The sequence below is a fragment of the Thamnophis sirtalis genome, unplaced genomic scaffold (assembly GCF_051295495.1).
Source record: "Thamnophis sirtalis isolate CommonGarterSnake01/CBP01778 unplaced genomic scaffold, rThaSir2_p1.2 scaffold_9, whole genome shotgun sequence".
Classification (NCBI taxonomy): domain Eukaryota; kingdom Metazoa; phylum Chordata; class Lepidosauria; order Squamata; family Natricidae; genus Thamnophis; species Thamnophis sirtalis.
The window spans coordinates 68994898-69283255 of NW_028261389.1; the positions used below are offsets into that span (position 1 = coordinate 68994898).

Genomic DNA, 288358 nt, shown 5'->3' on the forward strand with positions numbered 1-288358 from the left:
TATAAGTCTAACTGCTATTGCTATAAGACACACCTAGCTTTTGGGGAGGAAAACAAGAAAAAAAATTCTACCTCTGCCTCCCAGCAATTTGCCTCCTTGCAGCAAACAGCAAACAGTCTGTTTCAATTTCAGCATAGCCTGATTAGCACAAGCAGCTGATCATGGGGCCTCCCAATGATCAGCTGTTTCAGGCTGCAGGGATTGTCATAGCCTATTACTGCTCACTGACCTGCCTCCGCATCTCGTTTTCAGCTTCTGGGCAGCTGGAATCAAAATGGGCAGAAAATAGGGCATGCAGAGGCCGAAAACAGGGTGCACAGAGGCCAAAAGTGGGACGCGGAGGCCAAAAATGGGGTCCGGGGATGCGGCAATAGGTTATGGCAATCCCTGCAGCCTGAAACAGCTGATCACCAGGAGGTGACAATCAGCTGCTTGTGCTAATCAGGCTGTGCTGAAACTGAAACAGACTGTTCACTGTTTGCTGCAAGAAGGCAAATTGCCGGTAGACAGAGGCCAAAGGGTGGTGGTGGGTGGGGCTACATTCAGTGTATAAGATGCACCCAAATTTTCACCCTCTTTTCGAGGGGGAGTGCATCTTATGCTCTGAAAAATACGGTATTTGGAATGAAGGAACTCACTTTATAATAAAGAGATTATCCAAACACAGTAGGAGAATAAATGCAGAAATCTCAAGCAAGGCATTTTACTTTACTTTAGAGGTCATCTACATTGGCTCAAATGTTCTAAAATTAGTAAAAGCGTAATATTAATTGCTTATTAATGAATATTCTTTGAAAGTAGATATGGTAATGGTTTTTTTCAGATTTCACGAGTGTCCATGCATTATAAATAAACTCAGAATTGCAGTGGCACACACATGCTTTAGTAACATTTGAGTTGAGCTATTAGATGCGTTGCCCGTGTGGATTCAGAGGCCTTCTCCTCTTGTACTGGAGCTCAGCTAGCTGACTACAGCATGTGTGAAGCATTGAAGACTTACCTTCCCCTTTCTTTGGCAGGCAACCTTGGTTTTATGGCTGGGGCTTCAATCTTCCACGAGGCCAAGCGCTCTTAGAGAAATGGAACCTAATTCCAGATGGAATAGACATTCTTATTACACACGGACCACCTCTTGGTAAGAAAACACTGAAACACGCTTATCTGATTCAGTTCAATTTATATGTCTCTGCTGTGTCCTTGGGGACAGATCACAATTTTCAGGCTTTGCTTTTTCCATGCAGCTCTTCAAATGTAAATTGGTGTGTTCCTGGGTGATTTTTTTTTTGTGCTGAAATACAGTAGTCGTCCATGTCTGCTTATTGCCCTAACATTAGTGAAGTCTCTTGAGAGAATTGTCCTTCGTTAATCACTGGGAATAAAATAATTCAAAGTTAAAGCGGAGTTAAATTCGCATTGCAAATTTTTAAAAGGCATCTCACTGCAAGTGAACGCTGTATCTCCCAACTCAAAGTTTCTACAAGTTAATAATCACATTTCTCAAGTGAATAGGGCACCATTAGATACTATCGAGAGCATTCACACAGCCAGGGGTAAAACAAACTCAAAAGGGCAGCCACAATTTGTGTTTTGAAGTTTTGACCTTTTTACGTGCAACATGTGTGGCGCTTTAGATCAGCTACCATCTTGACTTTTTTTACACTTCCCATTACAGGGCGGGGCATAACCTTTTCCTAGGGGGTCACAGCAACACTTGTAATAACAACACAAATAATTCATACACCATTCGAAAGCCCATCAAAAACTGAGTTTATTGACACGATTTAATAGTCAGTATGACCACCATTAGCCCTTCGAACAGCATTCAAACGAGGTGGATAAGAACACAACAAATCTTCAAACAGTTCTGTTCGATTTTCCAGATTTTTCAACACAGTTTCCAAATTCATTCTCAAAGTTTCAACCGAATATCGATTTTGATCTTGCTCCTGAATCATCAGAGCTTCCACTTCATCCTTAATTATGGCCCCAATGTTCTCTGCCGGATTGAGATCTGGCGAATTTCCCGGCCAGACGTCATTGCCCCAAAATTCGACATTGTTTTCCTTTAACAATTGCTGAGTCGCATTTGCATGCATGCAAGGAGCTTTGTCATGAAGAAAGACAGCCTCACCAACCACCAAGACATTGTCTGGATCACTGAGAAATGGAATGACATTCTCCAATAAAATTTTCTCACGGAAATAACTGCCATCCCAGGATTCCCCTTTATCCTCCAAAACCCAATGCAGTTTCTTGGCTGTGAAAATGACGAAAATCCCGATGCAAGTCGGATTGTGAACGATTTGTCGATATCGTTCATGTTTGGCGATGTCGTCGACGTCTTTAGCCCAAATTCGATCGTTCTGGAAATTCGGTTTTCGAATGGCATAAACGAAGAATTCGTCAGATGGCGCCAAATGAAGAAAATCTTCCTCGGTCCATTCAGACAACCAATTGCACAACCAAAGCCGATCTTGAACGTGTGTTTGAGTTTTCAATGGTTTGCAAATGACGTGGAATGGCTTCAAACCTTCTCGTTCTCGATATTGGCCGATTGTCCTTTGATCAACTCGTTTTCCACGAATTTGAAGGATTTCTTGGGCCACTTTTCGGTTTCCTTTTCGTTGTTTGCGACTGCCAGTTGCAATGATGGCTTTGCTTTCTTGGGACAGTTGCAGAGGACGCCCTTCTCCAAATTTTGTGAAACATTCTTGGGCTGTTTTGTTCCAATTATCAGTAACCCAATCCGGATGACGTTTCAATTTGTTTGCAATCCATTTTCGATTGATAAACGTCGCTCCAGCATCGCGAGCCTCTCGAAAGGCAATGCATTTTATTCTGTCAATGATCCTTTGTTCTTCCGAATCGAATTTTCCAGCCATTCTTAAAGCAAATTTAACATTTAATAGCTCATTCAATTCAGTTTTTTATGGGCTTTAAAATGAGGTGTCGCGGAAGTTGTAAACTGCTGTCGATCTTGCTGTGACCCCCTAGGAAAAGGTTATGCCCCGCCCTGTACAGAGGCCCCTAGATCTTTTATCTCATACCAGGGGTGGGTTTCTGCCAGTTCTAACCTCTTCTATAGAAGAGGTTCCACAAATCTACCGTGCCCTTTAGAACCGGTTCCAGCTCCCTCCCTCCCCCCGCCCGTCCGCACATCCTCAAGATGAAGAGCGAGAGGAGGAATTCTGGGAGTTGAAGTCCACAAGTCTTAAAGCTATCAAGTTTGAACTCCCCTGGGGGATTTTTTCTAAAGGGTTAGGGGTACAAGGGTCTTGTAACTTGACAGCTTTAAGACTTGTGTGCTTCAAATGCCAGAGTTTCTGAGCCAACATTTTGGTTGCTAAGCAAGAACGTTGTTAAGTGAGTTTCACCATATTTTACAAGTTGGCCATGCCCACCCAGTCACATGGCCAGCAAGCCACTCCCACAAAGCAGGCCACACCTACAGAAGAGATTCTAAAAATTTTTGAAACCCACCACAGTCTCATACCCAACTCTCATTTCCTGCCTTTCTGTAGTCCTTCTATCTAGGACTTAGCATATAAGCCAGAGGAGGTATGCTGCCGGTTCTGACTGCTTCTGGTAGAAATTTTGAGTAGTTTAGAGAATCGGCAAATGCCACTTCTGGCTGGCCTCGCCCCCATCTATTCACTGCCTCCTGAGTCCCAGCTGATCGGAGTCCCAGCTGATCGTCTGGGTCTTCTTTTGTTGCCCTGCACAGGAGAACAGAGCTGAAAAGCAGGTTAGTAGGGTGGGAATAGGGATTTTGCAGTATCCTTCCCCTGCCATGCCCACCAAGCCACGCCTACATTTCACTCCTGAATTCTCACCACCCAATCCCTTCCCCTCCAATCCAGCCTGCTGTGACTGATCTGGTTGGAACTGTATGAATTGTTCAGTTGAGAGAATGAATTGTCTCCTTCACTCCTCTTTCATTTAAAAAAAATCCTCTACCTTCTTTTCCAAATTACCCTTCTGATTTGCCTTTCTGTTCACATTTCATTCCTCTAGCAACCACCTGGTTGCACCATGTTCCGGTTCTTTCCCTTCTCGTTGGTTTATGTTCTTGCACCACTGTTAACCAGTGAACCTTGGCAATTACATATGGTGCCCTTGCGCAGGATTCTCACGGACGTCGTATTGTACGGCAACTTGCCCACTTCTGCTGTTGCAAAACTTTGCTCAAGCAAAGAGAGGCTTGAAATTCAAGTTGCCGTCACATGGCTGGAAATAATTCATTGTAAATGAGGTGGTGTATAAAAAGGCAAAAAGTATTTCTTTCCACTTCAAAAATTTTGCAAACTAAAATCCATGAAATTAACTTCTTCATTAAATTAAGCGTTATTTATGTTGAACATGTTTTTGTCTGCACGCAATGCCAACCTTCTGAAGCTTTCCCATATGTTTGCAACTTATTGTGTACACCTGACTACACAAAGTAAGAATAATTTATGACACCTAGCGAACACTAAGGCGACTTGCCTTAGATATTCTTCTCTTTCCATTCTTTTAAAATGTGGGTTAAACCGTGGCACGACAAAACCACGGTCCACTAAAGCGCGCCCGATTAAAGCGTGTCGCTGACGTCATCAGCGACGCGACAAAAAACACCGCGGAGAAAAAAGGGCGCTTTAAAAAGCGCTTTTAAAGCAAGCCGATTCACGTAAAGGTAAGGGTTAGGTTTAGGGTTAGGGTTAGGGTTAGGTTAAGGGTTAGGGTTAGGTTTAGGGTTACGTTAAGCGTTAGGGTTAGGTTTAGGGTTAAGTTAAGGGTTAGCGTTAGGTTTAGGGTTAGGTTAAGGGTTAGGTTTAGGGTTAGGTTTAGGGTTAGGTTAAGGGTTAGGTTTAGGGTTAGGTTTGGGGGGGTTAGGTTTAGGTTTACGCGTTAATTTCACCTTTACCTCTCACAGCGTGCTTTTTTCGTCACGCTGTGATGATGTCAGGTACGCGGTTTCGTCGAGTGCGCTTTAGATGACCGCGGTTTTGTGGTGGAATCGGGTTAAACAGTAATAACTGCAACCTCCATAAAAGTATAAATCAATGTTGCCAACAATCAACTTGGCAGTTAGATCCACAGGATTTAAAATTGTGAATTTAGTGGTCCCTGGGGTCCAAAAGGTTGGGGACCCCTGGTTTAAGCAACTGATGGCAAAGTTAGAGTTAGATGCAGGAACAATTTTGCTATCTCTGCTATTTACTAAAGCTGAGTCTGTGGCTTTACCTGGCACATGGTTTCATGAAAGGTCTCGGATGGCCATTCAGGGTAGATTCATTCTGCATGATACCCTAAGACCTCCAACTGTTGCCCTCAATCTCAAATCCTCAATCTCACAGAAACTCAGAGCTGTGCCTCCGTAATGTAGCAGCAAGTTCTTAAAATGAGCAAAATGAAGGTACTTATTAGAGGAATTTATTCGCACTACGGAACAATCTGCTGATTTTCACATAAGGCAAGCGTTCGCTTCTGTTTATCCCGGTTAAATATGTTTAATTACAGTTCCCAATATTCAGCTGAACTTTCCTTAGCTAAGAGAATTCCGTCCTCACTTTAAATTCAGCAATTCTCACCCCAGCAAGCCAGGGGTGGGTTTCAACCGGTTCGCGGCGGTCCCTGCGAACCGGTTGGTCGGCGAACCCGGAAGTAAGTAACTTCCGGGAACGGCGAAGGGCCCACCCGCCCGCCCACGCTCCTTACCTGGTTTTGACGAGTTCTGTGCTTCCACGCATGCGCAGGACGCATACAGCGCCAGCGCAATCCTCCAGGAGCAGCTGGAGCATCGCACAGACGCTAGTACGCATGCGTGCACCGCGCGCGTGCACGAGGATGCCGCCGGCGCCATTCCAACCAAACCGGTTGGAACGGGGCGAGAAACCCACCCCTGCAGCAAGCCTATCATAACTAGGAAGAAATGGAAATGGAAGAAAACACAGTTGCCCTTTTCTGCTTCCAGCTTCTGGAATAGTTCACTTATTTGCCAAGGACTATTTCCAGGACTGTCCTGGGGCGGTGTGTGTGTGTGTGTGTGTGTGTTTGTGTGTGCTACAGCATGTGAAAACATTCCAGTACCACTACATGACTGAAGCCCCACTCCTGTTTTGTACACACAAAAGGGCCAGGCATTGATCGTATTGTTATGGGAGTGGTACAGTGTCTTAGAGGTGAAGCTCTCACCTCACAATCAGGAAGTTGTAAGTTCAATCTTAGGTAGAGGCAGATAGTTCTCTCTCTGGGCACGCTGAGAATATATCTACTGAACAAAACTCTGCACTGGCGACAGGAAGGGCATCTGGCCATTAAACACTCATGGGATGATGGGTCATTAAAAGATGAGGATGAGGATTGATCGCATTGTTATGGATGGCACCTTGATTTTTTGACCCTGCACCCTCCTGCACCCTTCTGTTCATATCCCACCTGGAAGTGTGCTGAAGCTGGATTCTGCCATTCGTGTGAAGCTTCATTAGCTCCTCAGAATGCATCATCTTGGTTTCTTCAGCCATTATCCCCAGTCAGAGCTCTGCATGAAAGAAGCCACTGAGAAGCCACTGAGTTCAACCTATTGCTCTGTGCAGAAATCCACATTCACCCAGCTGAGTTCTTGCAGCCTCTGCTTCAATGTGATTTAATGGTTGGTGTTAGGTAAGCTCCCCGTTGGGAGAGCGAGTGCATTCAGAGAAGCATTGTGAGAGTGTTGTTGGAGAACACACAAACCAGCATACAGAGACACTGCAGTTTAAGTAGGCTTTTACTTTCATGGAAATAGAGGTATCAGTCCATCAAACAATCCAAGTCATACATGGATAAGACAGTCACTCATCAATGTCTTTCAGTTAAGGGATCCAAATAATCCAAATAACATAGTCCATAATCATACAAACAGTCTGGTGCTCAAAGTTTGCTAGCAGTTGCAAAACTTATAATAGCTCACGGCACTTTCTAACAGCCAGCTTCCAAAACACCCAGATCAGATCAGCCCAGTATCTAACAAACAGAGAGCTAACAGTCATTCTGGCTCCCTCTTATGGCCGATTGAGGAAACAGCAACCAATCACATTTTACAGTATGATTAAAAGAAACAGGTATAGCATTGTTACATGATTTATATATTGCCAACCCAACCGTTAGATTATATTCCTAACAGTTGGGAGCTCACCAATTCTCACAACTTTGGTCCACATCTGAAGTCCTACTACTGTGAAGAACCCCAACATTGAACTAGGATCTGCCTTCTTTGGGATGAAGATCACTGATCTGCGTCCATCTTTTTCAGACAACACAGAATTGTAAAAATAATATCATAACAAACATATCATACCTGGCTCAATGGGAATTCTCCTACAAGTTTCAAGATATGCCTTAAGACAGTGATGGCTAATCTTTTTGTTGTTGCGCACCAAAACTGTGCACGCCTGCATCCATAATACAATGCCCGTGTGACCTCCCTGGCGTTCCCCGCCCCCCGTGTCCATGCACTCAACCCCCTTTGCCCATTTTTGGCTTCCAGGTTTGTGCAGGAGGCCTCCCAGGCCCAAAATGGCACATAGGGGGAGGCCTCGCGCAGCCCCCCACACCCCATTTTGGCTTGCAGGTTGGTGCAGGAGGCCTTCCAGGTCCAAAATGGTGCACGGGGAACCGCGCAAGACCCCAAAATACAATGTGAGTGCCCCCATGCATGCACGCACACATCCTCATGCATGCATGCACATGTCCCCCACATGCACCCTTGCTCATATGCGGCAGAGACCTCCAAAATCAGCTGGCCAGCACAAGACATGCGCGGTGGAGCTGGGCTGGGGCGACAGCTGGTGTGCCCGCAGAGAGGGCTCTGTGTGCCACCTGTGGCACACATGTCACAGGTTCACCATCACAGCCTTAAGATAACTCCTCACAGAAAGAGTGGACAGTAGTTTTTATTTGTTTTTAACCCTGTCAAACGAAGTTGTGTATCCATTTAATACAAGGAAACAGCAGGATTGGGAGAAGAACTGAGTTTCCTCTGACATACCATAATCTCAGTCTGAATGGGGCCATAATCACTTGCCCCAAGATGAAGATCTTGAATAGAATTCCCAGGATTTTCCAAATATTGCCACCAAATTATAATTTTTAATAAGCCAGAAAGCAAATATTGAAGCCCTGAGGAATAATTATATTCACTGTTCTTAACTAAAGTCAACTGCTCCCTTCACACCTAGATTCGATCCTTTTCCTACAAATTACTGTCATTGGCTGACAACTCCTTTGTTGAATGCCTAAACTGTTAAGTGAATTCTTTCTCTGCTAAAAATCTGCATTTAAGACATCGCAATTATTTTAGCTCCATTACAAATATCAAAAATGGCATCTGAGCTTCTTTTATATTTTTCACTTGGGTTATACCCAGCGGTGGGTTTCAAAAATTGTTCGAACCTACTCTGTGGGTGTGGCCTCCTTTGTGGGAGTGGCTTGCACCCATGTGATCAGATGGGAGTGGCTTGCCGCCCATGTGACCAGATATGAAGATGCCGACGACACTTGTCAGAACCACCTTAAATTACCTCACACACAGCACTGGCATGCATAAGAATATGATGTAAACTTGTTTTTTAAAAGGCATCTTTGGTTTGCGTTAAAACAACCTCAACACACGCAATGTTCTGATTGCACCACAAACGCAGTAGTCATCCTTACCTTTCACAGAGGCACTGAGTTTTATAAATAGGAGCTTGATAGTGTAGAATAATCATATCCAAGGACCAGTGGTGGGTTTCAAAAAATTTTGGAACCTCTTCTGTAGGTGTGGCCTGCTTTCCAGGTCCACTGTGGAACCTCTTCTAACCAGTTCAGTAGATTTGACGAACCAGTTCTACCGAATAGGTGCGAACTGGTAGGAACCCACCTCTGGTTATACCCCAACAATAAACCACATCCTAATGTACAGATAAAAGAATAATAAAATTATCCGATACATTTTATTGAGACTTTCTTTTGCATTTTTTGACCAAAATTGTATATTTGCATTTATTAGAACCATCTCTATCTTACACACACACACACAGACAGACACAGACACAGACACAGACACACACACACACACACACACACACACACACGGAGCTTTTAGTGGGTAGATTGACTATAACACTAAGGTGACCAGGCATCCTGCTTTTGGCGGGATAGTCACGCTTTTTCACAATTTTTCCCGCGTCCCGGGGGGGGTGGGTGTTAAAAAACTCCCTAAGTGTTGTATTCTATTTTTTTTATGTACACCGAAGACAAATTCCTTGTGTGTCCAATCACACTTGGCTAATAAACTACTCTACTCTACTCTACTCATTTCTATTTCTATTCTAATAAGGAGTTTAGCTTCTCTCTCTTGAAAATGTAAGCTAGCATAATGCAAGCTAGCTTTAGCTTTCAAACAGTTCATTTAGTGACCAAAGTTACAATGGCATTGAAAAAAGTGACTGATGACCATTTTTCACACTTAGCGACCATTTTTCACACTTAGCGACTGTTGAAGCATCCTCATGGTCACGTGATCAAAATTTTGATGTTTGGCAACAGATTCATATTTATGATGCTTTCAGTGTCCTGGGGTCACCAAGGTGGCGCAGTGGTTAAATGCAGCACTGCAGGCTACTGCTAGATCAGCAGGTCAGCGGTTCAAATCTCACCGGCTCAGGGTTGACTCAGCCTTCCATCCTTCCGAGGTGGGTAAAATGAGGACCCAGATTGTTGGGGGCAATATGCTGACTCTCTGTAAACCGCTTAGAGAGGCCTGAAGGCCTATGAAGCGGTATATAAGTCTACTGCTATATTGTCATGTAATCGCCTTGTGTGACCTTTTGACAAAATATAAAAATTTTAATCAAGCCGCCCCCCCGCCCCCGGTCAATGGTGTCCCTCTTTACCAATCTGAAAATCTCGTCACCTTATATAACACCTCGTGCTTGTATACATCATCATTCAATTTTATTCGATTGTATGATTGTTATTCACTTTTATTTCTGTACATGAACAAAAATAAGTTTCCAGCTAGAAGAGCTAGATATAAAATGAAGTAGAGTCTTGAATTTGAGATATAAAGTTTTTCAGCACCTTATGAATTGTGTTTGTTTCTTATTTTGAAGGTTTTCTAGACTGGGTTCCTAAGAAAATGCAACGGGTGGGATGTGTTGAGCTGCTGAATACAATCCAGAGACGAATACAGCCACGACTGCATGTTTTCGGACACATTCATGAAGGTCAGGAATTGTATGCGTGTGTCTTATTTTCATGCATGAAAATTAAAATGAATAACACAAAGTTGTTGAGATATTCACTGGAGTAGGCAAGAGATATGTTGATTGATTGCACTTCAATCCCCTCTGCTTTGGGCTATAAAAAAACTTCTGTCACATTGAATAAGATGTTAAAAATCAGTCTTTGCACAGCGAGGAGCAAGAGTGAGTAATTGTGTCCCTAGAGGAGGACCAAAAAGGCTATAAGGCAACTGTACAATCATGGCCACTATGTTGACTCCCTACCACCACATATAGTCCCCCTATCGTGATCTGACAAAAGGGTGAACGACAAAACCGCGTCGGACTAAACTGCATCGCTGACGTCATCAACGCGGTGACAACAGCCAGTGCGGAGAAAGAAGGGCGCTTTAAATAGCGCGTCAAAAGAAAGCCGATTTAACTTAAGGTAAGGGTTAGCTTTAGGGTTAGGTTAAGGGTTAGGTTTAGGGTTAGGTTAAGGGTTAGGTTTAGGGTTAGGTTAAGGGTTAGGTTGAGGGTTAGGTTAAGGGTTAGGTTTAGGGTTAGATTTAGGATTAGGTTTAGGGTTAGGTTTAGGGTTAGGGGTTAAGTTTAGGTTTAGGGTTTACAGCGTGCTTCTGTCTCCGCGCTGTTGTCGCCCAGTTGATGACATCAGCGACGCGGTTTAGTCGGGCGCGGTTTTGTCGTTCGGCCTTTTGTCGGTGAACCCCTCCTATGGATCCCCTTGAAGGACCTACTTTTTATCAACTAGTAATGCCAACTCTAGCCCAGGGGTGTCAAACCCAAGGGCTGGGGGCCGGATCGAGGTGCTTAGATCTGGCCCAAGGAGGCTGCCCTGGGAACAGCAGAGGACTGGCCCACAGTGTCTCCGCCAGCGAAAACAGAGCTCCTTTTTTGCTGGCAGTGGGTTGCAGGAGGCTGTTGCAGCCGAAAACAGAGCTTGCAAGGATCACGCGCGGCTTTCCCAAGCTCCGTTTTCAGTAGAAGAGGGTTGTAGGAGGCCATTGCAGCTGAAAACGGCACTCGGGAACCTGCTTTCAGTGGCAGAAATATACAGGTAGAGTAGTCCTCAGCTTACAACAGTTTAGTGAGCGTTGAAACTTATAGCAGCCCTGAAAAAAGTGACTTATGCTCGTTTTCCAAGTTATGGCCTTTTCAGCGTCCAACGATCATGTGCTCAAAGTTCATATGTTTGGCAACTGGTTCATATTTAGGGCTGTTGCTGTGTCCCAACTTCATGTACAGTAATCCCCTTTTGCCACCTTCTGACAAACAAAGGCAACGGAGAAGCAGATTCCTTTAACAAACTGGTTTACCAACTCATCAACTGCAGTGATTCACAATTGGGCTCAATTGTGGTCATAAGTTGAGGACTACCTGTTTAGTGTTGGCTCAGACTCTACAATGGAGCTCTTTCCACTAAGTTGGAATGCTTTTTTTCATACCAGCATCTATTAAGCAATAAACACAGTAAAAGGAACAGGAATATATAATAAGAGCCGAGGTGGCGCAGTGGTTAAATGCAGCACTGCAGGCTACTTCAGCTGACTGCACTTCTGCAGTTCGGCTGTTCAAATCTCACCGGCTCAGGGTTGACTCAGCCTTCCATCCTTCCGAGGTGGGTAAAATGAGGACCCGGATTGTTGTTGGGGGCAATATGCTGACTCTGTAAACCGCTTAGAGAGGGCTGAAAGCCCTATGAAGCGGTATATAAGTCTAACTGCTATTGCTATTGCTAATATACACTATATTGCCAAAAGTATTCACTCACCTGCCTTTACTCGCATATGAACTCACTGTAAGCGACCTCCCATTCCTAATCCATAGGGTTCAATATGATGTTGGTCCACCCTTGGCAGCTATAACAGCTTCAACTCTTCTGGGAAGGCTGTCCACAAGGTTCAGGAGTGTGTTTATGGGGATTTTTGACCATTCTTCCAGAAGCGCATTTGTGAGGTCATACACTGATGTTGGATGAGTTTACGTGGCCTACCACTTCGTGGCTGAGTTGCTGTCGTTCCCAAACACTTCCACATTCTTATAATACAGCTGACAGTGGACTGTGGAATATTTAGGAGCGAGGAAATTCCACGACTGGATTTGTTGCACAGGTGGCATCCTATCACAGTTCCACACTGGAATTCACTGAGCTCCTGAGAGAGACCCATCCTTTCACCAATGTTTGTACAGTCTGCATGCCTAGGTACTTGGTTTTATACACCTGTGGCCATGGAAGCGATTGGAACACCTGATTCTGATTATTTGGATGGGTGAGCGAATACTTTTGGCAATATAGTGTATTTCCAGCAGATGATAGTAATTTAAAATAAAACAACAAAGTAGATTTTTACCTTGGATTTCTCAAGTTATTCAAAATGATGGTATAAACAAAAAACCTAAGTACTAGAATGTTCCATTATGACATGGATGCTACTGATAAGTGCTACTAACTAAAGAGACAAAAGCAAGTGTCCATTTACTGAATTTCTGGGAAAGAAATAATTACTGTACCACCAGTCTATTTTCATGAAAACCTTATTGTTTGTAAAAACATCCGGCTTTAAAATTGTTCTTCATGTGACAGAATTCTATTATTTTCAGTAAAAGCTGTTCCTCATTATCTTCTCTGCACCCTGCTTTATTTTTTAACGTACATTTATTACATCTACATTATTATCTCTGTATATCAAGATTTTTCATACAATGCCAAAAAGATACTCTACAACAAATTTTTGCTAGAATTTGACATATTTTTTTCAATGATAATTTGGGAATAATAATTGTCTGAAACTTTGGATCTTCCAGAATCATAATTAACCTCAAATGTCTGCATTTTGCTTCTCTGTAAAATAAATTTCCTTCAGCCTTTACTTTATGATTTGCTCTATGGAAAGGTCTCTATACTTTAGCTGAAGCAGGGGTGGGTTCTGGCTTCTGCTACTGCCGGTTCGCTCAGGGATGCGCTTTAGGAGCACGTGCGCATGCGCAGTAGTAAAAAAAATGCTTCTGTGCATGCGCAGAAGCAAAAAACAAGATGGCGGTGCCTATGGTGCCGCAGATAGAACTGGTTCGGGGGCGTGGGAGGCCGAGTTACTACCTACTCGGCTGAACTGGTAGGAACCACCTCTGAGCTGAATTGCACTCTGTCAAATTCCATAGCATATAGAACCTGCTGCAATTAATAGGTTATTTCGAAACATTCGTATATGAAGGGTAGCAACAAAGCCAATTTATGAAGGGAGACATGGATCATTGTGACATTTAGTTATATAGAAGTAACAGATGTTCAGCCTCTGAATACCCTGTTTCCCTGAAAATAAGACCTCCCCGGATAATAAGCCCAATCGGGCTTTTAAGCGCATGTGCTAAAATAAGTCCTCCCCAAAAATAAGCCCTCCCTGAAAATATTGCAACACAGCAGCAGCCATGAGGTGACTATGCTCACCACCTCCTGTACCTCAAAAATGATAAGATCTCCCTGAAAATAAGGCCAAGTGCTTATTTTGGGATTCAAAAGAAAATAAGACCCTGTCTTATTTTGGGGGAAACACAGTACTATTTAAAAGCTCTTAATGTCAAAAATATCTTTATAGGGGTAAAAGCAAGAAAGAGAGCAAGTAAACCGTAATGCTCTGATGGTACATATGCTTTTTCCTTTTTTCTTCTTAACTCACTCTGGATGTACATTTAATTTAATCATGAATGAGGTCCAGCCCCGCCTAGATTGAGTGTATGAAGTGATCTTTTAATCTGTTTTTTTCTCTCTCTCTATTTTTAATTCTTTATTTTTGGAAATGTATTTCTGTAAGCCGCGGAGTCCTTCGGATTGGGCGGCCTATAAATTTATTAAATACTTAAATACTTAAAATTTGGCTTCAGAATATCTGAAAGGAATCGGAATTCTATGGAGACCTCCAGTTCCAACATGCAAAGACCCTGCCTTGAACGGAGGCTTAATATCCATTCATTTGAATCAGGGGTGAAATGCTACCGGTTTGGGCCGGTTTGTCTGAACTGGTAGTAAACAAATGCTTAACAAAGTAGAAAAAAATTCAACCGATCAGTTGTGCTGTATGATGGTAGGAACTTTTTTTTACTTTTTTTTTAGCATTTGGGGTCCGTTTTTGCTCCCAGGAGGCTTCCCTGAGGCCTGCTAGACCAAAAACGGGGGCGATGGGGTGTGCTGTGAAAGAAAGAAAGAAAGAAAGAAAGAAAGAGAAAGGAAGGAAGGAAGAAAGAAAGAAAGAAAGAAAGAAAGAAAGAAAGAAAGAAAGAAAGAAAGAAAGAAAGAAAGAAATGGGAGAAAGAAATGGGAGAAAAAAGGGAGGGAAGTGAGAAGAAAGAAAGAAAGAAAGAAAGAGGGAGGGAGGGAGAAAGAAAGAAGGAAAGGGAGAAATGGAGGGAAAAAGAAAGAAAGAGAGAGAGAGATGGGAGAAAAAAAGGGAGGGAAGTTAGAAGAAAGAAAGAAAGAAAGAAAGAGAGGGAGAGAAAAAGAAAGAAAGAAAGAAAGAAAGGGAGGGAGGGATGGAGGGAAAAAGAAGAGGGAGGAAGGCCACAAACCTGGCACTAGACGCAGCTTCAGGAGAGACTTTAAAATAGCATAGCAATCCAGAGCTGGAAGGGACCTGGAGGTCATCTAGTCCAACTCCCTGCTCCAGGAGGACATTGTTAAAGTGAGTTTCTGTCTTTTGACCCCCCAGTCACATGACTACATAGCCACGCCCACCCAATCACATGACACACACCCCCCAAGCCATGCCCACAGAACCAGTAGGAAAAAAAAATAGACTTCACCACTGATTTGAATGATGATTTCATAAGAAGAGCCCCATTTTCTTCTCGAAGAACCAAGTAGAATCGTGCATTCAGTTGGAGGGGGCCTAATCTCAATTCAGTTTTAATGTTAACGTTTTAGAGAATGGGAATTCATTGCAGAGGGGCCCTAAATTGTACAGGGAATTATTTAAATTGTAGGGATGGGAAACTATTCTTCACAAAAGAGGAGGGGGGCATCAGAGTGCTGTTTGCTTGGATTCGAGAAGGCATTCACGTTTAGTGCTGTGATTGATTGATGTTCAATGGGATGAATTAGAATTTTTATACGGCCAAACTTTGTGTAATGGGGCGTGGCACAAAAGCAACATAGCCAGAGAACAGGTCTAACTCCCCTTTATTGCTCCAACTTTGCCCCCGAACGTCCCCATGTGCATTACAAGTCCTGGAGCAAAGCTCTCACGTGCACCTCCAGCAGTCCAGTAAGCAAGGTTAGCCAAACAGTAACCAGGGCATGAAGTTCAGTGAAGCAGGCAAACAGTACAAGCACTACAGGACAGAGCACAGTAATCTCCAGGCGTCAGCAAGTTCACACAAGGCTCCACAGATTCAGTACTTGTTACTGACAAATGCCCCTCCCACTGGCACCTCCATACCTCTCAGTCCCCAGGTGTGCCTTGTGAAGGGGGGTGGGACACTCTTCTCCCTAGTAGCCGGCTAAGTCTGAGTTCTCCCCTTCTCTCTTCTCTCCGAGTTCTAGGATCAGGAATGGGTGGTCCTTGCTCTTCAACTGAGCTCTGTCTTTCCTCCTCCTCCCTGTCTGCTAGCCTTTCTGATCCTGAAAAGCCATGACTCTACCCTTTCCCAGTTTTCCCCAAGGCCAACAGAGCTGCCCTCTCAATTTCTGTTGGCTCTGAAGGGGGTGGGTGGGACACTCTCTTCCCTAGTAGCCGGCTCAGTCTGCGTTCTTGCCTTCTCTCTTCTCTCCGAGTTCTAGGATCAGGAATGGGTGGTCCTTGCTCTTCAACTGAGCTCTGTCTTTCCTCCTCCTCCCTGTCTGGTAGCCTTTCTGATCCTGAAAGGCTTGACTCTACCCTTTTCCATTTCCCCCCAAAGCCAACAGAGCTGCCCTCTCAATTTCTGTTGGCTCTAAAGGGGGTAGGTGGGACACTCTCTTCCCTAGTAGCCGGCTCAGTCTGAGTTCTTGCCTTCTCTCTTCTCTCCGAGTTCTAGGATCGGGAGTGGGTGGTCCTTGCTCTTCGTCTGAGCTGTGTCTTTCCTCCTCCTCCCTGTCTCCAAGCCTTTCTGATCCTGAAAAGCCTTGACTCTACCCTTTCCTAATTTCCCGCAAGGCCAACAGAGATGCCCTCTCAATTTCTATCGGCTCTCGTTCCAGCTCATCTTCCCCCACAGATTCAGACTCCGACAGGGACACTTTGATGTATAACAGAAACAGTGTACTGAAGAACAGCTTATTTATAACAATGTTTTTAATTTTTTTAGGTTACGGTGTTATGGCTGACGGAACGACTACCTATGTGAATGCTTCTGTCTGTACCATGAATTACCAACCATTGAATCCACCTATAGTAATTGATTTACCTACTCCAAGAAACACATAATTGTGCCAGAATGGAAATATGTAATTTATGCCACCGTAAAAGAGCCAAGTAACCATGAGATTGTGGCATTATTTTTATTGTTCTTTATAGACAATGTGGAAAGATAGAAATGGACAAGTAACAAAGGCGTTTGGCATCACAATCTTTGGAAAGTGTATTCCTGGGTTTAGCATTTCATTGTTTTAAAAAAAAATTGTTAATATGAAAAAGGAAACAACTTCTGCATTATAGACAATTGGTGCATTTTGTATATTCCATTTGCTGTATTGAATTTATGAAAGGACACGTCTCTTCAGCAACATGATTTGCTATGAATGCTTGCAGTTTTATATGTGTGTTCAGTAACAGCCTTTTCATTTATATCTGTACAGAGGAATAATCACACCGAGAGTCAAAATTTGTGATTGTGTGAAATACACTTTCTTTAAACAGTATCTCCATGTAATCACCAAAAGAATAATAGTCTTATCCTACATTGTTTCGAAGTCTATACCTATTCTTTCTGTTCAGAAAAACAGCAACTCTTGTTTGCAACGGGGAAAGAATGTGGAAAGAAAATTGTTATAATATGAATTACTGAATTTTGTGTTCACAACAGAAACATTTTAAAAATGAAGTGGTTTTAAAATCAGATGAAAACTCAGGAATTAATTTTTCCTCCCGATAAGTAAGATATTCTGCTACTTTTAAATCTTATCTACAAACTTTTAGGTTGTGGCCTCCACTGAATTTTTCTTAAGGACGATAGCAGTGGCCTCCGCTGAATTTTTCTTGAGCAATGATGTGGAAGCATCAGGTAGAAGCCACAGTTACCCAAAGCAAATTAAACAGGTTGTTCAGGTCCTGTTGTTGGTTTTTGCTGTTGTTTTTAAATATAATTTGGTCATAGCAGTGATCCTGGATAAGACCAATCTGTATGATCATTGAGACTGAAAGCCAGTTTGGCCTAGTGGTTAAGGTATCAGGCTAGAAATCAGGAGACAGTGAGCTTTAGTCAGAGCTGGTATTCAGTCGGTTCGGACAGGTTCAGGCAAACCGGTTCGCTCCAACAATCAGCTGGCCCCGCCCACCCACCCCTGCTCTATTCTATCCTTTATTTCCTGCTTTCTAGCTCATCTCAATTGCATGGCACAGCTGATTCCCTCCCCCAGCTGTTCTATTTACCGTTGCTGACTTGGAAGGTAAGCAGCTGAGCTTCTAAATGCTCCATTTTCAGCACTGCGCATGTGCTCACCGGACCAGTTGTTAAACCGGCAGCATCCCACCACTGGTTTTAGTCCCATCTTCGATATGAAAACTGGCTGGATGACTTTGAGCCAATCATTCTCTCTCAGTCCAATAACCAATAACAAGGTTGTTATTGTGGGGAAAATAGGAGTTGAGGAAGGAGTTGAGTTATTTATTAAAAAAAATAATGGCAAGATTTTAAAAAAATCAGCATTGAATAGATAGCACATCATTGATAAATCAGACATAGCAATACTGACGTCAAACACGAAGAATCACTTCAATGTGATCACTAGCATTAGAAGAAATTCAATGCAGTTGCTAGTTCTGTAAAATCAGAGGCACAGAAGTCTCCAGATATGGAAAGCAAACATTTTCACTTTGAAGATTGATTGATTCACAGGCCAAGACCATGAAAAGTGCTAAATGCTATGTACACATCTGTTTCTCACTATGTCACAACTGAACATGAAAGGGGTTATTTTGTTATTGTTGTGCCCAGGAGCTTCCCTGGCCTCATCATTTGCAGCTTCAGCTTAACTGGATCTGTGATATTATTCAGCAACTGACCAACATTTTCAGCCACAGAGAAGATTTCTCACTGTAGGGTTGTGATGGCAAACCTATGGCATGTGTGCCACAAGTGACACACGGAGCCATTTGTTAGTGCGCCCTGGCCAGCTGACTTCGGCCTTCTTTTTCGGCCATTTTTTTGCCTTCCAGAGGCTTCCCTGAAGCCTTCGGAGGGCAAAAAACAACTCAATCCACAAACCAGAAGTTCAGGAACGGAAGTTCGATGAGGACCGTTTTTTGCCCTCCGGAGGCTTCCGGAAGCTGTTTTCACCCTCCCCAAGCTCCGAGAAAGCCTCTGGAGCCTGGGGAGAGCGAAAAGCGGGTCCATCGTGCATCAAAAGCGGGAGGGAGGGTGGGGGTCATGCGCATAGCATTATGGGTGTGGGCCCGCCCGCGCGTAACTCCCCTGCGCTCCCCCCACTTTTGGCACGCGATGGGAAAATGTTAGCCATCGCTGCTGTAGGGTAACCCTCTTTTTTTTAACAATTTGTTTTTGTGGATTAGCTTCCCTCACTCCTAACAGAGGTATGCGGGTATGTGAGATGAGCAAATGACTAAAATGCAAATGAAGGCTTGCATGCCAGCAAGATAGCAACAAAAAATAAAGATTAATTTCTTATAGATTTCCCAAGCTCAGAATGTTTCCACATGTTGCCACCTATTATTATACACAATCAGGTAGTGGAATTTTATACTATGACTCCGTGTGGCTTTTTAAAACATAGATTTTATAGTGAAAAATCATGATTTTACAGTGAAAAATCGTGATTTTGTAGTGAAAATCGTGAGGAAACAAACTGCATTTCTCAAATGAAGGCTTACGTGCACATTGCAAACACCTCAAAATGCAGTGAAGATTTTGAAAAAAAGCAGCTCCCCCTTGTCCCCCTTTCCCCCCCCCTTGTATGTCAATCAGGAGATATTCTCTGAATATTTCCCCATGAGATGATACTTCTTTCAAAATGCTATGTATTTTTATGTGAGAATGTTACAAAAGGAGTTGTAATCTTTAAAAGGAAATAACTGTATTAAGACCCTTTGTTGGTTCCACAGTTTTTAGGATAACGGGATTGTTGTTCAAAAGTTGGGTGATGTTAAAATGGACCAAAAAGTAGCCAAAAGTGCAAACCTTCAAATTCTCTTAAACTCTCTCTCTCTCTCTCTCATCCATGCAGAATACAAAATAATAGAATTGGGAAGGATCTTGGGGGGGTCTTCTAGTCCAACCCCTACTCAAGCAGGAGACCCTGTAGTATTTCCGACAAGTCCAGGCTCTTCTTAAAAACCTCCAGTGATGAAGCACCCACAACTTCTGAAGGCAACTTCTGTTCCACTGGTTAATTGTTCTCACTGTTAAGAAGTTTCTCCTTAATTTCAGGTTGCTTCTCTCCTTGATTAGTTTCCCTCCCTTGTTTCTTGTCCTGCCTTCTGGTGCTTTGGAAAATAGGATGAGTCCCTTTTCTTTGTGGCAGCCTCTCAAATATTAAAATACTGTTATGTCAGCCCTAGTTCTTCTTTTCTTTAAACCAGCCATACCAGAGGTGGGTTCCTACCCATTCGGCCGAGTAGGTAGTAACTCGGCCAGCCACACACCCAAACCGGTTCTATCGGCGGCACCATAGGTGCCACCATCTTGGTTTTTTTGCTTTCGTGCATGCGCAGAAGCATTTTTTACCTACTGCGCATGCACGTAGCATGCATCAAGTGTGCGCACCCAAAGCACGTCCCCGAGCGAACCAGCAGTAGAAGAAGCCAGAAGAAGCCACCCCTGAACCATAATAGCCTTTTTTTTCTTATGCTTTAGTCTCCAGGCCCTTAATCGTGTTAGTTGCTCTTCTCTGCACTCTTTCCAAAGTCTCAACATCTTTTTTTATAATGTGGTGATCAAAACTGGATGCAGTATTCCAGATGTGGTCTTACTAAGTTTTTATATAGCAGTACTAATATTTTGCATGATTTCGACTCTACCCTTCTGTTTATGCAACCAAGGATTGCCTTAGTTTTTGTTTTGATCTTTCTGGCTGCTACCGTACACTGTTGGATCATATCCACTAGGACTCCAAGATCCCTCTCACAGTTACTGCTTTTGAGCCATATTTCACCTAACCTGTACTTGAAAATTTGGTTTTTTCTTGCCCGTGTAAAATCTTACTTTTCTCTACATTAAATTTTATTTTGTTAGATAAGGCCCAGTGTTCAAATCTGTCAATATCCTTTTGGATCCCGAGTTTGTCTTCTGGGGTATTGGCTATTCCTGCCAGTTTAGTGTCATCTGAAAATTTGATGAGTTCCCCTTCGATTCCCTCATCTAAGTCATTCATAAAGATATTGAAGAGTACTGGGCCTAAGACAGAACCTTGGGGTATCCCACTGCTTACTTCTCTCATTGAATGCAGTTTTGCAGCAAGTTTCAAATTCATCTAGTGATGATAGTGTCTATCCCATATTTTTCTAACCTACCAAGAAGTAGGTTGTGGTCTACTTTGTCAAAAGACTTACTGAAATCCAAGCATACTATGTCCACAGCATTTTGCTAATTTAGTCACTTTGTCAAAGAATGAAATAGGTTGGTTCGGCATCATCTCTTTTTGACAAACCCACGTTGGCTTCTGGTTACAAATTTACTTGCTTCTAGGTGTTTGTAGATCGGGGGGGGGGGGGGTTGGTTATCTTTTTGCAGGATCTTCCCAGGTATTGATTTCAGGCTGATTGGTCTATAGTTTCCTGGATCTGGTTTTTTCCCCTTTTTTGAAGATGGGAGCCACATCAGCTCTTTTTCAGTCTTCAGGTAGTTCCCCAGTGCTCCAGGATCTTTAAAAAATATGATTTAATGGTTCCAACATCACATCTGCCAGCTCCTTAAGATCGCTAGGTTGTAATCCATCAGACCCTGGTGAGTTGAACTCATCTAGATCAGAAAGACGTTCTCTTACGATTTTCTTGTTTATTTTAATTTTTATTTCTAGTCTGACTGTTATGGTTGGGTTTTGGTTAGGTTGAGCTTTATATTTTCTTCTTGCGTGAAGACTGATGCAAGGAGTGAGTTAAGCCACTCTGCTTTCTCTCTACTGCCCATTACTTCCTTGCCATCTTCTCCTTTTAGTGGACTGATCGTTTCCTTGACTTCTTTCTTCTTCTTTTTTTTATAAATTAAAGTCCTTAATTTGTCTTAATTATTTTACCTTAATTTAAAGTCCTTAATTTACTGTCCTTGAGTTGGAGGAAAATTGGGTTTATTTTTAATAAGAGCTGCTCCCCAACCTTAATTTTCACTATACTTTAAGAAGTTGGTGTTGGTGCCTTCACAGAAATGCCCTGGTCATTAGCAGTGGGGAGAGAGAGGAGTGGAAACATTTGATGGATGTGGTTATACTTCTAGATTTCCAAGGGGAATGTAAGCCTCATGGAAGTTAAGGAATATAGGGTGGCTGGATGAGGTGCTGTTTGTTCCGACCCAGGCTTCCTTAGAAAGCAAGAAGCAAAGTCTTGGTTCCTGTAAAACCTCTTTTATTCACACGACTGTGAATTCCTTTCATTGAGCCAAGGTGGCGCAGTGGTTAAATGCAGCACTGCAGGCTACTGCTAGATCAGCAGTTCAGCGGTTCAAATCTCACCGGCTCAGGGTTGACTCAGCCTTCCATCCTTCCGAGGTGGGTAAAATGAGGACCCAGATTGTTGGGGGCAATATGCTGACTCTCTGTAAACCGCTTAGAGAGGCCTGAAAGGCCTATGAAGCGGTATATAAGTCTACTGCTATTGCTATTGCTATTGACAGTCAGCAAGGCTTAGCAAACAGTCTTTCAGAGGAATGTTTATCCACATGCACCTTATCTCATTTGGAGTGCTGCCAGATAACTAGTTTCCAAAACCCAGGGCAAAGCAAAACTTGGCACAGAGCCTCTTATAATCACAAACAGAACATTCAGGACCGAATGAACGAATTGTTTCCTGTAAAAGCCCACTCTCCATTCATTCCTCTTTTGTTTCCTACGGGAGGGGCCAATCACCTCCAAGGTGTGGCTTTACTCTTAAGTCAACCCTGCTTCCTTAGTTGTTCTTTTCTTCTGGCAGCTCTGCGCATGCACACACTAGGAACAGGCTCCACCTGTTCCTCTGCCTCGCTGCTGTCTAGCTCCCTCTTTGCCCCTGATGCAGAGCCCTCATCCAAGCCTTCCCCAGACTCCAGGACTGGCTCATGTTCCTTCCTAACCTCCTCACTGTCCAACTCTGCCGACAGATCTGCTGGCTGCTGGTGGGCCACAACCCTGTTCTCCTCAGCTGAACCTTGAATAACCATGGAGAAACAACTGTTGCAAGGTTTTGATCGCTAAAGAGGATTCCTACAATGTTTGTATGGAAGGCCTTCTGCGTCTCTCTGGATAACATGGCTTCCTTGCCTCACCAATTTGGTCTAGCTTTACTCTGCCTCAGTAGGACCTAGCTGCAAGAAAAAGTCCTCCATGAATATGAACTGGGGTGTCTTCCAGCTGAGAAAAGGATGCCATGTGGATGAGCCCTAAGCCCTAAACATACCAGAGACTGAAGAAGAATTTTAGAGAACACATGGAGATGTTTTAGTTTTCGGTAACATATTTCCCAAGTATGGGTTTTGAATTTTATTTTTTTTGCCTCCTCATACACCAGCGGAGTCAGCTTGGTCTTATATATGCTTTGGAACGTTGTTGTAATTTTTCTCTCGAGCATGTTAGAACAATAAACAAATCTTTTAAAGCTAGCAATTATGTGGTGTATACCTGGGGGCATTCAGGACAAATGGGTTAGACTTTATTTGCTATATCATGGCAATGAATCACAGAACAGAACAGTGGGTGCTCCATGGATAATCCATAAGCAGTTGAAGTTATCCATCTTACATAAGAATTATGCCCAGATTCTGCCAAAACCAGCCAGATTGTGCCTACAGACCCACTTTAGAAGCGAGTTGGCATCTATGTGCTCAGGAGAATGGCAGCCTGCATTTGGATATCACTGGAGCTCAGTGGCTAAGAAGACGCTGAGCTTATCAATCAGAAAGGTCGGCAGTTTGGCGGCTCAGATTCCTAGCGCCGCATAATAGAGTGAGCTCCCGTTACTTGTCCCCGCTTCTGCCAACCTAGCAGTTTGAAAGCACGTAAAAATGCAATTAGAAAAATAGGCACCACCTTTGGTGGGAAGGTAACAGCGTTCTGTGTGCCTTCGGTATTTAGTCATGCCAGCCACATGACCATGGAGACGTCTTCGGACAGTGCTGGCTCTTCGGCTTTGAAACAGAGATGAGCACTGGCCCCTAGAGTCGGAAACGACTAGCACATATGTGGGAGGGGAACCTTTATTTTTAGAGTGGTGCCACAAGCTCTCTTGAAGAGACCGGAATCCTCTTCAATATGTGGCCCTACTAATAAAAGAAACACTTTTGCTCAGTTGAAGGTATCCAGATTGTGATTCTATGGGGCAAAAAACAATCACAAATAACCAGCTGGGGACATTGTGTGAACATAACATTTTTAGTGCGGCTGATTGTAATTTGCAAATGTGGACAACAGAGGTTAATTCAGTAAATTAAACTGTGATTAAGTCCATCATTAGGGACACAATGGCTCAGTGGCTAAGACGCTGAGCTTGTCGATCAGAAAGGTCAGCAGTTTGGCGGTTTGAATCCCTAGCACTGTGTAACTGAGTGAGCTCCCGTTACGTGTCCCAGCTTTTCCCAAGTAGAAAAATAGGTACCACCTTTGGTGGGAAGGTAACAGCGTTCCATGCGCCTTCAGTGTTTAGTCATGCCGGGCACATAATCATGGAGAGGTCTTCGGACAGCACTGGCTCTTCGGCTTTGAAATAGAGATGAGCACTGCCCCCTAGAGTCAGGAATGACTAGCACATATGTGCAAAGGGAACTTTACATTTCCATTTACCTTTTAAGACCATCATGTGAACACAACCATAGTATTGCACTGGCAATAAAACTCTGTAGAAGGGGAAGCCGGGCCTTAAAACAGACTAGCTGCAGGTCTGGAGTTTCATCTGTCCCTGTCAGAGGAAGAAGGGCTGAGCACTGGCTGCCTCTGGCTGCCTTGGGACTGTAGAACTGGGAAGGATTCCTTCCTTCCTTCCTTCCTTCCTTCCTTCCTTCCTTCCTTTCCTTTCCTTTCTCCTTCCTTTCTCCTTCCTTCCTTCCTCCTTTCTTTCTTTCTCCTTCCTTCCATCCTTTCTCCTTCCTTTCTCCTTCCTTCCATCCTTTCTCCTTCCTTCCTTCCTTCTGTCCGTCCGTCCATCCTTCCTTTCTTCCTTCCTTCCTTTCTCCTTCCTTTCTCCATCCTTTCTCCTTCCTCCTTTCTTTCTTTCTCCTTCCTTCCATCCTTTCTCCTTCCTTCCTTCCTTTCTTTCTTTCTCCTTCCTTTCTTCCTTCCTTCCATCCTTTCTCCTTCCTTTCTCCATCCTTTCTCCTTCCTCCTTTCTTTCTTTCTCCTTCCTTCCATCCTTTCTCCTTCCTTTCTCCTTCCTTCCATCCTTTCTCCTTCCTTCCTTCCTTCTGTCCGTCCGTCCATCCTTCCTTTCTTCCTTCCTTCCTTTCTCCTTCCTTTCTCCATCCTTTCTCCTTCCTCCTTTCTTTCTTTCTCCTTCCTTCCATCCTTTCTCCTTCCTTCCTTCCTTTCTTTCTTTCTCCTTCCTTTCTTCCTTCCTTCCATCCTTTCTCCTTCCTTTCTCCATCCTTTCTCCTTCCTCCTTTCTTTCTTTCTCCTTCCTTCCATCCTTTCTCCTTCCTTTCTCCTTCCTTCCATCCTTTCTCCTTCCTTCCTTCCTTCTGTCCGTCCGTCCATCCTTCCTTCCGTCCTTTCTTCCTTTCTCCTTCCTTTCTCCATCCTTTCTCCTTCCTCCTTTCTTTCTTTCTCCTTCCTTCCATCCTTTCTCCTTCCTTCCTTCCTTTCTTTCTTTCTCCTTCCTTTCTTCCTTCCTTCCATCCTTTCTCCTTCCTTTCTCCATCCTTTCTCCTTCCTCCTTTCTTTCTTTCTCCTTCCTTCCATCCTTTCTCCTTCCTTTCTCCTTCCTTCCATCCTTTCTCCTTCCTTCCTTCCATCCTTCCTTCCTTCCTTCCTTCCTTCCTTCCTTCCTTCCGTCCTTTCTTCCTTCCTTCCTTTCTCCTTCCTTTCTCCATCCTTTCTCCTTCCTCCTTTCTTTCTTTCCTTCCTTCCATCCTTTCTCCTTCCATCCTTCCTTCCTTCCTTCCTTCCTTCCATCCGTCCTTTCTTCCTTCCTTTCTCCTTCCTTTCTCCATCCTTTCTCCTTCCTCCTTTCTTTCTTTCTACTTCCTTCCATCCTTTCTCCTTCCTTCCTTCCTTCCTTCCATCTGTCCGTCCTTTCTTCCTTCCTTCCTTTCTCCTTCCTTTCTCCATCCTTTCTCCTTCCTCCTTTATTTCTTTCTCCTTCCTTCCATCCTTTCTCCTTCCTTTCTCCTTCCTTCCATCCTTTCTCATTCCTTCCTTCCTTTCTTTCTTTCTCTCTCCTTCCTTTCTTCCTTCCTTCCTTCCTTCCTTCCTCCCTCCCTCCCTCCCTCCCTCCCTTCTTTCTTTTCCCTGACTTTAAAAATGTTCTGAAAGCAGCAGTGGGATTCACTTACCTTTCCTACCATTTCACAAATGTGACCACCTGGGAGTGCTGGCTTCGCTTACATGTGCCACATCTGTGCATGTGCACTGTCTCCTGTGCATGCGCAGTTCTCACACATTACATCGAGGCGGGTGAGCGGAGCCTCCCGCAGCCGCCCGCTACCAGTTTGCCCAAACTGGGGAGAACTGGCTGAATACCACCTCTGCCTGAAAGATAGTCATGGATATGGCAATTTAGCAATCATGTTATATGGTGGAATTAAATTGCATTTAATGAAGTCAAAAGAACTTAGGGCTTTGCTTTTAACTGAGAAGAAGCCATTTTTTATATCAGAGTATCTGGTTTGCTTTTCCTGCAGGATGTTGTACTTTTTATAATGATATACTGAAATATATAATTTATGGACATAATGCAGAGATGTGTTTCAGGAAACAGTAAAATATAAAACCCGCTCCAAGGATTTTAAAGAGTATATAGTGAAAGTGTTAAATTCTGGTATTTCGGCGTCTATGCCAGGGGTGGGTTTCAACCAGTTCGCGGCGGTCCCTGCGAACCGGTTGGTCGGCAAACCCGGAAGTAAGTAACTTCCGGGAACAGCAAAGTGCGCGCCCGCCCGCCCGCGGTCCTTACCCGGTTTTGACGAGTTCTGCGCTTCCACGCATGCGCAGGATGCATACAGCGTCTGCGCGATCCTCCAGGAGCAGCTGGAGCGTCACACAGACGCTAGTACGCATGCGTGCACCGCGCACGTGCACGAGGACGCCGCCGGCCCCGTTCCAACCGAACCGGTTGGAACGGGGCGAGAAACCCACCCCTGGTCTATGCAGATGGACATCTAGAGGTTACCTTCCCTTCAAAAACCTAACTGCACACAACAGTTCTTGTGAATTTAATACAAAGTGTAAAAACTTTAATGCTTGTCTATCTCTAATTTATAGGAAATGATGCTTTATTCAAAATAATGGCCTTTAAAATGGCCATCTATAAATGATTAGGAAATTTAAATGATATTATTTTGGACAAGATTGTTCTCCGAGCAGCACTTGTGTCTAGAAGAAATATTTCCATTTCATTTCAAATATCTAGTTTAGGTCACCATTGCAACTGAATAAAAACAAAGAACAAAAATCAGGCCAATAGTTCATATTTCCAAACAAATGAATTATAACTTCATTTCTTCTCATTAAAGATGCATGGCACATTTTCCTCATGCTCTGGATAAATAATAAATAGACAATTTTAACACTCTTTGTTGCTTTCCCCTCTTGATATATAAAAGTGCTTTTGCATATCACCAGGGTGTATAAAGATATATGGGGCAAAAGCGTTACAATCTTAAACTTACCACATCTGATTTTCAGTAAGACTCTAGTGTTTTCAAGAATGGGCTTTACGTTTTACAAATGCTGTAAATTAAAACTGAGGTGTCATTTGCAGAACTGAAGTCATGAATGCAGATGAAACTAATCACAGGCAATCAGAGGTGGGTTCCTACCAGTTCGCACCTATTCGGTAGAACCGGTTCGTCAAATCTACCGAACCGGTTAGAAGAGGTTCCACCAGTGGACTCGGAAAGCAGGCCACACCTACAGAAGAGGTTCCAAACTTTTTTGAAACCCACCACTGCAGGCAATGGATGTCTGGAAGATCATGAACTCCTGGGTGGGCATGGCGATGGGGAGTGTGGCCTACTCAGCCTCCTGCACCACGGGAACGGTGGGGTGTTTTCATCCTCCCCAGGCTCTGGAGGCTTTCCTTGAGCCTCCAGGAGGGAGAAAACAGCCTCCCACGGGGTCCGGAGGCCCCCCGGAGGCGGAAACAGGCCCATTTCCAGACTTCCGGAACTTCCGGGAGCCCATTTTTTGCCCTTCCGGGAGCCCCATTTTTCGCCCTGCACTTACCTGGCATGATGAACGGGTTATATGGAGACTCCTGGGAGGAGCGGGGTGGGCATGGCTAGTCCTTCCAACTACCGGTTCAGTGAACCAGATGTAAAATTAGCATCCAGTTCGCCCGAACCGGCTGAATCCCACCCCGGCTCCTCAGAACCACTTCTCCCTTCTCCTGCGCAGTCATCTTTTTCCTGAGGTGCAGGAGCTGATTCTTTTCAGAGTGAGAATTGTGGAATAATATAAGCGTTGTATCCTCTTTCTGGATAGTCTGGCTTTCACCATCTGTTAGGACTACAAAAAAGATTTGGGCAAGTGCTCTGGACACCCCTGGCTTTTCATTTAAGTGTCCTCAGCTTTTTTTTTTTCCAGTCTTCTGTGCAGCCATGAAGCTAAGAAGCCATCTCCGTATTATTGAAGATAATGTACCACTTAAAGCTGTGGCATCTTTTTTTCCAGCGCTGGATGGAAGTCCGAGAAAAGAAGGGTTGTTTCAGTGAATAGCGGAGTGTGCTGTGATCACAAAGGGTTTGAAGCATTTGTTCCAGTGGTGGGATTCAGCCAGTCCGCACCTATTCGGGAGAACCGGTTGTTAACTTTCTAAGCAGTTCAGAGAACCGGTTGTTGGAAGAAATTTTTCTTTGTTTTTTCCCACTTTACATGGCTAATCCTGCAAGGAAGGCAGGAAGGAAACATTCTGGTGTTGTTTCTAGCCTAATCTTTATTGTCCTGCTTACAGAAACTGTTTCTCTGGTTAACCTTTATTACATTGTAATAGCTAAGGCGAAGCGCCCATCGACATAAGTGACGATGAATTGGCCACACCCACCCAATCACATGATCATTGAGCCCGCCTACCCAGCTAGTCATTAAGGCAGAGAACCGGTTGTTAAATTATTTGAATCCCACCACTGATTTGTTCCAAACCTGTTTCGAAGTATGTATAGTTCTACCATGTATATTTTTCGAATAAACTTTCAGGTGCAAGTTATGGATCTTAGGCATTCATAAGCTTTGTTTCATGACTTATTTTAACATGTTGATTAGGGGCAGCCCAGCCGTTCACCATCAAAATGCCGCCACTATCAGCTTACTATTCCATTTTCCATAAAGGTTTGAAAGAAAATGTATTTTCATTATATGGCATTGTTTCTAACCTACATAGAAATCATTGCTTTGATTCCCAAAGCATTTCAAACCAGATAAATGCACACTCTCCTTGTTAAAATTTCTGCTTCCCACACTAGTTCAATTACGGTAATATCCACATATCTGACGGTGCTCATTGCAAAGGATTGGATATTGTCAATTTCCCCATTGTACAGATGTCAAAGCCAGGGACTAGGGAAAGAAATGCTTTGGTTTTTCCCAATGGCACATTCTGTTGCCATGGGGACATCCCCACACACAAAATTCATAATCCTCCATCTTCTTTGACTGCTGATTTATCACCACACTTTGTTATGACTACAGAAGACTTGGTCAGGCTAAGGGGGATCAACGCCTGTTGTGGCCCAACAGTGGCCAGCTGAGCTGTTGGTGGAATCTGACAGCGATTAATATTATGGGACTGCGAACTCAACCAAACACAGCCTAGAGAGTAGCCCCTGCATGGCCCCATGGGAGTCTGACAACCAATCAGAATACATTTCTTACACAGGAACAGGAAACAGAGAGGTGGGACTGAACAGGTTATAAAAAGCCTAGCAAGCCCCTTCCTCAGCCTTCTCTTCTTCTCCACCAACATTGAAGCATGTGATCACCTTATTCTGTTCAGGACTCAAGCCATGTGGCCCTGTCCACCATTAAAACCATCTTTCCTAGCAGCCTCCATGTCTCCAGTGTCTTTTTCCCCACTTGGAGCCAAACCCAGAAGGACATTTCTTTCATCAGTACTCTCAGACCAACTGAAAGAAGAAAAGGATAAATTAAAAAAAATGGAAAGAGGGACACATAACTAAAGCAGAATATCAGCAAATAGCAAAGATAAAGTTAGGAAAGCGAAGGCTTTGAATGAAGTAAGACTGGCGACAAATGTCAAAAACAATTTTAAAAGTTTATTTCAACGTATAAAAAGCAAGAAATGAGAGACGGTGGCAAGGAAATAACAGGCAACCGAGAGAAAGCAGAGCTACTTAATTCATACTTTGCATCTGTCTTCACACGAAAAGAAAACAGTACTCAACTTACCAAAACAGAAAGTAAATGACAGGTTAGGGATGCAAATCAAAAAAGCGAAAACAAGGTAAAAGAATATCTATCAGCTCTTAGACAGATTCAAATCTCTGAGTCCTGATGGACTATATCTCAGAGTTCTGAAGGAACTGGCAGGTGTGATTTCAGAACCATTAAAATATATCTTTCAAAATTCTTGGATCACTGGGGAACCAACTGAAGACTGGAAAAGAATTGATGTAGTTCCTATATTGGGGAACCAACTGAGGACTGGAAAAGAATTGATGTAGTTCCTATATTGGGGAACCAACTGAGGACTGGAAAAGAATTGATGTAGCTCCTATATTGGGGAACCAACTGAGGACTGGAAAAGAATTGATGTAGTTCCTATATTAAAAAAAAAAGTTGGGGGGGGACCACGGACAGATCCAGGAAATTACAGACCAATCAGCCTAACATCAATATCTGGGAAGATGTTGGAAAAGATAACTGTACAACAAATTTGCAAATACCTAGAAGCAAACCAAGTTATAACTAGTAGCCAACATGGGTTCGTCAAAAACAGATCATGTCAACCAAATTTTATTTCATTCTTCAACAAAGTGTTAAATTAGTAGAACAATGAAACATTGTGGAGATAGTATACTTAGATTTCAGTAAAGCATTTGATAAAGTAGACCAGGATCTACTTCTTGGCAAACTAGTAAAATGTGAGATAGACAACACCACAACCAGAGAGGTTTGTTACTCGCTTACAAATCATAGAAATAGTCCTGAACAGAACTTCATCTACATTGAGGATAGTAAGCAGTGGGGTACATCAAAGTTCTGTGTTAGGCCCAGTACTCTTCGGTACCTTCATAAATGATCCAGACAAGGGAATGTGGGAAGTTATCACTCAGCCCTCTCCCAGAAAAATGAAATATCCTAAGAAATATTGAAAAGGCAGAATATTTCTCTGGATGTGAAAAGAAAGAAACATGTTTTAAAAGACAGAATAGTTGCCTGTAGCTTCCTGCCCATCCCCACTGTTAATGGGTCATTAAGAAGGCCAAGTTAGTCCACTTTACATAATAAAGACTTCACCAGCAGCTACAGGAAAGCATGATAATATTGGCCCTTTACTCAACTGACCACATGGCATCTGAGAACTCATCCATACCTGGATTCAAAACACAGCCTAGAGAGTAGCCCCTGCATGGCCCCATGGGATTCTGACAACCAATCAGAATATATTTCTTACACAGGAACAGGAAACAGAGAGGTGGGACTGAACAGGTTATAAAAAGCCTAGCAAGCCCTTCCTTCAGCCCTTCTCTTCTTCTCCTGCAACATTGAAGCATGTGATCACCTTTTCTGTTCAGTGCTCAAGCCATGTGGCCCTGTCCAACAATAAACCATCTTTCCAAGCAGCCTCCATGTCTCCAGTGTCTTTTTCCCCACTTGGAGCTGAACCCAGAAGGACATTTCTTTCATCAGGAATAGAAGGGGAATTCATCAAATCTGCAGGTGACCCTAAGCTAGCAGGAATACTCAAGACTCCAGAAGACAAGCTCAAGATCCAAAAAAATCTTGAGAGACCTTAACGCTGGGTCCTATTTAACAAAATGAAATTCAGTGTAGAGCGAAGCAAAGTTTGTCCTTAGGCAAGAAAAACCAACGGTGTAAGTACAGTTTAGGTGAATTTTGGCCAGCAACTGTGAGAAGGATCTTGGAATCATAGGGGACAATCAGTTAAATATGAGTTAACAGCGTGCAGCAGAAAAAGCTAATGCAATCCCAGGCTGCACTAATAGAGGAATAGAATCAAGATAGTGTAACGTTCTAGTATTGCTTTACAAAGCCTTAGCAAGACCACACTTGGAATACTGCATCCGGTTCTGGTCACCACAATATAAAAAAGATGTTGAGACTCTGGAAAGAGTGCAGAGAAGGGCAACAAAAATGATTAGGGGGCTGGAGGCTAAAACACATAAAGAATGTTTACAGCAGGGGTGTCCAAACTTGGGAACTTGTAGACTTGTGGACTTCAACTCCCAGAATTCCCCAGCTGAATTGAAGTCCACACGTCTTAAAGTTCCCAAGTTTGGACACCCCTGGTTTACAGGAATTGGGCATGTTTAATGAAAAGAAGGAATAGGGGAGACATGCTAGCACTGTTCCAATATTTGAGGGGCTCTTACAAAGATGAGGGTGTCAAACTATTTTCCAAGCCCCCAAAGGTAAGATAAAAAAACAATGGATGGAAACTAACCAAGGAGAAAACAGCCTAGACCTAAAGAGAGCATTCCTAACAGTTAAAGCAGCGGTCCTCAACTTTTCTGGCATGGCGGACCAGTGTGCCGGCAGCAACAGAGGTGGGGAAAGGGGAGATGGAGTCACAACTGCGCCCACTGTTTATGCAAATGCAGCTTTCTCACCTGCCACTTGTGCGACCCACTTTCCAGTGAGCCACAGCCCAACTGTGGGTCATGGACCAGGGGTTGGGGAGCCCTGGGTTAGAGCAATCAACCAATGGAATAGCTTGCCTTCAGAAATTGTGGGTGCTCCATCACTGGAGACTTTTACAAAGAGACTGAACAACCATTTGTCTGAAATGGTATAGGGCTGTGATGGCGAACCTATGGCACGCATGCCAGATGTGTCACGCAGAGCCATTTCTGAGGGTACACGAGGCGTTGTTGTCATCACTGGCCAATTGATTTTCGGCCTTGATTTTTGGCCATTTTTCGCCCTCCAGAGGTTTCTCTGAAGCCTCTGGAGGGCAAAATACCGCTCAACATGCAAACCGGAAGTTCAGGAATGGACTTCCAGTTTGTGCGTTGGACTTGTCTAGTGCCTTCCGGAGGCTTCAGGGAAACCTCCTGAGGTCTCTGTGGGGAAAAAATGGCCCAATGGGCAATCCGGAAGGCCGTTCCCAAATTTCCTGTTTTTGTGTTGGGCCATTTTCCGCCCTCTCCAGGCTCCAGGAAAGCTGCGTGTGCATGTGCGGGGTAACGGGTGGTGGTGGTGGTTTCATGCGCGCATGCACAGGAGGCACAGCACGGGGGGGGCATTAAATTATGTGGGTGGGCACCCGAGGCAAAAAAGGTTTGCTATCACTGGTATGGGGTCTCCAGCTTGAGCAGGGGGTTGGACTAGTCACTAGAAGACCTCCACGGTCCCTTCCAACTCTATTATTCTATGTTCTAATTCAAAAAATGCTGTCTCTCATGTGTTTTCTTCCCTGAAAAAGTATCTGTTGAATAAAATGACTATAATTACATGCTTTAAATACTATACAGCTAAAACTGGGTTTAGAAGGTTCATCAGAACAAAGAAAAGTCCTTAAAGTATTGTAACAGGAGGGCTTAGAGGCCTAATCCCCCCTTCCTGCTTGCTTCAGAATAAGACCACCTACTGTTTTGGGAGGGCAGGATCAGAGAAGGTTGTCCTCAACCTACCCTTAGCCCGCTGGAAAGGCAACTTCCTCTCATATTTTCAGCTACTCATCAAAAGAGTGTTTTCCCCGTTTCTCCCAGTGCAAATATAGGCCAACCTACACCGATGCCTCGCTTCATCATGCATATTGCAGACTCTACAAAGACCTGTGTTTCAAGGTGGCTTAAACTACAATTGAACCAGATTGTGGTGAGCCAGATTCTCAGCAAAACTCAACCAATCAACCAATTCAAATCCCAACAGAGGGTATAAATCTCTCTCTCTCTCTCTCTCTCTCTCTCTCTCTCTCTCTCTCTCTCTCTCTCTCTCACTCACTCACTCACTCACTCACTCACTCTCACTCTCACTCTCACTCTCTCTCCCTCCCTCCCTCCCCCTCCCCGTCCCCCTCCCCCTCTCCCTCTCTCCATGAGCCTTTTTGCCCAGGACCTCAAGCCATGTGGTCCTGTCCACCATTAAACCATCTTTCCAATCAGCCACCATGTTCCCAGTGTCTTTTTCCCCACTTGGAACTGAACCCAGAAGGACATTTCTTCCAACATTACCATGTGGCATCTTCATTTCCTTTTTCAGAGTTTATCAAGTTGCCATGACAATAGTTATGTTGAGAAGGATATGATTAACCATCCCTCTTCAGATACAGCCAGATTCTTTTAAGTTTTCAAAAAGGCATCAGGAGACACAAGTCCAGATTTTCCCCTCCCACAGCTGTGTATGCCCTGGCCCTAGGGAGGTTCATGGCTGTAAAACATAAAAAGCAACTGAACGAATGCTTGCAAACAATTAAGTCTAACAAGGGTCTAATTGGGCTGGATGTTAAACTACAGCACTTCCAATTGTTAAGTCAGCTATTTATTTTAAACCCAGTGTCTGTTTGCCAAGATAATCAACAAATACATCTGGATGTTCTAATTCACTCCTGCATTGTTTTTAGGCAGTGATACTTCAAAATCAGTACTAATTAATTTTCTGTGTATGCGATGGCAGCATCACAACCTTGTTGAAGACGCTTAAATACACATCCAAGTTTAGAAGACCATTTTAATCCACGTTGCCATTCATTGATCGCTCACCTACTTCAGCCAGAACAATCCTTCAAATGACATGATGCCTTTGGTTACTTGAAGGCACCATTATTTTATATTGTTTCCAAGACTTCATGCCAAGCTTACTTTTGAAAACATCACGTAAGCATATTTTACTATTAAACATAATACACAATTCTTTTTGGAATCACGATATATACCCACCATGCAATGACAGCTGTTTTTGTGTACAATAATTCATGAATGATGAGAGCGGCACGTGGACTATATTCTATCTTTAGTTATATACTGATATATGATTTAGCAGCGATAGGAGGGATGAAGTGGCTCAGTGGCTAAGACGCTGAGCTTGTCAATCAGAAGGTCGGCAGTTCAGCGGTTCGAATCCCTAGTGCCGTGTAACGGAGTGAGCTCCCGTTACTTGTCCCAGCTTCTCCAACCTAGCAGTTTAAAAGCATGTAAAAATGCAAGTAGAAAAATAGGGAATGCCTTTGGTGGGAAGGTAACAGCATTCAGTGCACCTTTGGCATTTAGTCATGCCGGCCACATGACCATGGAGACGTCTTTGGACAGCGCTGGCTCTTCAGCTTTGAAACCTAGATGAGCACCGCCCCCTAGAGTCAAGAACGACTAGCATGTATGTGCGAGGGGAACCTTTACCTTTGGCAGGGATAGGAAGAAGATGGAAAATGTGGGTTCGTTTCAGGCTCTTAAAATCTTTTTACAGTCTGAAAATTCTTGCAAACCATATCAGATTGGTTACAGTTCTGGGAAGCAGAGCTCAAATCAGTTTGAGTGTCCAGGTTGTGCCAAAAGAAGACTATGGGGCCCAAGAACAACCTATAAAAAACTGCCAGAATTTTGATGGCACTATTGTCACTACCATCTTTTAATTAGAGGGTGGAAACAGGGTCACAGTTGAACCATAAATCACATGCGGCAAAGTTGACTTCACTCGGGTATATGTTGACATGTCGCTTCCTAATAAATAACTGGATTTCTTTTGAAATTTGATTCAACGCTCATGAGTTAATTAGGGCATCCATCGGAATCCTGATACTTGGACTATCCCCTTCTAAACTGTTATGTAAAGAAGAGGTTGGCAACCTACAGGTCACATGCCAGATTTGCCCAGCCACCTGAAACCATCCAGTTTGCACTCCCAAAAGAAAATATCATACCCACCCTGCCTGCAGTGATTAAAAAATATATATTCAGATTTGTGATTCTATCTCAGCCCTGATGTAGAATCAATTGTAATGAATTGTAATGATTTGAATGGTACTAATGAATCGTGGTGATTTGGATGGTACTACAAGCCTATAAATAAATATACATTTGTGTTTATAGAATAGCCCCATGTCTTTGTGGGGCCACACCCTCTTTCTTTCCCTTATGAAAGGTGTCTCTATTGTGTCCTGCCAGTGGCCACCAGAGCTGCTGGCAGACTCAGACAATGAGGAAGTTGGGAAGGAACATGAGCCAGTCCTGGAGTCTGGGGAAGGCTCTGATGAGGGCTCTGTGTCGGAGGCAGAGAGGGGGCCAGGGCCATCCGACAGTTATCAGCTGCCTTTGGAGTTGGATATCAGTGGGGTAGAACAACATCTGGAGCCTGTTCTTGATGTGCGCATGCACAGAGCTGCCAGGAGAAGGGAACACCTAAGGAACAAGGGCCGACTCAAGAATAAAGGCACAAATCCACGGTGAATGGTCCCTCCCATAGGAAATAAAAGAGGAGTGAAAGGGGAGTGGAGTTTTCAGGAAACAATTAGTTTCCTTAATTGGATTGTGACTCTCAAAGACCCCTTGCCAAGTACAGCATTGCATTTTGACGATATCGGCCTGGCAGCTCTCCAAGCCAGATAAGGTCTGTGACTGTAAATTCACCTTTGAAAAACTTTGCTGGATGTGAATGAGAGAAATTCACAGTAACTTAATAAAACGTGTCAGACAAGGAGTCTGCTTCATGATTTGGGGAAGCCTAGAGGTTGATCTAACGCCAGTGGATTTGGCTAAGAGAGAGGGCCATGTCTCCAGAGAAGGCCTACAAAGAAGAAGAAGGCGGACCCCAGCTTAAATACAAGAAATTCAAGAAAGAATCTCAGCAGGAGTTTCTGTCTGGTGGGACGAGAATTGGAAAGGATGGGGGGAAAGGGGCCAACAAGGCTAAGATGGCTCCTGCTGCTATGAAGTTGCAGCTCCGTCCCTTCTTGACATGTGCCATGACTGCTGTTCACAGCATATCTGGGTGTATTTTAGATGCACTATTACTTATGCAAAAGTGCCTGTTGTCACTCCTGTTAATAACCAGGATGAAAAGCCGACTTGGCTGGGAAGTTGAAGAAACATCTTGCAAGAAGACAATAGCGGAGGGTCTTTCTCCTGCTGCCAAGAAAACAACATTGACCTCTCCCTCCACACCCTCCAGCCATCTGGGAAATACCAGACAGCCACACGGAAATACCAACAACAACAAAACTCAATCAGGGTGTCCACACCGATCACCAGGTTGACTTGACGGTTGTGTCTTCTGCATGGTCCGGAGTACATCTTCATCTCCCGCTTGCAACTCAGTGAGTACTTTCTATCAATGTCCCTGCAGTCTGAATTATCGATTCATTTATTTTATTAGTTTGTCAAACAGGTACAACATAGCAAGCATAAGATGAACGTGGACATGAATAAAGGAAATGAATACAAATAAACGGGGACAGTAGGACAGGAACGGTAAGCACGCCGGTGCACCTATGCACGCCCCCTTTACGGACCTCTTAGGACTGGGGCGAGGTTCACAGTAGACAATTTACGGTTGAAGCTGTGGGGGGTTTGAGGATGTAACAAGGAGTCAGGTAGAGCATTCCAGGTGTTGACCACTCTGTTGCTGAAGTCGTATTTTCTGTAATCGAGTTTGCAGCAATTTACCTTGAGTTTGTATCGATTTTTTGCCTGTGTATTATTGTGGTTGAAGCTGAAGAAGTCGTTGACAGGTACGACATTGTAGCAGACAATTTTGTGTACTATGCTTAGGTCCGACTGCAAGAGGCATAATTCCAAATTGTCCAAGCCCAAAATTTCAAACCTGGTGGCATAAAGGATTCTATTGTGAGCAGAGGAGTGGAGGACTCTTCTCCTGAAATACCTCTGGACCTGCTCAATCGTGCTAATGTCCGATATATAGTGTAGTCTGCTTCCAGGCAGACGAGCCGTATTCGAGAATTAATTGCTTTCCCCCATTTTTACAGCAGATCTTTTCCAGAAGCAGTAAGTTTTGTTTTTATATAAGGGGGGGAGGGGGGAGGAACTTGCTTCTTTTATTCATCGAAAGTGGTTGAGTCAAATCCTCCTGCCAGAAGCACTAATGAAAAACATGCTTGCATGGTGTGTCAAGAATTTTGAGACAAGAATCCGAGATGCTTTTTTTCCCCCCCACCGCCTTGTTTCGTCTTACAGCAGTTCAAGTTCTGAAGACAATTGGCAGAAAGGAGGCAGCTTCGGGGATCTTGACAATTGGGGATAAATTAAAGTAGCTGCAAGACATGCCATATGCAGAGCAGAGACCGGGGAAGTATGTGACATGTGTTTTCTGTCTTCCAGCTGTTCTAATTATTGCATTTCTGGCAGAGGAAGGGGAAAAAAATCTTTTTTTAAAAAAAAATAATTCTCATTATTAGAACTGTAAAAGAAGGGCTTAATTTTCTTCTCCACAATAGCTCTAAATATGGGAGAAAAGGGGTGGCCAAACATAGATGTGCTCTTAATTGCAAAAAAAAAGTTAAAAAAAAAAAGAATAATAATAATACAGCACCAACTTCGGAATGCTTATTACTTTATTGGTATTATTTAATCTCAGAACCTGGAACAAGAATCCTGTACTTAAAAGTGCAGCATTTTCAGAGACCAAAGAATATTAGAAATTCTAGGAGCAGAAATGACTTGAGAGCCGTTTTCAAGTGGGGATTAAATATAAAAGGTTACAAGGATTCTAAAAGCTTTTTATTAATGTTCAGAATTCTAATTACTTACACAAGGCTACATGCAGTGATCTGCTACGCCTAGCATTTCATTGTCCTATTTCTGCAGAGGATGATACAATTTTCCAAGATAAGAGTCCTGCTGGAAAACTTCTTGGCTTGTATAACCCAAAGGTGCTTTTTCAAGAGGCAAATGGACTTTCTTGTTTTTCTTTAGAGGCCTTTTGCTTCTCATCCAAGAAGCTTCTTCAGCTCTGAGAGCTGAAAGAAAGTAAAGGGAAAAAAACCCCAGAAAGTTCAAAAAATGAAGAGATCCCTACAGATGAAAATGTGATTAAAAAACTATTAGAACGGGCAGAAATGAAGAGATTAACACTTGCAATTAAGGAAAAGCAACACACTGAGCACTTCTTGATACGGGATTTATTTTATCAATAGTTAGCTAAAAATAAACAGAAGTTAGAAATATGGAAATATAAGAAAAGGATCAATGAAACAAGGCAGGTTTGTGAAGATAGAAAAGAGAATATTATGATTATTATTTTTATCATTATAGAATGACTATCAATGTAATAAAGATTGTTGTAAATACTATGATTACTCTTTTTCAAAATTTGTACCAGAGAACACACTGTTCAATTGTAAATGGAAATTTTATGTTATAAAATAAAAAACTTTATGCAAAAAAAGAAAAAAAAAACAGAAAGTTTAGTTGCCTCTTGAAAAAGCACTTTGGGACAACCATGACTTGGATAACCGAGAATCTCCATAGAGGTAACTCCATTTTTTGGGTTATAATTGCTATTCTAGCCAACCCTTCAAATGCTCTTTTCTCTCCAGCAGTGGCTGCTGTGCAGTGGGGAAATTCAAAAAAATTTACTACCGATTATGTGGGTGTGGCTTGGTGGACGTGGCAGGGGAAGGATACTGCAAAATCTCCATTCCCTCCCCACTCCAGGGAAAGGATACGGCAAAATCTCCATTCCCACCCCTTTCCAGGGGAAAGGATACTGCAAAATCTCCATTCCCAACCCACTCCAGGGGAAGGATATTGCAAAATCTCCATTCCCTCCCCACTCCAGGGGAAGGATACTGTAAAATCCCCATTCCCACCCCACTCCAGGGGAAGGATACTGCAAAATCTCCATTCCCTCCCGACTCCAGGGGAAGGATACTGCAAAATCTCCATTCCCACCCCACCCCAGGGGAAGGATACTTCAAAATCTCCATTCACACTCAATCTCCAGAGGAAGGATACTGTAAAATCTCCATTCCCTCCCCACTCTGGGGCCAGCCAGAGGTGGCCTTTGCCGGTTCTCTGAACTACTCAAAATTTCCGCTACCGGTTCTCCAGAACCTGTCAGAACGTGCTGGATTTCACCCCTACTGCTGTGTTAACAATTTAAAATCACTGCACAGGTGAAAAACATGTTCCTGACAAATCTGATGAGTTTTCACAAACCACAAAAAGAAATTAATACTGTGTTAGATGCAGTCACACTTTTGAAATAAAAGCCTGCCCACCTGCTGCAGCAACAGAAGTGGAATCATGGAGAAACGTAACAGTATCTGAATATTTTGTTATGTCCACTGACGTTAAATGCCTATGTTGGAGGCCCAGAAGCAACTCTGACGGCTGCAATTATAGGAAAACAGAACTTTTGGATGCTCTGATTGTCTCAAATAGATATTTCTAAAAAGTAAAACAATGATTTCAGAACTTGTAAACCTACATCCACACAAATTTAGCAAATAATATTGGCACAGTCATCAAGTTCTAGGCTGCATAAACAGATTGGTTGTCAGACTCCCAAGGGGCCATGCAGGGGCAACTCTGTAGGCTGTCCTGAGTCCCAAGCTTGGTTGACTCTTGCTGAGTGATGATGTAATGAAAGGGCTTTGGGATTCCTATTACAGCTCTGCCCAAAGGAGGTAGATCTGTGTTATGTTAAGGAATAGCCAACACTCCAGAAGATAGGTTTAAAATACAGAAGGATCTTGACAAACTTGAACATTGGGCACTATCTAATAAAATGAAATTCAATGGTGAAAAGAGTAAGGTTCTACATTTAGGCAAGAAAAACGAAATGCACAGGTACAGTATAGGTGGTACCTTGCTCAACAGTAGTAACTGTGAGAGGGGTCCTAGTGGACAACCATTTAAATAGGAGCCAGCCGGGTGCAGCAGCTGCCAAAAAAGCCAACACAGTTCTAGGCTGCATAAACAGAGGGATAGAATCAAGATCACGTGAAGTGTTAATACCACTTTGTAATGCCTTGGTAAGGCCACACTTGGAATACTGCATCCAGTTTTTGTCGCCACGATGTAAAAAAGATGTGGAGACTCTAGAAAGAGTGCAGAGAAGAGCAGCAAGCCAAGAAGATTCCCTCGGCATCTCCGGTTGAAGCTTAGAACAGGTATAAACATTTGAAAGGATTGCAGCATCCAGCATGAATAATAACTTTTTTGACGATTTGATGTCCCCGTGGACATCTCTGGTGGAGAAAGATGAGGGATTATGCGAAAAAAAGCAGAGGGTGGAGGAAAAGTTTCAATTGGCCACCAACTTCTTACAAATTATTTCAGGCTAATGGGAGGAAGAGACACTGACAGGCATCCCCCCGAGTGAATGCGTTATTTCAGCTCTGGAAATGTTATTTGGATACAGGAGGACGTTTTAATTATGCCGGGGCCCATTTTTAACAAACTTGATACATCAAAACTGGGATCAAAATGTATGCATAAACAATTTCTATAGGCTTACTCATAGCTACCACTTCTGCCAGTGGTGGGATGCTGGAGGAATCCTCATGGACGTGTGCAGCGCGCGCATGCATTCAAGCGCCTCCGTGACGCTCTGCAACTCTCCAGCTGCTCCGCAGAGCGTCGCACAAGTGCTGCATGCACCATGCACCTGCACGGAAGCACAGAAGCCTTTAAACACCGGTAAGGAGCTTGGGCGGGCGGGTGGGCCCTCCGGAGCACCGTACCGGAACGGTATCCGGTGTTCCGGGCTGGTTCCGGTATGCCCGTACCGGGGCGTACCGCCTGCAACCCACCACTGACTTCTGCTGGATTCTGGGGTATCCAATTTCTGAATAATGGAGTATAACGTATTAAAGATAATCCATTTAGAAAACTGAAGCAGATAAAATTGAGTATGTTGCCTTTTAAAATCTAAATTAAGCATTCCTGTTCTTAATAATCCTTTAATTGTGTGTGTGTGGGGGGGTTGTCTTGGAACTGTCACTGTAATTGTTTTCTATTTTCACAGCTAAGTGGATTTTGAGAAAATTAATAGTCCCAACCTAGTGAAGACTGGCTTCACCAGGCACTACGAGTTTTCATACTATCAGCTTTAGAAGATTGCTGATGAAGTGTTACCCAAAAGGCTGAATGTATTCGGTTTTATTAACTTCAAAATTAATACATTTTGCTAATGGTTCTTCAAGTTGAAGGGTGATTTCCCTTCAACCCCCCCCTTTTTTTTTCTCATTGCAGGAACGCTCTGAGGAATTCATTGTAGGAGATTTTGGAAGTTAGGTTTTTGTCATAATATTCCAAGATGTGGAAAAATTCCTCTTCAGAGAGATTGATTCCATATTTTCGCAGCACCTGCAGAAGAGATAGAAACAGGATGTAGATCTAATCTTTAATTATTGACCATCAAGAAAATCTTGTAGCGGAGAATCAAAGTGGAACACTATTTGTTTAAGCACAACCAATTCAGAATATTTGACATACCGTCTTTTTCGGAGTATAAGACGCACCCTTTTCCCTCAAAAAAAGAGGCTGAAAATCTGGGTGCATCTTATGCACCAAATACAGCATTTTTTTGCCTACTGAAACCCCACCCCCTTCAACAAAAATGCTGTGCAGAGCCTGTAGACGGCTTTCAGAGAGCTCCTAGGGGTTGGGGAGGGCAGAAATGAGTGAAAAACAGGCCGGTTTTTGCTCAATTTTGGCCCACCAGCCCCCAGGAGCTCTCTATAAGCCTCCTAAAGGCTATGCATGCAATTTTCTTTTGACAAAAAAGGGCCCGTTTTCGTGAAAAATTGGTGATTTTTTTCTCATTTTGGTGGACCCCCACCCCCCAGGAGCACTCTATAAGCCTCCTAAAGGCTATTCATGTCTCTTTTTTTGTGAAAAACAGGCCGTTTTTTGGAAGTCTGCAGAGTGCAAAACCTTTTTTTTTCAATTACCACCCTGGGGGGACAACTTGGCTTTATGGTTGCTGTTCTGATCTGAGATCATGAAGAAAACTATTAACTTGAGAATTAGGCCAACATGGGGTGTCACAATTCAATCAACTGTGACAACCATGTCCTAATGACAGATTAAAACAGGCTTTCCTTGGAAATGATAGATTTCTGAAACAAAAACACGACTAAGACAGCAATGGTCAAACACATCTCAGGCAGGTACCCAAAAACTGCAAGCCATCACTTCCATTTTTCAATCCCAAATCCACGTCTATTAACCCAAGGAGGAATCTATACTGCTATATTGAGAGAGGCAATTTTTGTTGTTGTTTAAAATAAAGACAGTTCTCGACGTATGACTGTCATTGAGCCTGCTAGTACGGTCCTAAGTGTTCTGACCGAGGCTTCCTAAGAGCATGAAGAAACTCCTTGTCCCGACAAAAACCCCTTTTATTAATTTATTAATTAATTTAATGTGGATTCTGCTCATTCACATTCAGCAAAGTCTTTCAAGGGAGGATTTACAGTCACAGACCTTATCTGGTGTAGAGAGCTGCCAGGCCGATATCTGCAAAACTTGGCAAGGACTCTCGGAGAGTCACAAACCAATTAAGCGAACTAATTGTCTCCTGCAAACTCCACTCCCCTTTCGCTCCTCTTTTATTTCCTCTGGGAGGACTATTCCAGTGGTGGGTTCCTACTGGTTTGGACCAGTTCAGCCGAACTGGTAGTGGTTTGGTATCCTGGGTCATTGGAACTGGTAGCGACCCAGGCCTGCCATGCCCCCAAACTGGTTCTCCAGGAAGAGGTGCCATCTTGTTTTTTTGCTTCTGCACATGCGCAGAACAATTTTTATTATACTGTACATGCGAGCACAGCGTGCATCAAATGCACAAGAGAGAGAGCAAACCAGCATTAATGACTGCCGGAACCCACCTCTGAGTCATTCATCATCCATCTGTGGCCTTACTCCGAGGTCGACCTCGGTTCTTTAGCTGTTCCCTTAGTCTGGCAACTCTACACACTGGGAACAGGATCCAGTTGTTCATCTGCTCCACTGATGTCTGCCTCTGAAGGCAGCTGATAACTAGCATATGGCTCTGGCCCCCTGTCTGCCTCCGACACGGAGCCCTCATAGAAGCCTTCTTCAGACTCCAGGACTGGCCCATGTTCCTCCCCAACCTCCTCACTGTCTGAATCTGCTGCCAGCTCTGCTGGCTGCTGGCAGGCCACAACAATGTTATTAAGTGAACACAGAACACAGTTGTTAAGCCAATTCATTGTTCACTAGGAGGCTTTTTTTTTGCTGGAAACTGGAAGTAAATACTTGTTTCTGGCAAAAATGTTGCAAATCACAAACCATGGGAGACTCCTAACAGTAGCTGGTTGGTGAACACCTAAAATGCTCTCATGGGGGTGGATGGGGAGGACATCAAAACTTCAAATGCAGGTAGGTGATAAGTAGCTTTTTCAGGGACCATCATAATTTCAAACAGTCGCTAAGTGAGCAGTCAGAAGTTGAGGACTACCTGTAGTATTTAAATACAGGTAATCCTCAACTTACAACAATTCATTTAGTCTCCATTCAAAGTTACAACGCCACTGAAAAAGTTGGTTTATGACCGTGTTTTTATAGTTACAACCTTTGTCGCATCCCCATGATCTTGTGATCAAAATTCAGATGCTTGGCAGCTGGTTCATACTTATGACGGCTGTTGCTGTGTCCCGGGGCCATGTGATCACCTTTTGCAGCCTTATGACAATATCAATGGGCAAGCCAGATTCACGTAGAAAGCAAGTTACTAACTTATCAACTGCAGTGATTCACTTAACAACTGTGGCAAGAAATGTCATAAAAAGAGGCAAAACTCACTTCCTAAATTCTCACTTGACAACAGAAATTTTGGATTCAATTGTCGTCATAAGTCGAGGACTCTCTGTAATATGGTCTAGTTTAATGCTGGACTATTTTTTTTTAAAAAAAAATTGTGCTGGGAAATATTTATTAGGATGACTGAAACTGCTAGAGAGGCAGAGAGGAACTGAGATGGTTTCTATGCCAGCCTGCTCCCAGTTCCAATTGCTCTGAGAAAAACAACCTTCCCAATGATTAAAGATACAAACATGAGGCGGTTGAAATTAAGTGGTAGCTTCTCTCTATTTTCCTCGAATCCCACAAAGGTAAAACTGCAATAATTGTTTAGTAACAAATAGAAATGTTGGCATTATTAACGCGCCCATCTGCCCTTAGCAGAAGATACAAATCAAGTCAAAAACAAAGAAAATAAGAGCCATAAAGGACAGGGATGGTGAACCTTTTTGCACTGAATCCCCAAAAAAGTGCATGCGTGCTCATCGGGGACACAACCAGGAAGAGGAGCTGCGCAGAGGGCATGTGTATGCCAGGAAATGAACTTCCGGTTTCCAGTGCATGCACTTCCGGTTTCTGGGACGCGTGCCAGCTAACGGGTCTTCTGGTTTCTGGTGTGCATCCGTGCACGATGATCAGCTAGCCGATGCGCATGTGCATGCCAGAAAATGGAAGACCAGCTCTTCGGTTTCCGGCACTGTCGCATAGGTGAAGGCCACCTGATCGTCGTGTGCGCATGCATGCCAGAAAGTAGCAGTAGAAACCCGAAAGAGGAACAGGCAATGCCACATGTGACAGGCAACATGACTCTACGTGCCACTTCGGGCACATGTGCCATAGGTTCTCCATCACAGGTATAGGATGACCAACAGTTATTGAATGAAGGCAGTTTTTTTAAAAAAAAAGAATAGAATCTGGGTGAACTACTTCCAGCTGTGAAAATTACAGGAAATGGTTCTTATACTTTTATTTTGTTCATCTCAATCTTTTCATGTCAGCAAAGACAATGGAAAACTATTTTGTGATCAAGAAAATGTACGAGGACAGGGCTTGGGAGCGGAACGTGACTTGAGGGAGCCTTTGTCTTTGTATATTTACACCATAAATTGGTCCCAACATCCCTCCTGTGGTTGGTGTAGCAAAGCTATAACCAAGTAAATAGTAGTTTTTAAACATCTAATTAAAGCCACCAATTAAAACAAGAAACCAATCAGAGGAAGCACTTAAATATCACGCCTTCATTACTGCCTTCATACAAGCTCACATAAGCTCACATAAAATATAACTTCAAATGCCACCCCCAAAAAAAACCCATGACCCCTTTCTCCTTGGCAGGAAAAGCTTTCCATGGATAAGTGTCGTTACAACCCACTGCTCAAATCTTGCAACTTAAGGTATGCAGGGAGTTTCCTATTGTAAATGGCAATTTCCTTCAACTTGGTAGCTAGAACATAAACACGAGTGAAGGTGTTAAAATTGGCATTTAGTCTCAGCAGGCGATGCCACCTGGCTCACCTTATCTGTGCTTGGAAATGAAGCAGGTCTGGACTTGATATGGGAGACACCAGTGAATTGACAGAGCAGTAGACTCGTCTGGGCGAAACAGCCGCAGAAGAAAAGGAGCAGCGTTCCGTATGATTCCCAGGGTTAACTTCATGGCTGTGCCTATGAAGTCATCAGCTCTGCACAGAGGAAGCTTTAGCAATAAGCACACTACCTGTCGGAAATCTTGGATGCTGAGAAGGCCCGTCCCGCTTTCATCATAGAACTTAAATGTCCGCCTCATTGGCCGCCAGCAGTGCAGGATCTGGGGTTGAATCCTCATCATTGCATTGAGAAAGGTAGGGGACTGTGGTCCAGAGATGCTCTGGCAGAGATGTGGAAGATTTAGTGTTTAGCATTTATTAGTTTGTCAAACATGTGCAAGATAGCAGGTATAAAGATAAACATGGTTATGAAACGAAAGAAATGAATACAAATAGATGGGAAACAGTAGCGCAGGGACGTTAGGCACAGTGGTGCGCTTATGCGCACACCCTTTATGGACCTCTTAGGAATGGGGTGAGGTCCATTGTAGACAATTTAAGGCTGAAGCTGTGGGGGTTTGAGGATGTAACAGCGGAGTCAGGTAGAGCCTTCCAGGCATTGACCACTCTGTTGCTGAAGTCATATTTTCTGCAATCAAGTTTGGAGCGGTTTACCTTGAGTTTGTATTGATTTGTTTGCCCGTGTATTATTGAGGTTGAAGCTGAAGAAGTCATTGACAGGTAAGCAGTGGTGGGTTTCAAAAAAATTTGGAACCTACTCTGTGGGTGTGGCCTCTTTTGTGGGAGTGGCTTGCCGGCCATGTGACCTGGTAGGAGTGGCTTGCTGGCCATGTGTTTTCTCTCTCTCTCTCTCTCTCCTCTCTCTCTCTTTCCTTCCATTTATTTATTTATTTATTTATTTATTTATTTATTTATTTATTTATTTATTTATTTATTTATTTATTAGACTTATAGACCGCTTCATAGGGCTTTCAGCCCTCTCTAAGTGGTTTACACTTTTTTTTTTTAGCAAATTGAGTCAGCAACTTGCCCCCACAGTCCGGGTCCTCATTTCACCCACCTCGGAAGGATGGAAGGCTGAGTCGACCTTGAGCTGGTGAGATTTGAACCACTGAAATGCAAATCACAGTCAGCTAAAGTGGCCTGTAGTACTGCACCCTAACCACTGCGCCACCTCGTCTCTCGTCTGTCTGTCCCTTTTTCCTTTTTTTCTTTCATCTCTCTCTCACTTTTTCTTTCTTTTTTATTTATTTCTTCCTTTCTTTCTCTTTCTCTCTCTGTGTGAGTCTGTGTGTGTGTGTGTGTGTGTGTGTGTGTGTGTGTCTGCCTGCCTGTCTGTCTGTCTGTCTGTCTGTCAGTGGTGGGTTTCAAAAAAATTTGGAACTTCTTCTGTAGGTGTGGTCTCCTTTCCAGGTCCACTGGTGGAACCTCTTCTAACCGGTTCAGTAGATTTGACGAACCGGTTCTACCGAACTGGTGCGAACTGGTAGGAACCCACCTCTGCAGGTAAGATATTGTAGCAGACAATTTTGTGTACTATGCTTAGCGCAGTTCCAGATTGTCCAAGCCCAAAATTTCAAGCATGGTGGCATAGGGAATTCTATAGTGAGTAGAGGAGTGGAGGACTCTTCTCGTGAAATACCTCTGGACCTGCTCAATCGTATTAATGTCCGATATACAGTGTGGATTCCAGGAAGATGAGCTGTATTTGAGAATTGGTCTGGCAAAGGTTTTGTATGCCCTAGTTTTGTGTGAAACTTTGTCTAGTTTCTGGCAAAGATTTTTGTGTGCCCTAGGAAAAGTCAGTGACCAATCCCCTTTCATTGGGTAGGTCATCATTCTTCAAACATAGCAATTTGAAGTTAGGTGGTGGACTTCGGCTTCCAGAATACCCCCAGTCAGCATGCCCAATCCCACTCCTCCCATCTTCAAGTTGCTGAGGTTAAAAAAAATCCACTGAGATATATACAAAGATGTACTTCAGATATATTAAACCAAGGTTCTTGTAGGAGGAGAGCCAGAGTGGTCAATGGTGACAAAAGGTCAGAAGGTGTCTGGTGACATCTCTTCCAACCGACACCTTGTATTGAATGGCAGGTGGTTTTGTAAGCTGCAGGTCATTGCACATGACATTTGTGCGCATATATGGGTCATGTGCCCACACTGATTCATTTCAGTTCTGCAGTTATAATTCTCCTTCTGTGGATGTATTTCCTACATTGCAATCAGGACTGGGTCTGGGTTGATGTGAACAGCTGTCCTACTTGGGGGAGATGAAAGATGTGTATAACTAGGGAAAACAAGCATCCCACTCAAGCATCCCTCTCTTAGCACAGAAGTTCCCCCTTTCACCACGGAGTGCTTACCTGGACCCGTGAGGTTTGGATCAGAAGTCTCTGCAGAGGAGGCACTTCTTGATGTTTAAACAGCAGCACACAGCTTTGAAGGAAGTCACAATAAGCAAACTTGCCTACACTCTTCAAATCATATTTTGTTATCAGCTGCTGGATTTCTTCATTGGTTAAATTCAAATGGAATTTCTCTATTATACCTGTAGGAACCAAGGTCGCAAGATAAAACCAACTGAACTGATTCAAACCTGCATCTGGGTATGACAGATTTGGGTCTCTTCTGTTGAAATCATAGGAATGATACCCTCAGCTGCATTGGACAAACTTCTTGAGCAGTGTCTGTCCACCTTAGCAACTTTAAGGTCTGTGGGATTCAGCTCCCAGGATTCCTATGAGTTGAGGTCCATACATCTTAAAGTTGCCAATGTTGAGAAGCACTGGTCTTGAGTAGAGTATTAATCAAGCATATCACCCAAATACATCCATAATTTGGATTATCTGCATTAGATAATTGGCAGGTGACTTCCTGAACTGATTATGTCTGTAGGATGTAAACTAAAAAGCCAAGGTGTTAGCTATAAATTTTGCAGTCAAAGCCCCTCTGTGTGTGTGTCTCTGTCTCTCTCTGTGTCTCTTTCTCTTTTGGTCTCTCTGCCTCTCTGCCTCTCTGTATCTGTCTCTCTGTCTCTGTCTCTGTCTCTGTCTCTGTCTCTGTCTCTGTCTCTGTCTCTGTCTGTCTGTCTGTCTGTCTGTCTGTCTCTCTCTCTCTCTCTCTCTCTCACACACACACACACACAAACACACACATACAGTGGAGTATTGATCTCAATATCACAGTTGCCATCCCGACTTTTTTTGTCCACATCTTGCAAACATTCATGGAAATATATCAGGAATTACGAAGGGATACCTAAGTACAGATCGGTGCACTAAAGCTTATTTGTATGTGTGAATTGTGTTATTTGCAGGCGAAAAAGAACATGGAAGCCACCTTGAAAAAAATTTATCACCAATCATTTTTGTTTGATATGGTCAAGAGGAGCTGGTTTGGTGTTCACATCTTGAACATACTTTCCAGAGACCGACCAACAGAGGTCAATCTGGATCTGATGCTGGTAGCCATGTGTCTTTCTTATCCCTGGAGATGATATTGGTCTGATTTCACATGAAGACAACCACATGGAGAAACTAAACTAGGCTAAAAAGAATCAGGATCATCAATCACAGGGAAATTGGAGATAGGTTTAAAAATTAGACCACACCCGATGCACTCAAAATGATAGTAATTTTTTTAAAAAATCTTTTTTTCTTTTGCTTCTCTGGGTAGGATTCCGTGAGCAGCATGATAGGAAGATTGACAGTAGCAAAAAGAGTGATATATCTCTATTAAAATTCCAAGCCTGCTCCTAAGTGGAATAATTGCTCAATCAAAGAACTCAGGAGGCTACAGAATTATGAGAAGAAGAACCAACACACCACTCCTTTGGTGCCCATTAATCTCCATGCCACATCTGATTTTAATTAAAGCACTTTTAATTAAAAGAGAATTAAAGAACTTTGCTGCTGATGGTCCCACACGGACGCGTGCATTTTCGGAAGGTAACAGTGGGGTATGGCTGCCTAGGTAAAGGGAAATAGATGGGGGTAAACCCTGGGGTGAGTGGAAAGAAACCTACCATATAGAGCAGCCTGGGCTGTCTACCTAAAGTGGTCAAAAAAGTCAAGATTCAGCCAAGGCAGTGGGACTGAAGCTTCATCTGTTTGTTTGCTTTTTTTAATGTGCAAGGCACCATCACGGCTGCCATCTTGATTTACTTTCACCACAATGTGTGGATGGCCCCGATAGCAGCCTTTTGGTGAGAATGTCTGAGACCATCACTATAAAGCTTTAGGAAGACCATACTTGGAATACTGCATCCAGTCTTGGTCACCACACTATAAAAAAAGATGTCGAGACCAGAGGTGGATTCCTACTGGTTCAGACTGGTTCGGCCGCGTAGGTAGTAACTCAGCCTGCCACGCCCCCGAACCGGTTCTATCAGCGGCACCATAGGTGGTGCCATCTTGTTTTTTGCTACTGCACATGCAGATGAGCCGAGGTGGCGCAGTGGTTAAATGCAGCACTGCAGGCTACTTCAGCTGACTGCAGTTCTGCAGTTCGGCTGTTCAGATCTCACTGGCTCAGGGTTGACTCAGCCTTCCATCCTTCCGAGGTGGGTAAAATGAGGACCCGGATTGTTGTTGGAGGCAATATGCTGACTCTGTAAACCGCTTAGAGATGGCTGAAAGCCCTATGAAGCGGTATATAAGTCTAACTGCTATTGCTATTGCTAAGCCCGAAGCGTGTTCCTGAGTAAACCGGCGGTAGCAGAGGCTGGAACCCACCCCTGGTCGAGACTCTAGAAAGAGCAACAAAGATGATGAGGGGGTTGCAAGAACTGACATGGGCTAATCTAGTGAAGGGAAGGGTCAGGGGAGACATGATAGCAGTGTTCCAATATTTGAAGGGCTGCCACAGAGAGGAAGGTGGTCAAGCCATTTTCCAAAGCACCTGAAGACCAGACAAGGAATAATTATATGGAAACTGACAAGGGGAGTTTCAACCTGGAAATAAGGAGGAACTTTCTGACCGTGAGAACAATCAACCCATGGGACAGAAGTTTCCTTCGGAGGTTGTGGGAGCTTCATCACTGGAAGCTTTCAGGGAGAGACTGGACTGCCATCTGTCAGAAATGGTGTAAGAAACAAGGAACAAGAAACAGCAAGAAGCTGAGTTCAATGTAGAGATATTTTAGACTGTGATTGTCAAAAAGTTATACCATGTATGGGCTCTGGGAAGTCGGGGGGAGGGAAGGGAGGCAGGGATCTAGGGGGATGGGGGGAGGGGGGAAATATAATATGTGTTAAATTTTAAAGCATGATTGCACTTGTATACTGTGGCTTTTTAATGTTAGTGTCAAAACAGAACAAACTGAATATATCGGAAAGTAATAGAAGTATACCGAAGGGAGGAGCTGAATGAAAGAAGAAGGAGAGTAGAGAGGGTGAGAGAGAGGAGGAGGAGAAGGAAGGGAGGGAATGGATTAAGAGAGGGAGTGATAGGGTTAGGGTTAGATAGAGGGGGAGGGGAAGTAGGCGTAGAGGGGTATGAGAGAAGGAAGAATGAAAGTTGGAGGGGGATGAAAGAGGGTGTATGGTGGGCTAAGGCGGTATATTGGGTTTGTATTGTAGGGGGCATTTTCTATAAAAGTGAGGGCTGTGTTTATTACCCAATGTTATATGCCTCGGTTGCACAGTAAACATGTGATTGTATAGAATGAAATGGAAATAAAAAAGATTTGTACTAAAAAAAGAAATGGTGTAGGGCCTCCCGGGCCGTGAGGTTGGACTAGATGACCTATAAGGTCCCTTCCAACTCTGTTATTCTGTTATCTGCTTACAAGCTCAGCAGCCACATTCGGCTTCCCCTTTCAAATTCTAAATGCTGAACGAGATTTTAGGAAAAGACACAAACCAACCTAAAATATCTTCCACTGAGATTTCCCCTGAGCGCTCCACATCCTTCTCTCTGCACTCTTTCAGGATTTCTTTCCAACAGTGCTGAACATTTTTGCGGATTTTACTTTCAATTGGCTGGCAATTCAGGATAGGTGGAGTGGGAACCGGTGCTGTATTAGGTCTGCTCGCACCTGGCACCTAAAAGAGAGGACAAAGTTCTCAGCTTGCCATTCAGGCTTCAAGGGAATGAAATGCAATTGCTTTCGGAACCTGCGGCAGAATAAAATTGAGGAGAGCGGTTAGAAATTTTCTTTTCATTTGAGAATCACAATGATTACAGATAGACCTCACTTAACCACCATAGTTGGCACTGGTGCTCCAATGCTAGGCAACACGCTTGTTACATGAATCCTCGCATGAATTGTGGCAGTCATTAAGTGAGGCATCACGTAACCACGTCTTGGAATTTTACTGCCAGCTTCTCCGTGAACTCTGCTTCTCAGATGTGGTTGTGAACCATGCAAATGGCAATCATGTGACTGTGGGAACAACGGAACAGTCATAATGTGAGGACCAGTTAATAACCAGTTAAGTTATTTTTTCGGCACTAAGCAAGATTGGAGTTGGCAAATATTTGGATGGGAGATGACCCAGACAAGGACTTGGACTGCTGGGTAAACTGGATCGTAAAAAAGGTAAAGAAAACATCAGAATAAAACTGGACTCATGTGGTTACTAAGAAAATTAGATTGCTGTGTCCAAGAAATCACTAGGAATCAAACCAGGGGTGGGTTCCTGCCAGTTGTAACCTCTTCTATAGAAGAGGTTCCACAAATCTACAGTGCCGTTTACAACCGGTTCCAGCTCCCTCCCCCCGCCTGTCCAGACATCATCAAGATGAAGAGTGAGAGGAGGAATTCTGGGAGTTGAAGTCCACAAGTCTTAAAGCTGTCAAGTTTGAACACCCTTGGGTTTTTTTTCTAAAGGGTTAGGGGTGCAAGGGTCTTGTAACTTGACAGCTTTAAGACTTGCGTGCTTCAAATGCCAGAGTTTCTGAGCCAACATTTTGGTTGCTAAGCAAGAGCGTTGTTAAGTGAGTTTCACCACATTTTACAAGTTGGCCACGCCCACCCAGTCACATGGCTGGCAAGCCATTCCCACCTGGCCACATGACCAGCAAGCCACTCCCACCTGGTCACATGGCCAGCAAGCCACTCCCACCTGGTCACATGGCCAGCAAGCCACTCCCACCCGGTCACATGGCCGGCATGCCACTCCCACAGAGCAGGCCACACCTACAGAAGAAGTTCTAAAAAAATTTGAAACCCACCACTGACTAAAACTCTATTCAAACGAGATGTGACTTCACTATTTCTGAAGTTCTGACATAAAATCTTTCAAGCCTTTGCTGGCTGCCTTCTCAGTTGTGAGAAGAATATGGAATTACACATTAAAACCTCAAGAAAGGAAGATAGCAATAGCAATAGGGCTCAGACTTATATACTGCTTCACAATGCTTTTACAGCCCTCTCTAAGCAGTTTACAGAGTCAGCCTATTGCCCCCAACAATCTGGGTCCTCATTTTAGTGACCTCGGAAAGATGGAAGGCTGAGTCAACCTTGAGCCAATGAGATTTGAACAGCCGAACTGCAGAACTGAAGTCAGCTGAAGTAGCCTGCAGTGCTGCATTTAACCACTGCGCCACCTCGGCTCATCTGCATGTGCAGTAGCAAAAAACAAGATGGCACCACCTATGGTGCCGCTGATAGAACCGGTTCGGGGGCGTGGCAGGCTGAGTTACTAGATTTGAACTGCCGAACTGCAGATAGCAGTCAGCTGAAGTGGCCTGCAGTACTGCACCCTAACCACTGCGCCACCTTGGCTCTGTTGGGCCATACTTGCTGAGGGCAATATAATGACTCTGTAAATCACTTAATCACCGCACTATGAAGCAGTACTAAGTGCAATTGCTATTGCTCTGGATGTGGACAGCCTCTGCTGAGCAGTTGGTGGTAGCCTGGGATTGATGTGAGTCCATTATGACAAGACCTCGGGTGGGGGTGGGGTGCAGGTGTAGTCAACATAGTCTGATCTTATGATTTATACATTAATTCAAGGACTGCTGCTGGCCAGCAGAATTAGCCGGCAATACTGCATTCTAACCACTGCACCACCATGGCTCTGTGATGGCATCCAAATGGCCAAAGAAGAAAGCAAATGTTTGTGTCTCATTTCTAGATCAGAAGAAGGACATGATCTACTCACCTTCTTTGGAGATTGGGTTGCTGTTTTGGGTCGTAAAGGAATCCGTGATTCAGGTTCACCACCCAAGGGTGGTTTGCTGGGATCCACGTTGGTCATATCAGACATTCCTCCTCCTTCAGAGCTGAAGTTCCTCAAAAATCCAGAATATTTCAATTTCCCACTCAGATCGAGAGGTACTGTGTTCCAGAGATTTTCAAACTAAGCACACAGAAACAGATCTATTACAATATATAAAGTCAGGCATTTGGCACGATAGATGAGACAAGCAAAGGTTAATTTTCTCAAGCAGGTAACACAGACCAAGAAAACAAGGTTCCCTCGACCATCTGAGGTGGTAGAAATCTTCTCTATGATAAAGGAAATTCATCGGTGGCCATAGAGTGTCAGCCTCTGCTTTGCTGCTTGCTTTCGGCTGCCATTGAAACTGGGAGGGGGGCAGAGGTGGGTTTCTACCAGTTTGCACCTATTCGGGAGAACCAGTTCGTCAAATGTACCAAACCAGTTAGAAGAGGTTCCACCAGTGGACCCGGAAAGCAGGCCACACCTACAGAAGAGGTTCCAAAATTTTGAGAAACCCATCATTGGTCCTTGGATTATTCTATACTATCATGCTCATATTTATAAAACTCAGTGCCTCTGTGAAAGGTAAGGATGACTACTGCGTTTGTGATGCAATCAGAACATTGCGTGTGTTGAAGTTGTTTTAACGCAAACCAAAGATGCCTTTTAAAAAACAAGTTTACATCATATTCTTATGCAGGCCAGTGCTGTGTGTGAGGTAATTTAAGGTGGTTCTGACAAGTGTCGTTGGCATCTTCATATCCGATCACATGGGTGGCAAGCCACTCCCATCTGGTCACATGGGTGGCAAGCCACTCCCACAAAGGAAGCCACACCCACAGAGTAGGTTCGAACAATTTTTGAAACCCACCACTGGAGTGGGGGCATTGTTTGTGGGTGGGGAAGTGTCAGCACTGGAGAGACTGATACCAGCCTGATGATGTTTTTTGAAGATGTCTCCCACATGACACCTGTGGGATGTACTGATTGGACTATGGACTAAGGTTACCAGGGGGAGGGGGTTGGGTCACATATTGATATCTATGATTATGCGCGCTTTTGCCTCAGACCTCGCTTTGTTTAGCTACTATCAACTCATGACTAGTAAAAGTACTCTTAATTCTGAAAAATGGAGTTGAGTGGTTTCTTTCTTGGTTACTGAGTGAAGCAGCCTTGATATAGAGTATGGTAAAAGATGGCAAGATAATATATGTGAATCCTGAGTAATAAAATCAGCTTACCAGTTGAAACCACTTCCACCATTCTTAGGGGCAACCTGCAGTTTCGGTTAGCTTACAGCTAATCCAGAAGGAGCTGGCAAAAGGGGTTAAATTCCAAGCCCCCAGAGACTTGCGAACGTCTCTGAGGTCACTGGATCTCCCCTAACCTTTCACTATCTCTCCGGGACAGCTAGGATCGGAAACGACCCGTCCAATTTCCTTCGGAATAGGGGAATTTCAGGAATAGCCTGAAACTCCGTCTTCTCACTGCTAAGCCCCGCCTTCTTCCAATATATGTGAATCCTATCCCCTTTCTATTTGCATCAGTTATGTAGTTGCAGTTGCCATCTTGACGTTTGGAGAGGATGCTCCTATAGGAGGCACAGCCTAAAAAATGGGATGGAGTAAAAAGAAGAGCCCTATGGTCAGAAGGGACAGGGAATGGTCCCACAGTGGGCCAGTGGGAGCTCTACCCATTCTTGACCTCATTTAGGGTAAATCAGAATTTTCACTCAGGAGGTTGCATTATATTTTCCCATACAAAGCCCTGTTTTCCCACTTGAATCCAGCTTCAACCTGTCTCAGCAGGAAGTTGGCAGCAAGATGGAGGTTCTGTTGCAAGGATATGTCTTTAACAAAGAAAACGCAAGATGGTCTACAGATGAGACCTAAAACACTGAGGAAGTGTGAATATCTAATGGAAATAGGACAGATGGGCGGGGGAAGCACATCGTATCTTTGTTGATCCTTGGGTTTGTTTTTTTATACCCAAGAACAAGGAAGGATCTATAAATAAAGAGCCTATAAAAGAAGCCGAGAACTTGCCTGGGGACTCAGTTGGTGAATTGGCTCAGTGGTTGAAACCTCCAAGATCCCAACCTTGTAGGCTTTAAGAGACAGGACATACAGTTGCAAACTAAACTTCATCTCGGAGTTAGGCTTTGTTCGTAAGCAATCTTCCTGGCCAAGAAACCTGAATATCTGCAGCCAAGAAATTAAAAGACGCTTGCTCCCAGGGAGAAAAGCTATGGCAAATCCAGACAGCATACTAAAAAGCAGAGATATCACTCTGCCAAGAAAGGTGCGTATAGTCAAGGCTATGGTTTCCCCAATTGCAATGTATGGCTGTGAAAATTGGACCAACTATGGTGCTGGAGAAGACTCCTGCGAGTCCCTTGGACTGCAAAATGATCAAACCAGTCAGTCCTAGAGGAGATCAACTCTGACTCTTCTGTAGAAGGCCAGATCCTGAAGATGAAACTCAAATACTTTAGCCACCTAATGAGAAGGAAGGACTCACTGCAGAAGAGCCTAATGCTGGGAAAGACTGAGGGCAAAAGAAGAATGGGACAACCGAGAATGAGGTGGCTGGATGGAGTCATTGAAGCAGTAGGTGTGAGTTTAAATGGACTCCAGAGGATGGTAGAGGACAGGAATGTTGTCCATGGGGTCGTGATGGGTCGGACACGACTTCACAACTAACAACAACCTGAATATCTACAATGAATATAAGACTGCTGGAAGAATGAGTTCAGCCTGGCCATACCGCCATTTCCTGTTTTCCCAGCTCCTAATGTGTTCAGCTTCTGGACGGCATCTTCCTGCTACCCCAATATTTGTCCTAGGATTGCCTTGCTGCTTTTGAAACTTGATCTTGTTTGTGATCTCAGACAAAAAAAAACACCTGAGCAACACTGTAAGACTGAAGGCCAGTTTTGTTCTTGCGGCTTAATTTTACATTCTGGAAGTGTGACAGTATTTATCTGCAGAAAACCCTTTCCTCTTTTACTGGTCTACCCTGATCTGATTCTTCTTTAAGTCCCTTTGGGAAAGAGAAAGAGAAGGAGAAAACGGTGCTTGGGTTGGATCCAGGAATGGAATAAAAAAAGTTGGGTTGTTCCTTTGTTTTGGTTCTTGGGCTGACTGTCTGAACAAGTGAAATGGGATCAGTGCAGGAAAGCCTAGGATGAAGGTATTAAGTCATCACTGTGGATATGCACACATGGAAATTCAGTGCCAACTTCAATGGCTTGTATTTCTAATGCGGTATATACTCTACGAAGGGTTAATGATTTGTTCTGAGGTTTGAAGAGGCAAGTTAATTTTTTGTTTTTCTTTAAAGTACATGCACTCTCTCATATACACACATACACACACTTCGCTCAACTTCCTGACATGCCACAGATTAGACCTTAGAGAAAACCTCATCACCTCTAAGGCTTTGATTTGCATGTGGCAAGTTACAGGAAAACATCAAAGACCACAAGTACATTTTGAATTTCCTTTTAACTTTCCCCCATCGGACACATGTCTACCATATTATAAATTATACAAAGCAAAGCACACTGTGCTACTTAGAGGACGTCAAAATGTGTTTTTTTTTTCCCCAAGCATCAACTGAATATTATCATTACTTTGAGTTCCAGGTTAACTATCAGTTGAAGGTTGCCAGCCTGGGAAATCTATCAACTGTGTAACAGACAAGATGAAATGGAAAACTTCACACATATCCAGCAGAAGGTAGTTCCAAAGAAGCTTCAACAAAAGTAGAGGAACTGGGGACTTGGCCTCAATCGGTTTCAGACTCTTTTGAGTTCTTGGTATATTTAAGACTAGTTGACCCCTGTTTAAATGGGTTCCGGTTATAATTTTCGTACAGGGTGCCAGGATTCATTAACATGAAGCAAAAAAAGAGCTGCTTTCGGAACAGAGATCTTGGATCTATTAACAAAGAAGGCTTCCTGAAGAACTTCTATCCATTGTCTGTCCTCACCTCCTTCCTGTCAGCCTCCATTGGACTTAAAGCAGATTACATTTCTTAGTACCAGTTGTGATTCTCTCATTGGTTCATTCCTGGGCCAGAGATGCTGCAAAGGTAATAGCATCTCAACCTCCTTGGAATCAGGGGACCAAAAGTTCAGAACAGTGACTGATAACAGATCCACAAGAGTGAGACCCATCTTCTCTGGGTCAAGTTCTCCTTTACATCAAAAAGCTCAAGAATCAAGAATCAGGTTTGTTCATGAAAGTGCATTTGTTGCAGCAGATTGAGGTTTGCAATCTACTTACGAAAGACCAGGACTCGAAACCACGAAGGTGCGAGAGAAACAGGTTTATTTGATGCATCAAGTTCAGCGTGTTCACACACCAAAATCTGAACTGCCTAGGCTCTGCCCAGGATGCTACTTTTATGCCGTGCCCCACACTGTGCATTCTCAAGGCGTTTCCATACACGAGACAAGCATGACATTTGGAAAGGAGAAGTTCATTTTGGAATGTTACAGAGAGGTACATAGGAAAAATACAAAAAGAGAAGTTCTTAAGCTATCAGCTGTTTCACCTCTGTTCTATCTCTCGACCACGCCTGGCTTTCTGTGCCCCTCCTTTACAGCCTCTTGCCACACTGTTCCAGCACTATTTTTAATACTTATGAGGAAGTCAGACGTCAAAGTTGGAAGCTAAAAGTCAAAGTTGGAACTCCAGTACACCAGAGTGAAATGTCAGCTAATATAAATTTATAATATTCAGCATATTAGGATTTATAGTGTTCAGCATATTAGGATCTCCTAACCTGGCCAGCCACTGGTGGGTTTACCTGTGCACCCCCTCCTGCATCACATTTATGATGTGATTTCAATGATTATTTTAAAAAATCTGGATAATAGAAAAAAGTGCCCCTTTGGTGTAACCATAGAGTAAGACAATTGTAACTGTGCTTGCATATGCCTCAAAGGAAATTGGAAGCTTCTTCCTATTCATTTTTTTTCCTTTAAGTACATTTGTCTTTTTAAAATTATTATTATTTATTAGATTGTGTTGGTTTTTAGGTTCTTTGTAAAACTTTTAATAAAAATGTATATAAGAATCAAGTAGTTTTGCACACAAGGGGTTAAACCAGCTATCACTTTTAAGGAGGAGAACATTTTTTTTAACGTGAAAGAATATACACCTATGTTGTAACATTTCCACTCATCACTTCTGTATTGAGTTGCATAAAAGCGATTCTCCTAGGCACTGAAAGAAGGGAAGATGCATTATTTATACAGGTAAAACAAAGTATTACCTTGGCATGGCCATATCAATATTTCCTAGCTGAGTATTTTTCTGTCCGGGAGAGAGCGGAATGAATCCTAAGGAAATAAATTCCCACTTTGCTCACCTGTTCATCAGTTAGAAGCAAGAACCGTCGGTTACAGATATCTCTGAAGACCTCTTTAGGCACGAGATTTGTTTTTGTGCTATCCGCGTTTTTAAACTCCTGTTCAATGGCTTGGAAGCGGGCGCTCACTACCTCCTGTATGCGGGCCAAAACCTCTTGATTGGATAGATCCCGGCAAGCAAATCGAGTCTGCTCTCTTTCTGCCTGGTTAGAATGTATAAGAGAAAGTAATTTCAAAGGGATCCAATGCCTCTTAAAGATCATGCAGGAATCCTGCCCCCAGTAGTGTCACCAAGGCCAACTTGGACTCTATGTACCATATGATTTTATTGACGGTATATCAGGAAATGCCAGGGGAAAGGACAAGAGGTCAAGAATAAGGGGGGGGCACACCTGTATTTAAACTATGAAGCAAGGTTACTATTTGCCTTAAAACACACCCAACTTTTGAGCATAAGGAAAATTCTGGGAAATTGAATTCTTCAAAGGTAATTTCACTCAGCCTTTCTCCAAGCTGGGTCAGGAAAAAAAAAAGGGAAATAGTCATGATTTATCCTGGTCTAAGACCATAATAAACTTAGTTACTTACTTAGATCCATGGTAATGCCCATCCACGCAGTAGATTTAAAGGAGGGAATAATACAAAGGAAGGAATTTGACCAAGTGTTTAGAAAATTCCCAGATAAAGTCAGTCAAAACAATAAAACAAGCTTACTGCGCAGTTCTCGCCCACTTACATAATAATCATACATGCAGGAAGACCTGCCGAATTTGGAAATAGAAAAAAGAAGGCTTGGTAGGAACACAACTGTTGTGGCCCATTTCAAGCACTGAATAAAATCTTCATACACATATATAGTATATGAACTCCAATGACTCGACATCCTATACGGGACCAAATGTTTAGTCTTCGGAGCTGTTGGACTCCGTTGGAGCCCATCCTCTGGTAACTTCTCTCTAGCAGTGTGTGTGCTTTCGGCTACTCTGTGTGTGGTATTTATGTGGTGCCTGTTGTGTGTAGCTTTTTAGAGACCTGTAATATAAACCTGTACTTGGTTTTATTTGTACTAAATCCTGGGAAAGAGAAAGTCTTTACCCTGATGAAACTTGGATACTTTCAATGTATAGATCTGGGTACAAAATGTTCAGAAACCACATGTATACCATGTCACTCATGGGATGGAAACAATAAGAGCCAAGGTGGCACAGTGGTTAGAGTGCAGTATTGCAGGCCACTTCAGCTGACTGCTCGTTGCAGTTCGGCGGTTCAAATCTCACCGGCTCAAAGTTGACTCAGCCTTCCATCCTTCCGAGGTGGGTAAAATGAGGACCCAGACTGTGGGGGCGATATGCTGACCCTGTAAACTGCTTAGAGAGGGCTGAAAGCCCTATGAAGCTGTATATAATAACTGCTATTGCTAACAATGTTGTCGTATTATTATAACATACCTTTACTGACCATGCTGAAGTTGAGCAACACTGCTTTAAGGAGTCCTTAGACATGGAGGAGGAGGATTTTTGTTATGATACAAAACTCTTGGGAATACCTTTTCCTCCCAGAAATCAACTGTGCCACAATTTAGGCACTTATTAAAAAGGTTTTTATTTGCCTCAGCATTTGAGGGATGAATTGAGTTCCTTGACTGCACCCTCTATGCATCTTCTGGTTCGTCAGGTATGTGTTTTAAAGCTTTATATTTTATTGGGATTTTAATTCAATATACTGCCCAAAGCTATATTGGTATATAAGGTAGTATACAACTTCTGTTCTATGACGTGCATATAAAACCAATTCTGTGGCTCAGTGGACTCATCTCAAGATGGCTGACCTCACAGGTATGCAGTATACATTTTGGGTCTAGATCAGTGTTTCTCAACCTTGGCAACCTTAAGTCCTGTGGACTTCCAACTCCCAGAACCCCCCAGCCAGCATAGCTGGCTGGGGAATTCTGGGAGTTGAAGTCCATAGGACTTAAGGTCGCCCAGGTTGAGAAACACTGGTCTAGATAAACCAAGGAGCAAAGCTTAGCCTTGGGCCTGTGTATGTGTACACACCAGGAGTATTACAATCATCTTTCAAATTACATCCGTGTTCATGGTAAGGATACCTCTCCGAAAGTCTGTTTTTTTTCCCAGTTATTGGCGTTTATCCGGTTTCCTGAGATCTTTAATTTCAAATAAGTCTTACCTTTTGACTACCAGATCTGATTTATCCCCACACCATTCCCTCTTTCAACTGCTCTGGAATTCTGGAAAGTGAATATTCTGTCAACTGGTTTAAAAGAGTTGGCTGGTAGACATCAGTTTAGGCTCCATGAAGCCATGATATGTGACTAAAATGGGGAAGGGAGTATTTTGGGGGTGGAGGGGGGGAAGGGCGGGGAGAACCATCCAACCAATAAATCACTGCTTTTCATCTCTTCCTTTCGATCGTGTTTGGTTCTCGGAGACTGACTGTAGTTTTCTTGGCAAGGTTTTTTGGGAATAGCTTGCTACGGCCCCCTTCCTAGGGGGCCGAGAGAAAGTCACTGGCTCAAGATTACCCAGGTGGCTTGATGCCTAAGGCAGGACTAGAACTCAGGGTCTCCCAGTTTCTAGTCTGATGCCTTCACTATTACACTGTACCTGCTGTCTAAATCATAACTACGATCCAACAATTAGCAGAGTCTTTTGGGAAATGACAGACTCTTCTTCATGGGGACATGTTTAGCTGGATCCTGGATGGCCATAGAGAGGGGAGGTGGAAATGGTGAGCTTCTGCACTGGATTAGAGCAGTGTTTCTTAAAGAGTTGCCTAGGACACAGTTCCCCAACCTTCCTGGCTTTGCAGACCAATGGAGGGCAGCGGGGGGGAGGGAGGATCGTTTGGCACAAGTGACTGGTAAGCACACACACACACACAGCTCCGTTTGTGCAAGTGGCATCACACGTGCCCGCTGTTCACACGCATGGAGCGTGCATGCACATGCTTGCCCACTGTTCGTGCATGTGGGAACGTGTGCACATGGGCTCTCCTGCTGTTTCTGGGAGTCCTCTAAGACCCTCTCAGGAGTCTGCAACGAAATTATTTGCCAGCCTAAAAAAATAATACATTATTAAAACCCTATCAAATAATGATGAGATGCAGAACCAGCAGCAAATACATCAGTTTTAATTTTTAATACTTTAAATACTGGTAGTCCTTGACTTACAAGAATTGAGCCCAGAATTGATGGGGCTGAGAAATTTGTTAAGTGAGTTTTGCTCCATTTTATGACTCTTCTTGCCATGGTTGTTAAGTGACTCACTGCAGTTGTTAAATTAGTAGCACGGCTGTTAAGTGAATCTGGGTTCCCCATTGACTGATCGGAAGGTTGCAAAAGATGATCACATGACCCTGGGACACTGCAACCGTCTTAAATATGAACCAGTTGTCAAGCTGGTAAATCACATGACCCTGGGGATACCACATAAGTCATAAGTGTGAAAAAATGGTCATAAGTCATTTATTCCGTTGTAACTTCGAATGGTCACTAAATGAACTGAGCCCTAGTGTTATTTCCAATTTTGGGGCAAAATCCCAGTTGCAAGAGGACAAGTCCCTGGAGACAAGGAATGTGTCCATCTCTTTCAAGCAAGCCCAGCAAAGCACCTGATTTGGTATTGCAAAAATAAAATATGATGGATTAATTTGCAGATGATACTAAGCAGGCAGGAATAGCTAACACCCTAGAAGATAGGCTCAAGATCCATCTGGATCTTGACCAGAGGTGGGTTCCTACCAGTTCGCATCTATTCGGTAGAACCGGTTTGTCAAATCTACCGAACCGGTTAGAAGAGGTTCCACCAGTGGACCCGGAAAGCAGGCCACACCTACAGAAGAGGCTCCAAATTTTTTTGAAACCCACCACTGGTCCTTGGATATGATTATTCTACACTATCATGCTCATATTTATAAAACTCAGTGCCTCTGTGAAAGGTAAGGATGACTCCTGCGTTTGTGGTGCAATCAGAACATTGCGTGTGTTGAAGTTGTTTTAACGCAAACCAAAGATGCCTTTTAAAAAACAAGTTTACATCATATTCTTATGCATGCCAGTGCTGTGTGTGAGGTAATTTAAGGTGGTTCTGACAGGTGCCGTCGGCATCTTCATATCTGGTCACATGGGCAACAAGCCACTCCCATCAGGTCACATGGGTGGCAAGCCACTCCCACAAAGGAGGCCACACCCACAGAGTAGGTTCAAACAATTTTTGAAACCCACCACTGATCTTGACAGACTTGAACACTGGGCCCTATCTAACAAAATGAAATTCAATGTAGAGAAAAGTAAAGTCCTATACTTAGGTAAGAAAAACCAAAAGGACACATACAAATGGGTGAGACCAGGCTTAATAGCAGTGACTGTGAGAAGGATCTTGGAGTTTTAGTGGACAACCAGCTAAATATAAGCTAATAGTGTGCAGCGGCAGCCAAAAAAGCCAATGCAATCCTAAATTGCATTAACAGACAGATACAATCAAGACCAAGTGAGGTACTAATACCACGCTATAAAGCCTTAGTAAGAGCACACCTAGAGTACTGCATTCAGTTTTGGTCACCACACTATAAAAAAGATGTTGACACTTTGCAGGAACTGGACATGTCTAGTCTAGTGAAGAGAAGGACCAGGGGAGACATGATAGCAATATTCCAATATTTGAGGAGCCGACACACAGAGGAAGGGGTCAAGCTATTTTCCAAAGCACCTGAAGGCCAGAAAAGGAATAAGGGATGGAAACTGACCAAGGAGAGATTCAACCTAGAAATAAGGAGGAACTTTCTGACACTGAGAACAATCAACCCATGGAACAGAAGTTGCCTTCAGAAGTTGTGGGAGCTTCATCACTGGAGGTTTTGAAGAAGAGATTGGACTGCCATTTGTCAGAAATGGTGTAGGGTCTCCTGCTTGAGCGGGGTGGGAGGGTTGGACTAGATGACCTATAAGGTCCCTTCCAACTCTGTTAATCTGTAAGAGGTTTCTGCCTGGATCCAGCAGGGTCACTCTCATGTTCTTAGACAGTCACCCAGGTTATTGAGTTAAATATATTTCTTGAAGTATTGTATTTTCTCTGTATTTATTTAAAAGGAAGTTTTGGTTTTCCCCTTTAAATGGGACTGCATCAAAAATATACCCCCCAAAAGTCAGACTAGATTCTACCTAATCTTTTTTCAGATGATGTTACTTTTCAGTTCAAGGTCGTATTCTTCTGAAGTGAATACAGTATTTGCAAAATCAGTCCCTATGCATAAATGGATTTCCCCCATGGATTATTCTTTTAAATTTAGAAATGTATGCTTCAAAATGCTAAAAAGAATTGATAGCAGCATCACCATTCTTATCCTCTTCCAGTGTCTGCCCCACTGCTGAGGAAGGAAGTTTTGGCTGGTTCTGCCTTCTTGAAGGGCACAACCAATTCTTTGCAAGTTATTATCTTGTGTGGAAAGGTTCAAATTCAGTGGGGGGGGGGGAACTTTTAGGAATTAGGAGAATTGAATGAAGAATCAGAATTTGCTTACCATTGAAGCTTAGAGATACTGCAGCAAAGTTCCCCGGCATTTTAGGGAACTCCACAATGTCAGTTCTGTGGTAGCAGAAAATAAAAAGTCCCTTTTTGTTGTTTGTTGGGTTACAATACCCATAATTCCAAGCCAGTGGGATCAATGCCTGAGGTTTGCTAGGCATGACTTATAAAACATCAAATTGAAGAAGAATGCGTTAGGAATTATGAAAAATGTACAGGTTAACTTTATATCAGAGGTGGGTTCCTGCCAGTTCGCATCAGTTCGGTAGAACCGATTCATCAAATCTACCGAACCGGTTAGAAGAGGTTCCACCAGTGGACCCGGAAAGCAGGCCACACCTACAGAAGAGGTTCCAAAATTTTTGAAACCCACCACTGACATACACAGACAGACAGACAGATAGACAGAGAGACAGACAGACTCACACAAAGAGAGAAAGAGAAAGAAAGGAAGAAAGAAAAAAAGAAAAAAAGAAAAAGTGAGAGATTAAAAAAAAAGGAAAAAGGGACAGAGAGACAAAAGGAAGGAGAGAGAGAGAGAGAGAGAGAGAGAGAGAGAAAGAAAGAAAGAAAGAAAGAAAGAAAGAAAGAAAGAAAGAAAGAAAAAAAGAAAGAAAACACATGGCCAGCAAGCCACTCCCACCAGGTCACATGGCCAGCAAGCCACTCCCACAAAGGAGGCCACACCCACAGAGTAGGTTCGAAAAATTTTTGAAACCCACCACTGCTTTATATCCCATTTTTCTCAAGACAAGAGTATATTTCATTTCATCTTTACAGGAACCAAATGGGCCAAAATGGCCATAGCAATCCAACAGCTGATGGTGGACTTGCACTGCCTTTTCCTGGCTAGAAATCCAAGATCTCCCAACCAGTGGTGGGAGTCAGCCAGTTCGCACCACTTCGGGAGAACCGGTTGTTAACTTTCCGAGCAAGTTTGGTGAACTGGTTGTTGGAAGAAATCATTAAGGCAGAGAACCGGTTGTTAAATTATTTGAATCCCACCACTGCTCCCAACCAATTATTTAATTAATTCAAGCTAGATTGAACCCTCATTTTATAGTTCTCTTATTTCCAAGAGATTTTTGAGCCTTGGCCACGCTAATATCCAATCATTATATGGTTCCCTGTCGTGTTAAAAAGACGCCTGTGTCTAGCTTCCTTTGGTAACTTCACACCTTGCTTGAAAAGTAAATACATGTAAAAAGTGCAAATATACTAGAAACACTTTGGAAGTAATTAAAACCAAAATGAATTCAAAAGCACCATGACATTAAAACTCTAATTAATACGCAATCTAATTTGACCACTTTGCACAGATATTATAGGTAGACAGAAAATACTCTGTGCTTTTGCAAGTCATCCTCCGATTGAGCCTCATACAAAATGGAAGCTAATGGAAAATAATGCTGAGCATTTAAAAAGAAAATAAAAGGCATGAGGGTGATGGGGATGGCAACTGGTTCATACATATGACCGTTGCTGTGTCCCAAGGTAGTCCTTGACTTATGACCACAACTGAGCCCCAAATTTATATTGCTAAGTGAGAAAGTTGTTAAGTGAGTTTTGCCGCATTTTACAAACTTTCTTGCCACAACTGTTAAGTGAATTACTGCACTTATTAAATTAAGTTGCTAAGTGAATCTGGCTTTCCCCTTAACTTTGCTTGTCAGAAGGTTGCAAAAAGGGAATCCTGTGACCCCCCCAGGACACGTCATAAATGTGACTCAGTTGCCAAGCATTGAAATGTTGATCACATGATCATGGCGATGCGGCAATGGTCATAAAGTGTGAAAAATGGTCAGACGTCACTTTTTTCAGTGCTGTTCTAAGGTTGAACGTCACTAAATGAACTGTTGCAAGTCGAGGACTGCCTGTATTTTCATGGTGGGAACAGAGGGTAAGAAAATTGTCCTCAACCAGGACTGTGACAAGAGCAGGACATCAAGCAGATTCATTCCAATGAGGCAGCAAGGTAGATAGCAGGATATTTTCCACGTGGAATTGCGCCACTAAATTTTTAGATGTTGTTTTTAAAATGTGTTGCTCTGTAGGTAGGAAGTGAACGTGCCAGAAAGGCATTTTAGCATAGCTCTGTCCTTAGTATGCTTCCCCCCACCCTAAAAGGAGATGTTTTCTGCTGACAAGATAGCACTCTCTCCTATTCAATAAGAGCTTTTGTTATTTATGCTAATTCCTGTTAATGGCTATGGAACCAGAATATTTATTTCATCCTCCCCATAACTCAATTCTACCAAGTTCTCCCAAATCAGATCAACAGCAAAAATGTCTGAATAATCATATTAAAAGCCGAAAAGGGCTATTCTTTCCCTCTTCTGTTAGGCAACAGACTTTTCATTAAAATATTATTTAAGAATCACCCTGGAGATGATGAACTTCCTTTTATTGCACTGAATGTAATTCCCTGTTTCATATGTGTCACTGCGATGTATGTTTTATTTTTTTAAAAAAAATTGATTATATACTTCTTTGTTTTTAGTCCCAAATTATGTATTTGGGAAATTCTTTGCTGCTCAAAATCAGTAGACTGAAGCAGCCAATAAGCCTTGTTAATAAATAAATAAAAATTCAAATAAGTACATTCTGTTTGGATTTGGCTGAATTCTGGATCATTAAGCTGAAAAAAAGTCATATACAGTATACTAGGATAGTGGTGGGATTCAAAAAAGTTTTACTACCGTTTCTGTGGGCATGGCATGGCTTGGTGGGTGTGGCATGGCTTGGTGGGCGTGGCAGGGGAAGCATACTGTAAAATCTCCATTCCCACCCCACTCCAGGAGAAGGATACTGCAAAATCCCCATTTCCTCCCAATCAGCTGGGACTCAGGAGGCAGAGAATAGATGGGGGCGGGGCCAGTCAGAGGTGGTATTTACCAGTTCTCCGAACTACTCAAAATTTCCGCTACCAGTTCTCCAGAAGTGGTCAGAACCTGCTAAATACCACCTCTGATATACCCCAGGAAGACTGCTTTATGCCTTCCTGAACAGAATCCTTTCCAGATCTTATGGCTTTCAGCAATATCAGCTTCGGGCAAAATGGTTGGTATTAGAAGGAAGTAGAATCTCTAGTCTGGATGAAATCTACTTGATCTAGTCAGTTTTGTTCTGACATGTGAACCTTGGCCATAAAGCTTAATCATTATAACCTTTGTCATGAATTACTTGAAATTACTTTATCATGTTCCAAATGTTTAGGGAGCTTTATTAAAAATTCACTCAAGGACAATACACTGTTCACCAACTACCTATGGACGTTAAAGAAAAAAGTATAAATAACTTTTTTTTTAAAATCACTCAAGGAGAGTTGGGCTCCTTGTAACCAACTGGATATCCCCATGTAGCAATACTATGTTTCCCCCAAAATAAGACAGGGTCTTATTTTCTTTCTACCCCCTACTCCCCCCGAAATAAGTGCTCGGCCTTATTTTCAGGGAAGTCTTATTATTTTTGAGGTGCAAGAAGCAGCGAGTGTGGTCATCTCATGGCTGCTGCAGTGTTGCAATATTTTGGGGGAGGGCTTATCTTAGCGCATACGCTCAAAAGCTTGAAGTCAGCATTCGGCCATATTTTCGGGGAGGTCTTATTATTTTTGAGGTGCAGGGGGTGGTGAGCGTGGTCACCTCAATATTGCAATATTCTCGGGGACGGCTTATTTGGGGGGGAAGAGATTATTTTAGCGCATGCGCTCAAAAGCCCGAAATAAGCGTTCAGCCTTATTTTTGGGGAAGTCTTATTATTTTTGAGGTGCAAGAGGCAGCGAGCGTGGTCACCTCAGGGTTGCTGCTGTGTTGCAATATTTTCAGGGAGGGCTTATTTTAGCGCATGCGCTCAAAAGCCTGATTGAGCTTATTATGCAGGGAGGTCTTATTTTTGGGAAAACAGGGTAATAAAGAAGTTGCCCTTGTGTTATTCTGGGATGTTTCCTTGACTTCCCCCTCCAGTCCTTGATAGTTTTTTAGGATCAGCCAAAATAAGCTATACTGTAGTAGCCTCAGGTAGCATATTTGTCAGATGAAAGAACAGCTGATTTCTACAAGTATAGGAAGCAAAGAGTTTTTATTCGTTTATTGGTTTTGCTTTAATGTACAGAACATTTCTTGAGGTTCGTGGTGTAATTCAGAAGTGGTGGGAAAGTTACTCTTCCCTTAGATGAAGAATTCTGAAAGGATGTCTGAGTGCTAGCCTGTGTAGGGTTAATTTCTCATGTAATTAGGAAAGAAATAGAGCTAAAACTTATAATTTTTTTTAAAAAAACCACTCCATTAATGGAAACTTGACAACTGTTGGGTTGTTGTTTCAAAGATATTTGCCTACCTAATTAGTGAAATAGAATGACCATAAGGTAAAGGTAAAGGTTCCCCTTGCACATTTGTGCTAGTCGTTCCCGACTCTAGGGGGCGGTGCTCATCTCCGTTTCAAAGCCCAAGAGCCAGCGTTGTCCAAAGACCTCTCCGTGGTCATGTGGCCGGCATGACTAAACGCTGAAGGCGCACGGAACACTGTTACTTTCCCACCAAAGGTGGTTCCTATTTGTCTATTTACATTTTTGCATGCTTTCGAACTGCTAGATTGGCAGAAGAAGCTGGGACAAGTAATGGGAGCTCACTCCGTTATGCGGCGCTAGGGATTTGAACTGTCGACCTTTCTGATCGACAAGCTCAGCATTTTAGCCACTGAGCCACCATGTCCCTCAGAATGACCATAGGTGGGCAAAAATCAGTGGGAGCAACATCCTGCTGGCTTTTCTTGGGAGAGAATGTTGGAAATGTCAATCACATGAGCATGGCTGACTGTGGCAGCGCAGAGGCATAACATCACTGATCAAATAACATTGCCAAATTTCCATCCCACAGGAGTCAAGGGTCCCTGATTTGAGATGTAAGTTAGCCCATCTGACGTACGTTGATTCAAACATGGTTTCCCTCTCTGATACAATTTCGCTCAATTGAAGGTTACAAATGATCAAACAATTGCAAGAGTTTTAGTAGTATATGCTACTACTAAATATACTAAACACTACTACATATAGTAAGTATGTTCAGGTTTTCTAGGCTTAGAAGTAGAATGGCCTTTGGTGGGGGTGAGAAGTTGTATAGTCTTTCAGTATGCAGGAAATCACTCAAGTGAATGAAATAAGTAACAATTATCCCTGTTTTAAAGAGATTGGAATGGGGAAGAAGTCCAGAGACCGGTTTCCCTTTGATGGGAATAAATTTCTACTTGTCCTCCAAATAGTCCAGGGGAAGAATAGGTCTCCACATGCATTAATAGGAAGATTTCTCCTGAACATACTCAAACATACAGATAATGTAACCTGGATCAGTCCCCTCCCATCCAGACAAATTGCATCCCATTTATTTAAACCCGGGAATGCGTGATAACATTTAAGGACACCCCCCTTGTGCTTTGGATTGGAAAGGCTGAACAGAGGAGATTCAATAGGGAATAAATGGGGAATAATGCTTTTGCAAGGATCAGTTTTGCTTCTTGATCTGGCCTTGTGAGTTCAAGCCGTTTGGAAACAGTCCAACATTGTTCATTTCTCAAATGAACAATGCATCCCTATTGCAAAATAAAGCTGTTTCCTCCCCAGTTGCTTCCAACTGCTCTTCCCTCCCACGTACAGTAGAAGTGACTGACATTCTTACCTCCGAGAGGAAGTTGAATTTTTGCAGAAAATGTTTCCAGTCAATGGCGTGTTCGCCACGAAGTCGCTGCAGTTTCAGAAGATGGCTAAACTGCTTCTCTGAAAGTGTGAAGCAGAAATGGTGCAGCACCTGCCGAAACTCAAGGGTTGAAACTGTCCCAGTATGGTCCTTATCAAAAGCAGAGAAGGCCTGTGGGGAAGAAACAAGCGAAGTAGCTAAAAATAAGCTGGTTTGGGACAATCTTATTCCTCTAGCAGAAAAGCTCATGCAGAATGTTACGAATAAGAGGGAGCACGCAACCTGTTCTTTCCTTCAACAAATATGCAACACCTCAAATCGTGCAAAGAACCCTGTGAATTCTCATCCCAGCACTTTATGAGCTGACTTAACAGCCTCTTCTCCCTGCAGGATTATTTCGCCTGGTGGGAGGGGGCGGTGGCTGTTTACAACAGTTGCCTATAGCAACCCACTCAGCCGGAGAGCACTGGGCATTGAAAGATGGAGAGAGCTTCAAACAGCAGAACAGCTGGGGAACTTTCCTGCACACATTTCTATCCATTCAATTTGGACATCACATTGATTTAGATTAACATTAACTACCTGTCAATGACTACTTCAGCTTCAACCACAATAACACACAGGCAAACAACAGATAAAAAAAACAAGGTAAACCGCTCCAAACTCGATTGCAGAAAATACAACTTCAGCAACAGAGTGGTCAGTGCCTGGAATGCTCTACCCGACTCTGTTGTTACATCCTCAAACCCCCATAATGTTAACCCTAAACTGTCTAGTGTAGACCTCACCCCTTTTCTAAGAGGTCTGTAAGGGGGCGTGCATAAGCGGACCAGCGTGCCTACCGTCCCTGTCCTACTGTCCCCATTTATTTGTACTCATTTCCTGTGTTCATGGCCATGTTTACTTATATCTGCTATCTCTTACATTTTTTACTAACTAACTAACTAACTAACTAACTAAATAACTAAATAAAATAACTAAATAAAATAACTAAATAAAATAACTAAATAAAATAACTAAATAAAATAACTAAATAAAATAACTAAATAAAATAACTAAATAAAATAACTAAATAAAATAACTAAATAAAATAACTAAATAAAATAACTAAATAACTAAATAACTAAATAACTAAATAACTAAATAACTAAATAACTAACTAAATAACTAAATAACTAAATAACTAAATAACTAAATAACTAAATAACTAAATAACTAAATAACTAAATAACTAAATAACTAAATAACTAAATAACTAAACAAACAAACAAACAGTCTGTGAGCACTAGCCTCCAAGCAGGTGTATAGGCCTGTACAATGAAACTTGTGTCCATGGATAAAGGCAAGTATATGAGTCCCACACTAAGGTAGCAGGATCTAATCTGAGTTGGTCACCAGGACCAGAGGTTTAGTCTTCCGAGCTTTCGGATTGTCTTGGAGCCCATCCTCAGAGAGCTTCTCTCTCACCAGAAAGGGTGGCTTGGACCCACTCTAACATGCAGCCCTGTGGGTGCCAATGGAATAGCAAGATGATTTGCTCGATGGCGTGTGGCACATCAAAGCTACAGGAGCTTCCCTCAGCCTTCTCTCCCAACAATGGCTGAAGTGCTTTCAGGCCAGAGGTGTCATTCAGCAGGTTCTGACTAGTCCTGGAGAATAGTAGCAGAAATTGTGAGTAGTTCAGAGAACCGGTAAATACCACCTCTGGCTGGCCCTGCCCCCATCTATTCTCTGACTCCCGAGTCCCAGCTGACCCGGAAGAAATGGGGATTTTGCAGTAACCTTCCCCTGAAGTGGGGAGAGAATGGAGATTTTATATATCCTTCCCCTGCCACACCCACTAAGCTATACCCACCAAGCCATGCTATGCCCACCAAGCCATGCCATGCCCACCAAGCCATGCCATGCCCACCAAGCCACACCCACAGAACTGGTAGCAAATTTTTTTTGAATCCCACCACTGTTTCAGGCCATGCAGAACTGGCACAATGCTGCAGGATTCCTATGTGCTGAAGTGCTCAAGTCTGGAAGGCCTTTGGCATGAGACAGCCGCATTGTTGAAACTGCCTGGTTTGCCTGGCACCACTTCAGCTTCCACTTTTCAACCTCCTTGCGAGGAACTTATTGAAGAAGACCTTTGCCTGGAGGAGAATGCCACACAACCCCATACCCTATTTGAGGGCCTCTAAATGAATCTTGGTTGAAGCAAGTCCCCTTTGAAAACCTGCACGGCCCTAATAGCCATATACATACAACATATACACCGTGGGGACCAGGGGTGGGTTTCAACTGGTCCGCGGCGGTCTGCACGAACCAGTTGGTCGGTGAACCCAGAAGTAAGTAACTTCCGGGAACGGCGAAGGGCCCACTCACCCGCCTGTGCTCCTTACCAGTCTTTGAAGGCTTCTGCTCTTCCACGCAGGCGCATGGCACATACAGCGCCTGCGCGATTCTCCGCAAGCAGCTGGAGCATCGGGCAGGCACTAAGACGCATGTGTGAACTGCGCATGTGCACAAGGACGCCGCCAGCCCTGTTCCAACCATACCGGTTGGAACGGGACGAGCAACCCACCACTGGTGGGGACTTAGACAAATATTACAGTGTTAAACCAATTACTGAATTGTTCTGTTGCTTAAAAATAAACAATCCTGCATGACAATAAACAAGAACAAAAGGGATATCGCTGTGGGATTTTATTGCAGACCATCCAGGCAGACAAGGCCTTCCTATGCCAGTGACTTAAGTAGAGGATGGGGGGAAACTGTAAAAACTGCTGGGGGCAATATGCTGACTTTGTAAACCGCTTAGAGAGGGCAGTAAAGCACTGTGAAGCAATATATAAGTCTAAGTGCTATTGCCAATGTTAATAAAGTAGCTGATATACTATGTTTGATATACCCTATTTTTTGAAGTATAAGACGCACCTTTTTCCCTCAAAAAAGAGGCTGAAAATCTGGGTGCGTCTTATACACTGAATACAGCATTTTTGGCCCCCTGAAACCCCGTCCCCTTCACCAAATGGCCATGCAAAGCCTATAGGAGGCTTCCAGAGAGCTCCTGGGGGCTGGGGAGGGCAGAAATGAGTGAAAAACGGGCCAATTTCTGCTCAATTTTGCCCCCCCCCAGCCCCGAGGAGTACTCTATAAGCCTCCTAAAGGCTATGCATGCATTTTTTTGTCAAAAAATGGGCCTGTTTTTGCAAAAAATGGGCCTGTTTTTGCAAAAAATGGGCCTGTTTTTGCTCATTTTGGGGGGGCTCACACACACCCCCCCAGGAGCACTCTGCAAGCCCCCTAAACACTATTCATGCCTTTTGGGGGAGGAAATGGGCCCATTTTCATAAAAAACAGGCTGTTTTGGGGAGGTTTGCAGTGCAAAAACTTTTTTTAATTTCAAAAGCCTCTTCAAAACCTTGGTGTCTTATACTCGGGTGTGTCTTATACTCTGAAAAATACAGTACTATGCTTCTGCCTTCTAATGGGGCATCAATGCATTCTTTGTCTTATGGTTTTCAGATTCTATGACATCTTGTAACAAAAGGAAAGAAAATATTCCAGATTCTTCCAGACAGGTTCTATCCATTTCTTGACTAATGACCAAGTGCAAAACACACAGCATCCCTTCACCGAACTAAGAGAAATGGCTCTGCGTCACCACGTTTTAATTTTGGGTTCAACATGATAACAATCTGAATTAGAAACTAGTTCTCTTCCCCACCCCCAATCGATTTTCATAAACTGGGAAGCTTGGCAGTGAAATGGCTCAACAGGATCAGAACATCAGAAGCACCACAAATTTAGGCCTTGAGCTCAAGTTATTACTCTAACAACTGTTTAGAAGTAATGTGAGTTTTCATAGTATGGTCTTGTCTCCCTGGGTGGTCTTCTCCAAGGAAAGCAGATATGAATATCCCTTTTGTTCAGGATTAAGTGGGGAGTTTCATGTCTGAGAAGGTACATGTTCCGACCTAGGCTTCGTGATACAGTAAAAAGCACACGCTTAGTCCTCAAAACCCTCTTTTTATGTCAAAGGCTGTGGATTATCTTCACAGCCCCATAATGAGTCCCAAATAATTGTAAAAGAGTCCTACAGTAGGCTGCCAAAATCTTTTGGGATAAGGCTGATAAGCACCCACCTTTATCTTCCTTGAAACACTGCCAAAGACTTAACTGGCAACTAGTTTGGCAAGGCCACACGGAGCAAAGAGTCAAAAAGGAGCTTCAGAATTTAAACCAAACAGAACGAACTAAGTTGCTTCCTGCAAAGGCTCACGTGCCTTTGCTCCTCCTTTATGTCCTATGGGAGGGGCCACACCTCCAAGCCTTACTCCTGAGTTGTCCCTTCTGTTCTTGCCTCCTGGCAGCTCTGAGCATACACCCACTGGGAACAGGGGGGAGCCTGTTTCTTTGCCTCGCTCCAGAGCTTCTGGAGGCTCCGGAGGCAGCACATAACTCCCAGATGGCCCTGGCCCCCTCTCTGCCTCCGACGCAGAGCCCTGGTCCCGAGCCTTCCCCAGACTCCAGGACTGGCCCATGTTCCTCCCCAACCTCCTCACTATCCAACTTTCCTGCCAGCTTCACTGGCCACCAACGGACCACAACAGTACCATCCTGCGATAGGGTGAGAAATAAGTTTAAATTTAAGTTTAAGTTTATTTATAGGCCGCCCAATCCCGGAGGACTCCAGGCGGCTTACAAAAGGGGAAAGAAAGGAAATAAAATAAAATAAAAATAAAATAAGACAAGTTAAAAACAACACAAATACATTCATTTCAGTCGGGGCTGGACCTCAACAATGAGGTCAACAGCCCCAGGCCTGCCGGAAAAGCCAGGTCTTGACAGCTTTTCTGAAGGCCATGAGAGTGGATGAGGTCCAGATTTCTGGCGGTAGTTCGTTCCAAAGGGTCGGGGCAGCCACAGAGAAGGCTCTCCTCCGGGGAGCTGCCAGCCGACATTGTCTGGCTGATGGCATCTGAAGGAGGCCAACTCTGTGGGATGTTACCGGCCGTTGGGAGGAATGTGGCAGTAGGCGGTCTCGCAGGTATGCTGGTCCTAAGCCATGTAGGGCTTTAAAGGTAATAACCAACCAAATAGACATACTTCCTTAGATACAACAGAAACCAGAAACGTGGCACACTTTCTTGGCACCATTTCTGGAATCTTTTTATGCATTGCCCTGGCCCAATTTTCTATGTCCCTGGAGTCTCCTGGAAACACAAGTTGGGTCACCAAATTTTCTCTTTCTCCACGTGGCCATGGATGGGGAGCATTGAAGCAATTGCACAATACTCACCTTGTACAGCAAATCAGAAGAATCCGTAACCATCTGTTTTATTTTAGCCATAGCTTCATCTATGCTGAGTTGCACGAAGCTGATGGGCGGTATGGGGGGCACCGTGTGTTTTTTCTTGTATCTGAATGCTGCGCGGTCATCAATAAGTCTTAGGAAATCAAAATATGAGAGCTTGTTCTCGTGTATATTAATTCCTAAACTGAAGAGGGAAAAATAAGACTGAAGATTTGTTTCCTAAGTATTATTTCTAAACGAATCGTTAATAATGCAGTATCAGTTTTGATACAGTTTGAGGGCTGCAACATGGCTAGCTAGCGCTGGCAGTCATGTTTATCTCTTGCCTGCCAGCTGAAGGCTGCGCTTTTGTTTTTGTTTTTCTTAGCGCTCAGCTACAATACTAGGAAATAAGCAATTATCTATTTGCATACATTTAATCTGATTGTTTAGCTTTTGAATTTCTGTCTTGCATATCTCCTGGAACTGGATGCTGGATAAAAATCACCACTTACTCTGGTGCAAGCTGACACTGCGTTAACTCCTCTCTCTAAGCTCTCTAGTCACTCTGAACCTCTCTTTGGACTGGAACCATAACCTGTCAAGAGTTTTAGTAGTGTGACTATTATTATAAACCCAGGAGCAATACAGAGCACATAGCACACAGAGCTTCTCTACAATTAATAGTGGTTTATATATTCAGACATCCACATGGAGATAAATTCCTTACCACTCAGCTCCGACTCAAGGAGAGAAAATGAGATACGTGACAAGAGAGAGGGACGCCACCTATATATATAGACACCTGATTTAATCATCTTACAGTCATTGTTACAGCTTACAACCTTTCATCAGCTGGCAGCTATTAAATCCTAATTACCTGACAAAATCCTAGGGACAACGAAAAGAACTGAATCTAAACTTAAGTACCTATAGTATCTCAGTGACTAATGGCTGGATCCAAAGATACACTCATTAAACTGAGAGCCAGTATGGTGTAGGGCAATGTTTCTTAACTTCAGCCACTTTAAGATGTGCTGTTTTCAATTCCTAGAATTCCCCATGCTGGCTGAGGAATTCTGGGAGTTGAGGTCTGCATATCTTTGTGGCTGAGGTTGAGAAAAACTGGTCTAGGGGCTAAGATGCTGGGTTAGAAACCAAGAAGCTATGAGTTTTAGTGTCCCCCCCCCCCCGGTTTTGGCATGAATGCTAACTGGGAGACACTCAACCAGTTGGGCAAGGCGCACCATTCTTGAACTGCGAAATCCAAGAAGTGCAAGCCACCATAATAGATAGGAAATCCATCTAAGATACATGATCCTGAAACAGGCTTTCTGTGAATTGGTGGCAACAGGAAGATTGGACTTAGTTAATACACAGATGGGACACCATCTGTGGGGAATCCCAGAACTTTAGGCTAGAGGTGAAAAAATAACTTCCAAGTGATGCCCCTACTTTTGTGGGATTATCATGTACTCTCCTGGAAGCAGACTTGATTTAAGGGCATCATCACTCAAGATTGATGTCACTTCTTCCTTTAGGCTATATTGATTGCACCCAGAGGTGGGCTGCTGGGGGTTCGCAGAAACCCTCAAATCCCACTCCTGGCTGGCCATGCCCACCCCTCCCCTCCCAGGAGTCCCCATGCAGCCCGTTTTGGATGCAGGAAAGTGCAGAGTGTGAGTGGAGGCTCAGGGAGGGCAAAAAATGGGCCTACCAGAAGTTTTGGAAGGCCAGAAACAGGCCTGTTTTCAGCCTTCAGAGGGCCTCTGGAGCCATTTTCGCCTTACTAGAGGCTCAAGGAAAGCCTCTGGAGCCTGGGGAGGGCAAAAATCCCCCCCCCCCATGATGCATGAGGCTGACTAGGCCACGCCCACCATGGCCACGCCCGCCCAGCAACTGAGCAGAGAACCCTTTGCTAAATTTTTTGAAGCCCATCCCTGACTGCACCGATAAGCAATCCAACAGCATGTTTTTGTTTGTTTGGTTTTCACTGAAGGATAGTTGCAGAGCATTCTTTCAACAACAACAAAAAATGATCATTGCCAGAATGGCATATTAGATGGGTGGGAAAACTATTGCCAGAAATGCCCCCCCCCAAAAAAAAGATAAAAGCAGCAGAATGCAAAGCCCCAATATTAGCAGTTCTGTGCCCCATAGCCCTTTAGAGAGCATTGTGTTTGCCTCTTGCAGCTGCAATGCTTACCATAGGCCCGTGTCAAATACTAGAGAAACAGTGGGAAAGGAAATAATCAACACACTTCAGTGGGAGGAATAAATTGCCAAGTCGGTATTAACATTTGAGTAATAAAACCAAAATGCATATGCTAATCTGCTCTATTATTTAAGGCAGGGTAGTGGAGTGAAAAGGCTCTTTTCGGTCTAGAAAGGACTAGTTTACACAAAAAAAATTACAATGAATGGAAGTATTTATCATCAAAAAGTCTTTGAGGAATAAGAGCAGGCAGCAAAAATTCTTATTACAAGCTTAATTCAAAGGAGCATAATCACTCGATTTAAGGTAAAGTGAAAAGATTTTGTTGTAGGCTTGGCTTCTCTTTCCAGTCATCTTTCTAAAAGCAGAATAAAAGATACTTCTTTGGAATTTCACTCCTTTGGGAGTGAAATTTGCCTGAATCTCATATTCTTGAATAATTTATGCCATTTTAAGCCTACTTTAGCATAGAAAGGTAAGTATATTTTACTTTTAACAGCTCCTTTGTGCCGTTTGCCTCAATTAGCTATCGCAGTTCTTGGGCTCGCACAAAAAGCTTCATGTTCTTTTGCTATACAAAATGCATGTATTTCCACAATAGTTTAAGAATTATTATTACTGTGTGGTCTCAGGAAACGAGAAATAAAAAGAGTATTTCTTATCAGACCAACCAGAGTAGGCAAAAGCACTCTCTGGAACTTTTGCAAATACTTGGACTGTTTCTTGGAACAGTTTTTGTGCAATATGTGTGAAATCGATCCCAAAATTAAATTAAAAGGTAATTTCTATATATTTCCTAGATATTTAATTTGTGGCAGGGCGTTACACTTGAGCACCATAAAAGTGAGATTTGCTGAAATTGTGCAGATACTATGTCTGTAGGACAAAGGTTATAAATAGTATGTACAGTTGCAAAACATTTGTGGCATGTGGTAATCTATTAGTGAAATAATATATTCCAGTTGTTCTTATGAAATATCAATAAACTGGTAGATTAATAATTGAGTTCCAGGGCAAACAAACAGATGACTGATGGTCTAATTCTCTAAGCCAGGATTTCTCAACCCCGGCAATTTGAAGATGTGTGGATTTTAACTCCCGGAAAAGAGAATTCCGGGAGTTGAAGTTCATACATCTTCAAGTTAGCAAGGTAAAGAAACAATACTCTATGCAGTGAAACATAGATATCCCGAGTGTAGCCTGGACCAAGTTCTTAAGTCTGCTGCTTGTATAGACATTCTGTTGTTTTCTAAATAAGTCTAATTCCATTAAAGCTGTGTCAAATATAACAACCTGTACAGGAGTTCACTGTACTGTTCATAGCCAAGGCTACATTGAAAGTCTTCCAGTATCTTACGTAGGCTATCCACCGAAATGCAGCCTTCTTTGTGTTTATCCTGTTGCAAGAAGGCCTTGTGGAAGTCTTGGGAGAACTCATGATACTTCTCTCTGAAAGCAAGCCAAGTTTCAGTTACTACTTTCTCATTAAAAACAATCTCTATTTCCTCAGCTATAAAGTTTAGATGCAATACAGCCAGGGCATTCCTTGTGAATTGGGAAGCCTGGTTGAGCTTGTGTGAATGGGACATGGTCAGCCATCAGCAGTGGTGGGTTCCGGATCCCGTTGCAACCGGTATGCTGCAACTGGACTGGGTGTCCACCACGTACAGGCGCGCATGTGTACCCACCACCCACAACGCTCCAGCTGCTCGGCGGAGCATCGCACAGGCGCCATACGCTCTGTGTGCATGTGCAAATGGCCCGGTTGGGTCAAATACAGGTAAGGAGAGCGGGCAGGGGGGTGGGCCCTCCGGAGCACCCGGTACCTGATGCTCCCAGCAGCACCGGTATGCCCATACCAGGGTGTACTGGTCATAAACCACCACTGGCCATCAGGAAACTAAGCTTGCTTCTGGTGGTGGTTCCCCAAATGCTTATCAAAACATTACCCATTTGGGGTTTTGTGTCAGTCTGCAAGCCTTTTTTAGAATCTTCCAGAGCTGAAGGAGATTTTTGGCAGAAAGCATACTCTACCAGCATATCTACTACAGAGTTTGTCTCCTGATCTTCCCCTCAATTTCCCAGAACCTCATGGGGGGGAAAACAAACCGTATGGGCACAAACGGGAAGGAGGAAGCTGGGTAGGTTTGTTATGTGAATGCAGAGAAGACTTATTCAAAGCGGCAGAGTTCAGAGAACCTCCAAATCCCACCCCTGGCTAGCCGCTCCCATCCTGCCCCACCCATCCCAGGATTCTCCACGTGGTCTGTTTTGGATGCGAGCTAAGTGCAGGGCCTGCATGGAAGCTCAGGGAGTGGGGAAATGGGTCTCCCAGAAGTTCCAGAATGCCGGAAATATGCCCGTGATAAATACATAAATAGATTACTGTATTTTTCAGAGTATAAGATACACCGGAGTATAAGACGCACCAAGGTTTTGAAGAGGCAAATTTAAAAAAAAAGTTTTTGCACTCTGCAAACCTCCTAAAAATGGCATGTTTTTTGCAAAAATGGGCTCATTTCCCCCCCCCCAAAAAGGCATGAATAGCCTTTAGGGAGCTTGCAGAGTGCTCCTGGGGGTTGCCCCCTCAAAAAATGAGCAAACAAATTACCCTTTTTCATGAAAATGGGCCTGTTTTTGTCAAAACAACTGCATGCATAGCCTTTAGGAGGCTTATAGAGTACTCCTGGGGGCTGGGGGGGGGGCAAAATTGAGCAAAAAACAGCCCATTTTTCACTGATTTCTGCCTTCCCCAGCCCCCTGGAGGTCTCTGAAAGCCTCCTACAGGCTCTGCATGGCCGTTTTTGCAAAAGGGGCGAGGTTTCAAGAGGCAAAAAATGCTGTATTCAGTGTATAAGACACACCCAAATTTTCAGTCCCTTTTTTGAGGGAAAAAGGTGTGTCTTATACTCTGTAAAAGACGGTATATATAATTTTATAAATTATAAAATACCATATAAATCTGCAATATGACATCAGCAGTAAAACTCCTGTATCCTTCTGAATGCCTGAGACGTGCCTAAGCAGTTAAAATGCTGGCTTCATTGCCTGAAAACTAGCTTCTAGTACATGCTAACAATGAAAAAAAGGTAATCACAATCTACTTTCTCTCTTTATTTTTAGAAAATCAAGAGTTAGCCATTTCTTGGACTGAGTAAATGGTTGCCAAGCAGTAATTATTCCAATCATGGCAAAAAATTAAAATCCCAAGTATCAAGTATATGTTGAAAACTATGGATTTAGCAAAGTTGCCAAAACAAAACATTTTTAAAAAAATATCACTTCACTTGCCAATGTTTTGGATTTCTCTTGAAATTCAGGACAATCCCTTTTTAAACATTTCTAATTTGGGATATTTGTTCCTTTTAAGCTAAAACAAAAGAAAAATATATACATCCAGATTGCCTCTTCCTTGAATTCAAAGTTTCTCAGAAGCCTTTGTCAACTGAATTCTGGGCAAACTATAAGCTAAGAAACATATTTTATAAAACATTTGGGCAGAATGGAAAGAACAACAATTTACAGGTTTCTCTGTATTATAGAGGCTGAAGGAAGGAAGATCCATTGTACTGCAGAACATCAAAGACTATTAAAATGGTTTAAGGAGTCTCCTCTTTGTTTTTTATATCTTTAAGAATAGGGTAGCCAAATTTTGGTTTTGTAGTTATATGTGAAACAGAAGACACAATGATATAATATAATAATAGAATAGAACAGAACAGAATAGAATTCTTTATTGGTCAAGTGTGTGATTGGACTCACAAGGAATTTGTCTTTGGTGCATATGCTTTCAGTGTATATAAAGAAGAAACAATGATAAAATAGAATAGAATAGAATAGAATAGAATAGAATAGAATAGAATAGAATAGAATTCTATATTGGCCAAGTGTGATTGGACACATAAGGAATTTGTCTGGTGCATATGCTCTCAGTGTATATAAAGAAAAATAAAATAAAATACATTCATCAAGAATCATAAGATACAACATTTAGTGATAGTCAAGTTACTAATAAGCAATCAAATTATATTAGGAAACAAATAAAACAATTGGAAAGAGATAGGTACTAGGAAGGAAGAGAAGAATAATAGTAATACAGAATAGAAGAATAATAGTAATACAGTCTTAATAGATAATTTGACAGTGTTGTGGGGATTAGTTGTTTAGCAGAGTGATGGCATTCAGAGAAAAACTGTCCTTGTGTCTAGTTGTTCTGGTGTGCAGTGCCCTAAAGCGTCGTTTTGAGGGTAGAAGTTTAAACAATTTATGTCCAGGATGTGAGGGGTCAGTAGGTATTTTCACGAGCATTAAAAGGTAGCCACCAATCATACCAATTGCTTTGGATTGTTTTAGCGCCAAACTCATTGTGAGGGTGGAGAAAAATTCACCCCAATAGAAAAAAAATAACAACTTTGCCCAAGTTGGTGTCATTTTTCCCCAAGTTGGTGCCAGCCATGTTTCCAGAAAATTTTTAGAGAAACAAATGAAAGCTCTTGGGTCAGAGAAGGATTGTGGAGAATGGAGAAGTCCCATTAATTCTGAAGAAATCTCTATCTTTTGCCTTCTTTTAGTCCAGTGTTTCTCAACCTCAACAATTTTAAGAGGTATATGGACTCAGCTGGCATGCCGACTGGGGTATTCGGGGAGTTGAAGTGCATCCACATTGTTGCTGACGTTGAAAAATACATCTTTAGATTGACAGAAACAAGCATACTTGCAATAATGTTTCTAGGAATGGGGAAATCTAAAACCTTTCCTTCTATGAGAATGGCCACCAGACAGGGATGAAATTCAGCAGGTTCTGAAAGGTTCTGGAGAACCGGTAGTGGAAATTTTGAGTAGTTTGGAGAACTGACAAATACTACCTCTGGCTGGCCCCAGAGTGGGATGGGAATGGGGATTTTGCTGTATCCTTCCCCCAGGGATTGGGAAGGGAATGAGGATTTTACAGTATCCTTCCCCTGGAGTGAGATGCGAATGGATATTTTGCAATATCCTTCTCCCAGGGATTGGGAAGGGAATGGGGATTTTACAGTATCCTTCCCCTGGAGTGGGGTGTGAATGGATATTTTGCAATATCCTTCCCCTGGAGTGGGGAGGGAATGGAGATTTTGAAGGCATTATGTAAGTTATCTCATTTGAGGTAGTTTGGTTCAAAACGTTTTGCTATATGATACTTGGTTTCTCCCAGCTGAAGGTTATGGAAATCAGAACTTTAATAGTATATACATAGGCAGACTTTAATCTCTTTTCAAGCAAAACAAGGCTTATACCCAAGGAAATGTGTTTGCATCGGGGATACAGAAACAAACCTATTTTTTATTATATGTAGAGGTGGTATTCAGCCAGTTCTGACAGGTTCTGAAGACCCGGCAGAAATTTTGAGTAGTTTGGAGAACCAGCAAATACCACCTCTGGCTGGCCTCACCCCTATCTATTGGCTGCCTCCCGAGTCCCAGCTGATTGGCTGGGTCTTCATTTGTTGCCTTGCACAGGAGAACAGAACTGGAAAACATGTTAGTGGGGTGGGGAGGGAATGGAGATTTTACAGTATCCTTCCCCCAGGAGTGGGGGAGGGATGGGGATTTTTCAGTATCCTTCCCCTGTCATGCCCGCCAAGCCATGCCCATCAAGTCATGCCCACAGAACCGGTAGTGACAATTTTTGAATTCCACCACTGATTATATGTATGATATATTGATTTCTGTCAACTGAAAATACAAACCTGTAGTACATAGTACAAAACATCTGGACTGGCAAACTGGGCTTTATTTTTTATTCTAATGTAACATGTGAAATGAGAGTCAGTTTAGTATAGTAGTTAAAGCACAAATCCAGTTGGATCATCTTGGGCCAGTCACTCTTTCTCAGTCCTGGGAACTAGGCAATGGCAAAGCACTTCTGGAAAACTTGTCAAGAAAACTGCAGGGACTAATCCAAGCAGTCACCAGGAGTGGAAAATTGACTTGAAGGCACCCAAAAAATATGAAATACTATCATGACGCTGACTGCAGTAACAACAAAATATTAATTACTCGATTCACCATTAAAGTAACATTCAAGGCTATCTAAAGGGGATTCCAGAAAAATTAATAAAATGACCTAATTGTTCCATTGGTGGTGACACATTATTCCTCTTCAACTCAAATATATAAGGATGGTGATCAAGAAAAGTTACCTGATTGTTATTTATGAAAAGTTACCTGATCTTATTTATGATTTCATTGATGTCAATGTGTTTCTTTTCATCTCTTTTGTAATGATCCAAAAAGTGTCGGTAGTCATCAGCTGAAAACTGCTTATTGAGACCACTGTCAGAAGGTACATTCTCCACACCCATTTTTTGCAGGAAATCTTGATGAGTAAGGTAGCCTTTTGCATTCAGATCATACCTTTTAAAAGTTCAGAGAAGACAAAGTAGTTTTGCTTATTCATTGCTTTATGGGCCCTGCATATGACAGAATCTTGAATTGTCTATGCTCAGTTTAGGAGCAAGTGTTACACAGCTATATGAAAAATGTGGAAGATGTATCAGAAAAAGAAATAAGTGTTTCACTAAGGTACTATGCTGTATCTAATAGCCATAGGAACAATTTCTAGGAAAGATAGTCTAGTTTGATTTTCTTCTTATGAATACTTACTGCAAGTACTTATGAATACTTATTTGCCATAAGAAATGGATCATGGTCCATTTGTTAAGTGCGCGCTTTGCATAATGGCTATTTATCTCTGGAATATGACAAAGCATGGAGATGATATCCATGGGGGACAGTTTTGTCTTGCTGTTCACTGTTCAACTAATGACCACACTGATCTGCATTCTAGTCATATCTAGATACCTTTTATATTTTATTTTTCCTTGTTTCTTTCCTTGTTCTATTATTTTACTCTTACTTTGCTTAAATTTCCTTTTTGTTTCTTAATTTTTTATTGTTCTGACCTACCTAGAGTAGCCCCATGGTGAGACAGGCAGCAAATACCAATGCCTACAACGTCCTCAACTTTGTCCCTATTTTTAGAGTTTTATACGTCAGCTATGAAAAGCCAACCCTACTTTTTTAGGGGGGTTGAAACATGCTCTTTCTAATGAGAATGATTTAACAGAGTTTCCAAAAGGTCTTTTTTTGTAAAAGTGGGCTTAAAATACCCTATTTTTGGCAGTTTTTAAAAAAACCCATCAACTTTACACTCAATTTGGGAACTATTGGAAAGCAGGAGAATGAAATTTGTAAATCAAAACCTTGTGTTGCTAAGTTATTATGCACAAAGTTTCACATATCTTCCCTTCCAGAGATATAAAAAGCTGAATTTTAACCTTTTTTGTGAGCTGCAATATTTTCACACAAAATGTTATTGAAATCCATGGTGGTCGAGCAGGGATCCCCCCAGACCAGTGGTGGGTTACCGCCAGTACACCCCGGTAACAGGCATACCGGTGACTGCTGGGAGCACCAAGTACCGTTCCGGTACAGTGCTTCAGAGGGTCTACCCACCCGCCCAATCTCCTTACCTGTATTTGACCCAACCGGGCCATTTGTGCATGCGCACGCAGTGTACAGAGCCTGTGCGATGCCCGGCCCCGTCACAGCGTACCAGTTGCAACAGGATCCGAAACCCACCACTACCCCAGACCACATGACATGGACAGACACAATAGCTATAACTTTTGCCTTGTAAACAGAAGGTTCCCAAGTCAAACCCTGGTAAAAATGGGCCTTTTACAAAAATTTCCATTGTTCTTTCCCTAAGTGCCCTATTGTTGTTTGCACTTTTTAAAAAAGAAGTCCAGTGTTGCATTTTGAAATGGTGCATCTAAAAACAAAACAATAAAAGGAAAAAAAAGTAGGATCATCAGGGAAAGTGCAATAGCATTAAAAAAAAAATCAATTTTTGCTGGGTTTTGAATCCAGAAAGCTATGAAAGGTATTGTAGCAAATAATGACTCAATGGAAGGGACATTGTTGCTGTGTGATGCAGGCAGTGGTGGGCTGCTGGGGGTTCACAGGGGTTCAGGAGAACCTAAGATTCTGTGCAGTTCAGAGAACCCCCAAATCCCACTCTTGGCTGGCCCCACCCATCCAGCCTCTCCCAGAGTCCCCATGTGGCCCGTTTTGGATGCAGGTAAGTGCAGGGCGGGCGTGGAGGCTTGTGGAGGGCAAAAAATGGGCCTATCAGAAGTTCAGTAAGGCCAGAAACAGGCCCGTTTCCAGCCTCCACAGGGCCTCCGGGACCTTGGGAGGTTGTTTTCGCCCTCCCGGAGACTCAAGGAAGGCCTCTGGAGCCCAGAGAGGGCAAAAATGCACACCCACCCACTGTGGTGCAGGACGCCAACTAGACCAGACCCACCATGGCCACGCCCACCCAGCAACTGGGCAGAGAACCCCTTGCTAACATTTTTGAAGCCCACCCCTGGATGCAGGCAGTGAGATTCTGGGGTTGGCATACCAGAAACTGGAGACAACTATCCCAAATGGGCAAATGCATCGTAACAAAGAAAAGTGTTCTTCAAAATCAGAGCAGAAAAACATAAACTGGAGTCACATTGATGGAGAATGGGGGATTGACACAGACGATAACATCAATTGTTTCTAACTTTCAAAAATAATGCCATGGGCAAATCAATCAGACAAGTACAGAAAAAACCATAGACAACACAGAGAGTGGTATACCGTATTTTTCGGCCTATAAGACGCACTTCCCACCCCACAAAAAAGAGGGTGAAAATCTGGGTGCATCTTATACACTGAATACAGCGTTTTTGGCCTTCCGAAACTGGAGAGGGCAAAATTGAATGAAAAATGGACCTTTTTTTGCTCGTTTTTGCCCCCAGGAGTACACTGGAAGCCTCCTAAAGGCTATGCATGCCCTTTTTTTGACAAAAAACGGCCCTGTTTGTACGAAAAAATGGGCTGTTTTTGGGAGGCGTGCAGAGTGCAAAAACTTTTTTTTTAATTTGCCTCTTCAAAATCTTGGTGCATCTTATACTCCGAGAAATACAGTAATTTTTTTTAAAAAGTAGAAATTTATTTATCCTGATGTATATTAAAATCTACAAGTAATGAGGGAAGGATATTATTAATAACGCCTTACCTTGCCCAAAGTTTTTCAAATTCTTTGGGGTTTACTGGGATACCACATCTAAAGAGAACGTCCTTCAAATCTTTTTTGGTAACTATGGCATTTCCATCGGCATCATATTCATGGAAGTGCTAAAACATGAAATATATTTAATAACAGAGACAAATGTTTGAAAGCATAAAAAGGCAGCTTTTATCTTCTATTCATAAACAATCATAAAAAAGAAAAGTCCTGTACGATCTCAAGGAATTAAAGGGGCCCAGAATCAGAAGTGGAGGATACAATATAGCAATAGCAATAGCAGTTAGACTTATATACCGCTTCATAGGGCTTTCAGCCCTCTCTAAGCGGTTTACAGAGTCAGCATATCGCCCCCACAGTCTGGGTCCTCATTTCACCCACCTCGGAAGGATGGAAGACTGAGTCAACCTTGAGCCGGTGAGATTAGAACCGCTGAACAGCAGATAACAGTCAGCTGAAGTGGCCTGCAGTATTGCACCCTAACCACTGCGCCACCTCGGTATAATTGAGGAAGAGAAGCAGGGGTGGGTTCTGGCCGCCATTACTACTGGTTCGGTAGTAAAAATGCTTTGCTTTCTCTGCTTTTCAGTCCTGCTGCTATTGTTACTTACCTTGGGCCTATCACGGTATAACTTAAAGCCTACAAATTCTCTGCAAGATCCAATATGGATAATTCTTACTTAATAGAATGTTTGCAGTGGAAGGGATTAATGGAATACACACTCTGGGCCGGAATGGGACAACTCGCCACAGCCAACTTGCCCCCGTCAACTTGCCAGGGCCTATTTGCCACAGCCAACTCGCCGCGGGACAACTCACCGTGGTCAAGTCATTGCAATTGTTGAACTCAATTCAACAATTCAATTTAATTACTTAGAATAATTCAAAATTATATTTTAATTTTTGTCATTAACATATCCTTTGGTCCTTCCTTTAGCATCCTTTTCTTAACGATTCTTTCTCGCCATTTCCTCGATATTAGTGTAACTCTTGTCCCACGACGAGTCGTGTTGTGGTGAGTTGGCCATGGTGAGTTGGTTGTGGCAGGGGCTTATTTCAACTATCAAGTTTGAAACTCCTATGCATTTTAGTCCCATTACCACCAACCATGGACTTGCATAAATATAATAGATATACCCATATTTTTGGAGTATAAGATGCACCAAGGTTTTGAACAGGCAAATTAAAAAAAGAAAAGTTTTTGCACTCTGCAAACCTCCCAAAAAGTGCCTGTTTTTTGCAAAAAGGACATGCATAGCCTTTAGGAGGCCTACAGAGTGCTCCTGGGGGTGGGGAACCAAAAATGAGCAAAAAAACCAGCCCGTTTTTCGTCAAAAAAGGGGCATGGATAGCCTTTAGGAGGCTTATAGAGTGCTCCTGGGGGATGTGGGGGCAAAATTGAGCAAAAACTGGCCCGTTTTTTGCTCATTTCTGCTCTCCCCAGGCCCCAGGAACTCTCTGAAAGCCTCCTACAGCTCTGCACGGCCATTTTTGTAAAAGGGGCGGGATTTCACAAAAAATACGGTATATATAATTTTATAAATTATAAAATACCATATAAATCTGCAATCTGACAACATCAGCAAAGCTATTCATGGCCATTTTTGGTGAAGGGGGTTTCAGGAGGCAAAAAATGCTGTATTCCGTGTATAAGATGCACCCAGATTTTCAGCCTTTTTTTTTTTTAGGTAAAAAGGTGCGTCTTATACTCCGAAAAATACGGTATATTTTGCTGCATTCTCTCTTTTAAAGAATCTGAAATGCTCAGCAGCTTAAACTCAGATTGTGAAATACATTATTTTCAAGCCTACTACTCATTTTGATCGCTAATGAGCTATTTGTTTATGTTTGTTAAGGGTTTGCTTTTAGAAGGTTGTTTGGGAACAATAAAAAAAAATCCCACATCCCATCAAAAGCTAAGCATTGTCTGAAGCTCTAAAAGCATTTTAGGCACATGTATGTTTCAAAGCTACTCAGGTCTTACCATAGCCAAGTCACCCCATCTGTTCTGTGCTTTGATACTAAGATAGTTGTGAGCTTGTTCGCAAGCAAGATTTGCATCTGCTACAATCCGCCTAGGTCTTAGAAAACAAAAATTATCATAGTTATTTTTTTTTCTAAAAGGGTTCATTAACATCTTACAAGTTTTGTTTGTTTGTTTTCTTATGTCTCGTACAGAGAGTTTTTAAGACTTACCTCAGAGATCTGCATACAAATGAGTTCCTTACAATTACTCCCCACCCCCCTTCCAGCTGCAAATTAAAAATCTCTTTAAAACTTCCCTTCATTCTTGTCAACATATGCAAATACGGATTGGTCAAATGTCTGAACTGCAGCTGAGATTTAAAGGGAAAATATATAGCAATATAAAATATATGTAAATCAAAGCAAGCTCTATAAATGTCTAAAGCAGTGTTTCTCAACCTTAGCGACTTTAAGTCCTATGGACTTCAACTCCCAGAATTCCCCAGCCAGCTGTGCTGGCTGGGGGATTCTGGGAGTTGAAGTCCACAGGACTTAAAGTCGCCAAGGTTGAGAAACACTGGTCTAAAGGATCCAGTGCAACTTCAGCATACAGCGGTCTGAAGATCACTAGAAAATTGTTGTGCCCGTTTTACTATATAATTCAGCTAAAGCCACTGATAAGCGGGCAACATCTCTTTTATTTCTGCTGTGCAGGTTGTATGCCTTCCTCTTTCAGAAGTTATGCTGAACCCATATCAGAAGAGCAGCCAGTTCTGACCTAGGCTTCCTCAGCAGCACGAAGCCGAGTCCTCGTCACGATAAACCGCTTTTATTTAATTTACAGTGAATTCCACTCCAACAAAGTCTTTCCTCTCCCACAGTCTTTCAATATAGTTCATAATTACTGATCTTTATCAGGCTTGGAGAGTGGCCAGGCCGATATCTTTCAGACGCCGCAATAGAATGAACTAATTGTCTCCTGCAAACTCCACTCCCCTTTCGCTCCTCTTTTATTCTCTATTGGGGGGGGGGGCATTCACCATTCACCTGTGGCCTTACTCCCAAGTCGATCCTTGTTTATTAATTGTTCCCTTCGTCTGGCAACTCTGTGCATGCACACACTGAGAACAGGCTCCAGCTGTTCGTCTGCCTCACTCATGTCTGACTCTGAAGGCAGCTGATAACTGTCAGATGGTCTTGGCCCCATCTCTGCATCCCATGTAGAGCATTGGTCAGAGCCTTCCCCAGACTCCAGGACTGGCCCATGTTCCTCCCCAACCTCCTCACTGTCCGAATCTGCTGCCAGCTCTGCTGGTGGGCCACAAAACAAGCCCCTCATCTAAACCAGGGCTCCCCAGCCTATAGGCCGCAGCCCACTACCAGGTCATGGCCTAATCGCCACCGGGACGTGTGAATGGCCAGCCAATGCACATGCATGCACATTCAACTCTACTTGCACAAGCCTCGTTGTGGGCACTTGCAGCCCCACTTGCATGAACACTGCTGCAAAGGTTGTGGGTTCTGGTGCATACACATGCGCACATGCACATGCCCCTCCCACAAAATCATCTTCTTCCCCTCAGGCAGACATGAAATCCTCTTATTTTCACTACCAGTTCGGTAGCCGGAGCACGCATGCATGCACGGAAGATCACTGATGATGTATCGGTGGGTGAACAGAGCTGGGTGCTCCGTCGCCACTAACAGTTCGCCCGGTGCAAACTGGCAGAACACAACCTCTGCTCCCCAGGCCAGGCTGCCAACCCAGAAAGGTTGGGGAACTCTGGTCTAAACCAATAAGCAGGCATTTGTCTACCCATATGGCCCGCATAGGATGGAGCAGCCAAACCTTCTCAAGGCTTTATTAACTTATATGCAGATTCCTGGCTTCTTGTTCCCTTAGGAAACCTGGAAAAAAATTACTGACTGATCATTCTAGCTTGCCAGGTTCTTTCTTGGCACATATTATTAAATAGCCAGTGATGAAGCTCCCCTCCTGAGTTTTTGTTCTGGCTTTCTTTCAACCATGCAACATCATCCTTTCTGGCTGTGGATACATTTTTAAAAAATAAAGAATTGCACTTAATATTGACTTGGGTGAGTTCAAGCTATGTGTGAAGTGAGGGAGGCTAATTGGAAGGATTATACCTGGAAGTTTGATGGGATGAATGTGAAACTAGAGAGAAGAAAAAGAACAGAATTCAAGATTGGATTTTTGAGTAGAGACACAAAGTAGGAAGCATTAAGCCATTCCTATCAGAGGTGGGTTCCTACCAGTTTGGACCAGTTTGGCCAAACCGGTAGTGGTTTGGCGGCCTCGGTCGCTGGAACCAGCAGCGACCCAGGCCTGCCACGCCCCTGAACCGGTTCTCATACGGCAGCGGCATCTTGATTTTTGGTTCTGCACATGCACAGAACAATTTTCACTGCACAAATTTATGTATTTTTCTTTTTTAACTTTTTGCGCATGCACAGATCTATTTTTGTGCAAATGCGCACAAAATGCAACTGGTGCATGTGTGAGTGAAGCGAGCGTGCACACACAAAATTTTTTGCACCAGTAATGCCGGCAGCAACCCTCCCCCTTCAATTCCTGGATATCTGCGGGACCGCCTCCTGCCACATACCTCCCAACGACCCATAAGATCTCACAGGCTGGGCCTCCTCCGGATACCGTCGACGGGGCAATGCCGGTTGGCAACTACTCAGGGGAGGTCTTTCTCTGTAGCTGCCCCGGCCCTGTGGAATGATCTACCCGCAGAGATCCGGACCCTTCCCACTCTCTTGGCCTTCCGCAAAGCCACTAAAACCTGGCGGTTCCGGCAGGACTGGGGCGGTTGACTCCAAAATACGGTCCAGCTCCATTCTGAATGGAGTGCATGATGTGTTGTATTTTAAATCTATCTTTCTTCCCTGTATCTTACTTTTTTATTATTATTATTTCTGTACTGTAAGCTGCCCGGAGTCCTACGGGATTGGGCGGCATATAAATGTTATTAAACTTACAAACTTACTTGGTATTTGGTATACTTTGGTATACTTTATTTGTATGCCGCCCTTTTCCCTGAGGGGACTCAGGGCGGCTCACAGTTCAGGGGGAGGGGGAGACAAACAAGTTACAAACATGAAGACAGACATTATTAAAAAAGCACAACAGTCATACCATTCGGGTGGGGTTAAAGTCATTAGCCCCAGGCCTGCTGGGACAGCCAGATTTTGAGGGCAGCGCGGAAGGCCTGGAGGGTGGTGAGGGTCCGGATCTCCACGGGGAGTTCGTTCCAGAGGGTTGGAGCAGCCACCGAGAAGGCTCTCCTCCGGGTAGTTGCCAGTCGACATTGGCTGGCTGATGGAATTCGGAGGAGGCCTAATCTATGGGATCTTATTGGTCTAGTGGAGGTAATTGGCAGTAGGCGGTCTCTCAAGTACCCAGATCCAATACCATGAAGGGCTTTGTAGGTGACAACCAGCACCTTGAAGCGCACCTGGAGATCAACAGGCAGCCTATTCCTATTCATCCCCATTCCACAAAGAAAATGCCTACAGTTATGTCTCACACTTAATATAATAGAAGACTACACTGAAACCAAACAAAGATCTCATAAAGTTGGCTAGAAGACTCCCACTGATTCCAATTAGGCCAACAGCCAAATACGCTGTACATATTTTGCAGAATGAAATAGAACCTGATGACAGAAAACTGTCTCTCCAGGCAATGTCTCTATGTTTGGAGATGTGCATCTTCTTACAGCAATCTAAAACATCAAGGAAAATTCTGCTCTTCATGTTTTGGACCACTCAACTGGTTTTTATGGACACTTACTTTTAAATCTTACGGTTGAGATTGTAGCATCAATTTATTTTATATATTTCCCGGGTTTCTATGCTGGTCTACGGGGATTCTGAGCAGTTTACGGTTCTTTCATTAAGTAACAAGATGAAAATGGTTCTGTTCTTTTGTGACATTGTTTTACTCTCAACGAAAAAGAAAATTACAAAGAACATGATTGCCACTGAAGACCAATCAAGCTGCAAACACAACCTAGTGGGAGCTTCGTTCCTTGTGGTAGAGGAATAAAAGGAAAGTTCTTCCCACTTGCAGCTCTATCAAATTTGGATTTTATTCGTTTCTTTAATTTTCGCTATATTGCGCAGCACTGTTTATTCCTGGTTTACATCCTATTCCCCCCCCCATGTCTTACAGAATTTTAAAATAAATTACTTAGTAAACCAGCATCTCTCTCCGCAGCTCTGGCAGACTAAATTTAATGTGAAATTTAATAATGGAGAAAACCTAGGAGAGAAAAAAGCCAAAGGAACAAATACAGATTAGGCGAAAGCTGGCTCAAAAACAGTAACTGTGAGAGGGACCTTGGAGTCCTAGCAGACAATCACTCAAACATGAACCAGTAGTGTGTGGCAGCAGTAAAAAAAAAAAAGCAAATACAATCCTTGGTTGTATAAAAAGAAGCATAGAGTCAAAATAATGTGAAATATTAGTATCGCTTTATAAATCCTTAGTAAGGCCACACCTGGAATGCTGCATCCAGTTTTGGTCACCGCGTTACTAAAAAGACGTTGAGACTTTGGGAAAAGTGCAAAGATGAACCACTAAGACTCTGGAGCCAAAAACACAAGAAAAACAGTTGCAGGATTTGGATTCGGTTAGTCTAGACCAGTGGTAGTCAACCTGGTCCCTACCGCCCACTAGTGGGCATTCCAACTTTCATGGTGGGCGGTAGGAGCTTTGTCCGATACTGAAGCACTTTCCTTTTTTTTAAATTTAATTGCCTTTTTTAAAAAAAATTCATAGCATTATTTAAAAATATTTTCATTAGGTTTTCATAAAATCACCATTACTGTGGAACCGGTGGGCGGTTAGAAAATTTTACTACTAACAGAGCAGAGGTGGGTTCCTACCAGTTCGCACCTATTCGGTAGAACCGGTTTGTCAAATCTACCGAACCGGTTAGAAGAGGTTCCACCAGTGGACCCGGAAAGCAGGCCACACCTACAGAAGAGGTTCCCAAAAACTTCTTTGAAACCCACCACTGGTCCTTGGATATGATTATTCTACACTATCATGCTCATATTTATAAAACTCAGTGCCTCTGTGAAAGGTAAGGATGACTACTGCGTTTGTGGTGCAATCAGAAGATTGCATGTGTTGAAGTTGTTTTAACGCAAACCAAAGATGCCTTTTAAAAAAGCAAGTTTACATCTTATTCTTATGCATGCCGGTGCTGTGTGTGAGGTAATTTAAGGTGGTTCTGACAAGTGTCGTCGGCATCTTCATATCCGGTCACGTGGGCAGCAAGCCACTCCCATCCGGTCACATGGGCAGCAAGCCACTCCCACAAAGGAGGCCACACCCACAGAGTAGGTTTGAACAATTTTTGAAACCCACCACTGTAACAGAGATACAAAAGCAGGTGGTAGGTATAAAAAGGTTGACTACCCCTGGTCTAGACTCTAGAGAAAAGGAAGATCAGGTGTAACATCCTAGCAATATTCCAGTGTCTGTGGGACTTCCACAAAGAGGGGGGGGACAAATTATTTTTCAAAGCACCAGAAGGCAAGTCAAGAAACAAGGGAGGGAAACTAATCAAAGAGAGAAGCAACTTGGAATTAAGGGGAAACTTCCTAAAAGTGAGGACAATTAACCAGTGGAACAGAAGTTGCCTTCAGCAGTTGTTGGTGCTTCATCAGTGGAGGTTTTTAAGAAGAGACTGGACAGCCACCTGTCTGAAATGGTATAGGGCAGGCGTCCTCAAACGTTTTAAACAGGGGGCCAATTCACGGTCCCTCAGATTGTTGGGGGGGGTGGACTGGGAGGGTGGGCGTAGCTACATGGTCATGTGACTGGGTGGGCTGTGGATGTGGATGCAGGGCATAACAAGTTCTCCATGTAGATTTTAGCCCTTCAATTCCTAGAGGTGGTAAAGTTGAAGGGATGCAACAGAAGAAGCATGGCCAACAGGCACTTTTATGCTCCCCTTCCATGAAACTGGAAAGCAATGAATTTTTTTTTTAAAAAAAACCCTGCTGTGGTTTTCCAGATTTCTCATCAATTTTCCAATACTGTGGATCTGTGATGAGGACGTTTTTAAAAGCTTCTTAAATGGTTGCCTAGGTTACCTTACAGCTGAGTTACAGGATGTTGAAAATCAAGTGCTTATACTTCACTTTGCATACAGAATGTATAATAGAATATTTATTTATATCTCACTTCCCTGAAAAACAAAGTTGCTTTCAGAAATAACAGTGCAATTGAAAGCAATATAATTAAATTCCAATAGGAACCTTAAACACTAATTTAAAAAAAAACACCAGCCAAAGATCTTACAAGCTGCAGATTGTAGAACATAAAGTAGGAATTTTGGGTGAAAATTACAGTAGACTCCTAAAAGCAAAAAGATGTATCCAAGCTTTCTTACTGTTTTTCTGTGGATTGTTCCACTCAAATGTGGGCTGCCAATCACATTTCAGTTCATTTTGGTACAATGGAACCGAATCTTCTGAATAAACAAACTTGATTTACTGAGTTATAGTAGAAAGAGAGATGATCTTGACAGATCGATCAGATCCGTTATTACAAGGAGAAAGTGTTTCTTAAATCCCAAACAAATATGCATATATTCAGGCAGAGGACTCCCTAATTCTTTTGGGCCTAAGAAGGGGAAGACCCAGCACAGAGTTGCAAGATTTTGTTGTTATATAGCTACTCAATAAAAGTAGCCCTAACCTTCCTGTTGAATTTATTCCTAGTCTACTTGGTAGAGCTGACAATTACTTTTAAAAATTCTGTATGTAAGATTTGAAAAAGATAATTATGAAAATGCTTGATTTTTTAAAAACATTAATAAGTATTTAAAAAGCAAAAATACATCCACTCATTTGTCATTATTCATAATTCATATATTCATTAATACGCTGTCTAATTTGCTTAAATTCCTACCAAAAAAGAACAAAATGATCTTCTGATGCTTTCTTGAAATATTTTGCATCCTAACTTACTTTACACCATAGAATCCCACATAACATTTCTGGCATCCAATATTAATTTGCTTCAGATTAATATAATGAATTGAACTGAACTGAATTGCATTGAATACTTTATTTGCCCAAATGTGGTTAGACGCACAAGAAATTTGTCTGTGGTACAGAAGCACGCGGCGCAGAGGTGGGTTCCTACCAGTTCGCACCTATTCGGTAGAACCGGTTCGTCAAATCTACCGAACCGGTTAGAAGAGGTTCCATCAGTGGACCCGGAAAGCAGGCCACACCTACAGAAGAGGTTCCAACATTTTTTGAAACCACCACTGGTCCTTGGATATGATTATTCTACACTATCCTGCTCATATTTATAAAACTCAGTGCCTCTGTGAAAGGTAAGGATGACTACTGCGTTTGTGGTGCAATCAGAACATTGCGTGCGTTGAAATTGTTTCAACGCAAACCAAAGATGCCTTTTAAAAAACAAGTTTACATCATATTCTTATGCATGCTAGTGCTGTGTGTGAGGTAATTTAAGGTGGTTCTGACAAGTGTCGTCGGCATCTTCATATCCGGTCACATGGGCGGCAAGCCACTCCCATCCGGTCACATGGGTGGCAAGCCACTCCCACAAAGGAGGCCACACCCACAGAGTAGGTTCGAACAATTTTTGAAACCCACCACTGACGCGGTGTATATGCAAAGCAACATCACCACCACCACTATCATCATCATCATCATCATATCTGCCTATATGCTCAGATGTTACCTTAACAGCTCTTAAACCCTTGGTTAGGACTTGAACTGTTACGTTTTTACCAGTCCCGGACTGTGAATCCAATTAAAGATCAATCATAATAATAATAGCAATAAAAGGGGAGAAAAGAAGATAATAAGATAATAATACTATAGCCACACTATATGGGTTAGTAGACATAAGGCAACACTGAGAGAATTAGATGTTCAGCAGAGTGATGGCAGGAGGGAAAAATCTGTCCCTGTGTCTAATTATTTTGGCATGCAATGCCCTATGGCGCCATCTTGAGGGAAGGAGTTGAAATAACTTGTGTCCAGGATGTGAGGGTCTTCAGATATTTTCTTACGCTCCTTCTGACCCTAGGTATTTTATGGAAGGCAAGTAGGTTGCAGTCTTAATTATCCGTTGAACCCTGCAGCTATTTGTTTGGTTGCTCTACCAAACCAGACAGTTCTAGAAGTACACAATAACACTCTCAATAATTCCTCTGTAAAACTATATTAACAGCTCCTGGGGCAATCTGAACTTCCTGAATTCACACAGGAATAATATTCTTCGTTGTGCATTTTTAATTATGGTTTTAATGTTGAATGTCCATCTCAAGTTCTGGTATGTTATAGAACCCCAAAACTTGAAAGACTCTACTGCTAATACCGTGCTGTCAAATAAGTAAGAGGTTGTAAAATAGAAAGGCTCCTTCTAAAATTCACTTTCATCTTTACAGTTTTAAGCATGTTCAGCTTCCGGTTGTTACGACTGCACCAGGGAGCCAGTTATACAATAATAATACAATAGCAGAGTTGGAAGGGACCTTGGGGGTCTTCTAGTCCAACCCCCTGCCTAGGCAGGAAACCCTATACCATTTCGGACAGATGGCTATCCAACATCCAAGTTCCAAGTTGAATAAAATTTGTATGCCACCCACTCCCATTGTGACTCTGGGCGGCTCATCTTAAAGACTTCCAGTGTTGGGGCATTCACAACTTCTGGAGGCAAGCTGTTCCACTGATTAATTGTTCTAACTGTCAGGAAATTTCTCCTCAGTTCTAAGTTGCTTCTCTCCTTGATTAGTTTCCACCCATTGCTTCTTGTTCTACCCTCAGGTGCCATGGAGAATAGTTTGACTCCCTCTTCTTTGTGGCAGCCCCTGAGATATTGGAACACTGCTATCAAGTCTCCCCTAGTCCTTCTTTCTCTTAAACTAGGTTTTGTTCAACCTTCCATCCATATGCAGACCAGACGTGGTATTTAGCAGGTTCTAACCAGTTCTAGAGAACCAGTAGAAGAAATTTTGAGTAGTTTGGAGAACTGGTAAATACCACATCTGACTGGCCCCGGTCTGATCTATTCTCTGCCTCCCGAGTCCCAGCTGATTGGGAGGAAATGGGGATTTTGCAGTAATCTTTCCCTGGAGTGGGGAGGGAATGGGAGATTTTACAGTATCCTTTCCCTGCCACACCCACCAAGCCACGCCCACCAAGCCACATCACGCCCACCAAACCACACCCACAGAACTAGTAGTAAAAAAATTTGAATCCCACCACTGATGCAGACTCATCACCAACTCAAATGAAGCCAGTAACCATTGTATTGCCTGCAAGCGTCAGAACAAATTAAATGATAATGTAAGTCGAAATAAACCAAATTTCTATTCTTCTTACTTGTAAGACGTGGTCAACCAAGGACGCATCTCTTTAGTTGTGTGAGTTTGGAACAACTGAAGGAATTCTGGATAATTCAGGGTGGAGGTTTCATTCATTCCCAACATACCAAGAAGACGCACGAATTCCTCATCTGTCATGCTGATCATTAAATTGTCCAGGAGGCGTCGGAAGTCAAGCATTGTGACCACACCATCACTGTTTTTATCTATTTTACGGAAGGCAATATATGCATCCTAGTAGGGAATATCCAAATGAGAATCAAAATTTGATCAACTTACCTTTTCCACTCAAAGAAACTATATTATACCATATACTGTACCATATACTATATTATACTATAACATTAACTCTTCAGCTAAAAGTATTTTTTTAAATAATCATTTTGCTGGATTATTGATATAAATTCTAAATTTAAAACTATTTAGGAAACAAGTCACATGGGAAATCTGAATGTTCTCTTTTAAAGCCAGTTTGGACAACCATATAGAAGTTTTTAATAGTATATCCTGTTCTGATTTTTATTTTGTTTTATTTATTCTGATATAGGGATGCGGTGGCGCGGTGGCTCAGAGGCTAAGATGCTGAGCTTTTCGATCAAAAAGGTCGGCAGTTCGGCGGTTCGAATCCCTAGCGCCGCATAACGGAATACTCACTTATTCATTTATTTCATTAATTTTGTTATGGCCACTCACTTTAGTAGACTCTGGGGGGCTTATAGGAAAGTGGATTGTATATACCATTCTGATAAAGGTCCAGAGTCATTGCTGATATGGGTGGCTATATACATGTAGGAAATGATTAGGCTGAACCTGAGGGAGGAGTCAAATGTATCATCTGTCTCAAGTACCTTCATGCCCACAAGAAATCTAAATCCAGCCCACCCTGAATTCCACCGACTCTGATCTACTGCCAATTTGCTTTGACTATTAGTAGTTCAGATTCTTGTAGAGAACATGAGCTTACAATAAACCTGTATATTCATTATAAACAGTCTGAACTTCCTGATTTTCCTGTCTTTGAAAATAATCAACCAATCCAAATAATGATAATGATAATGATAAGAAGAAGAAGAAGAAGAAGAAGAAGAAGAAGAAGAAGAAGAAGAAGAAGAAGAAGAAGAAGAAGAAGAAGAAGAAGAAGAAGAAGAAGAAGAAATCTGAATGTAATTACCCCATATTCGTCTGCAAGCTTGTCACTATACTGGCTGAGACATTCTTCAGCAGACATGAAATGACTTTTGCTAGCATTGTCTTGGCGATTTGAACAGGCTCCACACAATCTGGAATCTGAAATAGTTATATCAATAACAATCCATATTATCCTTTTGCATGACATAGATTTGAATATTAATAGCGCTTCTGGTTGTCTCCTGCAAATGGCTCAGAGGTGGGTTCCTACCAGTTCGTACCTATTCGGTAGAACCAGTTCATCAAATCTACCGAACCGGTTAGAAGAGGTTCCACCAGTGGACCCGGAAAGCAGGCCACACCTATAGAAGAGGTTCCAACATTTTTTGAAACCCACCACTGGTCCTTGGATATGATTATTCTACACTATCATGCTCATATTTATAAATCTCAGTGCCTCTGTGAAAGGGAAGGATGACTACTGCGTTTGTGGTGCAATCAGAACATTGCGTCTGTTGAAGTTGTTTTAGCGCAAACCAAAGATGCCTTTTAAAAAACAAGTTTGCATCATATTCTTATGCATGCCAGTGCTGTGTGTGAGGTAATTTAAGGTGGTTCGGACAAGTGTCATCGGCATCTTCATATCTGGTCACATGGGCAGCAAGCCACTCCCACAAAGGAGGCCACACCCACAGAGTAGGTTCGAACAATTTTTGAAATCCACCACTGAAATGGCTTCGTTGCATCATAGGAGGGACAGAGATTTCCAGTTTCATATCACTCACAGGAGTCATTTCCCCCTGCAAGACAATTCCCCTTAAGGTGACACATATAACTGTAAAATCAGAGCTAGGCTTTGATCTCACATTTTCTCAGGCCATTTTGACTTTATCCCTTCCCTACAGACTCTTTTGCCATACATAGTACAGTGGGGGGGGGACCTGAATGGAGAATAATATTTAATATTTGATGATCAACACAACATTGAAGTGGAAGTGTTTGTCCAGTGCAGAAATCTGTGAAATCAAAGCACTTCTGCAAAAGATGCTATGGTTTTTACTGTTTGACAAAAGGTGGCTTTGTTTGAGCTCATGAATGTTGTAAAATGCATCTTTTGACAGTGTTGTGCAGCTGGATTGTTTCCCTCTGTGCAAATGCTTTTTAATTATCATATGTAGAGGTTTTTTTCTGGCTAATTTGTATGGTGTGATATTATTTGTTTTAAAGAAGGATCTTGTTCTAATTGCCATTTCACCTTACAGTCTAATCGGTCATTGCTAACAGGAATTCTGTAAGGCTGAGCACAATTAAGACTGCTAACAATACAACTAGAACAATAAAATAAATATACAAACAATCTCTAATATTCACAGAGAACACGCTTAGAACTGGATGTGTTATGGGAGCAATAAGGCTGCTGATGCTCTGGGGATTATTTTCACAATGGGAAAATGTTTGCATAGGTGTGTGCATATGCACATCTGTATTTGCTTCAAACGTTTTGCTTACTGAGTGTTGGAGAGAAACCCAAATCTCTGGTATTTTAAGTAATCACGATACATAGAACAAAGAATAATAGAGTTTGAAGGGATCTTGGAGGTCTTCTAGCCCAACCCCCTGCTTGAGCAGGAGATCCTATACCATTTCAGACAAATGGCTGTTCAGTCTCTTTTTGAAAGCCTCCAATGATGGAGCACCCATAACTTCTGAATGCAAGCTATTCCATTGGTTGATTGTTCTCACCATTAGGAAATTTTTCCATAGTTCTAGGTTGCTTTTCACCTTGGTTAGGTTCCAAAAATAGTTTCTTGTCTTGCCTTTTGGTGCTTTGGAAAATAGTTTGACACCCCTCATCTTTGTAGGAGCCCCTCAAATATTGGAATAGTGCTATCACCTCAGTGGTGGGTTTCAGGAGGTACGCACCGGTACGCGTGTACCGGTGCCTGCCAGAAGCAGCAAACACTTTGGAGTGCCCTCCCGCCCGCCCTGTTCCTTACCCGTATTTGAAGGAAACGGGACCTCTGCTCACGTGCGTGCAGAGTTCAGCACCTGCGCGACGCTCCACCGAGCAGCTGGAGCATCACAGGCGGTGGGTGTGCATGCGGGCGCAGCGCAGGTGCCCATGGTGCACGCCCGGCTCCCATTGCAGCATACCGGTTGCAACGGGAGCCAAAACCCACTACTGTATTACCTCTAGTCCTTCTTTTCATTAGACTAGACATACCCAATTCCTGTAACCATTCTTTATAAGTTTTAGCCTCCAGCCCACTAGTCATTATTATTTTTATTATTATAAAAAGAGCATTTTTATTGCTCTTTCCTGCACTCTTTCCAGAGTCTCAACATCTTTTTTATATTGTGATGACCAGAACTGGATGCAGTATCCCAAGTGTGGTCTTACTTAGATTTTGTAAAGCAGTATGAGAACTTCATTTGGTCTTGATTCTATCCCTCTGTTAATGCAGCCTAGGATTGCATTGGCTTTTTTTGGCTGCTGCCTCATACTATTAGCTCATCTTTAAGCGTTTGTCCACTAGGACTCAAAGATCCCTCTCACAGTTACTGGCATTAAGCCAGGTTTCATCTAGTCTATACTTATACAATTGGTTCGCCTTGCCTTTGTGTAAAAGCTTATTTTTCTCTACATTAAATTTCATTTTGTTAGACAGGGCCCGGTGTTTAAGTCTTCAATAAATGTTTTTCACACTCCCAGAAAGCTATGGAATTATGTCAATGGAAATCCAGAGGAGTTGTTGCCCAGTTAAGAATAGTAATTGGATCATCTAACCCTAAGCTTGGATTTAGTTTAGTAAATACAGTATATGGCCATTGAAGCTAGTATTTTCAACAAATAACACTGGGAAATATTACATCCTGTCTGATTTATACAAGAGAAGTGGGGGAAAGATTCTATCACCAGTATTTAAAATAACACCGAAGTCTTTCCTTCCTTTCTTCCAAATCATAAAGATCACTCTCCTTCCTTTAAAACTAATTCAGCTTGACTTCAAGTCCTCCCTTCTCCATCATCCAGAAATTTTCAGGTTTTTCTTCTTTTTCAGGCCTGGTGAATAGCTGTTTAATAGTTCAATCATTACAGCTTTGTGCAATTCAAAAGATACCTAAAATAGTATCCTTTCAGTTCTTACTAGCTACTACTCCATAGATATGTCAAAAGCTAATCTGAGACACATTGGCATTCAGTTTAAACACTTCATTGCAAAGCCAAACCCTGATAAACATTTCTATAAATTTCTCTTCTCTCAACATAGGAGGTCTCTCCTGTTTGGACATAACTATAGGAGAAGGAATGGCAGACATTGGGGGCAGAGTTAAAAAAAAGATTAGCCTAGAATCCCTACACAAAGTCCAACCTCCTTTGAATTTTGTTGACCCTTATTTAACCTCAAGCAGGTGTCAACCAGAGGTGGGTTCCTACCAGTTCGCACCTATTCGGTAGAACCGGTTCATCAAATATACCAAACCGCTTAGAAGAGGTTCCACCAGTGGACCCGGAAAGCAGGCCACACCTACAGAAGAGGTTCCAAAAATTTTGAAACCCACCACTGGCGGGTGTGTAATGTCCTGCAGTTATCTACGCATTAATAATGATCTACTAATATTTCCTTATACATTTTAGGGACCTTTCCTTACATAATTGGTATTTTCTTTCATACTTTTGGATTTCTAATTTCTGTTTCCGTTAGTTGGCAATTGCTAAAACCAATCCCACGTGAAAAAGTATTCAAAGCCTTCTTGATTTTAATTGTCAATTTATTTATTCCTGCACATTGTAATATTTATTCATTTACATATCTCTGTTTTTTCACTGTTGTGCAAACACAATTCCAGCAGCTGCTAACATGTGTAAAATTAAATATATATTATACTCCCTTTCAAATAGCCAAAAAAATATTTCTGGTTTTAATTCCATATCTTGCTTTACAATTGCTTCTAACCACTAACTTCTGAATAGCTACTTGGACTGACCTAAGTACTAATTCATAATTTCATATCTGGTCACATGGGCGGCAAGCCACTCCCATCCGGTCACATGGACAGCAAGCCACTCCCATCCAGTCACATGGGTGGCAAGCCACTCCCACAAAGGAGGCCACACCCACAGAGTAGGTTCAAACAATTTTTGAAACCCACTACTGGTGTCAACCATCAGTTGAGAAGATTCTTGGGAATAGGCATGATTAGCAATACATTGGTTTAATTGTACCTTTATGTGTAGACCTGATCTTTCATGCCTGACAATACCAGGGAATTGCCAGCACCCTTTCTTTTGAATTTCACAGAATCTGTCTTTATAAACAGAATTGCAAGTCTGAGGAATGCCCTTATTCATCCATTCCATTTTTTTGATTAAACTATCCCAAGGATTAAAATATCCCAAGTAGTTTTTAGCACCTCAGGTCCAGATTTAGTCAATCTGTCCATCCAGATTCATCTGGCAACAACCTTAAAATAAAAAGGATAACAATATGACCAATTTCACTGGGCTCTACCTGACAAAATGAAATTCAACATAGTTAAAAGTAAGGTTTTACACTTAGGGAAAAGATGACATTTCCTTCAAGCTGAGCTCAAATCCTGAGAACTATATGTACAAACCTGTAAAAAAATTTTTTGCCACACCACTAATGTGGTGGTTGTTCTTTATTCCATTATGGTTTTTTTCCTATCCAATGTAGCCTACAACCATGGATTTTCCCATCCAAATACTAACCAGATATGGCTTCAATGGCTCTATGGCTTTTCACTCTCTACAAGCATTAGCATTAGAGAATTGAGCAAGATACAGCATGTCTGTCTTCAATCCTGCTCCAAAGCTATTTGTGGAATTTGGAAACCACAGGTTTTTTCACGATACCTTTCCCACTCATTAAGATTATCATGACAGACCCATCTTTAGATGCCATCAGCTTCTAAAGGGTGGACTAGGTAGGAGTGACATGATAGCAGTGTTCCAATGTCTCAGGGGTTGCCACAAAGAAGAGGGAGTCAAGCTATTCTCCAAAGCACCTGAGGGCAGGACAAGAAGCAACGGGTGGAAACTAATCAAGGAGAGAAGCAACCTAGAACTAAGGAGAAATTTCCTGACAGAACAATTAATCAGTCAAACAATTTCCCTCCAGAAGTTGTGAATGCACCAACATTGGACGTTTTTAAGAAGATGTTGGATAACAATTTGTCTGAAGTGGTGTGGGTTTCCTGCCTAGGCAGAGGGTTGAACTAGAAGATCTCCAAGGTCCCTTCCAACTCTGTTATTCTATTCTATTCTATTCTATTCTATTCTATGATTCTGGTTTGGAACCAGCCATCCATAGCTGTCATTGTAGAAAGTGCTTCAAGGAGATACCAGATATATAGCAGCTACTGTATTTTTTGGAGTATAAGACTCACCTTTTTCCCTCAAAAAAGAGGGTGAAAATCTGGGTGCATCTTATACACTGAATACAGCATTTTTGGCATCCCAAAACCCTGCCCCATTCACCAAAATGACCATGCATCGCCTTTAGGAGGCTTCCAGAGTGCTGGACCATTTGTTGCTCAATTTTGCTCCCCCCACCCCCAGCCGCACTCTATTAGCCTCCTAAAGCCTACGCATGCTCCCCCCCCCTTTTTTTTTTACAAAAACCGGGCCCATTTTCGCAAAACGTGGCATTTTTGGGAGGTCTGCAGAGTGCAAAATCTTTTTTAAAAAATCTTGGTGCGTCTTATACTCTGAAAAATACAGTATATACTCCTTTCTACTCCTACTCCTTTCTAATATGTCAGAAAGCAATTAACTCCTTGAAGTGGCTCCAGTTGTGTTGTACAATAAAGCTGATTCCTTCCTAGTCATGTCCAGGTTCTGAGAAGCTTCAGCCAAGTTCCTGTCATCCTGATGCCTTTGAATAAAATGTGTGTTAGTTTGAAAAGATGTCACCAGGCCCTCTCTTATTTATATATTTTTTTGCATAATACAAGAATTGAAAGGGATTAGTAAGGGGTTGTGGGTTTTTTGGCTTCTTGAATAGAGGAGAAAGTTTATTAGTTGCTGACAGAAGAGAATGTAACGCAAGCAGGACCACTGCCACTTTCTCTTCTTTTCAGTTCAGAAGATAAGACCAACACTAGTAGTGGTTGTTCTTCTCAACTTGTCTAAACTACAGGCTTCCCACACCACACAGCTGGCTGATCCCAGCTAACAATCAGAATGCTTCCTTGTTCATTCATTTCTCTGGAATTTGACAAGTGCATTACATATTTGGTAAAGATTTTATCACAAAATAGTTAATTTCCACCTGAATTTGAAAAAGCCAGGAAGTAGATGCAACATCCGTATCTCAGCATCAATATATTACTTAGCAATGTATTTTGCTCACCTTCAAACATTGCTACAAAATCAAGATAACTCAAGCCTCCAACAGGGAATCCTATTTTTTCAATTAATAGATTAAAATGATCATCACTCATTGGCATCTGAATATCCTCCAACAACTGTTAGAGAGAGAGAAAAGATGACTAGATTATATAACACTGTGCAGGATACAATCCCTTGGAATGTCACTGGTAGCAACATAGCAATAGCAGTTAGACTTATATACCGCTTCATAGGGCTTTCAGCCCTCTCTAAGCGGTTTACAGAGTCAGCATATCGCCCCCACAGTCTGGGTCCCCATTTCACCCACCTTGGAAGGATGGAAGGCTGAGTCAACCTTGAGCCGGTGAGATTAGAACCGCTGAACTGCAGATAACAGTCAGCTGAAGTGGCCTGCAGTACTGCACCCTAACCACTGCGCCACCTCGGCTCTTATCAACCAACATCAACCAATATACACAATATCTACTCTCTTGAATTGAATTCAAAATAGACAAATACCCATCATGCTAAACCAACAAAACTTTGTTTCAAGAAAGAGCCATTGATGCTTGAAAATGCACAAAATCCCCATCATTTAGTAAATTTGCAGCAACGTAGTTTGGTGTGGTTTTGAACATATAAAATTTGTAGAAACTGCTAGATAAAAATGCAGTAGCAGAACTGAATTCAGTTTGCCATTCTCTCCACTTAATAATTCCAACTCTCCCCACCTTTTCTAATTTGAGCGTGTTCTTTTGTGTTTGTACAGTATTTTTTTTTAGTCCTTTTGTAATGGCTTCAGTGGTAATTGTTCTTGCAATTCTATTTCATTTTACTGATGTACCATTGGGGAAAAAAAGAAACATTGAATGGCTGACTGGCTTAAAAACGTGGAAAAAAAGTGAGAATGTGCTAATTAACAAATTATCACTCTTCGGGAGATTTTGAAAGCCTTTAAAAAGAGATTAGCAGCTTTGTATTTTAGTATAGCTTTTTGCTATCAGATCGAATGTTTAATTTTAGAGCTACAAGAGCGGAGAAATGAGAAAGAAACAATTCATTTCCTTGCGGTGTATTGTTGAGTTAATCCAAAAGAAACAGTTGTGCTGGGATGGCATGATGGAATTCCCAAACATAACCCCATTTCATGGGCATTGTTGCAACTGCAAGAACAAGACCCTTTCTGAAATCCAGAGAGAAGATGCCCATATACCGTATTTCATTCAAGTATCTTCACTTAAAGAGTACCAGCATACAAAAATATAACAATAGCAATAGCATTGAGATTTATATGCCACTTTACAGTGCTTTACAGCCCTCTCTAAGCCATTTACAGAGTCAGCCTATTGCCCCCAACAATCTGGGTCCTCATTTTACCCACCTCGGAAGGATGGAAGGCTGAGTCAACTTTGAACTAGTCAGAATCAAATTGCTGAATTGCTAGTAGCCAGCAGTCAGCAGAAGTTGCCTGCAGTATTGCATTCTAACCACTGTACCACCACGGCTCATGATAGATAGATAGCAATAGCAATAGTAATAGCACTTAGACTTATATACCACTTCACAGTGCTTTTACAGCCCTCTCTAAGTGGTTTACAGTCAGCTTATTGCCGCCTCAATAATCTGGGTCCTCATTTTACCCACCTTGAAAGGATGGAAGGCTGAGTCAACCTTGAACCTGGTGAGATTCGAACTGCCAAATTGTAGACAACCGGCAGTCAGCAGAAGTAGCCTGCAGTACTGCATTCTGACCACTGCACCACCACAACTCTTAAAAATATCCAGTTATATCAGTGGTGTGTTATTTACATCCAGGTTGTAAAGAAAGGGCTTGTGGCTTTGATTCTGCTGCTTTGAGGCTGAATTCTTGTCCACCCTCAATGTCCCTAAACTGGGATTTAAATTGTGTTTTTAGGCAAAGGGCCCACTAAATGCCCTTCAAATATGTCTCTTTTCCCCTCAGTGCAAAATTATCTTGCGTGGGACTGAGTTTCATGGCGTCTTTTGATGAGTTAAACATGACGAAGTCCAAGGTACAAAATGAAGATGGTAACAGAAAATGTAAGCAATGCTATGTGGAAATGATATGAGTGGGAGCAGAGGTGGTATTCAACAAGTTCTGACCAGTTCTGGAGAACCGGTAATGGAAATTTTGAGTAGTTTGGAGAACCGGTAAATACCATCTCTGACTGGCCCTGCCCCCATCTATTCTCTGCCTCCCGAGTCCCAGCTGATCAGGAGGGAATGGGGATTTTGCAATATCCTTCCCCTGGAGTGGGGAGGAAATGGGGATTTTGCAATATCCTTCCCCTGGAGTGGGGAGGGAATGGAAATTTTGCAGTATCCTTCCCCCAGGAGTGGGGAGAGAATGGGGATTTTGCAATATCCTTCCCCTGGAGTGAGGAGGCAATGGGGATTTTGCAATATCCTTCCCCCAGGAGTGGGGAGGAAATGGAGATTTTGCAATATCCTTCCCCTGGAGTGGGGAGGAAATGGGGATTTTGCAGTATCCTTCCCCTGGAGTGGGAAGGAAATGGGGATTTTGCAATATCCTTCCCCTGGAGTGGGGAGGAAATGGGGATTTTGCAATATCCTTCCCCTGGAGTCAGGAGGGAATAGAGATTTTGCAATATCCTTCCCCTGGAGTGGGGAGGGAATGAGTGTTTACAGTATCCTTCCCCTGGCACACCCACCAAGCCACACCCACCAAGCTATGCCCACAGAACTGGTAATAAAATATTTTGAATCCCACCCCCCTAAACTATTTACAGACTTTTCGTAAGACCAAGATATAAGCAGTGCCCTAAGCGGAGAAGCCATCAAGAAAAAAGACAACACAGAAACATCAGTTGGAATGACCCAGAGTAAATTAAAGTGAAATTAAGAAGCTATCTAGAGAAAAGACAAAAGACTAAGTTGGTTTGAATGAGCAAGAGTAAATTAAAATGAAATAAGGTTCTATTTACCTTGCGGAAATCAGTTTTAGTCAACTTCCCGCTAGCTTGCTTGTTATAAGCAAGGAAGGCATCCCTCATGCACATTTCCTGATGCAGGATCCCATCCCTCAGCCTTTCAAGGACTTCATCAACAGTTCTATTCCTGGGTTGTTTGTAGATGTGGTCTTCAATTTGCTTCATTCTAAAACTGGAAGAATGATTAACAGGGGCATCTGCATGGTAAGGCCCAAAGAGTCAGGATGATGGCTGTGATGGTGTGAGTGAAACTCCATCCTTTAAGCGCATTGGAGTAAGAAGACACAACTCTTCCCACAGCTAGATAAGCTTATGGCAATGCTGGGTTTCAGATCCCGGTGTAACCAGTATGGTGCAACGGGGCCCAGAGTGCCCCACATGCACGCGTGGAGCACACGGGCACACACAGGCAGCGCGCACATGCGTCCTTACCTCCACGACGCCTCCGCAATGCTTTAGCTGCTCAGCAGAGCGTCGCACAGGCGCCGTATGCTCCGTGCGCGGAATACAGGTAAGGAGCTCAGGCAGGTGGGTGGGCCCTCCAGAGCACCGTATCAGAATGGTACCCGGTGCTCCTGGCAGGCACTGGTACGCCCGTACTGGGGCGTACCACAACCCACCACTGGCTTACGGGGTGATGTTGGGCTAGTTGTGCTCTCAGTCTCTCTCACAAGGCAGTTTGTGATTAAAATTAGGGAGGGAATTAAGGGAACCCCTAAAGGAAAAGTAATATATGAGTGAACACATCCACTAGGAGCCATGATAGATGAAGACATCACATATAGTACTTACCTGTATTTATAGTTAGTTATCAGGCATTCAGAGATATGCCTTTTCTAAATCTCCTTTCAAAAATATCTAAGCCACCAGTCTTAATTTTATCCAGAGTCAATGAATATCCTAAACCAATAAGTGCAAAAGTGATTGTGTTGGGTCAAGCATTATACAATATTAATCTAATATTGAGATACTTCTAAGATCTCATAATAATATCTTTTTTCCTTCTGAGTCTGCAGCTGGTTACTTTCTCTGGGCAATGCCTGGAGTTCTGCTATGAAACTGAGAATCCTACTCGTCCACCGCCAGAACTACATTAGGCTTAAAGTCTCCACTGGGTAGAACAGGAGTGTCAAAGTCACATCATGGTGGCGTCACGTAAAGTATCAGGACTACCCCGCCCCCTTTGCTAAACCGGGCGTGGCCGCGACCAGCGTGTGATGCACCCGGCGTCTTAAAGTTGCCAAGGTTGGGAAATGCTCAGTTAGAAGAATCTGTGGAAGGCAATGTAGATAAATGGTTCATTCATACCTTTAATGCACTGATGGGCATTATGGAGGACAAGGCCACTGCTAGCTACAAAAGCTCTAGGTTTTCACTTAAAATAAAGCTTTTCTTTATTAATGCTTCTCTCAGAAGACAACAAAAGAGCAATCAATCTGAACTGCAGCTCCAAGCTAGAAGAGGGGGGGGTATTAAATATGCAAATTAAACAATGACAAAGAGACATTTGAGTCAAGCAAGACCGCTAGGGGATCTGCGTGGTTTTCTTAAGCAACAATATTATTGTATTGTGTAGTATTATTGCTTAAGAAATAACTTCTCAACTTCCCAGTCTAGCTTTCTGTGTGGTCTCCCTTCCAACCACTAACCAGATGTGACTCTTGCTTACTTTTCTGAGATCATTTTAGGCCCCTGAGATGCTTTGATTTGCTTAGAGCAGATGAAGGCCATAATTATGACGCGTCTACTTTAGCAGTCCCAGATGGGCTACCTTTCTGATGGGCTACCTTTCTGGAAGATCCATTGGCTTCTTCTCCTCTGCCTGCTGAGTCTCTCGTGGTGAAGAGGTCCTGGTGGTGTCAGCTGTTAATTCTTTTGGCAAGTCGGACACTCCTAAACTGTGCAAGAGCATCTTGTAGAGAACTCCTTCTGTAGTATCATCCTGGTATTTCTGGTACAGCCTGTACATCACCAATTCAAAACAATTATGATCAATGTTTGATAAATAATTGTAACCCTCTCTGTCCCTTTATATCAGTGGTGGGTTTCGAAATTTTTCAGAACCTCTTCTGTAGGTGTGGCCTGCTTTGTGGGAGTGGCTTGCCGGCCATGTGACTGGGTGGGAGTGGCCAACTTGTAAAATGTGGTGAAACTCACTTAACAATGCTCTTGCTTAGCAACCAAAATGTTGGCTCAGAAACTCTGGCATTTGAAGCACGAAAGTCTTAAAGCTGTCAAGTTACAAGACCCTTGCGCCCCTAATCCTTTAGGGGAAAAAAACCTGTGGTGGTCAAACTTGACAGCTTTAGGACTTGTGGACTTCAACTCCCAGAATTCCTCCTCCAGTCATGTTGGCTCAGGAACTCTGGCATTGAAACATGCAAGTCTTAAAGCTGTCAAGTTATAAGACCCTTGCACCCCTAACCCTTTAGAAAAAAACCCCCCAGGGGTATTCAAACTTGACAGCTTTAGACTTGTGCACTTCAACTACCAGAATTCCTCCTCTCCCTCTTCATCTTGATGATGTGCAGATGGGCGGGGTGAGGGAGCTGGAACCAGTTCTAAACGGCACTGTAGATTTGTGGAACCTCTTCTATAGAAGAGGTTAGAACTGGCAGGAACCCACCCCTGCTTTATATTCATGTACCAAAGTCTGATATTTCTTTGTGCCAAAAGAATTCTTGTATGGTTGTGCTGCTAATCAACTAAAACTTCACTGGTGATAAAGAACAAAGAGATATGATTCACATGGTAAAACACCTTCAAGGATTTCCTTTGCTCTTTCGAGAACTAGCTTTCTGATTTCTGCTCTTACATGGTTTCCTTGGGTTGCATTTTTTAATAGTCCAGTGAATATGTTAAGTGCTTCATAAGTTGAATAAATATTTTTTTTTAAAAAATCAAAAACAGATTTAGAAAAAACCCTCCAAGAACAGTTGCTGAATATTCTTTTCACAGCAAATCGGATATCTTTTAAGTTGGCTCAAATGTAAGGATAAGCAATAAATAACCTCTACTGCACCAGAAAATAACATTTCATTAAAGGAGGGGGGGAAATTGCCACATTTAAAATATATGAAAGGGAGAATGGGACAGACAGAACTTCTACTAACCGGACTGCCCATTTAGATTTCAGTTGATGTGAACATACAGGACCTCAGCATTACAGGAAAATAGATACAAAGATGAATACAATCTGCAGAATTGCATGTAATGAAACATCTTTAATCTCATTACTGCTTTTCATTCTGAATATCACCTGCCAAATAACCATCTGCAACACATATGCCAGACACCCAGTCTCAGCAGCAAAAAAATTGCCATATGCCCCAAAGAGGTGCAGCAGGACCTAATTAAGGCCAAAAATGTTATCTGCTGTAAATCACAAAAGCAGAAGCCTTAACTGTTTGACCTACATCTTCTGGTTATAAAACCTGCAAGAGTCTTCTTGCCATCTATTCTCAGAATGCTTAGAAGTCATGTCAACTTGACTTCTGTAACAATGAATGCTGAATTTCTCAGCAGCTCTGTGTTTGTGAAGGAACAGTGCCATCCACTGTTCCTTGGCATAATCAGGTGAATTTGGACAAGGGCTTTTCACCACTGCTGAATGGGGCTCTCCCTATTCCTTTGCCTTGACTTCCATCTCTGGCCTCGGTTTCTAGTCATGGTTTCCAAGGGAAGAGAGAATAGAATAGAATAGAATGGAATGGAATGGAATGGAATGGGGAGCGGAGCGAAGCAGAGCAGAGCAGAGCAGAACAGAACAGAACAGAACAGAACAGAACAGAATAGAATGGATCTTGGAGATCTTCTAGTCCTGCTTAGGCAGGAAACCCTAAACCATTTCAGACAAATGGTTGTATAATCTTTTCTTTAAAACTTCCAGTGTTGCAACATCCACAATTTCTGGAGGCAAGATTAATTGTTCTAACTGTCAGGAAATTTCTCCTTATTTCTAAGTTGCTTCCCTCCTTAATTGGTTTCCATCCACTGCCTCTTGTCCTGCCTTCTAGTCCTTTGGAGAATAGCTTGACTCCCTCTTCTTTGTGGCAGCCCCTGAGATATTGGAAGACTGCTCTCACGAGACAAAGCCCAGTAGATTTTATGTTTCTACAGCACATTCCTTGAGATTGCTATGGATGGTCAGAATAAGAGCTGTTGTAACCTTAGTCACTAGATGAAAGGCTAAGTCACTAAATTGAGGACTACCTGTATAACCCAGGATTACACTGCACACAACTGTCTAATGGATCTCTCAGAATCTGGGGAAGAGTGTGGGAATTTACAAAACAATACACAACCAGCGTGACCCAACAAAAGCGCGAACGTCATAAGCGCGCCGACAAAACCGCGGCGCTAAAACCGCGATGTCAAAAGCGCGTCGACAACAGCGCGCCGACAACAGTGTGCCGACAGAAGCGCGATTTAAGTTAAGGTAAGGTTTAGGGTTAGGTTTAGGTTTAGGGTTAGGGTTAGGGTTAGGTTTAGGGTTAGGGTTAGGGTTAGGGTTAGGTTTAGGGTTAGGTTGAGGGTTAGGTTTAGGGTTAGGTTTAGGGTTAGGGTTAGGTTACAGCGCGCTTCTGTCGGCGCGCTGTTGTCGGCGCGCTTCAGGGCTCATTCGTTGCTCCTTTGTCGCGCAGTTTTGTCGGCGCGGTTTTGTCACCGCGGTTTAGTCAGGCGCGCTTTTGTTGTTCACGCATTTGTGGTGGAACCCACAACCAGAACCTTTGCACATTCTCCCATTTCAGAAAAGTGAGCGGCAACTTCCCCATAACTCCAAGAGGCAGTCAGCAAGAAGATTCTCACTGTAACACACTATTGACTGATGGAGCATTAAAATGCATAAATCCAGTTTCCAAGACTCTGTAATCTAATCCCTTCTTCTCTAATAAAGCTGTTAATAAAACTGTATGAATCTTGTCATCATCCTTATGGTAAAGGTAAAGGCTTCCCTCACACATAGGTGTTAGTCATTCCCAACTTTAGGGAGCGGTGCTCATCTTTGTTTCAAAGCTGAAGAGCCAGCGCTATACAAAGACGTCTCTGTGGTCATGTGGCCGGCATGACTCAATGCCGAAGGCACACGGAATGCTGTGACCTTCCCACCAAAGGTTGTCCCTATTTTTCTACTTACAATTTTATGTGCTTTCTAACTGCTAGGTTGGCAGAAGCTGGGACAATTAACAGGAGCTCACTCCATTACGCAGCACTAAGGATTCGAACTGCCGACCTTTCTGATCGACAAGCTCAAGTACTGAGCCACTGCCTACCATTACCATCCTAATGGTAAGTGGCTGCAAAAGGGTCTGAAATTATTATCTGTCTTAGAAGGTAGATATTTGCACAACTCCCAATTGTCAAAATTGCTGAAAATAATTTTACTTATTTACTTATTAGACTTTTAGTCTGCTACCACCTTAAACCCAGGCAGTTTGCAGAAACAAAAAAATATATCTGACTTTCTGCTGTTTTAAAGTACTGGATTTGTGGGAAATTTAGTGACTTAACCTTCAGGGCACTGGCTATCAGGACATTTTACAGAAGGCATAGTAAATGGAAAGTGGAAGGTGTAAATATGCTAGGTTTCTTTGTACTTATACTGTAAATTCATATTGTTGAAAGTTGCCAAACTGGCAAGATTTATTTATTTCATCAATCCATTTGTGCCTGCTGCAATCCAAAGGAGTTTCAATATTCACAACAACAGACAATAATGCAATAAAACATCCATGGTGTAAACATAAAATCAATCCTTAAAAATACACAAATCAAATATAGAACCATCTGCCATATGCCTTGTCTTATTTACTAGACTAGAGAGGCTCTCTGGAGCAATTCAGTCTTGAACAGTTACCAGAAGGTCTGTGACATCCTGGTCATTGTCACGTTCAGTCAGAAAAGCTACTCCATTATATGGATGAAGACACACACCCAAAAAACAGGTCCCCTTAGTTCTGTGCTTTTAGCATATTAGCATTTTAGCACGTTGACTTTGGCTTCAGATTTTGAGATCCTCAGTTTTATCTGAGCTATACAAATGACTTCCCATCTAGTCCCTCAATGCGACAGAGGTTTCTGAGCCCTTTGAGGTGGGCCAGGTCAGAAAAATATTCTGCAAAAGTTTGATGGGAAGTCTCCTTTATTGAAATTGGCTCAAATAATCAGCTCTTGCAGGACTGCCTGTGTCTTCCCTTTCCTCCCTCTTTTAACCAGGGAGTTAACAGATTTAACAGATTAACAGAGTTGGAAGGGACCCTATAGGTCATCTAGTCCAACACACACCCCCAGCTCACACAGGAGGCCCTACACCATTTCTGACAAATGGCAGTCTAATCTCTTCTTGAAAGTCTCAAGTGATGAAGCCCTCACAACTTCCGAAGGCAACTTCTGTTCCATTGGTTGATTGTTCTCACTCTCAGAAAATTCCTCCTTATTTCTAGGTTGAATCTCTCCTTGGTCATTCCATCCATTATTCTTTGTCTGGCCTTCAGGTGCTTTGGAAAATAGCTTGACCCCCTCCTCTCTATGGCAGCCTCTCAAATATTGGAATCATGTCTCCCCTGGTTCTTCTCTTCACTAGACTAGCCATGCCCAGTTCCTGTAACCTTTCTTCATAAGTTTTAGTCTCCAGTCCCCTAATCATCCTGGTTGCTCTTCTCTGCACTTTTTCCAGGGTCTCAACATTAACCAACACTTATTCTGAATTTCTGCCATTTTCTTTGTTTCCTGGCTTAAAGCATATTCATACAGGTGTTGCTGAAAAAATCTCTGCATAGTTTTTGCAAAGTCATCTCTGTTACTCTGTACAACCAACTTCCCTCTAGATGTTCCACTTGCTCCCAAGTGCATGGAAGTAGTAGTAGTTTTTCCCCCCAACTGAAATGGATATGATTAGCCTAAAGAAGAGAGGCTAATGGCAAACAATCTCCCAGTCCTTAATGCGGTGTTTCAGGGAAGAGGGTGTAAACTTATATTCCATACTACCTCCATAGTAGAACAAGTCTCAATGGGTGGAAGCTTTATAGAGGGATATGGAAACTCAAAATAAAGAATTTCCTCATCATGAGAGCTATGAAGCAACAGAACAGCTTCCCTCCTGGAATTGTGGGAGTTCCATCACAAGAAAGATTGAACAACTATTGATCTGAAATGGTCTGACTATTTCTGTTCTGGGCAGGAGATTGGACTAGATGACCTTTAAAGTCCCAAAAACAATTTTGTTCCTAATTAGCAATAGCACTTAGACTTATATATCACTGTATGGTGCTTTACAGAGCCAGCATCTTGCCCCCAACAATCTGGGTCCTCATTTTACCGAACTAGGAAGGATGGAAGTCTGAGTCAATCTTGAGACTATCAGAATCGAACTCCTGGCAATAAGCAGAAACAATATGTAATACCGCATTTTAACCACTGTGCCATCAGAGGTGGTATTCAGCAGGTTCTGACTGTTCGAGCCAACCGGTAGCAGAAATTTTGAGTAGTTCGCAGAACCAGCAAATACCACCTCTGGTTGGGCCCGCAATCCCACCCTCTTTGTCCTATATTCCCTTGTTTTTTACCTCATCTGATTCGTGTGGCAGAGCAGATTACCACGCCTCAGATGAGCTAAAAAAGCAGCTCAGCTCACCAGCGCTGACACCGAGGGCGGTCTTTGAGTGATGCGCGAAGCGCTCTCTCATAGAACTGGCAGAAAAAGATTTGGAATCCCACCACTATGCACCACCATGGCTAAATAATTCCAAGTGTGGAAGAGCTGGCTTAATTTGAAACAGGCTGTTTGAATCACTTCATGGGTATTCTGGCCTTAAACAGTTCTACTCAAGCATGATGCAATTACAAAGGTCCAATGTATTTGGTTTTACACTCATAATCATCACTGTATGCTTGAAAGAGGGTATGACCAGTGGTGGGTTCCAGATCCCATCAAAACCTGTATGCTGGGACGGGGACGGGCATCCACCACGTGCATGCGCATGTGGCACCCCTGCCCTGCGAAGCTCCAGCTGCTCAGTGGAGTGTCACTCATGTGCCGTACGCTGCGTGTGGAAATGGCCCGGTTCAGTCAAATACAGGTAAGGGGGGCAGGTGGGCGGGTGGACCCTCCAAAGCACTATACCGGAATGGTACCAGGTGCTCCTAGCAGGCACCGGTGCACCTGTACAGGGGCGCATTGGCCATAACCCATCACTGGGTACTACTATTAATTCGAAGTTGTTCAGAACTGAAATATTTTGCAGCCATCCATGATCATTAGCCATATCATTTTTCACCTTGTTGGGCTTATCTTCCATCCAGCTGGAAATGCAGGTTTGTATCTGACACTGGAGGGCAAGGGTTTGCACCAGAGGTGGGTTCCTACCAGTCCGCACCTATTCGGTAGAACCGGTTCGTCAAATCTACCGAACCGGTTAGAAGAAGTTCCACCAGTGGACCCGGAAAGCAGGCCACACCTACAGAAGAGGTTCCAAATTTTTTTAAACCCCACCACTGGTCCTTGGATATGATTATTCTACACTATCATGCTCATATTTATAAAACTCAGTGCCTCTGTGAAAGGTAAGGATGACTACTGCGTTTGTGGTGCAATCAGAACATTGCGTGTGTTGAAGTTGTTTTAACGCAAACCAAAGATGCCTTTTAAAAACCAAGTTTCCATCATATTCTTATGCATGCCAGTGCTGTGTGTGAGGTAATTTAAGTTGGTTCTGACAAGTGTCGTCGGCATCTTCATATCCGGTTACATGGGTGGCAAGCCACTCCCATCTGGTCACATGGGCGGCAAGCCACTCCCACAAAGGAGGCCACACCCACAGAGTAGGTTCAAACAATTTTTGAAACCCACCACTGGTTTGCGCAGCACAGTATTTAGGGTAAAAATAAAGGAGATCTTTGCCCTCAGAAGAATCCTCCAATCATCCATCAGAACAAGCATGGTTTAATAGTGGAGGGTACAGTGCATGACTCAGTTCAGAATTCTTGCACCAAACATGATTTTGTGTGAGGTGACTTCGATGCTTTCTTCTTTCCTCTTTCTACAGTGCCGTTTAGAACTGGTTCCAGCTCCCTCACCCCGCCCGTCCGCACATCATCAAGATGAAGAGGGAGAGGAGAAATTCTGGGAGTTGAAGTCCACAAGTCTTAAAGCTGTCATGTTTGAACACCCCTGGGTTTTTTTTCTAAAGAGTTAGGGGTGCAAGGGTCCTGTAACTTGACAGCTTTAAGATTTGCACACTTCAGTGCCAGAGTTCCTGAGCCAACATGACTGGAGGAGGAATTCTGGGAGTTTGAGTTCACAAGTCTTAAAACTGTCAAGTTTGAACACCCCTGGGTTTTTTTTCTAAAGGGTTAGGGGTGCAAGGGTCTTGTAACTTGACAGCTTTAAGGGTGCTTCAAATGCCAGAATTTCTGAGCCAACATTTTGGTTGCTAAGCAAGAGCATTGTTAAGTGACTTTCACCACATTTTACAAGTTGGCCACACCCACCCAGTCACATGGCTGGCAAGTCACTCCCACAAAGCAGGCCACACCTTCAGAAGAGGTGCTAAAAAAATTTGAAACCCACCACTGCTTATACCTGTTATCTTGCACATTCTTGACAAACTAAATAAATAAATAAAATAAATTTCGAGCCAGCTTTTCCTCTGTATACCACCAGGGTGTGCAAAACTAACCCCCAATTTTGGATTTTCTGTCTTTGACCTCAACAGAAATGTTCTGGCAATTGGTTCTCAACTTCCTAGAATGGGCTGAATAATGGCATCATATTTTGTACAATTCCACAACAAGGTTTGTCATGTTGTAACTTGGTGGGAAGAGTAAGATGGGGAAACAGAAATTAATTAGGTAAATTAGGCAATTTCTCATGTGGATTTGACTTCAGACATCTGAAGCAATCAGCAGATTTGGTGCTTTATTAATTTACTCTCAACATTTAGAACGTTGGAAATTTTCCTCCCCTAGAGATAAACAAAAGCAAAGAGGACTTTCCCAAAGAATTATTGCTGTATATAAATAGCTGTGGAATAAAGAGGATTTGCGGAATCTGTCTTGAGCAATTGGATATATCAGATGCAACTGGATTTTCTGGTTTTCTTTGAAGACGTTTCACTTCTCATCCAAGAAGTTTCTCCAGCTTCTTCAGAGCTGAAGAAGCTTCATGGATGAGAAGTGAAATATCTTCAAAGACAACCAGAAAGTCCAGTTGCCTCTTGAAAAAGCACCTTTGGGACAACCATGACCTGGATGACTGAGAAACACTATAGGTAAAGGGACCCCTTGCACATATGTGCTAGTCATTCCTGATTCTAGGGGACGGTGCTCATCTCTGTTTCAAAGCTGAAGAGCCAGCGTTGTCCGAAGACGTCTCGTTGGTCATGTGGCCGGCATGACTAAATGCCAAAGGCACACGGAATGGTGTTACCTTCCCACCAAAAGTGGTTCCTCTTCTTTTACTTGCATTTTTTATGTGCTTTCAAAGTTCAAAGTTGGCAGAAGCTGGGACAAGTAACGGGAGCTCACTCCGTTATGCGGCACTAGGGATTTGAACCGCTGAACTGCCGACCTTTCTGATCAACAAGCTCAACCTCTTAGCCACTGAGCCACCATGATTTACGGAAATTAATTAGAAAGCTGTAATTTATTGAGACACCGTTTTCTAGGAACTGATGTTCATCTTGGACTTTAAAAAAAGGCCCACAATGATAAATATGGATGACAATAAATACCCAAATAATGATGACGTCCAAAGGGAGATGAGAATAAAAAGCAGGGGGGGGGGGAAACACACATTTAAAACGAAAATTTGTTAAAGTATTTACTTACGCAATAAAATGGTCATCTGTTAATGTGGGGCAATAGAGCTGAAGGATCTTTCGGAAGTTATTTCTGCTAATAATACCTTCATTTCGAGAATCACACGCTTGCAAAGCTTTGTTAAATTCATTCCAGTACCCTTTCACTTGCTCCGTTAGAACATCTTCTGCCTAGAATAAAATCATTTAAGCAAGGAAGTTCAAATTACAGAGAGTTGTAATATTGTGGAAATTATAAAACGCCAATAAATCAAAATTCTCGAGTGACTTTTTAAAAGAAAGCATTTTGTTACTTACAATATTCCATGCTTCGAGGACAGAAGTTGGCTTTTTAGCCTTCTTTGAACTAGTAGCCCATTTTGAATCTGTCTAATTGGATTTAAAAAAAAGTTAAATTAGAATTCTCTCATATTGTTTCCAAAGATCAAGCTCAGAAAGAAGATAAAGGTTTTTAAAATCTGCACTACACCACTATGTGGGAAAATCTGTGGTCAATATCAGAGGTGGGTCGCACCAGTTCTGACGAAACTGTCACTAATCAAAGGACTAAGTCATTAAGTCGAGGACTACCTGTATGGCATACCTTTCATGTGTCTATTGGGTAAAGCAAAAGGTTGATGCATTCAGTAGTAAACTGTTCTGACCCCCCTTCTCCGTCCAGGAACGAAAGCCAAAATCAAACGTAAATAAGAATACTTTTACTCAGTCCAGACTCTCGCTGGCTGCAAGCCCAAAATAAACAAAGAGATAAGCACTCTGGCAGCAAGTCCTACAAACCTAGGCAGCAAATGCAAAACAAACTCTGGCAGCAATCCAACTTGCCAAGTTGATTTCTCCATGACCCATCAAAACCGTGGTCCACAAAAGCGCGTTCGACGAAAGCGCATACGTGACGTCATCACAGCGCGACGAAAAAAAATTAAAATTGAAATAAAAATAAAATTAAAGCAAGCCGATTCACATAAAGGTAAGGGTTAGGTTTAGGGTTAGGGTTAGGTTAAGGGTTAGGGTTAGGTTTAGAGCGTTAGGGTTACGTTTAGCGTTAGGTTAAGGGTTAGTGTTAGGTTTAGCGTTAGGTTAACGGTTAGGTTTAGGGTTAGGTTAAGGGTTAGGTTTAGGTTTAGGGTTAGGGTTAGGTTTGGGGGGGTTAGGGTAAGGTTTTCGCTTTAATTTTACATTTATTGATCACAGCACGATGTTTTTGTCGCGCTGTGATGACGTCACGTCCGCGCTTTCGTCGACCGCGCTTTTGTCTACCGCGGTTTTGTGGTGGAACCGATTTCTCTAAATCATGAACGTTGACTTCTGCAAAAAGGCGTGGCACAAACAGTCTCTTTTATAATCAGGAGAGGATCTCAATGAGCATCAGATCAGCGTAATCATCTCCGGTGATTACGCAGTTATTCCTGACGCCGAGTAGCCCTTCGATGGCGTGCATCCTGGAACAACTCACAGGTATTGTCTGGATCACTCCCTCTGATCCAAGGCTCCACTGCCACCTGGTGGCCAACCAGTCTCTCCTTGCCCTGCTTGGAGTCGGTACCCTGTCCAGAGTCCTCCACCTCCTCCAGGGCCTACTCATAAGACCCCTCGCTGTCGGAGTCTGGCGGCAGCTCCAACGGCTTCTGCCGGGCCACACCAGTAAACCATAAGTAAATCAAAACTATCATAAGAAATATAGCTTTTTACTTACTATACAATCATAACTGAGCCTAGAATTATGGTCATAAATTATGCCAGTTGTTAAGTGGGTCATTACATGACTGTGTCCTATTTTTATGACTTTTTTGGTGGCAGTCATTAAGCAAATGTAGCAGTCATTAACTGAATAACATGGTTGTTAAGCAAATCCATTGTCTGCAATGGGTGTTTTTTCTAGATACTGGAAGTAAACGCCGATCTCCAGCAAAAAAACGTTGTAAATTGCAATGTGAATGTGGAACCCTGCAAACAGTCATAAGTACAGGATGGGTGCAAGTGCCCAAATAGCAATACCAATAGCAATAGCAGTAGACTTATATACCGCTTCATAGGCCTTTCAGGCCTCTCTAAGCGGTTTACAGAGAGTCAGCATATTGCCCCCAACAATCTGGGTCCTCATTTTACCCACCTCGGAAGGATGGAAGGCTGAGTCAACCCTGAGCCGGTGGGATTTGAACCGCTGAACTGCTGATCTAGCAGTAGCTTGCAGTGCTGCATTTAACCACTGCGCCACCTTGGCTCACAAAATGAGGTCACATGACCACAGGAGGGGTACAGCTATTGGAACTCTGAATCTGGGTCATAATACATTGTTGGGGTCTATCATAATATTGAACAGCCTCTTAAGTGACCAGTTGTAAGTCAAAGACTATTAGTAAAGCCTCCTCCAAGTTAGATTGGATTCCTGGAGACTTCACAAATTTGTCCATGTGGTTCTTCTGAGCAGTAGGACAGAAATTGTTTACTATCAACGTAAGGGTGTCCACAGGATAAGAATATAGTTAATACAATCAAGATGGCAGCCATGACTATGTGATCAAAACTCCACCTGTTTCTTACACAGAGTTTACCACACTCAGTGCAGACATTCCTGCACTGCTGTTTTTCAGCAAGCTTAACCCCAACCCTACTTAACTTTTTCAAGATTGATAGCTGTCAGCAGACTGACTCTCACAAGTTCAGCTCTTCTGCAACTTCATAGCTCTAAGTTCTCCCCCAGCCACAGCATGACTCAGCTTTCAAGAGGAGCCCAAGGAATGGGAGGTGCATGAAGTGTGTATATATATATACACGAAATGCACAGGTACAGTATAGGTGATACCTTGCTAAATAGTAGTAACTGTGAGAGGGATCTTGGAGTCCTAATGGGCAACCATTTAAATATGAGCCAACCACAGCTGCCAAAAAAGCCAACACAGTTCTAGGCTGCATCAACAGAGGGATAGAATCAAGATCACGTGAAATGTTAATGCCACTTTATAAGGCCTTGGGAAGGCCACACTTGGAAACTGCATTCAGTTTTGGTTGCCATGATGTAAAAAAGATTTTGAGGCTCTAGAAAGAGTGCGGAAAAGAGCAAGAAAGAGGATTAGGGGACTGGAGGCTAAAACATATGAAGAACGGTTGCAGGAACTGGGTATGTCTAGTTTAATGAAAAGAAGGACTAGGGGAGACATAATAGCAGTGTTCCAATATCTCAGGGGTTGCCACAAAGAAACTGTCAAACTATTTTCCAAGGCACCTGAGGGCAGAACAAGAAGCAATGGGTGGAAACTAATCAAGGAGAGAAGTAACTTAGAACTGAGGAGAAATTGCCTGACAGTTAGAACAATTAACAGAACAGCTTGCCTCCAGAAGTTGTGAACGCCCCAACACTGGAAGTATTTAAGAAGATGCTGGATAGCCATTTGTCTGAAATGCTAGGGTTTCCTGCCTAGGCAGGGGGTTGGACTAGAAGACCTCCAAGGTCCCTTCCAACTCTGCTATTGTATTATTGTATACAGTGGTATCTGTTGGCAATATATCCCCCGCCCCCAAAGCTTAGAAATAGCTGTTTCTAAATGGTTGCTTCATGCTTTAACCATTTATTCCAGAAAGAAATGTAGATAAGTGATTGGTGATGAAACTTACTACAAAATCTTTTTCAAAGAGGTTTAAAAATTCATTGTAGCTTAGATGTCCAGTATGATCTGGATCAATTATCTTGATTAGTTCTTGGAAATCATCATCACTTATTCGAAACATGATGCAATCTAAAATACGTCGAAGTTCATTTCTTGTAATTTTCCCATCTTGATTCTAAAAACATAAGCAGAGCATTCAACAGTATTAAAAGACAGCATAAAGCCCATAACTTACTTTTCATTTCACAAGTCTACAAGATATTCAATCTGCTTTACTCTACTAATTAAGTTATTTATTTATTTATATTATTATTTAATTTTTCAGATCTAGTGTTTATGTAAAGACATTGGCCAAAACTTACAATTTTTGATTTATTTTAAAATCCAGAATGTAAGATGCCTTTGGAAGGAATGCCCATTGTTCACTATCTTGATGCCACTCAGACTGAGAAAGCTTTAATTCTCATGTAGCCTTCCCACTCCCAGTATACCTGTTGCTTTAGATATGGTGATTACCACAAGTTTATAGAAAATCAAAATAAGAAATCAAAATCAGAGTAAGAAAACACTTTATCTGTCTTCCATAGGAAGAAAAATAGCATTTTTCTGTTACAGTTTATCTCTAATTAACGTTGTCAAGAATCATATGAATTTTCTTACGTTGGTTTAGCATATGGAACAGTGAGAAACTTACTCCCAAAGGGAAATAGCTCAAAATGGATATACATGGGACAGCAAAAGATTGCTTTTCCTTTATTTTAAGTAGCTGCTATCAGACAATATGTAACTGATTTCATCCATATTGGGAGTCATTGGCATATGTTACCAGATCTTTGAGATCTGTTTTTCAACCTCAGCACCCTTAAGATCTGTGGCTTCAACCCATCAGCATGCTAATTGGGGAATTCTGGAACAACTTCCAGAATTCCACACATCTTCAAACTGACGTTGAGGAACACTGCTTTAGATTACTATATTCAATGGTGGTGAAGATTCTGGTGTTCAGTGATCTGGCGGCAAAGGATGTACTATAGAGTCTAGTCTATGTGGTTGGCATCTTCCCTGAAGCTTTCAGGTTAGAGAGATATGGAGTTCAATTCTCAGTAAAATGTTTGAACCCCACAGAAAAGATCCAGTTATCAGTCAACTCCCAATACAGATCAAATCTTTCACATCTTGTAGTCGGTATAACTAAAAACACCGTACGTTGTGTTAACAGGATAAAACTAGAGAAATCTCCACCCTACCCCAAAATGAGGCTGGAGTTCATATACTACAACCTCATAAGCCTCGGTGGCACAGTGGTTAGAGTGCACTACTGCAGGCTACTTCTGCTGACTGCCGGCTGCCTGCAAATTAGGCAGTTCAAATCTCACCAGGCTCAAGGTTGACTCAACCTTCCATCCTTCCGAGGTGAGTAAAATGAGGACCCAAGTTGTTGGGGGCAATAGGCTGACTCTGTAACCGCTTAGAGAGAGCAGCAAAGCACTGTAAAGTGGTATATAAGTCTAAGTGCTATTGCTATAAAAGTGGCATAAGATGTAATGTGACACCTGTATCTTTCTACTCTGAGAGATTAAGCAAAATGGTTTACATATACCATTCTAATGGATCCTAAACAGTTAAGCATTGGTTTTCTCAACAGATTGCTCTTTTTGTTTATTGTTTATTTATTTAATTTATAGCTTGCCTATTATTACTGCAAATAACTCAAGGCAGGGAACATATTCAACACATCGTCCTCCTCCTATTTTCTCCATAACAATAACCCTGTGAAGTGGATTGGGTTGAAAACTGAGTTGAAAGCCAACTGAGTTACTTTGGCCCAGTCATCTCCCCTGCCCTGTCTTTTACATGAGAATCAGCACCACTAGGTACTGTAGACCAAGGAAATCAACTCCATTGGAAGGTCAAAATTAATTTAATTGAAATTAGTTATAATAACAGAACCTTCCAAGTCTGATTATACCGTATCTCTTTTTCTTTTTATAGTGTAGTGGATTAGGAAGCCTCTGCTTGAGCTGCTTTTAAGTATTATCATGTCAACAGTTCCTACATATCTCTATCAAGATCATCTTTCTTACTCTTTATATTGATAGCTCTTCCAATATTTGATGACAGTTTCCAGTCTCCCCAGAACCATCTGTTTTCCAAGCCACCCAATGCCTTCAACTAATATATTTTTCCCCTCATGTCCCTTATTATCTTGGTTGCTCTCCTCTACTTTGTCAATGTCCTGCTTAAAATGGAGTTCATTGAACTAATCGCCATAATCTAGGTATGGATCTAAGCAATGGAAATTAAGTTATATTTGACTAAATGTATTTAATATAATCAGACAACTTTAATTGTACTAGATAGCCCTTGTGACTAGGTAGGACAGATGTGGAGGAAGCTAACCAACAGACTGAAAGAACACAAGTGAGCAGTCAGATAAGGCGACCTGAACTCAGTGATAACATCACATTGCAATGAACAACATACGTTCAATTTCGCAGCTACTAAGATTGTTAGCTGAGCAGGTACAAAAATAGCCAAGGAAATGATTGAAGCCTGGGAAACAGGCCCCTTGTCAGTCAACGGGCATGCTGATATATCTCCAGCTTATCAGGTATTTGGAGCTGAGGATTTGGCAGCACAAGGAACGAACAGACAACACCCCAATTAACAACTAAAAAGCTACACACAATCAGACACCACATAAATACTACACACAGAATAGCCCAAAGTGCATATTCTGTGAGAGAGAAGTTCCTTGAGGATGGGCTCCAGCATGAGTCTAAAAGCTTGGAAGACTAAAGCTCTAGTCCTGGTGACTGACCCAGGTTGGATATTGCAACTAGAAGTGGTATTCTGCCAGTTCGGACCAGTTCGCCCAAACCGGTAATGGAAATTGTGGCTGGCCCCGCCCACCTGCCCCAGGCTCTATGGCATCCCATTTAGGCATATATTTTTAAGCCAAAGCGCATGCACATAAGGCTAAGCGTATGCATGGATGTGGCACATGCGCTCACATTTGCGAACCAATAGGGAAGGTAAGTGAATACCACCCCTGATTGCAACATTATTCTGAAATGTATATTTGCCTTTATTTACAAGGAAAGTTTATTATTTTTTGCTAATGAACTCCTGCTTTTTGAGTTCACAAGAATAATTTAAGATCAATTCAATGCAAAAGTAAAAATGTCTGAAAGATCCCGAACAGAATAACTGTGCAGGAAAGGGGAGAGAGGAGAGGCATCTTATCAATACTCATACTCTGTCAAGCATCAAAAAAGCCTTCTTCAGAGAAGAATAAGCGTCTTGGATATGTCCATGCAGCTTTAAGAGAATTCGATCACCTGACAAGGCTTCATCCAATTTTCTGATTCTGTAAGGAAAATATGAATTGAGTTCTGTTGCGTTTATGTGGCGGCACATTTCAAGATGGAGAAAACTTTAAACCTGAGTTAATACCACTAGGAATGAACTCATGTGTCAGGCTTCAAAAATTAAGAAACACTCATTGAGACTCTTCTAATCGGGTTTCTTTATTGTTCCTCAAATATAGATAGAATTCTTGCCAATTTAAAGCAGGGTAGATGCACCATGAAACATGTACTCTGGGAACTATTAGCGAAGAGTCACCATCTTCATCTTCTTCCTCTCACACAAACTATCAAAACTGTGTTCTCTCTTGCTCCTCTGGGATGTATTCCCTCCCTCCTGGGAATCTGGATAACAGTTCATCATGAATGCTGTGCATTTTCCTGTTTTAGGAAATAAACCAGTGAACCTCCACTCTGAGCCCAAAAGAAATGAAAAGCTGCAGTCCTAAGGAGAAGCCCACAGGTCTACTGTAGCTGCCCAAAAGGTCAGAAAAATCTTAGGCTGGGTCAAGAGCGGTATAACCAATGGTGGGATTTAAATAATTTAACAACCGGTTCTCTGCCCTAATGACCAACTGGGTAGGTGGGGCTCGGTGGTCATGTGACTGGGTGGGCATAGCGAACTCAACATCACTCAAGTCAATGGGCGCTTTGTCTTAGCTGTTACAATGTAATAAGGGTTAACAGGAGAAGCAGTTTCTTAAGCAGGGCAATAAAGATTAGGCTAGAAACAACACCAGGATGTTTTCTTCCTGCCTTCCTTACAGGATTAGCCCTGTAAAGTGGGGAAAAAATCAAAAGGAGAATTTGAAACCCACCGCTGTTCTGCTCCATTAAACCATCCTTCCAAGCAGTCTCCCTGTTTTCTTTCTCCCCACTTGGAACTGAACTAAGATGGACATTTCTCCCAACAGTCTTGTGGGGTCTAAATCTTATAAAAAGGAACTTAGTATGTTTAACTTAAAGAAGAGAAGGCTGAGGGGAGACATGTTAGCCATCTTTCAATTTTTGAAGGGTTCTTATAGAGAAGTAGTAACTTGTTTTCTTCAGCGCTCAAAAGCTAGGGCCCAAGACCCAATTAATGTAAACTCTATAGAATGAAATCCAACAGGGTGGGTGGGTGGGTGGGTGGGTGGGAGGGAAGGAAGGAAGGAAGGAAGGAAGGAAGGAAGGAAGGAAGGAAGGAAGGAAGGAAGGAAGGAAGGAAGGAAGGAAGGAAGGAAGAGATTGGGAGGAGAAAAAGGACTGCTCTTTCAGGTCAACCCCAACCCTGCAATGATATCTTGTATATTAAATCTATAATCCGTGCAAAGCCTTGGTGCAAAACATTTGCACACAAAGAAGGATCAACAGATGGAGATTGCATAAGGACTTCTTAAATGTCTCATTCTCTCCCTCCCCCATCTACCATACAATATGCTACAATTTAGAATATCTGTCAAACTCTTATGAGACTTAATGAAAGACAAAAGCAAATCTCCATATTCCAATCTCTTTTAGTAAATCCAGGTTTTCTAAGCCATGTGAAATTTATTAGAGATTTTTCAAGAATATGAGTGATGATACAGATCTTTTCTTCCAGGGTAACTCAGTTAGTCCCCAACTTACTTCTTCCTTTGCAATAAGCAGTTCAGGGTTAGGTTCTAGCTGGCATTACTGCCAGTTCACTCGTGGGTGCACTGCATACGAGCTGTGCGCGCATGCACAGTTCAATAAAAAATTGTTCTGCATATGCGAAGGACTCAAAAACAAGATTGTAGGGGTGGCTGCGGCAACCAGGGAACCGGTTCAGAGGCATGACCAGTCTGGGTCGCTGCCGGTTCTGCAACCCAGGCCAGCATACCACTACTGGTTTGGCCGAACCAGGCCGAACTAGTAGGAACCCGCCTTTGAAGTAGTTGCAGTTTAGGATATAATTCACATGGGGAGGCAAAGTCATCTTCATCCCAGCTAATGTTCTTTTTTAAAAACACTTAAACACATCAACAAAAACATACATATGCCGTATTTTTCAGAGTATAAGATGCACCAGAGTATAAGACACACCAAGGTTTTGAAGAGGCAAATAAAAGTTTTTGCACCCTGCAAACCTCCCCAAAATGGCCCATTTTTCACTAAAACGGACCCATTTTTTTTTTCCAAAAAAAGGGCATGAATAGCCTTTAGGAGGCTTATAGAGTGTTCCTCGATGGGGGGGGCAAAATGAGCAAAAAACAGCCTGCTTTTCATGAAAACGTGCCTTTTTTTGACAAAAAAGGGCATTAGGAAGCCTATAAAGTACTCCTGGTGCTGGGGGGAACAATTGAGCAAAAACAGGCCGTTTTTTGCTCATTTCTATCCTCCCAGGTACCAGGAGCTCTCTGAATGCCTCCTACAAGCTATGCAAGGCCATTTTGGTGAAAGGGGGCGGGGTTCCAGGAGGCAGAAACTGCTGTATTCAGTGTATAAGACGCACCCAGATTTTCATCCTCTTTTTTGAGGGAAAAAGGTACATCTTATACTCTGAAAAATATGGTAACTTACAAACAACACCGGAACTGAGTGTTCCTTCTCACAATAGACATCTCTCAGTGCATCTTTACAGTTATTGTTTCCCCTTCTATACATTATAATTTTACATTTGTGGTCACCTTGTCTTTTACTCCTTTGATTAGTTGTTTGTGTTTAGTCATTTGTATCAGGCTATCATATCCTCTTTGTTATAATGTATATCTTTTTCTTACATTTATATATCCTAGATTATTCTTTCTACCCTCTAAGTGCTGTATCCTAATTCTTCTACTATACATTTTATATTTCCCGGTTTCTTATTTCTATCATCTAACTATTTGTACCATTTTCCCCAAACTACATAGTATTCTGATTCCTCCTTTCCATTGTGGGAAGTTATCATCCAGCCCTCTTCCAGAAAAATGAAATATCCTAGGAAATATTGAAAAGGCAGAATATTTCTCTGGATATGAAAAGAAAGAAACATGTTTTAAAAGACAGAATAGCTGCCTGTAGCTTCCTGCCCATCCCCACTGTTAATGGGCCATTAAGGCCAAACTAGTCTACTTTTACATAATAAAGACTTCTCCCCTGCAGCTGCAGGGGGAAGGGATTAAGGAACTTTACTCAACTGACCACATGGCATCTGAGAACTCATCCATACCTGGATTCAAAACACAGCCTAGAGAGTAGCCCCTGCATGGCCCCATGGGAGTTTGACAACCAATCAGAATACATTTCTTACACAGGAACAGGAAACAGAGAGGTGGGACTGAACAGGTTATAAAAAGCCTAGCAAGCCCCTCCCTCAGCCCTTCTCTTCTTCTCCACCAACATTGAAGCATGTGATCACCTTTTCTGTTCAGGGCTCAAGCCACGTGGCCCTGTCCACCAATAAATCATCTTTCCAAGCAGCCTCCATGTCTCCAGTGTCTTTTTCCCCACTTGGAGCTGAACCCAGAAGGACATTTCTTTCATCACCTTCAACTTCCTTAGTCAATTTGTCCATCTCCACGCATTCGAAGATCTTCCTTCCTTCCAGTTAATATTCTATACTGTGTGAGTATATGTTCTCCTAATACTGTATATACCAAATAACACTTTGCAATATGCAAGTATTCTACAATAAAATATGTAGTGTGGGAAGACGATGAGGGTTTTTTTCCCCTTTTAATCTGCAAGTTTATAATAGTGAACCTTCAAAGCTCACTGCAGCAAAGGAGTCCAAGAGCAAAATAAAGAAAAAAATTATTCCACGTCAATGCTTGGATTGTTTTGGAGATCACATTTTAGATTTATTGTCCAAGAAGATTGAAGAATGTTTCTCTCTATATATAGAATGAGAGCATTCTGCGATCTGTAACACCCACGTACATGATTCATAAAGCTGGAATTGCTGTTATGTTTTTTTGTTTTATTTATTATATTTGTTTGCCATCCCTCTCGTTTCAAAGAGACTCTGGGCGGCTTACAGCATTAAAAGAATTGAAATCATAAAAGTTAAATATTTCTAAAACAATAAAAATGGACACTGCCACCAAAAATTGAATTATAGTTAATAATGGGGAGGGAGGGCATAGAATGAGAATTACCTCTCAATCCAGAGGTCTTCAAACTTGGCAACTTTAAGACTTGTGGACTTCAACTTCAAGCTAGCTGGAGAATTCTGGGAGTTGAAGTCCACAAGTCTTAAAGTTGCCCGCCCACCCACTCGCCCGGGGTCTAGGCACACTTCCTCCTCTGCCAGCACAGGTAGGGTGGACCAGTCCCAGTGGAATAAGATGGTTCCTCATGTAACCTGGATCCATGCTATGAAGGGCTTTAAAGGTAATGTCCCAGAAGTGGTATTCAGCTGGTTCGGACCGGTCCACCAGTAGCGGAAATCGCAGGTGGGCCCATCCACCCACCCACCCTGGGTCTATGATGTCCTATTTAGACACATTTTTGAGCCGCAAACCCCCAGCCAACCCAAAAGGATACTATGGTCAATGGTATCAAAGGCTACTGAGAGATCAAGGATAGTTGAACTACAACCATCCCACTCTCACAAGAGATCATCGACAAGTGCAACCAATGCTGTTTCTACCCCATAACAGGGCCTGAATCATGACTGGAAGGGATCCAGGTAATCTGTTTCAGCCAGGGACCTCTGAAGCTACCACGCAACCACCTTTTCTACCACCTTCCCTAAGAAGGGAAGGTGGGAAACTGGATGAAAGTTGTTCAGGTAAGTAGGATCAAGTGACTTTTGTTTTGAAGGAGAGGCAGAGGTGGGTTCCTACCAGTTCGCACCTATTCGGTAGAACCGGTTCGTCAAATCTACCGAACCGGTTAGAAGAGGTTCCACCAGTGGACCCGGAAAGCAGGCCACACCTACAGAAGAGGTTCCAAATTTTTTTGAAACCCACCATTGGTCCTTGGATATGATTATTCTACACTATCATGCTCATATTTATAAAACTCAGTGTCTCCGTGAAAGGTAGGGATGACTACTGCATTTGTGGTGCAATCAGAACACTGCGTGTGTTGAAGTTGTTTTAACGCAAACCAAGGATGCCTTTTAAAAAACAAGTTCACATCATATTCTTATGCATGCCAGTGCTGCGTGTGAGGTAATTTAAGGTGGTTCTGACAAGTGTCGTCGGCATCTTCATATCCGGTCACATGGGCGGCAAGCCACTCCCACAAAGGAGGCCGCACCCACAGAGTAGGTTCGAACAATTTTTGAAACCCACCACTGAGGAGGGGACAATCCACGGCCCCAGAACCTCTTTTCTCACAATGAGAAATTTATCGCTGAATCCACCAGACCAGCTACTCACCATCCTGGAGTCCTTCACCAACCAGGTGGGATAAGGAACTAATTGAATTGAATTCTGGCAGTTGGTGCACACATCATAAAGTCACCAAGATTGAGAAACATTAGGCGAAATATTTTCTAGTTTTTTTTAAGCTGCTTTTCATAGGATTTAAACCCACCATCTTCAGTGTTCCTCTCTGTACATGTAAGGGTGAAAACTGGTACAGAGGATCATTGCAGGAATCATAGAAATAAATGGAATCTATAAGCAGAACTTCTCTCCTACCTGTGATGTTTCCTTTTAGAAGACGCTTGGCCGCTATCAAACACCAAAGGATCTTGGAATTTACTTAGAAACTTCTCCCAAGCCATATTTTTGGATAATCTTATTCCAAATCTGAACAACAAAACAGTATATTTATATTTTTAATACTATGGCTTTCTTATACATCTGGGGTATTCAACAGTATTACTGAGACCATTTCTCTGAGCGCAGGAAAACTTGGAGCAATTGGTCTGGTCCACCCCAAAAAAATCATACAGTATTTTTCTTCTGTACATATCTCCCATCAAATACAAAATAATATAAATTATAAACTTTTAGTTTCTGGTGAAGAGGACAAATCTCCAAATATACACTATTTAATGGATTTAATCTTACAGTTCAACAGTTTCCAGCAATGGAATTAGAACAACGATAACTGATACTTTACACAATAATCAATGTTATCCTTAGGAATATACAGATAATTTCAAGCAATTTTACAATGGAATATATGCTGAATGCATTGTGAACAATACAAGATTTTACAATATCAAACATCTAGCAGAAGCAGCTATAAAATGTTGACACATAAATATTTTAATAACTCAATAAAATTACAAATAGTTTCTTACCATCTCATACAAAAGGGAAAATATGTCTGTGTGTGTGTGTGTGTGTGTGTGTGTGTGTGTGTGTGTGTATGTATGTATGTATGTATGTATGTATATGTGTGTGTGTATATACGTACGTACGTACATACATACATACATACATACATACATACATACATACATACATACATACATACATACATATATATATATATATATATATATATATATATATATATATATATATATTATTTATCAGCACAAATACAACAAATGTAACAAAGGCAACAGTAAAAATATTGGGTTTCTGTCGTGATGGACTCTTGTGACGAGCCGATTGACAGATGATGGAAGCAATTAGCTTCCTCCCATAATTGGGGCATACCAGGGGTTGTGACACTATATATGGTGCTAGGGATTTGAACCGCCGAACTGTCTAAGAATCACTGCATACATAAACGCCTAGGAGAAAAGTTCCTTCTGGAAAGCTATAAGCAATGATTATCCCAGTTATGTGCTTACATCTAACTTTAAAAAAAATGGTAGAACTTGGTTAAATTAATTTCCTAGATCAGGAAAAAGACAATATCTATATTTATGATTGATTGGAAATTCTTTGTAGGAAGTTAGCACCCACCCCTCTCCTAGAAAAATGAAATATTTTAGGAAATATTAAAAGGGGAGAATATTTCTCCTGAAAGGGAGGCAGAAACTCACCCCCCCCCCACCTTTGTCAATGGGCCATTAAGGCCTGAGCTGGTCTATTCTACATAACAAAGATCCACCTCCTTCAGACAGAGCCATAATAGGAATCCCAAAGCCCTTTCATTACATTATCACCCAGCAAAGGCTCAACCAAGCCTGGGACTTAGGACAGCCTACAGAGCTGCCTCTGGGAGCCTGACAACCAATCAGAATACAAGCTCAAATTCAAAAGCCCAGAGAGGGCATAAAACCAGGGCACTCTCAGCATTTCTTCCCTTTTTCCCCAGGACCTCAAACCACGTGGTCCTGCCCATCATCAATAAATCTTCTCTCCAAGCAACTTCCATGAATCCAGTGTCTTTTTCCCCACTTGGAACTGAACCCAGAAGGACATTTCTTCCAACCCCCTTATAGACATTTTGCGTGAAACTGAAAAAAATGCACTTAAGACGTTGTTTCAATGATCGGGGGGGAAATGAATCATAGAAAAAAGTAACTTTTTTTCTAATCATACACTAAGAGATAATTTTGTAATCATCCTTGTATTTGCTGGCAAGGAAATCTGAAGCTTCTATTTCCTTTTATCCCTTCTCACTCGACTTGTCATTTTTTTTCTTGTCTCTTTCTGTCTTTGTTTTCTCCATTTTGTATTACGTTTTTTATGTTCCCTTTAAAGCTTTTAATAAAGTTTATTAAATAAAGACGTTTCAAAGCATTGTTTTGGGGGGGTGGAAATAAGAGTGGGGCATGCTTTAAAAATGGCTTAAAGAAATTCTCCCTGCTATTGATTAAGTTGTATGGGGGATTTTTTCCCCCCCAGGATTCTGAAAAACTTGTGGCTATTTTAAACAGCACTGCCCCCTTACAGCAACGGTATCTTTTTTTCAGGTCCACACAAAAGCTTGAAAGCTTTTGCTTCGTAATAGAAAGCTTCAAAGCACCTCTTTCAAATCTTTTCCAAAGAGTGCACTGTCCTATTTTCTATGTGTCTCCTTAGAAGCAAAACTCTACTGATTTGCTTCAGATAATAAACACAGCAATCATTTCCCATTAGATGACTTTCCATTTTCTTCAACAAACATCTACCCGTTCCATGCAGAGTGGTTTATCAAAATCATATGGAGCTTCTTGCAGGAAAAAAACCACCTCCAAATATGATTCTGGCTTGGAGTGAGATGATGAATGTTTATATATTATAAATTATCGTGCTACTAGGCATACCCAAATATCACAATAGTACCATAAATTGGTCAAACAGAGCAAAACATATGACTACGCCTCTAAGCTGAATATGCTATATTATGAATACAACTTTCAGGAGGGTAATAAATTCACACAGGGTTGAGTTGGTTTGAAAGCAAAATAGCAGTTGACTTACCTATTCATTAATTCTTGGAAGACATCTTGCTGTATTGGAAATATAAATGTGCTAAGAACTGATTTTAAATATTCCAAAGAAACAAATCCACTTCGACCGACATCATATGCTCTGAAGGCCTTTACAACATCCTCATAGACTGAACGCAACTGTAAAGAATAGATTTACAGTTCATAGTTTTACTCATAAAATATTGAGCTGAAGATATATTGCTGCTATTATAACAATTCCTTCCAAACAGGAGTGGGTTCCTACCGGCTGCACAACTGGTTTGCTTTCTGCGCATGCACACGGGCTTGTCTGAGCCACACTCTGGAAAAGCCAAACTTCCGGGTTCTCGTGTGCATGCGTGCCCGACGATCAGCTGGCCAGCACGCATGCGCAGTGTGACCCGTCAAAACCATGCTCGACTAAACCGCGCCCGACTAAACCACGTCGTTGTCGTCATCAACAGGGCAACAACAGCCAGCGCGGAGAAAGAAAGGCTCTTTAAATAGTGCTTTGAAAGCAAGCTGATTCAACTTAAGGTAAGGGTTAGGTTTAGGGTTAGCTTTAGGGTTAGCTTTAGGGTTAGGTTAAGGGTTAGGGTTAGGGTTAGGTTTAGGGTTAGGTTAAGGGTTAGGGTGAGGGTGAGGGTGAGGGTGAGGGTTAGGGTTAGGGTTAGGTTTAGGGTTAGGGTTAGGTTAAGGGTTAGGATTAGGTTTAGGGTTAGGTTAAGGGTTAGGTTTAGGGTTAGGTTTAGGGTTAGGTTAAGGGTTAGGGTTAGGTTTAGGATTAGGTTTAGGGGGGTTAGGTTTAGGTTTAGGGGTTAATTTTAGGTTTAGGGTTTACAGCGTGCTTCTGTCTCCGCGCTGTTGTCGCCCTGTTGATGACGTCAGCGACGCGGTTTAGTCGGGCGCGGTTTAGTCGAGCGCGGTTTTGTCGGTGAACCCATACGCAGGCCAGTTTTCGTCATTGCCACCTGCACAGAGGGGTCGTGCTCAGGAAAAGCCAAACTTTGGGTTCTGGCATGCATGTGCGAGTCAACAATCACCTGGCTGGCACCCATGCGCACACCATTCGACACTGCTGTGCACACGAAGGGCAGCTGATTGTCACACGTGCGTGCAAGCCAGAAACCTAGAAGACAAACAGGCAAGGCTGTGCGTGCCGGGTGACATGGCTTCCTGTGCCGCTTTAGGCACGCATGCCACAAGTTCTCCATCACAGCCTTATATTATTCCAGTCAAATAGGAGTCCAGTGCTTTCTTGAAAACCTCCAGTGATGGAGCACCCACAACTCCCGGAGGCAAGATAGATCATTGATTAACCGTTCACAGTAGGGCTCCTATTTTGAGCAAGGATTGGACTAGAAGATCTCTGAGGTCCCTTCCAGCCAGGGGTGGGTTCCTGCCAGTTCTAACCTCTTCTATAGAAGAGGTTCCACAAATCTACAGTGCCATTTAGAACTGGTTCCAGCTCCCTCCTCCTGCCCATCCACACATCATCAAGATGAAGAGCGAGAGGAGGAATTCCAGGAGTTGAAGTCCACAAGTCTTAAAGCTGTCAAGTTTGAACACCCCTGGAGTTCTTTTCTAAAGGGTTAGGGGTGCAAGGGTCTTGTAACTTGACAGCTTTAAGACTTGCATGCTTCAAATGCCAGAGTTTCTCAGCCAACATTTTGGCAAGCCACTCCCACCCAGTCACAAGCCACTCCCACAAAGCAGGCCACACCTACAGAAGAGGTTCTAAAAAAAAATTGAAACCCACCATTGCTTCCAGCCATAAGATTTTATGATGCTATGAGAATATTAAAACCAATGAAGCAATTTTTCAACACTCTGATATGGAGCCGTTAGCCTCTTCCAGGTGATGAAAACCTATTATTCAATATTCCTGTGAAACGTCTTGGCATTGAACTTACTTTTTCTCTAAAATTCTTTGCAGTGTTATCTAGATGGATCTTTGTCAAGTTGTATCCAGTTGTGGCAGGTAAAGACATCTTTGATTCACTAGTCTTGCTTTCTGGGGATTCATTCTGTGCTGTTAAGAAAAGCTATGGTTAAGCAAGATTCCATTAGTTTTCTTTGAACAAGTTAAAATAATATTGCTTGCTGCTTTATATTGCTCCGGAGCAAATAACTTGATGTTCAAATCACTACCTTGTAGCAATATGTTCACTATTGCAAAGTTTTGTAAAACGTCACAGAAACTGGGACAAAATGAACAATATTAAAATAGGTGTGTGTGCTTAATTGAAAAATATTACCAAAATATTGCAAAATTTTATGAAAGGACAAATATCTTGCAAATATTGGTTGTGTACTTTTGATTGATTTAATTTTTAATTTTTCCCAGAGTTTCTGGGCAGCACATACATTTAATTAATAAATAAATTCAATTTAGAAATCATTTAAGAATCAATGCGCACAAATACAGATCGATAACAGGAAGTTTATTATCCCCTTTATTATTCATTCATTCATTCATTCATTTTATGCAAGAACCTTAAGTCTAGTAAACCTAATAAATAGAAATAGAGGAAAGATATGGATTGGGGTGCAGCAACTTTGGAAAGAGGTGCCTATGAATGAATATTCCACCATACAAAATATCATTTCAACATAGGAAGCTGTTGTGGCCCGGCAAGAGCCGTTGGAGCTGCCGCCAGACTCCGACAGCGAGGGGCCTTATGAGTGGGCCCTGGAGGAGGTGGAGGACCCTGGACAGGGTTCCGATTGGGAGCAGGGCGTAGAGAGACTGGTTGGCCACCAGGTGGCACCTGAGCCTTGGATCAGTGGGGAGGAGACAAGAGTGAGTGATCCAGAAACTACCTGTGAGTTGTTCTGGGATGCACGCCGTCGAAGGGCTACTCCGCATCAAGAACAACTATGTAATTACAGGAGGTAATTACGCTCAGCTGATGCTCATTAAGCTCCTCTCCAGATTATAAAAGAGACTGCTTGTGCCACGCCCTTCTTGCAAAAATCAACATTAACGACTAATGAGAAACAAACTTGGCAGGCTAGATTGCTGCCAGAGTTTGTTTGCATTGCTGCCAAGGTTTGTAGGACTTGCTGCCAAAGTGCTTATCTCTTTGTTGATTTGGCTGTCAGCCACTGAGAGTCTGGACTTATTAAAAACATTCTCATTTACATTTGTCTCGGCTTTCGTTCCTGGACGGAGGAGGGGGGTCAGAACAGGAAGCTAAGGAGAAATAGAAACTAAGCCTAGTGTTTAATCCAACATGGTGATTTTCTACATTCAAGATACTTTTATTTTTGGAGAACCCTGTAATAGATCAGGGAGTACATGATTTATTATGGAGTTAGATCTGCTTTTTCTACTTGGCCATCAGGAGTGTGGGCTATTCGTCATTTCCTAAGCACAGAAACCAATGAGATCACCTACTTACTATTTGCAGCCAAAGGCGAATGCACCTCATGCCACAAGAGCTTTGGGTGAGAATGACCATGTCATATTAGAATTCAGTATAATGCGGACATAAGCAATAGAACATAATCAAGCCAGTGTTAAAAGAGCTGATTTCAACAAACTTAGGGAGAGCTTGGAAAGGTTTCCATGGATGAAAATCTTAAAGGGGGGAAACAACTCAAGAAGCTTGGGAAACTCTGAAAAGATATGATTATAAAAGCCCAGTCCAGCATAATAGCACTGAAAAAGAAATATAAGAAATCCAAGGAGAAACCAGAATGGTTGCATAAAGAGCTCGCTAATAAACTGAAAGGCCAAAAGAATAAGTATGAAAAAAAATAGAACGAGAGGCACATAACTAAAGCAGATTCTGCAAAGATGAAGTCAGGAAAGCTAAGGCACAGAATGAAATAAGACTGGCAACAAACGTCAAAAATAATTTTTAAAAAGGTTTCTTTCAACACATAAAAAAATAAAATAAAAGCAGAAGCAGCAATTGGTCCGCTAATGGGAGAAGATAGCATGGAAATTGATGGGCAGCAGGGAAAAAAGCAGAGCTGCTTAATTCTTTCCTTGCCTCTTCACACAAAAAGGAAAAAAAAATAGTCCAACCTGCCAAAAACAGAACCACGAAAGACAAGAGTAGGAATTCAAACTATAAAAAGCAAGAAAATGGTAAGAGAACATGAGCTCAAATCATTTGACCTGATGGATCACAACACAGACTTATGAAAGAACTGGCAGGCGTGATCTTGGAACCATTTGTATCATATCATTCAAAGGTACTGAGCGCTGGGAAACTACTAGAGCAGGGGCCCCCTGTTGTGGCCCAGCAAGAGCCGTTGGAGCTGCCGACAGACTCCGATAGCGAGGGACCCTATGTGTCAGCTCTGGACGATGTGGAGGACCCTGGACAGGATTCAGACTCCGAGCAGGGACCAGAGAGGCTGGTTGGCCACCAGGAGGCGCCTGAGGCATGGAGCAGCGGTGAAAGCCAAAGGGAGTTTGTCCATGACGTCACGCACTGGAGCCGTGGGGAAGAGCAAAGGGAGTTGGTCCCGGGCGCCAGGCAAAGAAGGGCGGATAAGCGCAGGCAGCAATTACGGAGACATAGAAGATAATCGGGCCCAGGTGGTTGTGATTTGGGCTCCTCCGAAGAGAGTATATAAGAAGAGACTTTGGGAGGAGACCTTTTACAGGACACAACCATTATACTAAGCTGGAGAAGCTCTTGTATGTATCTCTTATCTGTGGGAGTTTGCGTTGCTGCCAAAGTCTTGTCTGTGAGTAATTCCTGTGAATAAAGCATGGCTAACAGTAACCTTGTGTCGGCATGACTCACCGTACGGAGGGGGGTCAAAACAGTCCCCAAATTTGGCAACTTTATGACGTGGACTTCAACTCCCAGAATTCTCCAGCCAGGTATATTCTGGGAGTTGAAGTCCACAAGTCTGAAAGTTGCCAAGTTTGAAGACCTTTGTACTAGACGACTGGAAAAGAGCTTCAAAAAAAAAGTGTGGGGGTGGCGGGAGATCCAGGAAACTACAGACCAATCAGCCTGACATCAATACCAGAACTATCCTGAAAAAGCAACAGATCTGTGAACACCTAGAAGCAAGCAAAGTTATAACCAGAAGCCAACACTGATTTGTCATAAGCACATCATGCCAAGCAAATCTTATTTCATTATTTGACAAAGTGACTAAATTAGTGGACCAGTAAAATGCTGTCGACATAGTATACTTGGATTTCAGTAAATAATTTGACAATGTAGTCCACAACCTATTTCTTGTTAAGCTAGGAAAATATGAGACAGACGGCATCACAACTTGTAACTGGCTAACAAACCACATTCAACGTGTAGTCGTTACTGGAACTGTATCTACACGGAGGGAAGTAAGCAGCGAGGTACCCCAAGGTTCTGCCTTAGGTCCAATACTCTTCAATACCTTCATAAACAAATTAGATGAAGGAATAGAAGGGAAACACATCAAATCTGCAGACACCAAGCAGACAGGAATAGCCAACACTCCAGAAGATAGGCTCAACGTCCTGATGGATCTCAACATTGAACACTGGGACCTCTCTAACAAAATGAAATTCGGGGTAGAGAAAAGTAAGATTTTACACTTAGGCAAGAAAAATCAAGTGTACAGATTTGGAGAAACCTGGCTCAATAGCAGTAACTGGGAGAAGGATCCTATTCTGTTGGCGTGCTGTTGTTGGTGCACTTCTGCGCTCATTCGTCGGCATGATTTAGAACTCGCGGTTTTGTCACCACAGTTTCGTCGGGCGCACTTTTGTCAAGCGCGCATATGTCCAGTCTAGTGAAAAGGAGGACTAGCAGGGGAATGATAGTAGTCTTCCATTGTTTGAAGGGCTGCCACAAAGATGAGAGGGAGGGGAGAACCATTTTCCAGAGCATCAGATGGTAATACAAGAAGCAATGGTTGGGAACTAATTAAGGAGAAGAAGCAATCTAGAACTAAGGAGAAATTTCCTGAGAGTGAGAACAAGAAACCAGTGGAAAGGCTTGCCTTTAAAAGTTGTGGGTGTCCTATTGTTGCAGAAAATGACAGGCTTTAGACTTCTCAGGATACAGGAAAAGTTTATTTGGCAGCCAGGTTCAGAAAGTTAGCGAAATAGCTAACATTGCAAATTCTGAACAATTTTCATTATTGAAGCACGCGTCCTTATACATTCTCAAAAGCAGCACAACACAGAAATACTTAACTCATTTCTTATTGGTTATTTTGGGGGGAAAGCCTTATAAGTAGATGAGGGTCTTACTTCTCCTTTTGTTACAGGTATGGACTACGTGTCATTAATAAACTTTATCTGAACCTTGTGGTTTGGACTTTTGACATAGGGACGTTGGCTGGAACATCTTGTGGTTAGAGAATGATGACATTTCCTTTAAGCAAACTTCTAACTGTCCCTTTTATGCCATGTCTTCATTCTTATATTTTAATCCATATTTTAATCTACTTTATTATCACAGGCGGCTTTCAAAAATTAAACTTGGGCAGCCATTCAACTGAAATGGCATTGGGTCTCCTGCTGGAGCAGGGAGTGGCACTAGAAAACCCCCAAAGTCCCTTCCAACTCTTATTCTGTTATTCTGCTGTATTTTTTCACTTGAAATTCAAAACTTGATGTTGGAACTAAATTGTTTTAAGTCCATCAGAACTGGTCATCTCCAATGGTTTGCTTCACTTTACCAAGACCATTTTGCTTGCATACCCATTCGCCCGCAGTACTTGTTCACTGCCTTGGGCAGCCTTTTCATCTTGGGTCATGTTCTATGTGCTCCACTAGTTGGTAGTTGACAATTTTTTGTTAGAGAAAAGTATAAAGAAGAACCTGCTTCCTGTTGCTTTGATTATTGTGGCATCAGAGCAACAACAGTGTCAGGCCTGCAGCCATATTCCTTTTGGAATGCCTGCCACATTTTGTATTGTTCTACTATGCCGTTTCTATTGTGGGAAAATGGGAGGGGGGATGGTACGGAGTTAAATGCAAAGTAGCCAAAACAAAAATCCTTTCTAGAAAACCAAGGTCATCCTTTGTCTCTGCACCTCTGCACCTGACTGGATCGGTGGAAGCTGCCAGCATGACAGTGGAAGATTGGACCATGGGATGGACTTATGGGTATAGCGGCAAGATCTTGAATCTTCAACTGGGTGGGGAAAACCAGGAAGCTTTCAGATTCGGGTTTTCCCAGATGTGCCAATATGGCTCTCTTAATAAATTGGAACTTTGAGCAGTACTTTGCCTTGGACTCTGACTTAATTTTGGATGCGGTAACAAGGGGGGAGAAATGGGTTTGTGTGTCTAAAAAAGGGTTTAAAAAAAGAATATAACTTGGTTTTGTAAAAAGTTTTATTTTTTTCTTTCCATATACATTCAAAAATATACATTCTCATGAGTACTCTTAATATTTATCTGCTCTCTTCCAGCATTTATCACAATCTGTTTAAGCATATAAAAACCATAATCGGGATTGCTTTCTTTCCACCCTGTACATCCATCTTATTTTGCAACATCCCTACTTCTTCTTTCTTCCCAACCTCCCTTCTCTACCTTCTTCTTTCCTCCTCTCCTTCCTCTTTTCTTCTTTCCTCCTCTCCTTCCTCTTTTCTTCTTCCCCTCCCTCTCCCCCACTCCTCCTCTCTTCTTCTCCTTCTTACCCTCTCTCCTACTCTTACTACCCCTTCCTTACTTCCTCTTCTTTACCCTTTCTTCTTTTCCCTCCTCTTTCTCCCTCTTTCCGTTGTTGCCGTTGGCTTATTTTCTTTTCACTCTGATGGATTTTTGGAGCGAAAGAATATAACTTGGAAAGGCATTCATATGTGAAAACATCTGGGAAAGCATAGGGATGAGTGAAGAGTGAACAGGCCCTAGAGAGAAAGGCTAGTCTCAGTAGACAGATGCATCCAGCCAGCCAGCCAATCAGTTTTGCCTTCCTGCGTGAATGGGAAGGGCAAGAAGCAGGGGAACAACCAATCAGGGCTTGCATGCCATCACCCAATCTCACCTGGAATTTCAGAAGTTGCCTTAAGAAACAGCTGGAAGCAGTGCAGAATACAAGTAGCTGCAGCATGAAATTGCCCTTTGGTTAAAAGGATTGTTGTTCATTGATTGAGTAATAATTTCCTTAAGGTTTCTGGATGGTTTATTGTTTCTCTTCCCCCCTACCGCCCCCACCCACCCACCAAGATTTTATAATGAGTGAGTTTGCTTGATGTTCCCATCTTGCAATAATACAGTCCCCTCCCTATATGTTATATATTAATTGGGAAAAACAAACTTTGTAGCAGTGAAATGATGGTTTAATGCTGCTTCCTTCAACCCGCTTAAGATGCCTACCTGAATCTATTCTCTTTTCAGCTCTCTTTTTCTTTTTCTTCTCCAAACTTATGCCAAGATATTGCAAAAATTCTTTATAATTCAGTGTATTTGTTCTTGAAATACAATACCGATTCCATAATCTTAAAAAAAACAAAAAACACACAGGTTCATTAAATTTTGGAGAATAAACCAATGTAATGTTTAACCATATATACAAAATGATGAATATAATAATCAAAATAGGAGCTATGTACGATATTTTCTTTAATTTGTAAATTCTGATCCCGAATGATTTATTATTTATCATTTCCCACTATATTAATTACTTTCTAGGAACCAATTTTTCCCTCTTCCTAATCAGCTTGGGAAGATTCTAAAAGAAAGGGACGTTCACCTTTTTACTTCTTTTTCTGAAACACACCCAGAAAGAAACATTTTGATTGCATTGTCTGTGTCACCCATACAACTTAGGACAACGTTGGCAACTTGAAGACTTTGATTCCCGGAATTCCCCAACTTGCACAGCTGTCATCTTTGCAGGGAGTCTAATTCCATATATCTTCAAGCTGCCAAGACTGACTTAGAAGAAGCCACTGGAAGGCTGTAATTCATGGCAAGTCCCCCCTGCCCTCGTTTTCCCTTTGAAAAAATGTTAAGAGCTTTTTTAGTTTATCATAAATAGTCAATATTCTACTTTGAGCTCAGATGCCTCCTTCAGCCCAACGTCTAAGACTATTCCAACTATTTCCAAATATTACCCTTAGATGTTGAAACATAATATTGTTGTAGGAAAAGACAGGATACACAAGCCAGCTCTTCAGAGAAGGAAAGTTTATTTGCGCAGGTTCAGAATAAATGGCCTGAACATTGAGTGAAATTCAGGAACTTCCTTATATAGTTTATCACTTTCAGCTAAAGCGATCTGTTAGTTTTGGAAACACCCCTCAAGATTTGCCCTTGAGTTACAGAAAATATGTCTACAGGATGTCATAATACATGGGTCAGCTAACGGACATGCATAGCTCGTATTTTGAGGAACTAACAATATGTGTCTACCAAACAGATTAACAGCCAAGCCAGCAGATAGGTTAAAATAGATGTTTTGCTTCAGCATATTTCATGTGCAGACTTCCTTCTAACCCGTGTCTAACCGCACTATGTCCTAAAAGCAAACCTTGCAATTTCTATGTGAACAGTTAAAGCTTAATATCATGAAACCCTAGTTTGGTTCAGGCTTGAGGCCTACTTTGGTTCAGCCTGCCATCTTAAATATCAGCACAGATAAAAGGGGAACAATTAGCAGCTTGTGTAAATAAACCAAAATAAGCCAAAGATCAAAAGCACTACAGTCAAGACCAGATGGGATCACTCTAGCTCTATTTCTGACTATCCCTAGAAGTAAGACAGCTGATACCTCTTCCCTCTTCTAAACCCTTGGACGTGAATCCTTACAAAATGTAAAAAAATAATAATGGGTATAGCTAGAATAGTCATAAGCTGACCTCTGAGTCAGAAGATTAGCAAAGTTTGGCCTGGTCAGTGTTTGGATGGGAACCCTCCAGAGCATCTTATCCTCTGAGGCAATATGCTGAACTGGAACATTATAAAGATATATCCTAGAAGCCAGTGGTGGGATTCAATTTTTTAATATTGGTTCTGGGGGTGTGGCTTTGTGGGTGTGGTATGGCTTGGTGGGCATGGCTTGGTGGGCATGGCAGAGAAAGGATACTGTAAAATCTTCATTCCCACCCTACTCCAGGGAAAGGAAATTGTAAAATCTCCATTCCCTCCTCACTCCAGGGGAAGGATATTGTAAAATCTCCATTCCTTCCCCACTCCAGGGGAAGGATACTGTAAAATCTCCATTCCCATCCCACTCCAGGGGAAGGATACTGTAAAATCTCCATTCCTTCCCCACTCCAGGGGAGAGATATTGTAAAATCTCCATTCCATCCCCACTCCAGGGGAAGGATATTGTAAAATCTCCATTCCATCCCCACTCCAGGGGAAGGAAATTGTAAAATCTCCATTCCCTCCCCACTCCAGCGGAAGGATATTGTAAAATCTCCATTCCTTCCCCACTCCAGGGGAGGGTTACTGCAAAATCCCCATTTCCATCCGATCAACTGAAACTCGAGAGGCAGAGGATAGATGGGGTGGGGCCAGTCAGAGGAGGTATTTACCGGTGGGAATGGTGATTTTATAGTATCCTTCCCCTGGAGTGTGTGGTGGGAATGGGGATTTGACATTATCCTTCCCCTGTCATGCCCACCACGCCAAGCCCACCAAGCCAACTCACGCCCACCAAGCCACGTCCACAGAACCGGTAGTAAAATCCCCATTTCCTCCAGATCAGCTGGACTCGGAAGGCAAAGAATAGATGGGGGGCTAGTCAGAGGAGGTATTTACCGGTTCTCCGAACTACTGAAAATTTCCACTACCGGTTCTCCAGAACTGGTCAGAACCTGCTGGATACCACCTCTACTAGGAGCAGATCTGGACCAAGTTGTGTCCACGAAGTACCAGGGCTTCAGCTTAAAGCAAGGGGATTTTGCATCACCTACTCACTTAGCTGATAGCTGATAGAATTGTATGTTAGACTGGGATGCTAAAAAATTCCCGGAAAACGTATTTCCATATAGCTGCCAACAAAATTATACGGACAGTGCCAGGGGGTCCCCAGGAGTCAAACTTTACCTTACAAAATTAATAAACAAACATGTACCTGTTTAATCAACACTAGACATTATGGAAGAAACTTTGAAAGGCTTTCTTGCAGCTCCCTTAAGAACCATTTTAAATTCAACCAAAGATGAATCCATTTGGCTACACACATTTTACAAATCTCTAGAGAATAAATGTCATCATTTTAAGTCAGGTTTAAATGCACCAGATAAAAATTTGTGATACTTTTTATGAACCCTCCTTTTGTTCTAGTAACATCCATTTAGATTTATCGCATGGAAGAATTGGATGCCAAGTACAAGATTTATTATCAAATAAAACCACATTTTGTTTTTTTTTCATGGCTCTGCTTTAAAAAGCATGGCTTCTGTTCTGTAATTATGTGCACCAAATTATAAGACGGGTTTTTCCTTTGTTTTCATCTAATTTTGGAGAACATGCCAAGTGCCCATAAAAAAGAGGAATATCAAGCAGCAAGCCCAGCTTGTAAATATGGGCTAAAATTTGTTTTGAGGTTGCTGGTAACAAGAGATATAAAATATTTAGAGCAAAGCAAAACAAATAAATAGTCTGTCCTAATTTCTCTCCCCTCTTCAGCTTAATGTTTCTGCTATTGCAGCTCATTACAGCTCTCTAAACTTTCCAAATTAAAGTTTTTCCAGGCTTCAGGAAAGATACAGACTCCTCATATTGAAGGGACCATATTTGCACCACAAAAGCCTGGGGCATTTAACAGCTACCAAGAGATGGCCCAAATTAACCCTTCGATGCCACGTAACAGTTGGTTGCGTTTATACAGCCCAAATCAGGGAGCCAACCCACAACACCGCTACTGATTTTTTTTTAAAAATACAATAGCCCAGCTATCAAAGAAACGCAACTATGCTTTTCATGATGAACTCTAGTAGGGAAGGGTTTTGCCATAGTCTTGTCTAGCCCATAATTGTGGGATTTTCTGATAATCCCCCACTCAATCTAAAGGGCTGTGAGAGGCAAGAGAGCCTCAACCTAGACAGTGGTCATACAAAGAGATATCACAGCTCACAGAAGGAACGGGGAATGTCGTAAAGGGACCCTTCCCTATTTCTCTGGAAAGTAAAGGCACAGGAGGGGGGGGGGAATGCTTTCAACTTGAAAGATCCTGTTATTGCAACCTTGCAATAAATGTAGTGTTGCAGAACTAATGAGACTTCCTACGAACCCAGGCTGCGACTCTCTCTCCTGTCTCCTGGAGTTATTCTTTTAGCCCACTACCAGTACTAATCTTGCTCAACATTTTGAGATCTTTTCAAATTGGCTAGCAGTTGCTATATAGTTTGCATATCCTATATGCCCATGATGGAGAACCTATGGCACACGTGCCAGAGATGGCACACGTGCCAGGGATGGCACACGTGCCAGGGATGGCACACGTGCCAGGGATGGCACACGTGCCAGGGATAGCTTGCAGAGCCCTCTCAGTGGGCATGTGCACCATCGCCAGTTGCTGTTCTGGTTTCTGGTACTGGTTTTCACGGGTGCCGGGGTGCTAGAAAACCGCCTGAAAACAGCCCCCCAAATGTCCAGAAAACAGTCTGTTTTTCGGGCTGTTTTCAGGCTACAAATGGCCCTGAAAATGCCTTGAAAACAACCTGAAAAACAGCCCCCCAAACCCCAGCCTGAAACGCCCCTAAAATGGCCAAAAAAGGCCAAAAAACAGGCATGCGCATGCTGGCTAGCTGATCTTCAGATTTCCGGCACTCTGGTGCATGCACACATTCATGCACATATTCCAGGTTGAGCACTCGGTACCGAAAAGGTTTGCCATCACTGCTATATGCCGCAGTGAGAGAGAACAGGCCTGGAGCTTTTGTGTGAGTCCCTTTCTTGCATTTTTCTCACCGTTTCCTGTGACTAAACATATCCAGCTCCAATAGTAAAACATATACCAGGATCATCCACAGAGAAATAAAAAAAAGTCAAGATAGTGGACACAACCACATGCCTGAACCTCTTTTCTCCTTCTCTATCTGCAAGCCACCATGTGAAAAAAAGGGCAGGGTTTTACTCACGTAACCGTGGTCAGCAACTAAATTTTTTTAAACCCCATTAGTGTGCCCTCTTGTAATCATCATCTGTAAACTTGATCTAATCCCTGAGTCCTACGTAAAATGCAATGTTCAGAAGACACAATACTCAAGACTTGCCCAATGTACAATCCAATGAAGCCATTACTTCAAGACAGTTGGAAATTACTGTATTTTTCGGAGTATAAGACACACCAGAGTACAAGACGCACCAAGGTTTTGAAGAGGCAAAATTTTTAAAAAGGTTTTTGCACTCTCCAAATCTCCCCAAAACGGGCCTGTTTTTTTTTCCAAAAAAGAAGGGCATGAATAGTCTTTAGGAGGCTTGTACAGTGCTGGGGGGGGGGGAGATGAGCATAAAAAGTTTCCGTGAAAAACGGGCCTGTTTTTTGTAAAAAATAAAGGGAATTAGGAAGCTTATAGAGTGCTCCTGGGGGCTGGGGAGGGGCAAAATTGAGCAAACAACAGCCCATTTTTCACTCATTTCTGCCCTCCGCAGCCCCCAGGAGTTCTCTGAAAGCCTCCCATAAGCTATGCACGGCCATTTGGTGAAGGGGCAGGGTTTCAGGAGGCAAAAAAATGCTGTATTCAGTGTATAAGATGCACCCAGATTTTCAGCCCCTTTTTTGAGGGAAAAAGGTGTGTCTTATACTCTGAAAAATACGGTATATTGTACTTCAGCTGATACAGCCTTGCGTTGCATTGTTCTCCATTTGAAACCACATCACCCTACCAGTTCATATTCAGACTCTTACAAACTACTATCCAGGTATTCCAAAAACCAGGTATCCCCTATCTTACATTTGTGCATTTTTAAAAAAATTCCTAAGTGAAGAACTCCATCGTCATATTAAACTCAACTCTTCACTCTAGCTAATCAAGATAATCTGTGGCTTCTCTTAGCAAAGTTATCCATAAGAAAGTCCCTCCCATCCAAAATTTGCAAAAGTGTATTTAACCCTCCCCACACTTTGAATGTAAGCATGAAAAGTATGCAGGCACACTTGATGACACTGTAGAACATTGTGTAATGGGTGACAGTTGATTTTTGAAGACCTCTATAAGATGTAGACTTTCTCTCAGATGATGATGAAGAGGATGGATTCTTACACACTAACACTAGTGTGTTCTTCAGCTATGGCTGATCAAGGAGAGTTATTTCAGCCCAAAACCAGCTGTTCAAGGCTCTCTGAATTCGTGACCCGACAAATGCGCGGACGACAAAAGCGTGCCAACGAAACCACGGCGAGAAAACTGTGACATCATCAATGCGCCCACAACAACGCACCCACAACAGCGCACCAACAGAAGCGCGATTTAAGTTAAGGTAAGGGTTAGGTTCAGGGTTAGGTTCAGGGTTAGGTTCAGGGTTAGGGTTAGGGTTAGGTTCAGGGTTAGGTTCAGGGTTAGGTTCAGGGTTAGGTTTAGGTTTAGGGTTAGGGTTAGGTTCAGGTTTAGGTTCAGAGTTAGGTTCAGGGTTAGGTTCAGGGTTAGGTTTAGGTTTAGGGTTCGGTTTAGGGTTAGGTTCAGGGTTAGGTTCAGGGTTAGGTTTAGGGTTCAGTTTAGGGTTCGGTTTAGGGTTAGGTTTACGGTTAGGTTCAGGATTAGGTTTAGGTTTAGGGTTAGGGTTAGGGTTAGGGTTAGGGTTAGGGTTAGGTTTAGGTTTAGGGTTAGGTTCAGGGTTAGGTTCAGGGTTAGGTTTAGGGTTAGGTTTAGGGTTAGGGTTAGGGTTAGGGTTAGGGTTAGGTTCAGGGTTAGGTTTAGGGTTAGGTTCAGGGTTAGGTTTAGGGTTAGGTTTAGGGTTAGGGTTAGGTTTAGGGTTAGGTTTAGAACTCGCGGTTATTACTTGTTCGTTGAAGGCGCGCTTTTGTCGGTGCCCTGTTGTTGGCGCGCTTCTGCGCTCATTTGTCAGCGCAATTTAGAACTCGCGGTTTTCTTGCCATGGTTTCGTTGGTCGCGCTTTTGTCGAGCGCGCATTTGTCGGTGAACCCTCTGAATTACCCTCCTGGATGTGTTAGCTGGATTTTATGATTCCTTTCTTCCATGAACCAGGAAATCATGGGGTGCAAACAGGACCATTGTGTCCCAAGGTCAGAATAACACCATTAAGTTATGTTAAAGAATAACAACGGATAAACAGGACTGTCATAGCAGCAGACATATTTTAATATCTATTATCTAGGGCTGCCATTGTTAAGGAAACACAACTTACTAAAATAAACCTCCGTCTATTAAAATAAACATAATAGTAATTACTACATGTCAGGTAAGCTTCCGGTAGTGATTCTAAAAGTGCCTTTCGCTTGTGCTTTTACTTACTTGTCATACTCGCAATCTGTCATCTTGAAGCAGTTGATTTCAAGAATCCTTCTAAGTTCATGCCGCTGGATCTGTCCATTTTGATTATAGTCAAAAAGTCTGCAAGTTTTGATGAAGTGCTTGATCTTTTTAGAAATCTGTTAAGAATTTTCAAAAGGGTTGTATTGAAATACCAAAGTGTCCTTACTGCTAGTTCACATTAATATTGAGTTCTGATATCAAATAGTATAACAGTATGAGTTACTATTCCACCAAAGGATTTTAAATTTCTTTTCTAAATATCATGAGGGGCGGGGGGGGAACCCAATGTTGTAGAAGTTGCGCAGTGGAAGGGTTTCTTTCAAACTTACGTTTGCAAAAATTAATTTCCAAAACTGTACTTTAATCCTGAGCTAATTGTAAATACATGCAAGACATTTGTTCAACTATTGAAAGGTGGAGATTGACTGAACATAATATTGAGGAGAGTAACCTATTTAAAAGAAACAGCTGGGTGAATAAGTATTTGCAAAATGCTAGTATTCTGCATAGTAAATTATCCTTCAAAGACAGAAAGAAGATGTGTTAGAATTCCTACAAAATTGTATCAAAATGAGATTGATGACTTTTATAGTCCTCCTTTCTTTTTTCCACCTGTACAAAACTGTATGGTAATATAGCAGAAAGTACATTTTGAAAGCATAAGATACAAATCTACATTTAGTTTTACACACAATTTCCATTTCAATATCTCTCCATTTGCAAGTAAAATCCCTGCTGAAGCACCTGATCCTCCAAGACACTTTTAGAGGGTGAAAGTCGAGGATCTACCTCCCTCTGAAATCACATCCATATTTTTAAAAAGAGGAGCAAGGAATTGTCAGAAGGATGGGTTGCATTTGTTGCAAAGAAAAAATATCCATTTTCATGCAAAATATCCCCAAGAAGGCAGGACAAGCAGTTACTAAGGTTTGCTTTAAATCACGTGGTATCAGCCATCCTATAGATCACTAGATACACACCAGGGGTGGGTTTCAACCGGTTCGTGGCGGTCCCTGCGAACTGGTTGGTCGGCGAACCCGGAAGTAAGTAACTTCCGGGAATGGCAAAGGGCCCACCCGCCCGCCCGTGGTCCTTACCCAGTTTTGACGAGTTCTGCGCTTCCACGCATGCGCAGGACGCATACAGCGCCTGCGCAGTCCTCCAGGAGCAGCTGGAGCATCGCACAGATGCTAGTACGCATGCGTGCACCGCGCACGTGCACGAGGACGCCGCCGACCCCGTTCCAACCGAACCGGTTGGAACGGGGCGAGAAACCCACCCCTGATACACACTCTACATAATAAAACATAATAAAGCACCAAAGGACAAGAAAAGCAACTTAGAACCAAGGAGAAAATTCCTAAGAGCAATCAACTAATCCAAGCTTGCTTCAGAAGAGACTGGACAGCCACTTGTCTGAAATGGTATAGAGTCTCCTGCTTGAGCAGGGCATTGGACCAGAAGACCTCCAAGGTCCCTTCCAACTCTAAATGAATGTTCTATAAACAAATAATTCATTGGAGAGTCAGACAACATATACGTTTTTATACATTGTCTGTTCACAGCAATGTGAAATCACAGCTGTTGGATTTCATACTCATTGAGTTCTTCCCAAGAATCTAGGATGTTGTAATATATTAGCATGGTATATGTGTAGATCTAAGCAATATGGCCTTTTGTAATTAACAAATGGAAATTTTGTCAAGGCACAGATTTTCCAAGTTCTGTCTAAGAGTTTTTGGTATGGCGTCCAATCTGCCAATAACCACTGCGATCACCAAGGCTGGTTTATGCCATAATCTTCTAGCTTCAGTTTTCAGATCTTGTTACTTGGTCATCTTCTTCAATTCTTGGTCTTCTATCCTACTATCTCCTGGTATTTCCACATCAATTATCCACATTTTCTTCTTTTCAACCGTAGTTAAATATGGTGTGTTACGAACCAAGATTTTATCGGTTTATATTCAGAAATCCCACAATCTTTTTTGACCTGCTGATTTTCAACTACTTTTCCAATTCTGTATTCTCATCAATTTTTCATTAGTGGAAATGATACTTTTTATGTATTTATATACATATGTGTAATTTTTATTATTACGGTTCATCGCAGTCAGACTGATCTTCAGAATGTATTTGGTATTTTTTACCCACCTAACAAGTCCCTCCCAAAGACCTGGGATAGGCAGATGTTATTGTTTGATAGTATTCAAGATGTTATTGCAAAATGAAAGCGGTTCCAAGTAATGCTGCCTTTCGCAATTGACTGATGGCGGTTTTGCCAATGCGGATGACGCTCTTCGTGTATTTTGGGGTTGCACCCAAAGTGCCTATCCCTACTGGTACTATCTGCTTTCTTTTGTCATCGTCCGTCTACTTCTATTTGTAGGTCTTTGCATTAATTATTTTCGGCAGTTCCTTCTTTTCTGTTCCGCTGTCTCCAGGTACGGCTACATACACTATCCACACTTCTTTGTCTTTCTAATTACAATGCAATACAATACAATACAATAGCAGAGTTGGAAGGGACCGTGGGAGGTCTTCTAGTCCAACCCCCTGCCTAGGCAGGAAACCCTATACGGTTTCAGACAAATGGCTATCCAACATCTTCTTAAAGACTTCCAGTGTTGGGGCATTCACAACTTCTGGAGCAAGCTGTTCCACTGATTAATTGTTCTAACTGTCAGGAAATTTCTCCTCAGTTCTAAGTTGCTTCTCTCCTTGATTAGTTTCCACCCATTGCTTCTTGTTCTATCCTCGGGTGCCTTGGAGAATAGTTTGACTATTCTATTGACAAATATTAAGTCTGGAGTATTACGTGGCAGGTGTTTGTCTGTTTGAATTCTAGTTCTAGGGTACTTTAGCTTTTTCATTTTCTATTAGGGTTAGAATCTTGTGGTCCTTAAAAAAAAAGCAGGAAGATTCTGGATAGACTTTCAAGATTCTGCTAGGGGACTCTATTATAAAGTAAAATTCATAGAATCTTTATAAGGTCTATTTCAGTGGTGGGATTCAAACATTTGTGTTGCCGGTTCTGTGGACATGGCTTGGTGGGCATGGCAGGGGAAGGATACTGTAATATCTCCATTCCCAGGGAATGGAGGAAGTTACTGCAAAATCCCCATTTCCTCCTGATCAGCTGGGACTCAGGAGACAGAGAATAGATGGGGGCGAGGCCAGCCAGAGGTGGTATTTATCGGTTCTCTGAACTACTCAAAATGTCCGCTACCGGTTCTCCAGAATGGTCAGAACCTGCTGAATACCACCTCTGGTCTATTTCTTGGCTTGACCGACTTTTGGGCTGGCTTCTTTGAACTAAAAAAAGTTCTTGCTGAATACTGAATACTAAATAACAACCATGGTGACTCTCTTTATGATTGTTGTAAAACAGTAGTGAAACTGAGTCTAGTCATGTGGTGACTTGACTTATGGCCGCAATTGCTTACTGCTGAAATTCCAGTCTCAATTGTGGTCATAGGTTGAAGACTGTCTGTGCAGAGTTCGGCAACTAAGGTTCACCTACAATCCTTGAAGGAACAATATGGAATTGGGTTGGTTGGTTGGTTTACTGAAGACCACCACTCAACCTTCTTGGAGGAGCCCCTTTCCATTTCAAGGTTGCTTATTGAGCCTGTCATCTGCACATCTATAACTGTCTGGTTTGGTTCTGCAACCCAACAAGACAGACACAGATTTCAATGGATACCGTATTTTTCAGAGTATAAGATGCACCTTTCCCCCCCCCCCATAAAAGAGAGTGAAAATTTGGGTGCGTCTTATACACCGAATGTAGCCCCACCCACTCAACGGTCCCCCACCCTTTGGCCTTTGCCTCCCAGCAATTTACCTCTTTGCAGCAAACGGGCCCTTGGGGAGGCTTCAATAAGCTACAGCAATCCCTGCAGCCTCTAACAGTGATGTTCTGGAGAAATTGAAAGTGAAACTAGCTGTTTGCTCCACATGGCAAATTGCTGGAGGCATATATTTTTTTCTTGTGCTAATCAGCCTTCCATCCTTCCGAGGTGGGTAAAATGAGGACCCAGATTGTTGGGGGCAATATGCTGACTCTCTGTAAAACCGCTTAGAGAGGCCTGAAAGGCCTATGAAGCGGTATATAAGTCTACTGCTATTGCTATTGCTATTGCTATTTGCTTAAGGTGACCAGACGTCCTACTTTTGGCGGGACAGTCCCGATTTCTAACAATTTGTCCCGCATCCCGCAGCGTTTTTAAAAAGTCCCGATTTTGGGAAAGAATGCACAACGCAGTCCTCTCCCCTGGCACCCCACTGATTAAAGCGCTTTCTTTCGCCCACAGCAGAGCTCGGACGGGCGAAAGGAAGCGCTTTAGTCAGGGGGGTGCATGCCGGGAGGAGAGGAGAGATTCCTCCCAGCACACACCCCACTGATTAAAGCGCTTCCTTTCGCCTGCCCGATCTCTGCTGCGGGTGAAAGAAAGCACTTTAATCAGTGGGGTGCGTGCTGGGAGGAATCTCTCCTCTCCCCCTGGCATGCACCCCACTGATTAAAGCGCTTTCAGTGGGGTGCGTGCCGGGAGGAGAGGAGAGAATCCATATAGACCAAATTTTTAATGAAGAACCACACCCCCACACCCCGTCAATGGCGTCCCACTTTACCAATGTTAAAATCTGGTCACCTTATATTTGTTGCAAGGAGGTAAGTCAACAACTATAAACGTCTATAGAATGTTCAAATTGTTAAGACTTATTTTTTAAAGACCGCATTATTATTGTTCTAGACAACTTAACAAAATGAAGAAGCTTTTAAAAATAAATGCTTGATCTGAAGAGGCCCAGTGCTATTGTTTTAAAAAGTGCTATTTTTTTTTTAAATAGCAGAGAATAACTATACTTCCAGAAAGCACATTTTAACAGCGTCTGTACAAGTATAGTCTGAAATATAACACTATAAACAGTGTATATTGTCTGTACTGTTTGTTGCAAGGAGGCAAATTTCTGGGAGGCAGAGGCAGATATTTTTCCCTTGTTTTCCTCCCCAAAATATAGGTGCGTGTTATACTTCGGAGCATCTTATACTCTGAAAAATACGGTAATTAGAACTGTGGAAAAAACAATTGCTACCAACCTGCCTTCCATTGAGGACCTGTATACTGCACGAGTCAAAAAGAGGGCCGTGAAAATATTTACATCCTGGACATAAACTGTTTCATCTCCTATCCTCAAAACAACACTATAGGGCACTGCACAACAGAACAACTGGACACAAAGACTGTTTTTCCCTGAATGACATCACTCTGCTAAACAAATAATTCCCTTGATACCGTCAAATTATATACTACGTCTGCACTACTATTAATCTTCTCATCGTTCCTATCACCCATTTACTCCCACTTATGACTGTATGACTATAACTTTGTTGCTTGTATCCTTACGATATACTGATTGTTTCCTAATATGATTTGATTGTTTATTTGTACCCTATGACTATCATTAAGTGTTGTACCTTATGATTCTTGACAAATGTATATTTTCTTTATGTACACTGAGACCATATGCTCCAAGACAAATTCCTTGTGTGGCCATTCACACTTGGCCAATAAAGAATTCTATTCTATTCTATTCTATTCTATTCTATTCTTTCCCCCCATTTAGGGTTGGAGAGTCCAGAAAACCTTAGTTGTGCAGATACTGTTGTTGGTTTATAATATTAGTTCTACAAAGTCTTTGTCAGTTTAAAAAATGAACAAACAAACAAGCCCCTTCCAATGCAATTAATTAAATACAAAGAATGAATACAAAGAACAATGCTCATGTGTGATACATCACAAGAGAGATGCTTCTATCTAAAGTAGTTTCACACAAACACAAAGACGTAGGGTCTTAAAAATAATCTAAAAAAGGAAATAACAAATTTCTAAGCAATAAATATGCTTCTGCATCACTTTACAGTTGAACTCTTTCATACAAAATTGCAAATTAAAAAAAAAATTATTTGGAATTGTTCCCTCCCCCATAGCCAGAGTGAAATTGTTTTCAAAAACCTGTGCACACACACACACAAAATCAAAGATATGGAAGGCCACAGCTGTGGAGATATGAAGTGCTATTCTGCACCAAATGAATTGGAACAAAATAAGTACAGCGACTGTTATGCTGTTCATTTTGGCTCCATTCTTTTCAGTAGCACAGTCTAACTTGTCACTTCATATTGATTCCATCTGTTTACACTCTGCAGTGAATTGGCTTCCTATGGCGAATGTTTCCTATTTACCAGCTGGTAAAGATGGGCCAAACCAGATAGGAAAGAATTAGATTATTTTCAAATCCCCATAAACACAAAATGAAAAGAGAAAAAAAAAGAACTTTACTATGGAAAGGGAATGGCAACCTTTTCCTCTCCCTTTTCATTTCTTCTCAGCCTGCTTTGTAGTGTTCTGGCAATTGAAAAAGCCCTTATGTTGGCAGAAAGATGTTTACACCTTAACGTACTGTTGTTTATTGCATATGTGAAATCCCTGTTGATGTGATGCTAATAAGATTCCTGATGCTGGATTTTTTTTTAAAGAATTAAAGGATGTCTGGATTTTAAACCAGGCATGGTCTGTTCTGTAACCCAGAAAGCTGAACAGAGCTCTCTATACCATTGTTCCTCAACCCTGACAACTTGAAGATATGTGGACTTCAACTGCCAGAACTTTCTAACCAGCATGCTTTAAGATATATCGATTTCAACTTCTAGAATTCCCTAGCCAGCATGTTAACTGGGGAATTGTGGGAGTTGAAGTCCACATGTCTTAAGGTTGTCAAGATTGAGAAAGATTGCTCTAGAGACACTGAGGTTTGGTGGCAGCAGTGCCTCAGATAGAAAGTCCATACAGAGAGTGGTAAGGACAACCGAGAAAATTATAGGAAGCTCGCTTCCTTTCATTCAGGATACTACTTATAGGCGCTATGTGCTTAGAGCTCAAAGCCTTGTTAGAGACCCCACACACCCATTCACGATTTGTTTCTGTTGCTCCCCTCTGGAAGGAGGTTTTGAAGTATTTCTAGCAAGACTGCCAGATTCTGTAAAAGCTTTGTTCCCTATGCCAGCCGTCTGCTAAACTCACAAGATCCATTTTTCTCACCATGTACATGTACATTCAAACTAGACTGTGTTGTTTCTCTATGTCATATAATGCATGTAGCTATATGCATAATTTTGTATTTGTTTATTTTATTCATGGTTAGTGAGTGTATAATGGAGGTGGTGACCCTTTGAGAACTGAATGTAACAAAATTTCATTTTAATGTATGCTGATTAGTTTACATTCAAAGTGACAATAAAGTTCTTTTCTTTTCTATTCTATTCTAAAAATTACTCTGTTTCCCCAAAAATAAGACCTCCCCGGATAATAAGCCCGATCGGGCTTTTGAGCACATATTTTCCCCGAAAATATTGCAACATAGCAGCAGCCATGAGGTGACCACGCTCACCGCCTCCTGCACCTCAAAAACAATAAGACCTCCCCAAAAATAAGGCCAAGCGCTTATTTCAGGGATCAAAAGAAAATAAGACCCTCACTTATTTTGGGGGAAACACAGTAAAAAAAATCACTTCATTAATGTGGCAACTCACTGGTGACTCTGCTTCATTCACCTTCACTCGACCAATTAGATCCCACAGATTAGGCCTCCTCCGAGTTCCATCAGCCAGTCAATGTCGACTGGCAACCACGTGGAGGAGAGCCTTCTCTGTGGCAGCTCCGACCCTATGGAACGAACTCCCTGTGGAGATTCGTACCCTCACCACCCTCCAGACTTTCCGCATAGCCCTTAAAACCTGGCTGTCCCGACAGGCCTGGGGCTAAAGACCTTAACCCTGCCCGAATAGTATGAATGTTGTGCTTTTAATGATGTATTGTCTTATATGTAACTTGGTTTGTCCTCCCCTCCCCCTGAACTGTGAGCCACCCTGAGTCCCCCCAGGGAAAAGGGCGGCATACAAATAAAGTATCTTATCTTATCTTATCTTATCTTATCTTATCTTATCTTATCTTATCTTATCTTCATAGCCAAACTGAAGCACAACACAGCCATGGAAACCCTGAGTGATGATGGAGAGGTTTCATTGCTGTGATGAAAACATGTCTTGGCTGCAATTTGCCCTGACAGTTCTTTAATATGCAAATAGCTGACAGTCTTGGGTGCCAGAGACAGATGCCCTTCACCAGAGACCTTGTCTCGCACCTGGTAGAAAGCCACCTGGGCATGCAGGCATACACTGGGTGGTGCCAATGTGCTAAGGCCAGGCTGCAACAACAACTTCAGATTAGACTGTCACTTCAAACAGCTCTGAGAAACCAGCCCTGGTCAAGAGACTTCGACCAACTCGAGGAATTCACCTTGAATTAGGTGCAATTCAGACATTTTTACTATTGGCAATGAATACCCTGTTCCAGGAATCCAGACTTCATTTTCTAAAGCAGTGTTTTCTCAAACATTTCTCAACTTGAATATATGTGGACTTCAACTCCCAGAATTCCCCAGCGAGCCTTGCTGGCTAGGGAATTCTGGGAGTTGAAGTCCACGCCTCTTCAAGTTGCTACGGTTGAGAAACACCACTCTAGAGGATGGTTAATCTTGAAAGGGAGAGAATGCGCAGGCAGAATGAGACTTCTAGCGTAAAGATACTGCAAGGTATGGCCAAAAGAGTCAAAATGGCGGTACAGTTGAAGCTCTGCCGGTTTTTCATGGGCTTATAACTTGGCTTTTTGTTTTGCTCCATCCTGCAGGCTTTTGCACCATTCTCTCCCACAAATGCTGAGAATGTCTACAGCTGATGGAAATTCGCAAGGGACTGGTCTTGCTCTTTTAGCACTTAAGATGCCAAGGATCGTGAAATGCAGGAGAAGAAGGCCTCTGAATCCTTCACTGTCTCCAAAAAATGCATGGGGATTTCCCCTTTGCTGTGTCCTGAGATTGGGAGATCAGTAACAAGAGTGCAGGCCAGTGGTGGGTTGCAGGCAGTATGCCCCAGTACGGGCATACCAGTTCCTGCCCGGAGCACTGAGTACCGTTCCAGTATGATGCTCTAGAGGGCCCTCCCACCCGCCCATCGCCCTTACCTGTATTTGAACGCTTCTGCGCACGTGCATGGCGCATACGGTGCCTGTGTGACACTCCGCTGAGCAGCTGGAGGCTCATGGAGGTGTCTCTGGAGGGCAGGACACATGTGTGCATTCATGTGGTGGACCCCGTGCCCTGTTGCACCATACCGGTTGCACCGGAATCCGGAACCCACCACTAGTACAGGCCCTTGGGTTTGAGGGCAAAACGTTTCGCTAGGGGCCCCTTCCGTGAGGCCCTTCTGAGTTACAACTAGCTCTTGAGTTTTGCAACATTGGGGATCCTGTCTGAGGTGGAAGCCCCTTTGTGGGTTGGTACCTTCTCTCGTAAGAGGCACTCCATCTGGCTTAAGGTCCTGGTTCGGCTTTCTCGGAGATTATTCCACCTGAAAAAACAACCAGAAATTAAGATCGCTCAGTTCTTTTGATCAAGCCTGCCCTCTTACCAATAGTTTTAGCTGGAGATGAAAATAGAACTTCTGGTGGCAGTTCAGTGGCATTCCTTTCTTTTTTTTCGGAAAAGTTTTTTTTCCATCACCACTCTTACATCATTAATCTTACAGTGTGTCATCTGGGCACATTCTTTGTGCCATCATATTTAACAGTTACATCATTTTTAATCTATTTTATCCTGCCTTGACATTTACATTTCAATTACCTTTTAATTTAACGCCTCCCCTATAATTCTATGTTTCCCCCTCCCCAAATTATTCATTTTTTCTGTTTCTTTTTGTCTATATTCATTTTCTATCCAGTGATTAAAAACATTCCCCATATCTTATAATATTCTGATTCTTCCTTCTCTTTAATTGCCTATGTTAATCTGTTCATTTCTGCACAGTCTAATATTTTTCTAATTACCTCTCCTTCTGAGGGAACTTTTTCCATTTCCCAATTTTGTGTAAATACAATTCTAGCTACAGTTATTGCATGAATAATTAAATATACATTTTCTTTACTATATTTCTCTCTTAAAATACCCAACAAAAATAGTTCCAGCTTTAAATCAATATGCTGCTGTATCATCCTTTCCAACCACATGTGAATTTTTGCCCAATATATATATATATATACATATATATATATATATTTGCCTCTGCACATGTCCACCACATATGATAATATGATCCCGGAGTCAGGAGACACTTCAAACACTTGGTTGATTTATCTTTGAACACTTTTGCCAATCTTTCCGTGACATATGCCATCTATAAAACATTTTATACCAATGTTCTTTATATGCTGTTGCCATTGTTAATTTGGCCACAGTTGTTTCTGAGGAGAAATCTAGATCAGGAACCAGGAGTCTTACAGACAATTTTTTTACATCATCCTTTTTTGTTTTAGTTTGAACAGCCAAGAAGAGAGGAATTCTGCCATGAAGTAGAGAATATAAACCTCTGCACCGCATCCTTTCCCCGATTAAATCATTCCTCTCTTTGGCAGCACAGAAGAAAAAAGAACTCAGTTTCAGATGCTGAGTAAAACTAAATATCTCTCCTCACCCCAGCTTCCCCTGTCTGACTAGCAATGGGTTTCCCATCCTTTTATCTACCTCAGCTTTTAATATTGGTTTACAGATGAGCAAAAAACAATGCAAGTATGCCATAATAAGGCAGAGTTTCTCAACCTTGGCAAGTTGAAGATGTGTGGACTTCAACTCTCAGAATTCCCCCAGCCAGGACAAAGTCCGCACAATTCAAGCAGCCACGTTTGAGAAACACTGCGCTAAGGATTTACTTCTACACAGTGTTGTCAGTTATGCAGCATTTATGAGACTGTGCCACATCTGGAAGGTTCTTCAGAGGACATGAGGCACAAAAATTTACACCTCTGTGCCCAGAGGTGGGTTCCTACTAGTTCGCACCTATTTGGTAGAACCGGTTCGTCAAATCTACCGAACCGGTTAGAAGAGGTTCCACCAGTGGACCCGGAAAGCAGGCCACACCTACAGAAGAGGTTCCAAAAAATTTTTGAAACCCACCACTGGTCCTTGGATATGATTATTCTACTCTATGATGCTCATATTTATAAAACTCAGTGCCTCTGTGAAAGGTAAGGATGACTACTGCGTTTGAGGTGCAATCAGAACATTGCGTGTGTTGAAGTTGTTTTAACGCAAACCAAAGATGCCTTTTAAAAAACAAGTTTACATCCTATTCTTATGCATGCCAGTGCTGTGTGTGAGGTAATTTAAGGTGGCTCTGACAAGTGTCGTCGGCATCTTCATATCCGGTCACATGGGCGGCAAGCCACTCCCATCCGGTCACATGGGTGGCAAGCCACTCCCACAAAGGAGGCCACACCCACAGAGTAGGTTCGAACAATTTTTGAAACCCACCATTGTCTGTGCCACAACTCAAAGCCTTTGCACCTTGGGGAAGAAGTGGTCGTTTAAGTGATGCCAACAGATTCTATGTCCTTCAGTCAGTTTGGGGAAACAAAACAACTGAAGCACAAGATTCACAGCACTGAATTTATTTATTTTAGTTTTAGGTCATTGTTCAGGTCAAGAATCCTTCCTTAGCTTATCTCCTCAAACGCCCTGGCATAGGAAAGGGAGAAAGAGCATTTTACTTTCCCAACAGTAACATATGAATGTGGAATTTATTTATTTAGTTTGTCAAACAGGTACAATAACATATATAAGTATAAGTACAATAATATATATAAGTATGAACACAGGAAATGGGTACGAATAAATGGAGACAGTAGGATAGGGATGGTAGGCATCCTGATGTGCTTATGCACCCCTTACAGACCTCTTAGGAATGGGATGAGGTCCACGGTAGACAGTTTAAGGTTAAAGGTATGGAGGTTTGAGGATGTAACAACGGAGTCGGGTAGAGTATTCCAGGCATTGAGCAATCCGCTGCTGAAATCGCATTTTCTGCAATTGAGTTTGGAGCGGTTTACTTTGAGTTTGTATTAATATATTGAGAATATATTACAGAAAGCAAGTGTCTTTGGGGCTCTAATCATATGATCAGAGAGACTATCTTGGTTTTTTTTGACCCTAAATTGAATCTAATCTGACACACACACCCCATTGGAGGTCATGAAGACGAGAAACCAATGTGGTTTTAACACTGTTTTCAAACCCACAGAAAATACGTCTACTGATTGCAGCCAACTAAAACAGCCTAGATCAGGGGTGTCAATCTGAATTTCATTGAGGGCCACATCAGGGTTGTGTTTGACCTGGGGAGGGGGGTTAAGTGGGCATGGCCAGCTCAACGTCAGGGGTGCAGGTGGTGGTCCGAGCCCTCTGCCAGTGAAAACAGGCTCCCAAGCTCTGTTTCCAGTTGCGACAGTTTTCTGCAACCCTCCACCAGCAAAAACAACGCTCGGGAAGACCGCACGTGACCCTCCTGAGCTCCATTTTCACTGGTAGAAGCCCCACGGGCTAGTCTTTTGCTGTTGTCAAGGCGGCCAGATTTAAGCACTCTGCGGGCCAAATCCGGTGCCCGGGTCTTGAGTTTGACACCCCTGGCCTAGCTGCAACTATAATCTGAGAGAGCCAGTGCAGTTAAGAGTTGGACAAGGCCTGGGAGACTCAGGTTCAAATCCATCCTCAGTCATGGAAGGTCATTGGGTGACATTCTGTCATGGAATAAAGTGTGCTAGGTATATTGCATTTGGATGAGTTATAAGTCTACCAAGTAAATATTGATGTGGGATAAAGACCATCCAGTTCTGCTTGGAAACATGAGGAAGTATCTGGCCAGACAAGCTGGCTCTTCAGTTTTGACTAGAAAAGCAGGTCTGTTGTATACATGGAGTTTCTACTGAAAACAGAAGCCCAAGTCAAGTGTTTGCCTTCCATTCTTATTTGCCTAATTTTGCTTATTGCTGCTGTGAGTGAATGCTGTTTACACTGGCAGCCTTATACTTTGCGATTCATACTTTGCTATTTTGATTTCTCTTGTGACTTAAAACAGCAAAAAATAAATTAAATCAACATCCTTACTTTCCGTTGACGCTACTGATGGGCCTCGAAAACATTGACAAAAACTCCAGATACGGAACTGTAACTCTGGTAATTCCTGGAACCTGTTTCGGTTTTTAAAAAAAGCTGATTACTTTGAGATAATGTTTCGACATAGTGGAGAATGATCGTGTCCATCCCTTCTCATTCTTCATCCCAGTAGTACATAATTAAAAGCATAATCACCTTTCTTTGGTAATACATTTCCAAATAAATAAGTTCACCAAACAGTTAATCTCTTGCATCAAAATATTTACAATCTCAAATGTTCTCAATGTTCGCCTATTGTAAGTTATAGCAAACTATTTCAAATCCTATGCAGGTTTCTGGTGGATTTATCTTATTATATAACTTTTCAACATACTGCTTCTATTTAACAGGAGTATTAATTCAGTTGGAATTCTTAAGACAAAAATATCTGAGGTCTCTAATCTCATAATTAAGCCATTCATTCCAAGGAGTTAAGTAGTAAAATGTTCCCAGACTACAATATTTCCTGTGTGATAAAGCATTGTACATTCAGTTTCTCTTCACAACAGCAGTCAAGTTGGCTACCATCTGCTGTGATCACTTTCCAAAGATACGTGTCTCAAAACTATAATTCTGCTGCTATTAACGAGCCTTGGTTAATCTCAAAATGCTAAGCAGGGTGAGATCCAGCTAGTATTTGGAGGGAAAACCACTAGAAAATTCCAGGGCTGTATATTAAATTGAGAAGTCAAAACAAAAAACAATATCCATATAGAGCCAAGGTGGTGAAGTGGTTTAGACTGCAGTACTGCAGGCTACTTCAGCTGACTGCTAGCTGCAGTTTGGCAGTTCAAATCTCACCAGCTCAAGGTTGACTCAGCCTTCCATCCTTCCAAGGTGGGTAAAATGAGGACCCAGGTTGTTGGGGCAATGGGCTGACTTTGTAAACCGGTTAGAGAGGGCTGTAAAGCACTGTGAAGCGGTATATACGTTTAAGTGCTATTACTACTGCTATTGCTATTTATCTATCCATCCATTCATCCATCCATCATCCATCATCCATCCTCTGTCTGTCTGTCTGTCTGTCTGTCTGTCTGTCTGTCTGTCTGTCTGTCTGTCTGTCTAGCCAAGGTGGTACAGTAGTTAGAGTGCAGTTACTGCCAGCTACTTCAGCTGACTGCTAGCTGCAGTTCGGCAGTTCAAATCTCACCGACTCAAGGTTGACTCATCCTTCCATCCTTCCGAGGTGGGTAAAAATGAGGACCCAGATTGTTGGGGGCAATATATGCTGACTCTTTAAACCGCTTAGAGAGGGCTGTAAAGCACTGTGAAGCGGTATATAAATCTAAGTACTATTGCTATATCTTGGAGGAGAGTAATAATGAATTACTTTGACCCTGTGGTCAAGAGGATGACACAGACACGTCCATGAATGGCAGGAAACTGTTCCACAGTGGGAGAGACAGGAGATGGTGGGCTCATTCTGCTCTAAGTGTTTAATTTTGAAAACACAAGCAAGGTCAGAACAGATTGAACAGATATCAGCCTTCCCAGGTAGACCAGACAGAAAACACAATCAGATGAGCTAATTTGACTTTATTGTGAGGCTACATATATATAAGTGATCCCCAACCTTTGCGGCTTGGCCGCCCGATGGGCGAGAGGGGGAGAGGGGAACCAACCTGTGTAAATTGTGCATTAGTGGTGGGTTCCTACCGGTTCGGCCGAACCGGTAGTGGATTGATGGCCTGGGTCACTGGAACCGGCAGCGACCCAGGCCTGCCACGCCCCCGAACTGGCCATCTTGTTTTTTGCTTCTGCACACGTGCAGAACAATTTTTATTGCACATGCGCATGCAGCGTGTATTAAGCGCGGGCACGCAAAGAGCCCACGAGCGAACTGGCAGTAGTGACTGCTGGAACCCACCCCTGTTGTCCATGTGTGCGTTAGCCCACTGCTCATGCAAATCAAGCTGCACACATACGCGCACTGGACCACATCTTATGCAAGTCAAGCGGCACATGCATGTGCACCAGCGAGCCACTCGTGCAGCCCAATTCTGAACAGGCGACAGCCCGGGAGTGGCCTGCGGCCTGGGATTTGGGGACCCCTGTCTTAGCATGTCCAAATCTGCCATTATCTCTTACAGCGTGAGAAGTTAAGGGGTTTCCTTTTGGACTTCCTTTTTGTGCCCATTGTGCAGCTACAGGCTGTGCCATCTCTTATCCAATCATTCCCTAGGCAGCATCTCTCCCCACCTCACCCCCCCGTCTCCCAAGATCATTCCCACATGCCATTTACACTGGGAGATCACCAGAATATCTCAGGCCTCGCACAAGCGTGCTAGTGGTTCCTGACTCTAGGGGGCGGTGCTTATCTCTGTTTCCAAGCCGAAGAGCCAGTGCTGTCCGAAGACGTCTCTGTGGTCATGTAGATGGCATGACTAAATATCGAAGGCACACGGAACGCTGTTAGCTTCCCACCAAAGGTGGTTCCTATTTTTCTACTTGCATTTTTACATGCTTTCGAACTGCTAGGTTGGCAGAAGCTGGGACAAGTAACGGGAGCTTACTCCATTATGCGGCGCTAGGGATTCGACCTGCCGAACTGCTGACCTTTCTGATCGACCTCAACGTCTTAGCCACTGAGCCATCGCGTCCCTTGCATCACCTTATTTATTTTTATTTTATTTTATTCACATATTTTATGTTTTGTCGTGCACTCCCTCCCACGAGTTGTAAGCCGCCCTGAGTCCCCTCAGGGAAAAGGGCGGCCTATAAATGCCAAATAAAACTCTAAAAAAAAAAAAAACTTATGCAGAGCCCCCTAGTTTATTACAATGCAATTTCCTGCAGACTTAATTTATTAATTAAGTCATCCTGAGCAACTACGATTTCTTTAACGGAATACAGTCAACAAATGCATTACTGAATTGAGTTCAATGAATACAAATACATTGATGCGCAGCAGTCATGAGAATACATACTTTTGCCAGCACCACATTAAACTGCTCATCTGTCAGAGGTAAAATGAATGTTTCAATCACTCTTCTAAATTCACCCTTCGTGATCTTCAGTGTCTGATCGATATCAATAATCTGGAATGCTTTTTTGATTTCATCTTCTTTTGCAGTTATTTTCTGAAGCAAAATCTGCTCAATAACATCGGATGACAGCGTGGAATCAGGGACAGAATTGACAGAAACAGCTGCAAAAGACAGTATAAGCTATGAAGCCTTCTTAAAAATAGATACAAATTGAATATAAAGTTTAATGATACAGAATGGAATGCAAACCTTTCCAAAGCAAATCTTTTCTTTACAAGTAGCCCTCAATTTATGGCCACAATGGGAGTTGGACTTTTGGCAGTAAGTTGTTTTGGTCATGACACAATTCAATTTTACATCCATTTTATGATGATTAATGGAATCATATTGTTATGCAAATGGTCATATATTTTTTTTTGCCATTTTCTGCCAGTGACCGTGGAACCCTGCAACCAGTTGTAAATGAAAACTGGTGCCCAAACACTTGAAATGTGATCGTATGACCAGTAGGGGGCAGTGGTAACTTTGGGGACAGCTCCTAAATAGTTTTTTTTAAGTCCATTGTAACTTTGAAGACCAGTAGTAATTCAAAGATTACTTGTTTGCAGGAATATAAAGTAACCTTTTGCAAACAAATGCACAGAGTTTATTTATAAATGAAGAGTTAATCTTCATTTTGAGATGAAGGCAAAGCAAGTGATGCCACTAGTATCTTCCTTCACTCACTACTTTTGGCAATCTTTTGCCTAGGGGGTGAGCTTTTGAAAACCGAAGCTTGTACAATGTTTTGTGCCTGTTGGAAGTTAAAACCCACCCCTCTCCTAGAGAAATGAAATACTTTAGGAAACATTAAAAAGGCAGAATATTTCCCCTAAAACGATGTGGGAAGTTATCATCCAGCCCTCTCCCAGAAAAATGAAATATCCTAAGAAATATTGAAAAGGCAGAATATTTCTCTGGATGTGAAAAGAAAGAAACACGTTTAAAAGACAGAATAGTTGCCTGTAGCTTCCTGCCCATCCCCACTGTTAATGGGCCATTGAGAAGGCCAGGCTAGTCCCTTTTACATAATAAAGACTTCTCCACTGCAGCCCCAGAGGGGATGGGAGTAAAGGCATGATAATATTGGCCCTTTACTCAACTGACCACATGGCATCTGAGAACTCATCCATACCTGGATTCAAAACACAGCCTAGAGAATAGTCCCTGTGTGGCCCTATGGGAGTCTGACAACCAATCAGAATACATTTCTTACATAGGAACAGGAAACAGAAAGTGGGACTGAACAGGTTATAAAAAGCCTAGCAAGCCCCTCCTTCAGCCCTTCTCTTCTTCTCCACCAACATTGAAGCATGTGATCACCTTTTCTGTTCAGGGCTCAAGCCATGTGGCCCTGTCCAACAATAAACCATCTTTCCAAGCAGCCTCCATGTCTCCAGTGTCTTTTTCCCCACTTGGAGCTGAACCCAGAAGGACATTTCTTTCATCAATGAGAAATAGAAACTCAAGACAGGCAAAAACTCCATTTGTGAATGAGCCATTAGGACCTGAGCCAGATCTACTCACTTCAGCTCCAGGGTGATGGGATTAAGGCATGGGCCTCAGAAGATGAGGTTAGCCCAGTGGTGGGTTCCGAATCACAGAATGGTTGGAATGGGCCCAGCATCATCCACATGGACGCGTGCAGTGCACGCATGCTTTGTACCTCCTGCAATGCCTCCTCAAGCCTCCGCGATGCTCCAACTGCTCGGCGGAGCATCGCACAGGTGCTGTACACACCATGCGCGTGTGCGGAAGCGGCAAAGGCTGTAAAGGACAGGAAAGTAACTCGGGTGGGCAGGTGGGCCCTCTGGAGCACCGTACCAGTACTCGGTGCTCCGGGCAGGCTCCAGTACACCCATACCAGGGAGTACCGCCTGGAACCCACCACTGTGTTAGCCCTTTACCCATCTCACCACATGGCACCTGGGAAGATGACATCATCACCCAGCAAGTCAAGCAAGCCTGGGAGACAGCCTATAAAGATGTCCCTGCCCCGCCCCCTGGGAGTCTCACCACCAATCAGAATGCATTTCTTACACAGGAACGGGAAGCTATGGGGTGGGCCTCAGAGAGGGCATAAAACCAGGGCACTCTCAGTATCTCTGCCCTCTTTCTTCTTCACCCAACATCTTGAAGCATGCGATTACCTTTTTCCCAAGGACCTCAAACACAGCCTAGAGAGTAGCCCCTGTGTGGCCCTATGGGAGTCTGACAACCAATCAGAATACATTTCTTACACCGGAACAGGAAACAGAGAAGTGGGACTGAACAGGTTATAAAAAGCCTAGCAAGCCCCTCCTTCGGCCCTTCTCTTCTCCTCCACCAACATTGAAGCATGTGATCACCTTTTCTGTTCAGGACTCAAGCCATGCGGCTCTGTCCACCATTAAAACCATCTTTCCGAGCGGCCTCCATGTTTCCAGTATCTTTTTCCCCCCCACTTGGAATTGAACCCAGGAGGACATTCCTTCCAACATGCCAAAGTGACTAGGCCTCATAAAAGCGTCACTCAACTTCACTATGTCCATGTTAGCCATTTCCCTACAGCAGTGCTCCTCAACCTGTGGTCCTGGAGGGGAGCACGATTCGCCACAGGGACTCCACGAAGCTTTGTGGTTCTGATTGTTATGGAAAAGGTTTATGGAATGTTGTGATTTAAACCGTACATTTTGGGGATCTTTGGCCAGAAAAAGGTATTTAAAGGGGTTTCCATGGGGAAGAAAAGGTTGAGAACCGCTGGCCTAAGGCATGACCATTGCTGGCTGCAAATGCTTCCTCCAACAGGGGAAGTTTGGTCTGAAATCTTTTGCCTGTTTGTGCCTGAAATGTGGAACAGGCCCATCAAGAAGGTCCCTTACTTGACTCAGATTGGGCAGAGCTCTCACTGCTGGTCTTGCTGCTGCTGCTGTTGCTGCTACTCCGTGTGGAAGGTCGCCCTGAGGAGTTGGATTGGGCTCTGGAGTTGAAGACAATCCCATGGGACTGAGGGCATAAAGTCTTGTAATCACATGCATTCACCACTCTGGACATTGTTCCTGCAAGAAACAAGGGAGAACAAAGAAAGAAGTTGAACAAAACAAGCCTCTGCTAATTGCTCAGGAGCGGAGATGGCACAATGCAGGGGTGAAATCCAGCAGGTTCTGACAGGTTCTGGAGAACGGGTAGCGGACATTTTAAGTAGTTCGGAGAACCGGCAAATGCCATCTCTGGCTGGCCCCAGAATGGGGTGGGAATGGAGATTTTGCCTTATCCTTTTCCCTGGAGTGAGAAGGGAATGGGGATTTTACAGTATCATTTCTCTGGAGTGGGGTGGGAATGGAGATTTTACAGTATTCTTCCCCTGGAATGGGTTGGGAATGGGGATTTTACAGTATCCTTTCTCTGGAGTGGGGTGAGAATGGAGATTTTGCAGTATCCTTTCCCTGGAGTGGGGTGGGAATGGAGATTTTACAGTATCCTTTCCCTGGAGTGGGGTGGGAATGGGGATTTTACAGTATTCTTTCCCTGGAGTGGAGTGGGAATGGAGATTTTACAGTATCCTTTCCCTGGAGTGGGATGGGAATGGAGATTTTACAGTATCCTTTCCCTGGAGTGGGGTGGGAATGAGGATTTTACAGTATCCTTCCCCTGGAGTGAGGAGGGAATGGGGATTTTACAGTATTCTTTCCCTGGAGTGGGATGGGAATGGAGATTTTACAGTATCCTTTCCCTGGAGTGGGGTGGGAATGGAGATTTTACAGTATCCTTTCCCTGGAGTGGGGTGGGAATGAGGATTTTACAGTATCCTTCCCCTGGAGTGAGGAGGCAATGGGGATTTTACAGTATTCTTTCCCTGGAGTGGGGTGGGAATGGAGATTTTACAGTATCCTTTCCCTGGAGTGGGGTGGGAATGAGGATTTTACAGTATCCTTCCCCTGGAGTGAGGAGGGAATGGGGATTTTACAGTATTCTTTCCCTGGAGTGGAGTGGGAATGGAGATTTTGCAGTATCCTTTCCCTGGAGTGGGGTGGGAATGGGGATTTTGCAGTATCCTTCCACTGCCACGCCCACCAAACCATGCCCACAGAACCGGTAATAAAAAAAAATTGAATTTCACCATTGGCACTGTTGGAACTTGGAAAAAAACAACTGGAGAAAATTAAGCAAGAACTTTGCAATTGATCATGTCCCATGTTTCAAGATTTGTCACAACAAATAATCACACATACTATCATATGTGGTGGTATGCATTAAAGCAAGAAAATATTGGGAGAAAATACGTAGCTGGCTGGAAAAAATTATTAAACAGAATAGAGATCTGAAACCAGAAATACGTTTCCTGGGGATAATGCTGGAGGGTTATGATAAAGGGACCACATATTTAGTTTTACATATGCTAACAGCAGCAAGGATCATATTTGCAAACCACTGGAAAAATGAGAACACCCCACCAGATGAAGATGTAATTTGAACAATTTTAGAATGTGCTGAAATGGACAGACTAACTTTAAAAATAAAAGATAAGGAAGACACAGAATATTATTTGATTTGGAATAGATTTTATGAGTAGTTAAGAGACAAGTGGTAGAAATTAGAGAAAGAAAGACTATGAATGTTTGTATTAAAAATAGTGATGGTTTATAACTACAATCATTAGAAGCAACCAAAATGTAAATAAGTCAATGTAAAAAGAAACATAGTTAGTTAAAATTACTTGGTTATAGCATTATTACTGTCATTAGTACATGTTATTATATTATTATTACTATTATTAGTTGATGTGTTAATAATCGTGACCCGTCAAAACCGCGGTCCACAAAAGCGCGCTCGACGAAAGCGCGTATGTGACGTCATCACAACGCGACGAAAAAAATTAAAAATTGAAATAAAAATAAAATTAAAGCAAGCCGATTCACATAAAGGTAAGGGGTAGGGTTAGGGTTAGGGTTAGGTTAAGGGTTAGGGTTAGGTTTAGAGCGTTAGGGTTACGTTTAGCGTTAGGTTAAGGTTTAGGTTTAGGGTTAGGGTTAGGGTTAGGTTAAGGGTTAGGGTTAGGGTTAGGGTTAGGGTTAGGTTTGGGGGGGTTAGGGTAAGGTTTTCGCTTTAATTTTACATTTATCGATCACAGCGCGATGTTTTCGTCGCGCTGTGATGACGTCACGTACGCGCTTTCGTCGAGCACGCTTTTGTCTACCGCGGTTTTGTGGTGGAACCTTAATAATTATTAGTATTTTTTTGCTGGTCTTTCTTTTTGTAAATGGTACACCCCGACAATACACTGTATTAAAAATGTTTATGAATAAAACTTTTTAAAAAATCAATAAGCGATTAATCACAAGTGGAGGACTCCTTCAGCGGTAGTAAAAAAAGGAACAAGATGGTTTTAAACCTCCTTTTAGAGACACACAATCTTCCAGGAACAGAAACTTCCAAAGCAGAAAAGTTCTTGTGGTTTGCCTCAAATTCAACTGAAAGAGACCCAGGGTGGATGTAGGGTTGAGGCCAGCGTACCAGTCTGCAATTGTGGATCAGTTCAAGTGGCAACTTTGGTGACCCACATAAAAGTTTTCCCCACACCACAGAAGCCTCTGAGAGAGAGGAAGATAGAGAGGCAAGCACAGGCTGTTCTCTCCTTTCTGTTTTCTTTTTCATGGGAAACCATCCAGGTCGCCTTGCAAGTATCTTAGGGAAAATATACAGAAAAGTGACATAAATTTATTCTTCCAGCTGAAGTAGCAGATGCAGAATGATTTTGAGTGTCTCAAAAGTAGTTAAAACAGTCAGCATGGCTGGCTAGGGAATGTGGGGATTTGAAGTCCACCCATTTTAGTTACTAAAACATGTGGGGGGGTGGACTTCTCATGCGCCCCACTAGCCATGTAAGGCTATGTATACATCCAAGTTTAACATATAATAATAAATAAATATTATTTACTCTATAAATAATATTATTTACTCTATAAATATTATTTATTTTATAAATCAATATTATTTATAAAATAAATATTATTTCATACTTTAATATATTAAACACCTTTTGTTTCAGTCTTACAAATTTAAATCTCTCTCTCTCTCTCTCTCTCACACACACACACACACACACACACACTCATATCTACACAAAGTACAGTATTTAATTTGTAAATTTGTTGATGTATCTGTTTATTTTATTTAATAACCATATTTTAAAGTGACCAGATGTGATTCTTAATTCAAAAACGGGACATATTGTAGAAAGCAATATGAAAGAATAAATACAATATCAAAGTGGAGCAAGGTGAAACAGAAAAGGTTTTATGTATTTAGTTTATTAAACTAAATAGAACTCAATCCATGGATGGATGAGTGGGAGGGTGGGTGAAAGAATGAAAGAGACAGACAGACAGATAGATAGGTAGAAAGAGAGATAGATAAATAGATATAGATAGATAGATGATAGATAGATAGATAGATGATCGATATAGATGATAGATAGATGATAGATAGATAGATAGATAGATAGATAGATAGATAGATAGATAGATGATCGATATAGATGATAGATAGATAGATAGATAGATAGATGATTGATATAGATGAGAGAGAGAGAGAGAGAGAGAGAGAGAGAGAGAGAGAGAGAGAGAGAGAGAGAGAGAGAGAGAGAGAGAGAGAGAGAGAGAGAGATCATTAGTATCTCTTGCTGAGGTCATGATTAAAATTGCAATTGTTGCAATGAGTGGAAATACTGTGGATCTGTGATGATGTAAATGTGCTCACTCAGAATATTTGCACAGGATGCTACAAGTTGGACCTTCTAACCACCCTGTAGTTGGTTGCTTGCTAACTTTGCGTGTTCTCCGTTTGGTTAGTTTTGCCTGGGGCTAGTTTGTGGTTCAGCCCATTTGCTTGTTACTTACCTACTTATTACATTTGACACCTCACTTTTTTTGTTTTCTTAAGCCGATGTAGGCTGCCTAAATTCAGAAAGCAGGATTAACTCTGTTCACAAGGCAACTGCAAACACCGGCCGTGGCAATTGTACCTTGAGACAACCTGATACCCTGCAGAATTAGCGCTGCCTCGGAAAGGTGAGATCGAATCCCAGTACATTGCTGGAGGAGGACCAACCCTAATTTCTCAAGCTAACCTATTTTGCTGGGTTATAGGAAGCCGAGAATGCTGCTCCTGGGCTGCACGGGGTTAATTCTTCCAACAAGCTCCCGCATCTCTTTGCAAGGAGGGGGAAAAAAACCACTCTGTTTTCCCGACGCAGAAGTAAACCAACCGTGTCTCTCTCCTCCTCCGTTCTGCGACGTCATTCTCGGTCGTAAAAGAGGCAGCGGTGCCCGGGCTGGAGCAGGGCAAGGAGGTTCCCACCGCGAGTGTGAGAAAAGATGCTCGGAATGCCCGCGTTCCGCTTGCAAAGTTGCACTTCGCGGCTTCGCTGCCTTAGTGCGGCGTTGCCAAGACGCCGTGGCCACAGCAACGCCAGGCGCGGCTCCCGATTCGCCGAGAAGGCCGCGCAGGAGCTTGGCAACCGTTAACTCGCAAGACAATTGCACGTCGGGAAAGACCTTGGCGCCGGTGCCCGTCGTCCGAAAAGTCACGCGGAAGGATTCCTGGACTCCGAAAGGTCCCCCGCGTGCAAAACCAGGTGAGAGAGAGCAGGAAATGCTGGATGCAACAATCAGGAGGTGCACGTGGGGAAGCGGCTTTCGCGGGAACTCGCGAGTGAGCGCGGCTCGCTCTCTGGGTACAAAAGTAGTAGAGCTCGTTTGGGTTATAAACATTCATTTAGTGACAGGTCAAAGTTTGTGGCCCTGAAAAAAAGTGACTTATGGCCGTTTTTCACACTTACGACCGTTGCAGCTTCCACCTGATCACTGGAACGAAATCCAGATATTTGTCAACCGACTCGTATTTATGACGGTTGCAGTGTCCCGTGGTCTGTGACCTTTTGCGAACTTCTGACAAGCCAAATCAGTGGGGAAACCAGAGTCACTTAACAACCGGGTCACTAATTTAACAATTGCAGCGGTTTGTTTAACAACGGTGGCAAGGATGGGCTGTAACATGGGGCAAGCCCACTTAACAACTGTTAAGTTTTTTTTTTTAACAACATAAATTTTGGATTCAATTTGTTTGTAAGTCAAGGACTATCATTAGAGTACATTTATTTTCACTTTATTTTATATTTTGATAACACACACACACACACACACACACGTATGTGTGTGTGTATCATGGAGGCCACCAAATAAACCCCACATATGTTATGGAGCCTACTAAATAAGCCCACCTTATTTTTTAGTTAGTTGTGGAGAAAACAGGAACAGATAATATTAGGCATGCTGCCTCGAGTCATAAAAAAAATTAAGGTGGGATATAAATTTAAGAAAAAAAACCATGTCAGATCATGGGTTCACCAACAAATGCGCGCACAACAAAAGTGCGCCGACAAAACCGCGGCAAGAAAACCGCGATGTCGAAATCGCGCCCACATAGGCGAGCTGACAAAAGAGCGCTGACAAAAGCATGCCATCAAGAAACAATGCGAAAACAACGTAAGAACCCTAAACCTAACCCTAACCCTTACCTTAACCCTAATCGCGCTTTTGTCGGCGCACCTATGTGGGTGCGCTGTCGACGTCGCGGTTTTATCGCTGCGGTTTTATCGGCGCGCTGTTGTCGGGCGCGCATTTGTCGGGTCACGAGATCAAGAAAGGGATGCTGAAACCATCTCCCCGACGGGCAACTGGAGTGATTTAAACTTGTTTATATTTCAACATCCAAACGCTGAGTTTTCCTGTCGCCAACTTCATAGTCTTCTTTTGATATTTGAAAAACAAAATGCACTGGCACAGTATATGTTTGAAAACCATTCTCCCAAACGTCCTGCGCGTGTTAATACTCCTCGCGCAGCAGCTCAAGGAGGAAGAAGTTTGTTAGGTTTATTTAGTTAGCTTACTTTATTGTCATTGCACCTTGTACAACGAAATTAAATGCCCTCTTCAGTGTAGAATAACAGTTCAGGTTGCAGTTGTTAAGGAATCGTGTGCAGTCATTAAGCACAACATCAGGAGGTGGCTGGTTTCCTCATTGACTTATTGGAAGCTGGCAGTGAAGGTCATAAGTGGGGATGATGTGAGTGCGGGAAGCTGTGACCATTGTAACATATTGCCAAGTGCTCCAATTACGATCCCGTGACTGTAGGGACACTGCGACAGCCACATATTCAAAGTCCGGCCATAAGTCTTCTTGTTGAGCACTGTTGTAACTTTGAATGGTTGCTGAACAAGAAGTCACTAAGTGAGGACTACCTGTACAGTCAAAAGCTCTTCGGCCATAAGTCTCCTTGTTGAACACTGTTGTAACTTTGAATGGTTGCTGAACAAAAAGTCACTAAGTGAGGACTACCTGTATAGTCAAAAGCTCTTCGGCCACAAGTCTCCTTGTTGAGCACTTTTGTAACTTTGAATGGTTGCTGAACAAGAAGTCACTAAGTGAGGACTACCTGTATAGTCAAAAGCTCTTCCCTGTCTTTGATGGTTGACAAAGCATAAGGATACCCATGATAACAACAATCGGACCAACCCCTTGTTGGACTCTGTAGTACCCAGGGGGGGTCTCTGGCCTGCTGGCAAAACCATGTCTTCATGCTTTTTGAAAGAATGTCAGGGAGCGGGGAGCAAACTTATTATTTCTGCAAGGATGATGTCCACATATACCTTCAATTCCTCTCAGCTTAAAAGAAGGCCTCACGACATCCTCTCTTTCTCCTCCTGTCCTCCGTTTTCTCCTCCTTCCTACAGGGATAGTGATCCATGGCTCTCCCAAGAGAGGCCTAGCTGGCCTCCTCCGGTATTTTATGAGAACGTATAAAATTGTCTGTCAGTCTTTTCACATTTCAATCCTTGCCGACTATAGATGCCCCTTGCCCCACAGGTTTCATCCGTGGGCGCAGCCATCTTGAATGGCAGTTGGAACTAACTTCACTTCATCAAGCTCTTCTGGGTGTTCTCCTTCTAGAGATGTTGAAGGATGATGTTGTGGCCAGTTTTTCCAAAGGCTAAATAAAGGCTCGCCGAATATAAATGCCTCTTGCCCCACAGGGTTCAATCAAGCGGGAAATCCAATCCACACTATACACTGAAAAAAGAAGTGCCCAGTTCCAGCATCCATATGCACAACCATCTTGCCTCCAAGGTGTTTGCACTCTGAACCACCATTGCTGAGCCTTCCCTTCCCTTGCTGGATGGGGAAGTCTAGGAGTTGAAGAGCCCCCTTCTTTAACAGTTTTGACTTCAATCAAAATCACTCTCCGTCTGCTATTTTCAACAGAGCAACATATTTAAGACATGTTCCTCCATATTTCCCTAAGATCTATTTCAAATGATCTAAGCCCCAGAGCTCACTGTAACAGCATTGCCAAAAAAGGCATTAAGAGTTGTTAACCTAATTTTGTGAAGCTTCTTCTCCGGCAACAGTGTACTGCTAACTGGGGCATACAAAACCTTTGCCAGACCAATTCTCGAATACAGCTAGTCTGCCTGTAATCCACACTGTATATCGGACATTAATACGATTGAGCAGGTCGAGAGGTATTTCCCGAGAAGAGTACTCCACTCCTCTACTCACAAGAAAATCCCTTATGCCACCAGGCTCGAAATTTTGGGCTTGTTCAATCTGGAACTGTGCCGTATGCGGTGCGACCTAAGTATAGTAAACAAAATGTCTGCTACAATATCCTACCTATAAATGACTACTTCAGCTTCAACCACAATAATACACGGGCAAACAACCGATACAAATTTAAGGTAAACCGTTCCAAACTTCATTGCAGAAAATACGACTTCAGCAACAGAGTGATCAATGCCTGGAATGCTCTACCCGACTCCATTGTTACAGCCTCAAACCTCCATCCCTTTAACCTTAAACTGTCCACCATGGAGCTCACCCCATTCCTAAGAGATCCGTAAAGGGGGCCTGCATAAGCGCATCTGCATGCCTACCATCCAGGGGTGGGTTTCTCGCCCCGTTCCAACCGGTTCGGTTGGAATGGGGCTGGCGGCGTCCTCGTGCACGCGCGCGGTGCACGCATGCGTACTAGCATCTGTGCGATGCTCCAGCTGCTCCTGGAGGATCACGCAGGCGCTGTATGCGTCCTGCGCATGCGTGGAAGCGCAGAACTCGTCAAAACCGGGTAAGGAGCGCGGGTGGGCGGGCGGGCCCTTCGCCGTTCCCGGAAGTTAGTTACTTCTGGGTTCGCCGACCAACCGGTTCGCAGGGACCGCCGCGAACCGGTTGAAACCCACCCCTGACCTCACCCCATTCCTAAGAGGTCCGTAAAGGGGGCGTGCATAAGCGCACCAGCATGCCTACCATCCCTCTCTTACTGTCCCCATTTATCTGTATTTATTTGCTTAGTTCATGTTTATGTTCATACTTAAACTTGTTACCTTGTCCATGTTAGCCAAACAAATAAATAAAAATAAAATATTCCTAGGGTGGCCTCGGTGGTTGTCCATGAAAAATAGGATTAGATAAGGAGGGGAACAACCCCCCTCCCTCTCTCTCCCTCCTCTCTCTCTCTCTCTCTCCCTCCCTCTCTCTCTCTCCCTCCCTCATCAGAAGGGATAGTAAACCCGCAGCTTAATTAGTTAGCATTTTTAGCTTCGTAGACAGATGCTGGCAGGCATGTCGTAGCTGAGCCTCTCCTTCTGTTGGCATATGATGATGACCAGACTGCTGGCAGAGATGCCTCAATAAAGTGATGGTTCGCATGTGCTTCAGTTATCATAACTATCCAGGGGTCCGGCACCGTCTTTTCAAGAGGACCTGACTCAATCCTGGTTTAGTAGACTGCAGGCATATGCTTCTCAACTTGCCCATAAGGTCAGCCTGGCATTTTTGAGGGAGGCAGCTGCAGGGATGCAATCCATCCCCTCGCCAGGAACCTGCTTATGTACTATGCCACAACCATAGTGGGTGGATTTTTCACATCCCATTCAGCCAACTCGGATCATCAGAGAGTGCGAAGAGAACTGTCTGAGGAAGCAGATGGTAAAGTTGGCATTGCCCTCTCTATGGGCGTTCTTGAAACCTTTGAAACTCTTTGTGATTCCTGACTTTGGCAACCTAAGACTTTGTTCTCAGCAAAGGAGGAAAGAGATGGGTCTTGTGCCCAAGAGGCTTTCCAAGAGGCTTTCCAAGAATTAACCTTTAACCTTTTAATTACCCTTTAAAGATGAAACATTCTTGGCTTTTGGGCAGAATATTGGGACAAAGGGGAGTTATCTTGTCCGTTTCAGAAATATCTTATTCCTGGATAGGGCCCAGCAAAGGTTTGTTGTCCTTAAGGAGGTGAAAATCCCATCCAGTTTGGTCATCTGATTCTACCAGATTTCTCTCTTCCAAATGTCAATTTTACTGGATTGTTTCCAGTATTTGGCATGAGAGTTCATTCTCATGTTTTTCCCAAATGTCATCACTCTGCTAAACAAATAATTCCCTCACCACTGTCAAACTATTTAATAAGTCTGCATTACTATAACTATTAATCTTCTCATCGTTCCTATCCCCCATCTCCTCCTACTTATGACTGCAGGACTGTAACTTGTTACTTCTATCCTTAGGATTGATATTGTTTCCTGCTTGCTTATTTGTACCCTTTGACGATCATTAAGTGTTGTACTTCATGATTCATGACAAATGTTTCTTTTCTTTTATGAACACTGAGAGCATCTGCACTAAAGACAAATTCCTTCTGTGTCCAATCACATTTGGCCAATAAAGAATTCTATTCTATTCTATTTCTATTCTTTTCTCCCATTTAGGGTGGGAGAATCCAGAAAGCCTTAGTCGTGCAGATAACTCTTGTGGAAGTGTAATTACACTTCCATAGAAAAACACAATTACTTATTGTTTATATGTACACTGTGAGTTTATGCACCGGAGACTAATTCCTTGTTTGTCCAATCACATTTGGCCAATAAAGAATTCTATTCTATTCCATTCTATTCATATTCCTATTCCTATTCTTCTCTTCTATTTCTATTCTATCCTATTCTATTCCTTTCCTATTCCTTTCCTATTCTATTCTACATACCCCTTTTCTGTTCTGTTCTATTCTATTCTACATACTTCTGTTCTATTCTATTCTACATACTTCTGTTCTGTTCTATTCTATTCTATTCTACATACTTCTGTTCTATTCTATTCTATATACTCCTGTTCTATTCTATTCCTATTCATCTCCTCTCCTCTTCTCTTCTATTTTTATTCCATCCTATTCTTTTCCTTTCCTATTCCTTTCTTTTCCTTTCCTATTCTATTCTATTCTATTCTATTCTATTCTACATACTTCTGTTCTATTCTATTCTACATACTTCTGTTCTATTCTATTCTACATACTTCTGTTCTATTCTATTCTATTCTATATACTCCTGTTCTATTCTATTCCTATTCATCTCCACTCCTCTCCTCTTCTCTTCTATTTTTATTCCATCCTATTCTTTTCCTTTCCTATTCCTTTCTTTTCCTTTCCTATTCTATTCTATATGGTCAAAGGAAAACAACTGCTATCAAATCTGTCCACTTTTTAATGATCGATAGGAATCAAGCCATACCACCCATTGAGAATGAGATGCCAAAAATAAGAACTATGATATCAGAATGAATGCGGGGGGGGGGGGATCATAAAAGGTGGTGCCCACGAGATGTTTACGTTCCACCCTTTTAAATGGCTGTTACATATGGGGGTTTTGATTGTGCGGTCCCAGATGTCGTGATGATCAGTAGCATTGCTCGTATTAGGCAAATCCTAACTGTTCTTTGAGGAGGTAACTCAGCTGCCTGCAGTTCCTGGGGTCTCTGTGTGATTTCAGTACCCACTCCCTTTTCGAATACTGGGGTTCTCTCTTACAATACAGGTAGTCCTCGACTTACAACAGTTAGTGACCGTTCGACGGCACTGAAAAAAGTGACTTGTGGCCTGTTTTTCACACTTATGACCTTAGTAGCATCCCCAGGAAAATGTGATCAAAATTCAGATGCTTGATGGAAAACCACAAAGCTAAACAGAAGGCTGTATAACTTTTGTGTGTTGTTATGTTTGTCCTGTATTTTTTTCTTTTTTTGTTGCGTTTTTTTTTTTCCTGTTTTTAAAGGCAAAAACGTTTAATACAAACTATTTTTTTTAAAAAAAAAATCAGATGCTTGGCAACTGACTCACATTTATGACGATTGCACGTGACCTCCCTTTTGCAACCTTCTGACAACATCAGTGGGGAAACCAGATTCACTTAACAGCTGTGTTACTAACTTAACCACCGCAGGGATTCGCTTAAACAGGTGTGGCAAGAAAAATCGTAAAGTGGGGCAAGAAGTCACTTTACAGATTTCTCACTTAACAACATAAATTCTGGGCTCGACTGTACATTCCATAGCAGAAGTTCCTGATTCTTGCACGTCTTTTTAATTTATTTTAGCCCAACTTTGCTGGGGGGTGGAGGTGTGTGTGTGTGGGGGGGGACTATTGATATTTACACAAATCCCAACACTTAGAGCAGTGTTTCTCAACCTTGGCGACTTTAAGTCCTGTGGACTTCAACTCCCAGAATCCCCCAGCCAGCTGTGCTGGCTGGGGGATTCTGGGAGTTGAAGTCCACAGGACTTAAAGTCGCCGAGGTTGAGAAACACTGACTTAGAGTTGCACTGAAAAAAAGATCGGTCTTGCCTCATTCTCTCTTTCCAGGTCCTGTAACCCCCATTTGCTAGAGGCTTTGACAATGCCAGGAAACAGAGGAAGCGGAAGAGAAAGAAGCCCTTCCAGATTTGAGAGGGGGAGGAAGGTGATGTGAGGATTGAAGGATGATGGTGGGAGAGGCAAAACCAACAAGGCGGAGAAATGGGTTATCATGGGGGCAGCAGAAATAGAAGAAAAAGAAAAAATTGAAAAACCCTGCATTGAAGTAAAGGTTCCCCTTGCACATATGCGCTAGTCGTTCCCGACTCTAGAGGGTGGTGCTCATCTCTTTTTCAAAGCCCAAGAGCAGCATTGTCCGAAGAAATCCCGAGGAAGGCGCATGGAACACTGTTACCTTCCCACCCAAGGGGGTCCCTATTTTTCTACTTGCATTTTTTACGTGCTTTCGAACTGCTAGGGTAGCAGAAGCTGGGGCGAGTAACGGGAGCTCACTCCGTTATGCGGCGCTAGGGATTCAAACCGCCGAACTGCCGACTTTTCTGATCGACAAGCTCAGCGTCTTAGCCACTGAGCCACTCTTCTTGCATTGAAGTACAAATGTACAAATTCCTAGATTCTTCAGAAAGTGATCTCAGAGCATTTTTTTTTCCTCCCCACATTTGCAATAACTGGGTGTCCTTGACTTACGGCCATACTTGAGCCCCTCCTTTATGTTGCTAAGTGAAACATCTGTTAAGTGAGCTCTGGCCCATTTTACGGCTTTTCTTGCCCGCAGTTGTTAAGTGAATCGTTGCCGTTGTTAATTACCCGGTTGTTAAGTGAATGTCAGCACTCCTCCATTGAATAATTAGGAAAGAAAACCACGAGACTCCATTGATAGAAATCAAGTGTACTTTTACTAATTATAAATGATCAGAAGTGTAGCAAAGCGAAGACTGATTATTTAGGCGCAAAAGCAAATGATATATAGAATAACCCAGTGGTCCCCAACCTTTTTATCGCCGCGGACCAGTCAGCCTTTGATAATTTTACCGTGGCCCGCTGAGCGCGCGCAGGGGTGGGGGGGCGTTGTTCGCGACGACAGCTTTGGGCCACACGTGCGTACCTGCGCGGGGCTCTCTTCCCTGGAGCCTTTGCGCACGGCCCAGGAGCTTTTGCGCACGGCCCAGGAGCTTTTGCGCACGGCCCAGGAGCCTTTGCGCTGCAGCGATCATATCCCCCGGCCGCTGCAGCGATCATGTCCCCCGGCCGCTGCAGCGATCATGGCCCCCGGCCGCTGCAGCGATTATGGCCCCCGGTCGCTGCGCGGCCCGGTGCCAGGTACTCCACGGCCCGACATTGGTCCGCGGACCGGGGGTTGGGGATCACTGGAATAACCCATTCCCCACCCCTTGGCATCCCAGTTACAGTCCAATCATAATTCTCCCAAGTGTCAGGTGCAAGATAACTTCGAAAGGCATCACCAAGATGGAATGTCGGTGCCGTTGGCCTTGGCGGGAAACCTCCTCCGCATGCGCAGTAAGACAGGCAGCAGAAACTCCAGAATCTTTCTCCAGCACAATTAGTAATCCCCTCCCAAATACCATGCCCCCCCCTCCCCGTTTCAATGGCAGCCGAAGCAGCAGCAAAGCAGAGGCTGACAGTGAATCTGACTTCCCCAATGACTTGGTTTGTCAGAAGGTCTGAGGACCCTGCGACCGTCGTAGATATGAACCGGTGGCCAAACATCTAAATCTCGGTCCAGGTGACCATGAGGATGCTTCAATGGTCATGTGTGAAAATTGGTTATAAGTAATTTTTTCAGTGATGATGTAACTTCGAGCGGTCTCTAGCCGTAAAAGCAACTAACCTTGTATTTTGCATCTTCTCCTAACTTCACGAGTATTATTATCATGTCCAGAATATAGTTCTGGTAATGGGCTTTTTCTAAGATCTGCCCTTCTCCCCTTTCCTTTCCAGTCTAGTCAAAAAGCCCTGTAAGTTTCAGGGGATTCCTAATCAAATCTAATCAGGTGTGAGCATATTTATCTGTCAGGTTCCTTGGATCAAACTCAGCAGAGGTTCCCAAGCATGGTGGGGGGGACGGGGGGACACAGCAGATGGCCAAAAACGAGTCAAGATGGCAACCACAATGGCAACATACATGGAAAACAGGTGGAGCCCTCAACACAAAGCAACCCTTCTAGCTTGTTTTCATGGAGCCACTTAATTGCCATATGCCCACAAGAACTGGGAACTCTTCCTCTACGGCTAATAGGTTGGATTATTTCTTCGTTTTGCGTAAAAACAGGTACAAAGAAGGAATGGAGTAGTTCTGCTTTCTCCCTGCTGCCTGTCACCTTCTGGCCATCGGCTTCCATGAGTGAACTTATTCTTTCCTCGACTGTCTTCTTTTTCCTTATGTATTGAAAGAAGCTCTCTCTTTTTTGTTGTTGTTGTTTTTGTTTTTTGGCATTAGTTACCAGTCTTAGTTCATTCTGGGCCCTGCTTGGTCTCCCATTCCCTGCTGAGTTTGTTTCCCAGTTTGTGTCAGGGTAATTAAAGTCTTCCATTACAACAGTGGCATGTTTTCTGCACATTTCAGCTAACTAATTTGCAAACAGTTCGTCTAGTTTCTTCTGGTTGTTTGGATGGCCAACCGACCAGAGGAACAAGAATATACACGTACTGTATAGCAAAGTCATTTCTTTTTCCGCTAATATTTTCTCAAATACTTTCAGGAAAGATTTCAGAATAGAGTAGAATAGAACAGAATAGAATAGGAAAGGAAAGGAAAAGAAAGGAAAGGAAAGGAGTGGAGTGAAGTGGAATGGAATGGAATAGAATAGGAAAGGAATGGAATGGAATAGAACAGAACAGAATAGAATAGAGATAGGGATGGGATGAGATGGGATGGGATGGGATGGGATAGGATAGGATAGAATAGAAATAGAATAGAGGAGAGGAATAGGAATAGGAATAGAATAGGAGAATAGAATAGGAAAGAAATAGGAATAGCATAGAATAGCATAGAATAGCATAAAATAGAATAGAATTCTTTATTGGCCAATTGTGATCAGACACACAAGGAATTAGTCTCTGGTGCATAAACTCACAGTGTTCATATAAACAATAAGTAATTGTGTTTTTCTGTGGTAGTGTAGTTATTTCTTAACTATAATGCAACCAGCTTATGTGAAATGTTACAGATAAATGTGTTTTGTCCTTTCTCTGTTTCCTCCCACACTTTAACATGTTTTGTGTAATTTTAAAACACATTCAGAAGGTTTTTTTACTTTCTTTGTACAGCATGGAATAATAAGCAATATTAAAATATATTAAAATATGTTACCGTGTTTCCCTGAAAATAAGACAGGTCTTATTTTTTTTACCCCCGAAATAAGCGCTTGGCCTTATTTTCAGGGAGGTCTTATTATTTTTGAGGTGCAGGAGGTGGCGAGCATGGTCACTTCATGGCTGCTGCTAGGTTGCAATATTTTCAGGGAGGGCTTATTTTGGGGGGGGGGCTTATCTTAGCGCATGTACTCAAAAGCCCGGTTGGGCTTATTATTCAGGGAGATCTTATTTTCAGGGAAACAGGGTACTATATAAATTAGTAAAGATAAAGATACCCTTTGTTTGATTTTGTTATGTGGGGGTATCCAAAGGACATAGTCTATTACTCTGGTTTTACTAATGCTGTTTGAGCCACACGATACCTAAGTAGCACTTTGCTTAGCTTTTTCAGAAGACCGACCAAGGTATAGCCACTTATTGTGCTATATTTCAGTAAACATAAGGTAACGGTAAAGGTTCCCCTCGCACCTATGTGCTAGTCGTTCCCGACTCAAGGGGGCGATGCTCATCTCTGTTTCTAAGCCAAAAGAACTAGCACTGCCCAGCTAGACATCTCTGTGGTCATATGGCCGGAATGACAAAACACCGAAGGTGCACAGAGCGCTGTTACTTCCCGCCGAAGGTGGTTCCTATTTTTCTACTTGCATTTTTACATGCTTTCAAACTTCTAGGTTGGCAGAAGCTGGGACAAGTAACGGGAGCTCCCTCTGTTACGCGGCGCTAGGGATTCAAACTGCCGACCCTTTCTGATTGACAAGCTCAGCGTCTTAGCCACTGAGCCACTGCATCCCATCTTTAGTAAACATAGTTCACTTATTTGAAAATCGATACCAAACCTTCTCCCCACTCCTTCAGCATAACACTTCTGCTTTTCATTCTTAAATATACACACCTTGTGTTTCTCTGTCTAGCAATCTCACTGGAATAGGAATCTGAAGGTTGGTCAAGACGATCCCCAGGTGATTCAGTTCAACTCTTACTTAAAATTCCTGTGGGTTGACAAGCTGAGTTGAAATCCAGAAGCAAAGCCTTATAAGGCCTCCCAAAGAGGCACTTAGTATAACCATAGTTGTGCTTTGATGGCCTTTGCAGGCAATTGAAAGCCTTGAACACACAGAAGATGGTGGTATAGCCCTACTCCTGGTGATGTCACAATCCATCACAGATACAGGCTTGGCTCATGCACTGATGATGTATCTGGGGTTCAGAGGCTGATCTGCAAGCAAAGGGTCACACACTGGAGGGGCAACTTGCCATGGCCAATTCGCTGTGGGACCACTTGCCAGGGGAAAACTCATCGCGGGACAATTTTAACAATTCTACTTAATTATTTAAAATAAAATAAAAAATATTTTAATTTTTACATTCGCATTTTCATTTCCCACTCTCCTTTTGCATCCTTTCCTTAATGACTCTCTTTCACTGTATCTTTAGTGTAACTTTAGTGAGCTGTCCTGTGGCAAGATGGCCGTGGAAAGTTATCTTGCAGCAAGTTGGCCATGGCGAGTTGGCCTTGGTGAGTTAGCCATGGTGTTGGCCTTGGTGAGTTAGCCATGGTGTTGGCCATGGTGAGTTAGCCATGGTGTTGGCCATGGTGAGTTAGCCATGGTGTTGGCCTTGGTGAGTTGGCCATGGTGAGTTAGCCATGGTGTTGGCCATGGTGAGTTAGCCATGGTGTTGGCCATGGTGAGTTAGCCATGGTGTTGGCCATGGTGAGTTAGCCATGGTGTTGGCCATGGTTAGCCATGGTGTTGGCCATGGTGGGTTAACCATGGTGTTGGCCATGGTTAGCCATGGTGTGGGCTATGGTGAGTTAGCCATGGTGTTGGCCATGGTGAGTTGGTTCTAAATCTAAATATATAATGAAAGCACCATCCATCTTCATATTTTTCCTTCTTTGTTTGGGCTTTAGGAGTAAGTGCAGGCACCTCCCCCCCCCCCCCCCAAATCTCTCTGCTCAGTGTAGGCTGCAAGTGCCTGAGTGCATATTGTATCATATTTGGGTCCGAAAAAGGACAGTCACATGATCAGTTGCCATCTTTGCTTTAAAAAAAACAACACCCTGCAATATATATTTCTGAACCCACCTACTGTGGGGTTTGCTGAACATATATCTTACTCTTAATTTGTAATAGCAAACACACTTTTCATGTTCAGAGGCAAGTGATGTATAAGATAGGAGTATAGGAAATTATCTTTTGAGAGTTGTCCAAGAACGTTAACTCTTTGGTCCACGCTGGGGGTGGGGGCGGGAAATGGAGAAATCGTGTTAAAAAAGATAGATTTTTAATAAAAGAATCATTAATAAATATTATGCATTGTTTTCCTCTCCACAGGTAGAGAGACGTGACTACAATTGTGGGTTGAGCTCATGATGCTTTTTTTTTGGTGTCATATCCCCCTCTGCTGGACATTCGTTAATACTTATCTTGACTCTCACCAGATGTTCAAATCGGATTTGGCATTCTTTATCTACCTATCAATTCCTTCCGAAGAACTGGGATAAGCAGATGTTGATATTTGACGGTGTTAAGAGACATCGTCACAGGATGTAAGCTGTTCCAAGTAAAGCTTACTATTATTATGGTCTGTAAAGCCAGGATTTCTAGGTGGAAAATCAATATTGGAGCATAGTACAGTGTTACCGAAAGGGACGCGGTGGCTCAGTAGCTAAGATGTTGAGCTTGTCGATCAGAAAGGTGAGCAGTTCGGTGGTTCGAATCCCTAGCGCCGCGTAATGGAGTGAGCTCCCGTTACTTGTCCCAGCTTCTGCCAACCTAGCAGTTCAAAAGCATGTAAAAATGCAAGTAGGAAAATAGGGACCACCTTTGGTGGGAAGGTAACATTGTTCCGTGCATCTTCTGTGTTGTTTTGCCAGTCACATGACCACAGAGACATCTTCGGACAGCGCTGGCTCTTCGGCTTTGAAACAAGCAATGAAAAAGTGACATGGCCATTTTCAGATTTATGACCTTTGAAGTATCCCCAGGGTCATGGGATTAAAATTCAGGTACTTGGCAACTGGTTCATACTTATGACCATTGTTGCTGTGTCCCGGGGCCATGTGATCCCCTTTTGCAACCTTCTGACAAGCAACGTCAATGGGGAAGCCAGATTCACTTAACAACCAGGTTGTCAACTTATCAACTACAGTAATTCGCTTAACAACTGTGGGCAAGGATGGTTGTAGAATGGGGCAAAACTCACTTAACAAATGTCTTGCTTAACAACAGAAACTTGGGGCTCAATTATGGTCATAAGTCGAGGACTACCTGCACAGTTAAGGCTTTAACTGCTTTTATAGGCAACATTTGGATTTTTTTCCGGCCACTCAGTTGGAGTTGCATCCATAAGACAAGATGGAGGAAATGGGTTGTGATTTGAGGCTCCATAGTGCAACGTCTCAGGTTTTACACACGCACACACACACACACACACAACACCATATACATCATGGATGCCTAATGCAACTTAGGAGGAAAAGAGAAAAGGGGAAAAATCTTTCTGCAGGATAAAATTATAGAATTCTTTATTTATGAATCCACTGTATTTTTCAGCTGCCCTGTAACAGTTGCTTTCTGCGTAGATTATATGGAAAAAGAAAAACATTACAGAGCACACTAGACTCATATACCTTCTGCTTTTAAAACTTTGAAAGCTATCCAGTAGCTTTCAACTGATCAAACTTGCAAAAAAAAAAAATGCTGCTCTAAGTAGGCCTTTGGCCTGACCGAGTTCTCTCTGAGGTTAACATCCCAATGCAGTGTGCCCTTTATTTTATTTTATTTTTAAATATGATACACATAACAAATATGGTACTATGTCCAGCCAGGAATAAATAAATGCAGAAAGCAGTTCTAGCTAGATTCTCTGTATTTTTTTCATGCATTGTCATTTGGCTGCTTTATAAATAGAAATCAAACGTGAGATCACATTTTCCCATCTTCTGCTTGTACACTAAATCGAATTTCTCATTCATCGAGACAGTGAAGATATCTTTCCACAGCCCAATTCGTCCTGGAAGATAGAAAAAAGGAAGGGAACAAGAGGGAGGGGAAAATATGCTGATTATTATAAGATGTAGAAGACCTTTCAGAAGAACAAAAACCTAGCATATATCACCCTGCGAATTGCAGAATCTTTTGGCCACTCTAAATCTGGAAAGTGAAACCCCCAGTACAAGTCCAAAGGAAAGGTTTGTCATCAGGGATATGAGAATTACAGCTTTATCAATCAAAGAGTTGGACTTAAAATTTTGTTCTGACCTAGGCTTCCCAAGAGCATGAAGCAGACTCCTGGTCCCAACAAAACCCGCTTTTATTAATTGATTGTGAGTTCTGCTCATTCACATTCAGCAAAGTCTTTCAAGGGAGGATTTACAGTCACAGACTTTATCTGGCTGGGAGAGCTGACAGGCCGATATCTGCAAAACTTGACAAGGAGTCTCAGAGAGTCACGAACCAATTAAGAGAACTAATTGTCTCCTGCAAACTCCACTCCCCATTCGCTCCTCTTTTATTTCCTCTGGGAGGGGCCATTCATTGTCCACCTGTGGCTTTACTCCCAAGTCGACCCCTGTTCTTTAGCTGTTCCCTTCATCTGGCATCTCTGCACATGCGCACACCGGGAACAGGCTCCAGCTGTTTGTCTGCCTCACTGTTGTCTGACTCTGAAGACAGCTGATAACTGGCATACAGCTCTGGCCCCCTCTCTGCCTCCGACACAGAGCCCTCATCAGAGCCTTCCCCAGACTCTAGGACTGGCCCATGTTCCTCCCCAACCTCCTCACTGTCCGAATCTGCTACTAGCATCACTGGCGGGCCACAATACTCTCCATCAATCATCTCTCAGCATATTCGTCATCTACCGTGCTTCGGATTACATCACCCCTGCTTGATTGACATCTCTGAAAACCACAGAAGAAGAGAGCAAAGACAGGCAAGGTGGTATCCAACCATGGGATTGCCCTGCCCCCTTTTCCCACCACTTTTTTAACCCTCCCCCTCCAGAAACAATACTGCTGGAAGCTGCAAGGCTGCATCTTAAGTCTTCTGTTTAAGATGAATTACTGGATCTGCGTACAGTCAAGACAACAGTTGTTGTTACAGCTGCCAACTCCAGGGACATTTGAAATGCACTGAACCACTTGTAGAACACTATGGAGATGGCCTTGATGGCATTATGTAAACATCAGCTTAGCCGTGGAAGGGAGGAGTGAGTGAGGAAGAAACTAAAGATGCCTTGATTTTCTGGAGTATTGTTCTGACCGAGCCTTCCCCAAAAAGCACGAGGCAGAGTCCTGGTCCCGAGAAAACCCCTTTCATTAAACGAATGTGAATTCCTCTCATTCACATTCAGCCAAGGCCTGGTGAACAGTCTTTCAAAGGAATAGTTATGACTACAGACCTTGTCTATCTTGGAAAGCTGCCATGTAAATATTTTCCAAATGAGGTGCTGTGCAAGGAAAGACTGGGCACAGAGTCTCTGAGATTCACGGACAGATCTTCACACTCCTGAAACTATTCTAACAAACAAACAAATGAATTGTTTCCTGCAAAAACCCACTCCCCTTTCGCTCCTCTTTTATTTCCTATGGGAGGGGCCAATCACCTTCCACCTGTGACTTTATTCCCAAGTCGACCCTGATTTCTGAGTTGTTCTTTTCTTCTGGCAGCTCCGCGCATGCGCATACTACTGGGAACAGGCTCCAGTTGTTCCTCTGCCTCACTGCTGTCTAGCTCCAAAGGCAGCTGAGAACTGCCAGACAGCCTTTGTCCCCTCTCTGCCTCTGACACAGAGTCCTCGCCCGAGCCTTCCCCAGCCTCCAGGACTGGCCCATGGTCCTCCCCAACCTCCTCACTGTCTGACTCTGCTGCCAGCTCTGCTGGTTGCTGGCGGGCCACAACAGGTATATAAGAGAAATAAGGGAGAAACTATCAGGTTTTCAAGATCCAGTTGAATAATATCAAGACCCTCGAAAAATGAAGCAGAATTCCATTGGTTCTTGTCTCCAAAGGGATTTGGAACCTCTTGAGGAAAACAACCAAGAACTGGAAAATCAGCAGGGCCCGGAGGTTAAGTAGCAAGACGCTTGATTCCCTTTTTCCATCTTTGATACTTGCTCTTAAATATAAACCATACTAAACCACATTCAATGTGCAGATATCACAGCGAAGTTGGGATTTGAGCTGTCACTTAAATCCCCAAAACATTAGATCTCATTGCAATAGGTTGCAAATACATCATATGAGTTTCACTTTCCGGTAGCCATTTTGGACAGCTGGTCAAAGAGTCACCCACCTGGGTTCATTCATGTTTTGATTCATGAAACTGGTTTGGGAGGTTGAGTGGGAAGGAAGGTGAGCTAAGCAAGAACCCGTTTTCCCAGCAACTGAGAGTGAGCTTCTGGGCAAAGATCAATAAGCTAAAAGGAAAACAAAATAAAAATGAACAAAAACAAAGCAAAATAAATAGGAAAATGTAGTACATTGTGATAAACCAAATTGAATTAAGCTAAATTAAAAAGTTATAAGCAGTCCACAGTTATATTTAAAGCATGGAAACACATTTCAAGACACAGCAAGAAAAAACAAAAAACACCTTGGTGTTCAGAATGCATTTGGAGAAAAAGGGAAAAATCATTACAAATATGAGAAAGATGGACAAAATTAAATAGGAAGGGAAAGTGTGCAGAAAAAGCAGGCAATGTACAAATGCAATAAATTTGAATACTCGGGCAGGGGGGAATCTTTCTTATATGGCATCTATTTTGGTAAGGGAAAGGTTCCCCTCGCACATATGTTGCTAGTCATTCCCGACTTTAGGGGGCAGTGCTCATCTCTGTTACAAAGCCAAAGAGCCAGCGCTGTCCGAAGACGTCTCCGTGGTCATGTGGCCAGCATGACTAAACGCCAAAGGCGCACGGGAACGCTGTTACCTTCCCACCAAAGTGGTCTCTATTTTTCTACTTGCATTTTTACATGCTTTCAAACTTGGCAGAAGCTGGGGACAAGTAACGGGAGCTCACTCCGTTACATGGCGCTAGGGATTTGAACTGCCGACCTTTCTGATCGACAAGCTCAGTTTCTTAGCCACTCATTCATTTTGAGGTTAGTATAAATGTGCTCAGGACCAAATGAAGGAGAACTAAAACGATTCTGTATTTTGGTTGACTTTGGTTTTGCAGGAAAGAAGCAGAGCTATGGCAGGGGAAGCGTTCAAAAAAGTCAAAGAGAAAGATCATGCGTGTTGGATCGAAGCTCTGCCTCCTTTTATATGTCCATCGCTCCCAGGCAGACACTCCGGGAAACACGATTACTCCTGCTGCACACTATCCTAGGGATTATTTCTGGTTACCTGGTGTTACAGACGTTAGCGGGGAAAACAAACAAACAGTATTACGGATGCACAAACTTCATTTCCTCTGAAAGCAGCTGCTGTTTCACGTTTCACGTCTTTTATGAAAGAGTTCTCACATTCTGGGAAAACAGCTCAGTGCCACTTTAAACAATTCAAGGCTGAAGCACTGCAAATCTGCAACCTTTCATGGAGCACCAATAAATTCAGGGGTGAAATCCTCCCGGTTTGGCCCAGTTCGGCCCGAACTGGTAGGGATGATTGTCCTTGGTTCTGGTAGTAAAAAAAAAAAAAGGCTTCCAAGGATCGCGTGGGCCAGCTGTGAGCTGCGTGATTCTCGGAAGCTTTTCCTCCACTTTTCAAAGCATTTTTTCCCTGCTGGTTCAGACGAATAGGCAGGAAAAAAAAGTTTTTAAAAGCAGCGTGGGGTGGTACAAACGAGAGAGAATGGGGGAGGGAGGGAAAAAGGAGAGGGAGGAAGGACCACAAACCTGGCACTAGACACAGCTTCAGAGGATACCTTGAAAGAGCACAGCAATCCAGGGCTGGAAGGGACCTGGAGGTCATCTAGTCCAACCCCCTGCTCCAGCAGGACATTGTTAAAGTGAGTTTCTGTCATTTGAAACCCCCCTCAGTCACATGACTACATAGCCACGCCCACCCAGTCACAGGACTCCACCACCACCACCAAGCCATGCCCACAGAACCGGTAGATTTCACCACGGAATAAATTGCATTCATCTCAGGAGCATCGAGGCGCTTTACTGGGTTGAAAGGATTAAGCTGGTGACATCAACAATGCCCAACTGGGGACGCCCAGTTGGAGGCTTCTTTTATGTCATCAGCCAGCCAGTGTCGACAGCCAGTGCCTTCTCTGTGGCTGCTCCGACCCTCTGGAACGAACTCCCCGTGGAGATTCGTACCCTCACCACCCTCCAGGCCTTCCGCATAGCCCTTAAATCCTGGCTGTTCCAACAGGCCTGGGGCTAAAGACTCGCTGCCCCACTTCGAATGGTATGATTGTTGTGTTTTTAACCATGTATGACTTTTTATGTTTTTTGTAATTCTGTTTGTTTTTCCCCTCCCTTTGAGTTGTGAGCCGCCCTGAGTCCCTTTAGGGAAAAGGGCGGCATACAAATAAATTAAAACTAAACTAAAACTAAACTAAACTATGTCCCCATCAAGGAGCTGGAGTGAAGGACAGGAGCTCAACCCTGCCCTGAGGCAGGTCTCCAACATGGGCTTGTTAACCTCCAATCCAGCATCCTAGCCATTCGAATGACGGTGCTCCTGAGCACCGATAAATAGGTAACCATGATAATGATAGTTATCATAGTTATGGCAGTGTGGGGAAGAAGATATGCGTCAGTCACTAGGAAATCATAAATTTAGTCCAGAAAAAACAGGAAAGGGTGAGAAAGAAATCAAGATAAACTCACTTTGATATAAGAAGGAAGGAGGAGAATGCTGTCAGACTTTCAAGATTCTGTTACTGCACTCTATATCAATGAAGAAGTGCACAGGCAGTTGTCCACATACAACCACAATTGGGACTGCATTTCTGGTTATAATTCTTCGCTTCGAAAGCCAAGGCACCATTGTGATTGGACCCATTTTACATTTTTTGCAGTGACTGTTAAGCAAATCCACTGTGGTTAAGAACGCCACTGCGCCACCACTGAGACCCATGGTCGCACTGCAGTATTGCAGGCTAATTCTGCCCATTGCCAACAGTTCGATTCCCACCGGCTCAAGGCTGACTCAGCCTTCCATCCTTCTGCGGTTGGTAAAATGAGGATCCAGATTGTTGGGGGCCAATATGCTGACTCTGTAAACTGCTTAGAGAGGGCTGTAAAGCACTGCGAAGCAGTATATAAGTCTACGTACTGTTGCTATTAAGTGAATGCCGGGGTTATTCGTGCAATCCCATTCTTCCAAATGCACATTTGTTTGTTAGGAGCAAATGACATAAAGAAATTGTGGTCACAGGACCACGGGATCTTACAACCAGTCATAAAGGCGAGCTGTTTGCCGAGAGCCTGAAATGCAGTTCATGTAACGGGGATTGGCACATTTTAAAACAGCCATAAAGTGCTTTATGGGTAATAAAGCACCTGTTCAGGACTTATCATAATTTCAAACAGCTGTTAAGCAACTGGTTGTAAGTTGAGACTACCTTTTTCATTATGGCTTCTTTTTTCCTGATCTAGCTACCTGAAACACAGACATAGGAGCAGTTCAGTGAATTTTATACATTCATTTTTGCTTAATTTTGCCCCTCCCCCCAGCCCCCAGGAGCACTCTACAAGCCTCCTAAAGGCTATGCATGCTCTTTTTCTGACAAAAAATGGGCCTGTTTTTGTGAAAAACGGCTCATTTTTGCCTCCCGCCACCCCGGAGCACTCCCACAAGCCTCCTAAAGGCTATTCATGCCCTTTTGGGGGGGGGGAGGGGAGGAGCCTGTTTTCGTGAAAAACATGTCTGCAGAGTGCAAAAAACTTTTTTTTTATTTGCCTCTTCAAAATCTTGCTGCATCTTATCCTCCGAAAAATATGATAATAAGAGAAGAAACAGTTTTAAAGTTTACAAGCAGAAGAGAAGTGCAAATTTGCCAAGCAGCGTCCCGACATCCATGAGCTCGCGACAGCCCTCTAACCAAACCGCAGATAAAACATTCAGCTGGTCATCTCCAGCCAAAGTAATTAAATCATTGCTTCTCAGTCTTGGCAAGTTAAGACTTCAACTCCCAGAATTCCCTAGTTAGTCCACACACCTTAAAAATTGCCAGAGTTGAGAAACCCTGCATTAGATGCTCATTTTCCTCTGTCCCTGTATTTTTAATCTAAGCTAGTGTTTCCCTTTGAACTATGGTTCTGGAGAAGACTCCTGCAAATCCCTTGGGCTGCAAGGCAATCCAACCGGTCAGTCCTAGAGGAGATCAACTCTGACTGCTCTGTAGAAGGCCAGATCCTGAAGATGAAACTCAAATACTTTGGCCACTTAATGAGAAGGAAAGACACATTGGAGAAGAGCCTAATGCTGGGAAAGATTGAGGGCAAAAGAAGAAAGGGATGACAGAGAATGAGGTGGCTGGATGGAGTCACCAAAGCAGTAGGCATGAACTTAAATGGACTCCAGGGATGGTAGAGGACAGGAAGGCCCGGAGGAACGTTTTCCATGGGGTCACAATGGGTCGGACACAACTTCACCAATTTAACAACAGCAACAAGTGTTTCTCAACCGTGGCAGCTTTAAGATTTATTGAATTCTGGGACTTGAAGTCATGAAGTTGCTGAGGCTGGGAAGAAAACGAATCCAAACATTCAGAGCTTTAAATTATAATTCTTCAGGCGATAACGATTGCATGTTTTAGCTCCCTCAAAATTAAACAAAAACAATTCTAAGCCCGCCTCCCGAACGATAGCTTTCCGTGGTCAGGAAATGCACCTTTCCCCCCATCTACCCTCTAATTTTTATTTTTTTAGCTTCAGGCTGATTGACTGAACCATGGTTCAGGTTTATAGCCCGATTCTTTCTCTTCAAAATACTCAACCGATTAGCGTTGGGAAAAGGACAACGGCTACGCATTCCACTCGGGAAATGTCATAGAAGTGGGTTACCATTAAACACATCCCACCTGGGCGAACGTTTGCAAAGGTTCTGACACCTACCCCTGGCCACTGAAAGGGCATCAGCATTGCAGCACTGATCAATGAGCTGGTGGCAATGTTCAACCATCGATTCCAACTGTGCTTTGTCGTAAGAAATGCCCAAGAACCTCGCTAGCTGTTCGACCAGGGTTGCAAGATCCTGTGAAAGAAGAGGATATTGACTTGCGGAGAAGAAATTAGTTGAAAATAAGGCAGTTCCAAAAAATACATTCTGGTTACCAGTTATTATGCCCCCCCCCCCAAAAAAAACAAATATTGATGCAGGCTTAGCAATAGCAGTTTCTTATATATGTTAAATCAGTGGCCCCCAAACTTTACGGCACATGGGACCAATTCCATAGAGAGAGGTTTCTCCGTGAATCGGAGGAACCGTGGTTGGGAATGAGACGGCATGCCCCAGCCAACTTGCTGCGGCCAACTCACCATGCCCAACTCGCTGCAGGACAACTTGCCACAAAGAACTTTCTGTGGGACAATTCACCGCGGGACAGTTAACAATTCTGTTTAATTATTTAAAATAAATAGTTTAATTTTTGCCATTCACATTTCATTCTGTCCCTCCTTTTGCACAACTTCTTTAATGATTCTAGTCCCCGGCTTCTTTGATAGCAGTGTAACTTTGGTCCCACAGTGAGTTGGCTCTACCAAGTTGTCATGGACACCCACCCACCCCGTGGGTTCATGTGCTGCCTGCATCCCGCGGATGGGGGCTTCGCTTGTTTATGTGACCTAGTTTCTCGCATGCCACAGACTGGTGCGGATCCATAGCAATGGTGGGTTGGTGCCAGTCCTGACTGGTACAGCCGTACGGGTAGTGGCCTGGAGCAGCTGAGAGTGTACCAGTACGGTGGCTCATTTGGCCCCGACAAGCAGCTGGGTGTTGCAGAGGCGGTGGATTGCGCATGCGTGCACAGTGCACGTCAGGCGTGAGCACGGATAGACCGCAATCAGCATACCGGTAGCGACAGTAAGAGCAACCCACCACTGGTCCACAAACTGGGTGTTGAGGATCCCTGTGTTAAATCATCCCTTGTTTTAGGTGGATCAATAGGGAAAGATTGAATAGGCCAATAAATCACCCTGAATTCAATTCTCAAAGAGAGAACCCTAACCCACATCTCTGCCTGTTGCCAGGTTTGTGATCTTGCTTCAAAGGAATCAAGTGGGGGGGAACACTTCTTGCTTACAGGTTGGGTGAAAAATCTTTGATATGCTTGGATAATTACCTTGTGCATATCTTCATATTTGAGAAAGAGCACATTGGAATCCATATGATGCTGCCAAAATTCCTGGACATGTTCAAACCATGAACCATAACCTACTATAGAGACAGAAAACATAATAGCTAATACTCAAGATTTTTTTTAAAAAAAATATTGTTTTTGGACAAATTTTCACTGGAATACAAAACTCATTATATTGCATTTATATTTTTTGTTTTGTTCTCAAAATATGACTGGTGTCAAAATCCAACTGAAGAAAATAACTCCAACTGGCCTCATTCCCACAATGACAACATGGTAAACTTATCTTGCATCATTCCTGGATTTCCGAGGAGGGTATGGTGTCACGGGCATCACTGGGGCGAATTGGCAAGGGTATAGCATGGCTTTTCCCCCTTTCTAAAATTGCCCGATGGCAGTGGAAAAAGTAGACTCCTTGAGACACGAAAAGTCTGCTTCCATCAAACCTGACCTGGATTGAAGACCGCATACTGGGGAAGAAGTCTGAATGGCCCACTTTTAGAAGACAAGTGGACCATTCAGATGTTCTTCTCCAGGGTGAGGTCTTCAGTCCAGGTCAAGTTTGGGGGAACCAGACATTTTGTGTCTTAAGGGAATCTACTTTTTTCCTGCCATCGGGTAAACAAGCTGCTAATTTGAAGTTATCTGAAACAGGAGAGGACTTGTGAGAGTCTTTCCTGCTCAGATCTATTGCTTGACCAACAGTGGTTCATATGGAGAGAGATTTTGGTTGCAACATAATGAGGAAATAAACAGTGGTTGTAGTCAAGCATTATGTTCTTGGGGTCATCTGAAGAAGAAATCAAAGTCTGTCACACATGGCCACAGTGCCACAATCAAAGCCTGCCCTTCTGTACATTAGTGCATCATTAAAAAAACGTCAGGGTTTGATAATGATTCCGTGCCTGCCACCTCACAGATTTTGATCTGCTCTGTTAGGAATATAATCTAACGGTTGAGATGGCAATATATAAATCATGTAACAATGCTATACCTGTTTCTTTAAATCATACTGTAAAATGTGATCGGCTGCTGTTTTCTTCAATCGGCCATAAGAGGGAGTCAGAATGACTGTTAGCTCTCTGTTTGTTAGATGCTGGGCTGATCTGATCTGAGTGTTTTGGAAGCTGGCTATTAGAAAGTGCCGTGAGCTATTGTAAGTTTTGCAACTGTTAGCAAACTATGAGTACTGGACTGTTTGTATGATTATGGACTATATTATTTGGATTATCCCTTAACTGAAAGACGTTGATGACTGACTGTCTTATCCGTGTAATACTTGGACTGTTTGATGGACTCTGATACCTCTTTTTCCATGAAAGTAAAAGCCTATTTAAACTGCAGTGTCTCTGTATGCTGGTTTGTGTGTTCTCCAACACAACTCTCACAACGCTTCTCTGAACGCACACGCTCTCCCAACGGGGAGCTTACCTAACATGCTCCAAGACACAGATAATCAAATTATGATCATGTGCTTAACAATCGTTCTAAGTTTAAAGGACTGGTGGTTTATGACCAGTCCTCACCCCTACAATTCTTGCAGTGTCACTTTGGTCATCTGATCACAATCCGGACGCTTGGCTTCAAGCATTTGGAAGCTTAGTTTGCAACTGGAACAGTGGTAGCGTTCTGATTCACAGGATCGCTACTTGCATCCTTTCTACCAAGTTTCTCATGTCAGTCAACGTCAATGGCAGAGTGGAACACAAGTAATGATCATACAATGTTTTGCTAAGCCACCCCAGCAAAAAGGTCATAAAATTGGGTGCAGTCACATGATGCCTCACTTAACTACCTCACAATGACTACCGTTAATTTTCCAGTCCCAATTTTGGTTGCCTGTCAAGAATTCTCCATACAGCTAACCCTCTGAGACTGTGGGACCTAGAGGTGTCCATATCAAACAGCCAACATTCTCTTTAGCTCTAGAAGCTGAAGAAGTCACCGGGCTACTCATGTTCTCAAATCTCAGAGAGCGTCTACGTTCATCTCTTATATCAGCGGCCACAACCTATGGGCTGCTGCCGACTGGTGAGCTGTGAGGGGTTTGCAACTGTACCATAGAAACGGCATCCTGACCCAGTGGATGAGTGTGTGCACGTGTGCTCCATTGGCGTGAGCAGCAGGCACTTGTGCATACTGCTTGCGAAAATGGAGCTGCGTGCACGCTTGTTGGCCGCTTGCACAAACCATCTCATCCTCCACCTCACTGGTCTGCAAAACCGGAAATGTTGGGGGACCCTGCCTTAGATCATGGCTGACTAGGAAATTCTAGGAGTTGAAGTACCCTACACCTATCGGTTGTGGCCCACCAGCGGCCAGCGGAGCTGGCAGCAGAGTCAGACAGTGAGGAGGTTGGGGAGGAACATGGGCCAGTCCTGGAGGCTGGGGATGAGGACTCTACATCCGAGGCAGAGATTGCGCCGAGGCCGTCTGGCAGCAAACAGGCGCCTAAGGAACTAGTGAGGCAGAGGAACAAGTGGAGCCTGTTCCCAGTGTGCACGTGTGCAGAGCTGCCAGAAGAAAATAACAATTCAGAAATCAGGGTAGACTTGGGAGTAAAGTCAGAGGTGGAAGGTGATTGGCCCCTCCCATAGGAAATAAAAGAGGAGCCAATCACCCTCCACCTGTGACTTTACTCCCAAGTCTACCCTGATTTCTGAGTTGTTCTTTTCTTCTGGCAGCTCTGTGCATGCGCACACTGGGAACAGGCTCTAGCTGTTCTGCCTCACTGCTGTTTAGCTCCGTAGGCAACTGATCACTGCCAGATGGCCTCAGCCCCATCTCTGCCTCCGATGCAGAGCCCTCGTCCAAGCCTCCCCCAGCCTCCAGGACTGGCCCATGCTCCTCCCCAACCTCCTCACTGTCCGACTCTGCAGCCAACTTTGCTGGCCGCTGGTGGGGAACAACACTATCTTAAAAGTTGCTGCGGTTGAGAGAGGCTGTCTTAGATGGCAAGTTAATAGCCCAAGCCACCCATCCTATGGTTCTTGCGCAATGCAAAACAGAGTGAAGGAAACTGCTTAACAAAACAGACGGGGAACTCTTACACTTATCGTTCATAAATCTCCGACAGAACTCCTGGAACGTTCCTCTGTAGCTCATGGTTCTCAGGGAGCGATGGAACTGATAATAAGCGACGACCAGATCTTTGGGATTACGAGCCATGTATATGATCTAGGGAGATGAAAAGCAATTCATTGAGCAGAATGCGCCCTCCATCCCACCTCCCTAGCTCAGAAAACCTGCAGAGGGCAGGTAACGTAGGTGACCAGTGAAGGCTACCTTTGATTCGCCGCTATGCAGGTCAGAAGGCAAGAAGCGGTACGGCAGGTGGCTTTTGATCAGGCGAGGAGATGTCAGTTCCTGTAATAGGCAGAGAAGAGCATGAAGGCTCAGGGCTGACATGGGCCAGCATCAGTGGTGGGTTTCAAAAAAATTTCGAACCTACTCTGTGGGTGTGGCTTCCTTTGTGGGAGTGGCTTGCCGGCCATGTGACCTGGTGGGAGTGGCTTGCCAGCCATGTGTTCCCTCTCTCTCTCTCTCTCTCTCTCTCTCTCTCTCTCTCTCTCTCTCTCTCCCCCTTTTTCCTTTTTTTCTTTCATCTCTCTCTCACCTTTCTTTCTTTCTTTCTTTCTTTCTTCCTTTCTTTCGCTTTCTCTTTCTCTGTGTGAGTCTGTATGTGTGTGTGTGTGTGTGTGTCAGTGGTGTGTTTCAAAAATGTTTGGAACCTCTTCTGTAGGTGTGGCCTGCTTTCTGGGTCCACTGGTGGAACCTCTTCTAACCGGTTCAGTAGATTTGACGAACCGGTTCTACCGAACTGGTGAGAACTGGTAGGAACCCACCTCTGGCCAGCATAATAAATATTCAAACAGGTCCCCGCAAAAAAACATAAAACAAGAGGTAAAAAGGAATGAATGAAAAGTCAATAGATTATGCTATTTCTTGGAATTGAACGGTGTAAGCCAGGGGTGTCAAACTCAATGCCTGCAGGCTGGATCCGGCCCAGGGGTGCTTAGATCTGGCCCATGGGGCCACCTTAGAAACAGCAAAGGACCAGCCCACAGTGCAGAGGTGGGTTGCTCCATTTTCCCCTGGATTGGGCGAACCAGTAGTGGTGGCAGAGGGAGGCTCCTCCCACCCACCCAGACACTTCTGCGCAGAAGCGTCGTGCGTGTGCACACGAGCAAATCGGTAGTAAAATAAATTGCAACCCACCACTGCCACAGTGCCTCTGCCAGCGAAAATGGAGCTCGGGAGGACCACACACAGCCTTCCTGAGCTCTTTTCACTGGCAGAGCACTTGGGCCACCACAGGTGCCCCTGAAATAAGTGAAATCAAGCTGGCCACCCCCAAGGTCAAACACAACCCTGACAAGGCCCTCAAGGAAATAGAGTTTGACCCCCCCCCATGGTCTAAGCCAATGTTTCTCAAACTGGGCAGCTTAACAGGTGTGGACTTCAACTCCCAGAATTCCCCACCTAGCAAAGGTTGAAGTCCACAACTCTTAAAATGGTGAAGGATGGAAAACATTGGTCTAAAAGTGTTATGTCTCAGGGCAGCCATGGCATCAGCAGCTTATTGGAATTCCATCTATTGGAAATGGAAGAGCTTGACACAATGGCCAGATATGGGAGATTCCATTCTATACCCTACAATGAGCCTCTCTGCATTTGCAGAGTGGCAGAGGTAGAAGACCTGGCTCACAACCTATTTGATGGTTGCTTGTATAAGGGGGTGAGAGCAGGTACCTTGGTCCATATACCAAATGAATGAGCCATTGGGGTCCCCATATCAAAACAACTTACTTTATGCATGGCCAGAACCTGAAAATTACATTTAACACAGCACAGTACTTAAACAAAATGGTTCGGTTGAGAACTGCATATGTAGGACTGATTGGGGTAGATTGTAAGGGTGATACCGAAATATAATTTTATGTCATTTTATTCTATTTTATATATTTATGTATTAAATTATATTGTATCTTATCCCATTACTATTGTATTTTACCTTACTTTTATTTTAAATTGTATAAGGTTTTATTGGTGAGATGTGTTTGAACCTTGTGTTTTGATATGGCCTATAGGCTAATCAATAAAGTTATTGTTAGGCCTGCAGTCATATTCCTTTTAGGATCTTTGGCCTGCCACACACTATTATTTTACTGTGCTGTTTCATTAGTGGGGTAATTGGGAGGGGGAATAGTAAGGAGTAGAATTGTAGAATGTGTTGTTGTCAAAATAAAACATTCCTTTCTAGAAGCCCAAGGTCATCCTTTGTCTCGACACCTCTGCACCTGACCGGAAGTGAATGGGTGGAAATGCCAGCCTGGCAGAGGAAGATTGGACCATGTGATGGACTTGTGGGTGTGGGGACAAGATCATGAACTTTCAACTGGGTGGGAACCCCGGGAAGCTTTCAGATTCAGGGTTCCACAGATGTACCAACATGTCTCTCTTAATAAATTAGAACTTTGAGGAAAGATCTGCCTTGAAATCTGTGTTGGGAGTATACTCCTAGTGTTGGGTAGGCAATAAATATATATATTAGTATGTATATACATACATACATACATACATACACACATACATACACACACACACACACACATATATACATATACATACATACATACATACACATACATACATACATACATACATACAATAACAAATGGTCATTGTTGCTTTAAATGAGTGGATGTACTTAACAACTGTAATTAACTTTACAATAAGAAGGAGTCAAGAGAACTCACTCTTACTCTGCTTGTCCTATGCTTGAGGACTTGATGACTGGAATGTGAACTGTGACTGTAAGCTATTGTTTGTTCTTTGAATTGTGTTTGGACTAATATCTACTATCCACTATCACTGCTTGTGAAGCAATTGTCAGTAGTAAAGCTACTTGTTTTTACTAGCAGTGTCTGAAACTCTATCCGTGTGTTTCTACTAGCAACATTCTTTCTCTCTAGCTGTACATTCCGCTGCACTACTTTCTGTCTCCTAATGGGGATACCCCTAGCGACACGATTTTATCACCGCTATTTTGACGGGCGCGGTTTTGTCGTGCCACGCTCAATTCTATCTTGGTCAGATCCCATTGGGATTCAAGATTTAAAGTCCAAAAATGTAATTGAGAAATTGGAATTCAAAGAAGGGCTACAAAGATGATGGAAGATCTGGAAATCAATCCTGCTAAGGAATGGTGAAAGGATCTTGGTATACTTTGCTTTCAAAATAAACAATTGAGGAGATATGGACACAGCCTTCAGGTACTTGAAGGGTTTCATACAGAAGAAGATATAGAGGACCAGTACATAATCATTAGGCCCAAGAATCACTTGAAGGAGTGAATTATTGAATTCTATACGTAGTTATGTATCATCTCAAAGCATTAAGACCATAACATTCATAATGATGTACTATTCGAATACATCAAGGAATCAAACAGAGCTTGAAAACAAAATCAGTTGAGCAGCAACATCATCATTCCAAAATTAACACCGATCTGAGGATTCATCTGTACCTTGATAATGTCCAGACCAGGCTGAGGATATTCTAAGACTGGAAGTTGCTCATCTATGTTCATTAACCCAATTTCATCAGGATCTGCTCCTTGGCTCACAAGATATACCACTTCCTGCAATAAACTTGTGCCTGCAAAATATTGAGAAAAATAATGAGACAAAATACAAACTTTCCAAGAGAAGAGAAAGTTTTCTACTATCAGTCGATGATCAACACTTATCTCCAGATCTTGCATCTTACTGCAGTGTTTATTTACCCAACCGAGTCATCTCCAGATGTTATGGACTCTTTTTTTGTAAGCTGCCTAGAGTCACTGACAGTTTATAGATTCTCAAAATGAATAAAACCCATAATTTCATCCCAAGTAGTCTTTGGAATTATATATGGGAAAGTCCAGTAGGTAACAGAATAACAGAGTTGGAAGGGACCTTGGAAGTCTTCTAGTCCAACCCCTTGCTCAAACAGGAAATGTACCATTTCAGACAAGTAACAGATCAAGTAACTAAATCATCAAATCATAGGGTTGGAAGAGAACTCAAGGTCTTCTAGTTCTCCCCCCCTGCTCAAATCTATTTGAGCCCTTTATAATTCTCATAGTTTTGCTTCCTGTATCTCTTCCTTTTTTTACTTCTGAGTCCTTTCTTCACCATTTCTCTTCTTGTTATCCGATTTGTGGTTTAATTCTATTAGTTGGTCACATTACCCTACCAGTTTTAGCTTAAACCCTTTCTGATGAGCAGATATTTGGCAAACATATTCTTGCTGGTCTTCATCCATGGTCTTCATTCATCTCTTGTTGGAAGCTCTTCCAGCAAGTAATGTAATCCATGATGTGGAAAGTCAAAGTTCTCATGACAGCACCATTCTTTGACTTAGCAATTCTAAAATCTTCTTGTTCCCTCATTGGATGTTGACCTACAGTTGAAAGTATAGATGAGATTACCACCTGTGCTCCTAGTGTTTTGATTATCCTGCCTTGTTGCTCATAGTCCATTGGAATTGTTTTCAGGCTCTTAGTTGTATCATTCATCACAGCCCAAAAGAGAAAGAAATAATAATCAGTGGGCTTCATCATTTTGGGGAGCTTCTTTGCACCTGGAAGATAATACCCTTCCATTAAGAATTTGTCTAGTCTACAAATTGTTGACTCTGTTCCTTTAAGTAGTGAATCTCCACTCACCAAGACATGACCTTTTTCTTTGGGGAATTCTAATATACTTTACTTCATATCACTGATAATTTGGCAATGTCTTTTTTTCAGGTAACTCTGTCTGTTTCCTTCCTGAGGGAGGATATAAAATTGAGAACAGGAAGTCCTAGACTTATAACAGTTCACTTAGTGACAGTTCTAAGTTACAACAGCACTGAAAAAAGTGACTTATGACCATTTTATGCTAAAACCACTTAGAAAGGGCTGTAAAGCACTGTGAAGCGGTATGTAAGTCTAAGTGCTATTGCTAAGTGCTATTTTTCATACTTATGACCGTTGTAGCATCGAGTGGTCACGTGAATTACATTCGGATGCTTGCAGAGGTTGTATTCAGCCGGTTCGGACTGGTTCGCCCAAACCGGTAGCTCTGATGATCAGTTGGCCCCGCCCACCTGCTCCTGCCCTATCCTATCCTTTATCTCCTGCTTTCTAGCTCATCTCAATCGTGTGGCACAGCTGATTCCTTCCCCCAGCTGTTTTACTTACAGTTGCTGACTTGGAAGGTAAGCAGCTGAGCTTCTAAATGCTCCATTTTCAGTGCTACGTGCAAGTGCTTTAGGCAAAGTGTGCGCTCATTGAACAGGTTGTTAAACCCACAGAATCCCACCACTCGATGCTTGACAACAGAGTCATGTGATCCCTTTTGCAACCTTCTAACAAGCCAATGGGGAAACCAGATTCACTTGGTTGGTTTATGGTTTATTGGACTTATATGCCACCCTTCTCCCAAAGGACTCAGGGCGGCGTACAACATAAAAACACATAGCAGTTAGACTTATATACCGCTTCATAGGGCTTTCAGCCCTCTCTAAGCGGTTTACAGAGTCAGCATATTGCCCCCAACAATCCGGGTCCTCATTTCACCCACCTCGGAAGGATGGAAGGCTGAGTCAACCTTGAGCCGGTGAGATTTGAACCGCTGAACTGCAGATAACAGTCAGCTGAAGTGGCCTGCAGTACTGCACCCTAACCACTGCGCCACCTCGGCTCTTTTAACAACCTGGTTACTAAATTAACCACTGTAGTGATTCACTTTCCCACTGGGGCATGTAAAAGGAAGCAAGACTCACTTAGAAATTTCTGATTTAGCAAAGTAACTGTTGGACTCAATTATGGTCGTAAGTTGAGGACTACCTGTGCTCCGTTGCAGAGGGGGCAGGAGCTGCCTTCCTGGTTTTTTTAAATTTATTCTGCCCTTGCCATTTTTATTTTCTTGTTTGAATACAGACTTCCAATTCATCTTTCTTGATAGACTCAGTTTGGATAAAGAATTTAATACAAGCTTATCATGTTCATTGTGTTCACCACAGGAATTCGGAGTATCTTGTGTGCGAGTGTCTTGGAGTTTTAGTGGCGTGGCTAACCTCCAACGTCTTCATTTCTTCCTCAAGTAATCCAACCAGAAATCCAACCAAGTGTAATTTGAGTCCTCCTCAGGTAGGAATACAAACATTGCACACATTTTGCGTGTAGCAATAGTGTTTACAAAACCACTCCCTATGGTTTTGTTTTTCCTCATGCAAAGATTCATGTGTCGGGTTTTTTATAACTCCCTAGAGCTAGAAGTCTTTACAAAAGGTAGATAACATATAAAACGACAGAAAAAACATAAAAATACACATAAAAATATAAAACATATGCCTATCTCATGTATGTCTTTCTGTGTTAAAAATATGTTCAAATAAAATAAAATAAAAATAAAGGTAAACACACACAGGCTAGGCCAACACTCCACCCCCTGCCCAACGACCAACAAAAGCCCCGCGGAGCTGTTGATGGGTCGGCGCCTGCGGACCCCCCTGGATAGGCTCCATCCACTCTATTCAGGGGAGCAGCCGTGCAACCTGGGGGTTCCCCCCTCCCGCTCTTTCCAGGTGGGGGACTTGGTTTGGGCCCGCTCTTTCTCTGAGGACGCTAAATGGGTGGCTGCCTCTATTCTGTCCATAACCGGTCCCTGTTCTTATAGGGTCGGACTGGCCGATGGATCCGAGTGGAGGCGCCACGTGGATCAGTTAAGGAGGCGTCTTTCCACTGAGACCAGCGCCACTTCTGATCCAGGGGCCCAGGACACCGCTGCCCTCCAGCCAGTCAACAGGTTCCAGTTTGAGGCCTTTCCCCAGGCAGGCTTCTCCTACTCCGATATTGCAGGACTTCCACCTGCCCGTTTATTTGCTCAACCCAAGTTTGCGGTTCCTGATTTAAACACACGGGCCTTTCCCCAGGCAGGCCCCACCTACCCGGATGCCACCTGCTGGCCAACGTCCCCAGTTCTGCCTCAAGCCGATCCAGCTCCTTTCCCCAGTTACAACAATTGTAGTTCACCGGCCGCTGCCTGCCGGCACCGTGACTCCTCCCCAGACGCCACGCCCCCACAGCCCGGCCTACCAGCTGAGTTGCACCCGCCTTCTCGGCCGTCCCAAGATGGCATCGCTCGGAGCTCCACTCCCTTCGGGGAGGAGCTTCAACGAGCACAACTCACCCCTCCGACGACTCCTGCAGGACTGAGGCATTCTGGGCGGGTCCTGCACTGCCCCGCCTATCTGGCCAACTACGCATGCTCCAACGCCGCTCATGCGCTCTCGCTGGGGGGGAAGGGGTGCTGAGGACTCAGAAAGTTCTCGACTTACGTCCTAGCGGCTAGCAACAAGCCAAGCCGCACCCTGATTGGCTAAGGCGCGGCTTGGCTGAGCGCGGGCCACTAGGGGTGCGCTCATTGGCTTTCCCTGCTTGACAGCTCCATATAAATAGCTGTCAAGCAGGGAAGATGCTGAATCGCCTGTAAATAGTTACCTCGAATAAACCGTTCTCGTTCTGGCAGTTCTGGCTCCTGCCTCGTCCTTCCGCCAATCCACTAAACACACAGAGTCTAAAATAGGAGTGTCAAACTCGATTTCATTGAGGGCCACATCAAGGTTGTGTTTGGAGGACCAGGGTGGGTGTGGCCAGGATGGGCATGGCCAGCTCGCCGGTAGTCATGTCAGGGGTGCCTGTGGTGGCCCGAGTACTCTGCCAGTGAAAATGGATTCCTGAGCTCCATTTCAGCTGCAATGGCCTCCTGCAACCCTCTGCCAGCAAAAACAGAGCTTAGAAGTGCCACCCATGGCCCTCGCAAGTTCCGTTTTCGGCTGTGAGGGCCTCCTGCAGCACATGCAACCCTCCCTAGGTCCGTTTTCGCGGCAGAGACACTGTGGCAGGGGTGGGTTTCAACCGGTTCGCAGCAGTCCCTGCGAACCGGTTGGTCGGCGAACCCGGAAGTAACTAACTTCCGGGAACGGCGAACCCGCGGCCCTTACCCGGTTTTGACGAGTTCTGCGCTTCCATGCATGCGCAGGACGCATACAGCACCTGCGCAATCCTCCAGGAGTAGCTGGAACATCGCGCAGATGCTAGTACGCATGCGTGTACCGCGCGCGTGCACGAGGACGCTGCCAGCCCCGTTCCAACCAAACCAGTTGGAACGGGGCGAGAAACCCACCCCTGCACTGTGGGCTGGCCCTTCACTGTTTCCAGGGTGGCCCCGCAGGCCGGATCCAGCCCCGGGGCCTTGTGTTAAACATCCCTGCTCTAAAATAAGCTATATTATGGTTTGGGTGGTTGGGGTTGAGGATATGAGACTTTTGTATCCTAAGGTTTAACTCAACCAGTTTTAAGTTTCGTAAGCAACCCGAGAACAAAAGAGAATTGCAAAATGAGTCTAAATTTACAGTATCGTCTGCAGTTTATAAAACAATTTTCTCTGAAGCTTGGAGGAAATCAAGTAGAAGCTTTTAGTGCCAGCAGCAGGTCATAAATATTTCAAATGTGCAACTTCAGAAAGCAATAAAGATGCAGCCAGCTGGTCTAATCTGGCTCTTGCATGCTATTGTAGCTTCTCTACCCCATTCGATTAAATCTTTGCCCAGAATCTGGGAAAATCCTTCATAGCAAAAAATGACGGGATGGCAAGAATAAGCAGATGCAAAACAAACATATAAATAGGAAACATCCGGACCTTCAAGCCATCCTTTTTTTCCTGCTGGCCTACATGACAACTTATTTAGTCTCACAATGTACAATTGACTTCTCTTAAGACGGAGCCGGATGGATTTGCACCTAATGCTTAGTCATTAACTGTGATTTATAATTAAGCTGAACGTATCATATTAGGAGTTCATGTGCTCTGAAAAATTAAACTTTCTGATGCTATAACCATTTCAGGGTTTTGTACATACTGAAGGAGCCTTGTGTTTTAAAAATCTAATGGATTTTTAAAATATCAAAATATTTTTTTAAAATATCAATGACACTCTAATATACCATATTTTTCGGAGTATAAGACACACCTTTTTCCCCTCAAAAAAGAGGCTGAAAATCTGGGCGCATCTTATACACTGAATACAGCATTTTTGGCATCCCGAAGCCCCGCCTCCTTCACCAAAATGGCCGTGCATAGCCTTATGGAGGCTTTCAGAGAGCTCCTGGGGGCTGGGAGGGCAGAAATGAGCAAAAAACAGGCCGTTTTTGCTAAATTTGGCCCCTCAGCCCCCAGGAGCTATCTATAAGCCTCCATAAGGCTATCCATGCTCCTTTTTTTGACAAGAAACAGGCCTGTTTTTGCAAAAAATGAGCTGTCTTTTGCTCATTTTTGCCCCCCCCACCCCCGGGAGCACTCTACAAGCCTCCTAAATGCTATCCATGCCCTTTTTTTGGTGGGGGGGAGGTTTAAAGAGTGCAAAAACTGTTCTAGTTTTTTTTTTAATTGGTCTCTTGAAAACCTTGGTGCGTCTTATACTCCGAAAAATACTTGACTACCTTCTCCAACGTGATGGTCTCCTGACAGGATGGACTCCATGCCCCATGACTTTCAGCCATTACATCAGGGCAGTGGTGGGTTCTTACCGGTTCGGCCAAACCGATAGTAACTTGACGGCCTGGGTCGCTGGAACCAGCAGTACCTCAGGCCTGCCACGCCCCTGAACTGGTTCTCCCGGTGACGTGGTAGGCATTGCCATCTTGTTTTTTGCTTCTGTGCATGCGCAGAGCAATTTTAGTTGTAGTGTGCATGCGTGCACTCGCGCGCACACGAGCCACATCCCTGAACGAACCAGCAGTAGCCTCTGCCAGTACCCAGCCCTGCATCAGAGGGCATTATATCCAGTAAGAGACAAGGAACAATGAGAGAGAGTTATGTTGTTCCTCTTAATCACATTGTCTTCTTACCTTGGATTTGGAGATCTAGGAGAGAGTTTAATCTCTTGGGAACAGTGTGTTCTCCTGCTTTACTAAGTAGCTTTTTCAGATAGAATAGAATTACAGAGTTGGAAGGGACCTTGGAGGTCTTCTAGTCCAACCCCCTGCTTAGGCAGGAAAACCTATACCATTTCAGACAAATGGTTATCCAATCTCGTCTTTAAAACCTCCAGTGTTGGAGCATTCACAACTTTTGGAGGCAAGTTGTTCCACTGATTAATTGTTCCATCAGGAAATTTCTCCTTAGTTCTAGGTTGCTTCTTTCCTTGATTAGTTTCCATCCATGGCTTCTTGTCCTGCCCTCAGGTGCTTTCAAGCAGCGGTCCCCAACTGGTGGTCTGTGGGCAACTGGTGGTCCGCGAGAAAATTTTGGTGGCCCACAGAAAAATTATTTGTGTTTTTTATATTGCACTAAATACTATTCATTATTTTTTTAATTCATTTGAGTGGTCCGTGGGATTTAAAATTATGAATTTTGTGGTCCCTGACCCTGAAAGGTTGGTGACTTCTGCTTTGGAGAATAGCTTGACTCCCTCTTCTTTGTGGCAACCCCTGAGATATCGGAAGACTGCTATCATGTCTCCCCTAGTCCTTCTTTTCTTTAAACTAGACATACCCCAGTTCTTGCAACCGTTCTTTATATGTTTTAGCTTCTAGTCCCCTAATCAGCCTTGTTGCTCTTCTCTGCACTCTTTCTAGAGTCTTGAACTACCAAATACTGATCAGTTTTCAGTTAACCATAGTTGCAATTTAATGCAAGCAAATAGAGCAAACTAAAAATATAGAAACGTGAATTTAACTGAGCAATACCTGACCCGCCAGGTGACATCTAATAGCCATCATCTGTAGCCATTATATCAAAGCAATGAGAATGGCAGTCCGACAATTTCCATAATGTCTCCTACTGTCCAGTCCTGCCTTAGGAACCAAGGTACAGAGTACAGACTACAAGAACGTGGCTTTCCAAGGTCAATCAAAATGTGATCCAAGACGCTGGCTTGAATTCATACCATACTTTGCTCCCATCTCAATCTCTTCACTGTTTTTTTCCCCAATCATCTCTGGGACATTGAGGGAAAGGAGCATCGGGCGACTGCGCAGTGGCGGGCAACAACTTGGCTTTTTCTCCTGCCCCCTGAATCATCCTGTTTGTATTTGCATTTGATTTCTAATTTCCAATTGATGCGAGCCAGACAAGGACAGACAAAGGACTGGAAGTGTCCCAAGGCCACACAGAATGCTCAGGTCTGCATGTTGGTCGAACTGCCTGGGCGATTTCTTCTTTCAGACTTGCAAAAACATTTAAAGTGGCCTTACATTAAAGTAACATTCGCACCTCTGATCGTGTTTCCTGTCTGGCCTACCCAGGAAGGTCGCAATTCATCTCTCAATTCTGAAAGTACCCCAGCCGATTGGGCAGAGACCCTTAAGAACATTAAGAAGGGACGCAGTGGCTCAGCGACTAAGACGCTGAGCTTGTCGATCAGGAAAGTTGGCAGTTCAGCGGTTCAAATCCCTCGTGCTGCGTTAACGAAGTGAGCTCCCATTACTTGTCCCAGCTTCTGCCAACCTAGCAGTTCGAAAGCATGTAAAAATGCAAGTAGAAAAAATAGGAACCATCTTTGGTGGTTTGGTAACAGCATTTTGTGCCCCTTCGGCATTTAGTCATGCCGGCCACATGACCACAGAGACGTCTTCGGACAGTGCTGGCTCTTCGGTTTTGAAATGGAGATGAGCACCGCCCTCTAAAGTTGGGAATGACTAACACGTATGTGCAAGGGGAACCTTTAGCTTACATTTATTAAGAACATTAGGCCACAATAATTAACCTAAATGGACTCCTGTGCTCTTTCCTATCATCATTCTGCTTGGAGACAGGATAGGTCAGGCCTCAGCCTGTTCAGAACTGGGTCACAGAAATGGCAGGTGCATGCGTGTGTGCGTCCATGCGCAGGTCCACTTCTGTGAGCAGCAGGCAAGCAGACATGCACGCAGCTCCTGTTGTGTGAGTGGCTAGCGAGGGTGCCTGTTGCTCGCGCAAAGGGAACTAAGTGTGCGCGCTCGCCCACTGCTCGTGCAAAACCATTCCCTTTCTCCCCGCTCCCCCAGCCAGTTTGCAAAGCCAGAAAGGTTGGAGAACACTGGGATGGGCAAACCCATAAATATGGATTGATTCACATGTCCAGTTAGAAGAATTGTTTCCTGTCTGCTTTGGAATAACCTTGTTTTGTGTGTGTGTGTTTAATCTTAGCAGCTTCTGTTGATTCCTTGTAGCCTGAGCATCTGGAACATGTCAGGAGGATGGGAAAGCTGAGAAGATGGGAAGACTGCAACCTTAAGCAGGAAAGAATCAGCTTTCTCCCTCTGCAAAATCCATATGGACCAGTCCATCTTTGCATCACCTGCCTTCTCTCTCTCTCTCGGATATCCTCTAACTCAAGGCTCACTGTTTTCCTTTAAGATGGGCCTTCCCTAGCTAGCCAACCGTACTGGAATTTCCAGCAGTCTCCATTCAAGCAGGAACGGGGCCTGACCTGGTATAGCTTGTGAAGCTGGCTAACTGCTCCAACTGCACTCAGCTGTGTTGATAACCCCGAGAGGGGGAGATAAATCCCTCTGGGATTCACCTCTGTTGATCTGAAAATGAGCCCTTCCTTTATTAAAGAAGGTTATCTCTCAGTACAAGTGCCTCCCTAACAATGCTTTCAATCATGATGATGATGATGATAATCTACACATCAAGAAAGTGCAGCTTCCTGCAATTTTTTGCAGCAGAACTGCAAAATACTGTGCTACTAGGAACATTGTATATTTTAAGAAGATACTTGGTTGATACCTAGGCCGCTGGCAGCAACCCATATCAACCATTAGCACCAGTCATTGGCATTTGTGACACATCTTTAAATGTTCACGACTGAGTTTCATGTTTAATGAATAAAAGAAATAATAATAATCAGTTTTTGTAATATGTTTAAAACCTTTTAAATGTTTAAAATGTTCAGTTGACAGAGTTTCATGTTTAATGAATAAAAGATAATCAGTTTTTTTTTAAAAAGATGGATTAAAATGCACATCTCAGCCTACAACTTTCAGGTACGGTAGGGGGGGAAAAAGTCCTTTGCAATGCTCCTATTTCACCTTGCTTCTTTCAGGCCTTAAAACGGGCATCTTGGCTGGCAAGCCCATCCCTACAATTCCCTAGGCCTCATCCTTGGTCCAACCCAGTTAGAATCTCAGAGGAGGTAAGGCAGACAGCCAGGTAAGGTTAGACATTATCTTAGTAATAATCATAATAATAATCATAATAATAAAAATCTTTGGTGAGATTCACAGCCTTTGGGGCTGGTTGGTAGCTCAACAGCTCGAGTCCTAACCAAGGACCTAGGAACTGTTAAGGTAAGGTCGGAGGATATAAGTTGTTCCAAGTAGGATGGTTTTTTGTAGAATCAGAATGTTCAAGTCTGATAAATTTAGGATTTCCAAATAGGGAGGTAGCACTTTAGGTATTGCTCCAAGGGCTCCAATTACAATCGGGACAACCCACGATTTCTTTTTCATCATCATCATCATCCATCATCATCATCATCATCATCATCATCATCATTGCAGTTATAGAAAAACGAGAACCACAGTAGTAACACATCAACACCCCCTTTAAAGACCACCCAAACCCCACCCACAGGGAACCCCACGGCACCCGCAGGAGGTTTGCGACGCGTCCGTGGGAAGGAGAAGCCAACTCGCCTCGCCTCGCCTCTTCTCCAAGGCCAAGAAGGAGAAACCCAGAAAGTCACGCAACTATGGCTCCTTTCCACTGGCTGCCATTGGCAGCCAGTGGAAAGGAGCCATAGTTGCGTGACTTTCTGGGCTTCTCCTTCTTGGCCTTGGAGAAGAGGCGAGGCGGAGGGAGGAGGAGGGAGGCCAATGGGGGGCTTCGCCCCGGAGTCAGGTGGGCGAAGGAGAAAACGGGGGGAAACCGGGAGAGGCAAACGGGGGGGGGAGCGAAGGGGGGAATGGACGGGCGCCTCCTTTCCCTTCCCCGCCCGCCGCGCAGCCCCGCCTCCTACCTGACTTGGGGTAGGTAACAATCCAGACGTCGCTGTCTCGCACGGGGAAATTGGCGATCTCCTCCATCTTCCCGCGGCAGAAGGGCGGCAGGCGCACCCCGTTGTACTCGAAGTACTTGCTCTCGAACTCCCCGGGAGTGCTGGGGGTCTCACACTCGCTCTCCGCCATCCTCCGCCGCCGAGCCCGACCGGGAGCCGCCGGCTGCTTGCAAGGGCGCAGGGACGCTGCCTTTCCCGGCGCCAAGAAGGAGCCCGCTTTCCCGCTCACTCGTCCGTCGGTCAGCCCGCCAAGCCGGGTTGCTAGGTCCGGTCAGCGGCAAGCTTTGCGCTCCGCGGGCCAAGCAGGAACCGGCCTTCAGCGAATGGGCTCCGGGGGCGATGATGTAATGCGGCGAGGAGGAGGGATGAGGCCGCCGCCGCCGCGGCACAGCGGAGCCGAAGCCCGCCCGGCTTAACCCTCGGCGTGCCTGGCGTCTCTCGCCGCCTTAGCTGCTCCCTTGCCTGGCGCCAGGCTCGCTCGGGGTCCGGAAGCGAAGTGGGCTGGGCGGCCTTCCTTTGGGAGATGCTCAGTGAACAGTAACAGAGTTGGAAGGGACCTTGGAGGTCATCTAGCCCAACCCCCCTGCTCACGAAGGAAACCTATACTAGGGATTCCAACTGCCGACCCTTTGTGATCGACAAGCAGGGCGCCTTAGCCACTGAGATTACTAGCTCAGGAGCAGCCCCGCCGAGAACCCGTGTTGCATGTAAGCCGGGTTCACACGACTCTCATCAGAAGCTTCCATCGGACCGAATCTAAACGCCACTTCCCGCGAACTGGGAAGAGCGTGCTCTTATGAACGCTTCCAGGTGGCAGCAAAATCGGGATCATCTGTCACTGAATCCATCCCCCCTCCCCAGCAAAAAGGCTCTCTGACCAACCTATCTTTGTTTTGCAGTCCATTCTCACAATACTTGTCTAGTCCCGACAGTCGGGTGTGTTGTAAAACAAACCAAATGAGTTGCATTCATGCAATAGAGTAGAGTAGAGTAGAGTAGAATGGAATAGAATAGAATTCTTTATTGGCCAAATGTGAGTGGCCACACAAGGAATTTGTCTTTGGTGCATATGCTCTCAGGGTACATAAAGGATACATTCATCAGGAATCATAAGGTACAACAATTAATATAATCATAGGGTACAAATAAGCAATCGAATCATATTAGGAAACAATAAAAATTGTAAGGATACAAGCAACGAAGTTACAGTCATACAGTTATAAGTGGGAGGAGATGGGTGATAGCAACGATGGGAAGACTAATAGTAATAGTAATGCAGACTCAGTAAATAGTTTGACTGTGTTGAGGGAATCATTTGTTTAGCAGAGTGATGGCATTCAGGGGGAAAAATTGTCCTTGTGTCTAGTTGTTCTGGTGTGCAGTGCTCTATAGTGTCGTTTTGAGGGTAGGAATTGAAACAGTTTATGTCCAGGATGTGAGGGGTCTGTAAATATTTTCACAGCCCTCTTTTTGACTCTTGCAGTATACAGGTCCCCAATGGAAGGCAGGTTGGTAGTAATTGTTTTTTCCCCCCTGCAGTTCTAAAAGCTTTGAAAGCTGAGATAGGAACCATTATCCTACTGATCTGTCATCTGAATATGTTACAGCACCATATCTGACACTGCTTAGCTTCGGGGGAATCAGCTAAATCAAAGCTAACAAAAAAGCTTCCCAGATAGCACAAATCCAACTTCATGTTGGCGCAGTGGTTAGAATGCAATATTGCAGGCTGATTCTGCTGACTGCCAATCCAGCAGTTAGGCAGTTCAATTCTCACCGCTCAAGGTTGACTCAGCCTTCCATCTTTCTGAGGAAGCAGTATATAAGTCTTGTTGCTATTATTTTGACTCTTTAAGTTTTAGGAATACAGAGTTTTTGTGGGAAGAGACCCATTACTGTTTATTTTTTTTAGTTGCTTCTGGAAAAAGCTCACACAGTGTGCTAAGTCACAACCTCTTGGCTGTGGCTCATTAAATAAATCACAGTTGTGATAAATCTAGTACCACACAAAGTTTGATTACAAACCATGGTGGTTGCATTCACCATTATATAGCAAGCAACCCACAAATTAACAATGTTGGTATATCTGATTGTGATGAATGGGATTAATACAAGTGGATTCAATATAATGAATTCAATTCCCATTCCATACCATACCATACCAAACCATACCATACCATATCATATACCCGTGATGGTGAACCTATGGCATGCGTGCCAGAGATGGCACGCAGCACTCTCTCTGTGGGCATGCAAGCCGTCACCCCAGTTCTGTTTCCCACCGGCCAGCTGGACTTCGGGTCTCTGCCGTGCATGCACATGTGCAGGGGCAAGCAGGGCATATGGGGGAGCTGTTTGCACATGTGCAGGGTGATATGCATGCATGTGCAGGGTATGTGCTCATGCACAGGATGTGTGTGCATACACGGGGTGTGTGCATGCATGGTGCAGGGGCATGTGGTATGTGTGTGGTGTGCATGCACGGGGCATGTGGGGGTGGCTGCGCATGCATGGGGTGGGCACATGCATGGGAGTCGTACATGCATTGCATTTTGGGGGTTCAGGTGCACGGGCGCCTTGGGCACTCAGTCTGGAAAAGGTTAGCCCGTGGCACGACATAACCGCGAACGTCAAAAGCGCGCCGACACCACCGCGGCGCTAAAACCGCGATGTCAAAAGCGCGCCCACAAAAGCGCGCCGACAACAGTGCGCCGAGAGAAGCGCGATTTAACTTAAGGTAAGGGTTAGGATTAGGGTTAGGGTTAGGGTTAGGTTTAGTTAGGTTTAGGGTTAGGTTTAGGGTTATTTTTAGGGTTATGTTACAGCGCGCTTCTGTCGCCGCGCTGTTGTCGGCGCGCTGTTGTCGCGCGGTTTAGACGGCGCGGTTTTGTCACCGCGCTTTAGTCACATGCGCTTTAGTCGACCGCGGTTTTGTGGTGGAACCGGTTAGCCATATACAAAACGTACAATGGTAAGTGTCTATTTCAACTACAGGGAGATTATATAACCCAAAAACATGGAGTCTAATGGATAACGTGCTGTTTAATATTGCAAGAGGTGGTAGAATAGGAGGGCTCCTCTGAAAATCCACTGTGTTTACAGTTTTAAGCATGTTCAGCTCTAGATTGTTCTGGCTGCACCACAGAGCCAGTTGTTCAACCTCCCATCTATATGGAGACTCGCAGAGGTGGGTTCCTACCAGTTCGCACCTATTCGGTAGAACCGGTTCATCAAAGCTACTGAACCGGTTAGAAGAGTTTCCACCAGTGGACCCGGAAAGCAGGCCACAGCTACAGAAGAGGTTCCAAAAATTTTTGAAACCCACTACTGGTCCTTGGATATGATTATTCTACACTATCATGCTCATATTTATGAAACTCAGTGCCTCTGTGAAAGGTAAGGATGACTACTGAGTTTGTGGTGCAATCAGAAAGTTGTGTGTGTTGAAGTTGTTTTAATGCAAACCAAAGATGCCTTTTAAAAAACAAGTTTACATCATATTCTTATGCATGCCAGTGCTGTGTGTGAGGTAATTTAAGGTGGTTCTGACAAGTGTCGTCGGCATCTTCATAATATCCGGTCACATGGGCGGGAACCCACTCCCACAAAGGAGGCCACACCCACAGAGTAGGTTCGAACAATTTTTGAAATCCACCACCGGCGATTCATCACCATCTTTGAATGAGACCAATAACTGTTGTATCATTTCCAAACTTCAGAAGTTTAACAGAGCGCTCCTTAGGGATGTAGTCATTTGTATAAAGCGGGGATGTGGAACTGGTAGCACATGGGCTGGATGTGTCATGTGCAGACCACACCCACCCCAGCTCCGCAAAAACATTGTGAAACATCACGTGAAGGCAACATGACGCCATAAGTTTGACACTTGTGGTATATAGAGAGAAGAGTAATGGAGACATCACATAGACTTGATGAGCTCCTATGCTAATTGTTTGGGTTTTCTCTAGCTTCACCTGTTGTTTATAATAGAATAGAATAGAATAGAATTTTATTATTTGTATGCCGCCCTTTTCCGGGAGGACTCAGGGCAGCGAACAATTCAAGGGGGAAAAAGGGGAACATAAAAAACAAAATACAAATAATAAAAGTAAACAACAGTCGCACAACCATACATGTCGAGAGGGGAGGGAACTTATCACCCCCAGGCCTGCCAGCAAAGCCAAATTTTGACGGCTTTTCGGAAGGCCTGGAGAGAGGTGAGGGTCCAAATCCCTGCGGGGAGTTCATTCCAGAGGGCCGGAGCTGCCACAGAGAAGGCCCTCCCCTGGGTAATAGCCAGGTGGCATTGGCTGGTAGATGGCACCCGGAGGAGGCCAACCCTGTGAGATCTAATGGGTCTGTGGGAGGTAATTGGCAGCAGGTGGTCTCTCAAGTACCCAGATCCAATACCATGAAGGGCCTACAAGAATCCACCTACAAGAATGGACAAGGAAAGCTAGCTGAGTCAGGTTAAAGTGAAGGTCATTGAAGGCCAAGCTGAAGTCTGCAAAAAGGATCAGTGCTCAAGTCCCTGGGAATTCAAGATGTTGCAAGGTGTGGCACATATTGACAGCCTTATCTGTTGTGCCATTTGCGCAATAGGCAAACTGAAAGAAGTCTAACAGTGGATCCATGATGAATTCCAGTTGAGTGAGCAGTAATCTTTCCAAGGTCTTCATAACTGCAAATGTCAGAGCAGCCAATCTATAGTCATTCAGTTCCTTGATGAAGGGTTTCTTGGGAACCAGGAGGATGGTAGAACAAGAAGGAACATAACATCTCCAGTGATTTATTAAAGATGCGGGTGAAGATGGAGGCCATTTGGTCACCACAGGCTTCCATGCAAGAAGGAGTTTCTGGACCTGGCGGGTTCTGAGCTAGGCTTCCTGATACATTAAAATGTACACACTTAGTCCCCAAAACCCTCTTTTTATTTCACCGGCTGTGAATTATGTTCATTCACAGCCCTTAATGAGTCACCAATAGTTTGTAAAGAGTCCGACAGAAGTCTGCCAAAGTCTTTCGGGATAAGGCTGATAAGCACCCACCTTTACCTCCCTTGAAACGCTGCCAGACCTATTTGGCAGTTAGCTTGCAAGGCCACACAGAGCAAAGAGTCAAAAAGGAGCTTCAGAATTTAAATCAAACAGAACAAAGTTGCTTCCTGCAAAGGTTCGTGTCCCTTTGCTCCTTCTTTATGTCCTATGGGAGGGGCCAATCATCTCCAAGCTTTATTCCCAAGTCGTCCCTTTTGTCTTAACTGTTCTTGCCTTCTGGCAGCTCTGCACATTCGTGCACTGGGAACAGGCTCTCCCTGTTCCTCTGCCTTGCTGATGTCCAACTCTGGGGGCTCCGGTAGGCAGCACATAACTCCCAGATGACCCTGGCTTCCTCTCTGCCTCTGATGCAGAGCCCTCGTCCGAGCCTTCCCCTGAACTTCTGAATTGGCCCATGTTCCTCCCCAAACTCTTTACTGTCCAACTCTGCTGCCAGCTTCACAAGCCACTGCCAGACCACAACATTACAACCATCCTGAAAAATCATGCTAGGGCTAATTTTCCAGTTGGGTCTTATTTTCAGGAAAACATGGTTGTGTGTGTGTCTGTGTGTGTCTGTGTCTGTGTGTCTGTGCCTGTGCCTGTGCGTGTGTGTGTGTAAAACTTGCCATGAAGTACAGGTAGAACATTTAAAGCTGAATTTTACTAATGTCTTTCGAAAAACCTTGTTTTATAGTTATCTGACTGTTGCCACTGTAATTTTAGAATTTTATCTGTGAATTGACTTGAAACAGAAGAAGTCAGGAGATGCTAACTTTGAGAAGCAAAATCAGACTATTTAATTTTGGTACTTGACCAAATACAGCCCCATGCAAACTTGATCATGTATAAACTACTCTTATAATGTAATCTCATTGTAACATTAAGCAATAATAGTATAATAAGCCAGAAAAAAACTGTGAAAATGATAGGCACTAATGAGTTGCTACATATATAAGATGTCACAGAGATTAAGAAGCTTAAATTAAAAACCAACAAATAAAGCTGTAGACCCTATATGGTTTGCTCCCTCCTTAAAAGTTCAGTAAACACGATAACAATGAAATTATGTACTCTACTTTGCTATCAGTCATCAGAGGACAAAAAGGTTCATTTAGACTTTGTCTCCTGTCAAATTTTATAAACAGTCAAACCTTTGGTCACATTAACCAGGTTCTGACCTGACCAAAGTCTTTAGCATTTCTGCACTGAAACTACAATAAAAAAAAACCCCTAATGTACTTTACAAACCTTAATCCACAAGACAGGTAAGAAATATGATCAGATTGTAAAGAATGCCAATCAAGTTGCCAAGAAAGCAGCTTAAATGTTACTTTATACATGCTGTCCTGTTTCTTGGGAAGGGAAGTGAAAGGTGTTATCTCCAGGTTTCTCTTTAAGAGGAAAAGTCAGTGTTTGTCATACTGTCCCAGCTTGAACATTCAGGAAAGAAAGACCCTCGACTCCAGCTAGTGAAGCCAGATCTGAGGATTTCCCGCAAAACCTCGGTCACTTTCTTTTCTCCCAGGCCCTCCCTGCTTGGTCATCTTGGTGGCGTCCCATAAGGTTCAAATTAGTGTTCTGGTAACAGTTCCACGTTTTGGCATCTCTTTGGATGGGCCTTTCTCATTCTATTCCCAGGCTTGTGACCTTGAGTCTTTCAACCGTTGTCTCTGGATGGCACCTCTGTTTCCTGTCATCTCCTCTCCCTATCTTCCCATTCCCCTTCCCCACATTTTATGGAAGGCTGCCATCACAGCGAAGCAGGGTTGAAGCGGTGACAGATGGCAGATCTGACCAGTCTTGATCTGAATTACAGTGTTTGAAAGCCTATATCTCTCTTCTTAGCCTTTGCCAATCTGCTGGCTTATTCTCATTCCAGCTTGCTGACAATTCAAGGAGAGGAAGAATTCAGAAGTGGGCCATTGGGAAGATTTGTAAATGCCTGAAGATATGATCTTGTTTTTTTGGATCCAGTAAAGATGGCTCAACCCTTCCGACTTGTCTAATTTGTCGAGACAACTCATATCTGTGAAGGGTGTGTCTTCACGAGTGTTTCTCAATCACTATTGAGGTCAGGAAAATAGAATGACTATCCTAAACTGGATTGTTCAGGTAGTACCCTTGGTGTCCTGCTAGTTGGTCTTCATGGGTGGGTTGCTGGTTAACTGGTCAATGGCAAGACTCTTATTGCCCCCATCTCTGTCCTGAGAGAAGGGGCTTGACTATAACTCCACTCCAGAAAGTCACTATGAAGCCCGTGGGTTAGGTTATGGCAGTTTAAGCAAGTTGGAATACACACAGTGTTTCTCATCCTTGGAGACCTTATGATGTGTGGACTTCAACTACCAGAATTCCCCAGCGAGCTACTCTGGTTGGGGAATTCTGGGAATTGAAGTCACCATGTTATAAAGTTGGCAAGGTTGAGAAACATTGGAACAGAGCTTAGATCAAGGATCATAGACCTGGGTTGCAGCATCAAATCTCTACTCTTTTCCTAAGAAATTTAACGAATTTACTAAAACCAGCAGGATACTTAGCTTACCTTAGCACTTCTGAATATTTAAATGGTTTGCCTCAAAAGCTGACGGAGGTTGTCTTGTGAGGTAGGAAATTGCTCCAAAAGATGGAGTAGTGGCATTTTGTCTTTTTAATCCAGAGATAAATTTATACAGTCCAATCCAGATTTCTCTAGTCAGCCTCATGTCCAACATCTTTATTCTGATGTGAATCCCAATTGTAACTGCGTATGTAGCCACATTGATTGTAACGGAATATGCCAGTAAACAGAACTGTTACTAAATAGGTTTTTTTCTGAAACACTTGGTTATATTGCTTAGAAGTTGTGTTTCTCATTGGAGGAGTGATGCTTATTTTTAATTCTGCTTTAATTGCTTTGGTTGTAATATAAATTAGCTGATTGGTTGTTTTGGGAATAAACTGGAATGAACTCTGGGCAAGGGACAAGAGTCTCAACATTAATTGGCAGGAAAATTGCATTACACACTTGGCCAATAAAGAATTCTATTCTATTCTGTTCCATTGTGATTCAATCTTGCAGTGCACTCAGATTATATCTGACCTACATCTTGGAAGCAGCTTTCTCAGAATCATTTCTTCATTTCATCAAAGTTTAGCCCTGCCTTTTTTTTTTTCCCGTGATGTTACTTCACATTCCCAGCCTAGCCTCCAAATGTGGGATTACCTAGTGGTCTCCCCTCCAACTACTAAGCAGCTCTGACCCCAATTAGCTTCTTATCTTAGAAGAAGACTGGGCAGAGAAAGAACATAGATGCCGAATGAAAAAGAGTAAGCCTAGTTACTACTATATGACTTGTTCCCCTTCCTTATTATCAATTTCTAATATTTCCAATAGTGCTTGTTACTATTATGATTCACTGCACTTTATGATAGGAGTGGGGGGCTTTTGAGCCATTCCTGGTGATTGCCTGGGCCAGCCCCTGTAGGAGTTTTTTTTGGCAAGGTTTTTCAGAAATGTTTGCCATTGCCACCTTCCTTAGGCTAAGCGAGAGGGACTGGCCCAAGGTGTCGCAGCTAGCTTCATTATTTATTTGTCTGTCGTCTGTCTGTCTGTCTGTCTGTCTGTCTGTCTGTCTGTCTGTCTATCTATCTATCTATCTATCTATCTATCTATTTATCTATATATCTATCTATTACAGATTAACAGAGTTGGAACGGACCTTGTAGGTCATCTGTCTGTCTGTCTGTCTGTCTGTCTATCTATCTATCTATCTATCTATCTATCTATCTATCTATCTATCTATCTATCTATCTATCACAGATTAACAGAGTTGGAAAGGACCTTGTAGGTCGTCTGTCTGTCTGTCTGTCTGTCTGTCTGTCTGTCTGTCTGTCTATCTATCTATCTATCTATCTATCTATCTATCTATCTATCTATCTATCTATCTATCTATCTATCTATCACAGATTAACAGAGTTGGAAGGGACCTGGAAGGGACCTTGTAGGTCATCTAGTCCAACCCCATGCCCAAGCAGGAGGCCCTACACCATTTCTGACAAATGGCAGTCCAATCTCTTCTTGAAATTTTACAACATCTGAAGGCAACTTCTGTTCCATTGATTTATTGTTTTCAACTGTCAGAAAGTGAAAAAAGGGGAAAAAGTAAGTTAAACTTAGTCAAACTATCTTTAAATAAATAATGTAATAATTTGTATTGACAGGATAAAAGGGAAATTGGATATAAATTGTAAACTGTAAATTTAAATTGTAAATTCAGAAAAGAGGTCTAAAAGTTTGTTATTAAACATAATTAATTTTATTTTGAATGTGTAATAAAGGTATTATGTGGTTGGATGACATTGAAAATAGATAAGGGAATGCCACTATGTGGTTTTGTTTTAAATTTTGGAATGTTTGTTGTAAAGGGACGTTAAAACAACTATAGTCATATGAAGGATGAGGTAGATGATAGCAATATATATAAATATATGTGATGTAAAATATATAACTTGATATGAATCATAGGTGATGACTGTGGAAGGGATGCACAAAAGTTCTTTGTAACCAATTGACACACTTTCTACAATTTGTAATGGAAGATGATTTTGTTTATCTTTATTCAAAATATATATATATATATATATATTAAAAAAAGAAAGTTTCTCATTTCTAGATTGAATCCAGGGGTGAAATCAACTTACATTCACTACCAGTTCGAGTGCGCAATATTGTCCCACACAATATGAATGTGACTTTACTGTAGAACAGTGTTTCTCAACCTTGGCAACTTGAAGATGTCCGGACTTCAACTCCCAGAATTCCCCAGCCAGCGAATACGAATGCTGGCTGGGGAATTCTGGGGGTTGAAGTCCGGGCATCTTCAAGTTGCCAAGCTTGAGAAACACTGCTGTAGAATGAGTGAACTGTAGAAAGTTTTCTCCTTTCTAAAAGGAGAACACACCAAGGGCTTCAAATCCTTTGAATTGTGCGTAGGGCACACTTATTCTTCTGCTGATATTTCACGACCTCATCTTTCTCTGTTCTTGTTTACCGTATTTTCCTTTCTTAAACCTTTCTTTCTCATCTTCCCCACGTGAGAAAAAAAAGTTTGGTAAACAGGAATCAAATCCTTGAGACCAGCCCAAAATAGAAGATTAGTTAAGTCAATGAAGTTCATTTATCAATAGGAAGGCAATGCCGAATGGAGAACTATGAAGGCTAAACATGAATGCCAGTCATCACTTTATATTGTTATGTATGTTTCTTTTTCCTTGTTTGCGTTTTTCTTTCTGTTTTTAAAGGTTAAAATGTTCAATAAAAATTATTTTAAAAAGAAGCTCATTAACCTGGATGTCTTGGAAATCTGTTTGTGGTATCAAAATGTAGTCCTTTTTGTTGGACGGTAAATAAACCACTTGCCTGACATGGCCTGGGCACCATCTGTATAAAATTTCTGTCAGGTTTATTTTGTAGCATTCTCATTTATTCAGTCAGTCAGGTTTATGTAGTGTATTTTGGAGGTGGCCACCCTTTGAGAGCTATAAGCAACGGCATTTAATTTCGATGTTATGCCGATTGGCGTGCATTCCAAGGGACACAATCAAGTTGTTCTAAGCCTTCATGGCCAAAGGCGGGACTCGAACTCGGGGTCTCTCGGGGGCCTTCGCGCTTCCATTGCTCTAGCAGTCTAGGTCAAAAAAAAAAAGAGGGAACTGCGAGGACCACCCGGCACCTTTCCAACACCCCCTCCCACCCCCCGCGTCGTCTGTTTTGCATCGCTCCGCCGATTGGTCGGCGGTCCCGGCGCCACATCCAGGGGCGGGGCGAATCGGAGGCGGGTGTCCGGCTGCTTCATTAGCGGCTTCATTAGCGGCCGGTGTGGCGGCCGTGCCGGGTGCAATTTAGGTTGTCGTCGCCGCCGCTGTCTTTTTTTTCTTTTTGTCAGCCGCGATGGTGGAACTGCTGGAAGGCGCGGACGGCTGGAGCGTGTCGTTCGCGGGCTGCGGCTTCCTGGGCGTCTATCACATCGGTGCGGCTACCTGCCTTCAGGAACGCGCACCTCGCCTCCTGCGCGACGCCCGCTGCATTTACGGCGCCTCGGCGGGGGCGCTTGCCGGGGCAGTCCTCATCGGAGGCGGCTCTCTGGGTGGGTCTGACCTACGCGCCTAGTCGGGGAGAGTCGTGGGAACGCGCCCGACTGGGGGATCCGGGTCGTAAAGGCTCCCGTGGAGGCTGGCGTGCCCTCGCCTTGGGTAAAATTGGTTAATTTGTGTGTATGTGTGTGTGTTGTGGGGGAAAAAACTTTGGCTAAACCAAGTGTCCCCAAACTTGGCAACTTTAAGACTTGAGGACTTCAACTCCCAGAATTCTCCAGCCAGCTGGCTGGAGAATTCTGGGAGTTGAAGTCCCCCAAGTCTTAAAGTTGCCAAGTTTGAAGATCTCTGGGCTAAGTGAACAAAGTCCAGACTTGGGTGGATTCGTGGGAATGGAGAAAAAAATAAAGTGGTTTATTTTTTTTGGGAGGGGGGGAGGGCTGCTGCCTGGTAGTCCTAATTTGTGGTTTGCTGTTTCGTCCTTGCAGAGGGACCGACATTGGGGGGGCTCCCTCTGATGCTGCAGCAACAGCCCCAAGTGGTGGGGTTGACCAGAGATGAAAGCATGATTCGCCCCACTCTTGTAAGAGATGTAATTACAAGACATTCCCTTACCTGGGTGTAGTGAGTTAATTATGTTAGTGGCCTGATCTGATTAATTAAGCCCGACTGCATTTCTCTCACGTGGGTTGCTTTGGGGGAAAGCCCTGTGTGGTGTTGAGGGTCAGAAATAATGCAATATGGAGATGATGAGGTTTATGATATTATTTGTGATGCATTTTTGTATGTCCAGTTGACTTGAGTTTCGTGTTTAATGAATAAATAATAATACCCACTGATATCCATTGTCATCGGGGCACTTGGTACCATGTCTAAGAATTTTACAAAACAAAACAAAACAGGAAATTGAAGCTTCCTGCAATAACACCAGCGGAACTGCAAAAAACTGTGCTACATGGAACATCATATATTTTAAGAAGAGAACTTGGTTGATACCTAAGCTTCCTAGCACCAGTCAATGGTACTTGTGATGCGTTTTTGAATGTTCACTTGACTGAGTTTCATGTTTAATGAATAAAAGAAAGAATAATGATGATGATGATGATGATGCAGTGGGAATACCTTTGCCCCCAGACCCTCTCAACACTTGTTCACACATTGTGGTTAAAACAGCTTTTATCCCAGGGCAGTAACTATATTGAATTCTACGGTATAGTGCAATTTTAATGCAATATCCGGTTCTCAATTTCAATTACCGGGTATATAGCATGTGAAAGGATGTATGTTTGTGTTTTTATTTTTATAGATATAATGTACACTGAAGATGACCTTTAATTTCGTTGCACAACGTGCAATGACAGTAAAGCAAACTAAACTAAAAATGCATGGTAGTGAATCCAGCACCCGATGTCAGAATGCCATGATAATTAGGTAAATCGTGTTTTTATAGGTCACTCAGCCTTTTTGTATTCATTTCTGCACCGTCCCAAAAGAGCTTGGAGGGAATCCAGTCAGGAAAAACTCTTGTTAACTTTTAGAACTTAATTAACCTTGTCAAATTTTCCCCAGTTGAAAATGCAGAGATGGAGACCTATTCGCTAACCCAGAAAGGGTGGCTCATTGAGGGGAAAAAAATCTAAACATTTTTGCTATTTTTACCCTTTCACTTATATTTCCTCCCATTGTATCGAACTACAAAGGACAAACTCCATCGGGAGGAAAGCTGACAGTCTTCAAAATATATTTATGGAGGCATAGGTCATATCTTCATGTATTACAATATTTATTTATACTCATTGTTAAGAAAGTTTCACACGATTTACCCTTGATTTAATAAATTTCAATTTAATGGACTTTGGATTCAGCAGACAATTTTTGGAATCCTGGTTTTGTCAGAATATGGGGTGGTAATACATTATATTTCAAACGTTGCTGTGTTTGATTTCAAATTTGTAGTCCTATTGTAATGTGCAAGATAGGAACGGGACTTTAAAAAGTGGAATTGTTTGAAACATTGGAGCGCATGGAAAGGAGAGAAGGTGCCATAAAAATTAAAAATGAGAAATGCTAGATGGCTTAAATCAGATGTGTAAAGTCTTAACATTATTAGGTTCCTTATATAAATCACGTAGTTATATGTGGTATAACTACAGTGTATATTTATATGTGACCCAAGACAATTCCTCTTCAATCAGTGTAGCCCAGGCAAGCCAGAAGGTTAGACACAGATGTCATAAATCATGTTAAGCTCAGAATGTCCATCTTAAGTTCATAAATGGCTATTTTGAATTTTCTGAAAGGGTCCCACACTTGAAGCAGCCAACATGAAGTTGTCAGCCTTTTTAGTCATGCCCAACCCTCAGCCACTCTATGGATCAGTATTCTCCATGCTCCCCTGTCTCCCACCATCTCCTTCAGATCTGTCGGGCTTGTCCCAGAGTCATCTTTTGGAGTGTCTTGTCAGAAGTTACTTTGTCCGCTGATCACTCCCAGCCTGATTGAATTTTCGAGTGAGTCAGCTGTCATGACATGACCAAAGTGTGACAGTCTCTGTTTGGCGATCTTGGCTTTAGGTGATATTTTTGGTGAGGTTTGGGCTAGGGTTTCTTTGTCATTTTTGCAATGCATGGGATGCATAATAGTGGCCTCCAGCACCATAATTCCAAGACGTCCACCCCTGTCTGCCTTTTTTCAGAATTCTGGTTTCACAGCCATGAGTAGCCATTGGAAAAATGATTACGTTAAATAGTGTGCATTTGGTTGTGTGGTTGAAGTCTTGAATCTTCCCGGTGTTATCCATACCAGACATTACAGGTCTTGCAAGTGCTATACACCTTCAGAACTCAGGGCTGCAGTCCAGTGGTGGGATTCAATTTTTTTACTACAGGTTCTGTGGGCGTGGCTTGGTGGGCGTGGCAGGGGAAGGATACTGCAAAATCTCCATTCCGTCCCCACTCCAAGGGAAGGATACTGTAAAATCTCTGTTCCCTCCTCAGTCCAGGGGAAGGATACTGTAAAATCCCCACTCCAGGGGAAGGATACTGTAAAATCCCCATTCCCACCTCACTCCAGGGGAAAAATACTGTAAAATCCCCATTCCCACCCCACTTCAGGGGAAGGATACTGTAAAATCCCCATTCCCACCCCACTCCAGGGGAACGATACTGTAAAATCTCCATTCCCTCCCCACTCCAGGGGAAGGTTACTGCATAATCCCCATTTCCTCCCAATCAGCTGGGACTTGGGGAGCAGGGCCAGTCAGAGGTGGTATTTACCAGTTTTCCGAACTACTCAAAATTTCTGCTACTGGTTCTCCAGAACTGGTCAGACCCTGCTGAATACCACTTCTGCTGCAGTCACCACTTTTGTTGATTTTTGTGCCCAGTAAGGATGAATTCCTTTACTGTTTCGATGGTTTCATTGTCGATCTGCACTCTGACCTGTGGGGTCTCTGCAGTTGTCATTGATGTTCTCTTTGTTTTCTTGATGTTAAGGTGCAGTCCGGATTTTTCACTTTCATTTTGACTCTCAGGATTAACCACTTCAGATCTTCCTTGGTTTTTGGCGAGTAATGTTGTATCATCTGCCACTTGGAAGTTGTTAATATTCTTACCATTGATTTTAAACCCAACGGTAGTTTCCTCCAAATGTGCATTTCTTGTAAGTATTTCTGTATACATGCTGAACAGGAGAGGTGATAGGATGCAACCTTGTCATGTGCTCCCCCCCCCCCCAATTCTGAACCATTTTGGTCTCCAGATTGCCTGATCAGAATACAATGACCGAATGAGCGGGATGTGGTGTGGTGGTATTTTCCAGTTCTTTCAGCTAGTTCCAGAGTCATTCATGGTCAACCCAATTGAAAGCTGTTGTGTAGTCAATGAAGCCCACGTAGAAGTCTTTGGGGGATTCCTTTACTTTTTCCACCATCCAACATAGATTGGCAATATGATTCCGTGTTCCCCTTCCTTTAGCAATAGCAATAGCAGTTAGACTTACATACCGCTTCATAGGGCTTTCAGCCCTCTCTAAGCGGTTTACAGAGTCAGCATATTGCCCCCAACAACAATCCGGGTCCTCATTTTACCCACCTCGGAAGGATGGAAGGCTGAGTCAACCTTGAGCCGGTGAGATTTGAACTGCTGAACTGCAGATAGCAGTCAGCTAAAGTGGCCTGCAGTACTGCACCCTAACCACTGCGCCACCTCGGCTCTTTTTCCAAAATCCTGCTTGTATATTAGGCTATTCACAGTTGGATTGAAATGTTGCTGGATTATCTTTCAGGGAATTTTATTCACGTGTGGTATCAAGATTGGAACAGTCTTTCATATCACCTTTCTTTCCTTTGGGGATAAGTATTGATTTTTATCATTCTTTTGACCCACTGACCAGTCTTTCATACCCTTTGGCAAAGTGCTGCCAGTGCTTTTGTTGGCAGTGATCTCAGCAACTCTGCAGGAATTTGACCAAGTCCTGTGACTTTGTGGTTAGGCAACTAGTTGAGTGTCTATTCTCCTTCCTCTTCCAGGACGTCTGGTTCCATTTCTGGTAGGCCAGGTTGTCCTTTTATGTCTTGCCTTGTTTTTCATTTGTGTAAAGTTGTTCTTCATATTTGCACCTTTCTGTGATTGCTTGTTGGTGATGCAATTCCTGCCCATCCCATCCTCTGACCGTATAGCCTTTCTTGCCATAAAGAAGTTTCTGGTCTTCTTCACATAAGTGAAACCCTCTCGTGTATGACTTCTCAATGCTGCTTCCTCTAGCTTCTTAAATTGTTTAGCCCAGTATTTTTTTCTTTATCTTTTCTTGCTTCTCTCTGGAACTTTGCATTTAGTATTCCACCAATGGCTTTTGATTTCCTTCTCTCTTCTCCTCTCTTCATTGTAGCTTCCGATATCCATCTGGTCCGATATCCATCTGGTCAATTTCTTTGTCTTCTTGGGCTGGAGTACTGCAATGTGCTCTACATGGGGCTGCCCTTGAAGAGTATTCGGCGACTTCAGCTGGTTCAGAATGCAGCCGCGCGAGCGATCGTGGGTGCACCTCGTTTCACCCACGTAACACCTATCCTCCGCGAGCTGCACTGGCTGCCTGTTGATCTCCGGGTGCGCTTCAAGGTGCTAGTTGTCACCTACAAAGCCCTTCATGGTATTGGATCTGGGTACTTGAGAGACCGCCTACTGCCAATTACCTCCACTAGGCCAATAAGATCCCATAGATTAGGCCTCCTCCGAATTCCATCAGCCGGTCAATGTCGACTGGCAACTACCCGGAGGAGGGCCTTCTCGGTGGCTGCTCCGACCCTATGGAACGAACTCCCCGTGGAGATTCGTACCCTCACCACCCTCCAGACCTTCCGCATAGCCCTTAAAACCTGGCTGTCCCGACAGGCCTGGGGCTAAAGACTTCAACCCCACCCGAATAGTATGACTGTTGCGCTTTTTAACGATGTATTGTCTTCATGTGTGTAACTTGTTTTGTCCTTCCCTCCCCCTGAATTGTGAGCCGCCCTGAGTGCCCTCAGGGAAAAGGGCGGCATACAAATAAAGTATATTCTATTCTATTCTATTTCATTGGCGGTTGTTTTAATTTTCCCCTATAGCTCATTTGGTTGTCTTTCTCTGTGATATTGAGCAGTTCAAATCTGTTCTTAACTTCAACTGCAGGTGCCGGAGGAATCTCCTCGGCTTCACACTTTTGAATCATGGGTGGTTGTTTGACAATGCAACCTTTGAACTTTTCCTTTGGCAGCTAACAGTTCATGGTCTGACCCAGAATCTGCACCAGGGAATGTTTTCATGGCGAGGATGGAATGTTTCCACTTCTTTTGAGCCAATTTGGGTTCCCCATCTGAGGTCCAAGTGTACAGTCACTGCTTGTGTTGTTCAAAGCACATGTTCATTGTGCTTAGCTGAATCAGATGTTCTCCTGCTTCATTTCCTTCACCGAGGCCAAACTTACCTATGATCCTTTTTTCTGCCATTTCTCCCACTTTTGCATTGAAAACTCTAATACTATAGAGAATGTCTCTCTAGTGTTTGTTTCAGTTTCCTGAATTCCAGCGTAGAATTTGTTGATGTTCTCTACCACTGAGTCTGCAGTGGGAGCATGAACTTGTAGAACTGTTGTGTGGGGTTGTTTTCCATTGAATGAATGTTTGAATGTTTATTTCATTTGTATGCTGCCCTTTTCCCCCGAAGGGGGACTCAGGGCGGCTCACAACTCAAACCAGGGAAGAGGGATACAGACAAATTAACGACAACACAAAACAATACATAATTTAAAACACGCAACAATCATACCATTCGAGATAGGGGCAACGGTTCTTTAGCCCCAGGCCTGTCGGAACAGCCAGGTTTTAAGAGCTTTGCGGAAGGCCTGGAGGGTGGTGAGGGTACGAATCTCCACAGGGAGTTCGTTCCAGAGGGTCGGAGCAGCCACAGAGAAGGCTCTCCTCTGGGTAGTCGCCAGTCGACACTGGCTGGCGGATGGAATTCGGAGGAGGCCTAGTCTGTGGGATCTAATCGGTCTGGTGGAGGTAATTGCCAGGATCTTGTCACTGACTGAAAACTTTCTATGTTTTTTCCAACTTTCTTATGCAGTATGAAACCTCTTCTCATGGTTATCATTGCCAGAGTAGTATACGATATGACCATCAGAATTGAGGAAGCCACAGCCAGTCCAATGAACTTGACTGATGTCTGGTATATCAATGTTGAGCCTATTCATTTCCTTCTTAACAATGATCAACTTTCCTAGATGTAAGCCACTTATGTTCCATGTTCCCAGTTTTGAACAGTGAAAAGCTCTTTTTTTCACTAGGAGCTGTGTCAACGGCTGAAGGGCCATTAGGATTTATCCCATCCACATCATGGACGCTCCTGGTGGTATGATAGTCTCTTTCTCCTGCAGCTTTATTGGTACTTTCAGCCAGAGGGACACACACTGCTTGTTACCATAACTCCCACATTTTTGAGTCAATCCCTACTGGAGTAGTTCACCAGGTTTTGCTCAAGGTCAGAACTGTGTTGACCAATATAATAGGCTTATATTATTCACCTCCACCACCATGGTGAGGTATTGTTGGGCTTTGGGGTGTGTGTGTGTGTGTGTGAGCAGGGGCAAAATGAAGTTGTTGTTGTTAGTTGAAAAGTTATTTCCGACCCATTGCGACCCCATGGACAATGTTCCTCCAGGCTTTCCTGTCCTCTACCATCCTCTGGAGTCCATTTAAGCTCACGCCTACTGCTTCGGTGTCAATGACTCCATTGAGCCACCTCATTCTCTCTCGTCCTTTCTTCTTTTGCCTTCAATCTTTTCCAGCATAAGAAAGTCCTTCCTTCTCATTAGGTGGCCAAAGTATTTGAGTTTTCTCTTCACGATCTGGCCTTCTAAAGAGCAGTCAGGGTTGATCTCCTCTAGGACTGACCGGTTTGATCGCCTTGCAGTCCAAGGGACTCGCAGGAGTCCTTCTCCAGCACCAGAGTTCAAAGTCCTCAATTCTTTGACGCTCAGCCTTTCTTATGGTCCAACCTTCACAGCCATACATTGCAACTTGGAAAACCATAGCCTTGACTATACGCACTTTTCTTGGCAGGGTGATGTCTCTGCTTTCTATTATGCTGTCTAGATTTGCCATAGCTTTCCTCCTCAGGAGCAAGCGTCTTTTAATTTAGTACAATACCTTAATATTAAGTACAATATGAATATTACAATATGAAGTGATACATTAATATTATAATATTAAGTACAATATGAAGTACAATACATTATTAGGTTTATATACAGTAGTTGTTGACATAGTTGAAGCAATTGCCTTCTTTCAAGCAGATGACACCGATTTATACAATCCTGTAGATGGCAGCCATTTTGAGAGCTTTTTTTAAAAACTAGATCCTTCCACGTTTTCAACACTGTTTCTTTCTTTGAATTCATTTTTGTAAAAGGAATGTTTCCTTTCTTTTAATTTTAAGGCTGCCTAACCTCAAAGATTGGGCGACTTTCATTAAAAGGAAGGGAAAGATAGATAGAATATAGCTAGCCGGAAAGCTAGAACAACCATCATACTCTGAGAATCCTTATTTATAACCTTGTTGTTGATACGGATCTTATGATGATGCTGAAAGTCCCAAGTTTTCTTTGGATCAACTGCACCGTCTGGGAGCTTCTTCTTACTGTGTATCAGAAGTGGGTTGCTATTGGCTCAGCCCGGATCGACCAAACCGGTAGTAGCAGTGGAGGGAGGCTCCGCCCAGAGGCTTCTGCGCATGTGTGCAGGGGAGTGGTAGTAACAAAATTGGTAACTCACCACTGATTGATATATAGATGCATCAACCGCCACCTGAGTCATTATGTTAGCATGCTAGATATACCAGTTTTTTGACATGCCTGGAGGCTTCTTAATTTCTTTAAGGAAGAGGGAAGTACGGTATGTACAAGTATGGCTCAACTTACAATCATAACTTAATAGCCTATTATGATCATCAGGTCATGATGATTGTAAAGTGGGTCACCCTAATAACCAACCTGATTTTTAGTATCTTTTTTTTGCAACAGTGATTAAGCAAACTAATTTGCTGTGGGCCTGTTTTGCTAAAACCATAGGTAAACGCCAGATTTTCTAAAAACACTGTAAAATGTTGTGTGGCTATAGGACATTGTAAATGGCCATGAATGTGGGCCTGTTTCCAAGTGCCTGAAATGAAATCATGTGACCTTGGAGGGAGGAAGCAGATGACCCGTTGGACTTGGGTCCTAAGTATCTCTTGGAGGGGCCGTAGTAACTTTGAATAGTTGCTAAGGTGAGGACTATCTTGTATGCCTGGCAATTTTGCCTGGGACCACCCTTAAGTTTAGGGGAAAAAATCAAGTTAAATCAAAGTTTTCAATTCTGCATTTTTGTTGAAGAATCAAAATAACTAAGGATTTAGTGAGCACTATCAATTTACAAGAAGAGTAGCGTTCTCCAATAACACCGCTGGGCCTTTATTTTTCACCAACTGCTGAAGGACAAAGTGAGTTTCCCCAGAATGAGGTTTTCTAGTGAGTGTGGATAAAAGTTACCGGTAGTCATTTTCAAGAAGAGATGTTTTAAACTAATCAAGTAGCAGCGGTATGGATGACCAGATCAGATGTTTCCCAGAAGATTCCTGTTTAGCATTGGGATCAGGGGTGTCAAACTCGATCCCATCGCAGCCTGTATCATGATTTTGTTTGCCCTTGGGGGACATGGGGGCCTGCCCTGGTCGTCATGGCCAACTGGGTGGGCATGGCCAGAGAAGCACGGGGTGGCCCCTCGCATCTTTGGGATGGCCCCACAGCAGGGGTGGGATTCAGCTGGTTCGGACTGGTTTGGGAGAACTGGTACCTCCGATGATCAGCTGAGAGCAAACCGGTTCGCTCCGACGATCAGGTGCCCCCCCCCGTGCTGTACTGACCCAATTTCTTTTGTTTGAAGCCCAGCTGATAGGCACGACAGAGTGGATTGCAGTGCCTCACCTGTTTAACTCACTGGGGCTGCAGTAGAAGGTAAGTTTTTGAGCTGCTTTCAAATGCACTGCGCCCGTGGGGCGTGCATGCTTGGCGCATGTGGGAGCATGGCGAGCATGTGCACGCAAAGCAGACACTCAGTAAACTGGTTGTTACACCAGTTGAATCCCACCACTCCCCTACAGGACAACTCTGGGGCAGATCTGGCCCGCAGGCCATGCGTTTGACACCCCTGGGCTAGATCATAGGTGAATTCAGCTCGCACTGTGACTTCATGAAATGTGTGTTGCACTGATTCCAAAATGTTGAGCAGGAAACCCTGGAAAATGCCAGGGTTGCAGGCATGATAAATCCAGGAAGAAGACAGGAATGTCCATTTCTGCATTGCTGCCAAAAAATCAGAATGGATATATTTCCTTACCGATCATTTTGCTTGCTATATTTAGGGAATAAAAAATACAGATCACAATCGAGTCCAACTTTTCTGTTGTTAATGGAAACATTTGTTGAGTTTTGCCCCATTTCATGATTTTTCTTGCTACAGTTGTTAAGTGAATCACTGCAGCCTTCTGAGAAGGAGAGCCTTCTCTGTGGCTGCTCTGACCCTTTGGAACAAACTCCCCATGGAGATTCGAACCCTCACCACCCTCTAGGCCTTCCGCAAAGCCCTTAAAACCTGGCTATTCCGACAGGCCTGAGGCTAAAGAGCTTCTGCCCCCCTTCTCGAATGGTATGATTGTTGTGTGTTTTTAAATTGTGTATTGTTTGTTTGTCTTTTATCCCCTGTTTGTACCTCCTTTCCCTGATTGAGTTGTGAGCCGCCCTGAGTCCCCTTCGGGGAAAAGGGCGGCATATAAATGAAATAAATCCTAATCCTAATCCTGATAAATCAGTAGCACGGTTGTTAAGGGGACCTGGCTTCCCGCTTGACTTTGCTTGTCAGAAGGTCGCAAAAGGGGATCACATGATCCCTGGGACACTGCAACGGTCATAAGTATGTAAATATAAGATGTTTAAACTAATCAAGTAGCCCGTTTTTGGGAGGTCTGCAGAGTGCAAAAACTTTTTTTTTTAATTTGCCTCTTCAAAACCTTGGTGCGTCTTATAGTCCGGTGTGTCTTACACTCGGAAAAATATGGTAGTTCTCAACATTACCTACCCTTGGGAGTTGCATTTCCACAGTAGGGACCGGAAGCTGGAAATGCATAACTTCATGTAGTTATAATGCTTTCATACATGGGTACATATAATTATATGAGTGAAAGTTATTATTTTCTCCCATTCTTTAAGTCTTAGGCTAGTGCTGTGATGGCAAACCGATGGCACGTGTGCCACAGGTGGCAAGCAGAGCCCTCTCTGCGGGCACATGAGCTGTCGCCCCAGCTCGGGTCCACTGCACTTGTGAGCGTGCCTCCTGCTGGACAGCTGATTTTTTGTTCTCTGTCGCACATGCACGGAGGGGGCAGATGCCTCCCCCAAGGCCTGGTTTTGCTCCAAGGAGGCTGCAGTCAGGCCTAGTAGGCCCAAAACTGGGCGTGCAGAGTGCAGCGTGGTTCCTCCGCAGCCTGTTTTTGCTCCCAGGAGGCTACAGGGAAGCCTCTAGGCCCAAAACTGGGTGTGGGGGGATTGCACGCATGCCCCTGGGGCACGCAGGGAGGAGTGTGCGTATGCAAAGGGGGGGAGGGGGCACATGGGGTTGTGCATTATGGGTGCGGGCGCACACATGGCTGTTGTGTGCATGTGCACACGCTTTTGGTACGCAACGACAAAAAGGTTAGCCATCACTGGACTAGTGCAAATTGAGCAGTTGTTCAGAGAAAAATCATCACAAGATAAACGTGAGATTTACACCTGGACATCTGTCTCTCTTTCTGTCTGTCTCTCTGACTCCCTTTCTCTCTCTCTTTCTCTCTCTCCCTCCCTCTCTCTCTTCCCCTCTCCCTCTCTCTCCGACATGTTTAAGGTTATTCCCCCATGATTTAATTATTTTCTTGTTAAGAAATGGTAATGAAATTTGGATGGTCTCTCCTTTAGCCTCTTCCAAGTAGTCGGGGATTTGTGTATTCTGTGAATGTTTGCATTTTAGAATGCTAACTACACGGGAAGAGCTATGCTAGTGGTATTGTGACTCACAAGCCTTGATTTCAACACACTTAGATGGTAGTATCAATACAGTAAACAAAACCCCAAAAAAAAGAAAAAGGGAAAGAAAAACGGATTACTTGAGATTACCGAGAAGGAATGTCACAAGTTAACATAAACTACTTCTGTGAGTAGCTTTTCCTCTTTTGAGTAAGTGTTTGTTTTTCTCATGAAATATTTTTGTTAAGAAGAGTCAGTTAAGTTCATGAGGAATTAATAATACGTAATAAACCCTATCCATACTTTTTGTCAGCTGCTTTATTGATGTTTCTCCTTACCTACACTATCATAAATCTAAGGTAGGAAATAAAAAAGAATTTACACAAGACTGAAGACTAAAAGCTGGAAACATGTTCCAAACATTACATTAAGGTAAAGGTAAATGTGCTATTTACCTTGCACATATGTGCTAGTCATTCCTGACTCTATGGAGCAGTGCTCATCTCCGTTTCAAAGCCGAAGAGCCAACGCTGTCCAAAGATGTCTTCGTGGTCATGTGGCCGGCATGACTAAATGCCGAAGGCGCACGGAACGCTGTTACCTTCCCATCAAAGGTGGTCCCTATTTTTATACTTGCATTTTTACATGCTTTCAAACTACTAGGTTGGCAAAAGCTGGGAGAAGTAACAGGAGCTCACTCTGTTACGCGGTGCTAGGGATTCGAACCGTTGAGCTGCCGACCTTTCTGATTGACAAACTCAGCATTTTAGCCACTGACCCACCGTGTCCCTAACATTACATTACTTGAAGGTTATATCACAAGAAAATACATATAATAGAGAGAGCTTTCCATCTGTTTCCTTGTACTCTTAATAGATTTGTGAGTGTGAAGTATAGAATGCTATTTCACATTTTATAAATGGTCTTTTTAAAATAAAGCATGTTTTTATTATTGCCAATAAACCTAGAGGCTTTGATTTGGTTGATAAATTAACTATAACTTTCATGTAGACATTTTAAGCTTGCATTTGGGTTCATTCAAGTTTCCACTTGGATACATTAGTATTACTCTTTGCAAATGTAAATGTTTAAAAATCCAAGAGGATGCTACAAAAGTACAAAGGAAGTTTTACTCACACCACACACACACACCCTTTGTATCAGTGGTGCAATTCAGCCGGTTCTATCCAGTATGGCGAACCAGTAGTGGTGGCGGTCGGAGGCTCCCCCCACCTGCCCGGATGTCATTATGTCCTGTTTTTGCGCATGTGCGGAAAGTCCTGTGCATGCGCTCACATTTGCACTGGTAGTGAAGATTAGTTGATTTCACTCTTATCCTGTATTCCTCTTAGAGAAAGTCTGATGGGTCTTTCAAATGTACATGAATACAGTATGAGGTTAGTGGGTAATTGGGCCAGAATGTTCCCCACAAAAGTATCTACTCTTAAAACTGTCTGCATTGATCTGTCAATATGCTTTTCTCCTTGGAAACTGCCCAGCTCAACAAGTTTGTGATTCAATAGAATATTTGCCAAGCACAGAAGCTGTTTTTAAGCATTGCAGACATAAAATAAACAAGACTCAGTATGTTAAGAGTTCAGTCATCTTTGACGCTTCAGAATGGCCTACAAAAGCAGTTCCACTGGGCTCCAGTGATAAAGATGCCGGATTCTGGTCACTGGCCCTGCTCGGATTTCTCTGGAGATGAAGCATTCTTTCTGAAAAAGAGCTGTAGACCATGGAATCCATTTGACATTCACATATTTGTGATTGGACTTTTAACAGTTGAGAGAAGACGGAATAACCAAGTACCAATTCTGCCAGAAGTATGGACAATTTCAAGAGAAGATAAGGTGCAAAACAGACACACAGACATAGTCAGGGCAAGGACGAGATGATGGAACTGTTCTGACCGAGGCTTCCTAAGAGCATGAAGCAGACTCCTGGTCCCGACAAAAACTCTTTTTATTAATTAGCTGTGAATTCTGCTCATTCACATCCAGGAAAGTCTTTCAAGCGAAGATTTACAGTCACAGACCTTATCTGGCTTGGAGAGCTGCTAGGTTCTGCAGAACTTGGCAAGAACACTCGGCGAGTCACGAACCAATTAAGCCAACTAATTGTCTCCTGCAAACTCCACTCCCCTTTTGCCCCTCTTTTATTTCCTTTGGGAGGGCCATTCATCGTCCACCTGTGGCCTTACTCCCAAGTCGACCCCTGTTCTTTAGCTGTTCCCTTCATCTGGCAACTCTGTGCATGCGCACACTGGGAACAGGCTCCAGCTGTTCATCTGCCTGACTGATTTCTGACTCTGAAGGCAGCTGATAACTGGCATACGGCTCTGGTCCCCTCTCTGCCTCCGACACAGAGCCCTCATCAGAGCCTTCTCCAGACTCCAGGACTGGCCCATGTTCCTCCCCAACCTCCTCACTGTCCGAATCTGCTGCCAATACAACTGGCAGGCCACAACAGTTGCAATAACCCCATGGTCTGGTGATCAAAAACTAGAGTTGAAGTAGGTTTCCTTTGCTTCAATACTTCACTTTAAAATGAGACCTGAGAATAGTTTGATGAAACAATTAAGACCTCCGGCGTTGGATATGACACCAGCTTGGGGTCTTCTTGGGCCACTCCAGTGACTCCCTCTCAGCCCTGGGAAGAAGGCGGCAGGAGCAAACCATTTCCCAAAAAATTTCCAAGAAACTTTCAGGCTTGTCTAGACAGTTACCAGAGCCAAGTGGATTGAAAGACACGTTAAAAGAGACATAAATAACTAGGATTTAGTTTTGAGTCTGCAAATCACTTGTTAAAATGTCTATGTAAACTTTTCTTTCTGGAAAGCATTTATTTCTCTCCAGGCACAACTACCCTTGTAGGGATATATTAGTAGAATAAAATGGGCATATGTTAATACTGTTAATGGTATGTAGCTAATCAAGATGTGATGGGATTTAATTAACATTAATTGTGGATAACTAATTAAGTAAAACGCTTATTACATAAAAAATTGAATTTGAGGATATATGCTACCCTTAGAAAATAGATGGAAAATGAAATTATAAACTTGGTTAATATTTTGGAGGGGCAAATAATGACATTGTTGATGTGTTAAGAAAAAAAAATAAGATTAAGGTGGAAAATATGGGAAGAAAATAATATGGCTAAAATTGGAAATGGAAATATGATGTAAAATGAATTATGTATATAAGGGAATGTTAAAGGGGAAAACCCGGATGTTTTGTTTACAAAAGAATTTTACCTTTGTAACAAAATAATAAAACTTTGGGGGGGGGAAAGGCACAATTGCAAAGCCTACGGGCTGTGTGTGAGTGTGTGTGTGTGAGTGTGAGTGATTGGCGTCACCAGGGTGGCCGTGACCAGCTCGGTTCCACCACAAATGCGCGAACAACAAAAGCGCGCCTCACTAAACCGCGGTGACAAAACCGCGCCGACAAAACCGCGTGACGAAGGAGCAACGAATGAGCCCTGAAGCACGCCGACAACAGCGCGCCGACAACAGCGCGCCGACAGAAGCGCGCTGTAACCTAACCCTAAACCTAACCCTAAACCTAAACCTAACCCTAAACCTTACCTTAACTTAAATCGCACTTCTGTCGGCGCGCTGTTGTCGGCGCGCTTTTGACATCGCGGTTTTAGCGCCGCGGTTTTGTCGGCACGCTTATGACGTTCACGCTTTTGTCGGGTCACGGACCAGCTCAACATCACTCATCGAGGCTCCGTTTTCAGCTCCAATGGCCTCCTGTAGCCCTCTGACAGCAAAAACGAGCTCCATTTTCACTGGCAGAGGCACTGCAGGTCACTGTTTCCCGGCCAGCCCCGTGGGCCAGATCTAAGCACTCCGCGGGCCGGATCCGCCTTGTGGGCCTTGAGCTTGACACCCCTGATCTACATGACAAATGTATCACAAACAATATAAAGGGGGATGTTTAATCTACTTTATTTGATTATTTGTTTATATGTTTGATTATGCACCCCTTTTCTGGAACATTCAGCAACCATTGCCAGCAGTTTAGACATTAATGGCTGGGTGTTGCATTATTTTGAGGGGACAGCCCAGTTACACTGTTATACAAGCTGAATGCTCACTACTTTACATTGTAGCCAAGTGTCATTTCTTCAGTAGATATACTTAAATATTTACAAAAAGTGAGGGGGTGTACTCACTTCTGTGATAAGTATATATACGTGTGTGTGTGTGAGAGAGAGAGAGAGAGAGAGAGAGAGAGTGTAATAATACTTCATTGGCATGTATCAGTGGTGGGATTCAGCCAGTTCGCACCACTTCGGGAGAACCGGTTGGTAACTTTCTAAGCAGTTTGGTGAACTGGTTGTTGGAAGAAATCATTAGGGCAGAGAACCGGTTGTTAAATTATTTGAATCCCACCACTGGCATGTATGCAGTTGGGGACTACAGCTGGTTTGCAAACTGCTCCCTTTCTTTCTTTCTTTCTTTCTTTCTTTCTTTCTTTCTTTCTTTCTTTCTTTCTTCCTTCGTTTCTTTCTTTCTTTCTTTCTTTCTTTCTTTCTTTCTTTCTTTCTTTCTTTCTTTCTTTCTTTCTTTCTTTCTTTCTTTTTAATGAGCCCTCTCTTTTCAGGTCAAACTCCTTTTGGAAAGTTTGACTTTAACTTGGTCTCCGGAAGTGAAACACAGGGCAAACGTTGTGACTGAGATAGGGCATCCTTAATAAAAATGCAAATGCCTTTTCCTGATTGGGTCAGGGAAATAAGGCCAGTCTCGGCTGATACCTGAGGCAATCCTCTTATCTCCCTCTGCCAAATGGGTTACTGCAGGGCATTCACTTATCAAATTCCTGGACAGATTTTGCAGAGTTAACAGATGCCCCAATGACAACATTTATCTAATCTAGCAAAAAGCTGGGAAGGTCATTGGTTAAGCAAGTCTTTGATAAATTACCAAAGTACATCTTTCATTATGGCTAACTCGGAAGGGGTGCCTCTCTCATCTCTTACAACCAAAGTCTGCTATTATAATTTGATTCAAATTATATTACAGAATCATATTTCTTGGCACAAAAAATCTGTGAATATGAAGGACCTGGATCCATAGCAGACTCCCTCTTATTTTAATATTCCCTCTGATTAATGATTATTCATTGTTTATTAGAGTCCTAAAGGCATATGCAAACAAAATAATACATAATACATCATTCTATGTATCTGCATATCAGAAAAAACAACTGCAATACAATTCTAAATAAGAATAAAGAAGGATACTGCAAAATCCTCATTTCCACCCCACTCCAGAGGAAGAATACTGCAAAATTCCCATTCTCTCCCAACTCCAGGGGAAGGATACTGTAAAATCCCCATTCCCTCCCCACTCCAGGGGAAGAATACTGCAAAATTCCCATTCTCTCCCAACTCCAGGGGAAGGATACTGTAAAATCTACTTTCCCTTCCCACTCCAGGGGAAGGATATTGTAAATATCTGAATACTATGAAATTTGGGATAATTGGTATAAATGGTTGCATAACAGGAATAAAGTTAATTCAGCCAAGAAACAATAGAGAAATATATAGAACTGTAGATGAATGTATATAAATGTAGAAGCGATATAAGATTGATATATATATAGGTATGATGACACAACAATGTTAATGTTATGCTTGTAAGATGTATGTATATAAATATAGAAGCGATATAAGATTGATATATATATATATAGGTATGATGACATAACAATGTTAATGTTATGATTGTAAGATGTTATAGAGGGAAAAACAATAAAAATTTGATCAACAAAGAATAAAGATACTGAAATAAATCCAAATAAATGCTATTATATTCGTAGTCCTTGACTTACAATCATTTGCTTTGTGACCAAAGTAACAATGGAAAAAAGTGACTTGTGATCGTTTTTCACGCGACTGCTGCAACATCCCCTTAGTCACATGATCAAAATTCAGATGCTTGGCAACTGGCATGTACTTATGGCAGTTGCAATGCCCCAGAGTCACATGATCCCCTTTTGCGACCTTCTGACAAGCGTGGTCAATGGGGAAGTCAGATTCACTTAACATTGCTGAGGTTATTAACTTAATAACCTCAGCAATTCACTTGACAACGGTAAAAAGAAAGATTATAAAATGGGGCAAAACTCACTTAACCTTGCTTAGCAGCAGAGGTTTTGGCAGAGGTGAAATCCAGCAGGTTCTGAAGAGTTCTGGAGAAACAGTAGCGGAAGTTTTAAATAGTTCAGAGAACCAGCAAATGCTATTTCTGGCTGGCCCCAGAGTGGGGTGGGAATGGAGATTTTGCAATATCTTTCCCCCAGGAGTGGGGAGGGAATAGGAATTTTGCAATATCCTTCCCCTGGAGTGGGGAGGGAATGTAGAGTTTACAATATCCTTCCCCTGGAGTGGGAAGGGAAAGTAGATTTTACAGTATCCTTCCCCTGGAGTTGGGAGAGAATGGGAATTTTGCAGTATTCTTCCCCTGGAGTGGGGAAGGAATGGGGATTTTACAGTATCCTTTCCCTGGAGTTGGGAGAGAATGGGAATTTTGCAGTAACCTTCCCCTGGAGTGGGGAGGGAATGGAGATTTTACAGTATCGTTCCCCTGGACTGAGGAGGGAACAGAGATTTTACAGTATCCTTCCCCTGGAGTGAGGTGGGAATGGGGATTTTGCAGTATCCTTCCCCTGGAGTGGGGAGGGAATGGGGATTTTACAGTATCCTTCCCCTGGAGTGGGGTGGAAATGGGGATTTTGCAGTATCCTTCCCCTGGAGTGGGGTGGAAATGGGGATTTTGCAGTATCCTTCCCCTGGAGTGAGGTGGGAATGGGGATTTTACAGTATCCTTCCCCTGGAGTGGGGTGGAAATGGGGATTTTGCAGTATCCTTCCCCTGGAGTGGGGAGGGAATGGGGATTTTGCAGTATCCTTCTCCTACCACACCCAGCAAGCCACACCCACAGAACTGGTAGTAAAAAATAATGAATTTTACCACTGGGTTTTGGGCTCATTTTTGGTTATAAGTGGACGACTACCTGTAAGAAGTTCGAAATCTAAATAATGATGTGGCATTTTTCACAAATGGTAGAACAAAACTAGGTAACTAAAATAAGTTATTTTTGAGTCCTTTTCTGAAAAAAAAACCCTTAACTTTATTAGATATTTTGTTTATATCTGCCTTAGGTCTGTATGTTGCCAGACCATATTTTTGGGAGCTGTTGTTGCTTGAAAAATTAACCCCTGTTGCCTTTTCACTATGTTTTTCGTTTTACAAAAAAAACCCTGTTCATAGTACAGTATTTCAGTTTCATTTGAAGTATTATTGGATTGATGTTTCAAACTAAAGAAAGGAAGAATTTGTCAGTAAATTAGTAGTATTAGTAGTATATGCAGATATTTCACCCAATACTGATAAAAATTACAGACATTCATTGTATTTTAAAAAAAACCCGCTGTCGTCATAGAGGGGCTTGCAAATTAACTCTGAATTTCAATTGTGATTGGTGATTCAAGAGTTGGATTCCCTGATTTGAAAGAGGGAATAAAAACAAATATTTTTGATTAGGTATAAAAACCAGCCAATTTTTGTAGCTCCTATGAATAAATTAACCATCCTTATTTTCAGAAGTAGCGTAATTGTCTATCTTATTAATATGAGCAATGCTTGAGTGTTGTTTGGCACAGAAGCCAATTTGCCTATTGTTCAAAAGCAGCAATTATAAAAACCTAGGAAGGAAAGAAACGGCCTTTTCTGCAGTCAATATTCAGAGACGCTCTTGATAAACGGGGGGAAAAACCCACTTCTGTAACGAGGCAGATGAACAATCAGCAAATTTCCTGCTCCCTGGCATCCATCATATTGTCTAACCTTGTGACAAATTATGTCCAGAAAGCAATCAAGGTCAATCAACATTAGAAAGTTAACGGGTTTGATCATAACTTACAAAGAGGATATTATTATTATTATTATTTCTTCTTCTTCTTCTTCTTCTTCTTCTTCTTCTTCTTCTTCTTCTTCTTCTTCTTCTTCTTCTTCTTCCTCTTCCTCTTCCTCTTCCTCTTCTTCCTCTTCCTCTTCTTCCTCTTCTTCTTCTTCCTCCTCCTCCTCCTCCTCATCATCATCATCTTCTATCTTCTATCTTCTAACTACTACTTCTATAAATATAAAAATGGCTGTATGTATATGTTCCAGTATAACTCTGGAACGCCTCAAGCAATTTCAACCAAATTTGGTACACAGATGACTTACTCTCTGGAAACAAATACTGGGGTAGTGGGGAGGGTAAGACATCCCTAAAACTCCTCGGGGTGTGTGTTCTGTTAAGATGCAGCCTGTTGTGCCTTAAAATGGCTTCTACTGTGCAGTGCAGTGGAGTTGCCATGGTAACGGCTTCACAGTACTCCACAAGGGGGCTCCCTCTGGTAAGGGAGGAAAATCCAACATTAGAAATTACGTTTAGTCCGGACATTTTCACCTTATAAATAAATACCCGAGCAACGTCTGGTTATTGGCTAGTTTCTTTTAAAAATTAAAATCAATCAGGCCTAGGAGATTATCCGTTGATGCCAACCTAACAATCTCCCTCATGAGATTGTTTTTCTTTAGTTTAATAGAAACTCTGTCTTGCCCCACTTTGGGGCCATCCATTAGCTGAGGCAGATCTGAAGATGCCAAATTTTCCATGAGGTGCTGAGCTACCCCTAGTAGGTTGTTGTTTCAGAGTAGATGCTACAGATTCCCTCCGAAATTTGGCATGCACAGTGCTGCCATTCAGCTATCTTTGGCCAGTTGGCAAGAGAAATATTTATGTAATAGAATCCTAATTTACCTTGCATCACATGCAAACATCTTAAGTCAGCTGAGTGCCAGATTGGATATTCTGTCGGGAAGAGGGCGTTTTTCTCGAACAACTTAAGCTCTCCACCTCTTTGCTGAGCTCCAAATGGCACTAGGATCCTCGGTAGATTCAGCATGGAACGGCAGAGAGGAGGACAGAGAGAAAAATTACAAAACGGAAATTGCGTAGGGAACCAGAACACAGAAATGAGTTGCAAATATATATATTTGTCTCTAGTTGAAACAAGACCAATTTCCCCTTGCTGGTGTTTCAGTTGGATAGAGAATCTGCAGCTCTCTGAGCAGATGAATTACTTCTGAAATAATTCAGATGAGAGTTTTCTCAACCGAGGTTTTTAAGTAGAATAGAGTAACAGAGTTGGAAGGGACCTTGGAGGTCTTCTAGTCCAACCTCCTGCTTAGGCAGGAAACACTACACCACTTCAGACAAATGTTCTTCTTAAAAGAGTCCAGTGTTGGAGCATTTACAACTTCTGGAGGCACATTTTTCCACTGATTAATTGTTCTAACTGTCAGGAAATTTCTCCTTAGTTCTAAGTTGCTTCTCTCCTTGATTAGTTTCCACCCATTGCTTCTTGTCCTGCCTTCAGGTGCTTTGGAGAATAGCTTGACTCTCTTTTCTTTGCGGCAACCCCTGAGATATTGGAAGACTGTTATCATGTCTCCCCTAATCCTTCTTTTCATTAAACTAGACATACCCAGTTCCTGCAACCCTTCTTCATATGTTTTAGCCTCCAGTCCCCTAATCATCTTTCTTGCTCTTCTCTGCACTCTTTCTAAAGTCTCCACATCTTTTTTTACATCATGACAACAAAAACTGGATGCAGTGATCCAAGTGTTACCTTACCAGGGCCTTATAAAGTGGTATTAACACTTCACGTGATCTTGATTCTATCCCTCTATTTATGCAGCCTAGAACTGTGTTGGCTTTTTTGGCAGCTGCTGCACACGGCTGGCTCATATTTAAATGGTTGTCCACTAGGACTTCCAAGATCCCTCTCCCAGTTACTACTATTGAGCAAGGTACTACAGAAAAGATTCCAGATACCTGTATATGAAAGGATAAACATATTCATCTGGATGGCATTAATAAAATCAGGTGTTGTGGAATGTTAGCTTTGGAATATTTCAAGACATGTTTGGCTTTTTAAAAACATTTTAAAATGAAATAATCAATGGAGGAAGCATGCATTTGTAGGGAATACTTCAATCTGACATCTTGTCTCATGATGCTTATATATCTTTCAGCACAAGCTTGTGCAGATGTTTTCAATCTAGCTAAAGAAGCCAGGAAACGAAATCTTGGTCCTCTTCACCCTTCCTTCAACGTGATGAAAATAATAAGAGACGGCCTCTGCAAAAATCTTCCCGAAAACAGTTACAAATTATTATCAGGGAAAGTTTCAATTTCACTAACAAGAGTGTCTGACGGGGAAAACGTATTAATATCCGATTTTAATTCCAAAGAAGAGGTTGTGCAGGTATGTTCTGTACTGTTACTACTTTTTTTTAACCACATTATTACCACGCTTCCCTGAAAATAAGACTGGGTCTTATATTAATTTTTGCTCCAAAAAAATGCATTAGGGCTCATATTTCGGTTAGATCTTGTTTTCGGGGAAATATGGCACTAAATGTATCCATCTGGTTGACAATTTTAACGGGTTTATTTTGGGACGTAGGGCATATATTACAAGCATCGTGAAAAATCATGCTGGGGGTTATTTTCCAGTTGGGTCTTATTTTGGGGGAAAACACGATATTTACAAACACAGGGGAACTTGTCCCTAGGAGTCACCCATCTGATCGTTTGAAAGGTTTCCCTGAAGGAATTGGATTTGTGACCCGCATTATTATAAGATGTTTTTCCTTTGCAATTAGAAATAATTATAGCTAATCTTTATTTTATTTTTTAAATCTTTCATAGGCCCTGCTTTGTAGCTCATTTGTGCCTATGTATTGTGGCGTCATTCCACCTTCATTTAGAGGGGTGGTAAGTATTGTTTATTGGTTATAAATCTGCATGGGGTTTATTGAGATAAACTGAGCTGAATGTAATTTGATGGGACAGCAGTTTCCCCTTCAGAGTTAAAATGTGGTAGCTTCAAGATTAGCCCACTTCCTTACGTCTAAACATTGGTGAATCAAGTCAGCTTCACCAGCGGGGTGAAGGAAAATCATTTGGTGGAAATAACGGATATTAATTCCAGTTGTGGGAAGAAGTGTGAAAGAAAGCGTACCAATAAGAGAGCTCTGTGAAAATAATTTGACTTTTTAAAAATCTACATATTAAACGCCAGGATCATTTGATTTAAAACTAGGTTTTGTTACGTGATGAGCAGCACAGGTAGCCCTCGACTTACAACGGTTTGTTAGTGACTGTTCAAAGTTACAACGGCACTGAAAAAAGTGACACGTGGCCGTTTTTCACACTTACAACCATTGCAGCATTCCTCCCGATGGACATGGGATTTGCATTCTTGACAACTGGTTCATACGTACGACCGTTGCAGTGTCCCGGAGTCTTGCGACCATCTTTTGTGACCTTCTGAAAAGCAAAGTCAATGGGGAAGCCAGATTCACTTAACAGCCATAGCAAAAAAAGGCATAAAACGGGGCAGAATTCACTTAACAAATGTTTCACTTAGCAACATAAATGTTGGGCTCAATTGTGGTCCCTTTTTTTAAGTCCCTATCTTTTCCTCAGGATTTTTAGAGGGAGTTGGGATGATGCCTGTTCTTTAAAGAACAACAGTGTACCATATTTTTTGGAGAATATGACACACCTTTTTCCCTCAAAAAAGAGGCTGAAAATCTGGGTGTGTCTTATACACTGAATACAGCATTTTTTGTCTCCTGAAACCCCACCCCATCACTAAAATGTCCATGCATAGCCTTTAGGAGGCTTTCAGAGAGATCTTGGGCGCTGGGGAGGGCAGAAATGAGTGAAAAACAGGGAGTTTTTTGCTTAATTTTGCCCCCCCCAGCCCCCAGGAGCTCTCTGAAAGCCCCCTAAAGGCTATGCATGCACTTTTTTTTGACAAAAAACGGGCCCGTTTTATCGAAAAATGGTCCATTTTTTGCTCGTTTTTGGGGGGGGGGCACCCCCCAAAAGCACTCTACAAGCCTGCTAAAAGCTATTCATGCCCTTTAAAAAAAAAGGCCCATTTTCATTAATAATGGGTCATTTTTGGGAGTTCTGCAGAGTGCAAAAACTTTAAAATTTTCCTCTTCGAAATCTTGGTGCGTCTTATACTCCCCAAAATACAGTATTTCAAAATGGGAAACCATACTGCCAAGCTTCATCAGTTATGGTCAGGGTGGGCTAAAATATTTGATTTTGTGGTCCCAAACCCCTCTTACATTCTTCACTCTTCTTCCCCTGTTTCCCTGAAAATAAGGCCTCCCTGGATAATAAGCCCTCCCCCAAAATATTGCAACACAGCAGCATGAATGAGGTGACCACGCTCGCCACCTCCTGCACCTCAAAAATAATAAGACCTCCCTGAAAATAAGGCCAAGCACTTATTTTGATGTCAAAAGAAAATAGGACCCTGTCTTATTTTTGGGGAAATACAGTACTACCTAAGGCTTGTGTCATGTTGCTTCTTGGGTGGAGGAGGTAAGACGATACGCAGGTATAGCACATTGATATGTGAGTCCGTTGTGCTTCCAGTTAGTATGTACCTACTCCAAGATTCTAGAGTTAAGTGCTAGATGTGTGCAGAGATTTTCAGGGCACAAATACACTTGTTGTTCGGAAAAGCGACTGTTGAGAACTGGCCTGTATAACAGTAAAAAAATCCTCTTGAAGATTAATGCTAATGATTAATCCTCTTACCTTAAAGTCCTCCCTTGTGCAATGTATTTCAGGGTCAGGCATGGAAGTTAAATGCATGTTGGTTATAAAGGAACTATGGCAGTATTAATCATTACTTACCTAGTTGTTGTTTTACTAATAAGTAATATTACTGCTTTAGTAATAAGAAGGATTCTTGAGCAGATAATAGCCAGATCAGCGGTCCCCATCCTTTGCGGCTTTGGGGCCCGGCTGGGTGGGGGTAGATGGAAACTGAGCCACGCATGCAGCCCTAGTATGAGTGGCAGGTTGGCGCGCATGCACGCAGATCAACTTGCACAAGTAGAGTGCTGGTGCGCATGTGCACAAGTGCCCGCCGGCCCACCGTTCACACAGGTTGTGTTGTGTGCACATGCACAAATGCTCCTGCCAGCCAATCGCGTGGCCCTATTCCGAATAGGCCATGGTCCAGTAGTGGGTTACAGCCCGGGGGTTGAGGGTCCCTGAGCAAGATCAGTTTGTGTATGCCAGTTTTATTTTCATGTAATTTTTCTTACAAATATCTCAGTGTTATTTTATGATACAAATATATTTCGGGGGGGGGGGGAGTAGGTTGTTTTTTAAGTGTATCCATTTAGATAGATTTTCTTAGTTTACTTGACTGGACCATCATGTGAAAGAGTTTAGCAAAGTGAGAAATATAATACATGCTTCTTGATTTTTCCAAACACACTTTTGTTTCTCTGCTATCATTGAGTAAAACCCCTGTATTGCTTCCAGTTCTAATTCTTATTACAAAAACACCATGATTTGTTTTTAGCTAAATGGGCAGCTGAATAAATAAATAGCTGAATAAATAACTAGCTGAATCAATCAATCAATCAGTCAGTCAGTCAGTCAGTCAGTCAGTCAGCAAGCAAGCAAGCAAGCAAGTAAGTAAGTAAGTAAGTAAGTAAGTAAGTAAGTAAATATAATTAGGAGACCAACATTTTACTGCTATGAAGTGTGGGAGATGAATGCAGTAGGGCAGGGGTGTCAAACTCGCATCATCATGGCGGTGTCATGTGATATATCGCGACTTTTACCGCCTTCACTAAACCAAGCCTGGGCGTGGCCAGCGCATGACGCATCTGGCCTGCAGGCCGCGAGTTTGACAGCCCTGCAGTAGAGGATTGAGGTCTGGCCAGAAATGGCTAAAATTAAATGGTTGAATCATTACAGATTGATCCTGATAAATGGTGAATTAAAATTTGACAATCAAATGGTAGTCTTATTTAAATTCTAAATAGAACAAGGAATTTTTTTAAACTGATAACATATGTAGCAATTCCTGTAAATGGTGATATGTGGTCAGGGCTGGGTTTCAACCGGTTCGCACCGGTCCCTGCGATCCAGTTGGTCGCCGAACCCGGAAGTAAGTAACTTCCGGGAACGGCGAAGCCCCCCCCCCCCCCGCGCCCGCGCGCGCCCGCACACCCGCGCCCGCTCCTTACCCAGTTTTTTTGAATTTCGCGCTTTCCACGCATGCGCAGAACGCCTGCGCGATCCTCCAGGAGCAGCTGGAGCATCGCGCAGATGCTAATACGCATGCGCGCGCTGCGTGCGTGCGCGAGGACGCCGCGTGCGTGCGCGAGGACGCCGCGTGCGTGCGTGAGGATGCCGCCGGCCTCGTTCCAACCGATCCGGTTGGAACGGGGCGAGAAACCCACCCCTGTATGTTGTAGGTTATATCAGAACCAAGTGTTTATCAATTTTGGCAACTTTAAGACATGTGGACTTCAGCTCTCAGAGTTTGTTGCATACATTCAAATCCAGAAGCACACAAAGATAACTGATGCAGCAGGATTCATTAACTTCTTTATATACATAAGAATAGATGAATAAATGTACAATGCCAGCAGGTGGTTCTTCCAAGTAAACACAAGGCAGGAGAGTTACAGGCAAACACAAGCAGTTAGTTTCATTTCAGCAGACAAGCCCAGGCAGTCTGCCAGTTTACTTCTCAGAGCAGCAGCCTGCTTAAGTTTCTGTTTCAATTCTCTGCACAGACTTAGATCTGTTTAAGCTGCCATTGACTGACTTAATTGCTATGCCTATTCATTGGCTGACCTTGTTCCCATGTCTCTCCCAGTCATGAATATTTTAACAAGTTCCCAGAATTCCCCACCCAGCATACTGACTAGTGAATTCTGAAGAGTTGAAATCTGCAACTCTTAAACTTGCCAAGGTTGAAAAAACACTGCCAGTATCTATCCTCCTACCTCATTAAATTTTCTCTTGTTGTTCAGAAAATGGGTTTGGTTTTAAATCCCCCCCCACCCAAAAAAATTCTAGTAGCTTTCCCAATTTTGAGAAATTCTGTCACATTCCTATGAATCCCAATAATTAATTTCAAGCATTTAGTAATTGTTTTGTAACCTTTTAAGCTTACCTTGCATAAATCAAATACAATGAATTTTTGCTTAATTAAGCAAGTACAGTCTTTTATGTTTCCCCTCTTCCTCTCTTCCTTAAAGCGCTACGTGGACGGTGGATTAAGTGACAACTTACCTCGCTATAATTTGAAGAACACCATCACTGTTTCTCCTTTCTCTGGGGAAAGTGACATTTGTCCCAAGGGGAACTCTGCCAACTTCCACGAGATGCGTCTCACCAATACAAGCATTCAGTTTAGCTTAGGGAACATGTATCGTTTAACTCAAGCACTTTTTCCTCCAGAGCCCCAGGTATCGTATGTTCAACATTGCCTATTATGTGATCATTCTTTTCATTGATGCTGATAGTTATTTGTATGACTTTGAGAAAATGATAGACATATTTTCCAAGCAACACAAAAAACAAGACGGTTATGGGACTTTAATTAACGTTCCTGTTCCGACACAGCTCCCCAAACACGACAGTTCCTCTGTAGTTGAAGCAATGATTCCATTATTAGGAGTGCCAGTAGCCCCGGCAAAAAGTTTCTCTCTCAACACAGGCTAACACGTCTGTCCAGCAGGGAGATGAATAGTTGTCTGCCACATATTCATCTCCGCCTCCTGCCGCTTATCCCCAGAGCTAGCACGGGGCCTCGCTAGCAGCGGTGGCTCTTCCTTCCCAAGGACCGGCTTATAGATTTCCTCACTGCTCTCCTCTCCTCTGCCTTCTGCACATTCACACGTAGGCCACAGGACCCAGCTGTTCCTCTTCTTCCTCATCAGCTGCCTCTAGATCTGGGAGCTGTTGACTCTCCATCTGGGGGCTGACGGACAGCTCAGGCTCTGTCTCTGTCTCTCTCTGTATTTGTGTCAGGCCTGCAGCCAATTCCTTTTAGGATTTTTTTTTTTTTCAGAAAGACCAAAAGCAAAAAAAATATATTCAGTTTCCAAATGGTTGTCAGGCCTGCAGCCATATTCTTTGCTGGCTCTTTGGCCTGCCACACACACTCTTATTTTACTATGCTGTTTCATTAGTGGGGAATTGTGAGGGGGAATAGTAAGGCGTAGAATGTGTTGTTTTCAACATAAAAAATTCCTTTCTAGAAATCAGTGTCAGTGGAAATAACAGACAGGCACGGACTTCAACGGATAATTAGAACTGCAGAGAAAACAATGGCTACCAACCTGCCTTCCATTGAGGACCTGTACACTGCAGGAGTTAAAAAAGAGGGCTGTGAAAATATCTACAGACCCCGCACATCCTGGACATAAATTGTTTCAACTCCTACCCTCAGAACGCCACTATAGGGCACTGCACATCAGAACAACTACACACAAGGACAGTTTTTCCCTGAATGCCATCACTCTGCTAAGCAACTAATTCCCACAACGCTGTCCAATTATTGGTTCCACCACAAATGCGCGCACAACAAAAGCGCGCCTGACTAAACCGCGGTGTCTAAAGTGCGGTGAGAAAACCGCGTGATGAATGAGCGACTAATTAGCCCTAAAGCGCGCCGACAAAAGCGCGCCGACAGAAGCGCGCTGTAACGTAACCCTAAACCTAACCCTAAACCTAACCCTAAACCTAACCCTAAACCTAACTGTAAATCTTACCTTAAATTAAATTGCGCTTCTGTCGGCGCGCTGTTGTCGGCGCGCTTTTGACATCGCGGTTTTAGCGCCGCGATGTTGGCGCGCTTATGATGTTCGCGCTTTTGTCGGGTCACGCAATTATTTACTAAGTCTGTATTACTGTTATTCTTCTCAACCTTTCTAGCGCCTATCTCTTCCCATTTATGACTATAACCATGTTGCTTGTGTCTTTACAATTTATATTGTTTTATTTGTTTCCTAGTATGATTTGCTTGCTTATTAGTAACCTATGACTATCACTAAGTGTTGTATCTTATGATTCTTGATGAATGTATTCTTATGTTGTTTTTTTCTTTATGTACACTGAAAGCCTATGCACCACAGACAAATTCCTTGTGTGTCCAATCACACACTTGGCCAATAAAGAATTCTATTCCGTTCTAAATTAGTTCTCCATGTTCTCCATGAATGTAAGTGGCATGAAGTACTGCTATGTAAAATGTTCTTTCCCCAAGTTTTAAAACTTATTTAACTGGTTTTCTGTGGATTTCTTTTTCAGTTGCTAGCTGAACTCTGCGAACAAGGATATTCAGATGCTCTTAGATTTTTGAAAAAAAACGGTAGGTTACTGTTTTCAAATTTATTTACTTCACGTAGCAGAAAGGAGTGTCCAGAATGCTTTATTATGCTCAGATTGATTGTAGGCGGAAAAAAGACGTATTTTTAGTTTTTTATTTGTTTATTTTTAATAAATATATCAAATCAATGTGTGAACATTGTGGCACCTGGATATCATACATTCTAAGACAAATAAAACTAGTAAAGTTAATAATTATTACATTCATTCAACTTATGTATTTCTAATAATACTACACATTTATAATAGGTTGTAATCTATCATTGTTCAATTATTCCATGTTTTCTCTTGTCATTACTTTCATTTTATCATATACAAGTATATGCACTAGTTTTCCCACCTTTTCTTATATCTATCACTTATATTCATGTCACCCTTTATTAAAATACTTTTTCTTTCTATCCTATCTAACTTCTAATCATGTCACTTACCTAAAAAAAAAAATAGAAGAAGAGGGAGAGAGAGAAGGAAAAGCAAACCGGAACAACAAAAAAAGGGAGATCATCCATCCATCCATCGTCTCTTGCCCGCTTCAATACTTTGATTGCAGTGCTTTAAGAAACACATATTTCTGATGTTTTCTTTCTGGAATGGGCAAAAAAACATTTCCCCCCCTTCTGCTAGGGTAGGTCATTGTCTTGTCTCTTGAAATTTGAGTGTTATCTTTGGATTCTTATTTTTCAACAGTCCTGCCCTTCCTGCTGTTGGCTTAGCAGGATGGGGGGTGGGAGTGGTGATATGAGGGAATGCAATTCATGCAGCTTGTGAGATTATTTATTGGAACTTCCAAAGTGTTTGACTATCATAGTAAATGCCAAGAAATACCACAAAATGTCCCTAGGTCAGTCTCTCTCTCACCTCCCACCACAAGAATCTTAAGAGTCAGATGGAACTTTTCTTGGTCTGTCTGTCTTGGGCTCCCCTCTTTCAAGATGTACCATATTTTTCAGAGTATAAGATGCACCGGAGTATAAGACGCACAAAGGTTTTGAAGGGGCAAATTTAAAAAAAAAGTTTTTGCACTCTGCAAACCTCCCAAAAACGGGCCCATTTCCCCCCCCAAAAGGCATAAAGAGGCTTTTGGCCTCTCTGGCGGTATGTCCGCCATTAGAGGCGGAGCGGCCAAAAGCCTCTTTCTTGAAAGCGCTGTCAAGAAAGAGGCTTTTGGCTGCTCCCGGCGGTATATCCGCCCCCCCCCCCCCACAAAAGAATCCCAGACAGACAAACAAGCAGCTTCCCCACCATGGGCTTTGTTCTTAACCGACAGCGGGCAAAGGGAAGAGAGAGAGGCGGCGGCGAGACTGCCTTTTGTGGGGAGAGCAGGAGCTTCACCAACCGCGGAAAGGGGCCCCAGGGCTGGGATCCAAGGTGCGCTTAACTAGGCGAGGAACTTGTGTGGACCCGCCAGGGCGTGGAAACTGAGGAAAAGAATGGAGGGGAGGAGGGTGTGCGGAGAAGAAGAAGCGTGCTGAGCTGTCATCGGGGCTGCTGAACCTTGCGAGGGAGATCTTGAAGTGGAGGATCCCAGGGCTGTGGACGCGGGGCTTTGATATGGCGATTCTGGGATCAGTGGCCCGAGGGATTGGCGAGGATGACCGGCGCTTTTTTCCTCAGCCCCGAACTGGGTTTGATTCCCAGCATGCCTCTTGATCGGCTGAAGACAATGTGCTCCAAAAAGGAAAGGAAAGTGTCTGAATTAGGACAGGCAAAGATGAGAATTCCTGCTTGAGGGAAACCTGGTGGGTTCAAATTGAAGTTCGCCTGTTCTTCGTGGCAGCTGCCCTCAATTAGGGATCCCATCTAATTCAAGAAATCTTAATGTATTAATTGGCCATTTTAATGGCGGACATACCGCTGGAGCAGCCAAAAGCCTCTTTCTTAACAGCGCTTGACAGCGTTATTGGGGCCCAGGGATCAATTATCCCATTGCACACCAGAACAACTAGACACAAGGACAGTTTTTTCCTGAACGTCATCACTCTGCTAAACAAATAATTCCCACAACACTGTCAAACTATCTAGTAATGCTGTATTACTTTATTCTCCTCATCTTTCCTATTACCTATCTCCTTATCTTTTGACTATAATTTTGTTGCTTGTAACTTATGATTTATATTGTTTACTTAATATTGTAGTATAACTTGTGCTGATCGCTTATTTAGTATCCTATGACTATCGCTACGTGTTGTATCTTATAATTTACAATGAATATATTTTTACGATGACTACGATCATGATTTATCACTTGTTGCTTGTATGTACACCAAGAGCTTATGCTCTGGAGGCAAATTCCTTGTGTGTCCAATCACACTTAAGGCAATAAAGAATTCTATCTATCTGATTCTGCTGACTGCCAGCAATTCCATCCTCACAGTCTCAAGTTTGACTCAGCCTTCCATCCTCCCAGTAAAATGAGGACCCAAATTGTTGGGAGTAATAGGCTGACTCTGTAAACCACTTAGAGAAGGGGTGTCAAACTCAATTTCATTGCGGGCCGCATCAGGGTTGTGTTTGACCTTGGGGAACTGGGGTGGGCGTGGCCACGGTGGGCATGGCCAGCTTGACATCACTCGTGTTGGGGGCACCTGTGGTGGCCAAAGCATTCTGCCAGCGAAAATAGGCTTTCAGGGTCCATTTTTGCTGGCAGACATATCACAGGCTGTTCCCTCTATCAGCGTTCCAAGTGTCATGTAGAATTAAATCAGAGACCAAGGCAAAACTATCCTTAAAGTTCCAATTTAATAAAGCAGGCACATCTGTGTTAATCCCAATACTGGAAATGACATAAGAATTCCACCCAGTTAAAAGTTCATGATCTTGTCCCCACACCCATGATCCATCACATGGTCCAATCTTCTTCTTCCACGCTGGCATCCACACCCAGCTGCTTCCGGTCAGGTGTACTGGTGCAGAGACAAAGGATGACCTTGGCTTCTAGTAAAGAATGAAAACAATACATTCCACAGTCTCACTCCTGTCTATTCCCCCCTCCCATCAACTATACTAATGAAACAGTGTATTGAAATAAGAGAAAGTGTGGCAGGCCAAATTTCTAAAAGGAATATAATTGCAGGCTTGACACCTTCGCTGTTCTAGGGCAGCCTGCGGGCCAGATCCGGCCTACGGGCCTTGAGTTTGATATCCCTGACTTAGAACTGTAAAGTATCATAAAGCAGTATATAAGTCTAAGTGCTATTGCTGTTGCTATCTGAAATGCTAAAGGCAGAGGTCAATGGAGGGGAGGTCCCTGGGCTGTTCTCGGCCCTATAGTTTGGCTTTCCTCCTCTCCCTGGCCATCTTGTAGTCAGAGCAAGAAGTAGCCAGTGGTCGCAGCAGTCATCAGGTGGCCCAAGAGGAGCCGTACTCTGGAGACAACAGGGGCTCATTCAAAAAGCACTCTGAGTAGAGGGAATTACCGTATTTTTCAGACCATAAGACGCACCAGAGTATAAGACGCACCAAGATTTTGAAGAGGTGAATTTTTTAAAAAAAGATTTTGCACTCTGCAGGCCTCCCAAACCCTCTGCATGCCTTGTTTTTTTGTGAAAAACAGGGCATGGATATGCTTTGGGAGACTTGTAGAGTGCTCCTGGGGGCTTGGGGGGGGGGGCAGGAACGGGCAAAGAAACAACCCATTTTTCGCTCATTTTTGCACACCCCAGCCCCCAGGAGTACTTTGCAAGCGTTCCAAAGCCTCTGAACGTCCATTTTTGCAAAGGGGGCGGGGTTTTGGGTGGCCAAAAATGCTGTATTCAGTGTATAAGACGCACCCAGATTTTCACCCTCTTTTTTGGGGGGGGGGGAAATCTGGGTGCGTCTTATGCTCTGAAAAATATGGTAATAACACCACGAAAGTAGTCCTTGATTTATCATCATTTGTTTAGCAGCCATTTCCAATTGAACAAAATGACATGACTATTCCTCACATTTACAACTGATGCAGTATTCCCCACTGCTGGGTGATCAAATTTCTGTTGCTTGGCAACTGGCGTGTAATTATGTTGTTTGCATTATGCTGGGATCATTTGCAACCTTCCCAGCTAGCTTCCGTCAAGCAAAGTTGAGGGGGCGGGGGAAAGCTGTTTTCGCTGAGCGACTGCATGATTCACTTAATAACGGCGATTCGCTTAACAGTCATGGCAAAAATGGTTGCAAAATTGTTTACTTAATGGTGGCTTTGCTTAGCAATGCCAGTTGTGCTTCTGACTGCAGTTGTAAGTCGAAGATTACCTGTACAGGTAGTCCTTGACTTACAAAAGTTCATTTAGTGACCGTTCAAAGTTAGAAATGGCACTGAAAAAGTGACTTATGGCCATTTTTCACACTTACAACCATTGCAGCATGGTTGGCAACTGATTCATATTTATGACGATTGCAGCGTCCTGAGGTCATGTGGTCTGCTTTTGCGACCTTCTGACAAGCAAAATCGATGAGGAATCCAGATTCACTTAACAGCCACATTACTCACTTAACAAATGCAATGAATCACTTAACAACTGTGGCAAGAAAAATCGTTAAATGGGACAAACTCACTTCACAAATGTGTCACTTAGCAACATAAATTTTGCACTCCAATGGGTCGTAACTGGAGGGCTACCTGTATTCAGTTTGACAGATTTGCCATTGAACGTACGCTGTTGGAAGTACCGTATTTTTCGGAGTATAAGATGCACCGGAGTATAAGATGCACCAAGATTTTGAAGAGGCAAATTAAAAAAAAAGTTTTTGCACCGCAGATCTCCCAAAAGTGACCCATTTTTCATGAAAAAGGGCCTGTTTTTTGTCAAAAAAAGGGGCAGGCATAGCCTTTGGGAGGCTTATAGAGTACTCCTGGGGGCCTGGGGGTATGCAAAAACGAGCAAAAAACAGCCCATTTTTTTGCTTATTTTTGCCAGCAGCACTCTGGAAGCCACCTAAAGGCTACGCATGGCCATTTTTGCAAATGGGGCAGGGTTTCGGGAGGCAGATTTTCACCCTCTTTTTTGTGGGGAAAAAGGTATGTCTTATACTCCAAAAAATACAGTAGCTTTGCAATTTTCTTCCCGTGATACTTTCATCCAATGAATGTTGGCACCTTAAGCAACTCAAGCCTTACCAAAAAGGTATTGCTATGGAAATGCCATAAACAAATAAATATAAATGTTTGCTAATTCATTGCCATTTACAGGAATGCCAGGAATGTCTCAGTTTTAAAAGTCGGAAGACGCTGGTGGAAGTTACAGCCCAATTGCAAATGGGCATAACATTCTTAGTCCAAGATTTGAAAATTAAGATTAGGAAATCTTTGTGAGTTTTTAAAAAATGCCTACATTTTATCTAGCTTGCTTTGCATACTGTCACTTTTAGCAGAAGCATTTGTTTCTTTAATCTATTTATTAAGGTTTCCTGCAAGAATCAGTGTCTGCGGACTTAGCCTTAACCAAGCAGGAACATCTGGAATATTCTCAAATCTCAGGCTACAGCGATAAAAAAAATACAGAACATAGAGGCAAAAAAGAGATGCAAGACGAAAAATTATTTATTGATCAGCTGAAGGCAACATCTTGGCCATTGGATAGGACTATTTTTGAGATGCTGCCTCCTAGACTACGTAAAGGTAAAATTCTAAATTAATTAATTATTGCAAAAAATCTATGTTTAATTCTTTAGCACCAATACGCAGAGACCAGACAGAATGTGCTGCTTTTTAATTATTATTTTTTTCCCCAATTTGTACTGAAGCATTTTGATTTACTATCTAAACAAGACTGGAGAGATTTGGCAATTAACCTTTAGCTGGCCAAAAGTATAAGAAGGCCATTAAAGGGGCTACTTTGACGGTTTCATGAATTAATTTACTTGAAAAGTTTTGTTACAGAATTTACATTGGTGGATGTCATTCATTTTGCACTGATGAAATTTGCTCGCTGAGTGTTCCAGAAAAGGGGTGCATAATCAAACATATATAAAGAAATAATCAAATAAACTAGATTAACTATCCCCCTTTATACTGTCTGTGATATATTTGTCATCTACCGTGTTTCCCTGAAAATAAGACAGGGTCTTATTTTCTTTTGACACCTGAAATAAGCACTTGGCCTTATTTTTTTGGGGGGGGTCTTGTTATTTTTGGGGTACAGGAGCAGGGGTGGGTTTCAACCTGTTCACGGCGGTCCCCGCGAACCGGTTGGTCGGTGAACCCGGAAGTAAGTAACTTCCGGGAACGGCGAAGGGCCCGCCCGCCCGTGCTCCTTACCAGTCTTTGAAGGCTTCTGCACTTCCACGCAGGCGCATACAGCGCCTGTGCGAGTCTCCGCGAGCAGCTGGAGCATCGCGCAGGCGCTAAGACGCATGCGTGAACTGCGCATGTGCACGAGGATGCTGCCGGCCCCTTCCAACCGAACCGGTTGGAACGGGATTAGCCACTCCTGTGCAGGAGGCAGCGAGCGTGGTTACCTCATGGCTGCTGCTGTGTTGCAATATTTTGGGGGAGGGCTTATTTTAGCGCATGCGTAAGACAAGTTGATTTTAAGTTAATTTTGGGTGGTACTATTAGATGATTTAGCTGTGTAGAGTGTTTGTCAAGCCTCTTGACAGCCCAAATTGGCTTCCTTTTCTAAATTAAAACAGAGTTTTTTTTAGTTTTGTGTGTGTGTGTCAAAGAATGATTTTTCTATGAATCCATTTTAGTTAGAGATTAAACAAGCCAAGCTAATCCAATGTCTTCATAATGCTATAATGATCCAGAGTCTCCTGACTCAGGGAATTTGTGGTTATTGATCCCCAGTAAAAGAGGACTAAAATGAATGAAAAGTTGTATAAAGCAAAATGTAATTTGATGATAACCTGATTATGAGCCACGGTGGCGCAGTGGTTAGAGTGCAGTACTGCAGGCTACTTCTGCTGCCTGCCGGCTGCCTGCAATTTGGCAGTTCAAGTCTCACCACACTCAAGGTTGACTCAGCCATCCATCCTTCCGAGGTGGGTCAAATGAGGACCCAAATTATTGGGGGGAAGGGGGGCAATATGCTGACTCTGTAAACTGCTTAGGGAGGGCTGTGAAGCACTATGAAGTGGTATATAAATCTAAGCGCTATTACTATTAGAATACTAGAAGGCCCTACTCAGTCATTTCTGATGGGAAAAAAATTGATTATGTCCTAGCCATATTTGTTCTTTCTTGATCATCCATGAATGAATTCAGATTCAATTTTACAGCATTACAAGAAGCTTGTAAAGAAAAAAGGGGAGTCTACACTCAACTTTCAAAATGTCTTCCCATGCGACTCATGTCCTACATGATGCTACCATACACTTTGCCGGTTGAGTCTGCCTTCTGTGTGGTTGTAAGGTGAGTGTATCTGATCTAATTTCCAAATGTTCAAAGGTATTGAGGACTTTTTTTTCACAAAGTTTACATCTGGGTTATTCTTCCAAAAACTCTTCCTTATTCCTTCCGAGGCCATTTTTCTTACAGATGCCCAAATACCTTGCAGGCTAAACTTGCATATATTTAGTTATCTATTTGCTAGATTTATATCTCACCTTTATTTTATGCAACTGCAGGCAGTGTATATAATGGTCTGTCTTCCTATTTTTCCCCATTACAACAACCCTGTGGGGTGGAGGAGGCTGATAAACCTGGTTTCTTGCCTAGGTTTGAAGATGAGAACGCATCATCTCCATATTTCCAATCCAGCATCTTACAAACTGGTTCTCTATATGTTGCAAATAAATGGTGTCCTTTAGTCTAGTCCATAGTCAAACTCGTGACGATATGTCGTCACGTGACGTATTGTGAATTTTCCCCCTTCACTAAACCAGGCATGGGCATGGCCAGTGCGTGATGCATCTGGCCTGCGGGCCACGAGTTTGACACCTCTGAGCTAGAGGAAAGTTGCTCAAAGCTGGTATGTAGTGTAAACCTACCATATTTTTCAGAGTATAAGATGCACTGGAGTACAAGATGCACTGGAGTATAAGATGCACTGGAGTATAAGATGCACCAAGGTTTTGAAGAGGCAAATTTAAAACATTTTTTTTGCACTCTGCAAACCTTCCAAAAACGGTGCATTTTTTTGCAAAAACGGGCCCTTTTTTCCCCAAAAGAAGGGCATGAATAGCCTTTAGGTGGCTTGTAGAATGCTCCTGGTGGGTGGGGGTGGGGCAAAAACGAGCAAGAAATAGCCCTTTTTTGCCAAGAAAAGGGGCATGGGTAGCCTTTAGAAGACTTATAAAGTGCTGCTGGGGGGGGGGGCAAAACTGAGCAAAAAACAGCCCATCTTTTGCTTCTTTCTGCCCTCCAAGGCCCCCAGCAGCACTCTGGAAGCCTCCTAAAGGCTATGCATGGCCATTTTTGCAAAGAGGGTGGAGTTTCGGGATGCAAAAAATGCTGTATTCAGTGTATAAGATGCACCCAGATTTTCAGCCTCTTTTTTGAGGAAAAAAGGTGTGTCTTATACTCCAAAAATATGGTACTTAGGAGTAAGCCCATTGAGCTCAAAGGTCTTAACAATAAGAAAACTCGCCATCTTGTGAGTTCATGGCTGAGATTAGATTGGGCTGTTTGGTTTGTATTACTCTCTCTCTTAACTTCTGTTTATACTTTTAAAATGTATTATATGTATACAGTTTATACTTAACAGGAAAGTCACAAATATATTCATTTTGTGTTCAGCTTCATAAACAAACATATGTGTATACTTTAAAAAAAACCAAAACTTAATATATATTATAAGCAATAGTATTATTGGACTATACGTGATGATAGATTAAAATGTGTAGAGTGATAAAGCTATAGAGCATTATGGAAATAATGGATATAACTATGTTGTACAATATCATGTATTTAAAAAGAGATTATACTATATGATTAAGTGAATAATGGTTACGATTATGATGTAGAACACCATGTGTATATTTAAAAAGGACTTGATACAACCAGTGTACCACTGTTGCAAAATTGAAATTGTGATGTACAGGAAAATGTACAGTAAAAACATTTATTTAAAAAAAATCCCAAATCTATGTTTTAGTCGCAGCCTTAATATCTATCTAAGTCCATTATTTGCACATGGCAAGAATTTACCTATGAAAATGCCCTTTTGTTATTTTTATTTTTAAAATAGAGTTAAATACTTTTAAATTATTTTATTTTTAATACAGATTTTTTTTTAAAATACTTCTTTCCTTATAAAAAAAATAAACTGATACCAGGAAAGGAGATGTTGGGTGAACGTTTTAAAAACAAGACCCCATCCTAAAAAAAAGTTTGTTTTGAAGGACCGCCTCCTTTCTCTTGATTGCAGATTGGTCCAGTGGTTTCCTGACATCCCCGAGGATGTGCGATGGATGCACGGGCAACTTTCCCAAGTGATGGGTTCAGTCTATGGCCGAACAATGAAAGGGCTCCTGAAGACGCCAAGGTATGTTTAGCCACTTCTTTGGCCAAGCACAGGAAACACATATTTTGGAGAGCGTAATGGAATTGGACAATCTCTGGAAAATTTATATGTCGATATCATTTTCTCCACCTGAAATGAAGGGGGGTGGAGGCAGTAATTACTGCATTTTGAGTAATTCCTCAGTGATGTACTACAGCCTCTCTTCCACTTTGCTGTGCTGTTTTGTCCGTTCTAAATGGCTACAGATTCTCTATTTAAAGAAAATGTAATATTTAAAGAATGCAAGAAAGAGTGCGGAGAAAAACAATAGATCAGGGGTCGGCAACCTTAAACACTCAAAGAGCCACGAAGGTCCTAACCGGAAGTCCCCCATTCAATTCTGGAGCCAACCAGTCCGGTTCCCCCACCATAGAGTCTCCTCCTAACTCGGCATCCTTTTTCCTATGCCAGCCAGAAGTCTGGTCCCCCACCATAGAGTTTCCTCCTAGCGTGGTGTTCTTTTTCCTCTGCTGACCAGAAGTCCAGTTCCCCCACCATAGAGTCTCCTCCTAGCATGGTGTTCTTTTTCTCCTGCTGACCAGAAGTCCAGTTCCCCCATCATAGAGTTTCTTCCTAGCACGGCATCCTTTTTCCTCTACCTGTCCTAACTGAAAGCCCTATCAATTGTGGAGCCGACTGGCGACAGGGAGCCACAGCAGAGGGATGAAAGAGCCACATGCGGCTCCAGAGTTGCCAACCCCTACAATAGATGATTAGGGGACTGGAGAACAAAACATATGAAGAACGGAGGAAGGAATTGGGTATGTCTAGTGTAATGAAAAGAAAGACTGGGGTATACTATTGAGCAATATCTGAAAGGCTAACACAGTGAAGAGGTTGGCTTATTTTCCAGAGTTCCAGAGGGCAGGAAAAGAAGTAATGGGTGGAAGCATATAAAAGAGAGAACTAAGGAGAAACTGTCTGACAGAACAATTAATCAGTGGGATGGGTTTCCTTCAAAGATTATGGGTGCTCCATCACTGGACATTTCCAAGAAGAGTCTGGACAGTCATTAGTCTTGAATGGCATAGGGCAGTGATGGCGAAACTTTTTGGCGCTGAGTGCCAAAAAGGGAGAGCGTGCGCATGCACTTGTCTGGGCCTCAATCCAGAAGAGGAGCTGCTCAGAGAAAACGAACTTGCAGTTTCCCCCACACGCATGCACACTGGACAGCTAGTCTTCCAGTTACTGGCACACATGCGCGCGCGACCATCAACTGGCCTTCCTGTATGCGGCAGTGACGGAAAGCCAGAAGACCAGATCTTCCAGTTCCCGGCCCTGCTGCATGCATGCAGGCCAGCTGATCGTTGTGTGCGCATGCGCACCAGAAACCCAGAAGAGGAATGGGTGACACCACATGTGCCAGGCAACATGGCTCTGTGTGGCGTGTGTGCCATAGGTTTGCCATCACGGGCATAGGGTCTCCTGCTTCAGCAGAGTGTTGGACTAGAAGGCCCCCAATTCTGTTATTCTATTACTGTATTTTTCGGAGTATAAGATGCACCTTTTTCCCTCAAAAAAGAGGCTGAAAATCTGGGTGCGTCTTATACACTGAATACAGCATTTTTTGCCTCCTGAAGCCCTGCCCTCTTCATCAAAATGGCCGTGCATAGCTTTTAGGAGGCTTTCAGAGAGCTGTTGGGGGCTGGGGAGGGCAGAAAGGAGAAAAAGAAACGGCCTGTTTTTTGCCCTTCCCCGGGGGCCAGCAGCACTCTATAAGCTTCCTAAAGGCTATCCATGCCCTTTTTAAACAAAAAAGGGCCCATTTTTGCCAAAAATGGGCTGTTTTTTGCTCATTTTTGCCCCACCCTCTAGGAGCACTCTACAAGCCTCCTAAGGGCTATTCATGCCCGTTTTGGGGAGGTTTGCAGAGTGCAAAACCTTTTTTAAAAAAAATTTCCTCTTCAAAACCTTGCTGCATCTTATACTCCGGTGCGTCTTATATGCCAAAAAATACGGTATTTCTCCCAGAAAAAAATAATTCCAAGACTTACTAATGATTATTTCTTCTTGTCCTTGCAGCAAATTAAGCGGAATCTTGCTTAGAAAATGCCAGACGGCCCCAGGGAAGCCTTGCCTTCATCTGCCCTACCCACCTCCTAAAACGTCTCACTCTTTCCCCATTCTTGAAGAATGGCTCTGGAGTCTCCCCTGTTGCGAATACTTGACGAAGGAGAAGGGTGCGATTAGTAATTCCGACAGCTCTAGTTCCGTCGCTTCCTTTTTCATGGACACTGAAACATCCGGAACGTCTACGGATATTGATTCCTCCTCGGAGAAAAGTTTTTATTCTGTCTCTGAAGATTAGGTTGGGGGGGGCACGATATTAGGCAGGGAAATTTAAACCTTTGAGGTATGTGTTCTTCTAGCACTTGACCAAACAATCTTTTAGGATACTGCTTCTCGATCTGAGCAACTTTGAGGTGCTAAGGTGCTAAGTAGAAGTGGGCTTCAACTCAGCACACTACTACACCCGAATTCTGAGAGTTGCAGCCCACCCATCTTAATGTTGCTGAGGTTGGGAAACCCAACTTTAGGAAGTCTTTGTTTACAACTGAGGCATCGTTTCTGACTTCAGTTTAGGCTCCTTGTCTTGTTTCTTGAGAGTGGACAAACGGTCGAGAAAGCCAAGTGCCGTGGAGTATTTTTGTACCCAAACAACAACAAAATTCAGCAGGAAGACAATCTACATCTCCTCTGTTGATGGTTTTTTTTGCTGGGATAAGCATTTGTAGCACAATGTTAACTACCTTTTATTTTTTTGGTTTTAAAAAATAACAAGTTTTACAGCAAGATCTGTAGCTCTTGTGTGACTTTTAAAAAGTCCCCCCCCCCCGCGCACTTGTGTGGAATTACACGTCTCCTACTTAAAGAGATAGAGAATACAGGAACTTTGAGGAGTTCCTTTTTTAAAACTTGACATCTCTGGCAGAGAGGTCTCGTTCAAAATTATTACACAGGAAAATCTATTTTTCATTAAAAATGTACTGTTTTTATATTGTTAATATTATAGGGGATGTTGGAAAGTTTCTGGATGTCCCAATTTCTTCTCTTTTTATTGGACTTTTTCTGAAATTAATCTCCGGGAACACTAGTTGCACTGGAATGAATCGCTTTTCAAAATTTTGTTATGAACCTTGGTGGCGCAGTGGTTAGGGTGCAGTACTGTAGGCTACTTCTACTGCCTGCGTTTGGCAGTTCGAATCTCACCAGGCTCAAGGTTGACTCAGCCTTCCATCCTTCCGAGGTGGGTAAAATGAGGACCCACATTGTTGGGGGCAATAGGCTGACTCTGTAAACTGCAAAGAGAGAGCTGGAAAACACTGGAAAGCAGTATATATAAGTGCCATTGCTAATTTGAAACTCCTTGACTGCCACAAAGAAAGCAAAATATTTTCTAATTTTTTGGGTGCTCTCCAAAATCTCATAAAAACACACATACACTTTTACTGCCAGAGAGGCTTCCATCTGCTATTTTTTTTCCTTTGGAGATCACTGAAGATACCACCCTAAGCTGGAAGCCCTCAAAAAGTGTAGACTTCATTTCCCAGAATTCCCAAACAACATGACCTTTACTGAGAATTCTGGGAGTTGAAGTCCACCTATCTATGAATGTCCTGCAGCAGTCTTTCTTAACCTTGGCAATTTTAAGATACGTGAACTGGGGGATTCTGGAAGTTGAAGTCCACATGTCTTAAAATTGTCAGAGTTGAGAAACACTTGAGTATTGTAGCCAAACCAGCATTTTATGTTTCATTAATGATGTGGACTTTACATCCAGATATCTTTAATTCAAATGAATATGATGAGCCATAAAAATATAATTCACTGGTGGAAGAGAAATGCAGGGTTTTTTTAAAATTACATTTATTACCTTAGTGAGCTTGAGAGCAGATATCAAATATATCGTCCAGTTTCCTTAACAGGAGAAAGTAATAGAAATCTATAATGCGATTTGGAATTTGTGGATCTTAAAAATTTCCCCCCCATGCTCTTCATTGTAACTTTATTTACTTCAGAACAAGAAAGGAGCAAAGGCATTCAGAACAGGAAACTCATACGATTTCTGCTTTTCTTCCTTTTAAATTTAAATTATAAATAAAATCCATAGATTATTCAGTCCAAGTTTTATGAACAGACATGCAACTTAAGCTTTAATTTTCAATAATAGTAGGAAGCGACAATAATAATCATAAATCAGCCATATTTCAAAGGATTCAGTAATTTATGTGGAATACAGTACTTGATGCTTTGTGTCTCATTACTTTCTGCTTTTAAAGGAACAGGAATTCTTGTACATGACACACAAAGATTAAAACTGTGTTTTAGGAAATTGGACTTTTGCTATCAGTAACTTACCAGCTCTGTACTTTGGCATTGCAATGGGTTAAAATGTCAGTAATAGTAATCCCTTATTAGACTATTTTCTTGTGAGGTATTATAAATTTTCCAATCAAAGGGTTAGAGTTAGGTTGGAGACTTGTTACAAATTAAGTGGAGAATAATATCCCCATAGGAACCCAACTAGCTGTTTTTATTTATTTCAAATTCATTGTCAACTTTTTAGCAGGTTTTGTTTTGACAAAATAATCTTTAAGAGGTTTTTTGTTTGTGGGGGGGGGCATTTTAAAGAAAATCTAAGAACTGCGGAGTGGAGAGAAGAGGAATGAAATGTACTTAAAACAGTTTTTCACATTGTTAAAACGTTTAATAGTATGGACACAGAATTATTTATATTCTTTTGGTGCTATTTTCCGCCAGTGCCAAAGTACTGTTTCGTGTGATGACTGGTCACACACTTATTTTCCTAAACTTTTATCGTATTTCCAAAATGAACTATTCGTAATATTTCTGCAATCAGCAGTGTTTTTAAAGAAGCAGAATAAAGAGATGCTTTGTTTGGTGATCATTGTGTTTTGTTCATTATCACAAGTCAAATACTTAATTGCTTGATAGAACTGCTGTATGAGATGATCTATGAATATGCAGTTTGGCAGTTCGAATCCCTAGCGCTGGTTAAAAGAGTGAGCTCCCGTTACTTGTCCCAGCTTCTGCCACCCTAGCAGTTCAAAAGCACATAAAAATGCAAGTAGAAAAATAGGGACCACCTTTGGTGAGAAGCAGTGGTGGGTTTCAAATTTTTTTGGAACCTCTTCTGTAGGTGTGGCCTGCTTTCCGGGTCCACTGGTGGAACCTCTTCTAACCAGTTCGGTAGATTTGATGAACCGGTTCTACTGAATAGGTGCAAACTGGTAGGAACCCACCTCTGATGAGAAGGTAACAGCTTTCTGTGCGCCTTCGGCGTTTAGTCATGCTGGCCACATGACCACGGAAACATCTTTGGACAGCGCTGGCTCTTCGGCTTTGAAACAGAGATCAGCACTGCCCCCTAAAAACAGGAATGACTAGCACACATGTGCGAAAGGAACCTTTACTTTTACCTTATGAATATACTGCATTTCTATATCATTTTAGTTGTTCATAATGCTGCAAGTTGGCATTTCACTCATTGCCCAAAGCAGTGAACACTGTGTTTCTATGAGTATTTTTTATGCAAATGGTAAAGTGCTCCTTTCTACAATTCATCTTCCCTTTTTTCAAAGTGATTTATAGCGTTTACAGTTTATACGCTCTGATCCTTTTAATAAAAAAATTTCAAATGACTGGAAAATGTAAAACCCATGCAAAGTACTTGGCTTTGCTTTAACATTTTATGAGTCATATTCTGAGATTGGGGGTGGATCAAGACCTTTAAACAGAGACATTTTGGTGGGGAGGTAAGGTGGAGGTATTAAACATAATGCAAAATCCATGTGTATATACACAAAGGGATTATAGCTCTCCTTCAGTAATTATCTGGGTTCAGAGTTCTTTTTAAATTTGTCAAAACGTCTTTATTTTTTAAATGTTGAAAGGAAAATATAGGCTGTGGCAAATAGAACACAGAAAACTTGATGAATGACTAGCACATATGTACACGGGGAACCTTTACCTTTTTATCATGAGAGATAATCAAAATGGGAAGGTAGAACTTCATATCTCAGAAAGGAAATGGGGCATTGGCTGATGATCCTTAAGCTGCCAGGAGGAAGCTGACGTTTAGGATATACACAAAGGGGACTAAGAGAGAACTTGGCTAATGTAAATGAATTCAAGTCTCCACAACCAGATGATTGATTTCTCGGGAGTCCTAAAGGACTAGAAGAGATGACTCAAGAACCACTCTTAGAAATCCTGGAGAACTCCTGAAGGACCAGTGAGAGCCAAGGTGGCGCAGTGGTTAAATGCAGCACTGCAGGCTACTGCTAGATCAGCAGGTCAGCGGTTCAAATCTCACCGGCTCAGGGTTGACTCAGCCTTCCATCCTTCCGAGGTGGGTAAAATGAGGACCCAGATTGTTGGGGGCAATATGCTGACTCTCTGTAAACCGCTTAGAGAGGCCTGAAGGCCTATGAAGCGGTATATAAGTCTACTGCTATTGCTATTGCTATTGCTATCCCAGAAGATTGGAGGAGAGCCAGTGCCTTCCTAATCTTCAAAAGGTGGAAGGGAGAGGACCCGGGAAATCTGGATTTGTAGCAGAAAGGGTCCTGAAGTGGTGATCCAACTGCATCTCCATGAATCTTTGGAGAGATGAAGTGCCACCAGCAAGAATGAGCATGGATCTTTCACATAGACATTCTGTCAGATTCACTTGATCTTCTTTGATAAGACTGACTAGCTAAGTGGCTGGGGGAAATGCTGCAGCCATAGTACTTGTGCTATGATGCTGGAGAAGGACTCCTGCGAGTCCCTTGGACTGCAAGGTGATCAAACCGGTCAGTCCTAGAGGAGATCAACCCTGACTGCTCTTTAGAAGGCCAAATCCTGAAGATGAAACTCAAATACATGAGTTTTTGAGAAGGAAAAACTCCTTCTCACCTAAAGACGTGAGCTTAAATGGACTCCAGAGGATGGTAGAGGACAGGAAGGCCTGGAGAAACATCCATGGGGTCGCGATGGGTCAGACATGACTTCCCAATTAACAACAGCATAGTATCTGTACATCTAAGCAAAGCTTAAGACAGAGTGCTTCACTACATTCTCTTTCAAAATATGGCAAATGGGTAAAATATGGCTAAATGATGCTGTGAGGACATGTGGTTGGCTGAATGGAGCATTCAGAGAATGAAACGCCTGTGAGTTGTCTTAGGAGCATCAAGTGGACAGCCGGCGGACTCTCCTGTTCAGCATGTTTTCGATGAGCTTGGATGAGGGAGTTGAGGGGCCATATAAAAATATGGCAAATGACAGAAAGCTGGGATAGATGGCCTTTGAGGTGTGAGAGAGAAGACTCAAAAAAAAAGTCTGGGAAGGGTTGAGCTGACGGCCAAAATAAATAAGACGGCATTTAATAAGAGACAAATGGAGATTTTTGCAAACAGGACAGGAAAAAGGTAAGGAACCAGGATAGGATGAGGAAAACTTGGCTTAGTAGTAGAATATTTAAGTGGGACTTTGTTGACCCCCAGTTAAACATGAACCAGCAGTTGTTAAAAATGCCAATGCTATCTTGACAGGAGCATAAAGTCCAGACTTTGGGACCTAATTAATCCATTCTGCCTTGGTTGGATCCCACCAGGAAATGTGAGGAGCACCAGAGTCAAAAATAACACTGATAAATTGGAATAATGTTTTGAGAAAGGCAAAGAAGATAGTGAAGGGTGAGAAAGCTAAGCCCTCCGAGGAGTGGTGAAAAGATTCGGGAATGTTAAGTGTTCAAAAGAGATGGTTAGGGGTGTGGTAGGTCATCCATCTTCAAGGAGCAGAATCATTCCCCCTGTCTGATTGATTGTTTCCGATTAGTCCAGGGGTGTCCAAACTTGGAAACTTTAAGACATGTGGACTTCAACTCCCAGAATTCCACAGCCACCCACAACTTTAAGACATGTGGACTTCAACTCCCAGAATTCCCCAGCCAGCCATAACTTTAAGACTTGTGGACTTCAACTCCCAGAATTCCACAGCCAGCCATAGTTTTAAGATTTGTGGATTGTGGCTGGGGAATTCTGGGAGTTGAAGTCCACAAGTCTTAAAATTATGGCTGGCTGGGGAATTCTGGGAGTTGAAGTCCACAAGTCTTAAAGCTATGGCTGGCTGGGGAATTCTGGGAGTTGAAGTCCACACGTCTTAAAGTTGTGGGTGGGTGTGGAATTCTGGGAGTTGAAGTCCACAAGTCTTAAAGTTCCCAAGTTTGGACACCCCTGGCTTAGTTCCTTTCTGTGCTGTGTATAAAGGTGCGGAGTCCAGAAGAGGACAGAGTGATTCTTCTGAGGAAAACAATATCCCGTGGAGTAATGGTGGCAGAGGCGACCAGGAACTTCTGCTCTCACTGCCCAGCCTACCCGTCAGGGTCGCTGTCCTAGGAGCAAATGGAAAACTCGCTACGGATCCCTTTGAGATACGGGAGGAAAGGCAGCGCTACAGCCTTCCGCCAGAGGGCAGCGGTGGGTTTGTTTTCTGCTTGCTTTTGCTGCCCTCCAGCGGCCCCTCGGCCATCTCGCGGCTTAGCCACTAAACAGCTTGAAAAGAACTGCTGTAAGTGTTGGCATGGAGTGGGTGGGGGAGAGGTCTTGCTAACATTTCTATCTCTAAAGTCCCACGCCGGGCTGAGGGAAGCGATCCCCTTTCCGCCCTTTTCTTTCTCCGGGCCAATCAGGAGCGGATCTTCTCCTGGGAGCTTCCGGAAGAGGAGGAGAAAGAGGCGGCCGCTGCGCATGCGCGGGAGGCGGAGCGGCGCGCTTTCCAGGCGGAGGCCATGGGGACGGTGCACGCGCGGGTAGGGAGCTCGCCCGGCTGACCTTGGCGGGAGAGGGGGCATTTGGGGGGGGGCACCGGCCGACGGTGGTCTTCTGGGCGTGTGCAGAGTGCCTCTACGCTTAGGCCGCTCCGGGGACGGTGGGTGGCTTCGGACCAACCTCGGGTGTCCCAGCAAAAGGAGGGAGGCTTGGAAGAGCCCCCTCCTCCCCATGTTAGTGGGAGATAATTGGGTTGCAGTTCAGTCCTTTCCTGCTTTAAATAAAGTGGAAAAAGACACCCCACACCCAATATGGCGTTTGGGTCCATTGATGGCATTTGTCGTTGGATTTACAGGCGTCTTTATAGGCAGTCCTCGACTTACGGCAGCTTGTTTAGTGACTGTCCACAGCGACACTGAAAAAAAATGTGACTTGGGACCGTTTTTTCTTAATCCTTTGGCAGCGGCCTCACGGTTGGGTGATCAAAACTCAGAGGCTTGGCCGCTGACTCAGATATACGACCGTTGCTATGTCCCGAGGACCCCTGATCCCCTTTTTGCGACCTTCCGACAAGCAAAGTCAACAGGGAAGCCAGATTCAACTGCGTTACTAACTTAGCAACCGCTGTGATTCACTGAACAGCTGCGGCAAGGAAGGTGGTAAAGCGAGGCCAAGCCCGCTTAGCAAGTGTCTCACTTAGCAACAGAGAGGTTGGGCTCGGTTGTAGTCGTACGTCGAGGACTACCTGCATTTTGGGCAGCCTAAGCAGAGCGCCTTGTCCTCCCTGCCCTCGTTTCTCCTGCAACGATGACCTTGCGTGGACTGAGAGGCAGGACCAGCCCCAAAACTCAAGAGTTTCCTGGCTTCTAACCTATCTGCCTTCATTCCTCCTCAGATTGGCTCTCATTTTTAGCCAATGCTTGCTTGTGTGTGTGTGTGTGTGTGTGTGTGTGCGCGCGTGCCTATGCCGCCCCCCCCCCCATGTATTGATTAGATAACAAAAAGATGCTATCAGGCTATAGAAAAAATGATTTTATTCTTGACTGGTCCCACTAAGACAGTGGTTCCCAAACTTGGCAACTTTAAGACTTGAGGACTTCAACTCCCAGAATTCTCCAGCCAGCAGAGCTGGCTGGAGAATTCTGGGAGTTGAAGTCCACAAGTCTTAAAGTTGCCAAGTTTGGGAACCACTGCACTGAGAAGCTTTCTGAGATTGGCATCCAATATCAGACAGTTTGTGAGTTACCCACTGAAGATTCTGGCGGGCCCAATACAAGTAGTCCTCGTCTTAACAACAATTCATTTAGTGACCGTTCAAAGTTACAACGGCACTGATAAGAATGACTTATGGTCATTTTCCATAGTTACAACCTTTGAAGCATCCCCATGTTCAGGTGGTCGAAATTCAGAGGCTTGGCAACTGGTTTATACTTAACGACCGTTGCTGTGTCACATGATCACCTTTTGCGGCCCTCTGACAAGCAAACCCAATGGGGACGCCAGATTTTATTTTATTTTATTTTATTAGACTTATATACCGCTTCATAGGGCTTTCAGCCCTCTCTAAGCGGTTTACAAATTTTTTAGCAAATTGAGTCAGCAACTTGCCCCCAACAACAATCCGGGTCCTCATTTCACCCACCTCAGAAGGATGGGTCGACCTTGAGCCGGTGAGATTTGAACCGCTGAACTGCAGATCACAGTCAGCTAAAGTGGCCTGCAGTACTCCACCCTTATCAACTGCCGTGATTCACTTAACAGCTGTGGCAAGGAAAGTCGTACAATGGGGCCAAACTCTTTTAACAAATCTCACTTAACAACGGAAATTTTGGGCTCCATTGCTGTTGTAGGTTGGGGACTACCTGTATAAGACAGTTCATGGGTTACTCACTCTGGACTCTGGTGGGTCCATTAAGTTTATCCTGACCTGATGAGCAAATATTCCCCATCCATGCTAGCTGAGGTATTCTGGAAGTTGAAGTCCATTCATTTTAAAATTGTCATAATTGAAAAAGGCAAGACGTTAAGACTCAATAAATGCTGAAAACTAAAGTTGATTGTGGCAATGAAGGAAGTAAGGAGATGACAGCTAGGGGAAGATACTTTGATGCCCCAAGCGATAACTTAATTGCCCTTCATGGTGTTACCCAGGGCTTATCTGTAGACACCTCCACTGCTAATATTTACTGATGCACACCTATCCAACATCATCTTAAAGACTTCCAGTGTTTGGGCTTTCACAACTTCTGGAGGCAACTTCTGTTCCACTGATCAATTGTTCTAACTGTCAGGAAATTTCTCCTCAGTTCTAAGTTGCTTCTCTCCTTGATTAGTTTCCACCCATTGCTTCTTGTTCTGCCCTCAGGTGCCTTGGAGAATAGCTTGACTCCCCCTTCTTTGTGGCAGCCCCTGAGATTTTGGAACACTGCTATCATGTCTCCCCTAGTCCTTCTTTTCATTAAACTAGACATACCCAGTTCCTGCAACTGTTCTTCATATGTTTTAGTCTCCAGTCCCCTAATTATCTTTGTTGCTCTTTTCTGCACTCTTTCTAGAGTCTCCACATCTTTTCTACATCGTGGTGACCAAAACTGAATGCAGTATTCCAAATGTGGCCTTACCAAGGCATTATAAAGTGGTATTAACACTTCACGTGATCTTGATTCTATCCCTCTGTTTATGCAGCCTAGAACTGTGTTGGTTTTTTTGGCAGCTGCTGCACACTGGTGGCTCATATTTAAATGGTTGTCCACTAGGACTCCAAGATCCCTCTCACAGTTACTACTGTTGAGCAAGGTACCACATATACTGTACCTGTGCATTTCTTTTTTCTTGCCTAAATGTAGAACCTTACTCTTTTCACCATTGAATTTCATTTTATTAGATAGTGCTCAATGTTCAAATTGGTCAAGATCCTTCTGTATCTTAAGCCTGTCTTCTGGAGTGTTGGCTATTCCTGCCAGCTTGGTGTCACCTGCAAATTTGATGAGTTCCCCATTTATTCCCTCATCCAAATCATTGATGAAGATGTTGAAGAGTACTGGGCATGAATACAACATTATCTCACTTACTTTTGTTTCCAGTGTAAAGGGATAGTGATGGCACCTAATTAAAACATTTGTTTTTGGAAGTAGAATAGAGGGTAGGGTAGAGTAGAATAGAATTTTTTATTGGCCAAGTGTGATTGGACAGAGAAGGAATTTGTCTTTGGTGCATAAGCCCTCATGGTACATAAGAAGAATAAAATACATTAATCAAGAATAAAAAGATACAACACTTGATAGTCAAGGTTACTAATAAGCTATCAAATTGTATTAGGAAACAAAAACAATATAAACCATAAAGATACAAGCAACATGGTTATAGTCATAAGTGGGAAGAGATTGATACTAGGAAGGAAGAGAAGAATAATAGTAATACAGTCTTAATAAATTATTTGACAGTGTTGTGGGAATTAGTTTAGCAGAGCGATGGCCTTCGGGGAAAAACTGTCCTTGTGTCTAGTTGTTCTGGTGTGCCGTGCCCTATAGCGTCGTTTTGAAGGTAGAAGTTGAAACAATTTATGTCCGGAATGTGATGGGTCTGTAGCTATTGTGTAGGTGGTGTGTAGGTGAAGAAACAGATCATCTAATAATCTAGTAGTTTATCTGATCGATTATAAACTACTGAATCTGCATTTTCAGAGTTTGGAGCCTCTTCCCACGAGTGGTCCTGATTTTGGTGGTGTAGGTGAAGAAGCAGAGCTTGTGGAGGTTGAACCAGAAACTAAACAAGAAATTCTTGAAAATAAAGATGTAAGTATAAAGATTCCCTGCCTTCCCCTTGATTATGTAGAGCAGGGGTCTCCAACACCCGGGCCACGGACCAGTACTGGTCCATTCCCTGTTAGAAACTGGGCTGCACAGCTGTGGTGAGCAGCGAGTCAGCAAATGAAGCTTCATCTGTATTTGCAACTGCTCCCCAGCGTTGGCCTTATCGCCTCAGCTCCACTTCAGTTCATCAGGCATTAGATTCTCCTAAGGGGAACAAACTCTACTGTGAACTCCACCTGCCCTCACCCAGTTTGTGGAAAAAATAAGTCTTCCATCAAATTGGTCCCTGGTACCAAAAAGGTTAGGGGCCACCAATATAGAGCATTGTACTGTATGCAATAAAAATGATTACTGTTACAAGTGATACATCTTTGGAACAACTGTGCCTGACATATTTAGAAATAAACTTGTCTTTTTATGTGATACTTTGCATAAATTCAGGTGGTCAAATGTAGTTAAGTATTTTTTTTTTAAAAAAGTAAAAAATCTTAAACAGAAGGATACAATTCTCTTTTTTGGGGAACATACAAGGAAAACCAAGAGGATGTATTTAATGAGTTTGTTTAGGGGAGACATTTGTTTGATCTGACTTATCAAAATAAAATCCTGGGCTTCAGTTTTGAAGAACTTGGAGGAATTAAAAATATTGGTCTTCTCGGCAAGAATTGCTTAGTCTAGGTTAGGGATGTCAAACTCCCAGCACGCCTGCTGGATGCGTCATGTGCTGGCCATGCCTATTCCTGGTTTAGCGAAGGGGGGGGGGGGAGTCCGGATACATCACAAGATGTGCTGTGATGATGTGAGTTTGACATCCCTGGTCTAGATGCTCCTAACTTTTAGGTGGTAGAGGATCTGTTTAATATTGAACACATTTCTTCACAAAATCTGTGACAAAATCTTTATGCTGATGGAATCATCATATCTACTAATGCAATTTCTAATATTTGCCCATTATTTAATACTTCTTACTTTGCTTTTTAGGTGGTTGTTCAGCATATACACTTTGAAGGACTTGGAAGAACTAAAGATGATATTATCATGTATGAAATCGGTGAAGTTTTCAAAGCTAAAAACCTGATTGATGTGAGTGCTAAAATTCCTTAACACGCTATCCAAAAATTTCAACAACTACGTTATATTAGCATCTTTATTTAATTCCATAGAAATTTAGAAATATGACTGCTCAACTTCTGTGCCCAAATAATCTCGCAAAACTTTACTAAAAAGTTTTTAGTATTTTGGAAGCAGGTTTTGAGTATCAATTTGGGATGGTGGAAAGACACTGATTTTTTTTAATGGATACAGATGTACGAATTTCAAGGGTTACTTGTGACATAATAGTATGCAAGGCTTTTCAGTATGAATTATCACAAACTCAGCCCTCTGATGAGAGTATGAAATGAATTGCCACAGGCATTTTAGGCATATTTTCATTAAATTATATGAACATTCCATAGTTAATGGCAGTTTCTTTGTGTAGCTTTTCCATGTTGCGGTGATCTTTTCATACCCCTCCAAAGGCAGTAGAAATTCTACATCTGACCTTGAAATCTGGATCAGTAAATTACTCAAATACGTACCTGTGCACATATCTGAGAAAAGGAATTGATTTTCAAGACAGTAAAGTATCTCTGGGGAGTTGGTTAATTTTTTTTTAGTGAAAGGATAAGTACATAACATGTAATCCAAAGGAATTAAAATCTAATTTTGTAAAGGTTCAAGTACAGTACTTAGAAAATTCAATTTTTTTCATGAAAATGCACAGCTCATTGAGTGAGTTGTATTAATTGGCACCAAAGGAATGGGTGTTGATTTATCATTTTGGTATTGGAAACATTTGTAATAATTTGATTATGACTTTTATATTTTGAAGGTGATGAGGAAATCACATGAAGCTCGTGAAAAGCTCCTCCGCCTAGGAATATTCAGACAAGTCGATGTACTGATCGATACATGTCAAGGTAATAATAACAGAATAACAGAGTTGGAAGGGACCTTGGAGGTCTTCTAGTCCAACCCCCTGCTCAAGCAGGAGACCCTATGGCTGTCCAGACGTTTCTTAAAAACATTCAGTGATAAGAGCACCCACAATTTCCGAAGGCGAGCCTTTCCACTGGTTAATTGCTCTCACTGTTAGGGAAATTTCTCCTTACTTCCAGGCTGCTTCTCTCCTTGATTAGCTGAAGAAGCTTCTTGGATGAGAAGTGAAATGTCTTCAAAGAAAAACCAGAAAGTCCAGTTGCCTCTTGAAAAAAGCACCTTTGGCTCTCTTCTCATCAGCTGAAATCAAATCAAATCCAAATCAAATCATTTGAAGCTATGGGCTGTTGTACTGCTCCCTGCATGGAGAGCTTTGAAAGGTTCTCGTAGACAAAAACAGTTACAAAAAGACAAAACAGTTATAAAATGTGGATCAGTAGCACATCCAACATTTTTGACCTTGGGCTTTGTGGTCCGTTTATTACAGAAGACTGTGATTAAAAGTAAAGTAAAAGTGATTTGCTTTTTCAACATACACTTAAATTGCCAAAAAAAAAAAAAAAAATTGCGCTCCCTACAATAATGATACTTCTATCCTGATTACAGTGCTGTTTTCCCCTTTTATCTGTTTATAGTTAAATCTTTTAAATTGCCAATTTTGGACCAAATTTATAAACGAAAGTCAAGTGAAATAAAAAGGAAGAGTGCAGCTTCTACACAATAGCAAGGCCCAGCTAATTCCACTAATCCCCGCTAAACCCAGATTAAGGGATGAGTCCGCCCTTCTGAAAACTTTTCTTCCCATTGTGGAGATGGAGGCTTGGGGGTATTGGCACATCTCTCTGCTGAGGATTGAAGCAATGGCAGACTTCATCCTGCATTTGCAGGAGTTAGCATGCAGAAGGAGAGCAATAGGGAAGCAAGGAAGGGCTAGTCTCCTGTCGTAGCTGGAGTTTGGATACTGCTTGCAGGTCTGTTTTATCAAGTCCAATAATCTTTCTCGTTGCCATTGTGTATTTAGGTGTTACTTGTTCTGAAAAGGGATGCGTTGGCTCAGTGGCTAGGATACTGAGCTTGCCGATCAGAAAGGTCGGCAGTTCGGCGGTTCGAATCCCTAGCACTGCGTAACGGAGTGAGCTCCCGTTACTTGTTCCAGCTTCTGCCAACCTAGCAGTTCGAAAGCATGTAAAAATGCAAGTAGAAAAATAGGAACCACCTTTGGTATGAAGGTAACAGCATTCCCTGCGCCTTCGGCATTTAGTCATAACAGCCACATGACCACAGAGACATCTTCGGATAGCGCTGGCTCTTTGGCTTAGAAACAGAGATGAGCAACGCCCCCTAGAGTCAGGAACAACTAGGACATATGTGCGAGGGGAACCTTTACCTTTACTTGTTCTGAAGTCTGGTTTAGTTTTAGTCCAAATTAGTTTTAAATTGTTATATTAAAAAAACGTCCCTTAAAAAGATCAGTTTTAGAACTTTCTTTGAAATTATTGTAGTACAGGGTAATTCTTGACTTAACAGAAGTTCATTTAGTAGCCATTCAAAGTTAAAATGGTACTGGGAAAAGTGATTTATGACCATTTTTCACATGTACGACCATTGCAGCATCCCCATGGTCATGTGATTTACACTTGGATGCTTGACAACTGATTCATCTTTACGACGGTTGCAGTGGTTATATGATTCGCTTTGGTGACCTTCTGACAAGTCCATCACATGGTCCAGTCTTCCACTGCCACGAAGGCAGATTCCTTCCATCCACACCCGGCCAGGTGCAGGAACAAAAGTGACCTTGACTTTCAAGAAAGAATGTTGTTATGGCTACACATCACCCAGCTCCCTATAATTCCCCCTTCCCATTCTCCCACAGTAGAAAGTGTGCCAGGCCTGAAATCCAAAAGGCCAAAGATAGATTCCATGCCTGACATTGTACTTGGAATCAGACTGCCTATACTAGAGTGGGAAATTGGGTATGGGCCGTGGAGTTTTTGACCCTCAGCTCCCAGCTAGTACAGGACTAGAGCTGGGGATGGAAGGGGTCAGGCATCTGGAAGTCCTTAGCTTTCCCAATTGAAATGAAGGAAACTTCAGCCTGGGTCTCTTCGGTGCCAGTCTGGCCCTCGCGCGCCAAGCCTGGGGTATCACCGATAAGTAAATCACACCTAGTTTGCCCAGTTTTGATGCTCAAAAATTCTGTGTAACTCAATCTGAATCTATCTTACTGTTCATAAGTAAGAGCCAAGGTGGCGCAGTGGTTAAATGCAGCACTGCAGGCTACTTCAGCTGACTGCAGTTCAGCAGTTCGGCTGTTCAAATCCCACCAGGCTCAAGGGTGACTCAGCCTTCCATCCTTCCGAGGTGGGTAAAATGAGGACCCGGATTGTTGTTGGGGGCAATATGCTGACTCTGTAAACCGCTTAGAGAGGGCTGAAAGCCCTATGAAGCGGTATATAAGTCTAACTATTGCTATTGCATAAGTGTACATATCCAAGGTGGCGCAGTGGTTAAATGCAGCACTGCAGGCTACTGCTAGATCAGCAGTTCAGCGGTTCAAATCTCACCGGCTCAGGGTTGACTCAGCCTTCCATCCTTCCGAGGTGGGTAAAATGAGGACCCAGATTGTTGGGGGCAATATGCTGACTCTCTGTAAACCGCTTAGAGAGGCCTGAAAGCCCTAAGAAGCGGTATATAAGTCGACTGCTATTGCTATTGCTATTGCTATTGCTATTTTCGGCCAGGGGGTCAGCCCTGTTGGCTTGACTAATAAATGCACCTGTGTGTGTGTTTGTGTCTTTAGGTGACAATGCTCTTCCAAATGGGTTAGACGTCACCTTTGATGTAACAGAACTGAGAAGACTAACTGGAAGTTACAACACCATGGTTGGCAACAACGAAGGAAGCATGGTAGGTCTTGCATCATTGGTTTTTTTGCCGAGGGTCAGCTCTGAAACATGATAACTAGGCCATCTAAATAGAAACACGATTGAAATAGTCTTCCAATTGTACACGGCCCATTTGTGCTGCTTACAGTATAGGTGGCACCTTCCTCAATTGTAGTAACTGTGAGAGGGATCTTGGAGTCCTAGTGGACAACCATTTAAATATGAGCCAGCTGTGTGCAGCAGCTGCCCAAAAAGCCAACATAGTTCTAGGCTACATAAACAGAGGGATAGAATCAAGATCACGTGAAGTGTTAATACCACTTTATAATGCCTTGGTAAAGCCACACTTGGAAACTGCATTCAGTTTTTGTCGTCAGAGATGTAAAAAAACCATGTTTAGACTTTAGAAAGTGCAGAGAAGAGCAACAAAAATGATTAAGGGACTGGAGACTAAAACACCTGAGAACGGTTGCAGGAACTGGGTATGTCTAGTTTAATGAAAAGAAGGACTACGGGAGACATGATAGCAGTGTTCCAATATCTCAGGGTTGCCATAATTAATCAGTGGAAAAACTTGCCTCCAGAAGTTGTGAATGCCCCAACACTGGACGTCTTTAAGAAGATGCTGGATAGCCATTTGTCTGAACCAGTATAGGGTTTCCTGCCTAGGCAGGGAATTGGACTAGAAGATCTCCAAGGTCCCTTCCAACTCTGCAATTGTATTGCATTGCATTGCATTGCATTGCATTGTATTGTATTGTATTCTGTAATTACTTAGGAATATGAGTTCTACGCTTTTAGATTAGTCCACCTTAGACTAAAGTAAGAAACAGAGATGAGCACCACTCCCTAGAGTTGAACATGCCTGAAAAGGGGAAAACCTTCACCTTTATTTTAGATTAAGAGAACAAGAAGTGGTTTCTTTTATTGTCTGGAAGGAAGATAGCTACTTTTCTTGTTGATCATAACAAAATATGGATCGATTAGTGTTAAGAAGGGATGCGGTGGCTCAGTGGTCAAGATGCTGAGCTTGTCGATCAGAAGGTTGGCAGTTCAGTGGTCCGAATCCCTAGTCACTTGTCCCAGCTTCTGTCAACCTAGCAGTTTGAAAGCATGTAAAAAATGCAAGTAGAAAAATAGGATCCACCTATTTGGTGGGATGGTAACAGCGTTCCGTGCGCCTTCGGCATTTAGTCATGCTGGCCATATGACCACGGAGATGTCTTCAGAGAGCACTGGCTCTTTGGCTTTGAAACAGAAATGAGGACTGCCCCCTAGAGTCGGGAACAAGTGGCACATATATGCGAGGAGAACCTTTGCATTTACCTTTTAATGTTAAGAACTGAAGACTTGGCTTTTCAAGATTGCAAGGAGAATGAAAGTTTTAAAAAGCTGATCGAGAAGCTAATGGTAAAGAGTGTGTCAGTATGAGCCACCAACCATTTTACCATCTATCGTGTACTACAGGTCCTTGGACTCAAACTGCCTAATATTTTGGGGCGTGCCGAGAAGGTGACATTCCAGTTCTCCTATGGCACCAAGGAAACGTCATACGGTCTCTCCGTCTTCAAACCACAGCCTGGTCACTTTGAAAGAAAGTAAGACTTTTAAAGTACGTGAATGCTATGGGCATACATTTTAGAGTCTCTAAAGTTCCCACCTCACATTTTCTTACTATTCACTTCTTTGCACATTGGCACCAGACACTGAGGAAACAATCTGATTGCTCTTAATTCTCCAGTATAGGCATGGGTAGAAGATGGTGGTGCCCAGTTATATGTAGAACCCGTGAATACATGCCCGTCTTTCTGAAAATCAAGCTCAGAATTCTCTCTTAAATATTTAGCTTTGGCCAAGGGAGTTTTCCTTCCAACAGTTACACATCCGCCGTGTGGGATTAATTTTCTACATTTTAAGTTCCTATGTCGAGATTATATTGTAACTTATTTTGAACGAAGTTGTTTTCCGACATTAGTGAACTTGGAAAGGAACAAACGGATGTAGAATTATATAGCTGCTCTTTCTTATTATTCATGAAGACCAATGTTATACCATTATGATAGTAAAATCTGGCAAGATAATTTGAGTCTGCATTCTGCATCCTATGAGTGGTTCTTTTCTTTTTCTTTTTTTATTTGCAGTCTGGATCCTATCTAATCACTATCATAGATTTGAGCAATAGACAGATTATAGACAGGGAAGAATCTTGTGTGGGGGGTAAAAGCTGTTATATTACCTTCCTGGTATCTTCCAGATACTTTGGATTTCCTTTCTCACAATCTTAGCATACGTTCTGTTGCTTACATCCTGTCTTATAAACTTCCTGTTTCTTCCATGATGAAAAAACATTTCTTTTGCTAATACGAGCTTGGTTTTTATTACACCAGCACAGTCTTCAAATAGTTGTGCCCCAGATTAAAATGAATACAAATATCTCAGCTGTTAATATTTCACGAGATGCGAAAGATTACTAAGCATTAAATTGTTGGCTACTTTTTTTTTAAATCTATAAGCTTTTTTCTTTTAACCCTAACCTTAAAAGTACCAAAAGTACCAAAAAAATGCAACTTTCAAAATGCAATAGTACATTTTGTTCTCTGGGGTCAAATCCTTCATAGAAACAAATGGAATAGAAGTGTTCTGTCCTTCTCAAGTCTATGTTGGGATTTTGTTGCAGGTTTTTTATTTTTTTTAAAAATTGTTTATCTTGTTTGTTTCCAGCATTTCTCTCAATGTGTACAAAGTAACTGGACAATTTCCTTGGAGTTCTCTACGTGAAACCGACAGAGGAATATCAACCGAAGTCAATGTAGGTAAAATAGAGCCATGTTGTGTACCAGCTAGTGAAGGATGGTGAATAACTGGGGAAGCCAGTGGTGTAGAGTTAGCAGAACAAACGTCTGTCTGCCATTGTTTGAGGCAGCTTCTACTTTTCCTGAGATTCTCGCCCTGGGAAAAGGTGCAGCCTTTTTAAGGGGTGGAGGGCAGATGCTATATTTGTGTTCCCATGGGTTCTGAAGCACCAATTTGGTGCTGCACGGCCCTAACATCAGTGCTTCTCTGGTGACTGCCCTGTCTTCTGCATGTCCCACATCAAGCTCTTTTCAGTGAGCTTTTAAGTAGATTGCAAAGAATCTTGCAGACAGCTGACAGACCACATTTCCTGTTCCTGGGTCACTGCATTGTTTACCTGCTGTGTTGCAACAAACTGGGATGGGGTTAGGCGTTGATCATTTTTTGTACCTGCACCGCTTCTTGACATTAGCAAGGCATGGCTTGTATCTCAACATCCTGCCCCTCATTTCAGGGAGAGCTGCTAGACACGACTGATACCTCTACTTTTCACAAATGAAGTTCATCCTATGGCTATATTGGCAACTCTGACAGCAGGAGGCTGAGATAACCTCACAGTATCTAGTAGTCCATCTCAGCTGAGCCATCTTCCCCCCAACGTAGAGATTGGCCATCCAGTTGGACCTTATTCCCAGGCTTTTATGAAACTAGTGTCTTTGGTTTCAGATTTAAAAAACAAAACATTAGCTGGCATCTTCTGCATTTTATTGGTTGTGCTAGATCAGGGGGTGTCCAAACTTGGGGAACTTTAAGACTTGTAGACTTCAACTCCCAGAATTCCCCAGCCAGCCCACAAGTCTTAAAGTTCCCAAGTTTGGACACCCCTGTGCTAGATCTTCAGAATTCTGGGCGTTGAAGTGCACACAACTTAAAGTTGCAAAGGTTGAGGAACACTGATAAACAGGTAGTCTTCAACTTACGACCACAGTTGAGCCCAAAATTTCTGTTGCTCAGTGAGACATTTGTTGAGTGAAGTTTGCCCCATTTTACGACCTTGCCAGATTTGTTAAGTGAACCACTGCAGTTGTTACATTAATAAAATGGTTGTAAAATGAATCTGGCTTCCCCATTGACTTTGCTTGTCAGAAGGTCGCAAAAGGTGATCACGTGACCCCGGGACACTGCCACTGTCATAAATATGAGCCAGTTGCTGAGCATCCAAATTGTGATCACATGACCAAGGGGATGCTGTAAAGGTGGTAAGTACGAAAAAAGTCACTTTTTTTCAGTGCCGTTCTAACTTTGAACCGTCGCTAAATGAACTGTTGTAAGTTGAGGACTACCTGTGCTGTAGATTATGCAAACATGACCAGTAAATGTTTTACCGCTGTGTGACTTTTTATAATTTTGCTGATTTTTTGATAACACATTTCACTTCGTGTACGTGAATGCATGTTTTATTATATGAATTCAATCTTCTCCACATTTAGTCCCACAAGCAAATAAAAGGGAAGATGGAGAAAACATGTAGCATTTTTCCTCATCCAAAGTTTGCATTTTTTCCCCCTTTCTTTCCAAGTTCCCTATCTGGAAAACCAACCACACCCTGAAATGGGAAACCGTCTGGAGAGAACTGGGCTGCCTTGCGAGAACGGCCTCGTTTTCTGTCCGAGAAGAAAGTGGACACTCCCTCAAGTCTTCCGTATCTGTAAGATTTTTTTTAAAAAAATTTGAACATGGACTTTTAAAGTAATGCAGTTTGCCAAGTGATGCCTGTTTAGTATGGTAAATGAAATGGACATTTTAGTGCTGAAAAAAAGGTTAATAAGATGAATGTTGTCCATAGGTATTTTATTATAATTATTACCGCGTTTCCCCGAAAATAAGACTCTGCCTTATTAATTTATTTATTTGCCACCAAAAAGGCACCTGGTCTTATTTTCGGGGAATATCATCCACTGACTAACCTCACTTGTGCACATCACCCCCAGCCTCTTTTTCCTGAGACCTTCAGGAACTACTTCTGCGGCCAGCAAGGCTTCCCTGAAGGCCTCTGCAGCCGATCACAGAGCTCTGGATCGATCCGGAGCTTTGTTATCAGCTATAGAAGCCTTCAGGAAAGCCTTGCCAGCTGCAGAAGAAATGGGCCAGCAAGGCAGGTGTTGGGGAGTGCGAGGCTTGGATATAACTGTCTGAAAGTAAGTAGTAGGGCAACTCCACCCCCCCACATCCCCACCCAGTGGTGGGTTTCAAAAATTGTTCGAACCTACTCTGTGGGTGTGGCCTCCTTTGTGGGAGTGGCTTGCCGCCCATGTGACCGGATGGGAGTGGCTTGCCGCCCATGTGACCGGATATGAAGATGCCGACGACACTTGTCAGAACCACCTTAAATTACCTCACACACAGCACTGGCATGCATAAGAATATGATGTAAACTTGTTTTTTAAAAGGCATCTTTGGTTTGCGTTAAAACAACTTCAACACACGCAATGTTCCGATTGCACCACAAACGCAGTAGTCATCCTTACCTTTCACAGAGCCACTGAGTTTTATAAATATGAGCATGATAGTGTAGAATAATCATATCCAAGGACCAGTGGTGGGTTTCAAAAAAGTTTGGAGCCTCTTCTGTAGGTGTGGCCTGCTTTCCGGGTCCACTGATGGAACCTCTTCTAACCGGTTCGGTAGATTTGACGAACCGGTTCTACCAAATAGGTGCGAACTGGTAGGAACCCACCTCTGTCCCCACCCTACCTTAATTTTTGCCCATGCACTCTGGAGTGGGCGGGATCTTAATTAGGACTTATTTTGGGGTAGAGCTTATATTGGGCACATGTATAAAAATCAAGCTAGGACTTACTTTCAGGGTAAGTCATATTTCCGGGGAAAACGGGATATTTTTATTACTAGTTTATAAATACTCTGTATAACAAATTGATCTAGACCAGTGATGGCTAACCTTTTTTTGTTGCCTGCCGATAGCACATGCACGCGCCCACACCCATAATGCAACTCCCGCACAGGGACACATGACCCCACCCCACCCCGTGCATGCACGCATGACCCCTCCCTGCTCCCCCCCCATGCATATGCTCTGCCCCTCCTCCCATTTTTGGCTTCCAGGCTGGTGCAGGTGCCCCATTTTGGGCCTGGAAGGCCTCCTGCACCAACCTGGAAGCCAAAATAGGGCGCAGGGGCACTGCACAAGGCCCCATAATGCAATGTGAGCATGCCTCGCGCAAGCACGTCCCCCGCATGCACCCCGCCCCACATGTGCAGCAATGTCCCGAAGACCAGCTGACTTGGGAGCTGTGCGCGGATGCGCGGTGGGGCTAGGCTGGGGCAATGACTGGCCTGCCTGCAGAGAGTGCCCTGTGTGCCACCTGTGGCATGCATGCCATAGATTTGCCATCATGGATCTACAGGGCGGGGCATAACCTTTTCCTAGGGGGTCACAGCAACACTTGTAATAACAACACAAATAATTCATACACCATTCGAAAGCCCATCAAAAACTGAGTTTATTGACACGATTTAATAGTCAGTATGACCACCATTAGCCCTTCGAACAGCATTCAAACGAGGTGGATAAGAACACAACAAATCTTCAAACAGTTCCGTTCGATTTTCCAGATTTTTCAACACAGTTTCCAAATTCATTCTCAAAGTTTCAACCGAAACAAATTTAACATTTAATAGCTCATTCAATTCAGTTTTTTATGGGCTTTAAAATGAGGTGTCGCGGAAGTTGTAAACTGCTGTCGATCTTGCTGTGACCCCCTAGGAAAAGGTTATGCCCCGCCCTCTGGAAAATCTGGAAAATCGAACGGAACTGTTTGAAGATTTGTTGTGTTCTTATCCACCTCGTTTGAATGCTGTTCGAAGGGCTAATGGTGGTCATACTGACTATTAAATCGTGTCAATAAACTCAGCTTTTGATGGGCTTTCGAATGGTGTATGAATTATTTGTGTTGTTATTACAAGTGTTGCTGTGACCCCCTAGGAAAAGGTTATGCCCCGCCCTGTAGACAATGCATTGTTTATTAAGCACTTGTGTAATTTAAAGAAGAAAAAAATGTATAAATAAAAATCATTTTAAAAAAAGATGAATGTTGCCCATTCTTAACAAGAATTCAAATCTACTAGTTCTGCAGAATTATGGAGACATTTAGTTTCAAACTGCCAGAGAATCTCTGTTTTATTTTCCTTTTGAAGCTCTCTAACATTGAAATAAAGAATAATAGATTCCAAGCACTGTTTTCTCAACCCACAAGGTTAGCATTTAATGCTGCCTTATCAACGTTCATATTTTGTTTCTTGTTTGTAGCATGCCATGGTAATTGATTCTCGAAACTCTTCAATCTTGCCTAAACGAGGAGCTTTGCTGAAGATAAATCAGGTATTAATACTTAATTAACTAAG

The 288358-nt window shown here is 43.0% G+C and overlaps 5 protein-coding genes across 8 annotated transcripts in view; 3 read left to right on the forward strand and 2 right to left on the reverse strand.

Annotated features, from left to right (window-relative positions):
- MPPED1 (metallophosphoesterase domain containing 1) overlaps positions 1-17771 on the forward strand; it is an 87985-nt gene extending 70214 nt beyond the window's left edge. For all 3 annotated transcript variants that reach the window (XM_087722205.1, XM_087722206.1, XM_087722204.1), the window contains 3 exons: positions 1020-1135; positions 10116-10229; positions 16524-17771. In XM_087722205.1, the coding sequence (XP_087578331.1) occupies positions 1020-1135; positions 10116-10229; positions 16524-16642 (349 nt within the window). In that variant the 3' untranslated portion in view covers positions 16643-17771. The remainder of the gene's footprint in view (positions 1-1019; positions 1136-10115; positions 10230-16523) is intronic.
- Positions 17772-41963: 24192 nt separating this feature from the next.
- Positions 41964-174301, reverse strand: EFCAB6 (EF-hand calcium binding domain 6). The gene is made up of 31 exons (XM_087722207.1): positions 174176-174301; positions 169791-169967; positions 166831-167051; positions 163856-163938; positions 160205-160271; positions 150782-150918; positions 143730-143851; positions 137350-137468; positions 135447-135595; positions 132774-132884; positions 127088-127199; positions 123837-124004; positions 120522-120593; positions 120235-120395; positions 111195-111368; positions 109402-109579; positions 106458-106572; positions 100124-100239; positions 98951-99186; positions 89559-89655; positions 87566-87684; positions 84679-84867; positions 79769-79924; positions 76267-76465; positions 70956-71144; positions 59743-59946; positions 54304-54501; positions 52059-52236; positions 48556-48740; positions 46360-46509; positions 41964-42185 (listed from the first exon to the last, which is right to left on the reverse strand). Exons 1-31 carry the CDS (start codon positions 174207-174209, stop codon positions 42063-42065), a joined length of 4539 nt encoding a protein of 1512 aa, XP_087578333.1. The 5' UTR covers positions 174210-174301; the 3' UTR covers positions 41964-42062.
- A 14144-nt stretch (positions 174302-188445) lies between these two features.
- SULT4A1 (sulfotransferase family 4A member 1) lies at positions 188446-214685 on the reverse strand. Of its 2 annotated transcripts, XR_015697624.1 has the most exons (8): positions 214242-214685; positions 203734-203864; positions 200490-200570; positions 200255-200381; positions 197187-197281; positions 195961-196099; positions 191234-191357; positions 188446-188950 (listed from the first exon to the last, which is right to left on the reverse strand). XR_015697624.1 is itself a non-coding variant. In XM_087722208.1 (7 exons), exons 1-7 carry the CDS (start codon positions 214408-214410, stop codon positions 188838-188840), a joined length of 855 nt encoding a protein of 284 aa, XP_087578334.1. In that variant the 5' UTR covers positions 214411-214680; the 3' UTR covers positions 188446-188837. The 2 variants fall into 2 exon arrangements, 1 of the variants encoding a protein (XP_087578334.1); XM_087722208.1 differs by lacking the exon at positions 191234-191357 and having other exon boundaries at positions 214242-214680.
- Positions 214686-225199: 10514 nt separating this feature from the next.
- On the forward strand, positions 225200-268592 carry LOC106552407 (patatin-like phospholipase domain-containing protein 2). Its single transcript, XM_087722209.1, has 9 exons — positions 225200-225444; positions 247064-247296; positions 247743-247808; positions 252131-252340; positions 254187-254247; positions 259645-259860; positions 261462-261594; positions 263552-263668; positions 265709-268592. Exons 1-9 carry the CDS (start codon positions 225249-225251, stop codon positions 265992-265994), a joined length of 1518 nt encoding a protein of 505 aa, XP_087578335.1. The 5' UTR covers positions 225200-225248; the 3' UTR covers positions 265995-268592.
- Positions 268593-272428: 3836 nt separating this feature from the next.
- The window catches only part of SAMM50 (SAMM50 sorting and assembly machinery component), a 26603-nt gene continuing 10673 nt past the window's right edge, over positions 272429-288358 (forward strand). Inside the window, exons 1-9 of the mRNA XM_087722210.1 lie at positions 272429-272504; positions 276147-276257; positions 277257-277358; positions 278149-278236; positions 281059-281165; positions 282611-282741; positions 283865-283952; positions 285516-285644; positions 288264-288335. Of these exons, the coding sequence (XP_087578336.1) occupies positions 272484-272504; positions 276147-276257; positions 277257-277358; positions 278149-278236; positions 281059-281165; positions 282611-282741; positions 283865-283952; positions 285516-285644; positions 288264-288335 (849 nt within the window). The 5' untranslated portion in view covers positions 272429-272483. The remainder of the gene's footprint in view (positions 272505-276146; positions 276258-277256; positions 277359-278148; positions 278237-281058; positions 281166-282610; positions 282742-283864; positions 283953-285515; positions 285645-288263; positions 288336-288358) is intronic.

Coding starts and splice junctions, on each gene's coding strand:
- EFCAB6 (XM_087722207.1), bottom strand. CDS start 174,209: ATGACGTCGCAGAACGGAGGAGGAGAGAGACACG. Junction 124,005..127,087: donor CTTTTTTGATGCTTGACAGA/GTATGAGTATTG, acceptor TTATGTTTTTAG/AATCAAGATGGGAAAATTAC. Junction 42,186..46,359: donor GCATCCAAGATTTCCGACAG/GTAGTGTGCTTA, acceptor TCTCTTCTGCAG/GTGCTGCGAAAATATGGAAT.
- SULT4A1 (XM_087722208.1), bottom strand. CDS start 214,410: ATGGCGGAGAGCGAGTGTGAGACCCCCAGCACTCCCGGGGAGTTCGAG. Junction 196,100..197,186: donor AATATGAAGATATGCACAAG/GTAATTATCCAA, acceptor CTTCTTTCACAG/GATCTTGCAACCCTGGTCGA. Junction 188,951..195,960: donor TGCCCTTTCAGTGGCCAGGG/GTAGGTGTCAGA, acceptor TCTATCTTCCAG/GACGAATTGGGCTGTGGAAA.
- LOC106552407 (XM_087722209.1), top strand. CDS start 225,249: ATGGTGGAACTGCTGGAAGGCGCGGACGGCTGGAGCGTGTCGTTCGCG. Junction 225,445..247,063: donor CATCGGAGGCGGCTCTCTGG/GTGGGTCTGACC, acceptor TATATCTTTCAG/CACAAGCTTGTGCAGATGTT. Junction 247,297..247,742: donor CCAAAGAAGAGGTTGTGCAG/GTATGTTCTGTA, acceptor AATCTTTCATAG/GCCCTGCTTTGTAGCTCATT.